This window comes from Molossus molossus, unplaced genomic scaffold, assembly GCF_014108415.1.
Source record: "Molossus molossus isolate mMolMol1 unplaced genomic scaffold, mMolMol1.p scaffold_m16_p_10, whole genome shotgun sequence".
In the NCBI taxonomy this organism is placed as follows: domain Eukaryota; kingdom Metazoa; phylum Chordata; class Mammalia; order Chiroptera; family Molossidae; genus Molossus; species Molossus molossus.
The window spans coordinates 42,242,522-42,530,879 of NW_023425345.1; the positions used below are offsets into that span (position 1 = coordinate 42,242,522).

Here is a 288,358-nt window from a genome sequence, read left to right on the forward strand (position 1 = left end):
CTAGTGAGAATATTGTTTAGTCAAAGTCTATAATCATTCTGTCTCAAGACAAATCAAAGCCAAATAAATGAAAGTAAGTAAAATATAAAACTATTCAAAAACTCAGTGGTAGGTACGGCTGTCAGCTTCCATGATCATGTTCCACACTCTATTTCTTTTCCATGTTGATTACAAAGAAAATGAATTTATGATTTTCTCTAAACATATACCTCTAGAGAAATGAGTCTACACAAAAGTCATAATTATATAACAATGAATTCTGATTTGTATGTCCAAAAGTAAGTTCCATCTTAATTACCATAACTCACTAATATGGTAACACAAACAATATCTGTAGCTCCTGGCTGTGACAACGAAAACGCCTGAATGTGTCCACCACATACTCAGCCATGCCAACGTTCCTGGCCAGAGTGACTTCCTCCTTCCCCTCAGCCCTTACAGGAGATCAGTTCATCTCTTCGCCCATGGACTCCAGGCAACGTTAGGGACTGGAATGAGGTAGCAAGCTGAAAACAAAGGAATTGGGGAATATTTCCACAATGAACAGTGAATATCTTAACCTTCTTCTCCATACCTGTTCCCAAAACAACTATAACTGTGTGCAGGAGTCCAGATAATTCTTTTTTGGAGAAACTGAACTACCTCAGATATATGCTAGTCCCCCAAGGTTGGCAAGCTGCCCGATCGCCCTGGAATGAAGTCCACCAGTCAACAGACCCCATCTCCACTCACTGATCTTCCAACGTGCTTTTTAGCATTTCAGTCTTGAATAGGAATGGTTAGCCAAGGAACTACCAGACACACATCTGAGGAGGAGCTTCAGCTTGAGAGAGAAAGGCCAAAACAAAGGGGGAAAAGGGGGGACCTGGAGGAAATGATGACAATAAATAAAGTAGAAAATTTCAAAAAGAGAAAACCCTCTAACCATATCCTTAGAGAAGAGAAGATATCATGCCCATAAAATCCAAATAGGGATGAATAAAAAGGAAACCAACACTGGGCAAGAAAGAGCCCTGTTTTTTTAAATATGATAAGAAAAAATATTTCAATAGAAAGATAGATATATAAGATCAAGAAAATCACTAAGAAATACGAGAAAAAAAGTGAGGGAAATCTAAAAATTATACAAAGAGAGACAATATCTCAATATGAGTTCGGAACAGGAAAACAAAGGAGAAAAAAGTATGGAAAACAAAAGATGTGAAATACTTTCCAAAGCTCAGGCCTGGGCTGGCAAGCCTACGTCCTCTCCAGTGACGGTAGGCAAAATGCTTTACCTCTGGGTACCTCAATTTCCTCTGTAAAAGGAGGGCAATGACGATGCTTTTGTTTGCTTGGTATGATGACTGCTCACCATGCGGACACATAGTAACCACTGGATGAAAGTGGCCAACAAACAGATCCCTGAGGACTGTTGAGGCTGCTGAAGAGCTGACCAGGTTATCTCAGCTGTGGGTCTAGCTGAGAAGCGGAAAAGTATATGCCTACAGGGTCAGGTGGAAGACTTAATGGGTTAGGAGCGATGGATGTTGGAAGGCAGGCATGCACTGTGTGAATGACGGACTGTGAAAACATATGCCACTAAAAGGAACAAAAACTTTTCAGCTCCATTTTATTTGACCATGCAGAAATATAAGCCTTCTATATCAGATTCACTTTTTTTAGATCACCTGATTTTCTAATCATCTCATTTAAGTCATAACAAATTTACAAAACATTGTGCAAGACAAACAGGACCCATTTTCAGCTGAGTGCAGCCCACAGCTTCCAATTTATGGTCTCTCAGGATGTTAACCTGAGCAGAGATTATACCTACAATCTTGCTCGGTGTGGCACTTAGTAAAAATATCACACCCAGTGAAAACAGCCTTATTACTATCTATAAGAAGGACTACTGCATGAGCTGTTATTTATTGGTAACATGAAAATAGCTGTTTTTGAAGCTAATGGTATTATAGAAAGGGACACAGTAATTTTTAGAAGTTGTAAGAACAAGTATTCTTTAATATTCTAAGCACTGCTTAGAGTTTTTTAATAACTGAAGAGTTCGTTGATAATCTTACTTATTGGTATAATTTTCCCCTATAACTCTGACATTTACTAAAATGCGAGATTTTAGCTTCTGTAATCATAGATAATCTTGTAAGTCATCTTCTAAGGTCATTTTAATGTTTTTGAGATATTGCAGCTAATTGTCGAAAATACTTAAAGTCACAGGCAATATGTATAACAGATGGCAAATAGAGTAAAACATTGACGACAAAATGCTTTTTTCTTTGACCTTGTAAATTTAACATGTAGAAACAGAGAAAAATTGAATATCTGTTTAAAAGTAATAAATTACCACTTCTCTGTCCACCATTTAAAAAAGATATTAACATAATCAAAATGGGTAATATTATAAATCAACTATAATTTTTTAAGAATAGATAAATATAATCAAAATGCATTTGGGCTGAATTATAAGGACCACTCTCTAGAAAATAGTTTTATCTGTGAAACAAAAACTTTCTTAATCTCCCAAGCAAACCCTGGGCATAGTGTATGTGCAGACAAAACACATCAGTGATAGCTATAGATGAAATGACCATGAATACCCATTCCAAAGATAATTTTAAAGTCTTCAAATGTATAATTATTAAGCAGAGTATTATACAGACTTAAAGAATATCTTTGAACCTTTAAAGGCATATAACCTAAAATCACAAGATAAACAAACATTAACAGTAAACTACTCTCTAAAATTCTAAGTGTGTTCATTAAAATCTGTGTCTTCTAGCATTTTTTTTTTAATGTATTATCACTAATAGCCAATGTTTCCATTCAGACTTTTTAGAACAGAGTTTGTCTGCAGACCAATCCAGCCATGCCCCTATGCTGACTACTGTTTAATGACCGCTTCCTCTTCCTACTACTGCAGTGAAGTTGAGTCGCTGTGACTGGGACCATAGGGCCTACAAAGCTCAGAATATTTACTATGTGGTTCTTTACAGAAAAAAATTTCTGACTCTTTAGGGCAAAAATTATTACTTATCCCTTTTGGTAAATATACTCCTAAGAACAGGAACACTTCTTTTATTTCTTTCATGTAATCCACAGTATTTAATTATTGGGACAATCGCCTCTCTTTTTTTTCCATCCTTACCCGAGGACATTTTTCCATTTTTGACTCAGATAGAGCGGGAAGGAGAGAGAGGAAGAGAGAGAAACATCGATGTGAAAGGGACACATCGAGTGGCCGCCACCCACACGACCCAACCAGGGCCGGGGACAAACTGCAGCCAAGGTACATGCCCTTAGCGGGAACCGAATCCAGGTCTCTGTGGACCGCAGGCTGATGCTCTAACTGCTGAGCCAAACCGGCCAGGGCAATAGCCTCTCTTTTTAGGACAAAGTGATAAAACTTCCAGATACATGGGAAATAACTACTGTCATCTGTTTATGGCAAATATAGTTTTCAATGGGTGCCATGTGAAATACTATAATGATCGGGGGAGATACAATCTATATCCATGGGTTTCAGAGTTTTCTTACTGTAGATTTCTTTTTTCTCAAATAAAATCTTACTCTGAAATTCCAATAAGAGCAACACTGTCTGCAGTTCCTTTGAAGGGAACCAATATTTTACGACCCTAAAATATACTTTTTGGGATATTGATTTTAAGTTGGTTTGTAAGAAACAAAAAGACTAAGAAAGAACCTTTGGTCCTACCCATTCCTGCCTAAAGGAATCCAAGTGATAAGACCTACTTCAGGAAGGGATTCTCAGCATATTTACCTTAGCATTTGAATCCAGTGTGGTAGACAAGGGTCCATGCCAAAGCCCCAACCCCTCCGTGTCCCATTGTTTCTGGGCTGCCTAACAGAAATTTGTCTGAATTTCCTATTTCCCTTCAAAATTCTGGACCCCTGCCCTCCTTTTCCTTTGGCCAGAATGGCACGTAAACCTCACCTGCCCAATGCCTCTTTGGGTCTCATTATAGCGTCCCAAAATGCACTTTCATAAAATAAACATTAGACATTTTCTCCTATTAATCTGTCACTGTTAAATCTAATTATTAACCCAGCTAGAAAAGCTGAGAAGGTGGGAGGAAGGAAGATATAGATATAGATCTATAGATGTGCCTTGACCTATAGATCTATATCTATATCTATATCTATATCTATCTATCTATATGTGTGTGTGTGTGTATATATATATATATATATGTATATATATATATATGTATATAGCCCCCACAACCTCCATGGTTTGTAGAAAGGAAAAAAAGAAAAAAGAACTCCAGAAAGTCCATGAATGTTAGAGAACACTGCTTGCAATGGTCTAGAAGAATTGCTAAGTTATTATGGGCATATATACATAACTAGATCATAAACAAAGAAAAATAACCAATGACTTTCATTTAATTCATTGCCCTCTAATAAACCTTTATGATAAAGATTGTCATATAAGGAGGCAGTATATTCTAAAGGGTATTTCCTTTTTTTAAATGTTTTTATTGATTTTTAGAGAGAGAGTAAGGAGAAGGGAATAGAGATAGAAACATTGATGAGAGAGAAACATCAACATTGATCAGCTGCCTCCTGCATGTCCCCTTCTGGGGACTGAGCCCAAAACCTGGGCATGTGCCCTGACTGGGAATCAAACCAGTGGCCTCTTGGTGCATGGGTCGATGCTCAACCACTGAGCCACACCAGCCAGGCTAAGGATATTCTCTTAGAACCTAATGCATTCCCTACTAACTAGGACTGAAATGACCCACATCCTCCTGCCTGCATCACACCTAATACCCAACAGGTCCCAGCATTTTGCAACTTAATGATGCAATGTTTATTGACTACAAATATACTCGTCACCCCCAGAGAAGACAAACCTATTTGGTTTACTGTTTAAAGCAAAATTCATAAGCTAAAATAGTCACAGAAATGCCTTCAAGATTTGAAAGTAGTAAAATACTGACTGATTATTGCAAAGACAATCTTTCTGTAAGTTAGCTCCTCAAAGCAATCACAAAAGTAATTTTTTAGGAAACCGGTTTTTATCATTCTTTACTTACATTTAGAGACAAGTTTCTTTGAATTTTGAAAACTGTCTTCTTTCTATGCATCAAGCCATACTTAGCACTACCCCAAATCCACCACGTTAATCAACTGCATTGTCATCGGGATGTATGTGTCCGTCCTGCTTTTTTCTGCAATATTTGAGTGAAGGGATAATATGAAAAAGATGTTCTCAATGTGTAAGGGGAAGAGAAATGCTTGTCTTACAGAGAAGATAGACACACTCTATTTTTATAGAGTTGTCTGCCCGTGTCTGCTGGATTTTGCAGCACAGATCCCAGCCACAGAGCCTGTTTCTTATACCCAGCTTGGGCTCTGGATATTGGCTTGATATATATTTAGATTGTAGGTTGTATGACATACTCTGAAGTCAGACTTGGATTTGAATTTAGGCTGTGCCAAGAAGCGGAGGTACCTCACGCTTCATGATCTTTATCTTGCTTGTGTTTAAGGGGGAGCTTATAGGAGAACTTCTTTCATAGGCATGATAAGAGGATGTGATGACACAGGGTATGCAAAGCCTTTGGCAGGATGCCTGGTAAGGTGGACAAGGAGATGGAGGTGAGTATCCTCTACTGGACTCTCCTGCCCATCTGCACTCGGCATGCCAGGCCTGGCCATCCGTAGGGCTCTGGCTCTGTCCTACAGTTTACCTGCCAACCAGGCGCTCATGATTCACATCTCAAAGCAAAGCTGCTGATCACATTGAGTCAGGAAAAGGTCAAGAACTATTGTGGAGAAAAGTGACTTAGGGTTGGGTTTACACAACATTCTGGGACTTCCACGAGGTAGAATCCCAAGTAAAAAAATCATTCTGCCTTGGAAGGAAGAGCGTGAAGACACACTCGATCAAAATGATGGGATCCCAGAGGGCAGAAGTCAGAGAGCCCTTCATCTTCCAAATGGGCACAGGAGGAGGCAAAGGAGCGAGCGTTTCAGGAGATGAAAGGAGGCTTTGGGAACTCCATATGCCCAGAGTGAAAGGACGACGGGTGGGGTCTGCCCTTCGGAGCTGGGCCGCTTCCACGGCCAGGGGGAAAGGCCTCTTCACATACATCACAACTCCTCTTACACTATTTGCTATAACCTGCAGCACGTATTTCCGAGTTCCTCAGGACTGGGAGTCCTTCAGTGGGAGTCAGATGCCCTTCCCCCCCTCCCCTCTCCACTTCCTGAACTTATTACAGCAGTAAACACTCCGAATAAAAGATACTTACCCAGCTGAACACGGAGTTCTTTAAATTCAGACATGAATTATGTCCTGCTGTGGATTTTGTACACAGGTAATAATACCTATTAATCCTGAGATTTAAAAAGCCAGCCAAGTCAGGATGTGTATAAAATCTGAAATGTGGAGTGGGAGGAAGCCCCAGGGAAAGGGACCGGACAGGTCGAGTCCAGACGTCTTCTCGCAGGAAAAGAGCAGGAAGAGTCCAGCACAGAAACGTCTTTCCAGGGCCATTTTTTAAAACTGAGATATAATCTATGTGTTTGAATTCAGGTGTACAACATAAGGATTTGATATTTGTATATATTGTGAAATGATCAGCATAATAAGTGTAGTTAACATCCACTACCATACGTGACTTTTTTTTTTTTCTTGTGATGTTTCCAGGGCTGTTTTGACCCTTACACCAATCAAAGTGCAGCAGCACCTAGTCATCTCAGCGATGCTGATTCTGGGGACGCATGGTTCTGGCGTGTTATTCTGATCCTGCAGAAAGAGTGTCAACATTCCAAAGCGCACATCTATGCAAGGTGGGAGGCAAGACGGAGTGGAACCCTTCCTTTATCCCACAGATGCGATCATTTTCCCCAGTACTGAAGGGGTGAAAGGGCAACTCCTCTTTAAAACAGAAAGATCTCTTAGCCTTTCAGAAGACATGCAGGGATCTAGAGAGTATTATACTGAGAGAAATAGGCCAGTCAGAGAAAGACAAGTACCACACGATCTCACGTATTTAAGGAATGTCATGAACAAAATAAGCTGTCAATCAAAATAGATCCAGAGACATGGAAGTAGGGAACAGACTGACAAACCTCAGAGGGAAGGGCGGTGGGGGGGGATTGGGAAGAGATAAGCCAAAGAATTTATGTTCATAACCAATGGACAAAGACAATAGTTTGGAGAAAGCAGGAGGGGGGGTGGGAGCGGTGAGGAGGGAGTCAATGGGGAAAGAGGGGAGGGACATCTGAAATACTTTCAACAATAAAGATTTAAGAAAATAAAATGAAATAGCTTTTTGAAAATCCTTTTAATAACTGGGATTTTGGCTTTCCCATAACTTCTTGTTATCTGTCTTCCCCCACCCCCACCCCTTTCTAGGCCAGTGGTTCTCAATTCTAGCTGCATATTAGCAATGCCTGGGGGCTTTTAAAGAATACCAACATCAGCCCGGGCCTGTTTGGCTCAGCAGTTAGATCATTGGCCCGCCAACCAGAGAGTCCCGGGTTCGGTTCCCACTAAGGGCACGTACTTCGGTTGCAGTTTGTCCCTGGATCCAGTTGGGGTCATGTGGGTAGCAACCACTCGATGTGTCTCTCTCACATCGATATTTTTCTCTCTCTTCCTCCCTGTCTCCCTCCCACTCTATCTCAAGATAAATGCAAAAATGTCCTCAGGTGAGGATAAAATAGAAAAAACAACAACAAACAAACATCAGCCTCCCTACCCCACCCAGATGGTCTGAATTTGCTTAGTTGGTCTAGGATGTGGCCTAAGCTTCAGAATTTTTTAAAGCTCCCTAAATTATTCTAAGATGCGACTAAGGATGGAGGACTGTAGACACAGCCAGTCTCGGTGGTACCCAGAGCTTCAATTACTACTTCTATTGACTCCAAAATTGGGGTCTTCAGCCACACCTTGTCTCTAAGCTTCAAGTCTATATTTGGCATCCCTTGCCCTGCTAGTCCACAAGGTACGTGGGGACAGTAACCATTGTGGTTTCCTGCTTTATCCCAACACCAATCACAATGCCTGGCACATAGAAGATGCTTATTAATTAATTAATTTTCTAGTTAATTAATTTGTTGCCATCTTGTAGGATCAAGGGACTTAATGTCTTCTTTAAAAAAAAAGGCATTTTTTTAGATAATAATGGCATTTCTCTAGTTGTATTCCATATATGTTTTAAAGGCCAATCATCCCATTTATGCAAAATCACTTTGAACTATTTAGAAAAGCAGTGTTGTGTCTTATTAATTAAAAACTTTGCCCTGGCCAGTTTGGCTCAGCGGTTAGAGCGTCGGCCTGCGGTCCAGAGAGACCTGGGTTCGGTTCCCACTAAGGGCGCGTACCTTGGTTGCAGTTTGTCCCCGGCCCTGGTTGGTCATGCGGGTGGCAGCCAGTCGACGTTTCTCTCTCTCTTCCTCTCTCTCCCTCCCACTCTATCTGAACAAAAAATGGAAAAATGTCCTCGGGTAAGGATTAAAAAAAACAACAACTTTGATTCTGCTCAAAGATTATCTGTAAAGGAAATGAGTTGCTCTAACCAGTTAGATTTTTAAAAGGAGCCATGTCTGAAAAAAACTGAAGTTCAAGCCATTGTCATCTGGTTTTCAAAATACCCAGTTAAGAAAACAAATATAACTTAATTTTTTTTTTTATGCACAAAACGCCTCCTGATCACTGTCCTACCTGCATCTTTTTGACTGACATTTTCATCTTCACAAAAATCTTCACGTTAAAGCCACTTGCAGGATGTGCAGGGAAAGGGAAAACAATGGCCGAGTGACCTGCACGTTTTGTATTCCTCTTCTGCCCCCGCAGAGAAAGGGAGCAGGCCCATCGTGGCCGGTTCCTCCTGAGAAAACATTTGAAGCACTTACCGTATCATGAGAAGACAGGCCTCCTTGGCCACAGGGGACAAGGCACAGCAGCATCGATAATTACTGAGGAGTGTGCTGAGTAATTGCAGGACTCCTGTACTGCCCCCAGAATAGAACTACTAATTTTCTCAAAAGCCTAACTTGATAAAATCAGAAACGGTCACCAAAGAAATTACACCAAGTGGTAAAACCAGAGAGTGCTGAAATGTAAAAGAGCTACAAAGAATTTCTGTGACGGAGAAATAGCCTTGAGACTGGAATTCTGTCGTTTCATTGAGGACTCTTAGCGTGTTGACCCCACTCAGCCCCACTGCGAGCTAACTGCTTTAGCTCATTGTACACCAGGTTGTTGAAGAACAGCTAACATCCTGGCTGGTTTTCTTTCTTTCTTTCAAAAAGTGATCAAGGTGATACTAATTACTAAAATCCAGTATTTTGTTTGTTTCATTTTTCTTTTTTCTGTGATTCTGTATTATGCTCTATTAGTCAAGGAAAAAAAGAAAACCAGAAGTCTTCAGGTAGCTAAAACAATCACTCATTAAAAAGTGAACCCAACAATGTATATGAAAAGTCAAGCTTCCTTAGACAGCCAAATCTTGTCACACCTAACAGAAATGTCCCTAGCCATTGCTTCCTGGCTTAAATTGGCAAAACATTTGTTGATTAAATGAAGACAATGTTGTTCTATATTAGTGCCACTCATCGAAGGCCTGTGATGTACCAAGCACTGTGTTCAATCTTTTACATATATTATTTATTATCAAAGCCACAATCATGGAATTAGATGCTATTTTTCTAAATTTCAGAGGACGTAACCGAAACTCGGGAAGAAAGCAGATTCCTCTAGACCCTTGTTACTCAAGGGGTGGGTCACAGATTGGCATTTTTAGGAGCTTATCAGAAACGTGAAATTTTAAGCCCCACCACAGACCTACTGAGTCAGAATCTGCATTTTCACAAGGTCCCCAGGTGATGTGTGTGTACCTTACATTTTGAGAGGCCTATTCTACCTCAAACACCTGGGTAGGACTGAGACAAAAACCTAACCCAGGTATGTGTCTCCAGAGCCAGTGTTGTTTTCCCTATTCCATACTGCCCTCGAAGTACCACCCTACGGGAGCCCTCGCAGTACCGTCCCACGGGGGCCCTCGCGGTACCATCCCACGGAGCCCTCGCAGTACCATCCCACGGGAGCCCTCGCAGTACCGTCCCACGGGGGCCCTCGCGGTACCATCCCACGGAGCCCTCGCAGTACCATCCCACGGGAGCCCTCGCAGTACCGTCCCACGGGGGCCCTCGCGGTACCATCCCACGGAGCCCTCGCAGTACCATCCCACGGGAGCCCTCGCAGTACCATCCCACGGGAGCCCTCGCAGTACCGTCCCACGGGAGCCCTCGCGGTACCGTCCCACGGGGGCCCTCGCGGTACCGTCCCACGGAGCCCTCGCGGTACCATCCCACGGGAGCCCTCGCAGTACCGTCCCACGGGAGCCCTCGCAGTACCACCCCACGGGAGCCCTCGCAGTACCGTCCCACGGAGCCCTCGCAGTACCATCCCACGGGAGCCCTCGCAGTACCGCCCCACGGGAGCCCTCGCAGTACCGCCCCACGGGAGCCCTCGCAGTACCACCCCACGGGAGCCCTCGCAGTACCACCCCACGGGAGCCCTCGCAGTACCGTCCCACGGGAGCCCTCGCAGTACCACCCCACGGGAGCCCTCGCAGTACCGTCCCACGGGAGCCCTCGCAGTACCGTCCCACGGGAGCCCTCGCAGTACCGTCCCACGGGAGCCCTCGCAGTACCGTCCCACGGGAGCCAGCATTCCTGCTCTCCACCCTCCTGCTAGCAGCTGCTTCTTGGAAGAGACGAAGATACCTGGTAAGATTCCATCAGCCCCCAAGGGCTTTAGGCACATTGCGTTCGACAGTTAAGTGGACTTCCCATCTGGGCTCACCCCCACTTCTCGTGCTCAGACTCTCATGATTACCTTTGGGGCAGTACAGGGTAGCTTTCCTCTCCCATTTTCTGTTGCCCAGAATCATTTGATGAGGACAGACGGGCATCCTTGTAAGGCCTGAGAGAAACATGATGGTTCACAGTTTTTATTTTATCTTATTATTATTTTTTTAATCCTCACCCGAGGACATTTTTCTGTTTATCATTAGATGGAGTGAGAGGAGGGAGTGGGAGGGAGGGAGAGAGAGAAACATCTATGTGAGAAAGACACACTGACTGGTTACCTCCTGCATGACCCGACCAGTGCCAGGGACGAACCGCAACCCAGGTGTGAGCCCTTGACCGGAATCGAACTCGCAACTCACTGGTCCACGGCTGACACTCTAGCCTCTGAGCCAAACCAGCCAGGGTGATGGCTCACCATTTTTAGCCTTTAGTTTTGTTCTTTTCAGCTTTGCTGTCCTTGTCAGCGTGGTTCAGTGCGAACTGAGTCACTGCACATGCAAATGGCTGCAACTGCTTAGGAAATGTAAACAAAGAGCTATAATCAAGCAAACTAAATGGTGAAAAGCAGTTTCCCAAGAAGCCTTTCATTTGCATAAAATTCATTTCTTTATTCTATAATCATAACTTTTGAAACCCTGAAGTAACTGTCATTGAATTTGATCAGTTATGAAAATAGCAAAATTTGGAGAAATCAAAAGTTTAACAGGTCTAGTGGCTAATCACACAGGCTGCAGCATCTGAGGGTCACCTATAATAACACAGTGAGAAGGGTTAATTCCCTGCTCTAGCTTCTTCTCTAAAAACAGAATAATTCCTTATCCAAGAGAGATGTATTGAAGCATGCCCACCATGAAGAAACCAAATTGAAGACAAATAAGGAACTTTTCTTTCTTAAAGCAAACTTAGCAAAGTGAAAGTAAATCTACTGTATATGTGTATTTGGAGCAAAGAAAATATAGTTGATTAGGAGAAAAAGTAATCAATTCAAAAAATAAATATTACAATGGAGTACTATGCAGCTATAAGAAAGAAAGATTTCTTATCCTTTGAGACGACATGGAGGGACCTGGAAAGTATTATCCTAGGTGAAACAGGCCAAGCAGAGAAAGACAAATATCACATGATCTCACTTCTTTGTGGAATATAATGAACATAACAGTCTGAGGACTTTGGTAAACCCAGAAACGTGGAAGTAGGGTACAGACCCTCAGAAGAGGGGGTGGTGGGGGAAGGGAAGAGATAAACCACAGAACTTATATGCATGTATGCATAACCGATGGACACGGACAACAAAGCCTGGTATGGGGTGGGGGTGATGAGGAGGAGGGTGTCAATGGGGAAAAAAGGAGGAACATCTGTAATTAAAATAAATTAATAAAAAATTATTTTAAAAAATTAAGTATTTACTGGTAAATTAAACCTTTCCTACCCAGTTATTCATACAATTTTAGGGAACCATTTGACAATTCATTTTGTAAATCAAAATAGATTAAATGAAAATGTGGTATGTTTTTCTCCAATATGGTACAAGGTATGGACTAATTACATAAGATCTAAGACTCCAAAGAAAGAAGCTGTGCCCTGGCTGGTTTGGGTCAGTGATTAGGGAGTCCATGGATTTGGCCCATGGACCAAAGAGTGGCAAATTCGATTCCGGTCAAGGGTTTTGGATCGCGTAGGAGGCAACCGGTTGATGTGTCTCTCTCACATTGATGTTTCTCTCTCTCTCCCTCTCCCTCCCACTCTATCTGAAAATAAATGGAAAAATATCCTCAGCTGAGGATTTAAAAAAAAAAAGAAAAAGAAAAGAAAAGAAAGAAAGAAGTTGTGGTTGAAAGCCTGAGAATACTGAATAAGTATCTGAATGGGACACGGGAAATATAATTTAAGATCCTACATTTATCTGAAATATAGTGGTCTTTAGATGATATTTTCTTTTCCAGTACGATTCCCAAAACCCCAGTACCAGATGATGGCTATAACTTCAAGGCTGGAGTTTTGACCACTTCTAAATTGCTCCAGCTACGTGCATGGGACCTGGAATGCAAGGCTGGTTCTCTGGTAGGAAGCAACAACGCCAATGATTCTGAAGAACTGGACTCTAAATGTAGAAAAGTTTTAGGAACCCAATTTATTTCATTATATGTTCTTTTTTATGTGAACACAACGTGATATATGACCCCCAGAAAAGGTATAAATAAGCCTAGAGCATTTATTTTCAATTAGTACAAAGTATACATTCTAATAAATAAGGTGATATGATATGGTTTAATTGGCTTTTTTTTCTTTCTAATGGTACATAAGAATGCATGTTATAATTGATAGCATTTTAATCTTTATTAAATGTGTTAAAAGGAGGATTGATCTCCCAGAATTGTGCTAAGGATGAAATAGCTGATGTGAAAGGCCAAGACCAGGACCTGGTGTGTGGATTGTTAAACAAACATTAGTTATAATTAGTGATGTTTTCTATAGCAATTAAATCAATTGAAGGACTGCTTAACAAATGTGTGCGCCCTTTGCAATCTTGAAATTGATTTTATAATACTGAGACTCCTTTAATTAATTTAACTATTGTGGTTCTTTTAACAACTTTTCCCTAATTCTTTGGTACTCCTCCCTTCCAGTGTTGGCGTGCTAAGTAATTGGCTTCTAGGAATGAAAAGTGACAGTCTGTGACTTGCAAGCTGAATCACAAAAAGCATTGAGGTGCCCTCTTGCGCTTGCGCTCTCTCTCTCTCTCTTTCTCTCTCTCTCTCTCTCTCTCTCTCTCCTTTGGATCACTTGCTCTTAGAAGCCTGCTACCATGTCATGAGAACATGCTAGCAGTCCCATTGAGAGGTCGCTGTGATGAGGAACTGGGGCTTCCTGCCAACAGTCATGTGAGTGAGTCATTTGGAAGTAAATCCACCAATTGCAATCAAGCCTCAGATGACCACAGCCCTGGCCAAGTCTTGACTGTGACCTCATCAGTGATGCCGGGTCAGAGCACCCGGAGAATCCTCTCCCAGATTCTTCATTCTCAGCAGCTGCATGTTGTGATCAATATTTGGCTTTTTTTAAGCAGCTAGGTTTGAGGATCGTGTGTTTTACAACAATAAATAACTAATGCAATTGTTTTATTCCCTTTATATCAAAACGGAGGAAGGAAAAGTATCTGGCATTATTAAATTTACATTTATTTTCAAAGAGGTTGACTGCATTTTATGGCTATATTGTATCCATGAAAATGAGTTTTACTACTAAATCTTTTACTCAAGAAAATATGCTATACATCTTGTGAGTCTTTTCCATTTTGAGTGGAAGCCTAAGTCTTCATGGTTCTTTCTGGCAAAGACATTATAAAATAATCTCTCTTCCATAGCTGATATTTCACACAGCATTTACTATAAGATCTGTATTTCATAAAGTAATAAATGCCATCAATCCCTTTCAAAATCTCAAATTGCCCTCCAGAAAATTCACTTAGCTCCTTTATTAATTTCATAATCTTGGCTTTGAGCATTTCTCAGTTTTCCACCTTTCTAGCAAATGCTGCCAAGGTGGGCGTGGGAGCCAGCCATTGCTGACCCCCTCATCCCTCTTCTCCCCTCTCCAGCCAAGGCCAGCATTAGGCTCCCTGAGTAGGTGATTGCATCCCCGTGACTCATATCCTCAACATGTTTAAGCTAAGAAAACCCAACGGTGACAGTGATCACAATAAAATAGTGATAACCGAGGCTCTCACTGGCACTACTTCAGAAATCTGTCATAGCTCGATCTAAAAAAGCACTCCATCCATGAGTATTGAACAAAGGGGTAGAGAGGAAGACAATGCCTCCCGCACCGTTGTCAGGTGGATTTGTCACTCACATTCTTCACTTCTCTTCACTGACTGCAATCAACTTAGAGGTCAGATCTTCAACCAAAATCTGGAAGTCAAATCAGCACCCAAGTGGTAAAAAATGCCATGCACAGGGCTGGCTTCCTGGTATCTGAATGAGAGTTTGAGGCCTCGGTCTTTTGTAAAGTGAGAATATAAAAAAATATGGTCCTGGCCCATTTGGCTCAGCGGTTAGAGCGTTGGCCCCACAGACCAGAGAGTCCCAGGTTCAGTTTCAGCTAAGGGCACGTGCCTTGGTTGCAGTTTATCCCCAGCCCCAGTTGGGGTTGTGTGGGTGGCAACCAGTCAATGTCTCTCTCTCACATCAACGTTTCTCTCTCTCTTCCCCCCTATCTCCTTCCTGCTCTATCTGAAGATAAATGCAAAAATGTCCTCTGGTGAGGATAAAAAAATGTATTAATGTATTTCATAACTGGGCTGTCAGATGATACAGGGACCTAGGAGCATCTAGATTACATATTAGAAAACTGTCACCAGAGAGGTCTAATGACTCACCCAATGTCAGAGGCTGCTCAGTGGGGATCTACCTTAAGGACATAGCTCTCTGACTGCTGATGCAGTGCACTTCCTACAGCATAGCAGCATCACACAGTTTGAATAGACCTCTTTTATTCATTTTGGTTTGCTTCTTTCATTTTATTATAAGAACAATAGACTCACATGGAAAACAATTCAAAAAATAAATATATGACCCCATTTATATAAAATTTTAAAACAAATCCAACATTTTTGTTAAGGTTTTCTATGCAATGAATCGATAAAAATATGGATAGGGAGAATTCATACCAACCTCAAGATGCTGGTAGCTTTGGAAACTGGGATGAAAAAGGGGTTTTAAAAGACCTTCAATTGCTTCATCAACATGATATATGTTAAGGGGGGGGGGGATTTGAAGCAAATATGGTCCCAAAAATCTTTTTTATATTTGGAGAGTTCATTTTCTTTATAAGGTGCTCTACATGTCTCTATATTTTAAGTATTTCTTGATTAAAACAAATGTTAAATTATATACCATAAAAGAAGGTGTCCCTCTACTTCAAACCTCACTGCCCCTCCTCAAATGTAATCTCTAATGAAGTTCCTAACACAGTCTTTCAGAAATTTTCTCTGCATATATATATAGTCCCTTGAGAGCAAGCAAATGAAATCATAAATATATACAGTTCTTTATTTGCCTTTTTCATTTAAACAGCACATCTTGCAGATTTCTCCATTTGTGACCTCATCTTTTTAATAGCTTTAAAATATGCAATTTAATTAATGTATCTAAATTGAATCTGTCTATTCTATCGGAAGTCTTCCTACTCAAAGTATGGTTCATGACTGGAAATGGGGAACACCAGGGAGTTTGTTAGAACTGCAGAATCTTCATTTTAATAGCTCTCCAGGTAATTCCTATGAAAAGTGAAGTTTGAGGACCGATGTAAGTAACAATGGAAAATGCCCAGTGGCCTCTCTTTAAATAATCCAGAATACTTATGTAATATACATATTTCTTTAAAACTTATACATTCATTTTTAAAGTATATGTTCTTATGTGTAATATAAGAACACAGTCTCACTATATAAGAAACTCAAGTGTAATAAGCTTCTTGCTTAGCTGTAGATTGAACACAATAAAAGGAGTAGAAAATGATTAAAAGATAATTACTAAAATTTCTTCACAGTTGTCTTCTACTGAGTCTATTTGTTGGTTTGCCAGTTTTAGAAAAGTAGTGAAGAATAGTTCAGCTTCATGAGACTTTGAAATATTACCATAGAAACAAAACAAAACTAGGTTTGAAAAGTACCTCAAAAATAATCAAACAAGCAGTTCATCACGTGGGTAAAACCAAGAGGGTGAAGATCAGCTTTCCTTCCCCCATCCCAATCACACTTAATTTTTCAGGATGGAAAAATAGAAAAACAACCATTTCATACAAATATGTTCATTTGACCATTACTTTATTTGTAGTTTCCTAGATTCCAGGATCTGGAGTCGGGGGGTAGGGGGGGCTGCAACAAGACCAGGGAGGCTAGAAGGCGAAGGGAGAATGCAGAGGCTTTGCTGTCCTGGTTCAGGAATAGCATCACTGCCATCTCCCCTTACTGTTGTCACAGGTGACACGTGGTACCTGCCCTTGGTAGCCTGCTCTTCTCATCCTAGATACTGTAGCTAGACAATCCCACCTACATCTGTGGCTTTGGTTACCACCCATGTGCTGGTCACTCCAAAATCTCCCACCTAAGGCCTATTCCAGAGCTTTAAACCTTTATTTCCAACGAACTACCTAAAATTTAGACCCTGATGAACCAAACACAGTGGTTCTCAACTTTAAGGTTCATCTGACAGGCTTGTTAAAACTCATATTTCTGGGCTCATTCCGAAAAATTCAGTTCTGTAGGTCTACAATGGGAGCTGAGAATCTTATTTTTAAGAAGTCACAATAGCTAAGATCTGGAAACAGCCCAAATGTCTATCAGTAGACGAATGGATAAAAAAGCAGTGGTACATATACACAGTGGAGTACTATGCAGCTGTAAGAAAGAAAGATCTCTTATCCTTTGAGACAACATGGAGGGACCTGGAAAGTATCATCCTAAGTGAAACAAGCCAAACAGAGAAAGACAATCACATGATCTCACTTATTTGTGGAATATAATGAACATAACAGTCTGGGGAATGGGGTAGTCCCAGAGACGTGGAAGTGGGGTACAGACTGACAATCCCCAGATGAGGGGGTGTGGGGGGAGAGATAAACCACAGAACTTATATGCATGTATGCATGAACAATGGACATAGACAACAAAGCTGGGGACAGGGCAGGGAGGGAGGGAGAGGGGGGAATCAATGGGGGGGAAAGGAGAAACATTTGTAACAAAAATTAATTAATTAATTAAAAAATAAATAAACAAATGAATAAATAAATAAATAAAAATTTTTTTAAAAAAAGAAGAAGTTCCTAGGTAATGTTGATACTACCGGACCAGGGACCATACTTTAAGAATCACTGTTCTAACAAAACATAATCAAAATTAAATTCACTTTGTTTCCCCAAATTCTTCTTAACCAGCCATCATGTCCTGTTCTGTTGTTTATCCAAGGTCATAATATTGCTGTTAACGTAATCATTTCAAAATCATGAAAATCATCCTATTCCCTATCCTCTCCTTCCTACCTCATATTAATGTAGAAGCAAATTTGATTTCTGTGGTTAAAAAGGGTAAATGACTTAATACAACATACAGACTTTACTATACCAAAAACTTCATAAAGAAAGTGAATGGTCTGTATGCTAAAAATTATAAAACACTGATGAAAGAAATTGAAGAAGACAAATAAATAGGAAAATATTCTGTGTTCATGAATGAGAACAACTTTCCAATTAGGAGATGAATAAGTTTGGGGGATCTAATGTATAGCATGGTGACTAGAGTGAACAGTACTGTATTGTATACTTGAAAGTTGTTAAAAGAGTAGATTTTAAAAGTTCTCACTACAAAAACAAACAAACAACCAGAGACAAAATGAATATATGAGGTGATAGGTGTGTTAACTAATCTTATTGTGGTGATCATTTCACAATATATGTGTATCAAAAGGTCAAGTTGTACACCTTAAACTTACACAATGCTAGAATATAATTCATAACTTTGCTCATTTTTCCTCCCTACTCTGTGCTTTAACATAATGAGACTTTGTTTCTTGTTTGTTTGTTTGTTTGTTTGTTTGTTTGTTTGTTTTAAATCCTCACCCAAGGATATTTTTCCATTCATCTTCAGAATGAGTGAGAGGGAGGGAGAGAGAGAAACATTGATGTGAGAGAGACACACCAACCGGCCACCTCCGGCACAACCCTGACTGGGGACAAACCATAACTGAGGTATATGCCCTTGACCAGAATCAAACCCATGAGTCATTGGTCAAAGGGATGATGCTCTAACCGCTGAGCCAAACCAGCCAGAGCCATAATGAGACATTTAAAAGCATGAGGTTAATTGAAACACAAGTTAGATAGATATAATCACATCTGCGCATTGCTGGACAATACTTTCAGATGTGCTACCACAAAACATATAAAAGACAAGGACACCTTCAGTAGTCAAAACAGTCATAGGAAGACATGGATGCCTAATGGTGCTGGGAAAAAACAATCAAAACACAAGTACAAATAATCAGTAACACTAGCCCACCATATATTATGTTCTTCTATTAACATGTTAATCAAGTCATGTTAGCAAACACTAAATACCAATCACATTTCTGATGTCCAGAAATCAGCTGACATTTGACCATTCAGTTATGCGCAAAATTTTTCTCCCAAAGGATTTCATTGAGTCACTAATAAATGGCTCATAAAAGTATATTCATTTCATGTGTTTACACAATACCACATATGCATGCAAAATTCTGTCTAGCACAGGCAAGAAAAGTTACAAAGGAAATAAATTACATGAGGCCTGTTCCATTCACTTTATAAATTGAAATGTTATATTAACACAAATGGGTGACCATGGCAACCCTTGCTGGTTAGGCATAAAACAAGGACAAACTACTGCATTCCTGTGTGCTTCTGAAGAGGTATGTAGAGTTAAGAGACTTTTATTTTTACTGGCCTTTTGTTATTTTTAAGGAATGTGTTCATTTAATCTAAGTTATCAAACCTGTGGGCCTAGAGTTGTTCATAATATCCTTTTAATGTCAATGCAACCAGAAACAATAGGCCTCTTTCATTTCTGGCATTATTATTTCTGTTTATTCTCTTTTTTCCTTGATTAGCCTGGCTAGAGGTTTATCGCTTATTTTTAGAGGGAAGTAAAATCATAACATTTTTAATATGTTGCTTCTCTCATTGAGATATTTTACTGAAGAGTCTCCCTTTCAAAATGAAATATGAATTTTAAAATAATTTTTAGTTTCTATGTAAATAATTAATAAAAATTATAGGTGGGAAAAGTAAACTTAACATAAATTTGCTTTTTTACCATTTTCACAAGACAATTACATCTCTCAGTATTGCTGTTGAAGAGAACACATATATACTGAAATCTCTCTCATGCACATATGATAAAAGAGTTGTCAAATGTCTGCAACAACTTTATTACTTGAGGGTTTATTATCATTTAAATATGCTCACAAATAAGATCTAGCAGCAATTCCAAAATATATAAAGTATCTACTTGAATAACCAGGTTTTAGTAGAACATAAAGACCATAATTGTGCAGCCTGAGTAAAGAACAGACCAGTGGAAAACATTAATGGGCTTTCCAAAATTTTTACCATGGCTGATTAAAACTTGACATAATGCCTCCTGGCATTAAATTCCTGGAACATTTTATCCACACATTTCTATCACTCATGCTGTATACAGTTAGTGTGCATGGCTTCCAGCATCAAGCGAGAGAAAACTGAGCTAGAATTACATGCACCTTTATTGTTTACGTTCTGAGAATTCTGGAGGTTGTTGGTTCTGGAGGCGATTCCATGGCTTAAGGGAACACTGGTTCCTTCTCTCTTCCTGCTCTGCTTCTTTCATTTGTTGACTGTTGCCCTGTCATGGCAAACTCTCTACTCAAGATAGCAGAAAATGTCCTAAATCGCAGCATCACAGGCTGGCAGGACAAGGCAAGGGCAAGAGGGCTTTCCCTGGACAGCGTATGCTTTTATGGGCAGGACCATCTTCTCAAGCACACTAGTAGGCTTCTTCTGACAGCTTACTGTCTAAAACAGGGTCACATGCCCTCCCCTCAAACAGTCACTGGCAAAGAGACATGGGATTGCCACCTCACCACTCACACAAAATGCAGTTCTTTTCACAAGAAAGAAAAGAATAATGCGGTTGGGTGAGTAGCCAATAGTGTAGGCCGTATCTGCCCTTGTTAAAACTATAATTTAAAAAGTAAAGTTCCACCATAACACTCTTCACTAAGTACATAACCATTAGTGATTAATCTCTGAAAAATTCTATATCTAATACAATCCATGCTTACATGAACATTCATGTTAATCCAACCCAAAGAATAAGAGTAAATGATATAGGACTCATCATTTCAACAAGATGCCTAGAAAGCCAATCATCCAATAAATGTACCAAGTACCAAAACAATAAGAAATTAATAATGTGACTCTCAAGAGTGAGTCTTATTTTACACACAAGCTCTAAAATAAATGCCCACATATTCAAGTTTTACCATTGAGAAGACCAGTCTTGGTTCAAAAATATTTTTGAGCAGGATAATCAGAAATTTGAGTAGAAAACTAGTATTTTCAGTACCTACTAATGCTTGTTACTGTGATTGATTCTTAGCATGTGGTACTCTTTTAAACCTTACCATAAACCAATGAATTAGTATTATCTCTTTTATAAAGGAGAAAGCAAGGCTCAGAAACATTAATTAACATATTCAAGGTCATTAATAATAATGAAGCAAGGATTTAAACCTACATTTCTGCCTACTGCCCTACCCTGATCACATACAAAGGATGTAATAGCCAGTGTCTCTCTCACATATCTAGATGAAATGGCAAAGGTCTTTGTGTTAAGAGTTGGCAACAAATAAGCCTAAAATTGTATGATGGGTCCATTAAAGAATAAAACCAAGTTCACCAGACCTCTAAATAAACAAGTTAACTAACTGACTGACTAAAATACAGCCAAAGCTGAGTCTGTTAACTTACCAAGTAATCACATGCCAGTGAAGAAATCTGCTAAATAGTTCATTCAGGGACAAAAGTTAGAAGGTTTTGAGTTCTAAAAAGGGGACAGTCATGATAGCTGTAGTAATTAAGTACTCTAGATAGGACAGAATAAGTCCATAAGTCTTTGCATAGTTGGTCAAGACAAAGTCCATTATTGATGGGTCAGGAATGAATCTGCCACCATAGCCTCTATTGCTTTTCAAAACCCAGCTTTCTCACTTGGGAGAAGCCATGCATGGTTCTAGTGCAGGTAATGGAGAATGTCATCCATTTAAAGGAGGTATTTGCTGCAGTCAACACTGTGCCCAGGAAGACAAAATGGAAGCAGAATGAGCACGTTGAGCTATGTGAGGAGAATGACTGGCAATCTTTTCTTAGCACAGTGAATAAATCCTCCAACAACATTCATTCTTCTTTTCATCTTTTAATGTTTTCTGGGCATACCTAGGTAAAAAAATGTTTTCAATGCCTTTACTCACAGAGATCACAGTCTTGTTTAACAGCATCAGAGATCTGTGTCTTGGGAATATGCAGAAAGACCTACGTTTCAGCCTAGCCCCAAGGTGTGGAGTCAGAAAACACTTCCTCAAGCAGGTGGATGATCATTGTGTTTGAATAAACATCAGTCTACTTGTCTTCTGTGTTAAAATTTTTCCTCAAAACCCAATCAAAAAGTTTATTATTTTTCTCCCTTGGATTTTTAACAACTTAAAAATGAAAATAGATGTTAAAATGTTTAATTTTTCCCCTCTGATTATTGAAAGTGTTTCTTTTATCTCTCAGATTTTCAAGTTCCAAACTTACCACCTCTTGATAGTTCTTTAAAACATGTCATTTGGCCATTAGCTACTAATCATATTAATTATAACACAAAGACAGAACATAAGTCATTGCAGTATTCTATTACTAATTGAGCTCAATGTCAATATTAAACTTTTGTCTAAAAGGTGATGAGACTAAAAATCCTAGAAGAAACTGTAGGCAACAAAATTTCAGACATCATACGCAGCAGAATTTTCACTGATACATCACCTAAGGCAATAGAAACAAAGGAGAAAATGAACACATGGGACTACATCAAACTCAAAAGCTTCTGCACAGCGAAAGATACAATCATCAAAACAGAAAGGCTACCCACTGTATGAGAAAGCATAATTGCCAATGATATATCAGATAAGGGGTTAATTTCCAATATATATAGAGTGCTCATACAACTCCACAAAAGGAACACAAAGAACCCAATTAAAAAATGGGCAGAGGAACTAAATAGACACCTCTCCAAATAGGACATACAAATGGCTAAGAGACATATGAAGAAATGCCCAACATCACTAATCATCAGAGAGATGCAAATTAAAACAACAATGAGGTATCACCTCACACCTGTCATAATGGCCACCATCAACAAATCATCAAATAACAAGTGTTGGCGAGGGTGTGGAGAAAAGGGGACTCTAATACACTGCTGGTGGGAATGCAGACTGGTGCAGCCACTATGGAAAACACTATGGTGTTACCTCAAACAATTAAAAATTGAACTTCCATTTGACCCAGTGATCCCACTTCTAGGAATAGACCCTGAGAAGCCTGAAACACCAATCAGAAAGAATATATGTACCCCCATGTTTGTAGCAGCACTATTTACAATAGCTAAGATCTGGAAACAGTCCAAGTGTCCATTAGTAGATGAATGGATAAAAAAGCAGTGGTACATGTATACAATGGAGTACTACGCAGCTGTAAGAAAGAAAGATCCCTTATCCTTTGAGACTACATGGAGGGACCTGGAAAGTATCATCCTAAGTGAAACAAGCCAAACAGAGAAAGACAAGTATCATATGATCTCACTTATTTGTGGAATATAATGAACATAACAGTCTGAGGAATGGGGTAGTCCCAGAGATGTGGAAGTGGGGTACAGACTGACAATCCTCAGAAGAGGGGGTGTTGGGGGAGAGATAAACCACAGAACTTATATGCATGAACAGTGGACATGGACAACAAAGCTGGGGACAGGGCAGGGAGGGAGGGGAAGGGGGGAATCAGTGGGGGGAAAAGGAGAATCATCTGTAACAAAAATTAATTAATAAAAATTTTTAAAAAAGATACAGACAGAAGAAATAAAAAGAAAAGAATGTCCAAAAAAATAAAAATAAAAAAATAAAAGGTGACGAGACAATATTTATGAGGGGAAAATGGGCCCTATTTTGACTTTTAGGTATGGATGAAGCATCAAAGAAATTAGAAGTGTTTTACTCTTTATTTCTCTTAAATGCTCTTCTAAAATTCAAAGGTGTGTCTAAAACAATTTACTAAGCTATATAATTATACGCTGGTTTGTTTTAAAAGTTGGAAATACATCAGAAATCGTTTTCAAATTTCTTCTATTTTGTGAAACATCACCAACTTTGAATAACACTCCATTATGCTCTGGGAAGATGTTAGAGAAGATCCACCATTTTCTGTGCTTCTGTTCTGATGTAGAGGGTGGGGTAGAGATGAGACAGCACCGTCCAGGAGGTTTACTGTGAGACTAGATGGTGGGAAGGTGGTGGCCTCGCTGTACTATTCTGCCAGCTTTGTATATATTTACATTTTTCCATAATAAAACATTGCCTTTAAAAATCAGTGTTTAGTGGTCTTAACTGCCTAATCAATTCTACTGTTGATTTCATAAAAGATAAGACAATGGTTTAGAAATTATATTTTTTACCAAAATCAGTAAGTTCTCCCATACACCTCTCCCCCAAATTTGCACAGAGCCATTCCCACTTCATGAAGAAAAATCTATTTCTAAATACTGGCAAGAATCTTTTATTAAAACAGTGTAATTTCATATTTTATTTAACAAAATAAGTGGAAATTTTCTCAGTCATTAATGTGCCGAAACGCATTACACATTCTCTACCTGAAATATTCTTAATTCTATCTCATGTTAGAATTAAACCTTTGAAGAGCAGGTACTGTAGATTTGAAATCTTATTCTTCACAACGAACCCTCAGCACATTATTGAATCAACCTTTCTCTACACATTTGATGAAAACGTAAGATGCAACCAATATTAATGAGGTAACTTCCATAGGACAAAGCTATCCGCAAAGCATCTGAAGCCAGATTCTTTTCTGGGTCATTTTGATGAGTGAGTAATCATGAACACATGTGAGGAAGCCTGCAAAGTTCTGTAATTTAGAAGGGAAACTGTATCAGATAAGACATCATTGTCACTTGCTCCTGAACATGACAGCGCACGAACACTGAGCCCCAGTACACACATGACTGAAGCTCCATTTAACTAAAAGAAGCTGAGCAGAACCTGGTGACTAAAATAGCACACGTGTACTCAGTAGGACATTCTCCAAAAGGTCAGACAGCCACTGAGGCCATAGTGGGGGTTGTTTCAATATTGAAAGTTAGGAGGCTTGAATCCTAGATCTGTTTCTACAGTTCACTGGACGAGGACTCTTAGTGTTTCTGGGCTCAGTGTTTATATCTGTAAACCTAGATAACTGAAGAGATGGTCTCTAAAGGGAACTCTCTGACCCAGTTCTCTGTGATTCTCAGACTCCAACATGTGCAGAGGAAGAACACAGAGGTTTCTAACTCCAGTGTGTTACCCAATTCAGAGAAACCCAGTTCAGACGCTAAGTTACAAAAGGTACGCAAGAGTGCTTTTTTCTCATTCTCCAATTCGATATTGTTCTATAAAGAGAATCATCTTGAACTTCGAAACTATGTAGAGAACAAAATTAATCAATAATAATATGTTACTTATGTGTAGCTGCATTGCGGAGAGTGTTTTATAGCTCTATTTTAAACCCGTGCTTCTATTGAAATAGGGAATTGTTCTGGAAAAGATTTTAGTTTTTCAATAAAAAACTTTCTGCTATAAACAAAGGATTTTTGATAACTATAGACTTTGCGTCAGTGCTGGTTGCCATGGAGACCAAAGGACAAAAATATCACATAAAATCTAGATCAACAACTGGTAATCCCTGTTGGGAAGATTTTTTTTTTTTTCCTCTGTAAGAAGTGATTCAGCCGTGGGGAAAGGAAGGCCAGGTTCATAAAGGTGGTGCACACAGGTCTCGGAGTCATAGAACATGAATGTGGACTGTCAAGTCTGTCTTCCCAGTTATCTGCAGTAGCCACGCACAATAAAAGGTGGCCATTACAGAAGGAAGCCGCAACCCGGGGGAAAGCAGGTAGGTGCCCTTTGATGCTGCACTGGCCTCGCTGCAAAATAATTGGTCCTGTGAAATTTAAAAGAATGAAGAAGGTGGAAATTCAATTTTTACAAAAGGTTTGCTGTGTCCTAGGTGCCATGCGATCCAGGTCTTCTCCCCAGGACTCCCTGCATCTGTTCCTCAGCTCCTGTTAAGCCCAAAGGGGAATAGAGTTCTGACTTTTCTCTCCCCTCCAGATATCTCAATAGAACAAATGGTCTCAAAGATGTTGCCAGCTTTCCTATCTCAGCCCAAGGGGGAGAGAAGATAAAGAAGGTGTAAACTCACGTATATCACTCATGAGATAGTACTCATGATCACACTTTCCTATAATCATTGGCTTTTAACTTCAAAATGGATATGCTACATTTGCATCTCAATTATATGTCTGTTATTACTTAGCACCCCTTAAACGAATATCAGACATTAGCCACATGTTTATTAATAAACATCTACTAATCATCTACAATATACAAAGCACTCTGTTCGCATCTTTGTAGGTAAGAGGATTAAATGAACATATATTCGTCCCCACTGAGGGCACTGAAATGAGAGATTTGTCATGTCCAAACAAGAATATGATGTCATATTTTAAAATATCATTTTTTCTGCTAATATTAGTGATGTCATCATATGGTACCTTTTGGATGTGATCATATTTAGTCATATGGGGTAAAATATCCACATAAATATATCAAAATATGAACATGTCCATTTTAACTAGCTACCGTATATTAGCTACCATATTTTATAAGGTAGAATAAATATTAGCTATCATGTTTTTTATTAGCTACAAATATTTATTTAATGTATATATTCTTTCTTTAAGGTGTTTAAATGGAGAAGGTTGAATATTAAGGGAAATTGCCATACAATAGTTATGGAATGTCATTTAAAGTTTGGTATTGGGGGAAAGCTTATGTCACCTCCATTTCACGAAGTCTCTATGGGAAAATCAGTCACTCACTTACCCTAGTTGGTAACGGTACAACCTTCCATTCTAAGCTTTACTTCCACCTCTAGATCTAGTACAGGCCATCACTGACGTCTGCTCCTAGTTTTTTGTTTTGTTTTGTTTTTTGTTTTTGTTTTTTTGGTACGTGCCCCTAGCGGGAACCGAACCCGGGACTCTCTGGTCCGCAGGCCGACTCTCCAAGCGCTGAGCCAAATCGGCCAGGGCGAAAGTCTCCTAGTTTTGAGCAGAGCCCAGAAAAAGAGAAGACTCTGCAACAGGTCCAAGCTGCCATGCAAGATGCTCTGCCACCTGGGCCATGTGATCCAGCAGATCCAATGGTCCTTGAAGTGGCAGAGGCAGAGGACAGCTGTCGGAGCACTGGCAGGCGAGTCACAGCCCAGCCCTTACAATCGTGAAGCAACGTCCCGCCACCCTCTGCACATAACTACTCCCCTTTTGGGAAACAGCTCTTGGTTTCACAGTAAATTTTAATCTAACCATATCAGTAACTACATTAAAAGCAAAAAAATCTAAACATGTGTCCAGCCGGTGTGGCTCAGTGGACTGAGTGTTGTCCCATGGACTGAGAGGTCCCAGTTCGATTCCAATCTGTGCACATGCTGGGTTTCAGGCTTCATCCCTAGTAGTGGGTGTGCAGGAGGCAGCCAATCGATGTTTCCTACTCACATCGATGTTGCTATCACTCTCTCCCTTCCTCTCTCTCTAAAAAAAAAAAAAAAAAATCAATAAAAACTAAACATGCCAATAAATAAGATTGTCAAATAAGATGAAAAAGCAAAACTCAATGTTAAGCTATCTGCAAGAAACCCATTTTAATCCTCACCCCAGGACTTTTTTTTTTTCTTTCCATTTTTTGTTCAGATAGAATGGGAGGGAGAGAGAGAGAGAAACATCGATGTGAAAGGGACACATCGAGGGGCTGCCACCCGCACGACCATCCAGGGCTGGGGACAAACTGCAACCGAGGTACATGCCCTCAGCGGAAACCGAACCCAGGTCTCTCTGGACCGCAGGCCAATGCTCTAAACGCTGAGCCAAACCTGCCAGGGCAAGAAACCCATTTTAGATAAACCACCTAGACAGGAGAAAATGAATGAATAAGCACTAATCAAAAGAAAGCTAGACCAAAGTAAAATGAGTCAAAAAGAAAAGACAAATACCATATAATTTCACTTATATGTGGAATCTAAAAAAAATAAATGAACAAACTAAACAAAAACAAACTCATAGATACAGAGAACAAACTGCTGGTTTTGAGATGGGTGGAGGGTTGGGAGGCTGGGTGACAAAGGTGAGGGGATTAAAAAGTACAAATTGGCAACTCTGCAAAATAGTCGCAGGATGTAAAGTACAGCACAGGGAATACAGACAATAACACTGTGATAACTGTATAGGATGCCAAGTGGGTTCTAGACTTACCAGGGAGATCACTTTGTAAGTTACATAAATGTCTAACCATTACGCTATACACCTAAAACTAATATAATATTGAATGTTAACCGGAACTGAGAAGAATTTAAATAATTAAGATTTTTAAAATAAATTTAAAAAGGAAGCTAGGCTGCCTATATTTATATAAGACAAAGTTGAGAATATATAAACAAACCATAGTACATCTATCAGTGGAATATTATTCAGCATTAATAAGGAAAGTACTACACGCAACAACAGGGATGAATTTCAAATGCATTATGCTGAGTGAAAGGAGCAAGACTCAAAAGAACACATACTTGCATTTTGATGACATTGTAGAAGACATAACTCTGTAGGGACAAGAACAGGTCAGTGTTGCCATGGGCTGGAAGTGGTGGAAGGGTTGACTCCACGGATGTGTGGAGGAACAGCTGTTACAGTTTCCCAGCCATATCATTTGTCAAAACTCACAGAACTGTACACAAACGTGCTTATGTCATTGTATGTAAATTATCCCTTGATTAAAAACATGAAAAAAATATAGCCTCCAAAAATAAGCAAACATATAAAATTAATACAAACAACATGTGATATCTGACTTATGACTCAGGTATTATTTGAGAAAACTTATGGAAGAATAAATATTATTTCTATGTAATGTATAGACAGTATTGACATTTGATGCATTTTTGCTACTTAGTAATTAAAACCACTTATTCATTTCAAAGTTGCTTCTTGTTTAGTATTGAGAAAACAGAAACACTGCAAATTTTTTGTAATATTTTGTAAAATTTTTTCAATTTTTTTGTAATATTTACCCAAAATATTTTATATAGGAATAAAATCACAATGTTATTACATAAAATTTAATTAATATTATTAAATGCAATTATGTTGTTAATAAAATCACAAAATTACTATTTTTAAAAGTTTTAATGCATAAGAAGTATTATTTTTAATAGAATTGCACTACAGTAGAAAAATGTAGAAATTTCTTGAACAAGCTGAGTTGTAAGAATAATTCAGAAAATATTCATTTTAATAGGATTTGTATTTATTTCAGGTTTGCAACGAAACACCTCACTGCACAAAATAACAAGTATGTCCGGATATCAGGCAGGGATCTTACAACTGATAAAGAAAACATAAAGTGAGTTGTAACTTCCTCTTCAGCTGGTGATTTTTGATTAAGTAATTAAGATACAAAAATGATAGAGTGGAGGGGGAAAAAAACACTTTTTTTTCCCCTTTTTGCTTTGAGTCACCAAAACAGTGCAAAGTGCTCCAAAAATAAAATAAAGAAATTAAAACAAAATAACATGAATACAACACCACGGCTGAGCCAAAAATGTTTTAAGGAAATGATTGTTTATAAAAATTTTTTAAACAACCTTTTTCCCTCCTCACGGTGGTGGGCCCCTTCTGGTTAGTCACTGTGGCCTCTGTGGGAAGGCAGCCCTGACACCCACCAGGCGGACTGCACCACCCAGGCTCCACCTGGGCTGTTTCCGCAGAGGCTCCTGGATGAGGATGATAAACAGTACATTTCTGAAAGGGAAATCTACTGGCATCCAAGCCTCTTCCAAACAAATGGAAAGTTGTGAGTGTCTGACACGCAACTGTCCTAGACGGCTTTCAGTATTTTCTGGGCCAGGGTGACACTCAGTTCACTTGGAGACACTGCTGTGGCCATCGGCTGTGTCAAAGCATCAAGGAGTTGCCGGAAGTTTAGGTCAAGAGCAGCAGCAATTTCTGACCGAGTAGTGGTAGGTATGACTTGAAATAAAAGTTGGGGCTAAAACAGTCAGTGGAGTAAACAGATCAGAATCTCTGTTGTCCACAGCTTTAAGAAGAGTGAATAGAGATCTGCTCTGGCCACGGCGAAAGAACGGGATCTAATATATGCTCCCACCTAGAACTACCAGGAAATGGACAGAGTACATGCAAACAGTTTTCAGACATGTGAAACAGGCAGCACAGGACAGGGGTCCCTGAGGGCAGGGACACGAGCAAGGTAAGCCCTACAATTGCATCAATTTACTGTCTGGAGTTAGTTTACACGCCACAGAACAACAACAACAAAATGGAACTCAAACAGAGCCCAGTAATCTTTCTGACTTGAAGAAACAGAGGTCAGAATTCAGAGAGCTCAGGACAGCTAGGATCTGTGATCAATGACACAGAGAGGCGGGAACCACCAAGAAAGACACCGGGAGATCTGTGGAGATCTTCACATCTCTGTCTGACCTGTGTGCATAAAAAGAAACTACCTGCCCAGCCGGTGTGGCTCGGTGAATTGAGCATGGTCCCATAAACTGAGGGGTCCTGGTTAGTACCTGGTCAGGGCACGTGCCTGGGTTGCAGGCTGGATCCCCAGTAGGGGGCATGCAGGAGGCAGTAGATCAATGTGTCTCTCTCACATCAATGTTTCTCTCTCTCCCCTCCTCTCTCAAAAAAATCAATAAAAGCATATTTTTAAAAAAAGAAGAAGAAGAAACTACCTGAAGCCAGGAAAAGAATCATGAAAAAGAAGTAGACAGAACATTTCTTGGAGCCCACACAGGATCAGATACTGGGTATAATCCTTAAAATTATATAGGTTTAGTAACAGGGCTAAATTGCACCTAGACTAGAGGCTTCCCTGGATTTGACTAACACAGCTTGAAAGCTTTGAGAGGATCTAATTAATTCTAATTAACTTAAACCTATGCCAGAAAAAAAAAAAAACCCTATGCTTAAGGAAATGCAACAAATATAGCAATCAATACTTTAAAACACACAATATTCAACATTTGATTTAGAAATTACTTTAAGATAGGAAAATATGGCCTGTACATGGGGGGAATCAATCAATAGAAATATATGCCAAAATGTAGCAATTATGAAACTAGCAGAGGACATTAAAATAACTATTATAAGTATGATCCATGTTTTTAAAAAGGTAAAAAAAAATAAATAAATAAGTATAATAAGAAGAAAAATAAAAGCCACAAAATAGACCCAAAGCTTATTATTAGATACGGGGAAAAATATCTGAAATAAAAATACACTGGATGGGATTAACAGCACATTAGGCAGTAGAAGCAAAAATTAGTGAACTTGAAGTCATATCAATAGGAACTATCCAGAATAAAGCACAGACAGAAAAAAGACTGGACACAAAAAGAGCCTCAGTGAACTGAAACAGTATCAGCAGTTTAACATAAATGTAATTAGAGTCCCAGAAAGAGTGGAGGGACAGAAAAATGCTGGGATGTTTCCAAATCTGATAAAAATTATAGGCCAGTCAGAGAAAGACAAGTACCATATGATTTCACGTATATGTGGAATTTAATGAACAAACCGAACTACCAAGCAAAATAGAGACAGACTCATAGATAGAGAGCAGGCAGATGGCTCAGGGAGAGGGATGTTGTGGGGGAGGAGGGTTGAGCTAAAAGAAAGAGAGAGAGAGAGAGAGAGAGAGAGAGAGAGAGAGAACTCGTGGACTGGACAACAGTGTGGTGATTGTGGGGGTGGAGGAGGGTGGGTGGAGGTGTAAGAGGGCATGGAGGGGATAAATGATGATGGAAAAAACTGAAAGAAAAAAGAAAATTACAAGCCCACTAGTGAAAAAGCCTCAAAGAAAACGTGTCAAAGAAAACCACATCACGTCACATCATTTGTTGAAAATAATGTTAAGGAGAAAACCTCAGTAACTTCTAGAGGACAAAAAAGGAAGGAGAGGGGTAAAGATAAGAAGGATAGTACATATCTGGTCAGAAACCATCCTACCCAGAATACACTGGAGAAACCACCATTAAAACAATGAAAGGCAGAAGAAAAAAAAACCTTGATCTAGAATACTTTACTAAGTAAAAATCTTTTTCAAAAATAAAGGTGAAGTGAAGTCTTTTCCAAACAACAAAAACTGACGGAATTCATTGTCAACAGACACGCACTCCATGTTAAAGTTCTTCAAGCAGAAGGAAAATGGCAACAGATGGAAATTTGGATATACATACATAAATGAAGGGTACTGGAAATGGTAATTTGGGCGGTAAATATAAAATACTTTTTAATATTTTAATAACTTTAAAAGATAGTTTTGTAGTTAGCAAATACAAGTAAAAAACAGAAAAACACGATCTACATGGTTTATGAAAGAATGGCTAAATGATGCCCATTTTGTTTGTTGTGCTTTGGGGAAGTTATTTTTAAAAGGGTAGAAGACATAGTATGTGGTGTGAATTCTTCCAGAGAGGTGTTACACTTATTAATGGAGACACGTGGATGCTTCCCCCCACCTCCTGCAAATTTCTCCCCGGAACTCTAATACCTCATTGTCTAGGCGCAAGGAGGAATGTCCTAACCAGTGCTTGGCACAAAGCAGGCTCCTCCCTGTCAGCCTACGGAAGAAGGTCCAGATGGGCTCCACGGCTGCCCGTGGGGACTCAGCCATCTGAAGCACCGCAAGCAGCAGGAGTGGTACTAGCATGAAAATAAGGGTTGAGTACACACACGTATCCATCACAAATGTACCCAAATCAAGTACTGTAATCATTAGTTATTTTTATTGGCAATATGCTAACATTAATGCTTTTTGAAATAAATTCCATCAGGACACAAGAGAGGAGAGGAATTCAATCTTCCTAAGCAGGATACTGATGACTCAGAGGCACAAAGCTTTTATTATTAATTATTATTATTATTATTATTTAATTTATTGGGGCAACATTGGTCAATAATATTATATTGGTTGCAGGTGTACAGTTCTATAATACATCATCTGTGTATTGTATTGTATGTTCACCACCCCAAATCAAGTTTCCTTCCATCACCATTTATCCCCCTTTACCCTCATCTACCTCGCCCCTCCCCCACCCCCATTTCCTCTCAGAGGCACCAGTGTTGGCACAGGCGCTGCTCCTGAGCTGCAGGTCGGGACAGCTGTGGAGCAGGTCTCCTGCCCCCGGAGGAGACACCCTGGGAGGAGAGACGGGAGCGCAGGTCGGGACAGCTGTGGAGCAGGTCTCCTGCCCCTGGAGGAGACATCCTGCAAGGAGACACGGGAGCGCAGGTCGGGACAGCTGTGGAGCAGGTCTCCTGCCCCCGGAGGAGACACCCTGGGAGGAGAGACGGGAGCGCAGGTCGGGACAGCTGTGGAGCAGGTCTCCTGCCCCCGGAGGAGACGTCCTGCGAGGAGACACGGGAGCGCAGGTCGGGACAGCTGTGGAGCAGGTCTCCTGCCCCCCGAGGAGACGTCCTGCGAGGAGAGACGGGAGCTGAGCGGAGGTTTGCCTTGCGGAAAGGCCTGGGTGTTAGAACTCATCGTCGTCACCGACTTGGGTATCTCCTTTAGAAAAAAAATAATAAATAAAAATTTTACTTCTCAGCAATAGGCTTTAGTTCATGACCACAGTAGTCCATTAACTAATACGCATTGTTCTCTGTAAGATTTCAAATAATAATCTAAGTAGATTAAAGGAACATATAATCGGCTTCATCTAAATTACCTTTGACAGGAAACTCAAGTAAATGACCAATGTTTACACTTTCAAGTTACACCCCCTTAGAGGGGTTATTTCTCCACCCCTCCCTGTGTTTTCCAGTCACTGGCAAATAATAGAAAGTTCAAATTACCAACACAGTCTCAATGCATTTAGAAAATGTTCTAGTCCTAGATAATAATCAAAACACCCAAGTCAATTTAAAATTAATCTCTCTCTCGGCCCCTCTTTCCCCCGCTTGCTGGCTCTGTTGTCTGGCCCATGGCCATGGTTATGGTTGCTGCTCGGGCAGGGAGAAACAGTAGCAGGAAAGTTCATATTTCATTCAAAATGTAGGTGGGCTTGGTTTTCAAAAAATCTGGGCATCCTGTTTAATGCTAATGCTTACTCTCTGGGAAAATTATCTGACTGAAAACCCTGTAAAGCTGTCGATGTGGTTCTATTCTTGCTTCCCACCTGTCAGTCCTCAGGTTCCCAGTAGTTCGCCCCATTGAACTCTCCCTGCTGGAGTTCCCTTGCCCTCCCTTCACCCACACAGTCTGGGAGAGCAGGGACTCTTCCCTGCTTAGCTCCAAAGAGGCCTTCTCTCTTGTCCAGGGGAATCCTCAGGCACGCGACATTTCAGGAGTTCTAATAAAAAGGAGGGAGGGAGGGAGGACCACACACTAAAGTCCCCCTTTCTACTCGACCTGCAGGATGGACATTCTCTACCCCCCAGTGCAGCTCTCTCCAAATAAATCTTCAAATCTCTCCCAAAGGACACCGCCCCAAACATTTTATTTACATTCAAGTAGCCTGTTAAGTTTCTAGACATGGACTTGAAATGGTTGCATCACAGTCTAGCCTCCAAATCACTTTCAGAATCGGATATGTATCATATCTTAATGCTGCATTTGAAACTTCCATGTTAACATGTTACAGTTTTAAGTTTTTATGCAAACGTACATGCATTCACTATAATAAAGGTCCAAAGATATAAAGCCCCATGCCACCCCCAATTTCCACCCCCATGGAGTAACTAATATTATCAGTTTGATTTATGTTCTTTGCATATCAGGGATAACAACAACTTAGTTATTTTTTTCCAGTCTAGATTTTTTTTTTAATCCTCACCCGAAGGCATTTTTGCATTTATCTTCAGATAGAGTAAAGGGAGAGAGGGGGGAAGAGTGAGAAAGAAACATCAATGTGAGAGAGACACATCAGCTGGTCGCCACCCGCACGACCCCAACCAGAGCCGGGGACAAACTGCAACCGAGGTACGTGCCCTTAGCAGGAACTGAATCCAGGACTCTGGTCTGTGGGCTGACGCTCTAACCGCTGAGCCAAATCGGCCAGGGCTCCAGTCTAGATTTTATCTTTTGGGTTTGTTTGTGGAATCTTTTGCCTCCAAAAATGTTTGTTTTATGTAATCAGATAGCTCCATATTTTCCCTTAGGGTTTTCCTTATATTCTCCAATAATTTTAATAGTCAAGAACTTACTCTACAAAAAATAAAGAAAATAAATTTAAAAAGCACTGTCAGCTACTTTTTCAGATGCTCTACAATATCTAAAAATGAGAATTCTTTGCTAATTTGACCAGAAATTCAACATGAAGATGGTCTCTAAATTGTAAACTACACTGGCAATTGCCTTTTACACACAAGGATATCATTCCTTGTGTATAAAAAGACTTTCCTGCCTAGAAATAGGGAATGGACTCAAAAAATAACCTTGGAGAATCTTTCACAAGTGTTGGGAATAGCACACTAAATAAAGAGAAAGCTATAGGAATCAGCTAGTCAATTTGGTCCGTAGGTATACCTGGAGCTGAGTGAGCATTAAGCTGTTAAAACTTCTCCTGGCTTGCCCTGGTGGGTTTGGCTCAGTGGTTAGAGTGTCAGCCTGTGGACCAGAGAGTCCCTGGTTCGGCCCTTGCTAAGGGCATATACCTCGGTTGCAGTTTGTCCCGGGTCCCAGTTGCGGTGGCAACCAGTTGATGTGTCTCTCTCACATCGATGTTTCTCTCTTTAAGATAAAAATAAATAAACCAATCAATCAATAAATAAAAACCTCTCCTGGCCTATGGCTTATTAATAGGGACCACAGAGAATCCTGGAAGAAGGCTTCCCCCATCAATGCATCCTCCGCGATTAGCAGCAAGAAAAGGGAATTAAGCCTAGAGCACGTGACCCTAAAATATTCGTGCATTAAAAAAACCCAAAATAGAAAAAGTTACCTAAGCCTACCAACCAATTAAAGTAAGATGCTTAGTGGAAAGGTGACAGAAAGATAGAAAAAAACTTGGTGTTCGCAGGAGATTGCCACCAGGAGCCAGCTTCCCGAAAAATCACTGCTCCATAAAACCCTTTATTTCGCCTCTTTGCCCAAAGTCACTTTCAATACAGTGTTTCAGTACCACTTGCTGCTCCCTCATGCTGGTGTGATTACATTTTAATTTTACCCTCCTAAGCAAAGATATAAATTACAGCTGCACTGGACCTACAGGAAAAATTTAGCAAACCGTTACTCCATTTTTCCCCAGTACTAACCCGATTACTCTCCATTCCCAAACTGAAGATTTGTTAGAGATGTTTATCATCAAACATCTAACTCACCTAGCCTGCAGATAAAATTTTGTGCAAGAGGGATTTTTGGCAAAGCTGTTTAAAATCAAGGTAGATTTTCTGGCCTACAAAAGTTTTAATTGGTTTAGAGAAAAGTTATGTCTAGTGAGCAGTTATGGACACGTCCCCACGACCACTTTGCTGACTGTGCCTCTGTCGTCATTCTCGCTCACTACTTCCCAAACGGGGCTACACCTTGGAATCATCTGGGAGCTTGAATAATTACCGATGCCTGGGTCTCCTCCCCAGAGATTGTGATTTACTATCACCCTGAAAGTGTGTGAATTTTTAAAAAATATTCAATCCTGAGTTCACTTTCTTCTTGAGCATCATTTTTACTAAAAGAAAATTGACAATTTAAGTTACTTCTGTTTCTCCTGGTTTTATTTATTGTTTTTTTAATCCTCACCTGTGGATATTTTTCTAGTTATCTTCAGATAGAGTGGGAGGGAGGGAGAAAGAGAGAAATACCGATGTGAGAGAGAGACACGGACTGGCTGCCTCCCGGGGAGGAACAGCAACCGAGGTGCATGCCCTTGACCGGAATCAAACCCGCGACTCGTTGGTCCGCAGGTTGACGCTCTAACCACTGAGCAACTGGCTAGGGTCGTTTTTCCTGGTTTTTGTTGTAACCTAGGAGAATCAACCTTACTCGTACACAAAGTAGTTTTGAATATTAGGAGCTTTATTACCTGCGCAGGGACTGCAGCCAACCTACACAGAGGAGAACTGCAGCCCCGAGCTCAGGGGGAGGGTTGCTTATATAGGACAGGGGTTACTCAAGAGTTTAGCAGAGCAAGCAAGCTACGTGTACAGAAGCAGATATCAGCAGTTAGTAGTTGTATAAGTTGTTTATTTTATATTTCTTAACACTTACTAGACCCTAGCCTTGAATGTCTCATTGCCCCGTCTGGCATCTCCTGATTAGTTAAGCTCATGGTCAATACCCTTGTGGTCATGGTTGATGTATATCTTTCTCTTCAAGAATTTTTGCAAAAACAACTCGGATTCAAGGAACCCAGGGGAGGTTCCTTCTTCTAGCAGATGGAGAATTACTGGGTTATAACAGTTTTAAGTAATATCTTTGTGAATGCTCTCCCTTCTGATAAAAGTACTTAAAATATCAAAGTTCAAAATCCTTCAAAGACCTTTTTTCTTTCCTCTCCAAGTATATCCCTCTTACTCCTGCTTCTGCAAATGGCATCGAGTTTTGAGAGGGAATCACCTAGCCCAGTTTGGGAAGGGAGAGGGATGAAAAGGTGGTAGTGTTGCCATCTTCTTTAACATTCTTCTGTTATGATTCCTGGAGAGCATACAGTTACAAAAAATTTAAGAAAAAAATAGAGCCCAAGAAGTTCTCTAAGACACATAGCAAAAAAACAAAGTAACCAGTAATATGAAGAAAACAAATACAGGACTTGGCAAGAAGTTCCCAACACTGACTAAGGGAAGTCTCAGAAAGAGAACAGCAAAATGAAGGAGAAATATTGTCCAAAGAAATAACAGATAGAAACCTGGCCGGTTTGGCTCAGTGGTAAGAGCATCGTCCCACGGTGCAGAGAGACAGGGGTGTGGTTCCCACTAAGGGCACGTACCTCAGTTGCAGTTTGTCCCCGGCCCTGGTTGGGGACGTGTGAGTGGCATCCAGTCAATGTGTCTCTCTCACATCGATGTTTCTCTCTCTCTCTCCCTCCCACTCTATCTGAAAATAAACGCACAAGTGTCCTCAGGTAAGGATAAAAAAAAAGAAAGAAAGAAATAACAGATATGGATATTACAGAGGTGATGAAAATAAACATCTTCATATTAAAATCGCCTCTGACTAGAAATGGAAGAATATATATGCATATTAATTTCAGCTGGGATAAAGTAAACATTTCAAAGAACCTACAGTTTATCTCCAGTAACAAGTAAATAGGCATTATATTTCTTCTCAACAATAAAATAGGGTAAAGTTAAGACAATACTTTCAAAATTTTAAGAAAAAAAGTGTTTTCAACTAAAAATTCTACACCAACTCAATTCGGTAATCAAGTGTCGTGACATTTGATAGCCATAGTTAGAGTACATTCAGAAAGTTTCCTTTCAATCCATCTTTTCTTCATAAGTTTCTTGAGGAATAACTCCAGCCAAGAAAGAGAATAAAGCAGGGAATGAAAATACACAGAATGCTACATGATAAAAGGAAGAGCAAGTCCCACATGACAAGACGCCTTGAGAGCTATCGGTCTATTTTGGAGAAGAAATGGGGCTCTGAGAGGAAGGACTCAGCATATGACAAAGGCAAATGCAAGGGGAAAGGGCATTTAGAAACACCGGGAAAGTGGGAGAAAAGGCACTACAAAAATATCAAGGTCCAAATATAAAACGAAGCTAAAATGCAATATTATTTTAAGCAATTGGAACCATATCTTTGAAAGGAGAAGAAACGTCATCATAGCATCCTCTAGACACAAATTGAATTTTATTTATATTGTTAAAATAATATCACTGCCTGCATCATTGTCCAGAATTCGATTTAACATATGTGGACAAAACACAAAAGCCTTGGGTGTAGTTTCTAAACAGAAAGCAAGTTTTAATAACCTTGATAACATAAAAGCAAAGCCCTCATTGGTATCAAGTAGATCAGAGAGGAGGGAGGAAGAGGAGACAAAAGGAGAAGGAGGCTGAGGTTTTCGTCTTACATAATTGGGGTGTCAAGACACACTATAGAAGGTCATAGAACAAGAAACAGGGGATTAAAGTTGCTGTTTAAAGTTACAAAATTAGAGAGGAATCGAGAGAAATATAACCATTGGACACAGGCGGGAGGAAGAGGGAGGGGGAACAGGCCAGTAGAGCCAAAGCTTTGTCATTCACAGTGGAGACCCGTCAACACCAACACCATCTATTTTTACATTTTATCTAAACAGATAACTATCTATTGCTAAAGTAAAAACAGAGATATGACCATATTTTTTCGGTTCATTGAAGTAATCACCAAAAGATAAAAGGAAGAACTTGTCTCTTGGTTATACGTTTGGAGAACAGGCAGGGTCAAACATGAGTTTATTGCTTTTCAGTCTACTCTAAGAGATTTTTTTTAAAAATTAAATCAGTCAAAAGGAGAAAAGGAAATGGAAGTGAATAGAGGAACTATAAGAGCCAGCCAAGAGTTAAATGCACTTTAAAAATACTAAGTGTTTCCTACAGAGTGGATGACAGAGTTTTTGGCATTTAATGCTAATTTCTTTAAGAGTTTCCTGCTGATTTCTAGTGATTGTCAGAAATATCCGTCTGAAATAGCTAATGGTGGTGGTGGAAATAAACTTTGCTTACTTCCACTTCAAGATATTTTAGGAATAAAGATGCAGGTTCCTTTTTCACTTGAAAGAACAAAATCCTTCTGCTCCCTAGGATGACTGACAGCCTTTCCTCCGCCATATGGGGTTCATTTTACACAGCAGCATGAAACTGCAATTCTGAGGTCTAGTTTGCTACCTTTTATTTATTTTCTTTTTTCTTTCTTTAGGAAAAAAAATAATACATGCTGAGTCTTAGTCAGAGATTGAATTCCTCCTTGAGTTCCCCTCTATTCCTTGGAGAGCTTTTTCTTTTCCTTTGAGGATATTGGAGTGATGTTAAGGATGTCTATTATCTAGAGCCTATTATCAAGTAGCACAGCACAGCACATACAGGTGGGGTATCAGATATATATTTTAGAAAAATAAATAAAAAGATATGTCAATTAAACTCTGCAATGAAAATATCACAGACCACAAAAGCAGTCCGATCGTATTTTAGTATGCATCTCGGTACGTCAACGTTAGAAAATGACTTTTAATGATCAGTCTGGGAGGGAAAACATACACTGGCACGAAAGATTGAAAGCAATTGTCAGTAAGTAATGGATTGTATTTTTAAATTTAGTTTCTTAATCAACTCAAGTCGACTTCTTTCGTTCAACAAAGAACCCTAGAGGCAATTTGCTAAATCCTGACCAGGGAAAATACTGAAGGAGCATAAGAATGAGATTAAGGGGCTAATGATGTTATTGAGAAGATGGTATTTATATGTTCATGAAAGCAGAGGACAATCAAAGACTAAAATACCATACTGAATACAACCAAGTCTTAAAATGCCTGGGACACAGGGACAGATTCCTGAAAGACTCATCAAGGGACAGGAGTGAGGTGGACCCTGAAAGGACTCAAAAATTTCACCCCACCTCACCTTTCCATGGTAAAAGGTTGAGGAATTTGGGCAATTATAAAACCCAGCACAGTCTGAGCTGAGAGACCAGTCTTGTAAGAGGAGGAAACATTAAAACCTCGAGTCCCTTGTGTCCTCTTGTTCTACTCTGCAACTCTCCAGCTGCTGCCCTAGTTTACCACCTTGAGTCACAGGTAAGGTCTGCAGGCCTCATCTCTACCTCCCACCTCTCTTCCCGATCCAGGCCACAGTGCTGCAACATCCTCCACCAGTTCTTCTCTCCTTGCTAGTAGTATCTGCTGGCCCAATGCAAATCCATATTTGTCCTGGTCATACTTGATATTTCTGTGCGTTGAGATTATTAGCCACTCCTTCCTTGACACTGAATTTTCCCTGGCTTGGTTTCTCTTTTGCTGGTCCCCAAACCCTCATTTTCAAAATGGGTCACTGATTTTCAAAATAATTATTGGCATCTTATTATGTGCCAGGCACTCTTAACAGGCTCTGTGGACACGACAGTAAATGAAACAGTCAGCCCTTGACCTTGTGGGATTTACATTGTAAAGGGGACACACAAAAATAAGTAAACTATTTAGTAGACTAGAAAATGACAACTGCTAAGAAGAAGAAAAATAAAGCAACAAAGGTAAAATAAGGAGTTTAAGTAGTTTGGGGTTGTAATCATAGAGAAAGTAGTCAGAAAAGGTGATATTGGATATTGATTAAAAACTTAAAGTTCTGGCCAGTGTGGCTCAGTTGGTTGGAGCATCATCCCATACACCAAAAGGTGGCAGGTTGGATTCCTTGTCAGGGCACATACCCAGGTTGTGGGTTCGATCCCTCGTGGAAGTGTATATGGGAGGCAACTGATGGATGTTTTTCTCTCACATCAATCTCTCTTCTCTTCCTCCCTTTCTCTAAAATCAATAAAAAGCATATCCTCGGGTAAGAAAAATATTAATTAAAAATAAACAAAACTCGAAGAAAGTAAGGGAGTACACTGTGGGTTTCTGGAGGGAGATCAATCCAGGTAGAGACAACAATACTTTCAAAGGCCATGAGCCAGATACATGAGGGACGTATTAGAACTCCAAGAAGACCAATGTGGCTAATGTCAAGTGAACATAGGAAGGGGGCAAAGAGCAGGCACCGCGTAAAGAGAAGTAATGGGAGACAATGCATAGGGCCTTGTAATGGCCACTGGAAGGAGCTTGGCTTCACTCTGTGAGGTGAGCTCAGCATCCACTGGGTGGTTTTAACAGAGGAATGGGAATGAGAAGACGTGTCTTAACAGGATATCTCTTACTGCTCCATTGGAATAGAAAACAGGAGTTCATGGTTTGAAGCAAGAACACCAGTAGGAGGCCACTGCAATATTCCAGATGAGAAATGTTAGTGTTTCTGATCAAGGAAGTAGTGACTGGGCCCTGAGGCGAAGGTGACTAGATTCCATTCTTATGTAGGCCTCTTGGCTAAGGTACTAAATAACTCCATTTTCATCATCAATGGACCTTCCTCGATATTTTTCCAATAATAGGTTAATTATCCCTAGAAGTAAAGGAATTTTGCCTAAGATTCTAGTTGCCCCATGTCTTTGGAGGCATTTGTAGTTTCCAGTATTGGTATTTGCAGGTACTTGTAAGCGGTGAATAGTGCTAATTTTGATTTCTGTAATCACTGTCATTCCCACTATTGTACCCGGCCCCTGGGTGGGGGAAGCAAAAGGAGAATGGGGCTTCTGTCCTTAAAATCGGACAAGTGAGAAGAAGCGTGGCTGCTGATCTGAGGGGAAACTATGCCCCGCAGCCTGCCAGCGAGAATAAAGCGCTCCTTTACAATTTGGCTGTGCGTCTCCGGTTATCTCGCTGACACATTATAACATTTGGAGGCCCCAGCGAGATTCCTGCTGTTTTGCGACACCAAGGACTAGAAGCCTAGAACAGGCAGCCTCTCCCAATCCGGCTGCCAGACCCCTGTAGATCTGAGGGGAGGTGCCCCCTGAGTTCCAGGGCCCCAAAGATTCTACTTGGGTTTCTGACGAGCGGCCGGGAGACACCAAGACGTTCCCAAAAAGATTGAAGGAGCCCTGGTAGAAGCCTCCGGAGGGAGTTCTGGGTGACTGGTCTATCTGGATGAGAGTGAGAGGGCCGGACGTGGTGCAGCCTCTTCTCTCCTGGGAACCCCCTAAGACATTAGGTGGGGTTCAAATCTGACAAATTCTGGTTCAAATCTGGCAAATTCTGTTCATTCAGACCCGCCACCGGGGCGGAAAGGGAGACTGATCACCTCCCAAGCAGCATAGGCGCCGCTCAGGATAGGGAATTTCTGGAAGGAAATTCAAACAGTGTGTGAGTGTGACTGTGTGAATGTAATTGTGTGTGAGTGACCGTGCTCCATGGCGTTTTGTTATAGAATCCTACCCTGCGGTTCCTTGACAGCCTCATACGGCTAAAAGGCAGTATCAGGTTCTTGGAACACTCTGGTGTTCCACCAGCAAACCTGATCCGAGTTGGGGGCTTATTTCAACCTGCCACGTGCCAAGAGGCATCTGAAATCCCCATGAGGGGAGTGGCCAGGTAGACAAAGTGAAAATTTCTGTCTGTGTGTTTCTCTTGTCTCCGTTCCACGTGCTTATTCTGTCACTTCAGCCAGTTTGTCCGTTGTCTCCTTGAGGATATACTTTGGTTCCGGCCAATCTCACTAGAGATTGAGGATATTTTATTCTGGCTCACAGACCTTCTACTACAAGGGAGCCTACAATTCTTTAGCCCTTGGGAATGTTCAGTTTTCTCTTTTTTTCTGTTTTTCTGTTTAATCTGAGTCTGGCTTGCAGCTCAATTCATCTGTCCCTGAAGAAGAATATGGGAGGGGATTAAATTCTCAAAAGGTAAATTGCACACTCTCTGCAAATTAGAATAGCCCGTCGGGGTAGGATGGCCTAATACAGGCTCCTCTGACCCTGAGTTAGTGCAGGCAGTTTGGAATCAGGTCACAGGGGGTCCTGGACATCCAGATCAATTTCCCTATATTGATCAATGGCTTGATTTAGTGAGACATCCACCCCTATGGCTAAAGACCTGTGCACTCCAGACTGGAGCTAGAATACTGGTTGTAAAACAAAGACCTCAAACCCCCACTGCTCCAAAGGCCAAATATCCCGTACTTCCCCCTTCCTCTGAGGAACCTGAATTCCCACCTACTTACAATCCAAGAGCAAAGTCACCTTCAGGGGATTCGGGGCCACTCCCTTCACCGCCCCATACCAGGAGGGGACTGGAATACGGGAATCCCCCAGAGGAAGGGGGAGGGGATGCAGTAGTACCCCTAAGGGAGGCACCTCCGATAGGGGAACATGCAGGGGGCTGCCCTTTTCTGGTCTATGTTCCCTTCTCCACCCGTGATCTTTACAACTGGAAGGCCCAAAACCCCCCTTTTTCTGAACAACCACAGGCATTATCGGGCTGATGGAATCCATTTTTCGTGCTCAGGCCCGATTGGGAGGACTGCCAGCAGCTCACGGCAGCCTCTTCACCTCAGAAGAGAGGGAGAGAATTAAACTGAGGCCAGCAAGGTGGTCTTGAGCCCCAGTGGGGAATCCTTAGGGGAGAATAAGGATGAAATCGAGGGCGTGTTTCCTACCTTCAGGCCCAATTGGGACCCCAATACCAGTGCGGGGAAAATTTCACTGGACACTTTTCACCGGTACTTATTGAAGGGATTAAAGGTGGCTGCTAGGAAGCCTACTAATCTGTCCAAGGTGTCAGAAGTGACGCAGGGTTTACGGGAATCTCCTGCTGCCTTGCTGGAGCGTCTTTGTGAAGCATACCGAGTGCACGCTCCAAAAGACCCGGACGCTCCAGAAAACCAGCGAGCAATAAACGTGGCCTTTGTTACCCAGTCGGCCCAAGATATTAGAAAAAGCTCCAAAAGCTAGAGGTTTTTGCAGGAATGATCGCTCCCAATTGGTTGAGATTGCTCAAAAGGTCTATAATAATGGGGACACCCCTGGGGAAAAACAAGATAAAAGAATAGCAAAGGTGGTAGTATCAGCCTTAAGGGAAACAGGGCCCACGAGGAAAGATCACCCTAGGAAGGGAAACATGAGGAAGGGTCAGGACTGCAGGCCTAGGACCCAACTAGGGAAGAACCAGTGTGCCTACTGCAAAACAGAAGGTCACTGGAAGCGAGAGTGCCAGATACAAATGCCCCAGCCGTCCTTAACTTAGAAGAACGACGGGGCCAGGGCTCCTTTCAACTCAGCCCCCGGGAGCCCAGGATCATTGCACAGGTAGGGGGCAAACCAGTTATTTTCTTAATAGATACAGGGGCTACACATTCAATTCTAACTGAGCCTCTGGGTCCACTAACAACTAAGAAGACTTCGGTTCAAGGAGCGACAGGTCAGACTGCCCTCTATCCTTGGACCACTAACAACTGTAAATCTTGGAAAGGGCACCATTACACACTTTTTCTTAGTTATGCCTGAATGTCCGTGTCCACTGTTGGGGCGGGATCTCCTCCGAAAGTTACAGGCTACAATATCATTTATGGGAGAAGAAGCACGCTTTACTGTAAACACGGAACATCAGGATCGCCTCCCAATTTCCCCTTCAAGAATACTTGTAGCCTGCCCTTTGTTGGAGGAATATCTTTTACAGGAAGAAACCCCAGGCCCTCCAGAAACGGACACTGAGACATCGGCTTGCATGAAGGAATTACAACATCTCTTCCCTTATGTCTGGGCTGAAAACAATCCTCCCGGACCAGCTGGCCACCAGCCACCAATTGTGGTTCAACTGCTGCCACGGCGACTCAAGTCAGCGGAAGGCAATACCCCTTAAGCCACGAAGCAAAGAAGGGCATTGCCCCTCATACTTGTCGGCTCCGGGAGGCTGGGATTCTGGTTCCCTGTCAATCATCCTGGAATATATCCTTACTTCCAGTGTTGAAACCTGGCACCAAAGACTTAAGACTGGTGCAAGATTTGAGAAAAGTAAACAAACGGGTTGAGACCATACACCCGATGGTCCCAAACCCCTATACTCCTACCAGAACACCTGTTCTACACAGTTCTGGATTTAAAGGATGCCTTCTTTCGCACCCCTTTAGCCCCTGTTAGCCAGCCTCTCTTTGCATTTGAGTGAACAGACCCAGAAGAGAGATTTTTGGGGCAATCAACCTAGACAAGGCTGCCCAGGGCTTTAAGAACTCTCCTGCTCTATTTGATGAGGCTCTCAGTTCTGACTTACGGCCCTTCAGACAAGAGCACCCTGAATGTACCTACTCCAATATGTAGATGACATTCTCCTAGCGGCAAAAGACAAGGAGAACTGCCAGAGAGGTACTGAGCACCTCCTGGGCACCTTACAGACATCAGGGTACCAGGCCTCGGCCAAAAAGGCTCAACTATGTTCCCCGGAGGTTACTTACCTGGGATATAAGGTCAGCAAGGGCCAACGGACTCTATCCTCTAGCCACATAGAGGCAATTTTGCGGATCCCAGCCCCCAAAACCAAGAAACGGGTCCGGGAATTCCTAGGGGCAGTAGGATACTGCTGCCTATGGATCCCAGGATTCGCAGCCATTGCTAAGCTGCTGTATACATGCACAGGAGGGGCACTACCTGTGACTTGGACTGAGACAGAACAGAAGGCCTTTGAGATTTTAAAAAGGGCCCTAATTTCAGCACCCGCTCTTGCCCTACCGGATATCACAAAACCCTTCCATTTGTATGTAAGCGAGGCTAGAGGCATAGCAAAGGGAGGCCTCACTCTAAACTTGAGACCCTGGAAGAGACCGGTAGCCTACTTATCCAAACGACTAGATCCTGTAGCAACCGGATGGCCGGCCTGCCTCAGAGCAATGGCAGCTCCTAGTACAGGGGGCAGACAAGTTAACTCCAGGGCAGAGTTAGCTGTAACTGCAGCCCATGCGGTTGAAACCCTTCTCCAGAGTGCTCCAGAGCGCTGGACGTCAAACACCCGAGTCACCCAGCTCCAGGCGCTCCTCCTGGATCAACCCCACCTCAAATTCCACAAGACGCTGGCCATCAATCCTGCCAGCCTGCTCTTTGCCGATGACCCGGAGGAACCTCTACACGACTGCCTAGAAGTAATCGATACCGTGCAGACAGCCTGGCCAGACCTCAAGGATGTCCCACTGCCATCATCAGATGAGGTATTGTTCACGGATGGGAGCAGCTGTATCCAAGAAGGAATCAGGCATGCTGGGGCAGCAGTAGTAACTCTGGACAGTGTCATTTGATCTCAGGCATTAAGTAGGGGAACTTCAGCCCACAGGGCTGAGCTCATAGCCCTGATCCAGGCCCTACACTGGGGAAAGGATAAATCAGTAATTATCTATGCAGACAGCAGATATGCCTTTGCTACAGTACATGTACATAGTGCCATTTCTCGGGAACGAGGACTTCTGATCTCAGTCGGGAAGGATATTAAAAATATGGAAGAAATTCTTGCCTTATTAGATGCAATTTGGTTACCCAAGGCTGTAGGTATAGTACATTATAAAGGACATCAAAAGGGGAACCCCATAGAGGCGCAGGGAAACCGCGCTGCTAACCAGGAAGCTTGAGAAGTAGCCCTAAAACCAGTGGGGCCTCTCCAGATATTAGTTGCCAGGCCAAATCCAAGTTTGCCTTTGGCTCCTACTTACTCTAGGTCAGAAAATGACTTGGTCAAGCAGAAACAAGCCACAATGGAAAGCAATGGATGGTAGATACTATCTGATGGGTTGTTGTTGGTCCCAGAGGCTCTCTAGGGAGGACTTTAGTTAATCAGCTGCACCAAAACACTCATTTAGGTCACACCGAGCTTACTGAACTCCTGAGAGGCAGGTACTTCACACCCAAGTTAGACAATACAGTGGATAGCACTGTGTCCAGGTGCACAATCTGTGCCCAGGTCAATGCTAAGCAGGGTAGAAAAGCTCCCCTAGGAATCCGGGCTCAGGAGCCTCCCCAGGGGAACATTGGGAAGTAGATTTCACAGAAGTTGAGCCCCCAGCATCAGGATATAAATACCTCCTGGTTTACTTAGACACTTTCTCTGGGTGGGATGAGGCTGACCCTACTAAAACAAAGACAGCCACCATTGTAGTTAAGAAATTACTCCAGAAAATTATTCCTAGATTTGGGTTACCTGTGACTCTAGGGTCAGACAATGGCCCCACCTTTATAGCAAGAATATCACAAGACATAACTAAGGTCCTGAATATTAATTGGAAACTCCGATGTGCCTACTGACCCCAAAGCTCAGGGCAGGTAGAGCACATGAACAGAACTTTAAAGGAAACCTTAACCAAATTTATTTTAGAAACCAGTGAAAACTAAACCACTCTGCTCCCCTTCTCCCTCTTATGGGCAAGGTGCACCCCATGTCAAGAAGGGTTTTCTCTGTATGAAATTGTATATTGTAGGCCGCCTCCCATTCTTCCCAAGCTCAGGGAAGAATTGAAAGCTGAAATTCACAACTGCTCCTTACTCGAGCTCTTGCAGGCCCTGCAGTCCGCTCAGAAGGCCGTCCATAAACATGTCCGTGACGCCCTGCCTGTGCCCACCTCGGACCCTGTTCACCCCTTCCAGCCCAGGGACTCCATGTGGGTAAAGAAGTTCACCACCCAGGGACTAACTCCAGCTTGGAAGGGACCATACACTGTCATCCTGACCACCCCTACGGCAGTAAAAGTTGACGGCATTCCAACCTGGTTACATCACTCAGCTGAGGGCAGAAAAGACAATGTGGACAGAAGAGACTCAGGACCCCCTAAAGATAAGACTCTTGCGTTTATCAGAACTTTGATTTTTCTAGGTATAACTGTTCAGGGGAATCTTTATAGATCTGGGCCCTGATGGAACTAGGAACTTAGAAGTAGTCCTACAAAATAGGAGAGGATTAGACCTCTTATTTCTTAAGGAAAGAGGATTATGTATTGCACTGGGAGAAAAATGCTGTTTTTATGCAAATGATTCAGGGATTATTCAAGAAAGTTTATCACTAGTTAGGAAAAAATATCGAGGTACAAGAAAGAAAAAGACAACAATCTGAAAATTGGTTTACAACTCTATTATCCGCCATTGCCAGCCCTCTCACTACATTATGTTTACTCCTAGCCTTTGGGCCATATCTAATAAATGGCCTCATAAAAACTAAGTTGAGTCAACAATTTGACTTGTCAGGAAAACCAGTGGGGAATGACCTGGGCCCCGAGGCTAAGGCGACTAGATTCCATTCTTATGTAGGCCTCTTGGCTAAGGTACTAAATAACTCCATTTTTATCATCAATGGACCTTCCTCAATATTTTTCCAATAATAGGTTAATTACCCCTAGAAGTAAAGGAATTTTGCCTAAGATTCTAGTTGTCCCACTTGTTGGGAGACATTTGTGGTTTCCAGTATCGGTATTTGCAGGAATCTGTAGGTATTTGTGAGCAATGAATAAAGCTAATTTTGACTTCTGTAATCACTGTCACTCCCACTATTGTACCGGTCCCCTGGGGGGGGGGCGGGGGAGAGGATGGGGCTTCTGTCTTTAAACTCAGACCAGCAAGAAGAATCGTGGCTGCTGATCTAAGGGGAGACTTTGCCACCCGCAGCCCGCTGGCGAGAATAAAGCGCTCCTTTACAATTTGGCTGTGCATCTTTGGTTATCTTGCTGACATATTATAACAGCAGCAGCAAGGTAATAAGAAGAAGTTAGATCCTGCATATGTTCTTTAGGTAGAGCAAACAGGACTTACTCTGTTTTGGCTTAAGCAACTGGAAGAGTGGTGTTGCCTTTTGCTGAGATGGGAAGCAAAGCAGAGAAGTAAGGTTAAGTGAGAGAGAATGAAGAGTGTCAAAGCTTGCTTCTGGCTAGGTGAAATACAAGGTGCTCATCAGATACCCACTAGGAGATACATCACAGGCAACTGGGTATATGAATCTGAAATTCAAAGGAGCCATCTGAGCTACAGATATAAATTTGAGGATCATTAGATTAAATTTCAAGCTATGAAACTGGATGATCACAGAGGGAGTGAAGATTGATAGAAAAGAGATCCAAGGACTGAGCTCCGGGTCACACCAACCTTTAGAGTTCTGATCCTTCCTTCGCTAGTCCAGTACACAAGGGTGATCCCCAGATCCTGTTCCCATTCTCCGCTCATTCAGCACGAAGCTTCCAGTTGCTCTGGACAAAGAACCATCTATTTCTCCTTTTATCTCACCTTCCTCCCAGGTTTGGGATGACCAATGTGTCTTCTATTTCTCTCCATATCATCTTTGGTCTTCATATGAACCACATTTCCTCTATAGCACTTATCACAATGTGTATTTGTTGTATTCATATGCCTTCTTGTTCACTATCTTCTCACTTCACTATACTGAGACTTTCTTGCACACAGACCAGTGTGTTCTTAACCACTGGTACTCACAGCACCTAGCACAAGGCCTGACATAATAAAGGCGTAGGAGAGAAAGAACAATTTTTTTTTCTAACTTTTAAAGTTCTTCTGGCTGGTCTAATAATCAAATTGACATGAGACAGATTAACAGGAGAAAATAACCTAATTTATTTCATATGTACACTCAGGGGTTCTACAAGAATAGGGGACCCAAGGACAAATTGGGCAGTTGAGATTTATGTGTTATTCTGGACTAAGAAGAGGGAGACAGGGATTTGGAACATCAAAGGGAAAGTAGACAATTCACAGATAAAAGAGAAACAGCAAATATTTGTTAAACAAATTTTTGCCTGGCCACCCAGAAACAATGGGGCACAGAGGGAAGTCTAAGCAGACTTTGTTAAACAGACTGCTTGATTACTCCCTGTCTGCCTCACTTAGTTCCCATTACATTAAGCTGATCTTCCTTCCTGGAACTGGTTTTTCTATCTGAATTCTTCTAGGCAGGTAAGAGGGAGGTTTAAAAAAAAAATTATTTTCTTGAGTCTTTTATTCCTTAAAAATAACCAGCTTAAAATAATCAATATCCCCAAAAGGCATATTTTGGAGTAGCAAACTCTGCTTCCCCTCAAAGGAAAATATTGACATTTGTTGAAAGAATGCACGTGAGCTGGTCGCCGGTGACTCCCCAGTGTATAATGCCAATCTGATGTCTTTCCTGAGCTTCAGAATTAATCAAACTGACTATGGTGTTTTCATTTAGATATCCCACCGATACCATGAACTCAATATATGCAAAAAGAAACCGATATTGCTTTATAAACCAATGTTGGCCCCTCATTTCCTCTCTCAGTGACTGGAAAGATCATTTACCTAGGCGTCCACATCAGAAATCTGTAAGTCACCCTACACTCCTTTTCCTACAGTACCTATATCTCACTGGTCGCCAAATTTTGCCATTCTTCTAAATGTCCCTCAGCTTTATTCCTGCTACCTTTGCATTAAGTTCAGCTCCTCGATTTTTATTTCAAGAGCCTCATAATTACTCTTCTTGAATCTATCCTAGCTTCCTTCAATTTATTCTGCTCATTGGTCTTCCAAAATAACCCTTCTAAAATGCAAAACTCACTCCATCAGCCACCTACTGAGATCTCACATGGTCCCTTTCACCCCCCACAGGGATCAAACACCCAAGACCCATCCAGTCGATGTTTAGTTTGGCCTATACATTTGTTACATAAATTTGAATTAGTTTCCAATATTTAAAATTAAAATACTTTGTGTACAAATCTGGATTTATGGCTCTGCTTGAAAAATCCAAAACTTTGGTGACACTGGGCACAGATTTCCAAGAAGCAGCAACATGGAGCTGAATGCCAGCTGCTTCCTGTGAACTGGGAGGAGCCTGAACTCCATTGCACACAGTCCACCCAGCTCACAACATTCATATAGGCTGAAGCACCGGATCCACTGGCCTAAAAGGGAATTTCAAATACCTTCACGTGGCATAAAGAGCTGTGTAGATACATTTCTGGAAAACTTTTCTGGAATCCTTCTCTTCCTAATGCCCCCTCACTTTCTGATGCCTAATCTCCAACTGGCCTCAAAATGTGTATTTTAATCATGACAAAATATCTGCAGTTCTCCAAACGCACTGATCTCTGGTTTCCCTCCAGTTCTACATACCGTTCCTTCTGGAAAGGACTGCCCTTAGCCCCTTTAAACTCCTACTCACCCATCCAAGAGGAGACAACTCTTGATGGGCCTGTAGGCTCGCTTCCTCCCTCTTGGGCAGATTAGCAGAGCGCTGGCTCCATAGGTCTGCATTAGCACCAAAAACTGGACGATACCAGCGGCTAGGCTTCTCAGACTGTCCCTTACTAACAATGTCATTTCTCACCTAATGTTACATAGTCACAGGCATGCCCCCTATTCCTCTGACCCTATAAATATGTAGAGTTATGGGGTTGGAATCCCTTTCCAGTAGAATACTGGCTTTCACATATGCAGACTATCATTGACCTCAACTGTGGGTCAGTAAGAGAACAGGCTCTACTAAATCTCTGCTTGTAAGTCCCCACCTCCACCCTGCCCAATAAACCCTTTGTCCGCTCCATGCCATGCTAATGGTATCTATGACCTTGAATTTTCTGCCCAGTCTTACTTGATTTTTAAAGTTTTTCCTGACTTTCCCAAGAAGAATGGCACTATGCTCACTCTCTGACTTCACGCTAACACAGAAGATTTATTACTACTGTTGTAATTCTTTGCCTGAGTTCATACTTCATTCATCTTTTTAACACCACACCAGGCACAAAATAAAAGCTCAGTAAATGTTTGCGTGAATTAAATGAATAGTGTCAATGGAGTCACTCTGATAACTTACAGCAATTATTCACAAGACAAAGAAGTGAGTCTTTCCATCTAATTTAATTTAAAATGGGATAAATAATATTGTTTTATTTTTCTTCACTTCTTAGTACCATTTATTTTTATTCTTTATGAAACAACCTCATGGAGTTGTTTTTGAAGACTAATTTCAATAAGATGCCTATTAAGTGCTCAGCAACAGGGCACTCTACCAAGGAGGCAGCATTTGCAGAGGTTAAAACCAGGTGCTTTGAATGTAAACACGATCCCAGACCTGGAACTGAAACAGTGAATAGCACAGAGTAGGCACTGAATAAGTATTTGTTGAGTGAGTGAGTGAGTGAGTGAGTGAGTGAGTGAATGAGTGAACAAATGAATGAACAAACAAATGAACCAGTGAATGGAAGAATCCTACTTCTGCCCATCATTCCTGGGTTGCCTCCAAACCTTTGCACTCACTGTTTTATCTGAAACAATCTTTCCCCAGATATCTTCCCTAGGGCGCTGCTCAAATGTCTCCTTATTGAGAGGCCTTCCCAGGGAACTTAAATGAAATGGACCCTGCACACCCTCTCCCCCTTACCATACTTTTGTTCTCCCGTCTATCACCATCGACACCATACAGCTGGTTCTCCTCTAGCTGAAACTTAAGCTCAAGAGAACAGGGACTTTGCTTTGTTTGCTTCTGTATCTCCACCAAGGACAGTATGTGCATAAATGAATCGTGACAATCTGGGCACGTCTCCTCTTGCTCATCTGTAAAGTAATGGGGAGGAAAGAAAAATACTAATGCCTTTTAGATGAAAGTTTATATGATCCATTTCTCCCAGCTCTTTGCCCATTGAATACAGTCATGAGCCTCCTTCTTTTATATAACTAAGTCCAAATTCTGTGCTGCGGGATGAAGTTGGTAAAAGGTACCCCCTCCATGTCTTGCTGAAAACATCTCCTTCCAGAGGACCACTCTGAGCTGCATAGATGGTAGCTAAATCCTACAGTGGGAATAGATTTGTGTTTTCATAGAATACAGAATGTTTTCATTGTGATGAACGCTAAAGCTTACCTGGACCAACCAACTCGTTTTACAGATGTGGACTGGGAAGACCAGAGGGGCCAAGTGACTTAGTTAAGGTGACACCGAGTTAGTGACAGAGCCAGGGAAAAAAAGCTCAGGTTGTAGGATTCAAATCCATACCCGTCACAGTCATTGAAAAGGCACCACCAGAATTCAAATGTCTTCCCCTGATTCTGAGTTCCTTTCTCTTTCCACCATAAAACCCTGATGGCTCCTCTGTCTTGCTAAAGGCCAAGCCCATTAAATTCACCCGTTGGGAAAAGTCTTATTCTTCCAGCAGCCAAATCTCTTCTGACAAGCTAAAGTGGAGTTAGTGACAAAACAGCCTGAATTCATTAAGAGTCTGAGTTCTTCAGAAGCGATTCTCCCTTGTTCTCTGTTCTTCATATTTGCTCTTTATGATTTCATGGGACACATAATTCTTGCCAACTCAAAGTCCTCAAATTTCCTAAGGCTGCCAGACAGGAAATTGAAGAATTATGAATTTTCAGTCTTAAGATAGCTACTCAATTTAACCAACTGCAGCAACTAATTTAATCAAGTGGTCAGTCTGGTTTAAAAAACTCTGTAGCTCTGTAGATGCTATTTAACATTCCCTGCTCTGTCATCTGCTAGAATTGGGCTCAAATCCACCCTAATGTCCACTGGCAGTCAGAATTAATCAGTTCTTCCCACTCACACCCACTTCAAGTTCAAAAAAAGAATGATAAATTTTCCTATTCACAGTACCAGCGTTGTAAAGGACATTACTCTCCCCTGGTGGAAACACTAAAAAATGCTCCTGAAAATGTTCCCATAAAGATTAAAATCTATGCAGGACAAGGACATTCTGCAAGATTATCAAGAAAAACTAACTTGAGAAACCTGCAAATTAAAAGATCTGGGGTCCCAGGGACTGTGTTCTCCCACTTCCTCTCCCCTCCCTAATCTCTCATCCCCTCCTTCAAGTAGCCTCAGGCACCTACAACTCATCACCAGATGGTCTCAAGGATAATGACCCCGAGAGCCTAAAAGTTCCCCAGTTAATGGCCTTAGACAAAACACTTAAAGATCACTTTGGAACAAGGCAGAAGTTTGTATTCATAAATTAAAATAAGTACACTATTGCAATTTGTTGAGAGCTCTGATTCATGAATCTACAGAAATTTGGCTTCTGCATAAATTTAGCAAATTTTCAAATTGCCTCTTAATTTCTTTCTAACTTTTCATGTTCTTTTTCCTGTTGAAAAGCTTAACAATGGGTAGGAGAACCTCAGGGCCTTCTCCCCTTCCTCCTGGACAGATGTCATGAGAAGAATTGTCAGAATGACTTTCACAGAAGAATCCTTCCCCAGCGACTCCAAGTTGATTGACTTCTTGGAGCTCCGAGAATTCTTCTTTTCTAAACCCGGGCATGCGCATCCTGGCTGCTCGTCAGAATCACTTGGGGAGTTTGTCGTTTTGTTATTATTGCTGTTGTTTAATGCCCATTCCCAGAACCACTACGCTGGATTGGGATTTCAGAAGGGAGAACCAAACTGTTTTCATGAATGAATGATGTCTCTAAGTAGACTTGAAACTTTTTGAAACCACTATTTCTTGTATGACTGATGTCACGAAATTAATTGCCCTTTCTCTTTCCTAATTGCCACCACATTCACTCCTACATCACTAGTATCTTGTTTCTGGGCTATTGCAATGGGTACAGTATATTAGGAGACCAGGTGTATTTCCCATTCATCCTCTACACTACTTTCAGAGTTTTATTTCCTGACAACAGCTAGATGCTATCATTCCCCTGCCTAAAACCTTTTGTTGGCTCTCCATTGGGTATATGATAAAATTCTTGTTTCCTACATGATAATGTTAAAGCCATACTTCCATGTGTCCAACGACTTAGAGTTCCTCTGAAAACACCCCATGGTGCCAAAGCCCTTGGCTTTTTGTTGAGGCCCTGCTTGAACCGACTTTCCCATCCCTACCCCTTTCTGCAGAACTAACATTTACAATGTTTCAAGACTCTCAACGTCCCCTCTTCTTTGAAGATGTAGTGAAAAGGATGTCTTTTGAAGCACTTTTCTGACCTTCCTTGTTCCAGGTAGAATTGGCCACAGTACCCATAATGCTATACTGTAATTTTTCATTGATCTCCCTCTGGTCAACAATAACTTCTGTAAGAATGAGAAAATTATGTCTGAATCATCTTTATATCTCTAGGATAAATTACTGTTAACTGAATGAATGGAAATGCCTAATCTGTGCACAATTTCACCTTTGACTCTCGTTTATCATTTTTCTATTGACAAGCATATGCTAAGTGAAATATGCTGGTTACAGAAAGACAAATACTGTACTGTATACTCTCATTTACATGCGATACCTAACATAGCTAAACTCATACAAACAGAAAGTAGAATGGGGTTGCCAGGGCTTGGGTGAGGAAGAAATGGGGAGCTGTTGTTTAATAGGTATAAAGTTATAATTTTGCAAGACACACAGTTCTAGAGATCTGAACAACAATGTAAGTATACTTTACTGAACTGTATCTTTAAAAATGATTAAGATGGTCAAGTTTATGTTACCTGCTTTTAACCACTGTGTTTTTAAATGCAGATATGACATCATAACAAGAACGCCTATATTATTAAATTAGCTGAGACACTTGAAACATTCCCCAATGTTTAGCAAAGGATTCAATCTTAAAATATTTTTAATAAGTTTGAACTGAATATACATTATGCGATGGAATTTCTATACAATAGCTCTGTTTTCTGTACTATTTTATCATTTCCCCTTTCTACCTCATAATATAAGAAACTATTTTGATATTGATAAATGATACACAGCTCATCTGTGAGAATAGCATTTTTTAATCATCACTGTAAATATTACAAATAAACTGTTATTGAAGGGGTTACTCTGAAATTTATTACTAGCACTGTTAAAATTACATTTACTGATTTGAAGAAAGTTCAGTAAAATCCCTGATGATTAAGTGCTGACAATGGATAATGCACGCAAGACTATTTTTGTTAATTTACTCTAGTATGCCCTCAGCCCAGTCTCATCCTTCCTCAGTCTTCCCTGGGTTGTGCAAGCAATGGGTTGGCAAATAAAATTTTTTTCAATAAAATTACTTTTAAAGATTTCACTGTTGACGGTCCTTTAGTATTCATTGTCACTAATATTAAAAAACACTCCTCCCTGACTTTCTCGTATGAATATTACATTTCTTATGAATATTACATGAGTGAAGAAGAAACATCTTTTTCATGATATTTATCCTCCTATCATGGTCATTCTCTTGATTTTTGACATCCTCATCATCGCACCAACTCTTCCCCAAATCATATTAAAACTTACTGGAATAGAAGAAATTAACTCATTTGGAGTTCTCCTGGTCACTGTACTAATAACTTCTAGTACAGAGGATGGGGTAATTTTTTCTTTTTTGCTGTTTGGCTTATCATGTTTTGAAGTCATCTGTGCAATTCTTTGCAAACATGGCTTTTTCAAATCTTGCTCATATATGAATTCATTTTTTCATCCAACAAATATTTACTGAGCCCCTATTATGTGGCAGGCACTATGTTACATGTGGGTGACATCAGGTGAACAAAGATCACACAGACCTTTCTCTCAAGACGCTGGCAGTCAAGTTAGGAAGGCACACAAATCAAAAAAGCACAATAAGTAATTAAAAACTCACATAAGTTAAACGAAGAAAGAGGGACGCACCTCCTTGTTAAGGAATGTGTTCTGGCCCTGGCCGGTTTGGCTCAGCGGTTAGAGCATTGGCCTGCGGTCCAGAGAGACCCGGGTTCGGTTCCCGCTAAGGGCATGTACCTTGGTTGCAGTTTGTCCCCAGCCCTGGTTGGTCGTGCGGGTGGCAGCCACTCGATGTGTCCCTTTCACGTCGATGTTTCTCTCTCTCTCTCTCTCTTCCTCTCTCCCTCCTACTCTATCTGTGCAAAAAATGGAAAAATGTCCTCGGGTGAGGATAAAAAAAATTAATTAATTAATTAAAGAATGTGTTCTGCACTCAGGAATCCTGACTTCCTGAGAAATTCAAGCTTAAAATAACATTTCTTGGATGGACTGGAATTAATTGAGCAAATGGAAGACACACCATGTGCAAAGATGTGTTGCAGAGCCGAGCAAGGCCAATGTACACAGAGGCCTGGTACTAGGGAGCCCCCACACTCTGGTCTTTGTCAAGAGAACCAATGAAATCCTCTGACTTGCTCTAGGCAGAAGGTGACGGACATGAAATTTTATTTGGAAAACGTCACGCTGGAGAGAGTTTGGAGGGATGATCAGAGTAGAGGAGAGGAAGCCAAAGAGTAGGATATGGCAGAGTCTGCATCAGAGAAAATTGATGGTGCATAGCCTAGTCGAGATGGAGGAAGGTTAAGAGATGCGAGGGATTTGGTACAAGAGCTGACGTGGCCAGTGATGGAGAAGGAGGGTCAAGGATGACTTCTAAGTGTTGACTTCTATCCCCTTCCCATCCTGGCACTATATCCATCCAACTAACCCACAGGGGTTAATGGGGCCCTTCATCTCCCTTACCCCAGCACCCCAATGGTCCCTTAAAGAGGCCTTTAGCTCTTATATCCATGAGCTTATTTATTTTCAAGGCTGCTTTCCCACTTCATGCCCTTGAAATCTCTTACCTGGGTTCCTCCCACAGCCTCCCCGGAGTTTCTCTGCACAGCACCCGTCCCCTTCAGTTTATTCGCACAGTACTACCAGAGAAACTTGTCATTCCCACATTTAGAAGCCTTTGTTGCCCCACCATGGGAGGGGGTGGGGCAGAGTCCAAGCTCCTGAACTCGCCACGAGGCTGTCATGATCTGGCCCCTGATTTGACCTTCATTACTCTCTGGAATTCTTTCTCCCCCCTCCTTCCTATTTTTATTCCTCGCTGCTACCTCTCTACACTGCAACCCAAGCATCATCTCTCAGAGAGAGAGAGAGAACAACCTTCAGTTTTCTGTTTACCTGAGATAAAGGTAGATCAAAGCCAGCCCAACACTTGTCGACCATGGTACAGCTGACTCTGGACGCCACTGCCGTGGAAAGTCCACACGCACCTGGTCTGCGATGGACGCTCCCGTCTGCAGACTCAACAACGGCCGAAAGTAGCACTTTGGATTAGTGGCCAGGAATCTGACACCGGGAATGCAAAAATCGTTTTCACTCGGCAGTTGGTTGAATCCCGGGATGTCAAAGCCGTGGATAGGGAGGGTCAACTATATTTATTGGAAAAAATTCCTACACATGAACCTGTACATTTTAAAACTGTGTTGTTCTAAGGTCAACTGTACTTTCCAGAGTTTTTAGCTTAACCCACATCTCAAACTTCTTCAAACTGCCTCTTATTTAATGGCATGTATAGGCACTTCTTTCCTGGGTAACATTGTTTCAATTGGGGTGTTTTCAAGGGCTGGAAAAGAAACCCAGCTCAGACATGCTTATCAATAAGAGTATCATCTCCCAGAATGAGAGTGGGGAAGGGGTCCCAGATATCGGTAGACCTGAGGTCAGCCTGCTCTGACACTCATGTCGCTGTCATCATTCCAAAGTGGGATTCCTTGTGGTCAGAGATGGCTTCCAGTAGCACCTGCAGCTACAGGCCTAGTAAATTGCTCAGGGGACGTGTGCAGTGAGCTTCTCCAGCCTTGGGGTAATAGTAACCCTTCGCTTCAGCAGACCCAGAAACCAGGTGGGGAGTCCAATAAGCACTGCCAGGGGAACACCTGGTTTTGGTTTAGTCTAAACCAAGGTTCCTGAACCACACTGCCAAGGGGAACAGAATCGCCCTCGACCTGCGCCTCTCCAAGCAGGGCCCTTCCCCAGCAGCATCAGTATCATCTGTGAACTTGTTAGAAATGTGAATTATTTTGAACCAGAAAGCTAGAGGTGTGGCCAGGCAATCTGTGCCTTGAGAAGCCCTCCAGGTAGTTCTGATTGTTGCAGGCTGATAGAGACCCTCCGGCTTAAACAAATCAGAACAATGCGGGGAGGGGGGGGTCCCTGAATTACACGGACTGTGCAAGGGTAGAATGAACTCCGGAATTAAAGTCTGAAAAAACACACTGTCTTAGAGTCTGCCCAACTTGAGACTACTACTCCTTCTGTTAGGTTGTACATTAATTTTTTTAAAATTGTGGTAAGACAAACTATTCAGAACACTAAGACCTGCCAACTAATTTTTATGTGCCAATTATTTCCTATCAAATGCAGTGTACAACAATTTCTAGCTATTACTTTTTTTCTACCTGAAGGTGGGAGTCTAATTATTCAAATGCGCTGCCAAGATGTTACTGCTCACACAGAGATGGTCGGTTGACCGTGTCTCCCTCCCACCCTACAGCTGGCCCCTGCGAGGAACTACCAGACCTCATTCCAACAAAGGCAGTGTTCTCTGGAATACTCTCCCTAAGGCAGAAATGATAGGCTCAAGGAGAAATCCAATTACAACCTTTGGCTTATTTGGGATACAACAAAAAACACCCCAAGATTTTCTGACCTTTTCATGGAAGACTGCACATCAAATATAGCAAGGAAGCAATAATACTAAATAAAGGCACTTGAAACACAGTATCACAGATGCATTTATCCTCAATCCACGCAGTCAGTCATCTAGTAAGGACGTGGTGATCTTGACATGCCTTGCTCAAGAAAAACAGTCAAAACCTGTCAATGACCTATGAGACAGAAACATGTTTTTTACGGAAGGACCTGGAATTGCAGACGCCCCCCCTTTTTTTTTAACTCCTCACCCGAGGACATTTTTCCATTTTTTGTTCAGACAGAGTGGGAGGGAGAGAGAGAGAAACATCGACGTGAAAGGGACACATCGAGTGGCTGCCACCCGCACGATCAACCAGGGCCGGGGACAAACTGCAACCGAGGTACATGCCCTTAGCGGGAACCGAACCCGGGTCTCTCTGGACTGCAGGTCGACGCTCTAACCGCTGAGCCAAACCGGCCAGGGCTGCAGACCCCTTTTGGGGATTTTTCTGTGAGTCTCTCCTAGGAATGGAAAACAAATAAAGCTACTTTAAACGAGGGAGATGTTTAAAGTGGACATGTGTCAGAAAAAGAAGGTGGTTTACCATCATGGGTTCTTTGTTGCTGAAAGTCCGTTTCCAACAGATCAGCCTCATCTGTCTTGGGCTTTGATCCTTAGCTGCAAATAACAGCAACCAACGTTGCCAGTTCAAACAGAAAAGAAATTCACTGGAGGTTATCAGGTAACGTATACAATTTCCAGAGGGGCCAGAGAATGAGATTTGGCAGCTGTACAACCAGGAACAATGTCGAGAACTGTATTTCACACCTGGTGGCTTCTTCCTGCACTGGACAGACTCACAGCTTGTACGTCAGTCTTGACGCTCCAACTTCTTCCTCTGCGGCCATGAAAACAGCATCAGCGCCCTCCACCCACGACAGGGATTCAGTGAAGAGCAGCATTTCTGTGCGCCAGCTTCCAGTTCAACGTCTGTTGCCAGCAGCTCTTATGGACCAAGTCTAAGTCACCCACCACCCTGGCCACAAGCCGAGGTGCAGAAAACGAGAAACTGGTGTGTACAGTGAGAGGTGTGATTCAAAAGATGAGAATACCCGACATAGAAAATTGTTCAGAGGTGCTAAGAAATCCAAAAGAGTGCCAAATATCTACTAGATCCAGACTTTGGACCCTCTAAAAGTTGGCACTCAGCTTTCATTTTACTTTCTTGCCACCAGATGGGGGTGGAGGAGGCAAGCTCACTCATGGACTGCTCCCTGTCTTAGTGGGAACCCCAAAGGCAAGTATCATCAGTGCCCCACCCAATGGCTGCAGGCCACCCCGGGGACGCTAGAGACGACATAAGGAAACCTCTGTGACCCTGGCCGGTTTGGCTCAGCGGTTAGAGCACCGGCCTACAGTCCAGAGAGACCTGGGTTCGGTTCCCGCTAAGGGCATGTACCTTGGTTGCAGTTTGTCCCCGGCCCTGGTTGGGTCGTGCGGGTGGCAGCCACTCGATGTGTCTCTTTCACGTCGATGTTTCTCTCTCTCTTCCTCTCTCTCTTCCTCTCTCTCCCTCTCACTCTATCTGAACAAAAAATGAAAAAGTGTCCTCGGGTGAGGATAAAAAAAAAAAAGAAAACCTCTGTGAAGCCAAATTCTTACCGAAAAGTTCAATTATTCATAGACTAATGAGTTATTAGTTTGAGAGAAACTGTTACTGTGCCATCTTGCCCCAATCTTTCCATTTACATAGCTGACATTTTTTTCATTTTTATTTAGAAGGCAAATGTGACAGAAAACATTGTGGCGCTTCAAATTTAGGATTTCTAATGAAATATTACAGGTAGCCAGGTTCCTTGAACAACCAATATTTTTAAGGGAAGCCATTTATTATTTTTGAACTGACCTTAATTACTGAGGAATGAGTTCATCTTGGCCAGTGGAGATCAAAGAGTTAGCCAGCAGGACTGGCTTCCACCACCCTCTAGGCATCCTTGTTCGTATTAGAAAATAATGCCTTCCTGGATATGATTCCTGCTTCCACATGCTGAAAATTATCACTGTATTCTTATATTTTTAAGAACAAGATATTCACTGCCATGTACCCTAAACATGTTTGAAGAAATATATAAATGTATAATGTCTGAAAGTAAATGCTATCTTCCTGGGTTGTGCACTGTCTGAAAACCCCAGAACTTCTCTCTCCCTCTGCAGAAAACCTTGTCTAGAACGTATTTTGTCAAATCATTAACTACGTGGATATATGCCAAATTAGTTAGACTGATCTAAAAAGGGATCTTAAAATTTAGTGGCTCAGAAAAGAAGTTTTCTCTCTTCCCTGTAACAATCTTGAGCAGGGGTTGGCGAATTACAGCCTGTGGGTTCGTGGTCCTGGTGGAAGCCAGGCTCAGTGTGGAACCCAAGCTGTAGAACGGTGGCCCATGCTTTTCCTAAGTCTAACCCCCACAAAAATACATATTAGAAGGAGCTTGGAATAATGTCATCTGCCACATATGATGGAGTGGACATTTGTCACTAATGTATGTCCGGCAGAATCCCCCATAATACTGTATTTTACCATTTCTAGGATGTATTTCACCAGTTGTAGGATGCGCATTTTTTTTTTTTTACACTTAAACATCACTGAAATTGGGTGCCTCTGACCATTAATGGCATCTTATATTTCCTCTATGGAAGGGGACATCCAATCAAAAACAACGGGGAGAGTAAATGCTCAGCAAATGTTGGCTATTACAACTGTAAACCTCATTGAAAAAGAGGGGACATTAATAGCAGCGGTTACATTTTAAAATAGGTTGAGCATCTCATTACGGTTAGAAATTAGAAAGACAGATAATTCTTATTTTTGTACCATAATGCTCAAATATAGAAATCTGTACACTTTATCATGTCTATAATTTGCAAATACAAAATTCCAGCTACCAGCATCTGCACAGTAGTTGGCAAATCACCTCCTCAACAACATAGCAGGAACACGGTCTCCTTATTCTGGGGCTGAAAACAATTTAAAATAATTTTGAGGTAAGGTATAGACAATGCTTAATAAAAATTACAAACATGAAACAACTTTGTTATATATAGATGTTAATTTAAATTTTTATAAAATACTCCAAATCAGCTGGGAATTAAATTAATAAATGTGGACATAATATGCAAAACTGTCATTACTTTTTAGCTAAAATGCAGAGATTTGAATTTGTAAGAAGAAATGTATCTTTCAAAAAAAAGATGCTATCCTGGGCAGACAAGACATATATTTAATACATAGTGTGGAATAATCCATTTTTTAAGTTTCAGAGGCACTATTTGAACTGTTTTGAGTTTTTGTTAACCACCCTGGATGGGATCGGTAGGAGTCAAGGCTATCTTTTGCTGGTTTGTAAATTAGCCCCCTCCCTCCCTACATGAGGGGCAAGAAGTGACTGAAGAGACAGACCACAGCTGATTGGTAGGTGGCAGGCTTACTAAGCAAGGAACTTACATGAGCCTTGTCTTGGGTGATGGCAAGATGAGTAGCTCTCTGCCCCTGCCGGCCATAATATTTAAAGTTTATACTGAGGCCTTAACTGGGTTGTCACCTATCCCATTCCCATCCCCAAGCTCTCAACACTTCTCTCTCTCTCTCTCTCTCTCTCTCTCTCTCTCTCTCTCTCTCTCTCTCTCTTCCTCTCTCTCTCTCTTCCTCTCTCTCTCTCTCCCTCCCCGCCCCTCCTTTAACAGCTCTGCTGCAGGAACAAGGGCGGAACTTACCTTCCAAGGGGCAGGGTTCGGGGTGAGGAGCCGAGCTAGTGCCTGAATCCAGCTCGCTGGTCAACCTGTGATCATGTCCTCTTGACAACTTCTCCCAGCATCTTTCAAAATTTAAGTCTTAAGAGGACTGGCTCTTTTACATATTCATTTTAATTACATGAACCAGATAAACTCCAACTGAGCCTCCAGCATTTTAAAAGGCAAAACAGACGCAGGGCTTTGTGTTCACACAAGCAAACCCTGCGCTCAGGCTCACCGGGGACCTCTGATGAGGCTCCCAGTCGGGCTCCCGCGCCTGCGTGCTGAGGCACCCAGATGTCCCCGGCAGAGAATTTACCTGGCTTTATGCGAGTGCTGGATTCGTGCTCTCTCCACTCCAGAGGGCAAGCCTCAGCTCAGTCTTGTAATTTCTGCATCTACATTACCTGGCTCGGAGTTTGGTCAGTACACATGTATTTAATAAATTGACAGTCAAATGAGTGAATTGTTGAGCAGTACTCCTGTGCAAAGAAACACTCTGAGAGTAATGAATTTCAAAGTAACCCTGACAACGTCTCTCAGGGGTAGGCCTAGTATCTTCCTTCAGAGAAGGAGACAAAATTACAAAGTAGCTGAGTTTCTCTTTATAGGAAAATCTTTTCTTCAAAACATTTTTTAGAAAATATTTCACTCTTAAATATAACACAATACATAAAATAGGAAAGAGAAATACATGTACAGTTCATCATGTTGCATGGGACCCAGATCAAGCAATAAAACATTGCTGGGGTCCCAGAAGTAACGCCATAGCCCTCAACACCCCAACTCGCTTCTGCGACACCTCCAGTCACATCACCTCCACTTCTCCGAGGAACCAATGTCGCTATTGTCCTAAAATGTATGGGAATGATTGCTATTTGTTTTAACATTTATGTTCAAATGCCTAAATTATATAGCTTGATTTAATTCTTTTAAATAGTGAGTTTTCTTGGTTCATCAAGATTAGGTTATGGTTTAAACTTTTCAAGAATAGTTCATGTCTAGTGAACAAAGAAAGAATGCACATGAAGTGCTGGATTTAAAAAAAAAAATATCACACATAGGTAAAATAAAGTCTACAAACACTGGCTATTTTCATATAAGTAGAAAAAGAACAATACAATAAAAATAATTCATAGCAACATGTTTATTTAAGCCCTAGCTAAGCTTTCATTTACAAGCAAATATTATCAGGGGAGGGAAAAAAATCACAAGACAATATTTCCAAATGTTATACCATCTACATAAAAATTAAACTCGTAGAATTTACAAATTAATATTCTGAGAAGACAAATTATACATCCTTTTGCAAAATCCGATCTACAGCATTTAAAAATTCATACAGTTACAATGTAAGACATTCTCTCTTTACAATCTACCTATTTACATAGCTTTTCCCACCACAGATGATACAGTTTTCATCATAGCTACCAAGTTTGCAAACATAGTGTATTTAAAATATATTTAGCAGCATATAAAAAATTAGACAAAAGGGGGAGGAAATACTACTATTAAATAAAAATGAAATTAAAAGGTAATCATAGAAACAACTCCATAGGAAAATAGATCAAAATATATTTCTGTTAGGACATCAAAAATGTCTCCCATCACAGAATGTATGCACAGCACTAACGAAACAATTTGACGGCGTTTTAGTCCTGAGCACAGGATATAGCACAGTTGCAAAACTTTGGTCAATACAAGTAAACGTCAACATTTAACACAGACTGTTCAACGTTCTTTGTTAGTAGATTAGGGTCAATGCTACCTTATGAAAAATCACCAACACTATTCCCGTTAAGTTTTTCCATTACATTAAAAGAGCTTTGAAATTTGGGAACCCTCCATAGACTGATATAAATACCAGACAAACGGACCACAATTTTACTAACATTTCCAATATGTTTTAATACATAAATCATCTAAACAGACTATGTGAATGAGTTAATAGTGGGTTGCATTATACTGAAGTGTATTTTCTGACTGTCACAAAAGGAGACATTTTATAATTCAGATAATTTGAAAATGTTTTTTATAGCTAGTCACAAAAATCCAGCCACAATAATAGTGCGAATCAAGCAGTATATCAATTTATAGGACATATATGTATTCAGAGGTGTTAATATTAAGCACACAGGATTGTACACAATTTTACTAGAATACATTTATATGCAGAAGTTGGACTCAGATATATTTTCCAGTTAATCCCATTCATAGGTTTTTGCCTAATAAATGCAAGGTAACATTTTCCATGAAGAATATACGGAGTATTATCACAGTATTCAGTTTATGACTATCTTCATTCATGTTTAATTACTGGCAATATCTTCCCCGAGATCTCCCGTGTCGGATATCTGACCATCCTGCAAATTGCGAGCTTTCCAAATTCTCACAGTTCGATCACTACAAAACAATACATTAAAGACCATGAGAAAAGAGGCAGAAAGATAAAGAAATAGCTCTTAGAATTACTTATCATAGAAACATTTTCTGAATAGGTCTTTAATAGATGAAAGTAAAAATATATCTTGTCCATAAGTATATCTAACAGGAATCCATAATAATTAATATTAAAAATAGCTCATATTATCAAGAGTATGTGCCAGGCATTGTTACCATGTGCCCTTTACATTAATGCATTTAATTCTCTTTAACTACAATAAGAAGTAAGTAACTACCATAAGATAGAGCCAAGACGTCTGGTTCCAAGGCCCCATCTCCTATCCACTATACCGCACTCATTATAACAGAAAACAAGAAGTGATGTAACATGATGTCTTCCGTCACAGCAGCCCAGAGTAAGATCAAAGCAGGCCTCTGGAAGGGAGGGGCCTGGGGACAGGGATTCCAGGGGCGTGGTGAATTCGGCAAGGGTAAGGAAGAACTATGTTTACATGAAGTCAGCATAAGGCCACAGAAAAAGCACGAGGCTGTTGAAAAGTGGATTAATGCTCCACCTATCATAGAACACACAGAATGTGCAAGGTGTTTCTGAGGAAACTTATTTTTGTTCACCCAGTGTATGGGCACTGAGGACCAGTCATTAGATAATCACATTTCCTTCCATGTCTCTTATGGCTTAAAGGGAATGTTGCTTTTTTCCATTTTCCTAATAAACCCAAACCCAAAAGAGTTTCCATAGAATTTTAGAGTAGAAGGCCCTTCAGAGATTATGTAGTCGGTTTCAAGGATAAGAAGAGTCCAGTGACTTTCCCACTATGTAACATAGTAGAGGGCAGAGCTGAGCCTCCAGTCCAGGCTTTCTAGTTTTTAATCAGTGATCTTCTCACTCCTAAGAGTTCTCATCATGAAGGGGAAAAAAAAAACAACAATGTTTTTCTTTCCCTTTTTTTTTTTTTTGTTCAGGTAGAGTGGGAGGGAGAGAGAGGAACAGAGAGAGAGAGAAACATCAATGTGACAAGTGGCTGCCACCGCACAACCGACCAGGGCCGGGGACAAACTGCAACCGAGGTACACGCCCTTAGCGGGAACCGAATCCGGGTCTCTCAGGACTGCAGGCTGACGCTCTAACCGCTGAGCCAAACCGGCCAGGGCTCTTTCCCTTTTTTTTATACTTATATGAGATGAAGGATGTTAACTACACTTACTGTGGTAATCATTTCACAATCTAAGTCAAGGCATTGTGCTGTACATCTTAAACATAGACAGCCCTACACATCCATTGTATCTTAATAAAACTGGGAGGAAAATAATAATCCCATCGATCTACACAGCACACGTACATTGATAACAGCAAGGATATATGTTCGTTCACCCACTCATTCATCCAATGCCATTTATTCATTCAACTATCAACTCATCAAATGTTTATTGAGAATTTGCTGTATTCCAGGTACTATTCTAGATGTTTAAGATAAATTTTAAAATAAAAATGAAAAACAAAATCTATGCCTTTTTAGACACGCAAGAGGAGACAGATAATAAACCATAATAAATAATTAAATTATAAAGCGTATTAGAAAAGTATAGAAAAAAGAAAGACAGAGCATGGCAAAGGGGACAGTGGGTGCTACGTTTTAGAAGAAATAACAATTTTTAATAAAAGGACAATGTCACTTTTACTGAGAAAGAAAGACATTGGAAGACGTTTAGGATATCTGGACACAAAGCACCGCCCGTAAAGGGTGCACCCAGGGCAAGTATCCTAAGGCAGTAGTGAACTCGGGATGTCCAAGGACCAGCAAATAAGTTATCAGGGTTACAAAAGAACAAGGAAGAACATGTGAGAAGGTAAGGTGTGAGAGGTAACAGATGTTCAGAGGGTCAGATCAAATATGGCCTCCTGGGTGAAATGGAAGACAGCTGCATAATTTTGAGCAGACAAGGAATATGATTTGACTTAAGAGACTTTAAAGACTTCCATCTCGAGAATAGACTACATACAGGCAAGGGGCCTTGTTTCGGAGACTCCTGTAGCAATTCAAGAGGTGCTGCTGGTGGATCAGTGAGGTAGCAGAAGACGTGATGAGAAGTGGTCAGATTTGATATATAATTTAAAGGTAGAACCAACAGGATTTGCTAATGGATTGGATCTGGAGTTTGAGAGAAAGGGAGGAATGAAGCGTCCTGGCCTGAGCAACACAGAAGAAAGGGAAGCCACCAACGGAGACGGAGAAGTCTGCAGGATGAGCAGGTTTCTTGGGAAGATTGGGAGGTCAGCTTTGGACATAGTAAGTTCAGGAAGACTGAACTGCCACTACCAGTCATAACAGAGACCTTGTGCCAGGTTAGCTCTCCTGCGATATACAAAGTGAAAATCAACGCAATACATGGAACAAACGTGTTCAGACCCTGGGCAATGGGAGGGAGGGGGCTACGACCCCTGAGAAAAGGGGAACAAAGGTGGTGAGCTCCGTGACAGCACTGGCTTTCGCCCAGAAGCGCTTTCCAGACCACAGTTCAGGAAGGGAAATCCAAGCAGAAAAACCACGGAATCATTTTGCTGAGGACATAGAAATGAAAATCTCCCAGGTGTGAAGCAGCTGGAATTTGCAAAAACCATGTAGAAAAGAGAAGAGAGCTCTGCAGAAAGAACTGGGAGCTACGGGGAAAGAACTCCATAAATCTACGTAGAGGGCCCACATGCCTGACTAAATTCTAACCTGCACAGGAATGATGGACTAAGCCAGACCAGAAGAAACAACTGTTAGTGAGCCATAAGTTGAACAATTTCCGGAGTTCACAGAGGGCTAGGAGATGTTAAAGTTCAGATCAGTAAAGGAGAGAGTTATCATCAAACACCAAGAACATTCAATAGACATCCAAGAAGGGTTAAAAACAAGTTTCAAAGAGATGAAGCTGCACCACGAGTAACTTGACTGCCTGAAAAAATCAAACACTCTATAAAAATCAAGATACTGCAAACACCGCGTTATAATGTTTAACATCCAATAAAACATCACTTGACATTTTAAGAAAAACAGGAAAAGTGAGACCCATGATTATGAAAAAAAATCAGTCAATGACAACAGACTCAGAAATATCAGATAGGATGGAATTACTGTACAAGGGTCTTACAATTACTATACAGATTATGAGTTGCCTCAGTTTTAGCACCTGTAAAATAGGAATTATATTTACCTTCTAGAGTTCTTACGAAGACTAAATGAATTAATGCCTGGAAAGCACTTAGAACAACTCCTGGCAGACACTACACACATACAAATGTTTTTTGTAACAAATAAGTAGAACTAATTTGAAAAGAGGCCTTCTGATTTTATTGGCTATTATCTGATTTTTAAGTTATGTAATAAATACGTTCCCATCTGATACATTATGGATAAACTGAGAAGAAGTTCAGGTTTTCAAAAATAAGGCAATACAATAGAAGAGAGGTAAATACAGTAAATCATACTCACCCACCAGACCTAAGTGATACACAATACGTCTATAGTCCTATATTGAGTGTCCAACTGCTCTGAGGGGTATTCTCTTATTTTCAGTAAATTATCAAGGACACAACAAGTTTCCAAGGGAATAAACAAAGACAGTGACTCTTAAGAAAGTAATGCATGATGAAAATAGTGTCAACAAAGCATTGACAGTAAGCACTTTAGAAAAACACAAATTGGCTTTGGTGTACTTTAGAGGTGAAAGAAAGTAACTCTAAATGAAAAGAGGGGTTTTTACGGAAACGTCACAAGTAAGAGATAGCCAAGAAATATAGTGGGGGTTTCAAAACAAAGTCGGGGTAACCAAGCATTTAGAATAGACAAATCAAGAAGATGCTCAAATTAAGTAATATGACTGGTGCACAAATGACCTAGAGAGAGTTTCAAAATAGATACTGATAAGAAATTACATTTTATTTGAATGAGACCAATGCCTCGCATTATAGTACATGTGCTTTCCTTTTCAAAGGACTTATATGTCATTTTCTCAATGGAGCCTTCGGTGACCGCCCTATTATGTAACACCTGCCCCATGATGTTCTTATCCCCCTTTCCCTGCTTTATTTTTCTCCATTGCACGTATCACCATTTAATATCTTTTACTTATTTCTTTTTTTCTCGTTAGAATGTAAACTTCAGTTTGGGTCTGTTGTGTTCACTTTTCTAGTCCCAAGAGCCTGGACCAGTGCCTGACACACGGGAGGTGCATCATTCATTACTAAATGAACAAACGAATCAGCCAACCAGGAGCAGGAAGCAGATGCGTGAACTTATACTTGAAAGGGAGGTAGAAGAGGCACAAAGAGATTTTTTTTAAATGACTTGTTCTAAATGTTCATATAGGCAACTTTTTTCTAAAAAAAAAAACTTTAGAAATTAGTCACCATCTATGAATAACTTTATAAAAAGTGAAATCACCAGGGGAAGGTCTGGCAGCAGACTTCTTAGCATAAGCAGAGTGCTAACATAGCAGTAGGCCGGAAGCCTAAACTCAGTGCTCACAGTGCACATCCGAAAACATGAATGAAGACATCTTAAGGCAGACATGAGAATGACTGTAATAAAAGAGGGATTTCAAGATTTCCATGCTCTACATTTCCAGATATTTACACCCTATAATATTTATTAAATCTGAACACAAGCAGCCAATACAGAGAAAAATCACATAGAAAGAACTTACTCGGCTGCAGTAAAAATGTGGGTGGAATTAACACAGATGGCGTTGATAGGACTATCGTGACCCTTCATCTCTCCAACTGGCACGAAGGTCTCCATGTTCCAGAGCTTCAGAATGCCCCCTCTGCAGCCACTGAGCAGAACGGGGTGGCCTGGCACGACGCCCAGGGCACAGACCCAGTCCTTATGAGCATTTGGAACTTGCTGAGAGAAAAAAGAGAAACCGGAAACTTAAGGGGAGCTTTCCAAACATCCACTTTCACACTCAGAAATGTTACAAACATTTTTATTGATACAAATCAATTTTTGGAATGCTGAATGGCCTAGAAACTGTGAAAATCATTTTCTATACAATCACTTTTAGGGACTTAAAGGAATAAACCTGCAATTTGCTCCTCAATGTGCCTCACAAATTATCATCGGTAATATCAGTATTAAAGGCCTATAATGTTAAAAAACTATAGAATCTAAAAGACCTGGGAACAAAATTTGTTAAACATTATATCCCTCTCATAGGCAGTAAATATCTCACTTTTCTCAAAATGTATTTAATACAATGAGTTTGAAAACTAAACCTGGCATGTAGACCCTAAGGACTGCCTCATAAAATCACTGACTTAAACTTTTGGTAGAGAATATGGAAACCTAAACTTTTTGTAGAAGACCGGAGCTAACTTATAATTTATAATAAGTGAGCAATAATTATAAGTTCAGACAGTATGACTATATTTTATGCATAAACGTTTTATATACACAATATAAATGTCACACCATGAATGTGTCTATAAAAGCTGTTGAATGCAATCTATGCATCTATTGCCATTTTTTTCTATTAATATCCATGCTATTTTTGTCTTTGTCTAGTCACAAGCAGGAAAGTGGTAGCTACTGCAATATGTACACTCCCAAACATGTATGGGGAAAGGCTTGAAACTGAGAACAATTTCATCTGTTAACCAATTTCTTCCCCTGGGAACTGGCAAAAGACAAATTTGATTGTGCTGACACAACACTTTAACCCAACCACTGTTCTGTAAGAACTGAGAGACCGTCGCTTTGGATGCATGAAGAAGTCTTCGTAAGGTGAAGAATCATGTCCACTGCTTCGGTTTTAGGTAACCTTGGTACTCTATGGAATATGTACGGGCACATATAACAAAACAAAACAATACAAAATGAGAAACTATCACTGCTCTGCTCCAAGACTGATTTTATTTAATGAACACATGCACGGGACCATCCCAGGTCTTTCAACACTTATCAGTGTTAGTCTCCTTTTATCTATGAGGTATTATTAAATGCTGAATGTTGCCCTTCCGTACTTAGTCACTTGGTGGGTGAGAATGAGACACTCCTTAAGAGGAAGGCTTTGTTCATATTATTCCTGAACAATGGATATCTACATGGAGGCTCTTCAACCTTCTTTTTTTTATTTTTTTGGTACGTGCCCCTAGCGGGAACCAAACCCAGGACTCTCTGGTCCACAGGTTGACACTCCAACCGCTGAGCCAAACCGGCCAGGGCTCTTCAACCTTCTTAAGCAGACTCCTGAATGGCTTTGAAGCACCCACTCTATTCCATGAAACGGTTTTTCATTACCTGTAGAAGGTCTTTTTGCGCCAAGTCCCATTTTTTGATTCCATTATCTCTGGACCCACTAAATAGGTGATCTCCTTGTATGGTTAGCGCCTCGATGCCATCATAATGAGGGGGCTCAAAGTTGTGGGTGGGACTCACAGTTCCAAGAGCCCCCTCAGTTACATCAAACATCTAAAAAATAACAGATAGAAAGTCATACTTAACTTAAAGAAAGTACCTATATATGTCCGTTCTTAGACACACATACACATGAATATTAACCAGACATTTGTTTTGTTGAATACTTACTAAGTTAACTGTGTTAACCTGGACTGAACCACTCGGAATGAACCTGAGTCCAGTTTTCACACCACTTTTGCTTACATGTCACATGCTTACATGTCTGTAGGCTTTTAAGAAAGGCACCCCATTTTTTCACGTACAAGTGTACAAACAATATGCTCAAAAATAAAAATGCTACATATCAATCCAGTTGAAATTCAAAAAAGTGATATGATTGCTATGTAAACACTATTAGAAAGCTCTGCAGCCCTGGTGGCCATCTCAAATTCCCTTAAATTTTTATTTTAAAACCTTCCATTCCCCTCAGTTGCCCTCATCTCTCTAAGTTGTTCACCTTGTGATTTCCTAAGAAGGCCAGCATGACCAAAGATATATTGTTGCACCCTTTCCTCCATTCCGAAGTTTCCTTTTATCTTCAAACATTCTCTTACCCTTTCTCTTTTTTTTCAGATGCTAGTGTACACAAGGGTCACGTATTTGATCTGATTCTAACTCGTCCTACCACTTTCATCAATTACCACTTCACTCTTCTTACCCTTTTCTTCTCCACCGAGCCCATTTCCTAAGCATATAAATGTGCTCGAGCTTACTATATACAGTATCCTATCCCCCTACTCATTCTATTTTCAGATCACTAACCCATTTTTCATCTCCTAATCAAAGCTTCTGGCAAGAGCACTTACACTCTTTCTATTTCTCTTACTGCATCTTCTCTTTATTTCTATTGGTTCTTGCAGGTATTCCCCAAGGCTGAGTCCTGTCGACTTCTCTCTCCTTTGGCCATGTCGTCTACTCTAATTCCTTGAACAGCTGCTTCTAATTGAATGGCTCCCAAACCTACGTCTCTAGGTATAACCATCATAAGCTCTGGACTTGCCTTTCAGACAGCCTGCTGGCCTGCAGGAGATGTCCTCTGTTAGCAGCTCAAATGTAACACGTCCAGAATCAAACTATACATCTTCCCTCAGCTTATCTGCTAATTTTTACAAAATCTGAAGCCATTATATGCTCAGTATAAAAGATAGTGACAATGAGACTCAGGTATTAGTTGGATGACTGAGTTAAAGTTAAAATCCCTCCCAACCTATCTTCTATCAGAAATGAGAATACGTGATTAAACAAAATGATAAAATCAGGAACTACGAGTGAGGACAAGGTCAGGAAGAAAAAGCAAAGAAACGGGAACAAAAAAAATGATTAAGAGAAAGGCTGAATGAGTTTCAATACTTCAAACTGTAATTCAACAGCTCTACTATACACACTTTGATGTAGTGATCCTTGGAACCAGTGATGATTAGATCCTGTCCATTGGAAATCTGATCTACAGTAAGGCACATCACAGGGCCTAGATGTCCTGTTAACTTTCCTGTAGACTGAAACCTTTAAAAAAAAAAAGAAAAAGATTTTTCTTTGAAAATATTTCTTAGCATGCTGAGGCCAAGTCTCAATATAAATAATCTATATTCTTTGATAAATAGTTCACTAATTTTTTATTTTAGCTACACCTCTATGTAACTCTATTCAAATTAGTTTTTTTTTCCTAATGGCCAAACTAATCTATTCTATGATGGAAGTGGAAAGAGTCCTAAAGAAGTTATTTCAAAGCTGACTAATGTCATGTAGGTAGTAAACAAAGAGGCAGCAAAAGTCTAAAAAATTGTGCTAACTTTAACTTAAGTCCAGGTAAACATTAATCTGTTAAATGTCCATACATGTGATAGACAAACATATCACTGACGTTATTAGTTCCAATTTTAAATTTGATTAAAACAACTACATAATTAATATAACTTGTCTAACAAATAACAATACAGAGAAAATAAGATTATTTTGTTAAATACACACACAAATACTCTCACATATACAAATACACATATATGCACTCATACACACATATATACATACATATACCTATGTACACATATGTGTATGAGATGTACATCAGAAAACAGGTGGTACATTCCATCAGTTATTATAAATATATGAAAATAATCAGAACAGCCCTGACAGTGTGGCTCAGTTGGCTGGGCATTGACCATGCACTAAAAGGTTGCTGGTTCAAATCCCAGTCAGGGCACATGCCCGGAGTTGCAGGCTCAATCCCTGGTAGGAGGTGTGCAGGAGGCAGCTGATTGATGTTTCCCTCTCACATTATGTTTCTCTTTCCTTCTCCCTTCCTCTCTCACTACAAAAAAAAAAAAAAAAACTTAAAATAAATAATCTGTGTTGTCTGTAAGATAATACTTTAGAAAGACAAGAAAATGACCAGAACCTATATCAAGCTGGTAGAAAAAGTTACGGTGTCCATCAACAGGTAGTAACAACAAACCTTCGTTTCACAGTCCTACCTCAAATCAAGTTGCCAAAATACAGAGAAGTATTTGGCTTTCTGGATATTAGTTTCTTGAAAACTATTCTCTTAGTTACTTTGTTAAGATGAACCTATATTTAATCATGTTGCTGAAATCAACCAGTTCTCACAGGATGTACCTTTTCAACAAATGAAAAAGTATGAAGATTTTCAAAAGCTGGTGTCTTTTCTGCCCTATGTCATGATTTGAGTATCTTCCTCTATGGTGTTCCTAATAAGAGTAAAATTTAGTATCTTCAAGAATAAACTGACTCCTCACTTTTCTAATTTTCTTAAACAAGCCCTGTTTTACGTTTTCTGTACTTTATTTCTAAAACAGTACCAAGGACAGTGGTTCCTGTCTTTCTTTCTCGCTCATCTATCTACAAATTATGTTTGTTATACTTCTTCCGCCATCTGTTTAAATGTTATGTTATAACTAGTTATTCTCAAAGTTTCTCCAATAAATAAATATTTTTCTCCAAAAAATCCTTTGATTTACCACGGACAAAGCCCTTCTAGATGGGAGGTACCTTGTACACCCAAATTGGAAACTTTACCCAGTAGCCTGTAATTGCCTGTTCAAAGGCCTTTATCCTCCATTATAACATGAGCTCCAAGAAGGTAAATGCCACTTCCGTCGGGTGTAGTCTTTATTCCCAGGACCCGACACAGCGTTGGGGCAGTGCCTGCTATAGTTGATGTTGAATAAGTATTTGCTACCTAATAAATGAATACTCTCTTGCTGCCAAAATTTTAAGAACCAGAAAAAAAACAACAACTAAAACACCCAACTAAAGGATAAAAACTCATATTTCAAGGCAAATGAAAATCAAGGATTCAATGCCTTACATTTCAATTTATCAATCTTTTTTTCTTTTTAACCCCTTTATCTTCTTAATATATATATATATATATGTATATATATTTGTTGTTGTTAATCCTCACCTGAGGGTATTTTTCCATTGATTTTTAGACAGAGTGGGAGGGAGAGAGAGAGAAACAGTGACGTGAGAGACTCCCATAGATTGGTTGCCTACTGCACGATTCTGACCAGGGCCGGGCATCGAACCTGCAACCCAGGTACGTGCCCTCGACTGGGAATCAATGCTCTAACCACCAAGATAAACCGGCCAGTGCATATTTATTTATTTATTTATTTTATATTCACAGGAACCCTTTAAGGTTTTGTGCCCACATTTGTTCAATTAAGTTTATAAACTGAAAAATTAGAGATATGTTTAAATAATGTTGTAAAACATAATTCTTTCAAAGGTACTAATAAAAGTAGAATGAGAATCCTGGTCTTGTCCTAGAACACAACGCAATTCGTAGACCAATATTAAGAAAGGCTACTATTTCAATTCTATTTTCCTTCATATACTCCCCCCACGCTCCTTCCCCCAGGAATGCAACTTAAAAGAAAGGAGATTTGCTAATGAGAACAGAAGAGGCATTTAGGGGTGTTGGTCTGAATAGAAAAGCCTATGGTTTTAACATTACGTTCTGGGGCTATAAAAATTAGATCTCATATGCACTAGTAATGTCTGAAAGTTATATTTTCCACGTGTAAAAAGTACATCTTCTTGACAGTCTACCTTTTAAGATCCCACATTCTGACAGCATTTCCAGAAGCCGCGTACAGGAAAGTGCCGGTTGGGTTCAGTGCAATTTGATTGATCTGGTTCTCTCCGGAAGGAATCGCAACAGTCCGGCTGGTGCTGGCCGAACAAGCATCGCCAGGAGTCACTTGACCTGAAGACCTTAACAGGGACAGAATAAAACAAAAAAGTCACGTTTCTGCACGTGCATTCGGCTGAAAATTCCATGAATTCCTAGGAAAACTGCTTTAAGCAGCAAGATCTGTGTCCTTGTTGTCACTGTACGCACAGAACCTAGCACAGCAGCTCACACACATATAGTTGGCACGTGGAATGTTTTGAATAAATAAAACCAGATGGCATGGCTTAGAACCCTTAAACTGCAATTCTATCATAAAGCTAGGAATTATAAGCCCTGAGTCAGGAATGACTAAGATATCGTTCAGAAAAGACTAAGTGACAAAGATTTAAAAAACAAACAAACCTCAACAAATGATAGTGTCACAAAGGTAATTCATTTTCCTCCAGCTTCCAGAAACCCACTGAGGACCCGGCCTCCCAAAGGACCAGGCCAACCAATATTCCTTTCATCTAGAAGATCTGCCGTTTGAATTAAAGCCTCTAAGGAAACATTTCAACATCCTTTGGAAGTGAACAGGTATGAGTAAAAGAAATACATTTCTAGTGCTATCTTTTCTTATATTTTGTAAACAAGAACTATTGGCCCCTTATGCTACTTGTTTTTGAGTTACTTACGTCAGCGTCCGAATGCATTTTGCTGAGTCTCGGATATCCCACACCTTAATATAAGATGTTGACACAGTGAAGACCAGACTTGTATAATTACAGTATTTTACAGATACGACATTGTTGGGATGGCCTCCCAGTGACATTATCTCCTGCCCTGTCACCAGATTCCATACTTTACAAGTACGATCTAAAACAAACAAATTAAAAAATGGAAAATATTGTCAATATGAACTAAATGAGGTTCTCTTATCAATAAAAAATATTAAAGCAATGTATCTCCTATGAGAAGAACATGGGATAAGAACACAGTAATTACCCCATTAATCTGTCACAGGCACCCTGACTCCATCCCTGAACCTCCGCAGCAGGTTCCAGGGCAAAGTAGGTGTAAAGAATTAGATGAAAGCCAGGGATGTCTGCTGTATGCATTATGTGGTACTTTTTTTTTTAATATATAAAATTTCAAAATACAGCAAATAAATCTTGCTTCAGATTGCCCCCTGGATTTAAAATGACCATCCCAAATCAGCCTCTTCCAAACATTGTGCTTTGATCACGTCCCTACCTCCTCGCAACGCACCATACAAGTAAAACACAAACACCTTTCTTTTCCAGGGATCACTGCAGGATGGATTTTATTTTTGACACAAAAACATAAGCATAAAACGATTCTGTTTTGTTTTCCTGACAAGTTGACTCTCTAATTATCCCGGAGAGATAAGTTTCATCTGAATAATTAGAAAAGTATATTCTCAGAGCAAATTATTTTTAAATTGGAAACTGTTTGCCATCATTTACAGTTCGTAAGTCCCAGCTAGATTCCTGTATGTCCCTCATAATCAATGAACGATAAATGTTTGCTGATGGAACTGAATCTTGTAACATCCCTAAACACTAATAACTTTTACTAGCTCCCCCGATTACTGTACATGCTTCCTCTTTACCTTTCTAGCCTTGTTGTCTTCCACTTCTCTTACATATACTCTACTAGTCAACCCAAATGGATTCACCTTCAAATATACCCCACTCTTACTTCCATGTTTCTGCTCATTTGTTCTGTAATCTTGGTTGCCAATCCTTACCTGTCAGTATGCAAACCATCCTATAAGGTTCCTTCTAAATGCCTTCTTGTCAAAGCTGTCCTCGTTTCTTACAGCTTGTCAAATCTCTCCCTTTTCCAAAACCCCTAAACTCTTGGCCTATAACTCTTCTAAGCATATATAGGTGATTTCTAGTTACCAGCAATTGTACCAAAGGGATTAAGAGAGCAGGTTTGGGGATGAGTAGACTTGGTTTTCCAATCCCAGCTCTTCCACTTCCTAGCTAAGTCTTTCTGGGAAAATTATTTAATTTCTTGAATCCTCAGTGTTTTTTTATTTGTAAAATGAGATGCAACAGGTACCTCTTTGAGGTTGTAGTGAGAATTAAGTGAGATATAATATGTATAGTGTCTAGCATAGTCTGTGACATAGTGAGTGTTCAAGAGATGGTGAGTGTTCCCCACCTTATTTCCTTTACCACACTGTACAATGCAATGGCCTCTCGTAAATTTTCATATAAACCGCATCACTACACTCAGGGCCTTGCATGTGTTCGGTGTTCAATTACCAAAAGGAGATGTATTCTTTCAACATAGCATCAACAGAGATTTTTACTTTCTTCCCAACTATGAAATGATTTTATAGTGTATACAATTCAGGGGTTGAGCTGATTATCTCTCAGATTCTTATGAGTGTTAAGCAGTTTCATTCACTTTTCAAAATTTGTTAAAAATGCAATCGTTTTTTAAAAAACCCGTTCAGTCGCCCTATGAAACTAGCACCTTTTGACCCGGTGAAGAGGAGATCGTCGGTGGAGTCCACACAGAGCACAGCTTTCGTGTGCCCTTCGGCCATGTGAACACACTGCAGTGCGGAGGCTCTGATCACTCTGGAGGCAGGAAATGGGTTGATTATGCCCCTGAGGCCAGGAAGAAAAAACAACACGACTTACTTCAGTAGCTATATCCTGAGACTAATTTTAGTTTTTCCCTGACTCTAAGAAGTCTTTCTAGGTAATTAGTAATAAAATTCAGACTGCTCCCTCAACTCTTTTTTAAGCGAAGGACAAAGACAACGGGTGGAGCAGCAATAGTAGCGATGACAACGAATGAGGCACCAGCTAGCCACGCTCCTCGAAGAGCGACCCATGATGCATTGGGTTTCCTTATCAACAATTCTACCTCTTCAAAGTTTACAGAAGTAATATCCGAAGCTGTTTGCGTGTTGTGAATTTTGACAAATAAGAAACTATGTATGATAGTGACTAGAAGATGTGATGTCTTGCTGGATTGTGATTCGATGTCAAAAAGGATTTTTTTGAGAAAGTATAACACATTAACACCTAAAACACTAAGAAAGCAAATTTCAAACAAATGTGGAAAAAAAAAAGATTGCATGGACAGAAATTCTAAAGGGTGAATGGTTAAAAAATATAAAAAACTTAAAGAAAACACTAATAATCTCAAAGAAGATAAAAAGAGTGAGAATTTAAAATAATTGTGGGGTTCTTCAGGAATCTTTCCCATAAGTTTAATGTTTCTGGAGTTTCTGCTTTAAGCTACTGGTCTATACACTATGGAAGTCACAGATTATCAAAATAATTATTCTTATCCTAAAGGAGTTTAATACAAGATCTGAATTAAAAATAACTGTGTCAGGAGGACTAAAGATGAGAATGAATTAAGACATGATAAATATATCAGTCAAATGTATCTTCGCTTAGAGCAGGAAGAAAAATTATATTGAAATATGTCCATTATATAAAACATATGGCATAATATTCGGACAACACAGAGATAAAACAAAACTGTTTCCTTCTATATTCTTGATTTTTTTAAAAAAATCTTCAAGATATATAAGGGGAAGAAATGACTATGAAGAAATATGAGTCCAGCCCTGGCCAATTTGGCTCAGTGGTTAGAGCGTCGGCCTGCGGTCCGGAGAGACCCAGGTTTGGTTCCCACTAAGGGCACGTACTTCGGTTGCAGTTTGTCCCCAGCCCTGGTTGGTCATGCGGGTGGCAGCCGCACGATGTGTCCCTTCACGTCGATGTTTCTCTCTCTCTCTCCCTTCCTCTCTCTCCCTCCCACTCTATCTGTACAAAAAAATGGAAAAAATATCCTCGGGTGAAGATAAAAAAAAAAAAATGAGACCAAACTAAGTAGAGCTAAAAACAGAGAAATTCAATGGGTTCAAGTATTTTGGTTTTTAAGTCATCATATCATAGATTTTTGAAAGTATATGCCATTGTGGGGACAAAATCAATGGAGCACCTTCATTGGTACTCTACGAAGATCAGTGATAGGAACAAATGCAGACCCAATTCCAAAAAAAAGGAAAAAAATTAATTTCAGAAATTATAGATGAATAAAATCATTATAAACATTTAAAAATAAAAGCTCATCAATAAGAGATAATATGAGCTCACTGATCTCATAAAGGAAGTTCTTTGTTGGGTTCCTAGGCAGCAAAATAGGGGAATGTCATATTCTCAATATATGTTGATTCCAATAAGGCTCATACAATAAGCCTTTCAAATAAAATCCTTGTGGAGATGGGTTAGCATGCAACTGTTGTAGTAAGTTAGTTTCAGGGGTGCTAATGGATCAATGGTCCTATCAGTCTGAAAGGAAGTCTTCAAAATCTAGTCAATTTTTTCTTGCCCCTAAGACAGAAATGGTATGTTTATTAAATTGATACATTAAAAAGCTGGCTACTGTGTTGTATTGCGTAGGAAAATGACAAACAAAATTCACTTGTTGCTAAGTATGTACTTAGTGTGAAAACAATCATCAAATGAAATTTAAACATAAATTTAAGTCAAAGATGTAACAGAATGCTCGAAGAAGAAAAGGGGCTTAAGTGATTTATTGAATACACGATTAATGGATCGACAATTAATGGTTCCTCTCCCAACATTTGCAATGATTTGTTCAATTAAAGTAAATATTTCAGGAGAAAGAAAGTAATAGAGCTGCTATATTCTGCTGAGGCCACATCTGGGATGGAGTTGAGTTCCAGATGCCTCATTTTAAGATCACTGAAACACTGAACACTTTCCAAAACAGCAGAAGCAGAAGGAAGGATCTGTAAACTCTATAACATAAGGAACAGATGATGAACCTGGCCTACTCAGATGATAAAAAACGTTCACTGGGAGAACACAATAGCACAGTTAAAGGACTGAATATTTAAAGAACTACCACACACACAGAAAAAGAGGTATTGGGTTAATTCCAGTACAGCTCAAGAGGAATGATGAAAGACCAATGAACAGAAATTTAAAGGGGGTAAATTTAGGCTCAGGATTAAAAAAAAAAAACAAATTTTATTTTTAGGGTCTAGATATAACGATTTCAAAAAGTAAAAGAAGCTCCTCATCACTGGAAATGATACTAGGAATTTTTATCACTAGATATATAAGTATAAAGTCTAATGCTGTTATTTGCATACAAGTGTCAATTTGAGATTCTTGAAATTAATGCTCAGTAACTTGTTTGTAGTGTAAGAATTTAACAAGCCCTGGTCAGTGTGCCTCAATGGTTAGAGTGTTGGCCCATGGACCGAAAGGTTCAATTCCAATCAAGGACACATACTTGGGTTGCAGGTTCAATCCCCGCTCCAGTTGGGGTCATGCAGGGGGCAACCAATCAATGTGTCTCTCTTACATCAATGTTTATCTCCCTCTCCCTGTTTCCGCCACTTCCCTCCCACTCTATCTAAAAATCATTGCAAAAATATCCTCAGGTGAGGATTAACAAAAAAAGAATTTAACCAGATTAAAACTGAAATGGAAGTAAAACCTCCTCAAAAGTCTGACTCTGACATTTGAAATCCTCCTCTTGCTGTAAGGTGATTAGCTATGAACTGAAGCCGTCAAACTATTGCTTTACATGCTCAAAAATATGATCTAATGCAGCCAACTGCTACTGCTACATCTCTAACAGAAAATATATGTGCATATTCCAACAAGCTGACTATAAAGAAAATAATTCATGATAATCGTCTAAGGGCTGTTTTTGATTTGCATTTAATGACACAAATCATCCTTAAAAGAAAAATCAGTAGCCTCAAGTATGTGACAACATCTCCAAAAGATTTCCTTCCTTCCAATTAACAGCTTTATTTTAAGACTTTACTAAATCTTTCCCAATGATATAACATCCAACACAACTCTGTTATGTCAAAGGTTGTAATATTACAAAAGTATTTAGTAAATGTTTGCCACCAGGAACTTATTTATGTATGGCCCAGCTCCAGGAGAGACTCTTTTTTATTCTTACATGTTTTAATATCATTGATTATTCACACTTCTGAAGAAAAATAATCTCAACATTAAATATAGCATTTTATGAATTAGACACTGAAAAATGCTCTCAGATATTCATAATATTAGGGTGTGTGTGTGTGTATATATATAATATATAACATATAATATATATAATTATATATATAATATATATATTACCTTACACCAAAAATAATAGAAAAAATATAGAAATTAGAAGCATACATCCATGGTATTTTTTTTTCTATTAGAATTACTCTATTTACATTCTGAAATATAGAAGTCAACTTTAAAATACTTTCTTTAAGTTAAATTTAAATGTTACAAACTTATAAAACAAACCTGATTTAAGGGAAAAATAAGTTTATTGTTGTTCTATGAAACCAGTAAAGCTTGTAATACCATGAATGAGACTAATTTCTTCTTCCTCCCCCTGCCTACCTTTTGGAGGATCTACTGATGATCAGCAAAATGGCCACAAAACAGGGGAAATGAGTGCAAAAAGAGAGAAGACAAATGATAAGTGGGAAGAAGAAATGGTAGAGAGAAGAGAGAGAAATTAAGGGTCCAAAAAATCCATAACATGGAAAATTGCAACATTGTTATTTTAAAAATAGTATCAACTAATAGAACATATTTATTTTCAAAAAGTTCTTCTACATTCTAGTTCTTTCTATATTTTTGGTACCATAGTAATCTTTTTTTCTGGCATCCTTTTTTACTTTTAATTGCAAAACCTGCCATAAACTCTTTTTTAAAATTGCTAAACAAATAAGAAAAAATAACCATACTGACCTCCCACACTCTATAAGGTATTAGAAATAAAAAATTGTTGAGGAGCAAAATTTCTTAAAATCAGTATTCATAGAACTTAATTACTTGTAAAGAAAAAATTCAGATTAAAGATAGAAAACAAATATCACAAGCTTTTATGTTATTATACAAAGAAGTTTGCCACTACTTTGTCTAAAAGGTACATCACAAAAATATATATTAACATGAGTATGTTTTAAAATATTAGTGCATCTATATGGTTTACAACAAGTTATGCATGCAACAAAAATGAGACTTGCTTAGAGTTTCTAGGAGGGCATTTTAGAACATCACGAAATGCCAGAATATAGAAAAGATAGAAAGAAAGTACCTGTGTCCCTCCGACAGAGAGGAATCACTTTCATCAGACCTACAGTGAAAGAGTTAGAATTATGAGGAGAAGGAACAACAGATGTCAACAGATAAAGACACCGAGATTGAACTGAAAATCAACAGTATGAATAATAGAAATACAGCCAACACTTCCTTTATCATGCCCTGCTTCTCTATTTGCACTGGATATCAGCAAATTCATTGTATAGCTAATTCAGGTAAACTATTCTATTCTTATGTTTTCTACCAAGACTTTGGGGAAAAAAAATTTCTATTGCTGATCTACAGAGTCTATCTACCCTTACTTCTAAAATTTAGCTCCTGAAGAGGAACAGTATCAAGTAAATAAAATATATCACTTCAAGATTCTTTCTAATTAATTGACTAGTACCAGGCACATTTTCTCATTTCAGTAACTATTCATGAATTTTATTCATCCTGATAATTACTTTAGATTTGGACTCTAGTGTGGCAGTTGCATGAATACATTATATGTTTGAAAGGAAAACAAATCACACATGATGTAATAATCTGATTCTACCTTATCTCAGCAACATGGGGTTCAACGAGGGAGTCCCTTAATGGCTGGGGAACTTTGGTGGGGTTTAATAATAGATGACCCACTCCTGTCAGCCTTACCCTAAAATCTCCAAGGCTGGCAGTTGAGTCTGATTATTATGAAAATCTAGTTTGCTTACAAACTAGGTTTGGGGAGAAGGAGGGGAGGGTGAGTGTTGCTGGCATGGAATACAACCAGAAACAACGCACAGGATCTACATTTAGCCAGGGAAGCACGCGAGTGTCAAAAAGGAACCTCAAAAAAGTGACTTAAAAGGTAAGTGAGTTGCTGGCTAACGTGGCTCAGTTGGTTGAGTCATGTCCCATGGCCAAGAGGTTTGATTCCAGTCAGGGCACATGCCCGCGTTGTGGGCTCGATCCCCAGTGGGGGAAGGTGAGAGGGAATGCAAGAGGCTGCCGATCGATGTTTCTCTCTCCCTCTCCCTTCCTCTCTCTCTAAAATCAATTTTTTTTAAAAGGTAAACGAGTTTTTGAAAGTATATAGTAGTTATTCTAAGTTTTGACTTTCAGAGACAACTCAGTCAAATTGTAGGCAGCTGGTAAAACATTTCAATAAAAAATGTGGAACTATGATGAGATTGTCAAGATCATCAAATGACTGACAAAATTTTATGACTGTGAATGCAAGGCAAAAAAAATTTAGTAATTTTTCTACTCACTAGTGAAAAGGACAAAGACATCATTAATGTTCTACTCTTTTCTCAATTAAATGAGAGTGATATGATGTATCAATGTTAGAGTATTTCTACAGTAACACATAATATTTACCTATATAGATCAATTTAAAGGACATGTCATCAGCTGATTAAATTATATTAAAATATAATCAAGAATTGTATCCATAAATTAAGCAGATTAAAGTTATTTCAAAATGATACTGTGTTTCTCTAAATCTATAGAGCCATTTAGCATGATCTAAACATGCTGGACATCTTAAACAGAAGCCTATAAATTTCAGAAATTGTTGATATATACAGAGAAATTATAGCACAGAAAACAAACCATTGGGAGGAGACCGAATATCAAGACATACATATACAATGTTATCATTCAAAATCAAAGCAGCTAAGTCAGAGTTAATAAATACTTTTTGGCAGCATTGTTAGTATTGAATTCTTGCAAGAGAGATTCTGGCTCAATGTGAGAATACATTTTTACTTCATATTTAATGAAAATATTTTCCACATCCCTCCAACTACTCTTCCCTCACAACCCACCCTCAGCCCTATCCCCTTCACCCACCGTGTTTTATTCCAAACACAATTATTGAAGTTTTCTAATGGATTTGTATAGAACAGCCAAAATGATAATATATTCCACATGTAACAGTGGTCTTTGTAAGCTGCTATATCCACCAAAGGCAAAATAATTTGCCTCTTCTCAACTCAGGCTATCTGGATTAAAGGCTTTTGTATGCTCACAGAAGCTAAAGAATCCCAAGAAATTTAAATTTCAGGTCGTCTCAAAGACATTTCAAATCTAATGTTCTTGTAAAAGAGCAAGACAAGTGCTGAAGTGTAGCAACGCAAATCTACAACAGGGAATAATGTTCAGCAGGAAAATAATGTTCTGTAATATTGTCTTTATGGTTCATTTCCTGTTGGAACAACACATAAAATCTGGCAAGAGTTCACAAGTCAGACTCCATCTCCCACACAAAGAGATGGCTAAATGTCTTCTACAGACTGTCATGAAGGGTTCAAACTATTGTAATAAATCGTCGGGGCTCTTTTCCATAACAACTTACTTATCCTGCTGAACTGATGTGTTTCCCTGAGAAACAGTAAGACGATTAAAGACATTCAGTTCATTACGGGGCCGGCTTGGTGGGGAAGGAGGAGGTGAAAGACTAGCCTCTGAGGTTCCAGAATCTGAGCTACAAGAAAAAAGAACATTAAATAGACGGCTTTATTAAATAGACGATTATGATTTGTTAGGAATGTTATATGAAGCATGCCTTTTTTTTAAAAAAAAGCTTTTCATTAGAGAATCCCTTCCTTTATTCCTCCCTTTCTCTTTTCCTTTTTCGTAAGATAAAATGAGCTCTGCTCTCATTTTTTCCCACTGAATTTGGTTACATTGGCCACCAGATGGCACTAAAGCAAAAGTTCTATCTGAGGCACTCTCAAGTCAGTAAAAATAAAGCAAGCCAAATTTACAATGACACAATTTTAGAATCGAGACCAAGATGTTCATTTTACAGACAAGGAAACAGACCCAAAGAGTTTAAGAGTGATTTGCCTACTCAACTGATTCATTCATTTATTTCCAAATTACTTATTTGCTTCATCCTCTACCTCCCAATTATTCTTAAGACATCTGATTCAGTAGAAACAAATTGTATCTTTAAATACAGGAAGCAAGTCCAGCAGGTGTAGCTCAGTGGTCGAGCATCTACCCAAGCACCAAGAGGACACCGGTTTGATTCCCGGTCAGGGCACATGCCCAGGTTGTGGGCCAAATCCCTAGTGGGGGGCATGAAGGAGGTGGCCAATCAATGTTCTCTCTCATCGATGTTTCTCTCTCTCTCCCTAAAAACCAATTTTAAAAAAATTTAAATACAGGAAGCAAGGATGATTAGAAGGATAATATCCATGATGTTCCAGTCAGCTAACCCAGTGGTCAAAGTAGAGAGTGTGCATGCTGACACAGGAAAGGGGATGGTACAACGCTGTCCACTTGGGTACAGAAAATATATGGAAACTTCTTCTTACATTTATTTTATGTTAAAATGTAGACTGGCTTGATATGCTCGCTCAGGGCCGTGCCAAAGATCCACCTGCCGCATGCAGGGCCTGAGGGGTGGGGAGGGGTGCTACACACAGAGGTGAAGGGTGTGGGTGACTCCAGGCATTCTTGCACCTTTCAGCCTGTTGTCCAGTGGTCATCAGATTGTATTATGTGTTGTTCAGTAAATTAACCCTCACAAAACACACAAACAGCTTTGAAAAGATTTTAGCAAAAAAAATCAGTTGGGGATAATAGCCATTGAAACATTAAAAAACAGCAAGAAAATGGCACCACTCACACACCCTCCGACACTCGTTTTTGTCAACCATGTTTAAAGAGGTAAAGTCAGCCCTGGCCGGTTTGGCTCAGCGGTTAGTGTCAGCCTGCAGCCCAGAGAGACCCGGGTTCGGCTCCCACTAAGGGTGCGTACCTCGGCTGCAGTTTGTCCCCGGCCCTGGTTAGTCGTGCGGGTGGTAACCACTCGATGTGTCCCTTTCACGTCGTTTCTCTCTCTCTCTCTCTTCCTCTCTCTCCCTCCCACTCTACCTGAACAAAAAATAGAAAAATGTCTTCGGGTGAGGATAAAAAAAATAAAAATAAAAAAGAAAGAGGCGAAGTCAATGTGCTTTTATCAGATGACAGCCAAGATTAATTTCAAATTTTTCTAGAAGACTTGGATTAATAAGCCTCTCCTCAAGTGTATATTAACTCTTATAATAATACACATGACTAACTGAAAAACATGTGAGAGTGCACATAATCAGGGACAAGTGCTCAAATATTTTACAGGTGTGTGTGACCAAGAAACTTAGAAGACCGCTTAGCCAGGCCAATAGCTGACTTGATTGTCTTGATTAGTCAAATCAGTCATAACCATAGAGCCAGTCTAAATCTGGAAAATAATTTCACTATTGTTCTTCAGCATCTAAGTGTAGCAGACATGTTATATAATCTAAAAGATAAAAAGCATGAGTAACTTACTGTTTTTGTTCCTTGGCCTTTGATTTTTCTGCTTTCTCATATGCCTTTCTCCTGGTTCCAGGGGAAGGCTCTGGAAGTTTTTTTTCTGATAGAGAAGATGGTCTGGAACTAAAATAGAAAAAGATTCTGTAATCATCTAATTTTAAATATGTACATATAACTTTATTTGGCAGATATTCAACCTAAAATTTTAATAGATTAATAACTGGACCTTGAGAAAGATTACTTGGACACACACATACAAAAACTAGAATAGAAAAATATTATGAGTTATTTTTAGTTAATGGACACTTAACGACTATATATTTAATTTTTAAATTGGCAACCATTTCAAATATATGCAAACCTATTATCTTTGAATATAAAAAAATCAATGTTATACTACCAAATAGCTAAAATAAATATTTTATTTTAAACTTAAGTGTTTAAGTTTGATAAGAATCGCTTCAGTTGAAGAAAATTTTCATTAGAGTTTTTTAAATTTATTTTATTTTTTTTTTATCATCCTCACCCGAGGACATTTTTCCATTTTTTGTTCAGGTAGAGTGGGAGGGAGAGAGAGGAACAGAAAGAAACATCGATGTGAAGGGACACATCGAGTGGTCGCCACCCGCACAACCAACCAGGGCCGGGGACAAACTGCAACCGAGGTACGTGCCCTTAGCGGGAACCGAACCCGGGTCTCTCCGGACCGCAGGATGATGCTCTAACCGCTGAGCCAAACCGGCCAGGGCTCATTAGAGTTTTATAAGAACAAAAATATTCGAATTATCAGATATGAGAAACAATGAGATTTAATGAATTATATTAAGACACAGTCACACACAAAATATACAACTATTTAAATTAACTATATTACTTATGTTGTAACTAACAAATTTTTTGTATTTAACATATTCTTGCTTTATAAATTTTAAATGTTGAATAGTAGTTATGTAATTAACAATTTAAGACTATGATTTTTGTATACGGTAGTAATAAATTTTAATTGAAAAAAATGAATTTCTGCTATTCTTAGGCTAGTTATATTAAATAAAAAAACAAATTCATTAAGGAATTGGAAAGCAACATCAGAAAGGGTTACATGATTTGTATTTAAAAGCAAAAACTAAGTATAATTAAACTTTGTGTGTCTAATTTTTCTAATCAGAGGAAATCAAATTTTAGAACTTTTGCATCATTTAAATCATAAGGGCCACTGGAGTAAATTATTTTACTTTATGTAATTAAAGTCATGCAGTAATGACTAATAAAAGCCATTGCACCAAGCACATGACCAGCTCTCATATTTGTGCAGAATTATACAACCATCAGAATTCATGAAAACTTAAAAATAAATCATGCAAAGAGAGAGACTCCATATGGTATTTTCTACCACCTGTCATAAAGGATACATTTTTTTAAATTAAAAAGAAAGGCAAAATGAAGGTATTACCTGAATCTGGATTCCAGGCCACAGATTTAGTCTTGAGGTTCCAAAAGTCTCTACTCATCTGACAGACTACGCTGAACACACGTGTGTTTCTAAAATCTGTTCTCAGTTCTGTCTCACTACCTTCACCAAAAGCATTTCTTCTACTATCATCTTATCACAAAAGCACTGAAGCCATAGCTATATACTGGTTAGAAATCTCTAAGAGCAAATCCAATAGTTAATTACATAGGCCACCTCAAGCACATGCAAGAAAGTTCTCTCATCGTTAAAATTAATTTTGGAACTAAAGGTTGCAGATGGGCTTACTGAATGTAAAACAACAAAAATATCTTCATAAAATGCATCAAGTTATGGAAAACAGAGATATCCGGGGGGAGGGGAGTGTGTTATATTTTATTATTTGCAGAGTCATACAGAGTGTGCTGCTTTGGGGCAGTATTTCTCAATGCCGTGATGTATTTAACCCCTAAATCATTTGCTACATTATATGTGAGGGTTAGTTTGAAAAATATGATTTAAATCTTTACTAGTGAATGACTGATCTGATTTTAATATAACTTTCAAAACACATAAGCACACAATGTACACACACACACACACACACACACACACACACACACTGGCCTACATAGGGAAATCCTTTATCCTCAAGAAAATAATGAAAAACCTTTAAAGAGGATTTGTTTTGAGTAAAATGTTTTTGTTCAGATCATCATAGATGGGAAAGATAATATGCCCTACTTCAAATCTTTAATAATATCAATGAAAATACTTTTTGCAAACACTCATATCAGACATTCTTTAAGGCGAAGAATTAGGAAAGTCCAAAATGTATTGAGTTTGTAAATTGTATTTCTCTTTTTCTTTAAAATAGTCAGCAAGGTTTATTATCCTGACCAGGCCCTTAGAAGTAGGACATAGATAATTTAGAGCTAATTTAAGAGTCTTTAAAGCTTCTGTTTTATGTAATGGTTTTATAGGTACAGCATTAACCTAATTTAGCTGTTGCTAAATACATTTTATCTGCAATTCACAACTCAGTCTTTATAAAAATTATAATCCTGTAACAATGACCCTAAAACTGAGAAAAAAAATAATGCAATTCAACAAAGAACATTTCCATCTCAAATCATTTTGAATGTCCAAAAAATTAGGTAAGATAATACCTAACAGAAATCACGTTGAAAACAAGAGACCGTATTTACATAAAATTTTAAAAATAGAAATAAGGTATTAGCAACATGCATATTAAAAAAGAAAAGCCAAAAGAAAGGAAGTTAGTGTAGCTGGGCCAGACTTACATGCTGCCTATCTTAGAAGGAAAGCCAGATGGGGGAGGGAGTTCTTTTTCCCTAGCAGAAGTAGCACTTGTCTCTGTATTCATTCCAATCTCTTGCCCTTCTGCAACAGGTGTAAGAGGGCCAGGCAAGGAAGCATCTCCTGTACTAGTGTCTGAAGCTAGTTCACTGCTATCTGCATACAGCAATTCCATTTGAGTGGTGGTTCTCCTTCGGGCCTAGTCAGAAAATGGAAGGAAAAGCAATCAGGAGCAAGCTTTTGCACAGATGATGATGAAAGAATAGAGATTTAATATTAGTTTGAAATGGATAAAAAACATTTAGTGTGTCTTTTCCTAGCAAGTGTGTCAAACAGCACATAAGATAGTGACAAGCCAGAGCTATAGCCAGATCAGACCTTTACAGGTCATAGTAATAACCAACATTTGTATTGCATTTACTGTATGTCAAGAATTGTTCTAAACACTTTATTATATTAGCATGTGCTATCATTTTCCTAATTCACAAATGAGGCACAGAGAAGCTAAGTAATTTTCCCAAAGTCACGCAGCTAGGAAGTAGCAAAGCCAGATTCAATACTAGGCAATCTGCCTCCAATATTACTGTGCCATCTTGCCATTCATGGCCAGCTCCTTCAGCATATAATTTATAAAGAAGAATAAAAAGAAAGAAATTACACCAAAATATAACCACAGGGAAGCTCAACTAAATTCTAATTTTTTCCCATGCTTAGATGCTTTATTTATATCAATGTTATACCTGTTGATCGATTTTTGTTACCCTTCTCCCCCAGTGGCTTTTAATCTGCCTCACCATGCCGCCTAAAACTGGTATAGGTTGGTGTTGGCAACATGGTGAGGCAGGTAAAGGTTATTTTCCTCAAACCTAAACTCACTATAAGCATTTCCTTCTTTACTCTTGAAAACCAAATGACTACCCTATTGTTGCTCAGAGTTGTTCTTATCACTAAGGAATTAACAGATAATCATGGTGTGTACCAGACCGTAAGCCTCTAAAGGGCAGGTACCCTGTTTTATTCGATTTTATATTCCCTACACTTCACATCGTGCTGGTACACACCAATTTAAAATATACAGCCAACTCCCCTTTTTCAATGAGGAAAAATAAATATGAGATTTCTCCAGGCATCTTTGCAGTTCACAAGGAATAGGAGGTAGCACTTTGGAAAACTTGGGAAGAGAAACCTCTACGGCCAGTTTTTTATACTGTCAATTCTCAACACTGCCAAGGGCCCGGGGCAGAGGAGAGTAATTTTCTTGGGAATTCCTAACACAGTGGTTCTTTTAGGAGATGACCTGTAGGCCACCGCTTTACAGCTCTCTGGTGTCCCACAAGAGCAGGAATAACTAGGCTTTCACGGGGCCTCAAAGATGAAAGTTACCTTAAGAGATTCTCTCCTCCACTTAAGGCTGGATCCAATCTAGACTAGAATGTTTTCTTTGAGTTCTGGTAACTTCTGCTTAGTCACTTAGAATAATAAACCACAAGCTACATGTGGCTCAAGGACCACACCTAAAGCCTGAAGATGTTTTTTGATTGGTTTGCCCAGTGTTTTAAAGATTAGGAAATTCTACATAAAAATCCATATGTAAGGCTTCTCTTAAAAACAACAAAGGATCTGGTATCCTTAGGCCCAATATTCCACCATGGGGTAAATGAGCAAGTTGACTGGTGGCTACTTGCTTTATGTGGGGCACACATCCTCCTCGAGTAATCACAATGAATCCGACTCGTGGTTTTACATCCAGCCAAATTACTCATTGACCTTACTTGACTGACCACTGGGGCCTTAAATCCATCCTGTCCATTTGCACAGTATTATTCTTTCTGGTCCTGATTCTATCCATTAATTCAAAAAATAGTTAATAAGAATTCTTTGTTTCCAAACATCATTACATAGTTAACTCATCTGGTATCAAATGATACCAACACTCAATCTGAAAAGTATCCTGTGTTTCTTACACATTTAACAGCACATATCATTTATATATTTTTTAAAAGTGTTACAAATATATATTGTAGCCTATTAGCTTTTAATACAATATAATGACTAGGAATTGGTTTATTACTCAAACCACTTCAGGATATTGTTAAACAAAGTAAATAAGAAATACTTAAGAACATACTAGAATGTTAAAATTTCAAAAATCTCCCACCAATCAAAATGATTAATTTTATATGCCACTACAGGTCTACAATTTCATTAGGCAACTGCTTTAAATTGCTATTGCCTAGTAATCTGTGACTATCTCCTATGTTATTAGGAAATGTAGGCAACTTTCATAAATTAGCTCATAAATTAGCACATAAATTTCTTAATGGAGGATTGGTCTCCATAATGATATCTAGTGAGAAAAGTGTAAGAATACAGTAAAGTGCAAATTCCATGAGAGAAAAATTTTTCAACATTACTTATTTCAAAGGGGAATATGATAAAAGACTAACTTTCTGATACATGGAAGCTTTGGTCAAAGCATGCTACTTGCTAACCTATTAATGTCAAGCCTGAGGCCCATGTGTTTAGTAGTGATAACAAAGAACAGTGGGAAGCCCAGCCAGTGTGAGTGTGGCTCAGTGGTGTAGTGTCGACCCATGCAGAGAGGTCACCGGTTGGATGCCCGGTCAGGGTATGTGCCCATTTTATGGGCCAAATCCCCGGGGGGCAGGGGGGGGTGGGCGGCCAGTGGGAGGCAAGCAATCAATGTTCTTTATCATCAATGTTTTTATCTCTCTCTCGTCCCTCCTCTCTCTCTAGACTCAATTTTTAAAAAGAAAAATTTTAATTAAATAAAAAACAAAGAACAATGGGGAAAAGAATATTACCCGCATTTTCCACCCCAGCCCCCATACCTTGTTTTTAGGTTTCACTTCACCACAAAGCTTCATCAGGTCCGAAGACAACGTGCTATAAGCAAACAAACAACCACAAAGTAAAAAGGAACTTATACAAAACTGCATGTCCTCTATGTTTACAACTATGGAAAGAATTATGCATACCCAGCTATGGGAAGCAAAGAGACACAATATTTAAAATCAAAACAAACTAATTTTTTAATATTTCATTTTCCTTACTTAAATATTCCAGCTGTGATGATTAAGCATGATGGAGTTGGGTTTCAATATTACTGTTTCTAGGGCTATTCACTGAGCCATAAAATGCAAAATTATTTCTTTTATAAGGGTAATTGCTTGAAGCAACAAGATGAAAGTGTCAAAAATATTATAGAAACAAGTAAAATCTATTAAGTTCCCAAAGGTTCTCTTACCTTCCTTCAGATCCCGGGCTGTTTAAAGGTGCATCCTCGTCAGTACTATCCTCAACATTTTCTAAAAAAAAAAAAATGTCCAAAATGTAAGTATTATCCACATGCCACACTTTGAATGATGACTGTAATCCCTATGCTACAAAAAACATCAGCCCAAGGGCTCAATTTGGGCACTTTGGTGTTAGTAACTGAATTAAAATAGAAATGTAGAAAACTATTTCCAAAAAAAATCCTCTGATTATATATCCTAGAATGAGAAAAAAAAAACATGTTCAAAATAGAAAAACCACAAGTTTGATAAAACATAGAACAACATTCATAGGATGGAACTGAAATCATGTATTTACCAGAGTATGTATAATTACATATATATATTTTTGAGACTACGTATTTATCCCATGCCTTCCAAATTTTTGAAAACCCACTAAGTAAAATACAAGATTAAAGTAAATGCTTCATGAGCTCCCATTACTAAGCTAACTTCAAAAGTATATGTGTGATAATTCCTTGGTGTGCCAACTGACTTAAATAATTTCCTTTATTTTTTTTTTTATCACCACAAGCACTGTCTTTCTTTCCATTTTTCAAAATTTATTTTTACTACTTTTCAAATTTTTCATTTTTCAATTACAGTAAACATTCAACATTATATTTACTTCGGGCATACAGCATGGTGGCTACACATTTATATTACTTTACTTTTATCTTTGTTTTCAAGTAGAGAGAGGAAGAGAGAGAGTGGGGGGGCATCCAGAAGTTCCACATGGGCATGCAGCTCATTCATGGGCACACAAAAGACAAAAACAATAGGTCGGCATGCAACAGTTTCACAAATGATACAAAGAAACCACTGCTATTTCAGAACAACTCCAGCAGGCTAGTAAAAAAGAGAAGGAAAAGCAAACAAATAAAACTAGTAGGAAGTCAGTAAATAAAACAGCCACTGAAAGTGAATTATTTAAAATGTCAGTGAGCCCACAACGTAGGTACAGGTTTTAAAAACATGCACAATGGACTATAAAATCATCCCAAAGAACCAAAGACATTACAAATAACATATGTTAATAAAAATAGGTGAGTCATCTCCTCTCAGCTTTTAATTTTATATCACACAGGTGGATTGTGCACATAAGTCAACTCATTCCCTTTCTTGCTCGTGGTTCAGCAGATACCATAGCATGTTCAGTGATACTTGATACTTGACAGTATTGTCTAAAAGGAAGCCCCTCTAGGACCTTCTGAGGTGGAGAAAACGGTGGTCTTGAAGGCAATGTGTAATCTCAAAGCCCACCCTTAGAGGGAGGTTCAAGAACTTGCTTCATAGACAGGATAACTGAGTGCTAAGATGACTGAATTAGTTGATAATATAGAAAATGAGGTTATCAAGAAATGACAAACTAGCCTTTATTTACCCACATACAAACGTGGGCTAAATTTGGATAGCTCTTGTAGGAAGAAACTAGTTAGTATTTAAACATCTTATGAGCGTTTAGTAAAAACTCTAGCTCCTGCTTAAGTATGCCTTATTTAGAGATAATTATCTTTTAACATAACCAACTTGGCGAGAGGTTGGAGGAGCCACCACCCAGACAGTCACCAAGCAGACCCCTCCTCAGGACTGAGCTTAGTATGAGCACTACTGTCCATCATTAGGGCTGCAGGACACACCATGACCTCCCTGTCACACTCTCAGCTCTGAGAATATAAACCCAGCCCAATGTCACCTGCTTTTCTCATCAGCACGGGATTGAAGGTAAAGGCAGAGACTTATAACTCCTGAATGCCTTAAAGTTCACTCATGTAAGTGCAAAGTTGCACAATCTCATTTCACTGGAAGTTAACCAAATATTTCCTAAGTTTTTTCTTTATTTTTTTAAAGTTATATAAAAAAGAAGTATACAGCCCTGGCTGGTATGGCTCAGTTGATTGGGCATTTTAGGGCACATGCCCACGTTCGGGGCTCGATCCCCAGTCAGGGTGCATGGAGGAGGCAGCCAATCGATGTTTTTCTCTCACACAGATGTGTGTGTGTGTGTGTGTGTGTGTGTGTGTGTGTGTCCTTCTTTCTCTCTCCCCCTCCCTTCTTCTCTCTCTAAAATCAATAAAAAATATTTTTAAAAATATTTTTTAAAGTAGTGTACAGAAAAGAGTTAATCTGGCAGCGTCAAGACCTCTATCCTTAGAAAGGCCTGTTTGCAAGGTCAGACTTTGTCAGACTTGGCATCTGGCAAAGGGGCCCCAAGGCATCAGTTCATTGTAGCTAGAATTTGTGCAAACAATAAGGCTTAAGTGTAACTCCTGCTTCCCTTCTGGGAGTCTGGGATCCAGGTGTATACTAGACAGAGGGTATCCATGTGATCGGTTCCCAGTAAAGCCTTGGGAGCTGAGTGTCCAGTGGATTTCCCTGGGCATAAATATCGCACACATGTTTCTGCACTTTCATTCCAGGGGGGAAAGTACATTCTGTGTAATCTCTCGTGGGAGGGAGAAACATAAAGAAGCCTGGACATGGACCCCTCCCGACTCTTCTGTGTCTTCTTCCTTTATGACATAGCTGTGTAGCCTTCCTTTTCTCATCAATCTTTGCTTCTTTGCTGTGAATGCAATACTGTGGGCCCCATGACTCTTCTAGCAAATATCCAAAGTTAGGATATTAGCATAAGCAGGGAAAAATAAGAGAAAATAAAGATGTTCTTCAAAACCTACAAGCCTATTAGCAGAGGTTTGGCCCCGGCTCACCCTCCAGCCTTATGTTCCCTCATTCTGTGCCATGTACTTGTTGCTTCATGGCACCAATCTGTTTGAAGACCTCACGCAACCAATATTGTGGCTAAATCTTATGCTTTAGCTTAGTCATTGCATAAGGTTGGCCGCCCTTCCACCTTGTCTTTCACCTGGCTAACTCTTTTTCTTCCTTTATGTTTCAGCTCCCATGTTTCCTCGTCTGAAAAGCCTTCACTGACTCCTCCAGTCTTGTTGGGTGGTCCCATTTGGTGCTCTCATAATCCCCATATGTATCTCAATCACTGCCCTCACTGTAATGTATAATAATCTGTTCATGGCCTGTCACCCTCAGCAAGGCATTAAGGCCATAAGGGCAAAACTGTGTGTCTCATTCTTCTCTGAACTCCAGCACTCCACCCAATGCTTGAAATAACACTGGTGCTAAATAAAGGGGGTTTTGTTTTCATTTGGGGCTTGGGTTTTTTGTTGTTTTTTTTTTAGCAATGTATATTTAACTGTCCAGCTTTGGTGTATTTCACTTCTACTTTTTTTCTCTTCCATACTTTTCCTCCAAGCACCTCTGGGCTAGATTTGTGGCCCCAATACCTAGGGCAAATTTCTGCAATAAGACACAGGTTTACATCAGTTAAATGGGTTCCAACTTTCTGCTTCTGACCCTTCTTCCAGCTATAGATAATTGAAAGTAGTTTGCAAGTTGTGAAAAAGTAACACTGTTCATCAAATTAGCAACTTAATGTTTTCAGCACATAAGGACATCAAAGAGGGCATTGCATTTTTCTTCCAAAGTAAAAGAGATCATGGACTTAAATAAGAATGTCTTATTACTATAAGTTGAGCCACGAAGAAAAGAAGAACGCAGAGGAGAGAAAAGAAATGCACATGGAATGGCAAAAATTCCAGTTATAATCCAGAAACTTGGGCAGCGTTGGTTAGGATGTAACAAACCCTACCTTTTCCACCTGTACTTATTACAGCTTGAGCAGCTTAAAAGTAATAGCCTTTCTATAGCTATATTATACAGATGATCTAAAAGAAATACTACTTTGAGATTAACATGAAGTATAAACATTATTAATATCATGTAGCTCGTGTATTTTATTTGTGAAACATTATTCAAAATAAATTCAGATTCATAGAGTATGTTTATACTAGTGACACAGAGAGATAATTACATTTACTCTTCTGGTCACATTCCTCTCCTTTAAGTAAAAGTATTTAGAAAACTTTAACAGTTGTATGATTAGAAAAAAGAAAGTCCAGACCAGATTGATTTTAATTAAATAAAAACTGCTCCAGCCCTGGCCAGTGTGGCTCTGTGGTTAGAACATCAGCCCACAGACCAAAGGGTCGCGGGTTTAATTCTCGTCAAGGGCATATACCTGGGTTTCCCTGGTTGGAGTGCATGCAGGAGGCAACCAATTGATGCGTCTCTCTTACACTGATGTTTCTTTCTGCCTCCCTCCTCCCCATTCCTTCCACTCTCTCTAAAAATCATTTGGAAAATATCCTCAGGTGAGGACTAAAAAAAATTACTCCAAAAAATAACCATTCAGAAAAGTCGCAAGTAATAAAATTGCCCAGATACTCCTGGTCCTTCAGGGTATAATCACTAAGAGGGGCAGCGATATTACTAATGTGTGGGTGCTGTTCATGTGAGCGCTGTAGTGGCAACAGAAAAAAGTTGAAAAATCTCTATACACAATGATCGCTAAAGCTTCTTCCAACTTAAAAATATGTTATGATCTTAAATATTGTTTCAATCTGTTCATATAAAATCCTTGAATAGTTTTATTCAATTTACAGTATTAAAATGTATGTGCTTAATTTCACAAAAATTAAGAATAGCTTAGAATCTAGCAAACATATAGCAAAGACAAATATAAACCAAAGATATATATCAAAGAAAGTTATTTATGAGGTTAAAGTATAGGTGTAAGTTAACAGATATATTTAAAATTAAAAAAAACATCCACTCCATTTTTTTTCCTACAAGTAAGAAAAAGAAAGGCTTACAAAATGGGAGCCACAATTACAGTTCAAATAATACAAGAAAAAGTTAACTAGAGCATACTTCTTTAAACATCTTAAGAATTTTAAAATCAAGAATGTATAAGAAAGACAAAAGAGTATGGTTGTGGTCATGGATACATTTTTAAAAAGATCATGCAAAAAACAGTGGTTGCCAATAAACTTTTAAAAATAAGATGTACCACAATTAGTGCACATGAACAATTAGTAATTCATGCAGCTGTAGGGTACACAGAAAGCTAAACATACTTACCTAATGGTACGCTATCTAGATCTGTGTAAATAACAGCAAAAAGGAAACAAAAAGCAATACTCCAATCAAAATAGATCCAATGTTAAGAATCCCCACACAAAACAAGACTATGGTACCATTTATAAGATATGTAGAATAGATGCCATAACAAAAACATTATAAATAATTAAAAAATAATTATTTTTTAAGGCAGTTATATATGCAGAGTCAAGCAATGACAGCTGGCTAATATTATAAATAATTTAAATAACCAATTCAGAAACTTGGTTGATCTTCTATATACATAAAAATTAACTGCTTAATAAGGTTAAATAAGCCCTTTTAAAATGGTAATCATTTCTTGGAATGACAATAATTACATACCCCTCCCTCAATTTATACATGCAAATTAAAGAAAGAATGATTAATAAAAGCATAAGTAAATATAGCATCTATTCAGTCAAGCTATAGGGGAAAGAGGTATAGTATAGCCTATTCAAAGAACAAAGATACCATGCAATTATTTCACTAAAATTTAGTCCCAATTACCTTGTAAAGCATGGCCTAGTAAAGCATCTAGCTCAGGATTTAACTCTGCTTTCTCTTTCAACATATGGAATAAGAGCTGGTTTTGTGTAGCACTGGTTATTTCTGTTTGTTTAAGCCGACCTTCAAGTACTTTAATTTGAGCTTCTTTCTGGGCAGCCTGAAGACCCTGTAATGCCACCAAAAATATAAATGAAATTATCTTAGGTCATACAAAACAGAATCTACCATACCAAGATCTGTATCAAATAGCAAGTGCATATTATATATGGATTTTGACATCAGATAGATCTTGATTCATCTTATCTCCTCCACTTACTAGCTTGAACTTGAGCAAGTTACCTATCCTCCTAATTCTTGGTTTTCTCATATGCAAAATGATATGAATAATATCTACTTCCTAAAGCTTGTCAAGATTAAATAAGAGAACATAACATCAAGGGTCTAGGCACAACCACAACATGAGGGGGAAAAAATGAGTCAGAAATCATATCACCTTCAACATTTAGGCAGAAGTTTTTTACAAGTGACAGATTAATTCATTCACATTCAAAAAGGATTGAAATACAACTGTATTTATTTTTTCGGAATTTTTTTGAGCTGTAAACAATTCGTATTCAACCAAAGTTACAATACTAAATTTGTTTGCAACCCAGGAGATTTTTCTTTTTCTTTTTTTCCTCTCTTAAACAAAAGAGGAATGAATTATTCTCTAGGTTGTCTATCTGTTCTAATATACAAACACAAGAAATGACAAGTTAATGGACTTGATCTAAGTATGACTGAGTTTTCTTAACTCTGAAGAAAGGTGAAAGGAATAGTTTCTAATTAAAAAGAATCATCTTCCTTATCACAAAGGAAAGGGTCACTGAAGAAAGATAAACAAAACTACAATGGATTAATCAAAACTCAGGTTTTCAACAAGTGTTGATCTTACCTTATTGATGCCCATTGACAGGAAGTGACCTAGCAGGTATCGGGCTTCTGTGAGCGTGCAAGCATTAATGACTGCAGTGACATCTAGTGTTTCTCCTTCTTCCTACATCAAACCAGCATATGATGTAATGTTACTCTGAGCTAATGACATTTGAACAGAAGGCAAAAGCCTATTGTTTCATGTATTTATTTGATAGTATTAGGTTAGCTAACAGGACTCCTCAGAATAGTATAAAATATAATTCGTACATCAAGAAATATATAATCTACTTTAAAAGATAAGACACATGTGAATTCAAGGTGGATTAATAAATGATGCATGTCTTTTGCAAACAATAAATAATATTACAAAGTGAGCAGAGATATCTGGAGAGCAGGCAGGGAGTCGTATACATACAAAACCTAAGAATCATATTAAATCAATAAAAAGAAAATCCCTTCATGTAAAAATACATAAATGCATTTAATACTAAAAATACTTTTTAGTAAAGCATTAAACATTTTTTAAAATCACAACCTTTGCTTCTTCCATCTGCATGATGTTGGCTTGACAGTCGGAAATACTGTCGTTGATGTAATCTATGTTCGCAGTTAATGACTCCATCTCCTCATTGATGTTAACCACGTGTTTATCTCCCTCTCCACTCTCCTTGACTATCTTTTCCCTTCTTTTTGAAAGTTTCTCTCTTCTTTTTGTGAGTTCTTCCCGTTGCTATTGAGAAAACAGGTTGGATTTTAAGAAATGACATTCATCCAGGACTTTGAGAACATTATGCTAAGTGAAATCAGAGAGTCACAGGACAAATACTGAAGGATTCCACTTATATAAGGTATGTAAAAGCGTCAAACTCATAGAAGTAGTAAGTGAAATGGTGGTTTCTAGGGACTGAGAGAAGAGGGAATGGGGAGTTGCTGTTCAATAATACAAAGTTTCAGTTATTCAAGACAAGCAAGTTCTAGAGGTCTGCTGTACAAGGTTGTGCTTATAGTTAACAAGACTATGTTATACACCGAAAAATGTATTAAGACTATATCTCATGTTCTTACCACAGTTTTTTAAAAGGACGTTCATTTATTTATACACAATGCAATCAAAACTCACTGAGAAAAATCTTGGTAAGTATAAAACTTACCGGGGAAACAAATTTGAAAAACTAAAAATTAACAGCCAGCTAAGGAATAGCATATCTACTTTCTATTTCGCACACCTTGAGGAGTCTATTCATGTCAGCCTCCATGTTGGAAATCGTCATTTTCTGCATGATGATATCTGTGACCCTGCGCTCCAGAAGCTGCCACTTCATGCGCGCCGTCTTGGAAGTAAACACTCGGCCAGTCAATCCTTTCCTCTGATATATTTTTCTATAATCATGTAAAAACAGAAAAACATAATTATTTACATTTGATTGTGCACTAGCAAATAGTATACTGTTTTCATTTGAGTCTAATATTCAGTAATAACACCACAAAGACTATGTGAGGAGGAGCAGAAGAACTGTGTGGACCTGGTTCCATTTGTTGTGGACGTTGGTAAGGCCTGGACTCTGGCCACGGGAATTCTCATTTTCTGCGGAGCTCCTGCCCGTGATGCATCTGTTTCTACGGCAGCTGCACTGGAACCTGTGTCCTGAACGGGGGTGTCAGATGAGCTCAGCTTCCTCGTGACTTTCCCGGCCACTTTATCTGACATGGGTCTTACTTGCCGACGAAGAGCTGTAACCTGAAATAGCAAGAGATTGACTCATTCCCTTAGTCTATAAAAATACATAATGTATCTCAAAGCCAGAATGTTTCCTCCAAAAGGCCAACTTGCCTCTTCAGTTTTGCGACGAAGAACCACTTCTTGGTTTCTTTTTTGGGCTTCCAGAAGTCTAAGTTGATGCTATAAAATAATATCGAGTAAGTTAAAATAGCAAACTGGAAGATAAAATACTTTCTACTTCTGCATTAACATATTCCCCATCCTCCTGGGAACTATAAGATTTCTTAGCAAAATCTGAGCTAACAACAACCTTATATCCATTATTACAGATATCAATATTTTATTCCAATAAACAAAAATGCATATTAATATAGCCATCTCTCTCTGAAAAATAAAGCTATCTCTATGACACATACTTTTTTTTTTTTTTTTTTTTTTTATCCTCACCCGAGGACACTTTTTCATTCTTTGTTCAGATAGAGCAGGAGGGAGAGAGAGAGAGAGAGAGAAACATCGATGTGAAAGGGACACATCGAGTGGCTGCCACCCGCACGACCAACCAGGGCCGGGGACAAACTGCAACCGAGGTACGTGCCCTTAGCGGGAACCGAATCCGGGTCTCTCCGGACCGCAGGCCGACGCTCTAAACGCTGAGCCAAACCGGCCAGGGCTATGACACATACTTTTTTTAACAAACACTCAAATAGTGCTTACTGTATACAAGCACTTTTCTAAATGCTTCACAAATATTCTCATTTAATTTTTGTTAGACATTTTGTTTTGCTGGCTGAGGCACACACAGGAAGAAATACAGCTTAAACTATTTTCAATAGACAGACCTTACAATATATACTGTAATTCCAAACTATTCTAAATATAGAAAGAACATAAATTAATTGCATTAGCCCTTTATAATAACTTTGAAAATGTTGGCTAAAGTGAATTGACAATAAAAAAAATGTTAGTATTGGCTATCAATTTGTTTCTAGATAGTCTATATAACAAAGACAATTAATAATGGATTACTTTAAGCCATTTCACAGGACTATAATTTTGAGAAGAATTATGGATTAAAAAAACATAGATCCTAATTCTGGTTCTGTCATTTATTCAACTCTATGATCTTGAGCAAAGCTTAGGAATTGAACTTGATCACAAACATCCCTTCTAGGACTTAAATGTTGTGATATAACAAATAACTTCTCATGTTTGGATCCCAAATTCAAACAGATCATTCATCTCACGCTTAGGCATATTCCTATGTTATCAGATGAGAATTCTTAAAGAAAAGGATTCTGTTTTTTCACTGCCATATTTTATTGTCTACAATAGAAGCAAAGTTACATGAATAAATTACCAAAAATTAAAATATAGTTTGAAACTGGTTACTACATCATACTTCTTCCTATTAAAAGTTAAATCGCAAGTTCATTCATATTTTTTGTATATACTTGATTTTCTAAAGGTTCAAAGATGAATATGGCAAGAAACAATTTAGAAAGGTCAATATGCACACAAAGCAACAAATAAAAAAGGGAGGAGGAATCTGAACATTAGCTTTGTATGTGATCAGCCAGCTCACATCTTTATAATAGAATATCATCTATGATCATATGTGGCAGACAATATTCAAGAGTTAATTATTCAATATTGATCTCTCTATATCTAATATAAATTAGTAACAAAGAAATAAATAGCATCTATTGTAAGGCAATTGTTCTTGTCATCCAAAAGTTTTCATTAGAAACAAAATAAATAGCCAAAAAGTGTAAATAACCCAAAGGTCAGTCAAATGAGGAACGGGTAAACAGTATGTGTTCCAGCCATACAGCCATAAAAAGGGATGAACTACTAATACATGCTACAACAGGAATGAACCTTGAAAATATCATGCTAAATGAAAGCCAGAAACAAAAGCTACATATTATTTTATTCCATTTAGATGAAATGTTCAGAATAGACAAATCCATAGAGATAATAAAGTGGATCAGTGGTTGTCGGGGGCCAGGGAGAAGCTAGAATAGTGAGTGACTGCTAATGGGTATAAGGTTTCTTTTGGGAATGATGAAAATGTTCTGGAATTATATGGTAGTGTTGTTCCACAATTTTTTGACTATATTAAGCACTTAAATTGTACCATTTAAAAGAGTGAATTTTATCTTAATTAAAAAAAAAAAAAAATAGCAGCCCTGGCCGGTTTGGATCAGCAGTTAGTGTCAGCCTGCGGTCCAGAGAGACCCGGGTTCGGTTCCCGCTAAGGGCATGTACCTCAGTTACAGTTTGTCCCTGGCCCTGGTTGGTCATGAGGGTGGCAGCCACTCGATATGTCCCTTTCACGTCGATGTTTCTCTCCCTCTCTCTTCCTCTCTCTCCCTCCTACTCAATCTGAATAAAAAATGAAAAAATGTCCTCAGGTGAGGATAAAAAATAAAAAAAAAATAGTAGATAGAAAAAAATAGGCAATATATTAGAATGCCCTTCTACTTGATTTCAGAAATAAACTAATAGTACAAGCAAGTTCTCAAATGTCCAGGAATTGAGAGGGACAAAGTACACTGATTATTAAAATACATTAATACATTGGGGAAAAAAGAAATAGATAAAGCCATAAGTATGGGAATCATCTATCAAAATATTTATTGTTCTACCTCATGACTCTGTTTTCTCTACCTCCTCACATTTCCTCTTTACCTCCCAAAGTAGATTTCTATTTCCTCCAGGGAAGCTTTAGAAAATGTTGAGCAAAAAAAAAAGGAACAAAGGCTGAAACCTAACCAACAATGGGGGAAAGAAAGTGATGACCTCATCTTTTAAGGGGGAAGGGGGGAGGAGTCATAAATGAAATAACTATATTGCCAAAATTTTGTAAAGAAGAAAAACCAAATCAACTACAAACCTATAATCCTAATACAACTCGAGTTAGCATGTTGGGCTGTAGTCTTCAAAATTTTCCCTCATTTTAATCAAGCCTGCATATATGATATGTTACTTTACACTTAATGTTAAATCATAGTCAATTTTCACTTTACTATGTGGTTTGCAAACCCTAATTATTAATGAATGAATAACAACCTGTTAAATGAGATAGACTATAATTTATTTATATATTCCCCCTACTGTCAAGCATCTTGGTTGTTTTTACCTTTTTCACTATTAGAAATAATCTTAAAGTGAAGCAATTTTTCTTATTTTAGAATATTTTCTTAGTCTGAGTTCATGGAAGTAGAATTCTTGAGTTGAAGAACATGAACATTTTAATGTCTTTTACTAAAGCCTTTTCTGATGAAGCCTGGTTATTATTCCAGGAACATTTCTAAGAATCTGCAGTGATAAAACTATCTTTAGAATCATCCTAAAACTGCTCTCTTATATAATAGTTCCTTGATCTCCCTAGATATAACCAGTTGTTTGTTCTTTGCATTTTCTTCCATCTCATCATCTAGGAAATAAGCCTTCCATTAAATTTATAATGATATTATAACGTTTTCCATAAACATTTATATTGAATAACTATAATCCACACACTATAATAAACACCATATAAAATTAATGCTTATTGTCCTTCGCCTGTCTTTAATAGTTGCAGTTACCAGGAAAATTTCTTCCACTTATTAAACAATTTTGTTCGACGCACATTTGTATATAGCTAACAGTTCAAGTACACTCACATCTCTTTTACGTTGATCTTTTTTCAGCTGAGCAATCTCTCTGTTTCTTCGAGACTCTGTTAATCTGGCTTTTTCTTGTTCCTCTTTCATTTGTTTCATTAGGCGAACCTAAAAAATAGGTAAATACATCTGTTGGAATTACCCTAGCATAACGTTCATTAAATAAACCACATGTACAGAAGTAAGTTCTAAATTCCAAAATTTAACATGGAACATGGAGTTTTGCTGCATTTCAAATGGTCGATTCTTATTTTTGTGGGATACATTTCTATTTCTAATACATTTGTAACATGTTTCTATCAAATTGCTTAATGCTCTATGTTTTTTATATTCAGTATTCAGTTGTTCTATGAATGAGTTTTTGATACTTATTACCAGGAGCTGTGTGATCTTGAATGAGTTATTTAACCTCTTTATGTTTGAGTTTTCTTACATACAAAATGGAGATAATAGTTCTATGGCACTGAACTGTTAGGAGAATTCATTGAGTTAAGATCTGTGCAGTGTTTATAACAGTGTCTGGCATACAGTAAGCACCCAGCAATTTTAGCTATTGTTGTTGTCATCAGCAAATTCATGACATAACAACCTACTTCCTAAATCATTTCTACATTTGCTATTTTAAGGAAACAACATTGATTTTTTTGTGCCAAATGTTAATAACTGATCCCACAGCTAAAACAAGTAACAGATCAGGATTCATGTACCTCTCTTCAGTCAAGAGAAGAAAATTTATACTTTTCTATGCATGAGAATGATAAACAGCAAACTGAAGATAGTTGTTACCATTCAGGCAAAGATGATGATGACCAGGAAGGAATAGAAAGGAGGCTTTGTGTATATCTGTAATGTATAATATCTTAAACCAGGATAGTGGATATAGTGTTCATTATGTTATTATCTATGCTTTTCCGAATGTTTGAAATACTTTATATCTTTGTTAATCTTGTGTAAGAGTTTTAAGAGAAGTAATATCCATGAAGGTTGGAGAAGCCCTGTTGACCACATGCTTTGCAGCTACTCTGAGAAAAGGCTTTGCTAATGGATGACTACAGGAAACGACTTTTAATTGCCCAAAGGAAGTGCACCATTTGTAAGACATGGTTAGCTTTTATTGAATATGGAAAGAACCACAGTAACTTTTTTGGTCCCAAATGATACAAGCATCTTCAACATCAGACTTAAATGGAAAATATAATCAATACCTTTGTTTTTTTCATTTCCATCACATCCTGCTGCAATTTCTTCAATTGCTTTTCATACTGAGACTGATTTTTAAGCAACCTTGCATGTTCTTTCTGAGCTGTCTGAAGTCTCTGCAACTCTTTATTCATGGCTTGGAGTTTCTTTTCATATTCAGACCTAACTTTTTTGGCCTTTTCTTCTGAGTAAGATTCCACTGAGCCTAAAAAAATCAAAGGATTTTTGTATCTGTATTTGTGATTCACAGATTTTTATTTCACAGATTTACAACTCATAACCTTAGACAAGAACTACCTCCTAAATTCAAACCACGATGTCTTTGAATCACTTTCTCTTTTATTATCTACTCTTCAATTATTTAACAAGTATTGAAGTCTTTCACATTTAGAAAATGTTTCCAGTATAAATCAAAGACATTAAAACAATTAACTACAGCTTCAGACAAATTAATTAAATAGCTAGACAGATACCAGAATGAAATAAACAATACTTAACATATGAGACACATTCACATTTATTGTGGTTTCTAATATAATTTTCTCTTCTAAAGGAAGAGAAGATAAAAATCAATTTTGATGATTGAGCTTGAACTTTCATGTGAATTAGATATAATTCTTACCTAAGTTTTGAAGCACCTGGTCTCTTTCAAGCTGAGTGTCCCGAATTTTATGTTGTAGCATCATTAACTTCTCTTCATATTGCTTTTTCAGCGTCTGTAGTCTTTTCTGGCTGTTTTCTAGTTCATCAATCAGCTTTTGCTTGATTGCAATTTCACAAGTAATGTTTGCTAAGTCTGCTTGATAATTTGCTATTTATAAAAGAAGAAGATAAAAGTACTGGGATAGACCAACATATGATTCTATCTTTCACGCAAGAGCATGAAAACCATATCTATTCAGATGTTCACTTAGCAGTTATATATATATATTAAAAAAAAAAGTGTTCTAGATAAAACAAAAAGTAAACTAGGTGAACAAGATAAAAAGTGTTCACATTGATCAGGGACAACAGATTCTATTTGTACTAAATAAAAATAGAAATCACACAATGACAACATCCCGTCAGGGAAGACACACGCGCTGTAAAGGGCATACATAGGTTAGCAGTTGTAAAAGCTGTTTTCAACAAGGGTGAAGTGGAGAAAGTTAAGACTTGCCAGTCATGTTTTGAACAAATTCCTTAATGAATTTTTGTCCTTGCACCAAAGACAAGTACCTTTTTCATCTGATTCAGAATCTGACTCATCAGAGCTTTCACCCCCTTCAATGTCATCATCGTCTTCCTCCTCCTCTTCTTCCTCATCTTCATGATCACTCACTTCTTGATTTTCTTCCTAAAATGTAGTTTGTGACCATTAATAGCACAGTTATGGCAAAGCAAACTGATTACCTCCTTAAGAAAGACTACTGGAATACAAAGTACAGAAGTACAAAAACTTCACTTTTCATCAGTCCAAAAATCATTCCACAATTTTAAGGTTATTTACATAACAATTTTGTCTTAAATTAAAGAGTACTTCATCTCGCATAGTATTCTCACACAAACACACACAATGCTTTCACAACACACAAAAATGAGAGTTACCAATATTTATAGCTCACATATCTAAAGAAAGGAGATTCTCAAGAAAACAATTTAAAATGGATGCATGATAACCATTCTCTTTTCTACATGGAAGTTAATATAATTTTTGCAACCAAGAACAACCTAACCCAGGAACTAAAATTTACAAGTTTGTTTTTTCCATACTTACCACTTCCAATTCGTTGTTTTCTCTTTCTGAAATACCCTTTTCTTCTTTCTTCTCTTGGTCAGTGTCTGCATTATCCTCTTTACCAGTCACACTTTATTAAAAAAAAAAAAAGGAATAAACGGGAATGGTATTAAAGTAGAGAGGAAAACGGTTCACTTTTTCTTTCAGATTTTTTAAAAATCATCATTTGGGAAAAGAAACTAGAAGAGTTGATCATTTTACTGACCAAAGTTATCATGTCTGGTGCTTCAGAGGAAAATAGAAATTGACATTCAACCAATAGTATAGTGATTTATATTAATCACTAAATAAATGAAGGAGAAATTTATTTTCCCAAAAGACCCTGGAGCATGAGACCTGATGAGACAGCTAAGAACTAGTCACAGTAACAGCCAATTAACTAGAATGTAGACAATTTAAGTTCAAAGAAAATCAAAATAAACATTTTTGTTTTCTCAGCTTAATATATCAAACTTTTCTCATCTAAATACAGATATAAAAACTGCATTTTTATTGATGTCCTAATACATTTAAGAATAAATTTAAAGATCCAGAATAATTCTGCCCACAGAATATATAGGCTGCACCCATCGGTGTTCAGGTCTCCTCCGGTAATTTAGCATAGGATGCTTTTTTCTTTTTAGGCCATACCTACAGCACAGGTCTGTTTCCGATAATCTCACAGAAATGGGTCTTTGCACATCAAAACTGTCTGAAGTTCAGCCTGACCTTTGAATGAATAGGAAATTCCAGGGTCTGCCACATGATTCAGCATACAAATAGAAGCCTCTTCTTCAATTATTGAGAACTAACAGCTCCTAACTACACACTCATGTACGTTAATGGTTATAACTAAACTAGGCCAGCCCTGGTAGCCCTGAGAAAAAGAGAAGAGACTCTATAGTGAGCAAAGTTTTTGCACATTTAAATCACTTGACCCTATTAGAGAGTCAGCAATCATAATCAATTATGCACAGAAGTTACACTTCATCAAGCTAAGTAACATTAAGAAGGTGAACTTTAAATGATTCTACATGTGAAATGTTTCCTCTTGTGCTACAGTAACATTTTCAAATTATTCAGAATAAAAAGAATAGTGAAATAAGACAATATTCTCCAAATAAAATTCCTTGTAGAATGAGTTTAAAGACTCCACCAGAGTAACATTCTAACAGTTATTATTTCTTTCAGATATTCTGCTACATTAAATAATTGCCCTAATAAATGGATTTATTTTCAGAGTCTAGACTAAAATTTCATCTTATTTAGGTTCTGTTATTATCATTAAACTCTAATGTTTAACTCTAGGTCCCAATTCTCAACATATTTTTTACTCAGACAAGATAAATTATACTTTTCCTTTATATGCACTTTTCAGAGTTCTTAATTTATGTTTATTTATCTCTTTAATTTCTCTCTTCCCCCACTTGACCTGAGGGCAGGGATCATGTCTGTTTGGCTCAGTATTAAATCCCCATAATAAATGTGCAGTAAGTGTTAAATCATTGATTCCTAAGACTGAGCATGAACACCTCCATCTTGCGCCTCTGCCTATGTGTTACACACACTAATTATGCTGGAGTTCAATGGCAGATTGAAAGATGCATAAAGATGCATGGAAGACAGCATATCTCTAGAGTGAGAAGAAACTAGCAATAGGAATATCAATTTAAAAAATCTTAACTGGAAAGGAATTAAGTAAATTAAACACAGTTCCATGCGTGTTGCTAAATCATTTTGTTAGAGAAAAATGCTGAATATACTGAATGCCTGTACTTGTACTATATAGTAGGACTGCTGATTTTCCACCATCACCCAGTTAAAGTTGAAAATCTAGAAAGAAACTCCCCCTTCATCCAGTCATTCCATTCAAAGGTCAGTACCACACATTCAAACAGTGTTAGATTGGCGATCCAGGACTAAGGTTAAGAGCTAAGAAGGGAGAATGTATTAGGCAAGATTTCTCCCATCATTCCCTCACCTAGGCAGTCTCTCTTCCTCACCTGCCACTGTGGCAGCACATAATTGTGGTTACTGTTGGCTCCTTCATTACATCAAATTCTAACCCCAATTCTCTTTTTTCTCAGGTGTATAGCCACAAAGCCACTTTATTCAGAACTCTTGAACAAACACACCCTCTTTCTCCCTCCAGTACCCATTTGAACAAATGCTACTTTTTACTTAATATAAAGTTAATTCCTATTAGACGCCAGTTCTGATGCACAAAAACCAGCAGTGATGACTTCACATTATTAATTTACCTTTAAATCTCACTTAAGGCTTAAACTTTCAAAATACAAGTTGATACTTTATAATCGTTATACTTCAAATATTCAAGTTTTCCTCAGTAGACGAGCAAACTGGTATCTAAAAAAACTATCAAAGCAGCATTGAAAGATATTCTGCGTTTTACACAGAATCAGAATCTTGGAGCTGGAAGGAACTCTGGTGCACAAGAGGTTTAACCCCTTTAACATTTGACAACCAGTGTCCACATGTTTGTTAACAGCCAAAAAAGAAACTATGGCCTGGGGAAATTAATCCACTCCAGGGAACCAAACCCAGGTGTTAAGACTCCCAGGCCAGTATTCCAGAATCCTGCACTCAAAGTTCAGTCCCCGGGGGCCTGATTGACATGTGGAATCTCAGAACCTTATGGTAGCACACTCCCCAGGTGATGTGTGCACATGTCCATGTTCCAGAAGCCCTGTCCGAGAACACCAAACTGCTCTGCTTCGTGACCCTTTAGGAACAATGCAAAAGTTGGAAGCAAACTAACCAATGAGTACATTTAAAGGACTTAAGTATCTTAAGGTTGGAAAATTCTTCCACACACTACTTTAACTATGTATCCTATTTTCAAAAACAGAAGAAACTTCACAGTTTTAAGCCCTTAATTTAATTCCAGTGATAAATATAATGTCTCAGAAATATACTCATCAGGTGAGTTCTAGTATGACTCAAAATTAGAATTATTTTCTAATTAAACAATACTTTAAATAAGTTATAGAATTATAGAAACTTTAGGATGCCATAGAATGTGTAGGAAATAATGGTGAAATGTAAATTATTAAGAAATTTCAATAAATTATAATTTTTAAACTTTCATATGTAAAGTAAGATATTAATTTACCTAATTGTTTCATGGTTAACATTCTCAAAAGGCTTATTTTAAAAGCTGAAATTTCTAAAGTGGTGCTTCTAAAATACGTACAATTATTAAAACCAGTTTATTTTCTTAATCATTTTGATTATATAATCTGGAGATTTGTTTGGAAAAATCTATTGAAGAGAAATTTTTCTAATACGTAAAATACTATTTGACCATAATTCTGAATGAGTAAAATGCAAGTGGCTTATTATATAGAGAAATGCGCTTCTAAATTTTGCTCAAATTCCATATGAAAAAAACAGAGATACCTTGTTTTTTATGCTCATTTCAAATACATTTCAAAACACATGTTTTCTAGTTCAACCTTTAAAATGCTTTGTAAATTTTATCTGTTATAAGGCCACAGTTTCCTTTTGCTTTGTTACCATTTTAATATCATTTTTCAGCAAAGATTACAGCAAATAAGGAAGAGAGGAACCCACCCATGACTTAGCATGGGCTGCAACAAAATGTAAATTCCCACCCTACTAATAATTCCCAGTCTGCTCACAAGTTTCTGAAAGACACATTTTGAAAGTCAAATGGGATTTGGGGGTCAATTTTTAACCTATAAAAAGGATTTTCCACTTAAAAAGTATTTTCAAAAATATATTTGGTATTTTTAATATTACAAAATCATCATTACTTTTAGGAGCACCAAGCTAATCTAGTCTGAAACATTCTATAATTCTATAACATATTTACTTTTGAATGGCAACTAAGTATTTAAATGACATTTTAATTAAAAAAAAAAAAACCTGGGAAATATTCCAACCTTCTTTCTTCTCGATTGTTTTCCTCAAGTTTCTGTAGCCTTCAAAATCACGAGGCACAGTATTGGAAGGCCAAGCCAATGAAGGACAAACCAGACAGTAAAAAGCAAGAGTGATAAGAAGGTAAAAATGAAACATGAGCTTGAGACTTTAAAATAAATTTTAAAAGATATCATCAAAGGACAATACACAGTAAAAAGGCAATACATTTTGTATGAATAAAAAGTAGGAAAACAAGCAGCATTGTATCTAAGAAGAATATATAGACTATCAGTTGAAATTACTTAGCAATAAAATGTAAAGTCTCAATTTATAGAAGTAGTAGGAGTGTTTGGATGCCATTGCTTTTAAAAATCTGAAATGGATCAATTTTCTCAGTTTCCCACAAAGGCCTACTTTCAATGACATCCTTTGCCTTTTAATCCTTTATAGAAGACCTTTTTAATGGCATCATTAAAAGAACTTCAAAAAGTAATGCCTTTATACCACAATATGAAATTACCATTAATACTACATACTAAAATACTACTTTTAAAACTTGTTTTCTATCTTAACATACTACATGTGAACATCACTACATCCAAAAAGAACTCTATTTCAAAATTATACATGAAATGGTATTACAGTCAAATGAATGTGGTTATTATGTTATCAGTGAAAAACTGCAATTTTATTAATTAAAAATTAAAATCTCATAATATCACTGCACTAATTATTAAAAACTAAATATGAAAAAGGCATCTAAGGCAAAGGTGGCAATAAAGTGGGAAATGTAGTACTTTCCATTAGTAAGATTATATTTCAATCAGAAAAGTATTTTAAAAAACTATAAATATGTACTTAAAGGCTTTGAAATAAATTTAAAGAATACTGAATGTAAAGAATTGCACATCTTTACTCAATGGAATGTACTGAGTACCAATATTTGTCCTGTAGACAACAAGGTAGATGTGCTAGGCTCTGAATAAACATATATCAATCTTGATACAGCCCACTTCTGTCCAGAATTGCAAAAACATTCTCCAGAATCATCAATAGTTTAAAATGAAAAAACTTAGTCTTAGATATGACTTATTTTATCAAGCCAGTTCTCGTTTTAATTTTGTAACATATGAGCTCACAAATGATTTTTATTTGTTGGCCTGTGATTGTTTTTCTTATATACTGCTATTACAAGAAGAGACTAGCAATCTTTCTAAGGAAAAAAAGCCAACAAAGTGACATCCACCAAAGATCAAAGATTCAGTATAACAACTAAAAAAAGGAGAGTAAAGCCATCGCCTAAGAAATCTGTGTGTTTCTAGAGTTTCAACCTGACACTATTAAAACAAATGTAATGCAGTCTGATGAGTAAGTGAAGCTTTTTTTTTTTTTTTAACAGTGCAAGTCATTTTAAGCTAGATATCCAAAAATATGGGGATAAAAGTGAGTCACAGATGTTCTTCATTCATATACACAAAAAATGCAAAAATACTTTATTTCTAATCATAAGGCTTATACTTATGATAATGAGCTACAACGGCTCAAAAGATATGCTTCATTGTCAAATAGACCAAATTTTCTATTTTGAATTTGAAGAATTTTTGTTTGCCTTACACAAAAGAGTTATATTAAAATCTATGGATGATATGAGCTAATTAGTAGTTAAATTTCAGGTGCTTTCCCAATTTCCTTTTTTAAAAAACTTTGCTGGAAGATCGAAGGGTCACGGGTTCAAATCCTGGGCAAGGGCACGTATCTGGGTTGCAGCTTCAATCCCCAGTCCCAGTCAGGGTTGTGTGGGAGGTGACCAATCAATGTGTCTCTCTCACATCAATGTTTCTCTCTCTCTCCCTTCCTTCCTCCCTCCCCTCTTCCACTCTATCTAAAAAGGTCAATGGAAAAATATCCTCAAGATGAGGATTAACCCCCCCCCCCAAATAGACAGTGGAGGGTCGGAAAAATAAACTAATAATCTGACACTTCTCCATAATTTAAAGGACTTTATTTTTTATTTCATTAAGTTCTATTACAATACGTCTATGTGGTGGGGGAGGGGCAGGCAGAGAGGCAGGTGCAAATCTTGCTAACCATTCTAAAAGGTTTATGTAACTGAAAAACAGGCAGTATAGTCATTTTAATTATTCTCCCTTATTTTCTTATTATCTACACCTATTTTACAGATCTACAGAAAGGTAGAAGAGTAAGCTTTAAAATACCACGTATTAGCTATTGGTTGTGGCTTTGATAAAGACTGATGCCGAAGAGGGTGAAACTTTCACGTAAAACAGGGCTTATGACACCACCTTGAACACAGATGCCACTCACATAAAAATTACCCAGTGGCTGCTCTTCCTTCCAACACTTAGAATGTCAGGGGGCTGAAACCAAAAACTGACAACACAAAGTAAATTAAAAGATATGGAGCTTCTGAAGAAGTTGTGGCTTTGGTGGGGAGGAAAGAAAGCAGCTATGAGAACCAGGACAGCCTAGAAAAGCTGAACCCAAAGGTCAAGCCCCAGACAGGTTTGGAAGCTCTCGGCCAAAGGGCAGTCAAAACAATTCTTTCCTACATAACTTCATTTTCTTTTTTTCTTGATGGGGTTGCTGCCCCAAATTTTAGTATTTGGGTTAATGCTTCCTCTTTCAAAATTATAGATATCCCTGGAAAAGAAGCTTACTGGTTGCAAGTCATTTCCACTGGCATGAATTCCTTTTGTCAGATGGCTTTACTCCCAAGTTTGAATTTAAAGAGATAAGAGAAGAAAGTAGATGATTTTGAAACTGAGAGTAGTTTGGAGCAGGGTAGATTTACATGAGAACTGATTGAATTATAGATGGATGGATCAAGACAGCATGAGGACACAGAAAGTCAGTAGATGGGAATAAGAAAAAACAATTAAGGCAGAAATTCACATCATTTCCCCAAAGATTGGCTACACCCATGAAAACGTAGTTTTTTTCCCCTTTGATGTCTTTTCCGATTCCCTTCTGAATTGTTTTTACCACACTATAAAATGGCCATAAACACTGTATGTGAAACCTGGACGCTATCTACGTATAAAACTTTCTAGAGAAAAATTAGTCCAAGTTCCATACAACTTTTCATTGAACTTACTGTATATGTAAGGTTGAGGCTGAACCCAAATTTTTTCATGTCTCTCTGATAAATAAAATAAATAAATGAGGCATGAAACACAGCTTGACCAAAAGCAATATATCCAAAGAGGAGCTATTACCTTCAAAGAGTTCCTATGGAAGACTAATCACTAACTTTGGTAAACCTGATAGCATTCTCAACACTTCTGGAAATCTTTATTATTTGTTTCAACTTGTAGCAAACCCTTTGAATAAAATAAGAGCTGACCTATATTTTAAAAATAGGAACATGACATACAACTAAAAGTTATTTTGGATGTAGCTAAAAGTTATTGATAATGACCAACTAACTATCAAGCTGAGTAAAATAGTACTGATTTTCATTTTTTAATCCACAACAAAGTTTGAATAATGTGGTAAAAAAAATTCTATGAAATTTAACAAATTGATATTTATGTGAGATAAATTCATAAACTGGTCCTTAAGGCTTTTACAGTTATACAGTCTATGGTACACAAGAAAATTTGGGGGGTTCACACTACAATATACAGGTTTCAGTTTTACAAAGACACACTATAGAATGTGTGTGAAGATGCTTTATAAAGCACATTTTTAAAAACACCATATAGGGCATTAATTTTTAATAAGTATTAATTTGTTTTTCTAATTCTAAGCTACTTTCCACTTTTTTGACAGGAGACTGAAGTAATATCTCTTAATTTACCTTATCTGGCTTGGTTTTTTCCCTCAGAAATTTTTAAAATCTAATATAACATTTTGTTAGAAAAGTCTTTTTTTCTTTTACTTGAATTTTTATGTTTAAATCCAGTTGTTTGGTGAGTTCTTAGTTTTAAATCTGCTATTATTTTTATCTTAATAATTATTACATCTAAAAGAATTGCTGAAATAGTTATAACTTGTCACTTTGAAATACTATTTAATATTTTTTATCTTGAAATGGTTATGAGTTCCATAGTAAAGCAACATAATAATTTTTTTTCCTTTAATAGTATTTTCAATCAAAATGCTTACAATCCTGTCCCTATGTTGTCTCAAAAATAACCTGCATCAGAGGTATTAATTTGGTATATCTAAGATCACTACAAGAAGTAAAAAACAGCTTATGTTCCTATTGGGATCCCCTAATTTTTTGTTATTCATAGTCACCAACAGGTGACTACGGTGACATCTCCAAATTTAACTCAAAAGGAAAGAGCAGAACCAGCTCATGACCTTGAGAATTGGACCATTGGTTACACTTATTATTCATGAACACAAACCAGCTAAACCTTTAAAAACAAGTCATACCTTTGACATTTTCACCAACTACAAAATTAGATTTTAAAGTAAATGGTAAATCACATGTGCAAATCTCATTTTGTTGGGTCAGACTGGTTTCGATAATTCTACGATCATTATTTCAGTTTTAATTACCCTGCATAAGAGGGGATCATTATATATTTCTTAATGCTGCCATAATCAGCCATCTATAAGAAACACTTGGTAAGACATTAGCATCTTACTGCATTTCCAATTGCAATGCCTCCTAATCACAGATGTGTAACTCCTTGTTTTAATTATTTTAATCACTGCTTTTAAACTCAAGGACACAAAGCAGAATGAATCTGAAGAATTTTACTTCCAATAACTTTGACCAACTATTTCTTGGTTTCTTGGTTTTGTTTTGTTTTTTTTTCATGGAAGAAATGCCTGGTTGCCTAAATAAATTTCTAAATAAACTGGGCAACATAGTAGGTAGACTTAAAGTAAATAATAATTCTACAAAGTGCACCCCCTGTAACAAACCACTGGACAAATAAAATGGCTTTACCTCCTTTTGAATATCTAGCCAAAAATGCTTAAAATTCATTTGACTGGCAAGTTCAAAATATTTGACTGCACCATAGAATCCATATGGAAACATGTAAATAATTTATGTGTATTTAACCACTCACATATTATAAGTGGTCAAATTTTTATTTTTCTCCTCTTCTTTGCACCCAGTTGATTTCAGGAGGAGATATTATCAGGATGCAAGGAAAAGAAAGCCTAGAACAGTGGCAAAAATCTGAGTAACTCTTTGTTGGAAGATTCAGATAATAAATAACTTTCACATAATCAAATTGGAAGCCCTGCAGGAAATACTTAAGAAACCAAATAATATTAAATGACAGTCTGATGGATTAGTTTAGCCTTTAGTTAAACTAATCTAGACAGGAATTAGAATGTATCCATGAAACAATTTAATCACATTAGAAAATGGGAAAAAAATGAAAACATTGAATTATAATGGTACAGCAAGATTTGCAGAAAAGAAAGATGAATGGAATGCAAAAGCGGCTATTTGAAAAAATAGTAAAATAGTTTCTAATAATAATTTTACCTTGTCAGAGTCCAAATAACATTCATTACCATATTAAAATTAAACTTCTTTTACATATAAGTAGAGATAAACTATTAAAAGCATAATTGTAATTGTCACCTCATTTAAATGACATTTTATTTTATTAATATACTTATGAGACAATGTGTACTCATTATAATCACAAATTAAAATATCCTGAAAAGTGTAAAAAAAAAAGGGGGGGAGTATCATAGGCCAGTGATTTTAAAACAGTACCTTTTTTTCTTCTTCTTTTCTTTCCTTTTCAGCTTCTCTAAATCTTTCTTGGCTAGATCTATAATCTCAATGGTCTCCTTGTCTGAGGACAGGATGGGAGAGAAAGAGGACGGTCCGCTGAAATACGGTGATCTTGCTGTGGCTCGGGTCAGGTTTTTTCGAAGGTTCTCATTCACAGCTTCACTTTCTAATAGTTTTGCCCTAGTGAAAAAATATATATATTTAAATAGGAAACATTTTTATTGTAGCAAAAAAAGATATAACAAAAAAGTTACCACCACAACCATTCCTCAGTGTAAGTTCCACAGCGGGAAGCATACTGACGCCGTTGCTATGACCACTTTCCTCCTCTCCCTCCAGAACTTCAGCTTCGCCAACTGAAACTCTGTGCCCCCGAAACACGCACTCCTCGCTCCCTTCTCCTCCCAGCCCCTGGCTGCCACCGGTCCCCTTTCTGGCTCCACAAAGTTGAGGACTCCAGGAATAAACAGGCATTTTTAAATGAGTTGTTTTGCATGCTAAAAAAGATTTCCAAACTGTCTTTCAACATTTCTACAAAGCAGTTTTTTTTTTTTTAAATAAAGGTGGTCACAGACATTAATGTTTAGGATATTTTTTAATTCTCCGATGAAATCATTACAAATGTGAAATCACATGCTTCGTGCTCAAAAACGCCAATAGTAATTAGATTACCTGCATTCTGGCCACTAGGCACTAGCTATCCTTGCTTTGAAAAGCCATTGTTTACATTTAAAATGCACAAGCTGCATGGTTCCCAACCTTTCAGTTCCTCATTCATCATGCTATGATAACATTCTCAAATCTCTGCAAAGAATAGTCAGTCAAACTTGCCCCTAACTGGCTGAGAAACATCTGTTCCTGAATATGTCATGGGAAAAGACGCTGTCTCCAAGGAAACCCAAGTTTGATAATAGAAAACATTCTTTTGTTTGCTCAAGTCATCCTACTACTGACAGAAGAATAATGTTTGTACTGTCAGTAATATGCAAAAATACAGAATGACCCTGGACTTGAGACTAAAAGAGGTTCGAAGAGTCCTCTAGGCCAGTCCCTTTACTTTTACTTCAATTTGATTTAAACCATCAAGAACACAATGATCTGCTTCAATATAATAGGTTTCTAAGGACAATTGGCAAAGATGGCTGAGACAGAGCTGTAAAGAGAAAATGGTACCTACCACCTCTGCCTCAAAACTATATTACTAAGCACTTTTGCAATATGCACAAGTATTTCAGAGGAAGATGCTAGATTATTTGCAACTATTAAGCTCTCAAAGACATAGTCAGCTCTATGCTTTCATTATCTACCAAAATTATTCATGATACTGTTGAAACCAGCTAGAGACAGAGTATATAGAAATCAGTGAACATGTTTCAAGTTAGTGTCAATGTAATTGTTTTATTATATATCTGGTGTCATATGTGAGCAGAACAACAGTCAAAATATTATAACTGGTTAAGTAGCTATGTACAAACTTCTAGGCTAAATGACTTCAAAATTATTTTAAAGAAAATCATAAATATAATGCTGTTATTTTTTTTAAACAAGAAGGCAACCAAAGTATAAAAACTCAACTATAAAAAATCAAAGTCAAAGTTTATACTTTTCTATATTTTCAATATCTATCACAAAGCTGGGGTGCATAATGAAGAATATTAATAATAAATGAAAATGTAATCAATTAACTGTCAATAATGACCTTTTATTTTTATTTTTTTCTTTATTGATTTGAGAGAGAAAGGATGAGAAAGAGAGAGATAGAAACATCAATAAGAGGGAACATCAACTGGCCACCTCCTGTATGCCCCCTACTAGGGATCAGGCCCACAACCTGGCATTGCCCTGACCAGGAATCAAACCAGCAACCTCTTGGTGCACACGTTGATGCTCAACCACTGAGTCACACCAGCCAGGCAATAATGACCTGTCTTTTAATTGGCTGATTTGTTATCATAGTCAGACAACTTGAGTTTTCATTTTAAAAGTTTGCATTTGGTAGGGGCATATTCAGTAATTCTTCAATCCAGGTGCTGATAAAGGCGAAAACCTTTCGGGCTCACCTCCACAAATCCCATGCTACGTCAGTAGACCTGCTTTCCTTATGGGCTGTACTGGTAGCACTCTCTGTTACCCTCTCCTCACCCACCTACCCACTTGTCGCTGCCTGCTTTTTATTTAACAGGAGATGTGGCAGTGAGGGCATGAAAGGAAGTATACAGACTTCCTTGGGAAGGAGCAGACTGAGAGCTTGCCTCTCGGCTCTGTTACTCACTGGATCTTGGACCATTAGTCTCTAAAAGCTTCCACTGTTTCCTCTGTAAAGTGGAGATGAAAAAGATGTACTTCCCTAGAATTATTATGAGGATCAATGATACGATGAATTTAAAACTCACCGGACTGATAATGTATTTAACAAATAATAACTATCCTTTTTTTTTAAATATTTTTTTTCTTTATTGATTTGAGAGAGAGAGAGGAAGGGAGAGATAGAGAGAGAAACATCAATGAGAGAGAACCTCGACTGGCCGCCTCCTGCATGCCCCTAACTAGGGATCGGACCCACAACCTGGGCATGTGAATCAAACCAGCGATCTCTTGGTGCATGGGTAGATGCTCAACCCCTGAGCCACACCAGCCGGGCCATATAATAATAACTATTCTTATGAAAAAGTTGCTAGCAATATAATTAACAAAAGATAGTTCTACATGGAACCATGCAAAAATCATGTTAGAAACATAGTTAATAATATTTTTAATTAATTAATTTATTTATTTTTGTTACAGATGTATCTCCTTTTCCCCCCACTGATTCCCTACTCCCTCTCCCTCCCCACCCTGTCCCCAGCTTTGCTGTCCATGACCTTTTTTCATACATATATGCATATAAGTTCTGTGGTTTATCTTTCCCCTACCACCCCCTTAATAACATTTTTTAAATGTTCATAATATCACAGAATAGATAGCAAAGCAATATATACACCCTGATATCAATTTTGCTAAAGTATGCATTGAAAAAAATACTGAAGAAATATACCAATATGTTAATATCAGCTTTAGGAATGGTAGAAATATAAAAGATTTTAATTTTGTTTATATTGCCTTGTGTTTTCAAAAATTTCTACAAAAAACAAAACCCCCAAAAGCAAGAATTAACTAATTAGTGACCATTATTATTTCACAAAAATATAATATGACGTGTAAGTTATTAAAAGGTGACTAGTATTATTTTACAATTAGAATAATAAGACTTGATATATAAACATTTCCAAGTGATAATACATAAGTTTGCACTAAGTTTAAGAAGCTATGAATAAATGTCTTCTGAAGACCAAATTTTGATAGAAACATGAATTAGAGCAGAATTTGGTAAATAAACATAGATTGTGAGAATTTGGTCATAAATAATAATATATTAGACCTTTGTAGTACTTTTGAATTTAAGAACTTTGATATCCTGTGCTCGTATTTGAGCCCCACAAAAACTCTGAAACTAACAGGTGTTACCTCATTCTTTCAGATGAATTAAAGCACAGAGATGTTAGGTAACTTTCCCAAGTTCACCCACTTATTAATAAAAAGAAGCTTAAACTTCAAACCAGGTAATTAATTTAAATTCAAAGCTCATTTATGTCTATCTCATATGTAAATTACTTTTTATGTTGTAAATTATAGTGCTGGGATGCTAGAAGACTACTCCTCAGAAGTGGGACACACCTAATTAAAGAACTTTCAAATAAAAGTTGGGAAAGTGGAACAAGCTATTAACCTACACCAAGAAAGATTTGATCACTAATTGAACTCAGGGCCTGAGTCATCTTGGTTCTCTAAATGGCATAAAGAATGGTCTTAACTCAAAACTAGAAGAAGGAAGCAATTAAATGCTGCTTTGAATCACTAGGAGTGCAGATGATTCAGTCAGTTTTCTAGGAAATAATAACACTAGTGAAGCCATTTGTCCAGTGGTGAGATCAAGCTTAGATAAGGCCTTAGAATAACAGGGAGGAAGACAGGAAACAGAGCACAACACCCAGCAGGGAGTCATCCTTCACAACTGACCAGTGCCACAGAAATAAAAGCGAAGCAGGTTAGGAGCAGGAAGAGAACCTTCAGGAACTGAAAGACAGACATCAATTGTGTCTCAAGGAATGGTGAAGATGGGTTCTACAGAGTGAGGAAAGACAAGTTTGGGGCAGTAGGCCGGAAAGAGCACTTCTAACACAGGACAGAAATGCAAATCCAGGTTGGCTGCTGCCAGAACCAGGACCCAGTGCCCCAAAGATCTCCAACAAAATATTGGGGGGGGGGGGAGCAAGAGAGAGAGAGAGAAAATGACAGTTAATAGAGTTAATCTATTGCCACATCAGATGTCTGCTCATTTGTTTTTGCTTTTTGAAACACTTAAGGGATCCAGCGGGCCTCATGGAGGCAGAAACAGTAGAAACATTACTCGTCTGTTTAAGAATTGCTAGAATAGTCAGAGGGAGCAAAAGGAAAAGCGAACACAAATAATAAATGGAGAACTGTTAGGGTAGCCATGAAACATGATTTCTCACTTGGTTATTTTCTGCAAATGGGTACAGAAATGAAATCTGAGCTACTTAGATGCTCCCCAAGGAGCTGACTGTGGGTTTACGTCAAGAGAAAGTAGCTGAACCATCAGGGAAAACTATGGAACCCGAACATATTACAGAAATGACTGACATTCTTAATTTTCTTTCTGACCCCGACTCCCCCAGTTTGGGCTCAGTGGTCCCCTCTGCTTTCCCACACCAGGCGATGGCATTCCTCTTACTAATTTTTACTATTCTGTTTCCTACATGTGATTATTGAGGTAAGTTGCCCCAGCTAGACTGTGAACTCCTTGTTTATGTCACACTTGCTCAGTCCACGGCATGGTGCTCAGCATACAGTGAGCATCTGCAGTATGTGTGCAAAATGTGAGTGATGGATGAGCCTCTGTACTAGAGATGCAGGCAAAATGGTAGGGGTGCAATGACTCACGCATAAGGAGGATCTGGAGAAGTAGCAGGGAACAGCAGTGATGGGAGATGTAAATGACTCATTGACATTGACTATTCCCAAATGGTGAGAGAAGGCACCAAGGGTCACTTCATCAACATCAATTATGCCTGTCCTACGTGTCAGGTTAGGTAAGCTGCCACAAGGGGTATGACAACCAGAGTAGGAAGATAATATGGGACACAATATGGGAAGAGATGGGAGGAAAGTTGTGTGGGATGTGACATTATAGAAAGGCAAGTACCTATTCCCCTAAAGTCAACCTGACCAAAGGGCTGAAATATTGCCATGAACAGTTACTAAACCATAAGCCCAACAAATAGCAATATTACCATACTGCAAAACCCAAAATGTGTATATTACAGAACACAAACTGTACCTGAGATCTTCAATTTCTTTGATATAACTGTGAATCATATTACTAATCTCCTCATTCCCTTCCCCTGCAAGATAAAACAGGATATTAAAAATTTCCTTTAAATTAGAACTTCAACAAAACGGAATGGGAGGAAAAAAAATTATGGAAGCAAAATAATAATGCTTTAAAACACAATTCAAACTGCAAATTTCCCACCTTTATCTATGTAAACAGACAGTAAGATAATATAACAAAGTAAAGGGTACACTCTGTTTCTGTAAGAATGTATTATTTACAAATTAAGTATTTAACTTAAAATCGCAGATTGTATACACACACAGACCGACATTTTTTACTGCGAACAGTCCAGGTCCTCCCTCCCTCATCCCGCCCCACAGGCTTACCTGCTCTGGCAAGAACGTGGTTGGCCTGATCACTAACGAGCTGTGTAATCCTGGTTCTCAGTGCATCCACCGTTTCTTGCATGGCTTTAATTCTTACACGCAGGTTATTATTTTCGGTCTGTAGCATGGCATTCTCATGAAACATGTCATTGATGCTCTCCACACCCTCCTCATCAATTATTCTTTTACCCTAGAAAAGAAAGAGATGTTACCCTGATGGTTGAGGAGCCTTAAATACACAAGAAATGTGTTCAAGGGTATTAGAGGGCTATGCAGTTCTATAATCCAGAGCCCTTGTCTTAACAGCCTCAAGGCAAGTGATCCTTTTCCCTCTACTGCATCCTTCCAAGGGGCATTCGTCACTAAAGAAACTGACTGAAGAGGAAGCCTTTTGAAACAAGAGATTGGACAGGTTGATACGCTAAATATTATTAAAGGGTACCACAAGGAAAACTAGAGAATTCTACCCTCATGACAGACAAGAAGCTCCAGAGACCTACATGTGCCAACAATCACAAAAAGGCATCATCGTGTTCACTAAATGCTATCACAAAATGCGAAGTCAAACCCATTGGCTTACAGTTTTGTACTCCATGAGCTCCATCTGCAGCCGCGTGATCTCACTGCGGAGGGCATTGATCTGCTGACTGGCTCTGTCCTGGTTGACCATCACCTTGTTCTTGATATTTCTAGCTCGATTGGCATATTTCAGGGTATTTAAAGTTTCCATAAAATCTCTGTCTGAAGGGCTGACACATGCTATCATGATTGTTTGGCTGAAAGTTACAAAGAATAATTAGGTTTACAGATAAAAGCAAATAAAATACTGCAATAATCACTTTTAAATTCCTGCCCTTTGAATATATTCTCTTCAAGATACCAAAAGATTGATACTAATAACTTAAAAATAAAAGCAAATGTAAACCCCAATGCTTTATGACTATCTTAAAGAAAATGAATTTATATTATCCTTCTTTTTGATCCATATTATCTTGAGAAAGTATAAGTGTATATACTTATTTCTCACCTATTTACAAAAAAAGAAATTTGGGGCAATACACACAGAATAATTCTAAAATGTAATCTTCCTTGTGCCAAACTGAAATTCAAAAATCATTTTATCTACTCAATATGTGAGTATTTTAAATTTGTACAAAATTCTATCACCTGAACAAGAAGAGTACTTAGTATATCCATGTTTTATAATATAAAACATCATTTGTGATTAAGTGGTCAAAGTTCCAGCACTTTGGACCCAATTACACAGGAAAAATGGGAAACATTACTTTGTGGTAATGATGATTTGCTTTACCAACCAAAGAACAGGATAGTAAAATGCTTAGTATGCCCCAGCTGTTATGTCAGTCAATGAAACAGACAAGGACATTCTAATGGGCACTTACACACTCACTGAAAAATGTATAGAACTGCAATTAAAGAGCTAATTTACCTACCCAGGTAGGGAATTCATGCCTATCAATTCTAGTCTTCAGCCTCCTAGTCTCCTGCTTCCCCTAGTAATCTCAACACAGCATTCCTAGCAACCCTTTTAAAAGAGGTCCCATTTCACCCATCATTTTCCCTTTATTGACTGTTGCTCATCCTTATCTACATTTACTCTTATTATTACTCAAGGTTCAACTCAGACATCATCCAGTCCAAGAATCCAACCCTCAGTCTGACTGTACTTTTTCTCTCTGCTTCCTTATACCCTTTGCATATCTCTTTTTTGTTGGTTATCTTCTTCTTATTATTATTATTAATTATTATTATTTTGAAATTTTATAGACACCAAGTGAGACCTGAATTTCTAGAGGTCAAGAATCATTAACTGAACATAACAGTCTGAGGAATGGGGTAGTCCCAGAGACGTGGAAGTGGGGTACAGACTGACAATCCCCAGAAGAGGGGATAGGGTGGAGAGATAAACCACAGAACTTATATGCATGTAGGCATGAACAATGGACATGGACAACAAAGCTGGGGACAGGGCTTGGAGGGTGGAGGAGGGGAGAATGAGTGGGGGAAAAGGAGAAACATCTGTAACAAAAATAAATTAATTAATTTTTAAAAAGAATCATCAACTTTTATTTATCAGTATACTTTGCATAACACAATATTAGGAACATACTAGGCCATTAATAATTGTTTGTGGATTATGCCATATACACATAATATTTATTTATTGGACATCAGAAAGCTAAGATAATTCATGCATCTCTAGCTCTCTTTTGGTGAAGAAGATAAGGTAATCAAGTGTGAGTGATGGTTATAGAAACTGATCAGAGAATAGGACTACTCAAAGTATAGACCCAGTCCAATGCCAGTCTGCAAGCTACTTGTCACCAGTTCATATTAAGTACAGAAATTGAAAAGAAGCATTTTAGGGGCACATACCAAAAAAAGAAAATAAGCATTCTTAAATTTTGCAACATTTGAGCTTCCTATAACCAATGAACTTATTGAATAGAGTATAGACAAGTTCAAATGTTTTCTAATTCACGTAGTAAGTCACAAATGGGGCAAGCTGAGTACCGTCATGCACACTGTTAACCCACCACAAACTGAGGGTGGTGGAGGAGAACTTGCCCTTGAAAATAAAAAATATCTTTGATCCAATTTTTATTTTAGGAGCAATTTGTACAAACTTCACAAAATGAAGGCATTCTGTTCTCCAAAGCTTATACAAAGTTTAATGCTTCTGAACTAAGAGTTCAATCTTAAAATTTTAAGCAGGAATTAATGCTCACTAAGGATGGATTAGAAGAAGTCTTCTTATTTGAGGAGTTGCTACCTAGTAAAGAAATGGATGAGGAGTACCAGACAGTCTACAGCTGTAGTCTGTCTAAAACTGAAGAGGAATTCAAGACCCACAGTGCAAATATCTCAGAGGGCTTACAAGGCAAGCAAACTTTCCGAACCACTGAAGTATTCAAACATTTAAAACATGTAAGTGGAAGGAATTCATCATCTATAGGAAAGGGCTAAAATTTAGCAAGCTTGAGATATATATAGGGCTACAACTTAGCGAACTCAAAAATGTTATATCTAGCTTAAAAGGCAAAAAAAAAAAAGTGTCTTGTTATAATAAGACCCAGATTAATATTGAAGTGCAGAGTGAAATACAGAAGAGAAGAAAGAAATACGCAACAATAGAAGCAGTATTGCCCCCATACTTAGGACATGCTAGAACAGAAATGAATAAGACAATGCTAATATTGCAACAGAAGGAAGAAATATAAAACTGATAGTGTTGAATTCTATAAAACACAACTTTCTTCAATTTTGAACCTACATAGATTTAATATTATTAAAATTCTTTGAATAATAGTTATTAAAAAAGAAAGTTTCAAGTTTAATTACTAGATCATTTCATAGTACCTAATGATCCTTTTAGTAAACATGATTTTAGACCATTGAAAATACTGTAATATAGATTCTATTAACTCTAATAGAATAAATAAAAATGTAATGGTTGTCTGTAATTTGCTGAATTGTACTGTTTGAATTCAAATGCCAAAAATGTTTCTACTTGTAAAGCCAATATGTTGATGTTTATAAAAAGGAATGTATTACAAAAGAATGTGTTTAGCAGATGAAACATCAGAATAATTCAAAGTATGAGAAAGGATGAATATTAGTGATACTGACAAAGTTAGTAACTAGCAAATACCCTATATTTTATTCAGCTGACATTTTTAAAAGTTTTTCCACATACAAAAAATATGTATAAGTTTCAAGAAACTTTGTAAAATTATATAAAGTATATTTAAATTACTTTGTATTTACTTAGCATTTACTATTCAACAAAATTGATTTAGACATATATTATGTACCAAGCACTTAAGCAGAAGCAATGATAAAGTAGAAAGAGCAAATGCTATGAACTTTAGTTACAAGCTAGGTGACTTTGAATAAACTTCTTAACCTGTTTAGATTTCAATTTCCTTATCAACAAAATAGGAATAATAATACCTACCTCAAGGGATGTTATAAGGACTATGTGAAATAACAACATACAAAAAGACTCACACATTTTAGGTGTTTAGTAATTATTAGTTCCTCATCCCATCAATTTGCTTTATAATAAGACCAGTTTTTATAAATCATTTTACAAACTTACTTTAAAAATAATGACTAATTGAAATTCACAAATATGGATAATCACTTATGCACACCTGTTACCCCCTAGGGAATCCTGTAGCAGTCTTGTCAGCTTAGAATCTCTGTAGGGTACATGGGTGGCCCTCTTGCTCCTGTCTCCCAATGCACTTATTACATTGCCAAGTGCCAACTAAGAGAGAGAGAGAGAAAGAAAAATGATTAAAAAATTTATTAATTGTAACTCTTTTAAATAACAAAAGCTTATAAAGAATAGTACGGAGACATGACAGAATTGAAAACATTGGGGTTTGGGTTTTTGGGGGTTTTTTATATATTTTGAAGTATGACATAAACTTCGAAGTTCTCTACATTAATTATTAAAAACTGACAAAATTTAACTAAAACTGACTCAATTTTTAGTACTAATTCACAAATACTTAAACTTCTCTTCAGAAATTTTCTTTAGAAATAGAAATAAGATTGGTGACTTTTAACCATCCCTAGAATTACCAGACCATCAGGTTGTGTCCCTAAAAAACTCAATTCATGTTGCAAATTCTTCTCTTCAACTCAATGAAGAAATAAAATGTTGAATTAGCTTAAGGGTTTCATTAGTCTTTCTTGTTGCAATATAGCCTTACAGGAAAACAAATTCTCCCTTAACCAACATAAAAATATCACTATGATTTCTCTGAACAAAGTATTCCTAATGTAAGTACAGCTGTCTTTAGAAATACAGTGAATCTATGAGCTAATATTGAAAAAACTAAGTCAAGTTACAGAACTCTTGAGTAATTCCCCCTTCCATCCTACTGCTTTTCTTACTGTCACTGAACTAGCCCCTACAGCATAAGCATTAGCCTAAATGTTGGCCACCCTGCCCCTAAGCAATGCAAACATCTACAACCAGCGCCTCATTAGGGTCAATGGATCATGCAGAGAGTGGTATCAGCATCATGTTGTGTCCTTGCCCCCCTCTTCCGAGAGGCTGCAGCTTTAACCACTGGCCACACTGAAACTTGACCAGGTATACCTGAATATGCTGTAATAGTCTAAGCAGGTAAACAGACCAATGGCTTTTACCTTTTTCAGAGAACACAAATGTAAATACCACCATAATTTTATCTCCTAAGAAATTCAGAGCAATACACAAAATCCAGGATCCAGGTCACTCCTTTAAACACAAAATTCTACCATATGGTGAGAGCATCCAGATGGGTATCAATATGGAGTTGGGGTGCCTGGCTCTCTCTAATCAGCCTCAGTTGTTAATTCTCCCACAGAAGGGCTGTATTCATCTAGGAGCAAATATTGGACAATGGCAAAATAGGAACATACAGTTGGAGCCCCCAGTTCTAGGGTGGAAAACAAAGTAGAAAACACTTGCTCTGGTACCATGAGCATCACAGAAGCATAGGAATGTCACTACTTTTATGTAAGAACAAATGTCCAATTTTATAATAAAGTCAAAAAGAAGAAAAGATTTTTTACACAAAAAGTTACTTTAGATATTTTTTCTCCCAGCCCTGCTGGTGATGCTCAGTTGGCTGGGATCATCACATGCACCAAGAGGTCGCTGGTTCAGTTCCTAGTCAGGGCACATGCCTGGGTCGTGGGCTTGATCCCCAAGAGGAGGCATGCAAGAAGGCAGCTGATGGGTGTTTCTCTTACTCTCTCTCAAATCAATAAAATACATATTTTTAAATTTTCTTCCATATAACAGAAGCCTTATACTAACAAACACAGGGTGTTTTCAAATAAAAAAACACCACTAGGTGGCATGGTATTAAAGTTAATTCCTAATATAATCTAGAAAAGTTCTCATTTTTAAACAATCTACCAAAAAACATTAATTATAATTCCCAAAATAAAGTGACTGTCAAAATGTGAGCAAAAATAGTCACTCGTGCAATTGTAAAAATTAAATATTGATTTTGACAAAATCAATGTGGGTTTTTAAATGTGGATTTTTTAAAATCCTGTGCACAATGTATACTACTTTAGGCATACCTCATAAAATTTAATTCAAATAAATTTACACACATGAAGAAAATTTGCAATGTAAAAGGCTAAAAATCCTATAATGTGAGATCAAAATTCAATGCATTACAAGATTATTGTATCTCTCATTTCTCAGCTTAGTGCATGAAAGACTTCAACTTGGGTACTAAGTATTACAAAAGAGAAAAGAACAATGGGAAATCTCTGGTATTTTCTCAGCACAAAGCCTCAGTCTTACAAGTCCACAGTTGATGGAAATGCCTTCCTTGGCCCTCTCGCCCGTGGCTCCGGTACGCTTCAGTCTTTCTGATCCCGCCAGATCAACAAAATGGAACTTTGCAGTCAGGGTTTCAAATTCGTTCATCTGTGATGATTCAGAAATCACCTTATTATCAATAGCATTTTCCTGCAATTGAGGAAAATAATTGAAAATATTTTTATTAATGTGACACCAAATACCCTCAAACCCTACCTTCCCCGTGTGTGTGTGTGTGTGTGTGTGTGTACACACACACAAACAGGCATACAGCCAAATAATTATACATGCAAAACTATCTGCTGGCAATTAGAAGCTCAGAACAAAGTCAGAAAGAAGCTTGATGGTCAGAACCCAGCTGTTATGAACTGAGGCTCTGCTTATGTTGATAAACGACACCTGTAGCACACCGTCCTCGAAGGCAAAGTGTCTCAGGTGACTACATCCATCACCATATGGCCACAGCTTGCTTTCTGGTTGCTGTAGACACATATCCAAATTTTTATTTCACAGACCTACACAGTTAGCCAGCTTCAGCTTAAACAGGATCAGAGACACCTCATTGGGAAAAGGCATAATTAAACAAACTAAAATTGGTTCAAATATACTCTTCTCCAGGGATTTATGTGATTTCAGGGAAATGAAGATTGAAGGTTTTAAAAATGAGAACTAGTAACTCACAGCATCTACTTGGGTGCACATTCTGGTCTGACACACGTGAATGGTAAAAATGGCATGTGAACGAGAGCTCTGAACATTCATCTGGGTACTAGCAGTGGTCCGGGATAAAGCACCCAGCTTCAAACACTGCATCATCTAGAAAAGGGGAAGAAGGGATTTTACATGAACGATACTTAAGCAAGATACCATACAATCAGAAGTCTGAGCTAATGCTAAAACCTGCCATATTAAGGGAGGTAAAGGATGTGGAATTTCATATTATTTTAGTTACATGCACTTTGTGAGCTGAACTTCTCAGTATAATAGTGTATTATTTTTTAAAATAGGAGAAAACACTGAGATTCCATTGTTTGCCTTTTGCTGACATTTGCAGCTTCCATTCCAAACTGTTACTGTAGAACACTTTGGAACAAACTGAGCAAAAACTTGAGTTACTCAGGCTACTCTGTTTCTTCTGTTCAAATATTTTTTTGTAACTTTTCTTAACACTCTCCCATTAGGAGCCATGATACAGTCCTATATATGTGACCACAAAAGATGCTAAAGGATTGTGGTTCCATCTTTCACCTTCAATTATCTAACTCTCTTTTCTTAGCTGTGAAAGAAAACTCTCTATGCATTGCCTTGGATTATTTTGATACTACAGTAAAAAAAAACTGATTTTACCATAACTGTGACATTTTTTAATAATAAAATCCTGATATTAAAAAAATGAGGGAAAAAGGCAAGATTTTTACAAGATGTTACACTTAAAAATACAAGTTTCAGATCTTGATCTTAAGCAAACTATAAGCAAGCTGAATGTTAAATAAAGCCAAATATGTTCTATTTAACTATAATACGGATGTCACCTCTGATTCTGTATTCACAGTACGTGTTGTGACGCCCACAGTATAAATTCCTCCAGTTGAATCTTCATGAATTCTTATGTTTGATTTCTTATTTTTTGCATCAATATCACGTGTGGTATCAAATAAATCAAGGACCTCTTCATTGTACAGCTACCAAAAATAAATATTACAAGTTTAGATTTAGAAGAAATTGCTTCTTGGCTATAACAGATATTGCACAATGTTATCTTTCAAACATACCTTAAAAGTTCTTCAAAATGACATATATTTCTTCAAAATAACAGATACAAATGAATGAGGTAATTATTAATACAAATTCAAGTGAATGTCAGGTTTCTTTATAAGAGTAAGAATAGTAAATGATATAATCATGATTAATAAATTGAGGGCTAGCTAAAACAATCTACTAATCCTTTGTGAGAGATGAACAAATTTATAAACACAAGCAGACTCTAAGAAATATGTACCAAATGTAGACAAATTCTAATTAAGCTTAGAGAGGATTTTAAGAATAATTACTACTTGAGCTAAAAGTATATTTCCTATTGCCCTACAGCCTTTCTTAATGTACCTAAAATTTAATAGTTAGTATTCTGCAAGGTGGGCAATGACATTCGCGTTCCTGTGTCAACCGTGGCTGGCGAGATTGAGCTACCTCCTTAGAAGGGGACGCACATGCCACTTTTCTATCGAGATGCCTTAATGCTTAGATCAATGCTGAGATTCTCAATGCTTAACAACATTTTGAAGGGTAAAAGGGAAGACAGAAGAACACCTTTTTTTCTTTTTCCATCATTTAGTTACCTTACTTTTGGTTTTTACTAAATGGGGATATCTATTAAAACCAGCAGTAAAATAACTGACATTAATTTGAATGGTTTTGTATTTTGTGTTGTATAATATAGAATAAAATGTTTCATCAATGACCGAAATTATTAGCTCAGATAATGCAGACTACATAGTACCCAGAACAATAGTGTCAACCACCATTCACCTAACGGCAATATTGCCCATATCCAACATGTCCTCTTATTGTCATGTCCCTCCCACCAGACTAGACTCCCCTAAAGGAATCCAAATCTGCCCCAAACTTTGGCCATTGCATCAAAACACCTGCCTATCATTGCAGGAACACCAGCTTCTGCAGCCAGATTAGTGGTACAGCCTGAATCCTATTATTCTTCATGTGCTCTCCCCACTTCCAGTCTTAACCACTGAGTTCCCAGCACTTTGTGAGGCTGCCTACATTAAAACAGTAATTACAGGTAGGATACAGAGAGATTCTGAAAGAATATTAATTGTTTTACTCTATGGACACTGGTCAAGTGTTTATAATCTTAAGTGCTAACAAGCAAGGAATACCTATTATCTATGATCTATTCTTCCTGCTACCTATGACTAATGTTAATTTACGCAAACATTTATTAAGCACTATGTGCAAAACACTGTATTAGAAGCCAGATGCATTAAATCATAACGTCTATGGTCTTAAGGACAATATTTATTTTATTTTTTTATCCTCACTCGAATACATTTTTCATTTTTTGTTCAGATAGAGTGGGAGGGAGAGAGAGGAAGAGAGAGAGAGAGAAACATCAATGTGAAAGGGACACATCGACTGGTTGCCACCCGCACGACCCAGCCGGGGCCGGGGACAAACTGCAGCCGAGGTACGTGCCCTTAGCGGGAACCAAACCCGGGTCTCTCTGGACCACAGGTCGACGCTCTAACCGCTGAGCCAAACCGGCCAGGGCTTAAGGACAATATTTAAAGGAAACTAATGACACAATTAGTCTTTTACCTCTAGGAATTGCGCATTCACTTTAAAATCTGGAGGAGGAAGCCCATTTTTAATTGCAGTGTGTTTTTTTTCTTCAATACTCTTGAAGAGGTGTTTAACGGCACGAGAGATAATACCCTGTTCTTCCTCAATGATGTTCACATCAAATCCAGTTCCCATTGTGTACGTTTTGCCAGCTCCAGTCTAAACAAAACAACAGAGAAAAAAATGTGCTCTTGATCTTAATAACATAACCTCAATAACAAGAATGAAAGCCCAACTGAACTGATACTTCTGAAAAGTTACAACTTCTACGAAATAATTTGGTACTTACTTGTCCATAAGCAAAAACTGTAGCATTGTATCCTTCAAAACAACCTTCAATTAGTTTCTCTATACAATGAGTGTAGATCTGTTCTTGCTGGGAGTCAATGTCAAACACATAATCGAAAGTAAAAGCTTTGTCTTTCCCTAGGAAGACCTGAGGTTCTCCTGGTGTGACAGATGTACAAATATGGCATCCTTCAATCTTTTCTTTGGCAAGTTGTGGTCTTATTCTGTATGAAAGAGTCAAGAAAAAATGAATTAAATGGGGGGGAAAAAACTGAAAAAATAGGACAAAAATTCCTGGCCAAATATTTTAAAAACACTAATGTAATCCACTCCTGTTCCTTCAGTTGAAAAGTTTAAATAAATTGAATTATAACATCAATTTTAATGTCAGTTACTTAACAATACCAAAAATATCATGAACCAGAGTAAATTAATTAAATACTTTTGTAGGTGAATATTTTTCCTCAACTCTGTTAGAGGTAAAGACTCAGTTAAATAATTCTGCTACCAAAATGCTATTTGTTTGTTTTAGTGTTCTCTTTATTTCCAAGAAGGGTGATCTTTCGGTGCCCTTTACTTGGCTGTGTTTTTTTTAACTGAATTCACTGGGGTGAGATTGGTTCACAAAACCATATAGGTTTCAAATGTACAACTCATAAAACATCATCTGCACACTGCAGCATGCACTATCCCCCAAACAAAGTCTTTTCACCAATAGTTTCCAAATTTATTTGAACATATCCCGCTGTCAGCTTCACATGTTTAAGCATATTGCCACAATATAAGTGTATATCTATTCATTTGTAAATGATTTGCATGTACTATATTGATTTGTCATATATTATGATATACACAAAAACAGATTTTATTTAAAAATTAAGTACAAATAGAAGTTCCAGTATTTTCTCTCCAACATCCAGTGCATCATCATTTATATATAGTTCCTGGGGTTTCCTCTCTCCACTTGGAAGACCGCAGCATTATAACCACCCTTCACCCACCCCATCCACTCCAGAGTCTTCCTCTCCTGCCTCTCTTCCTAATGTTAAGGCCTACTTTTATTTTCAAAGCAGGACAGTAAATATAATAATTTGTTAACAGAACAAATCACAATCTGGCCCTATTCTATTCACACTATAAACACGACCGTCCTGGATACACACATCACTGACTTACTGTACTTGGGTTTTTTAAGAAGTTCCTATTTGCCATGAAGAAGGAGAAGTAATGTAAGGACGAAAGGAAAGACAACCAGTGATGGAAAATACAAAATAATGACGACAGAGTAAGGAAAGGGCATTAAAGGATTCTCGGCCCACTTTTTTTTTTTTTTTTTTTGAGAGGCAGATGCTGAGGTCTATGAAAGTGGAACCAGTTCACCAATTTCGTAGAGATAAAGCCAAGCCTAAATCCAGATCTCCTGAGTTTCAGCCCTTTCTAGTTTATCAGGATGGAAGATCAGTGGAAGGACAGGAAAGACAATACTGAGAAGGGATGAGACTTCTGCAACCCTGGTTATCCAAAACAGAATTCTGTACTACCAAAAAAAAAAAAAATGAGTTAAGTAAAGAATATGTTTGTTTATGCAATTTTTTCTTTCCTCTCTGATAATGGTGTTTTTCTTCTATAACATTTTTAACTTCATTTATTTGTTTTAATGGAATGCAATATCATTGTGGAGATGGCTAGGTGTGGTGGAAAGAGCAATGGGGTGGCCACCGAGAGACCTGGTTCTGTTCCTTCTATGGCCCAACAGACACCATGTGGTTTCTCTCAGAGCTCCAGTTCCTCACCTACGGAGAGAAATGATTCAAGGCTCCTTTTAGATCTAATACTACTTGACTGCAGGATAGCTTATTATAAAAAGGAGGGAGAGAAAAATATTTATGTACTGTTATACAGATTAAATAAACACATGCATATATATATACACACATAATTTTTTTTTAAAAAAGGTTTCTTATAAGGAGCTATGTCCATGGACTATAAAAACAGCCCATGGTAGTAGCAAATTTGGCTTTCTGGTTCCACATTTCCTTGATAAATGGCTTTTCTCAAAATTAATATTCTCTTCTTTCCAAATTTTTCCTATCTCATTTCATCCAGTCGTGGAAAGAAAACCATAACAAAACCTCATCTCCTTGGGGGAATCACTGTTCTGACTGTTGCCAAGCTAGAAACCAGAGTCAACCTCAATTATTCCCTCTTCCCTATTCCATCTATCTAATCTTCCTCCAAGAGTTATTAATTATCTCTGAGATAACTCTAGAGCCAACATATTTCTCTCCTTCCTCACCATCAGCACCCTTATCAAGGCTACCATTATCTCCTACTTGGATTATTGCAAAAGCCTCCTCACTAGTCAGCCTATGTCAAATCTTGTCCCCCTGATCTGTTCCACATCCTGCACTATTAGTGATACTTTTAAAATATGAAGTTGATCAGGTCACTGTCTTCCTTAAAACCCTTCAGTATGTATGTCCCTAAATCTTTCTGCAGCCTCTCCTATCGCCATACTCCATCGTTTTATTAAAAGATTTTTGGTGGTGATGGTTTGTTTTAAACCAGTTTCACTAACAAGGAATGCCCTCTCTAGTCTCTATGCCTTAAAATATGCTGTTCTCTTCTCCACCCTCTCAATCCCAACTCCTTTTCTAGCATGAACATCTCATGTTGTCAATCTCTGTTAAGATTTCACTTCTTTGAGAAGCTCCCACGAATGGTTTGCATTGTAACATGAAGTCATATCTGAGCTCAGGCTGTTCTCGTTCCTGAAAGCTGCCACTTTTACCCCAGGATTCTGCTTTCTCCCTGCTTGATAGATAGCTGTACTGTGAAACCTAATGAGTCCTATGTTAAAAGACAGATAAAAATAAATACACTGTCTAAAGGAAAACTTTGAAATCAGTGTCATGTTCATTTCAAGTAAATGGTAATAATCATAGGATAACTTACTTGGCTCAAATACTTTCAGTTTCATTTCAACAGAACACAGAATAGTTGCCATTTGAACTGTAGATATGACAGGCAATTTTAGAATTCCAGTGTCACTCAGAACTTAATCTCCTAACCTCCATTCATGTGATTATCATCTTTGCTAATGGTGGGAGGATTGTGTCTGAAGCATGAATGATGTGGAATTCCATCCACTTGCATAGGCAGGAGAGAGAGTGGCTTCGAAGAGCAACAAGATGGGCAGAATCCTTTTCCACCACAACCAGGCAATGGCAGGTCTGAGACACGCCCACATAGGAGGCGCCGGTCTCCCCTACATGCACAGAATGGGAAGCCGACTATACTTCAAAAGTTAGGGTTATAGTCACCTTTTCAATTCCCCTTCAAAAATTAGCATTTTAAACCCTCCAAACCCCTAAATTCTAACCCAAGCCAAATCACCTGCGTTAATAACAGAGTTTGAAATTTACCCAGCTTCATTTTCAAAACTATAATTTGATATCATATATAGATGTAATACATCAACCCTTCAGGGAAAGAGAAGACTAAAAATAGAATCTGACATTTATTTCTCTAAACACTTGGAAATATACTATTTCTAAGTATTTTTATATAAAAATAAGAACATTAAACACAATCATCGAATCCCAACATTAAGAAATAACCAGTGTGAACAAAGCCGTGTGGTCTTTTTAAAAGTGTAATCATACAACTAGATACATTTGAAACTGTTTCTTATTTAGGATAGTATATTCTAATATTACATAGAAAATTTTTATTACAAAGGACAACAACAGTGGGGTTCTGTCTATACCATTAACTTGCTAATAGAGATGGATTTTTTTGTTGTTACATTGGCAGGGTGAGGCTGTTACGGAAAATGGTGACAATTTAGCTAGAGAATGTGCTTTCCTGTTCGCATGAGGTATGGAACCTTTCATCCTTTGTGGGCCATTGACCAATGGGGTGGGATCTGAAAGTGAAAACCCGTGGAGAACCATACAGGAAAAAAGAATCTGTTTGTTAAATCAGCTTGTGAAGGTCAAGGATTTAAAGCCGAATATGACACAAGCTGTCAATTACGCAGTTTTAAGGTAAAAGGAGATGAACGAATGTCGTCTCTGTTTCCTCGCACTAAATCTTGCCTTCAGCCTGTGGCGCCCATTTCACCTCGGCTCTCCCTCTGCTGAAACTGCTCAGACCAAGGCACCAAGGACATTTTTTACCTCCAGACCCTTTCTAGCCTTCTCACGACCTGAGCTCTCCTAAGCATTTAATCCTATTTACAACTTATAGGGAAGAAAAAACCTTTTGCCTCTACCCTCCTAGATTCTCCTGTAAACTAGACTGACAAAAGACTAAAGAAAGAAAAACAAATGGAATATTAACATGACATTTATTAACACGCACAGACACGGGAATGAGTGAGGGGCAATTCAGAGGGTGGGTAGAACTTGCACTTAAATAGCATCTTAACAAAAGGAAAAATGTCTTTGAGTTTCTGGGACATAACTGTGAGGAAATAAATAAGCATAGGAAGAAACCGATGGAAGATAAAGGCTGGTTCGTGGAGTGTGTTAGGCGGTCCCTCCGGTGCCACACCCAGTGGTTACCTCTGTCCTTCCAGGAAGAGAGGAGAGAGCTGACACCTGTACAGATTCCTGTCCTGCTTTCAGGCAAATAGTGGGTCAGGCAGAGGTATTTTCCTGTCTCTGCTTTTTAATTGCCTTTCCCTCAAAATAATCCTTATGTCAAAGTGGCATATTTGGGGATGGCATACACTGCTAGCCTTCAAATACTATATTTCTCAACTCTATCTGCAGTCAGCTTTTGTGACATCCCTTTTTCTACTGTTTTTGATTATTTATGAGCCCATCTTTTCCCCTTATACCTCATATATCAACTTGCCTTAAAATGTCAGTGTTTCTCCCCAAAATACCCTAATTATTTAGCATGGTCTCTAAGATTTTCCTCATCAACATTCTACCTGTTTTTCCATTCTCAAATCTAGTCACACCCGACTACATCAAACCACTGACCATTTCTTGGTCAACTAGCATATTTCATTCATCATGCCACTATACATGGTTTTCTCTCTGTTTGGGATGCTGGCCCTCATTTCTCTGTCTAGAAACCTCTTTGTAATTCTTCAAGACGTAGCTCAAATATCTGTACATACTTTTATAAAGCACTGCCTCCTTCCCCCAAGCTTGAATTAGTCTATGCAATGTGCACATGATTTTAGAAGAGTAGAAATCAATTTGAATTTTGCTGGTGCGCTAGTAAATAAGTTCTTTAAAGACAGAGAACATAATTATTCATTCATAAGACAAAGAACTCCAACAAATTTTTATTGACTGAATTTCATAAAACTGCTCTAGTTAAGGGGGTACATACCAAGTGTGCAGTTATAACAATAATGTAACATTTGCTCCATCACTTTCTCTGTCACTAGGAACATGATCTTGAACAATCATTTAACCATTCTATGTCTCAGTTTTCTAACCTATAACATAAGGAGCCTGGATTGAATATTCCTAAGGTTCTTTCTAAACGTCGAACTCTATTGCAATTATTTCTTTAATAGCAGCAAAATCCTTACTTAAAAGAGGTATCAACAAACAACCTTTATTCCTTCACACTCTATATCCACTATTAGTGGCATGACTCATTCTTTTTTCCTTTGTGGTGGTTATTATTCTCTCCAGTTTTTGTAGCAAACGCTACTGTGGCCATAGGCACAAGGAACTTCATTGATGAAAAACATCATTGTGGCTCCTTGCAGTGGTAGTAGCTATAAAGGTTAGAAGAGATTCTGAGACTGAGACCAGTAAGTTTCCTTAAATTGGGCCCTTTTTTCTGTTCTCTGCATTTGTAACTATAACTAGTTTTAGTAAGCAAGGATATCAATCCAAAGGACTAGTTTCAAGATATCCTGGATGGGACAGAGAAAACAAAGGTAAACATATTTGGGGGACAATATATATTTGGGGGCAATGGCTTATAATTACTACCTTTTTGGCTAGAGTTTTAGTCACAAAAGTCAGCAAAACTGCAGTTAAGTTTTAATTGTCAGAAGAGACCTAAGCATTCCTGCACATTCTTGCTGGGCATCCTGAGAATGCAAGACCCTGACCACTCTCTTCATGGATCTTTTCTCAAGGTTACATTTGCAGCGACAATGTTTTCCACCTGACAAAGAGCTGGCTTGCTTCTGTTTTCTGTAGAAACAGTGAATTCCCAAGCTCGGTGTTTCTCCATATCCCACTGTCTGCACAGCATCCCCATAATCATAGGTCTCCCTGCACTGCCTCCATGGATTGGGAGGAACGGGGACGCAGTGCAAATCAGCATGGAGTTACAGTGTTTATTGTACTGAGTAATAGACGTCCTTTGCCTCTTTCAGAGTCTCGTGTCTTCTGCCACCATACACAAAACAGTAACAAGCTAGCTTGTGTAAAATTGCAGGCTCTTCACAGGTCTTATTTAACACATACTAACTGTGACCTTTGGCAATTCTCTCTCGTAGCCTCAGTTTCCCATCTGTAAAATGGTAATGTTATTACTGCCACGTCCACATCACAGAATCTTGAACAAATGAGAAAATATGTGGCAATAAAAGACCACGTCGGTGTAAAATGTTGTTGTTACAGCACCACTTGGAAATTCTCCCAGTCAGTTCCTTCATTAGGCACCTTAAATCCCTTTGGGCCTTCCAACATGTCAAGGAATGCATAATTGACTCTTTGCCTCCCTAAACTATAGCCATATTTTTTTCAAAATGTCCTTTAGATGTCCTGACTCTTTAGAACAATTAAATGTAAAACTATTATATCAGAAATAGTGACCACTGTTACTTGGATAATATGTATACATATACATGCCAATATCCATCCATATGCTGCCGTGCAAAGATAATGAAGCTGAATAATATTACACCTTCATTTGCAATGAAAAGTCATAATCCCAAAGTTAACCTTTTCATAATAATAAATAACAAACCCTCATTCATCCTGCTATTCATATCAGAAGAGAGTACTATAAAAGCCAAAATGGGAATTTTTATTCTTTTAATATTATTATAATTTTCACTATCTCCATATAGCCAGTAAAGAAATTTCATTTAGAATGGAAGAGAACTAAGTTCCTGAGTGACAGGTTCTTTTAAAAGGGGGAATTAAATTGTTATAGTACAATTTATCCTTATGCTGAATCAAATTTTATTAAATGCTAGTGACTAGAATGTTGACAAATGACTAATCAATGACTTGTAGTTACTGAAGGGATGCTAACTTAAGGAAAATAAATAATTGCATGCATTATAATTTATAACCTCCCAGGACTTGCACAGTCACCCTTTTTTCCCCCTAAATTAGAAGAGTTATGCTAACATTACTCATTAATCTCTAAGTCCAAAGATGCTGGCAATCAAACCTATATTTTTAAGCACATAGTTTTATAGTACCTCCCAGACTTTTTCCTACACTCTCCCCTCTCTTATCCCTGTTCCCCATTTTATTAAAAGCATCGCAAGGGATAAGCCTTGTTTGCTAATTGATTGGTCAAGTTACTTTTATCCCCCTCCCCCCAAGAGTTATGAACAACACACAAAATATCTTCCTTTTTGCTGTTGGCCATTGCTAATTTCTCCTGTCCTGTTAGAAAACACTGTTGTCCTTAATCTATGGTTCATAAGTGTGACAAATTTTTCCATTACCTCAATGTCTTTGTAAACCCTCTCTCCTTCTTTTGCTTGAGTTATTCTGATCTCATCCCCACGCGATTGTGGTAGTTCTCCAGTTTACTCAATCACCTGACCTGATTCCCACTGTGTGTGGCTCTTCCTTACAGCTATCTGTAACCAGCCCACTTGGCACCCGCCTAACACCTTTGTTCTTCGGACACCAATCAATCTGCCCCTGCAAAGATCCTTCGCCTTTCTTTATCTCATTTCTCACTGTTTTGGATGATCATTATATTGGGTGCCACTTACTGGTTTCAATTTGATATCTTAATGTTAATTATATCTTACTAATTTCCTCCCTCCCATTTCTTTAAAAATAGGACAGCTATCAGTTTATCACCACTGGGGTTTCAGGTCCCTTTTTTGATCCTCCCCTAGTTCATTCCAGTTAGTAGACCCATGTTAAGAAAGGATCTGCCCTACTTTAACCTCTCCACCTTCTGCTCTACAAAAAGCTCTGACACGCCACAGGAACTTGCGACCATTTGGGGCCTTGTTGAATGCCCCCCTCAGAGACCCGGCACTGCATAAATGAGGCGCACAGGTCCACAAAAAGAAATGCCCCTCCCGGATATGGATCTTTAATTACAATAATGGTTGATGGAGAGAAAGGTATTTCTTCAAGACATTCGGGGGGGGGGGGGGATCTCAGTAATTCCATGAATAACATGGACTGAAGTCTATAAAAAGCCTAAGAATAAACCACACAGTGTATACTGGGGACCAGGAAGTATACACATCTGTGAATAACAAAGATGGAGAGGAGAACTTTACTTTCTAATCCATTAATAATGAATCACTTTTTTTAATTACCCAAAAATGTTATCCTAATCTGTATAACTAGCTAGGTACCCTACTACCTCATCTCTGTGTGTTCCACCTGACTCAAGTTTATTCTTATCCAATAACACCCACAGATATTCATAGTCATATCTATTTTCAATTAAAATATTTAATTTACAGTGTACACTTAATAAGTGGGTCTGTCACGGAAGTGGGATACAGATTGACAATCCCCTAAATAGGGGGGTGGTGGGGAAGAGAAAAACCACAGAACTTATATGCATGTGTGCATGAACAGTGGACATGGACAACAAACTGGGGAAAGGGCAGGGAGGGAGGAGGAGGGGAGAATCAGTGGGGGAAAAAGGAGAAACATCTGTAACAAAAATTAATTAATAAAAAAAAATAAAATAAAAAAATTTAAAAAAATATGTGGGTCTGTGATTCCTACACTATGCTACTCAGTCTCTGGTCTACAACACCACTCACAAAAACAAAGATGTGTTTCCCTCGAGTGCAGTTCCATAGGCTAACTAGGGAAAGGAAGTAGGGGAAGGAAGACAAAGGACATTGTGCCACCTTCCTCGGGCATCCACTCTCATGTCTCATACTTTTTTACCCCATGCCCCACCCGCACATGGAGAGAAGCTCTCTCAGGTGAGGAAACGAGTCTCCTTCCTAGAGGACAGCATCGTGCCACTCTCTCTGTTGATTACCAGGAGGTCAGAAAACTGCAATGAAATAGTGCACACAGCTGGCAAAATAAAGAAGAAAGTAGCCACATTCTGGATTTAGAGAAAAGTCTAATTCTCTGAGTTACTGTAATTAATTTTTTTGGAACTCTGGGGATTTCGTCTTTATCCTCTCTCCCAAAAATATAAGAGATTCCACTCAAAAAAAAAAAAAAAAAAAGAGGGATTAGTAAGGAAACAGGGAACATTAAGGGACAATATGACCTACTTGCCTATTGTCCAAAGTGCTCATAAAATTTCTTTTGTTGCCCTGGCCGGTTTGGCTCAGCAGTTGGAGCATCAGCCTGTGGACCAGGGAGTCCCGGGTTCGGTTCCAACAAGGGGCACATACCAAAAATAAAAAATAAAAATTTAAAAATGTTTACTTTTGTTGCTGGTGGCTGTGTATGGTGGCAAATCTGTAACTCAAGGTCATCAGTAAACTTGAGTCAAAAAATTCTTGTGGCACACCTACTAAATGTCAAAGAGTGTAGAACTTTAAAAGCCAAAACAAAAAACTTGAAGAGGGTAGGCATGGAGGGGTGGGGGTGGGGGGGATCTAGAAGAAAATTAAACATGTGCTCATAGAAATCATATATACAAAGGAGAAATGGAATAATGATTGCCAGAGAATAGGATGGGTACAGAAACACCTTAGAAGGGAAATTTATATTTAACCTAGATTTCAAAAGGGGATTAGAATTTTCCAGGTTGAGAAGGGAGAAAAGGTCAGTTCAGGCAAAACAAAGGCAAAGATACTCGAAGTGTATTTGTTTCTGACTACAACACAGTCCTTCGGGGCAGAAGCACCAGGATAATCAGAGTTGCTAAAATTTAGGAACATTTTATGGATGTTGTAACATCACCTAAGTGGGCATCCTACCTAAGACATTATTCTCTAAAATAAACACCCTGGGCCCTGGCTGACGTGGCTCAGTTGGTTGGAGCATTGTCCCATTCACCTAAGGGTTGCGGCTTGATTCTCGGTCAGGGCACACACCTGGGTTGTAGGTTCGATTTCCCAGTCGGGGCATGTACTAGGGGCAACTGATCAATGTTTCTCTCTTACATCAATGTTTCTCTCTCTCCCTTCCTCTCTCTCAGAAATTAAAAACAAAACAAACAACAAAAAAAAACCATATCCTCAGGTGAGGATGAAAATATAATTAAAATAAAATAAAATAAACACCCTGGTCTCCGCAAGATGGAAGATGCAGCCCAAAGACACACAAGAGCCATGCCAGAGATCTCTGCCAAATATTTTTTGTCCCTTCGAGAGCAATTCTTCACCCCTCTTCCCCTTTCCGTGTGCCCTAGGAGGCTGATGTTCCTGAGCTCCAACAATGAGCGGCCCTGCCCTCAGGCTTCTGGTAACACTGTGGGATGGCAGTGGGATGATTTTCCTGGTTCCTTCCCCACGGGTCCTTTGATGGGCTGTGTCCCTCTACCAAAGGCCACAGCTGTGTCGGGACATTCAGCATCGGAGTGCTAACACCAGAGACCCGCTTCACCCCCTGGAGCGTCCCTCAGTGCTGCCCCTACTCGACACGCTCTCTGCAATCATCCTGTCCCGATGTATCGTCTGTCGCCTGCCAAAATCCTGACAGAACCAGGGTAGTCTCAGAAAATGACAACAACCCTTTTTAGCATTTACCATTGTCACCACCCCATTCCTGACATCAATACTGAACCAGACTACAGAGCCACCATGGTCCCGACAATTCTCCAACCCCTCACAGCAGACCACTGACCCATTCCGTTTCCTGGGAAGAGCTGGAGCTTGAGATACATGTAATGGATTTTATTGTTGAATATGTAATAACACAAAGTTTAAAAAGCATTCTCTTTCTTGGTCAAGAAAATTTTTTTTTTATTCTTTCAATAAAAAAATAATTAACATGTCAGCTTTGTTTTTCAAACTTAAAGAAAAGGTAGAAGAAGATTCAAGAGGGGAAAAGTAATCTCAGAATAATTAGATGACATTTCGGCTCTCATTCTGAGATCAGTAAGTTTCTAATACCTTCTATTTTCTTATTAAACTCCATCCCAGTTATATACAAATTCTTCACAAATATTCCTATAAGTCCCTTTCTAAAGGAAACCACATGTCTTTGTGGGGTAAAGAAAGGATCTATTTCTATGCTTAACAATACTGTCTGTTTATTAAACTAGTTCATCATGAGAAAAACTGATATTATGACTATATATAATAACAGTAATAAATCTTCCATCCCAGGTGTACATTATCTATGTTTACAATCACTCTATAGAAGGTAAAAATACCTATCACTTAAGCTCTGTTTCTTAGAAATAGAAGCAATATTTATAAGTATAGATGATATTGTGCAGATTACGATTCTGGTTCTAAACTAATGAACATAAAGTTGTTGACACCAAATTTTTGCCTGGCCAGTATGGCTCAGTGGTTGAGCATCAACCCATGCACCAAGAGGTCATCAGATTGATTCCCAGTCAGGGCACATGCCCAGGTTGTGGGCCAAATCCCTGGTGGGGGACATGCAGGAGGCAGCCAACTGATGTTCTCTCTCAGCAATGTTTCTATCTCTCCCCTTTCCCTTCCTCTCTCTCTAAAATCAATAAAGAAAAAAAAATTATTTCTACCACAAACACCAAAATAAACTGTAATTTTGTCATCCCCCAATAAATCCAAACTAACAGGCCAAAAGCCAAGGCAGGGAACACATTTTTTTTTAAGTGTGGTAGGTCACATGTTAAGATGATCCCCAATCATCCACATCCATATATAATTCTTGCTCTTTAAGTGGGATTAAACCTGCGAATATAATGGAATACCACTTCCAAATGAATTACTGACCAGCTGGTGTGAAGTTTTAAAAAAAGAAAATCTACCCGGGTCAGTCTGATCTAATCAGGCAAGTAAGCTTTTATTTATTTTTAATATTTTTTTTATTGATTTTTTTACAGAGAGACAAATGGAGAGAGAGATAGAAACATCAATGTCAGAGAGAAACATTGATCAGCTGCCTCCTGTACACCCCCTACTGAGGATCGAGCCCACAATCTGGGAATCAAACTGGGACCTCTCAGCCCACTGAGCCACGCCAGCCAGGCGCAGGTGAGCTGTTAAAAGAAGGTAAAGTATCAAGAGATATGCTCCTGCTGGACTACAGGCAGAAAACAAATAATCATGTCATGAACTGCCTACGGAGAAGGATGCCTTAAGGAGACCACAGATGTCTCTAGACAATAGTTAGTATGAAAATGGGGGGGCCTCGCCCTGGCCGGTTTGGCTCAGCGGTTAGAGTGTCAGCCTGTGGACCAGAGAGTCCCGGGTTCGGTTCCCGCTAAGGGCATGTACCTCGGTTGCAACTTGTCCCAGCCCCGGTTGGGGTCCTGTGGGTGGCAACCACTCGATGTGTCTCTGTCACATCGATGTTTCTCTCTCTCTCTTACTCCCCCCTCCCTCCCACTCTATCTGAAGATGAATGTAAAAAAATGTCCTCAGGTGAGGATAAAAAAAAAATTAGAAAATGGGGGCCTCAGTCATACAACTGCAAGGAGCTGATTTCTGCCACCAAACTGAATGAGCTTAGAAAAGAGACAGTGAGAACTACAGCCCCAACTGATACTTTTTTTTTTTTATCCTCACCCAAGGACATTTTTCCATTTTTTAAATTCAGATAGAGTGGGAGGGAGAGAGAGAGAGAGAAACATCGACATGAAAGGGACACATCAAGTGGCTGCCACCCACTCAACCCAACCAGGGCTGGGAACAAACTGCAACCAAAGTACATGCCCTTAGCGGGAACCGAACCCGGGTCTCTCTGAACCACACTCTGACCGCTGAGCCAAACCAGCCAGTGCCCAACTGATACTTTGATTATAGCCTTTTGAGACCTGAGCAGAGAATCCACGACCGAAAAATTTACTGTTTAAACCAGGATACTTTTGAAAGTGAAATGGGTACTATTAATAATCATCCTAGAACAATCTTCATATTTAGACTGTCCCAGGAAAACTGAGATCAGCTTACTCATGGTGCATGCATAGCAAAGAATTTAACCAAACTGTAAAGATGCATATTTCAGCTCAAAATGAGGAAAAGCTTTTAAACAATTAATCTATCCAAAAACAGATGGATTGTTGTAGGAGGTAGGAAGGTACCTACAATGCTGGCTACTGACAACAGATAATATAACACAAAATCTCAAACCTGGCTGCACCAGAGAATCACCTAGTATGTTTCAGTGTATTTATTATTTTGCTTTGTTATGTTTTTAATTCATATTCCCAGGTCCTACTGCAGACATACTGAATCAGAATTTCTAGACAGAATTTCTAGATTAGTTCTCTGGGGGTTCTAACATGGTGCCAGCTCAGAACCAAACTTTGGAAGCAGGGGTGAGCAGTGACAATTGTACTTTATTTTGGTAATGGACCCTACCACCGTAGGGTCCGCATGCACATATACCTATAATAATGCCACTACTTCCACAAACTGCTTTTCTCCCAAACACAACCCTAGTTCTGAAGCCCAACATGCAAAAAACATATAAAATTCAAGTCATCCTACTGGAGGTGCCCCAGGGATCCCTCATCACTAGGCTCTCTGCCAGCAGCAACTCTTTAAGCTCCCCTGTGAAATCCAGGGCTCCTCAGAGGACAGGCCTCTGAAAACCAAGCCTCCACCACTGCAAGCAGGCATCTTCAGGATGTCCACAGTTTCCTGCAACTACTCAGAGAAGTAACTGTCTTTAAAAACTACGTATTTGGCCCTGCCCAGGGTTCAGTTTGTTGGACATCGCCCCGTGCACCAGGAGGTTGCCAGTTAGATTCCCAGTCAAGGGCACATGCCCAGGTTGCAGCTCAAGACCCACTGGGGGGAATCATGCAGGGGGCAGCCAATCAGTGTTTTGTTCTCACATCGATGCTTCTCTCTCTCTCCATTTCTCTCTCTCTAAAAGTGATAGACTTCAAAAAAATTTATGTATTTTGAGTTCATCTTAATTAATATAATAAGTTGGGCCCTGTCATCCAACTTTGTAATAAATTGCCTTTCTTCATTGTTCAGTTCTTCTGCCTGCAGACACTTAAGGTTGAAATGTAGGTGAAGGGTGAAGAACCCTTTTGTTTTTTCATCATTCTCTTTAAAGCATGGAAGATTCAGCGCTTTATTTATTTGTAGGATTTTATTTTTAAAAGGAGACAATTTGGAGTTCATAAATATTTGAAAACCACTGTTGCTGAGTAAATTCCTGTATATGGTATGAGATGAACTGGATAATTCTAAAGTTCCCTTATGCATCAGCTGTAAAATTCTAAAAACTTCATATTGTGATCATTCTAAGAACAATTACAGGTAATACGATTGCCAACAAAATAAAGGCATGAATCATTGCTGAGACGGCAGAGCTGCCCACGTCTCTTAACTTCCCAGGTCAACTTGTATTTAATAAAAGATTTCACTCCAATGGGGCATGTAACAGATTCAGCAGCCGCAGATTTTTAAAAATTACTTTTATACTGTATCTATGGACTAAATGCATTCTTCCAAAATTCATGTTGAAGCCCTACCCCTCAATGTGATGGCATTTTGAGGTGGGGCCTTTGAGAAGTGATTAGGTTTAGATGAGGTCATGAAGGTCAAGCTTCCATAATGTGATTAGTGTCCTCATGAAAGGAAGAGAGAGCAGAGCTCACTCTCTGTCCCTCTCCCCCTCACGTGACAACAGAGAGACAGCAGCCACCTGCAAGCCAGGAAGAGGACCCTCATCACAAACCCAATCTGCCAGCTCCTGGATCTTTGACTTTCCCGCATCCAGAGTTGTGAGATATAAATGTCTCTAACGTAAGCCACCCAGTCTATGGTACTTTGTGACAGCAGCCCAAGCTGACTAAAACACTGTTTTGAGGATTTACTCTACGAGACAACTCTGCTATCTTATATAATCATGTTTGCTACGTGCTATGCAGCAGGACTGACACTGAAAGAGTCTCAGCAGGACTCAGGATACAGATACATTAAAAAACAAACAATTAAACCATATTTTTCTAAGCACGCATGCACACACACACACAGCATGTGGAATGAAATTACTTACCAATGAAAGTATCTTTCTAATAGTTAAACTTCCACCCATTTGCTTCATTTTTTACAGTTTGTATACATTTTAGAAAGTCAGCCAAATGTCATCCATGCAGCTTTATATTATTTCAGGAAGAATCAGGAAAGGGCATAAAAAATAGCATTCCCCATAAAATTCTCACCAGTTTTATTTAGCCTATTACCTTAATGTGTTGTTGTTTTTTTTCCTTCTTTCTTTTTAATGTAAAAAAAAAAAAAAAAAATGAGAGGAAAAAGAGCAAGTGATAATAAAAGAACAAGATCGGAAGGAAGTGAAACGATCCCTGACAAGTGGGCGTGAGCAGACATCAAGGAAAGCTGGCTGTCGCTCAGACGTTTTAGCCCATCAATGTAATAAAGAAACATTAGAGAACAAAGTATCTTTGATACATGCACAGAATGCACTTTAATCCTGTTCTTGAATTGAAGGTCAGAGGAAATAGATAAATCTCATCCATTAGGTGGATACTAAAAGAGTTAGGAACCACATTTGTCCATTCTGGGAAAACAAGCTGAGTGTCAGGAACTGAATAAAAATGTCATTTGAGATTTCTGAACCACAATGAGCTCTCCAGGCCATTAGCTTTCCCTTTCTGGCAAATGCCTAATATCTAGAAGTAGATTTTGAAGTTTCCGGCTTTATCAACTAAATGATGTCCTAAGTAACAGACGTTTTAGGCTAACTATAAGAATTAAACAAAGTAGGAACCCTCCTACAGTCAATTCTATTTAACAAATAATTTATTGTGTAAATTGTCTTTTACAGCCCTATATGAAAGAGATACAATGCTAGACACAGAAACAAAAATAAAGATGAATAAATTTTAAGTTTCTGATACCTGAGAATTTACCATCTAATTCAGGAAATAAGGCAAACACAAAAATAACTATAATTTAACAAGATATATTCATAAATAGTATAACAAGTGTAGAGCAGGATGTCTCAAATTTTAATGTACATGTTAATTACATGGGGATCTTATAACAATGCAGATCTAATGTTGAGAGTCTGAGAAGAGCTAAGACTGCATTTCTATAAGGTGACAGGCAATGCTGAGGTGGAAGACATCATGCTACATTAGAAAAGAGAAGAAGTACAGCCATGACAGGGAGGGAGATAATATTTCAGAGAGCTCTTGAGTGAGTAGGATTTTTCAGGAAAAGAAATGAAATGTAAAATAAATCAAAGAAACGTGCTGTTTCTTTATAGTGTGTTTCACTTAGGATGAATTCTCATAATAATTATTAGATCTATTATTGTAAAAGAGCTATGTTATATTACCTGTGAAACATAACAGACAGAGTTCTGTTCAAGTGCCATTCCTAATAACGAAGGTCTCTAGACGTCACAAAGTCCAGCACCTTCGCACTACTGTATCGGAATTGGTAGTGCACAGGATGAGCTCAACAGCCCATAAAGCTAATTCTGGATGGTATCCCCGACTACACCACCCCCAGGCAGGTTGCCCCAAATGTTAACAGCCACATCCATGTGGAAAGATTGTAGGATGTGGATTTTTTTTCCTCAAGCAACACGGGACTCTTAGCATCTATATTCATGTTCTATTGCTATGTAACAAATTATTATAAACTTAGGGGCCTAAGACAATACCCACTGATTCTTTTTTACAATTTCTATAGGTCAGAGGTCCAGCCCTGGTACAGTTCGGCCTTCTGCTCAAAGTCTCACCAGGCTGAAATCAAGGCACCAGCTGGGCAGCGTTCTCAGCTGGAGTCAGGGTCCTCTTCCAAGCTCATTCACGCTGCTGGCAGAATTCAGTTCCTTACAGTTGTAGGACTAAGGCTCTTGTTTTTTCTTGCTGGCTCTCAGCTCCTACATTCCACCCACAGGTCCCAGCCACACATGGCACATGGCAGCTTGTTACTTCAAAACCACCAAGAGAACGTCTTATTCCAGTCTCTGAAAACCAAGTCTCTCACACCATAAAGAAGTCACGGGAGTGACATCCCATCATCACTTTTGCCAAAATTCTACTGATGAGAAGCAAACCACAGGTACTGTCTGAACGGAACAAAGCAGAGTGGATTACAGAAAGACATGAACACCAGGAGGCAAGGATCACCGGGTGTCACCGGCGAACTCTCTCTCATTGTCAAAACACTTGTTTCTCAGAAAATGTGGCCTTTGGTCCAACTTGAGGAATGAGGGTCAACTACAGGAAAGCAGTGGGCTGAGGAGGCAACCCCTGGGGCTATAGGGAAGGGGAGGAGAAATAAGGAGGAAGGAGGTAGCCCTGAAAACGACTGCCTTGGGTGGTCACATCAGTTCTCTCTTAATTCCATCACTGGTTGCTAATTAATGTAAGTAAGTACAAAGTGTGAGTTTTTTTTTTGTTTTTTGTTTTTTTTTATCCTCACCCGAGGATATTTTTCCATTTTTTGTACAGATAGAGTGGGAGGGAGAGAGAGGAAGGGAGAGAGAGAGAGAAACATCGATGTGAAGGGACACATCGAGTGGCTGCCACCCGCACGACCAACCAGGGCCGGGGACAAACTGCAACCGAAGTACGTGCCCTTAGCGGGAACCGAACCCGGGTCTCTCCAGACCACAGGCCGACGCTCTAACCGCTGAGCCAAACTGGCCAGGGCCAAAGTGTGAGTTTTATAAATCCAACTACCCAACTATTTCATGCCTACCCAAGAGGTATGATACCATCAGTGTGAAAAGATGTACATCTTCCTAGACTGTCAACATTATATTTGGTGAAATTAATAAGTAATTTAAACATTTTATATTAAAAACAAACAGATTTACAGAAGGATATACGAAATGAAGGCCTACCCAAAATTGGCGCTGAACTTCATAAATAAGACTTGGGTTCTCCCTCAAAGAAACTTCCTTCCAGTTTGAGAGTACAGTATATGTTTTCTATCTTGGCAGTTAGGGGAACTTTGGTGGAAATGATGGACACTGAATGCTATTTTGGGTCTACTGTGAACTTCATACTTTAGTAAGTGTTAATGGGGAAAAACCCTCCCAGAGGAAGGAAATAATTTTTTAAGCACACAGTCTCCAATGTAACGCACCTGAGCACATCCACTGTACTCTCTGGAAGGCAAATGGCACACTAAACTATTACAAAGGCAGTTCATACATCATGTGGTCAGGAACTGGTGCCTAGGGTGTTGTGTTTTACAATTATCCTAACCAACTATTAATTTTTGATGTGGTAATAATGGTTTTTTTTGTTTGGTGGGTTGGTTGGTTGATTTGGGTTTTGTTATTTACGTTCCAAATGTGTATCCTGTTTTTGTGGTGTAAATTGCTAAGAGCAGTCCCAAAACACATTCTCCTCTTTTTTCTTATTACTGTATTTTTTTACAATTAATAATTTTTTTTAAATGTGGATATCCTGCATTTTTAAGCCTCTTTGCAGCTAGATGTGGTCATGTGCCTAAGTTTTGGTTAAGACTGGGCCTCCCCTTTCCTACCTCCCTTCTCACTGGCTGGAATGCAGACGTGGTGGTCAGGCCGCACCTTGGATTTGGGGACAAGGGCAACACTCAAAGGATGGTGGAGCAACCAAACCGAAGGACCCTTGGTCCCCAACACAACGTAACTCATCAGCTCCGGGCTGGAATATGGAAGACAGGCAAATCTCTGTTTGGATTAAGTCCTTGTAATTTGAGGTCTTTGCCAGAGCAGCAGAACCCATGTCCTAAGTAACACGATTTGATAGCTGCCCTAACAGACTATAATTTGTGATACTGACTTGGAGGTTGAGCAGCAGCAGGCGAGGAAGCAGACAGCAGGATGAAAAGCTGTGGACTCGTGCGACGCCACGGCAAAACGTTTGGTCAAACTGTCAGCTTAAAAGTTAGTACCTTCAAAGTACTAACCAAACCTCTCGCTTGAAGGGAAGTGTTTGGAAAAAGTAAGAATGTTAGTTATGTATTGGCTACTTCTTGCTGCTTTCAAAATGTCCTTCGAGAGATACTAACCTGGCCTAAATAAGACAGTCTCAAGCAGATATGCAAGAGATTTCGGCTCTACTGAAGAAAGTTCACCCCACCAATAGCTCGAAATCTAAATTGACTGAGTGTCTGATAATATGGGGCTTCTTTATAAGGTTTAAAAGCCAAATTCTTCTGTATCCCAAACAAACACAGTTAAAACAGGAGGTTCAAAGATACAGCCTAAACTGACATGAGCTGGGACTCCCAAGTTCACAGCCAAACCATGGGAACCAGCCCAGCAATCAAAAAGATATTAATGGGTCTACCTTTTTCACCAAAGCCTCAAGGTAACTGTCCTCTTTTTTTTTCCATTTAAGACTCAAAAGATATTCTTAATATTCCTTTTAAAAATATTTGATTACTCAGAGTCCTTGTGAAATGTAGACAGCAACTCTGATTTCACAGAACATAAATGGTGTATACAAATGTAAATTCCCCTACCCATCAAGGTAACTATCCTTGATTCAGAAACTGAAGGATTTGCAGAGCACAGAGGCCAACAATAAACCCCACAAAACTATGTCTCAAGAAATGTTTATCTATGTTTACTTGCACCTGGAACTAATCAGTGTGCAAATACACAGAAAATCTACTAAGTTCTTGTATCACACACGGATGGTAAAAGCCTATAAATGCTCAACTCGAACCCCCCCCCCCCCGGGTTCCTTTACCTACATAAGCAGGAAGCCAGCCTTGAAAGCTATCTATCCACAAGAAAGGGGTATACTTTTCAGTGCCCACTTTAGATCTGGCCATAGAGAATAACAGACAATAAAAAACCTCCAAAGGACAAAGCCAGGAACCATGAAGAACAAGTGATTTCCTCCCTGAGGGCAAGGGGGCAAGCTTGCCAGGAGGGATAACAAAGAACTTTTTCTACTTCCAGGATAAAAATCTTCATGGTTCCTACACACAGGATTTGGCTATTGCTGAGTGACTATTGGGTTTCCTGCCGTCCCCTTTTCCAAATGGGAGTGTCTTGCCCTGCTTCTCCTCTACCACTGGCCTTGGGGTGTGTGTCCCTGCCTCAACCTTACCATTGTATATTGGCTGTGCATTTTGGAGGGGCGGGGAGGGAACAGATGGCAGATTAACTGGCTTTCAGATTGAATGTGTCCAACATGAGAAGTAATATCCGGGGCAAAAAACTATGAGATGAATGAGACTTGGAGAGGGAATGGGTATGTTTCATGGCTGGGAGACAGAGTGCACATGGCAGAAACTATTCAATGTCTCCACAAATTCGTGTTCTCCTTCTTTCACAGTAATGGGAATTGTAGCTGGGTTCATGGTGTCCTACATTTCCTGGCCTCCTTGGTGTGACTGAGTTCTGAATAAAAATACACAAGAAAAGGGATGGGTGCTACTTGTAGGTCAGGTCCTTAAAAGAAAGGAACTGCTTCTTACTGGGATATAAACACGGTGGTCTCTATTCATATGTAAGATCAACATCCAGACAGCAAAGCAAAAGGGTAAGAGGAGCCTGGGTCCCCAACACGGCACAGATTCCTTATTCACACTGGATTAGCATAATTTATATCTTATTTAAGCAACGGATATCTCAGACCTCTGTTGTAGAAGCCAAGCCTATATCATAACTTATACATGCTTATAAAAATATGACAGGGAACTTTTCAAACTAATGAAGAGATGTATGTAGAGACACAGCAAATGGCTTGAAAACCTTGTTCCAACTAAACTGCTAATTTAGATTGTGACTCACTAATTCTGTGTTTTATAAAACCATTTGTCACAAGATAATAATAGTAGTTAAAATATGGTGCTAAATTACCACTTATTTTTAAAGATTAGGAAAACACTAAACATACTGAAACCTCACTAAAATGAAACGCATTCTTGTAAAAGAAATTTGTAAACACAGTAAGAATGCCTTGAATTACAAAATTTGGGAATTTTTAAACTCTTTTGTGAAGGTGACATTTCCTAAAATGTAAATTTTGTATTAGCACATGTGTTATAGAGCTGTTTAGAATGAAGACTCCATCAGTTCATTCTCCTCAACGTCTTAAAAAATAATTTCAAATGAAAAACCTATCAGTCTAATATTAACTCAATACTTAGTTACTAAATATTCACTCAATAAAAATTATATACATATTGATGTCTCTTGAAAGTCCAAGAACAACAACAAAAAAAAATAGTTAATAGCATGCATTTAATGTTTCACAGTCCACAAAATGCTTTCTGTGTATCTCTCACATATAGAAATTTGTTCAGTCAAGAGTTAGATATAAATAAGAAGATACAGTATGGTATCATCCATAACACAGTCTTCAAAGGAGCAGTCGTGGTACACACTGATAAATAATGCCTTCCTCAGCACACTAGCTAGATGCCCTAATTGGCAACTAAAATTGTAGCTCCCACAGATGCCTTTTCCCTGGGGTCTGCTTGCCATGGTCACAGCACAGAATCCTCATATGCCAAATAACATGTGTGAGCATTTAAATCATGAAAGAATTTTAGGCAACACACATTTACCACAACCAGGTGCCCTCCATTAGTCTTCAGGGCATGCCAAGGTTCTGGGGCTCCTGGTGACAGAGGAAGTAAATCACCATTTTAACTGGGCCACCATTTAGAAATGACAGGACCCCTCTCGCTTCCTGCTTCTGTGAGCTGCTTACCGCTTTCGCACCAAAAGAATGCCTGGCCCAGGAGCCCAGAATTGGAGACCGCCTCCCCTGGGTCCGCATGTGTGAATAAAGAAGCCACTTTGCTTCCTCCGGTGTTCGGTCTGAGTCTTTTCCGTAATGTTTTGGATCCCTGATTGGGAATTGACTCACGTGAGCAGGCGACTGCACTGGCCAGGTGGCCCTGCGGCGCTCCGTGGAGGCCTGGGATGGAGGGACGCACGCGCCTGGTCATTTCCTGTCCCTGCCCGTTCCAGGCTCCTCGGCCAGCTGTGGGTGAGGTTCACGCCCCACCCGGGCTGCTGGGGAAACGAACGGGTCCAGCTCAGGGACTGCGCAGCGTCAGGACCAGTGAGTGTCCGGGGACCAGGAGCCCGAGTACAGGCCCACCCTGAGGTGGAAGGAGAGACTGATCACCTCTCAGGCCTTCTGGCCGCCAGGTTGGGCAAGCCCTAACGGGAGGGGATGTTTAAACTCCTTTGAATGTCAGTGCATGAATGAGTGTGAATGTCTGTGTGGCTCCATGGGGGCCAACCTACGGAGTCTGAGTGGGCCCCAACCTGCAGTACCGTGGTGACCTCATACAGCTCAGGTCAGTGTCAGGTTCTGGGGGACACAGTCCCTCCCTGCAAACCTGATCTGAGTCAGGAGTTTATACTGACCAGCCAAAGCTAAGAGGCACCTAAATCCCCTTGAGGGGAGCGGCCAGGTGGGCAACCAAAAATCCCCACCCCTTTTCTGCCTGCGTCGTTACAAGAGGAGAAGCCATGGGAGCAGGCCCATCAGCGGTACTCCACTGCATGTTGCAGGACTTTGATCAGTTCCAGGGCCAAGATCCAAGCATGACCTCAAGCCAATTGGAAACCTTCTGCAGCCAAATGGCCTCATTTTGGGGTAGGCTGGCCCCCTGAGAAAAGCCTCAACCTAGGAATCATACGGGCAGTACATCTGATAGTAACAGGGAGGCCAGAACACCCAGACCAGTACATCTACGTAGATAGATGGCAGGAACTAGCTCAGGACATGCCAAAACAGCTCTAACACTGTGCTGGGCAGAAGCCGAAATTGGCAGGGGTAGCCGGAGCAAAGAAAAAGACCTCACACTCATGCTGCTATCGCCAAATGCAGGCAGTCCCTGCCCACGTCCTCATGGCTCAATCTAAGGAAGCACGCTGCCCCCCTATTCTCAAAGGCGACCCAGAGGAAGAACTGCCCATCAACTTATCCCCCCCATATGCACTCGAGACAGTCCCCTGGGCCCCCAAAATCAAAACGCCACCACCATCTGTCTCACCAGCACCAGCCCCAGAAGTGCCCCCAGCCTCCCTGGTCTCGACAAGATGCCCCTCAGGGAAACCCAGGGCCCACCACAAGTTGGGCCAGATGGTACCGAGCAGCCAGAACAGACCATTGTTTATTACCAGCCCTTCACAACCACCGATCTCCCAAACTGGAAGCACCGTCCGACTGGGAGAACCCCAGGTTCTGGTCGATCTTATGGAGTCCATCATGCAGACGCACCGTCCCTCCTGGTACCACTGCCGACAGCGACTCCTCACACTGTTCAACACCGAGGAGTGAAGGTACATCTTCAGGAAGCCCACCAATATCTAGAAACCACGGTGCCTGGGGGCACTTTAGACCCAGCCCAATGGGCAAGAGCAGCAGCACCTGAGTGGGTCCACCACTCAGAAGAAGGGCCGTGCTTCAGATATACGGGGACGCCCTTCTCTGTGGAATCCAGGCGGGGGCCGATGGCCTACTCACATGTCAAAGGTAGCTGATGTGACTCAGTGGCCTGATGAATGCCCTGGGGATTTTTATGAACGTCTGCGTGAGGCCTATCGGATACACACCCCATTCAGTCCTGAAGGGCCAGACAACCAGAGAATGGTCTACACGGCGTTCGTCTCCCAATCAGCTTTGGACATCAGGAAGAAGCTCCAGAAACTTGAGGGCTTTGCTGGAATGAACATAAGCCAACGAAGAGAAATTGCCCACAAAGTATACAATAACAGAGAGGAGGCGGCCGAGCGGGAGGCAGCCCTCCTAGTGGCCGTGCTAGGAAAGCCCCTGCCCCCCAGAAAAGGCCAACAGCCAGAAGGGAAAAACAGGCCTACACATCGGAATGTAGAGTCAGACCAGTGTGCCTACTGCAAGGAAAGGGGACACTGGAAAAGGGAGCGTCCCAACCGAAAGAAGGAAAGACAGGCCGATAGGCAACCGGGACCTGAGACCCAGGCGCCTACCATCTTCAGTCCGTCAGGCCTAGACTCGGACTAGGGGAGACCGGGCTCACTACACCTCGGCCCCCACGAGCCCATGGTCCAAATAACAGTAGGGTGCCGAACCCTCCCCTTTATGGTAGATACTAGGGCAGAACATTCAGTAGTAACGACCACAGTTGCACCTCCCTCAGGGCACGAGATCTCTATCATTGGCGCCACCAGACAGCCTAGTGACCCCAAATAGATTTGTCAAGCCCGAACTGTAGAACTCGGGGGCCACCAGGTAAAGCATGAATTCCTGTACATGCCAGAGTGCCCAGTTTGGCTTTTGGGACATGACCTGCTTTCTAAGCTAGGAGCCCAGTCTCCTTTTACCCATTAGGAGAGGCTCACCTACAAGTTGGCGCCCCACACCTCATAGCAGTCTTAGTTCCCCGGAAAGAAGAATATAGACTATACAAGGAAGCAAAGGAAGGCCAACGGGAGCCCACAAAAGGAAGGGGGATTGACCTTCGAAAGAGATACCCAAAGGTCTGGGCAGAAGACAACCAGCCAGGATTGGCAGGGAACCATCCACCTATAATTATAGAACTGAAACTGGGAGCCGGACCGAAGTAGATCTGCCAGTACCTCATCCCCAGGAAGGCCCAGTTAGGCATCCAGAGGTCATCCAGAAGCATCTGAGGGAAGGTACACTTGTCCCAGGCCAGTCCCCCAGGAACACTCCCCTGCTGCCAGTGAAGAAGCCAGATAAGAAGCCAGAAGGGAGCGGGTACAGGCCAGTACAGGACTGCGAGCAGTGAACGAGGCAACAGTCGCGCTGCACCCCATGGTACCGAACCCATACACGCCCCTCAGCCAGCTCCCGCCGGAGGCGGCCTGGTTCACCTGTTTGGACTTGAAGAACGCCTTTGCCTGCCTCTGACTTGTGAAGGCGAGCCAACCACTCTTTGCTTTCAAATGGGAAGACCCCTACACTGCAGCGAAGACCCAACTGACCTGGACCAGATTGCCACAGGATTTAAAAATTCACCTACTCTCTTCGGGGAGGCCCTGGTCAGAGACTTAAACCGTTTCCTGATACAGAAATGGACCTAGTGCTGCTGTAGTATGTAGATGATCTCCTACTAGCCTCCCCCACATTGGACCAGTGCTGGGAAGGTACCTGCCAGCTCCTTGAACAGTCAACATAGGCAGGGTACCAGGCCTCATGGAAGAAAGCACAGGCACGCCAGGCCCAGGTAAAATATCTGGGATTCCTCATTTCCCAAGTGAAATGGGTCCTGGGCCAGGAAAGGAAGCAGGTCATAATGGCCCTACCAACTCCAGCCATAGGGAGAAAGCTTCAAGAGTTCCTAGGGGCGGCCGGGTTCTGCCAAATCTGGATACCGGGATATGCAGCATTAGCCAAACCACTCTACCAAGAGCTAAGAGGCCCAAACACAGCAGCCCTCCTATGGGAAGCTGAACAGGAGAAAACCTTCCAGGCTATAAAAGATCACCTTGGGCGCACGCCGGCCATAGGGCGTGCCCTTGGGCGCATGCCAGACCCCAGTCAGCCTTTCAACCTCTACATGCATGAAAAGGAGAAAATAGCATTAGGGGTCCTTACACAGCCAATGGGACCATGGCAAAGGTCAGTTGCATACCTGTCTAAGCAACTGGACAATGTAGCAGAGGCTGGCCGCCCTGCCCAAGGGCCAGAGCTGCAGCTGTCGCTCTCTTACAGGAGGCAGACAAACTGACACTTGGGCAAGAGATCAACATATTTGTTCCCCATGCAGTATCTAGCCTTCTGGCTGGACAGGGACACAAATGGCTCTCCAACCCGAGACTGACACAGTACCAGGGACTTCTCCATGAGAACCCCCGAGTGAAAGTCAGCACTGTCCGGCGAATAAACCCGGCTACGTTCCTCCCTGCTGAGCTGGGAGAGCCAGACCACGACAGCCTCGAGACAGCTGCAGAGGTGCCTGCCGCCGACCGGACCTACGGGACCAGCTCCTAGACAAGCCAGACCTGATGCTCTACACTGATGGGAGCAGGTACATGACGGGAAACGAACGGCGGGGTACGCTGTCGTGGACAATGAAAAAATAATTGCAGCAAAGCCCCTGCCAGCCAGCTGGTCCGCCCAGAAGGCAGAACTCTGGGCATTAATCAGGGCGCTCGAAATAGCAGAAGGAAAAAAGGGTCAATGTTTACCCAGACTCCCGGTATGCCTTCGCCACCATACATATCCGAGAGAGGGGCAATCTACCGAGAGAGAGGACTCTTCACAGCCGAGGGGAAAGAAGTTAAAAACAAGGAAGAAATACTTCGACCGCTAGCAGCAGTCTGGGCCCCTCGGGGAGTGGCAGTACTGCACTGCAGGGGCCACCAGAAGGAAGAGACAGAAGTAGCCTGAGGAAACAGAAGGGCAGATCAGGCAGCAAAGGCAGCAGCCATAGAGAAAGAGGCCCCGACAAATACCCCAACCACAGAAGGTACCCTGCTGGAACTGAACCTCAGTCAGCCAGACTACAACCCGGAGGAACAGAAATGGGCCATACAAGAAAACTACCTCCGAACTCCCACCGGCACATGGAAACTGCCGGACAAATGGCTCTACATACCCCCAGGCCAGGCCAGCAATCTCGTCAGGCAATGCCATGCCCTCACACCCCTAGGGCAAAACCTCTCTAGAGGCCTTACTCAGGAGGTATTACTACTTCCATAACATGTCTGGACTATGTGCAGATCAATGGCTCAATGCCTGGCCTGTGCCAGGAACAATGCAGCAGATCAACTGAAAAGGCTTCCCGGAATACAACACAGGGGGCAACAGCCCACTGAGGACCTACAGATTGATTTTACTGAGATCAGGCCAAGCTGGGGATACAGATACTTACTCGTATTAGTCTGTACTTTCTTGGGATGAGTAGAAGCATTCCCCACCAGGACAGAAAAAAGCAGAGAGGTAGTCAAGACCCTCCTCAGGAAAATTATCCCTCTCTTTGGGTTGCCTAGGACCATTGGCAGTGACAACGGGCCAGCGTTTGTTGCAAAAGTGCTCCAGGAACTAGCAGCACAATTAAAAATTACTTGGAAGCTACACACTGCCTGTCGCCCTCAGAGCTCAGGAAAGGTAGAACGCATGACCCGGACTCTAAAAGAAACCCTTGCAAAGTTCCATCAGGAGACCGACCTACCCTGGCCAGACCCGCTACCCTCAGCATTATTCAGGGTATGAAACACCCCTAATGCCAGAGGGTATACATCAGTTGAGTTAGTTTATGGGAGGCCGCTAGCCATACTACCCCTACCTAGAGGAGAGCTTCAGATTATAGAGGAAGCAGGGCAGACTAAGTACCTCCAGAAGCTAGGGGAAACACTTAGCCAGATACATCAGGCTAGATTAGGCCAAGGACCCTTACCACGAGGCGGGCAGCCCACTCACATAAACCAGGGGACTATGTATGGATAAAGCCTGGAAAAAGAAACCCCTCCAACCCACATGAACCAGGCCTCACCTTGTCATTCTAACAACCCCTACCACACTTAAGGTTGCAGGAATCACCCCCTGGATCCATCACAGCCGAGTCAAGAGAGCAACAGACCCAGCGGATTCCAGGAGGACAGACAGGTACCCAGAGGACCAGCCGCCACGGTTGCTGACCCTGAAGCTGAAAAGGAAACCTGGCATTGACAGGGGCTCAGAGGAATGGACAATTGCCCAGGATGGTACCTGACTGCAGTGGGAAGTTTTGCCATAATCTTAGGAATTGGACTGATAACCCTACTCCTACTCCAATTGAGCCCCAACAGAATGGAATACCTGGGAGCGACTGGCTCTCGGGGGGAACATATCTTGGGCTTGCCTGTGCTTTTGGACACTTAGTATGCTTTGCTTAGCAGACCCTGCCCCAATTCAAGCCCCTGTATGTAAATGTAGCAAGCCTGCAGAAAGGATACGACTTGCAGGAGGAGTAGCAAGCTATAAATTCCCTGCATTGCCCTTCACATATAGCACTGATATGTCCCCGGAATATGTACAGCCGCAGACATCCTACTGTGTCTGGGACAACAAATTATACATGACGGGTAATGGCAGGGACTATAGGATACTGAAATTGCTATGGTTATGGACCCGCAGGCAGACAGGTTTGTTGGACTACCCACCGCCAGTTGAGTAATCTAAACCAGGAGGATTTTGAAGCAGTTAGGAAAGAAGATGTAAAAGAGATAGCCGGATGGCTAAAAAAACAGGAGGAAAAGACAATATATAAGGGTGCCAACCTTACTACTTTCCGGGAGGCACTACGGTGAATCAGCCACGTAGTACAGGTTCAGGAATTAGTACGGACCATATACTCAACATACCAGAATACTAGCAACTCCACTCGGGAATGTTGGGTTTGCCTACCATTCCAGGAGAAAGGGTTCCTTGGAATTCCTGTCCCATGTACCTAGAATCACACTGGGACGCCTCCTGGTCCCAATCAGACCCTAACCCAGGGGCCCCATAACAACCAATGTATTCCTAGACACTAGAGGATCAAATGTAACCTGCCTAGAGCCTGAAAAGGTCTCCCCAGAAGGAAACCCAGTAGGGTCTCTTAACCCATAGTTCTGTACCAGTAACCTCAGTATCCCCAATAACAGCAGTTTCTATACTGAGCCAGGATTACTCCTCCTGTGTGGATGGGAGGCCTATAGATGCCTCCCCGTCAACTGGACCAGGAGATGTCTAGAGGTCTTCCTTACCCCTAGCCTCAGCATTCGAACCTCCCAGGAAATATTAACCCTACTCCTACTCCAATTGAGCCGAAAGGGACCTACCTGAACCAAAAGGGGGGTAGGCCTAGCAGTTGCAGCCGGAATTGGCATTGCAGCTGGGATAGGGACAGGAGTAGGGGGACTAGGGTTCTCTACCTCTACCTACTATAGGTTGTCTGCCTAACTTAATGCAGACATGACTACAGTAGCAGACTCCTTGACCACCATCCAACAACAGATTAATTCCCTGGCAGAAGTAACCCTACAGAACCGCCAGGCTCTAGGCCTGCTAACAGCAGAAAAAGGAGAAACTTGCATGTTCTTAGGGGAAGAATGCTGCTGCTTTGTAAACCAGTCTGGAATCGTAACACAAAAGGTCAAAGAACTCAGAGAAAACATAAAATACAGGGCCAAAGAATTAGAAAATTGAAATTGGAGAAAAGACTCACAGGGCTGGCTCCGATGGCTAATTCCACTAATTGGACCGTTAGCCATCATTCTCCTAGGAGTAAGCCTCGGACCATGCATAATACGGACCATAGTCTAAACTTTAGAGTCCACTGTAACCAGATGAGCCACGGCCAAAATATTGGCCCTCCAACAGTATCAGTACAGATATCAACTCCTACAAAAGTCTGAAGACCCAGATTATAGAGATCTGTCTCATGATGCAAGTAGCGGCAATAGCAGCTAATAGCATCAAGGTGGGGAATGATAGAAGAAGTAAACCGCCATTTTAATTGAGCCACAATCTTAGAAATGACATGACCCCTTTCACTTCCTGTTTCCACATCAAAAGCATGCCCCGCCCACCGCTTTCACGTCAGAAGAATGCCCCTCCCAGCCTGCTATAAAGCTAGGCGAGCCCTGCCATTGGGGGCCCAGAATTTGGAGACTGCCTCCTCTGGGTCCCATGCGTGAATAAAGGAACCTCTTCGCTTCCTCTGTTCGGTCTGAGCCTTTTCCGTAACACTGGGAGAATGATCACCCTCTGCTAGGAGCAGATGTTCCCAGCACACCCTTGCCTATTAGTACTCTCTTGTTGGAGTGCAAGGCACTTTTTCTGAGCTATCTGTTGTTATAAAAATGAAAATCCTCTAAATTTTCCATTCACAGCTGTTTAAATAAATTATTCCAATTCCCTTTAATAACCATATGTTGTAGAGATGTATAAGTAGTTTCTACCACACAGCCTCTCTCTCTGCCCCTACATCTGCTGGGATGTCATACAATTGGGGAGGAAGGCTGAACACCTTCCTTTTCTCTGCCACACCCATTCCCACCACACACCTGCCCTTCATGTGGGACATCTGCCTCTGTCCCACACACACTTCCACGCAAATTGTGTGTTAGGGCACTGTAAAAACACCTCTGATTCATCTCTTTGTATCTCTTCTCCCACATAACACAATGCCTTCCATCTGGCAGGTTCTTAGGGTGGTGGGAGAGAGAAGACTATGAAAACAATTCAAAATGTAAAAAAAAAAAAAAAAAAGAAGAAGGAAAGAAAATCACATGAACTCTCTCCCAGCTGTGCAGCCCACTCACACACAGTACCACTTTTACACTTTTATGGGCATTCAGGTCATTCCTAATACAGTTTCATGAGTGAACGATTTAGAGAAAAATTTGTAATAGCCAAGAAAATTCTGATTTAATCAGATAGTAGTAGACAACATAGGCTAACAAGGAAAAGGTTAAAGCCTCAAATTTTTGAGAAAAATAGATGAGCAGGACTACTAAATACAAGATCTACTTTTTAAAAAATATATTTGTATTGTTTTTTAAGGGAGGGAGAGAGAGAGAGATAGAAACATTGATGCGAGAGAGACACATGGATCAGCCGCTACCCACCAGAGATCAAGCCCACAATCCAGGCATGCTCCCCAACCAGGAATCGAATCGGGACCTCTGAGCCCATGGGACAATGCTCAGTCCACTGAGCCACACCGGCTGGGCTAGATCTACCTTTTTAAAGGTAGTCTCTACTGCCCAGCCGGTGTGGCTCAGTGGTTGAGCGTTGACCCATGCACCAAGAGGTCGCCGTTCCATTCCGGGTCAGGGCACATACCCAGGTTGTGGGCCCGATCCCCAGTGGGGGCATGCAGGAAGAGGCCAGTCGATATTCTCTCTCATTGATATTTCTATCTCTCTCTTCCTCTCCTTTCCTCTCTATCTAAAATCAATAAAGGGGGGGAAATTTAAAAGGTAGTCTTTACTTACAAGACATTTACTAAAATTAAAATTAAAAAAATTAAAGACAAAGAAGATCCAAGATGTCAACCTTGTTCAACCACAAAATTTTGGTGTAATTTCATTTATCTTACACCAACCTACATCAAACAGAGTATCAACAAGAAGAACATTCATAAAGTCAAAACATTTAAGTGTCTAACACACAAAATTTATTCAATAAGTCCTAGCTGACTGGTTGCTTAAAGAAGAGAAAAACAATTCGCTAGGACTGAAATGAGGTTAATAATATGGAGATAACAAAAATATCTGTCATTCATCAAGTGTCTACTACAAATACCAGTCACTTTACATACATAATTTTTATTCTGTATAAGAATCCGAAAAAATGCATATAACTTTTACAATGTTACAGGTAAGAAAAGTAATGCACAGAGAATTAAGTGCCTGAACCAAAATGCAAGTCAAAATCTATGCATATTCCTGCCTGGCCACCACCTTCGTCACAATAACAATACGATTATTATATGTGTGTACTATAGTTAAAGTAGAAGGAGCATAGCTAGAGTCTCCGTATAACTATTGATCCCATCACTGAAACACAGCATGAATAGGGAAGGGTGGGCATCCTATGCTATCTAAATCTATTTGGTTCCTGAGCTTGGGTAGAGAAAGTTCTGATTGCAAAAAATGAGAGCGAGAAATTACGTATCTATTTGGTTCTTAAGTTTGGAATGACAAATAGCAATAATGTTTACACTAAAGGATTCATTCAGAATTTTTCAGAATTTTTCCAGTTCCTGAGTTCAGATAGCTAGAGGTCAGTCGACAGGAGAAACCATTCAAATAGGATTTCTGGTATGCATACTATGGGTCCCGTACTAAATTCAGTGGGGCAAACAGAGGAGGTTTAAGATATGAATTTTGATGCACAAGGCATTATAGTCTACTTGGAGAAATAAGTCTGTCACACCTGTGTGTATGTAAATACAAGTTAAGTCTATAATAATGTACAAAGTAAAAGCTAAATCAAATGATATGAAGATTTAAAATGTTTAAAAGCAAAAACTGATAAAGATAATAATCACAAAAGCACAAGTCAGGGGGTATGATACAATAGCTCTTATTGTAGGAGAAAAGGAGGAATTGGCAGGGCCTGGGTATTTTTACAAAAAAGGGATATTTCCAGCCAAAGGGAAGACTCATGAATTAGGAGATGGAAATTAGTGAAGTGTAAAGTGTATTCGTGGAAGAGCTAGAACAGTCTCACATACATATGTCTGGCTTCTCACACTGCCTCTGCCATTCCTCTCCCAGCTCCTGTTCACACAGCTGCTGGCCAGTCCTCTCGGGGGGCAGGTGTGCAGGACGCTTTTTGCTGTGCAGAAAGGTTACCCTCAATTCGCTTAGCATGTCCTTGAAGAATCTCTCCCCCATCACTTGCACTTACAATTCAATGATCAGTCCTTTGTTCATTGCAAATCCAGCACTTCCACACCTTTGGTCAATCACTTGTGTTTGCCAGAAAGCGAAACGAAATGTCCGTGGAAAGGCCAAAGTGAAGTGCATTACACTTGGCAGAACTCCCTCTGTTCAAGGAGGCCGCTGGTGCTCTCCGTAGCTGAGAGCTTTTGCTGGCTCTGACTGGTACGAATGTATATATAAAAGGATTAACATGTTACAAGGAAATGTTTTCAAAGCAACAGCATCATAAAGAACTGGCTGTGCACTGAACCCAGTTTTTGATCCTCAGCAGATCTCTCAGCCCCACCTGCGTCACCTCCTAACACTGTCAGTTGCCTCAGCCTCACCTGCAGAGAGGGCTGGGCTGCTGGTGCTGCACTGGAACTGCCTGCAGCAGCTTGGCACCAGACCTGGTCTGACTAGACTCACAGAGGCCCTGGCACCTCCCACTGCTTCCAGACTCAAACGAAGGGCTGCTCCATAGGTGACAAGATCTGGCTTCCCAGAAACAGCCCAGGAGGCTCAATAGCAGAACCCGGTAGACCAGGGGCACACACTGACCAATAAAAGACAAGAGATAGGAAGAAAAAAGCATAATTATTCCCTTTTCCTCCCTCTAGCAGACTGTTATGAGACTAGTGTTTCCATATGGCTTATCCAGAGACATCCCTAGGGCCACTGCTGTGTTTACAACTCAATAATGTGCATTTTGTGTTTGCTCTCCCATCTTCTCTGCTTTGCTTCAGTTTTTCCCCCCCTCACTTTGCTACCCTATGATTAGACTCCTGGTAGAGCCTTAGCTCCAAGGCTTTGCCTCAGGCTGTTTCCAGGAAACCCAGGCTAACATAGGCAGTATTAAACTAACTGAGGCAAATTTTGGTATTTTCCCCAAAGGACTACCATTGTAATTAGCTAGTTATTAATAATAGAAAAGGAGCAAAGAGGAGGCCAGACATTATAAGCCTGGTCATTTGGGCAGCTTCACCAGGAAGCAGCAATTTCACACTCCTCAGGGAACCACCGGCCTATTCCCTGCAGATCACTGGGGGAAGGGTCCAACAAAGGGGAGATGAAAGTGTAGTCAGTCAGGATGACTAGGGGAGAGACTGCCAGTCAAGCCCGGGGAACCATGGACTTGCTAAAGTAGGGAGGGCCACTGCAGGCTTGCCAAAATTTGGGAATATATAATATCCAAACAAAGGAGTTCACTCTCTTGAGTCTTGACTCTTGAGACTCTCTTGTTCCTGCTTCCTAGCATTTGCCTTTTCCCCCACCACAGTCCCGTGGCCCTGTGAACCCGACATGTAATGCACTCACGGACTGCAGCTGGAAACACAAACTAAGCCAGCCTGATTGTGTACTGGAATGCTCCAACATGGAGTGGAAGCTCTGGGCACTGCGTCTGATTTCAGTCCAGCTAAAGGCAAAATGGGACTTCTTCCTTGGGGGGATTAGGGAAAGGGGACCTTGGAAACTCAGGGATTTTATTCCACAAAAGTAAAGCTACAATATTTCATCCTCCCACGCAAGTCTCAGAAAATTCTTTTTCTTGGGGTATCACAAGAATTCCACTCCCACCAGCAACAGGTGGGGACGAGGACTTCTCCCCACTGGTAACACTTTCCCCAAAGGAATAGGAGAGAAAGAATAGTTTGTAACCATCACTGTGCTTGCAGTGGAGTACGGAAAATGAGGACTAACACAGGTTTAGCAGTTACGGTATGCCTGGCACTGGTTATTTCATTTCATCTCCCTTAATCTTCACAATAAACCGTCTCAATTCATCAATAGTAAAAAACAAGGAAATAGAGGAAAACTGCTTAAGCTTTTATTTGTATAATACTGAGCTCAGCAGAGCAGCACAAGCATAACAGCTGGGATTCAGCGTAGCAGTCAGCCAGAGCAGGGCAAGCATATTCCAGAACTAGAGCACTGACAATAAACCAATCTGCAGGAAATCCTTCAGCCCTTTCCTCCTCATTCTGAATGCTTGGTTTCATCTTTTTCATTACTCCATTCAGATGCTAATCAGAGCCCTGGGGCAGCAGGAAAGAACGTTTCCTAAACTCCTGCTTCTGTAAATTGGGCAGAGTATGCAATACAGAGTATGCAATCTTCCTGTCAGTTGTCACAGTCTTCGCCTATTTGTCTTTTTAAAACCTAAAACCTGTTGAATTTCAGCTAATTGAAACTTAATTTTCTTTCATTTTCCAGGTCTTTACAGAAATGACATGTGGTTCAAGCCAAGCAATCCCCCTTATTGCTTTTTTGGCAAATTATCTACAAATAAATAGAGATAAATAAAACACTGTATTGCATTTTAGTTTTGGGGTTTTTTTTTGTTTTTTTTTTGTTTTTGTTTTTTTGGTTTTTTGCTGTTTCTGTAAACATTTTACAATCAAAGAGTATTGATATACCTAAACAGTACTGGTATCCAAATTAACAGAGATCAGAAAGATTCTACGGATTTACAGAATAACCACAAACACTTATGTAACACATATTATGTTCCAGGCACTGTTTTATGGGCTTTCCATTTGTTAACTTATTCAAACTCAGAACTTAGAAAACTCAGGAAAGACCTTAAAGATTATATAAATTTGCCCTGGCTGGATAGCTCAGCGTCCCCTTATTCCAAGGCTGTGGGTTCAGTTCCCAGTAGAGATACGTACAGGAGTCAACCGTTGAATGCATGGATGAACGGAGCAACACATCACTGTCTCCCTCCACCCCCTGCTCCCTGTTTCACCTCCTCCATTATTTTGTCATGGGAATATACTTTATTGAGAGGAAGAGCTCACATACTGAAGTTCAGGAGAGCTTGGTCTACCACATATTCATCAGGTAATTGATTAGGTACTATCTGTATGGCTCTTTCAGATGTCATTTCCTTTGATAGTTACATTGACCTTATATACAGTTACAGCTCCCAAGTCTTCATCTCCACCCTAATCTCTTTCCCAGTCCTAGGCCCACAGAGTTACCCTGATGTCCTATAGGCATCTCAAACTTAACATGCCCGATTCTAATCATACTGTCTTTTCACAACACCTTTGCTCTTCTCACACCAATCCTTAGCTCTATTCATGAGAAAACCCAGCAATCCTAGACTCCTTCTCTCTCAATCATCTCACATCTAATCCATTATCACGATCTTTTCATTCTGTTTGGGTAAAACCCCTTAAACCATCTTCTCCATCCTATGTTCCTGCCTTAGCTCACGACAGTGTCATTTCTCAGCTGGTCAACAGCAACAATCTTTTCACTGTTCTCACTACCTTCAGTCTGTCCATCCCCCTGGCTTCTACCTACACCACTTTAAACTCTCTTCCACATGCCTGTTCTTAAGAATAATCGGTGCAAAAATGCTATTTTTTCTTTTTAAATTTCTTAATAGCCCCCCATCACCTTCAAAACTAGGCTAACTAGTTTCTACCCTCAAACACTTCAGTCTCTCCTCCTCTCCTCTGCTTTAGAGATGTTCTGTCTTCTGCCTGAAATGTCTATCTTCAGCCTCCCATCCTGCTTGCTCCCTTCTTGACCAGCATCATTTCCTTTAGAAGGCCAGTCCTGATAATAAACAGAGGGCTAAATCTTCATCACCTCAGATTTGGCAATGAATTCTTAGATGTAACACCAAAAAGCACAAGCAACAAAAGAAAAAAATAGATAAATTGGACTTGATCAAAATTTTAAATTTTTGTGTATCAAAAAACATTATAAAGAAGGTGAAAAGAAAGCTACAGAATGGGATAAAATATTTATAAACCATATATCAGCTAAAGGTCTAATACCCAGAATATGTAAAGAATATTTACAACTCAATGATAAACAAATAACTCAATTTTAAAATGGGCAAAAGATCTGAATAGATATTTCTCCAAAGAAGAAAGCCAAATGGTAATAAGCACATGAAAAGATATTCGACATCCTTGGTCATTAGGAAAACCCAAATTAAAACCACAAAGAAATGCCATTACATATGGAACAGCATGGGCTATAATAAAAATGGCTAATATTACCGAGTGTTGGCAAAGATGTGAAATAACTGGAACCTCCTAGGTGCGAATATTACATGGTACAAATACTCTGGAAAACTGATAATAAATTTAAACATCACTTACCACAGACCTAGTAATTCCACTCCTACATATCTACCCAACAGAAATAAAATCAATGTGCACACAAAGAAATGTGTGCAAAAATTCACAGCAGCATTACTTAAAATAGCATTAAATGATAAAACCTAAGAACAATCCAAGTAGTCGCCAATTGGTGAAGAGATAAAGAGCAGTAGAGACAGACAACTCAATACTCCTCTGCAATAAAGAGAAATAAACTACTAATACATGCAACGACTTGGGTGAACCTCAAAAACATAATACTAAGTGAAAAACATCAGACTCAAAAGACTAACTATTACATGATTCCATTTGTTTAAAAATTTTTCTAGAAAAGGCAGACTATAGAGACAGAAGGAACAGTGGCTGCCTGGGCCTGGGATTGGGAAAAGGAGGGAGAGTGAAAAAGCACAAAAAGACTTGGGAAGATAGAAGTCTTTCAAAACTGCATGGTGGTGATAGCTGCACAACTGCATAAATTTACTAAAATGTATTGAACCAAACCCTCCCTCTTGGGTAATTTTTATGGTCTATACGTTTCATCACAGTAAAACTGGAAACAATGTTTCCTTCAGTTCTTTATAATTCACAACATGATTTCCTTATAATTCATGACCTTCATATTAAGATTTTTTAAAGAACCACATGGATGAGAAATCACATTACATTATAATGTCTACAGCAGTGTTTCTCAAAGTGTGGCCCAACCGCATATCCAACAACACTGAGAGCTGGGAAAGCTGCCCCCACCGCCCCTCCACTCCCTACCCACACACACCACTCCCTGCACTGCTAATCCACCCTAACCAACGCCATTTTCCACAGTGTTTTATCTCCCTCTAACATACTATATAATTAACTTATTTATTATGTGTTTGCCTTTTTCCCAGCAGTGATCCTCGCAGTCCCACACACGTACACGTACAATAGCAAGAAGGCGCCAAGAAAAAATATGGTGACATATCCCCATAACCTACAACAATTCCTGACACATATTGTAGGTATTCAAATATTTATTGAATAAGTGAAATTTAGGTTCCTGGGCCTCACTGGAGATCTACCCAATAGACCCTTGGAGTAGGGCCCTAGAATCTGCATATTCACCAGTTCTCCCAAATAATGGCAAATTAACATTTAGGATCTACTGGCCCACAGCCCTTCACCCACAGCCATAGCAACTTGAGTGGTGGCAAAAATAGTCTAATGGCAAGCACTGTCCACTAAGATATAAATAGCTGTGTGCTGAGCTTACCGACTTAACACGATGTTAGATGAAGTGAGGATCAAATTCCTCAGGTTTTGAGTATGCAATAACAAAGTTTTGCCTCAACCACAGCCACCCACACAAATCTAACACAATACTCTTAGCCAGGCTTTTAAATTGTATCCCAAGGGACTTTTATGTAACCCCAAGTCAAATTAACAACCAAAAAGGATTCTTCTAACTGAAATTTTCATTGCAAAAGTAACTGTCATATTCTTATCTCTGGTGCCAACAATGCTGTACACCCTATTCAAAATATGCACTTTGGGGAAATTTACACTCTACATTTAAAATACCATCATAAGGAGAAAAGTTCATGAATTTTGGTTTAAAGTGGCCATGTTTAGTATCAAGTGATACTTCATGAACTTCTTTTACAAGAGATCATGCACAGAGATATAAGGAAATAAGGAAAAACAGGTTGCTGATGGGAGATAACACCACATTTTTCCATCAAACAGAAATAAGCAGTATCTAATCTGTTTATCTACTCAGGTTGTAATGAGGCTAACTAAAAAAAAAAATCATTAAAAAGTACTTAAAGAGCCCAAAGTAATATGTATATATTTTGTACTTGTAGTAGGCACTTTAGAATGTTTCTCTTGTCCATTCTCTCAGATTTCTTATAGAGAGTGACTCTTTCTAATCTTTGCTCTGAAATCAGAAGGGTTTACCAAACTGCTATCCCTAGGGGTTCTCCATATTAAAGTCATCAAAAAAATATATATTTTTGGTAGAATAAAAATTCCAAAACAAAATATTTAAAAGTGTTTTATTTCCTCACTGCAAGCTTACCTTAACTCCACTATATTTAAGCATTAAACCTAATGTTTTGCTCATCTTAGTACTCTCTCTATATGAATTTTTCATTTCCTTTGATAACCAAGATGAAGAAAATGGAAGAACATACACATAAACTATAAGAGAAAAAAGGAGAATAGGCATGCCTGAGGGAGTTGAAATGTGGGGAATACGCCTTTTACAGACACTGTCAAGACACAAATTTTAAAATTGTGTGCCAGTCACCTGAACTACTTGAAGGTATTTATGTGAACAGCCTTTGATTAATGTCTAATTTAGGACTGGACTCTTTCAACATTCTGAGAGCTAAATTTAAGAAGTTAACCAGCTTAGGTGCATCTCATGCTAACCAACCCGCTTAGGAGTTCATTAAACTCACTTGTGTCCTACATTGTATGAGCACTGAGCTACATGCCTGGGACACAAGATGACTATGCACTAGCAGAAGAGAGAAGCATGAAAATAAATAATTGCAATATTGTGTACTACGTGCAATAACAGAAACCTACACAAAGATAAAAAACTGGTAAAAGGGGGAGAGTAATAAATTGTACAATGTTAATAAAGGGTAACAAAAAAAAACAAAAACCACCACTTGGCTCTACTTGAGTTCAGAACACCATTATCGCTGTTACACTGCAACAGCCTTCTCTAATTTCCTTAACTGCATTCTTGCTGAAGCCGCCATCTCTCCCCCATGCATTCCCCATACAACACCAATTATTGTATTTCTAAAGCATTAATCTGATCATGTTACCCCCAATTTTTAAAACTTTCCATTCAAACTCCTTATTATGTTATCTCCATCAGATACAGACTTTCCCCTATCTACAAATCCAATCCATCTTCGGAGGTCCAGTCAGTGACCCCCCTAGCATTCTAGCCAACATTGGCCTATTTGTTCTCTGAACTCCTACATCATTTGTTGGCTCTGACTCACTCTATGCCAAATCTTATCTTCCCTTTCCTGCTTCTTGAATCTATCTGTTTTCCCATATAGAGGGTAAAATCTTTAACACAAAAATCCAGTTTTTGTACTTGTTTGGAAAGAGCATATATATACATACTTGTTAAAATACATGTTAATTATTGTAAAAATTGTTTTTACTTGATTTACCATGGAGCCACTAGTTCAAAAATGGCAACTAAAGTTAATCATGCTTCTGCTCTCAGATAAATTTCAAGAAAGTTATTATTTATTATTTTTAAAGTTAATATTTATTATTTTATTAACTATCTCACATTGTAAAATGTTCCTTGACAGCCAGGTTAGTAATTTCATGGCCGTTCTAATAAAAAATTTTCCTTATGCCCACACATTTTTTTAATGAAAAAAAGAATCTCACTATTTTAAGTGAATCCCCAAGGAAACATCTGACTCCCCATTCCTTCACTTGTTGAACAACCACTATATGTCAAGCACTAAAGAAAGAACATTGAATAAAACAGATAAATTGTTGAGATTACATGGAGGGTCCTGGAAAGTACTATGCTAAGTGAAATAAGCCAATCATAGAAAGACAAATACCTCATGATCTCACTTATTTGTGGAATGTAATGAACAAAATAAGCTGATGAACAAAATAGACCCAGAGACATAGAAAGTAGTCCAGTTCAGACTGAAAACCTCAGAGGAGGGGGGTAAGGGGGATGGATGCAATAAACCAAAGAACTTATACACATGTATGCGTAACCAATGGACACAGACAACAATGCTGGGGGTGGGGGTGCGGGATGGGGAGGAGGGTGTCTAGGTGGGAATAAGGAGAAACATCTGTAACAAAAATAAATTAACAAAAATTGCAAAAAAAAAAAAAGAGAGAGAGAGAGAGACATGACAAATAGGAGCACTGTTGCATCTTGGATTAGATTCTCTAACAGCAAAATGACCTTAGTAAAAAATAGGGATCTGAATAAATTCTCAAAGTTTTAGATTAAAAAAAAAAGAGAGAGAAATTGCTTACCTTCAAGTAGCTTAGATTCTAGTGAGGAAGAAGTCAGTGTAGTGTGTTCAATGGTGATAAATGCAACGGAGAAAAGTAAAGCAGAAAAGTGATGTCAGGGCTGAGGGAACAGGCAGGTTGCTATTTTACATGGGAGGTCGGAGAAGGTCTCATTATCAATGGTATGATATTTGAAATAATATTTGAGCAAAGGCTTGAAGAAAGAAGTCATGCAGATATGTGAAGGAGTGTTACAGACAAAAGAGGAACAGCAAGAGTAAAGGCCCAATGATGCATACTTGCTTTTTAGAATATTTAGTTCTGCAATAGAAGACAAACAAGTGTGCAGTTATTAAGGCATAGGAGAAACTTTAAAGAGGCGTTAAGCACAGAAAAGTAGCAAGTGAGTAACTTGTGAGACACAGACAGAATTCTTAAGACATATTAAATATATAAATGGAAGAAGTTAGTCTGTAAACATGTGAGTCATTAAACAGATAGGAATGGAAGGACCAAGAGAAACCTAAATTCATGAATGAGGCACTAAATAAGCAAGAGGCACCTAATATTCAACAGGATCTAAACATAATAAGACACCTAATACATTAGATATTCATGAACACTAAATGAACATGGGACATATGAGGCACTCTCTACGTATGAGGTCTTAAGTTGCTGTTCTCTGTTCAAGAAACACAAATAAAATCCATAGCTGCTCAGCAAGCTAATTGGCAAGCTGCAGGGACAGCTTGCCCCTGTGTCTCAGAAACAGCAACTCTGTATCACATGTATTACCAGGCATCTTCTATCAGGGCCTCTCACTCACATAAGTCTGGTCCTCTGTACTAAAACAGAGAGAAAAACCATGTGAAAACTGTGTACCCCAAGATATATGGAACATGGTCCTTTATTCACTTGTGCCCTTTCCTAAGTGTGTTAACTTTACACCATTTCTTTCCCCTTCTTTCTCATAGTGTTTGAAATGCAGGGCGGGGCAAAAGTTGGTTTACAGTTGTTCGTATGGAAAATAAGGCAATAAATAATAAATGATAATACAAGAATCAGTTGTGTTTTGAATACTCACAACTGTAAACCTACTTTTGCCACACCCCATATATTTAATAAAACATGTGTTTGAGCCTCTTAATGTAGTCTCTGAGCCCTTCTCTTCCATGACCTCTGTGATGGATCGCCTGGTATTGAATATGGAGACTACCAATTCCCACACAAGCCCTCAGGCCAGCACTCCTGTAGAATAAAAGCACAGTCTGGATGTCTGTGGGGCAGGGACAGAGTCAGAGAGAGAAAAGGAGAGAGGAGGTGTTCAGATCTGTGGGTCTGCACCGTGTAGTGCCTTGTGAGCTGCTGTGAACACGGTGACCCCTCACCCTGGCTAACATGGGAAGCTGTTGCAGGGCTCTGAGCAGAGGAGCCATGTGTTCTAACCTCCATCTTCAAAGGGTCACTGTACAGGTGGTGGATTATAAAGGGCCAGAAGCAGGTAGTTGAACTGAGAAGGCACTGCGATCATTCCGGCGAGCGGTGGCCGTGACTTGGACCACAGTGGGAACAGTGGAGGGGACGAGAAATTATTCAAATATTGGGTATTTTAGAAGGTAGAGCCAACAGGACTTGCTGATGGATTACAGGTGAAATGTAACATGAAAATCCAAGATGACTGGCCTAAGCAAGTAGCGAATATAAGGAATGGAAAGACACATGTCATAAAGACTAAAATAGGGAAATTTGGTCATAATCATGACACTACCAAATAAGAAGCTATCAAATCCATTCACAATATTGTTCATGTAACTGGAAATAACCTTCTTTTTAAAAGAACAGTGAAAAATAGTATAACTACTTAATTACCCTCATTGAGTTAAAAATATAGAATAGAAATTATGTACATGACATATACGTATGTATATTTATCTAAAGTCTGAACAAAGTACATATTAACAAGTTGTATTCTCTGGGCTGGAACAAAGACATTTTTTATCTTCCTTTTTAATATCTTATATTTTTTTCTTAAGATTCTAAATATATACAATAAAAAATGTTTTGAGAAATAAATAGAATTATACATTTTTGTACATATTCTATATTCCTTAAAACAAAAAAACTAATGGGCATCTTGGCCTCAAACTCCAGATAATGTACTTCAATAACCACAGCAAAGAGAAAGACCTGAGAGTCAGGACAGGAGGAAACTGCAATCATGGAGAACAATCTCTAGGCAGGTAATTAAGTCCCCCAGGCACTCCCTCAGGAAATACCAGAGACTCAGTCAAAATTCAGGTATTGATACACACTAGATTATGTAATCAGGAGGTGAGGAAAAGCCACAGAAAATCCATATACAGACTTGCCTGCACCAGAGAAGACATAAGGTCTGTGTATAGAAAATAAATATTGGTATATTGCCCTGGCCAGTTTGGCTCAGTGGTAGAGAGTCAGCCTGCGGACTGGAGTCTAGGAATCTATTCTGTCGGTCAAGGGCATGTACCTTGGTTGAATTTCGGTCCCCAGCCCTGGCCCTGGTCGGGGTCACATGGGAAGTAACCAATCGATGTGTCTCTTTCATGTCAATGTTTTTCTCCCACCCCCCCCCCCCAAACTCTATCTGAAGATAAAAATGGAAAAAAGTATCCTCGGGTAAAGATTAAAAAAAAAAAAAAGCTGTTGGTACAGCAAGGTGATAGAGAACATGAACTCTGGTATCAGACTAAATGATCCAAATTTGAAATTCGGCTCGGCCACTCCATAGTTCAGTGCACTTGGGCAAGTCACTGAATCTCCCTGTGCCTGAGTTTTCTTGTCCCTAAAACAAGAATAAAGGTACCTACCTTCCAGGGTTGTCAAGAGGATTAGTTACATGTACATATTAACTATTAAGAAGGCTTTGGCCCTGGCCGGTTTGGCTCAGCGGTTAGAGCGTCGGCCTGCGGTCCCGAGAGACCCGGGTTCGGTTCCCGCTAAGGGCACGTACCTCGGTTGCAGTTTGTCCCCGGCCCTGGTTGGTCGTGCGGGTGGCAGCCACTCGATGTGTCCCTTTCACATCGATGTTTCTCTCTCTCTTCCTCTCTCCCCCTCCCACTCTACCTGAACAAAAAATAGAAAAATGTCCTCAGGTGAGGATAAAAAAAAAAAAAAAAAGAAGGCTTTGATTCGCGGTCCTCAGGACCTCCTAAGGCAATGTATAAAATAGGGGAGGGAAGTAAGGAATGTTGAGACCCTGGACTGCAAAGCCAGCCAGGCTCAGTCCTAATTCTCAGTCTAATAAACAGCAAAGGCTCCACAGGAGGGTTCCAAGGGAACTTAGCAATCATAGGATGCTTTCATCCAACCTGCTCTGGACAGGAGGGGAACGGGACAAATAAAGAGAAAACTTGGAGGCTTCACTGGAGCCAACCAAGAGGGAATTTAACCTAGGCTAGGAAAAGAAGGCAGGTCCTATAAGGACTCTGAGCTGCATGTTCCCAATTTATTAATGAGAAAACATAGACTAGGCTCTGAGATCATTTATCCCAAGTCATATAGCCAGCAAGTATCTCATCTGTGATGTAGGAATATACTTCAAGAAAATTGTGATAGCTTCAGCAATGAAAGTCAAATTTTCTATCAGGACAGAATTAGGATGAGATGACTGATGTATAAAAGGAAGAGGAATCACACTGTTTGTTTTTTGTTTTTTGTTTTTTAACAATGATCTATAAGCCACTAGTTGGCTCTTCTAATTTCACATTTCTGACAACCAAAAGTAAAAAGCATTTATGTAATAAAAGTTAAAGGATTTTAAATATGTTCTTATGTGACTCCACCCCAATTACCTTATTGCAAACCTTACTGGCATCAGAGGCAAAGAACAGGAATGACTAGCATCATTTATCACTTCTATAAATTGCATTTACCATCTGTGCTTCCTGTGTGTGGTAGTGACATAAAGTTCTTTTGCTAATAAGTGAAAACAGCAGTATAGACACAAAGCAGAGTTAATGTGAAAGAACAAAGTGCCTTTCCTGGTTATAGTAAACAGCCCCAGTTCGAGGCTTTAAAGCTATTTTCCACTGTTCACAACTTTCTTTCCCCGGGGCTGAATGCTCAGCCCTGCTTTCAGTGATTGGAAGGAGAATCAAATCCAGGGTCTTTTTAATGCTAGAAGGGAAACGTCTTTAACTGCTGCTACTTTCTTGCTAATCACAGCAGTTTGCTAACTGTAGCAAGCAGTATTAACAAGGTACACAAATAGAGAAAGGATGATTTAGAATGAAACTCTGAAGACTATCTTATCCTTAAAGGAAAACAAGGTACCAAAGATATGTAGTTTTGATGGTGCAACTGAAATTAGAACCAACAAATCTAAATAAAAAGAAAATGGTTAATTACACCAAGGGAGAAAACCATCTTCTGTCTAGGTTATACAAAGGCTCCTGGAGACAAGTCGTTTTTATAGAATGACATTAATGGGAACAGACTAAAAGATTAATTTAATTTAAAAGAATAAATATTTACAGAGCACTCACATTTTGAAAATCCCCAAGTTTGGCACAGGTGACAAAGGTGAATGAGATAAGAGTTTACCCTCATAGATGTTGCACATCAGAAAATTCAAACATGTTCTTTTAAAAATACAGGATAAAATAAGAACTGTAAAAGGGAATAATATTAACCAATGTCACCCCAATAAATTTAATGTATAAAAAATAATAATTGCCTAGCCTGTGTGGCTCAGTGGACTGAGCGTCGTCCCATGGGCTGAGAAATTCGGGCTTGATCCCAGGTTGTGGGCTCGGTCCCCAGTAGGAGGCATGCAGGAGGTAGCCAATCGATGTTCTCTCTTATCAATGTTTCTCTCTCTCTCTCTCTCCTTCTCCCTTCTTCTCTCTCTAAAATCAATAAAGAAAAAAAATGCTCTGGGAACCACTGACAAAAGGAAATCAGGAAAACATCAGAAAGTATAGTATGGATGAAAAAACCGAACATTTGTAAGGAATAGTTGCTATAGTAGGAAGCTATAGTTTTCAAAAGAGCTAACAGATGAGAGAATTATATTGGAAAATAAACTTCTTTCTAGGTCAAACAACAATAATAGATGATGAATGCCGAGTGGTTAAAAGGCAAAATTTTCAAAGTAAATCCTTTGCTCAACTGCCTATTTATAAAGACCATTTTTGAAAAACATTAGTTACACTGAAAAAAGAAAAAAGCCTTAGATAAAAGTTCAGCATACCAAAGATTAAAGGATGTTCACAGTAAAATGTTATCAACAGAGTAAAGGCCAAGTTTCCACGATTCTACAGACACAGACTGAGGCAACCCGAAGAGCTTGAGTGCATGGGAGGGACACTTGGCTAAGCACCAAACACTGAGTCAAAACCAGGGCCCAGAATATCAATGAAAAGCATGTCTTCATGAGACATGCTTAAAGCGTTTCCTCTTCTTAAATTCTTAAATCTTTTTTTTTTTTTTTTTTTTTCAAGAACAGGTATTTTGGTAGACAACTTTTTGGAAATGGGACTTCAGGATTAGTAATAAATGTATTTATCACTTATATATAACATTTTAAAAGAGTAACTACAGAAATACATGAAAACCAGCTTATCCAAAGTGTTTTGAACCATTGATTCAATATACTTCCTTGCCAAGCTAGTTATAAATTGCAAATATGTAACTATGCAGAGAAGTGCACTGAGTATATTTGATTTGTTCATTCTTCTACTATTCCAGTAAACAGAAAATTATATAATCAAAACTAGCAGCCCACCAAAACTGTCTATTTGGACATTCTGAATAATTGGCATAAGGAATAATATGGTTCTAGAAAAAGAAAGGTGGCTATGCCTTTTAGGTGATTTTACACACTTAGGAAGAAACACTAAAGACATTTGATGTTATACAACACAAAAAGGGCTCCATGAGATGTATATCTGAATATTAGAAATCTTTCTGAACTACCAAAACCATTTGGTTAGAGCAGAAGGTGGGTCAATTTCTCTGTACAAAGGCAAGGAGAAAGTTATAATGTAGTTTAAAGGTTTATTAGGTTTAGAAATGTTTTCTTTAGATGTTCTCTAAGGGGTTCTAATGTATTTCTAAAATAAAAATATCTGTCATATCTACTAAGAATTTAGTTCTACTATGGTAACATACCTTGCATCACTGGGGTGGGGTGCATGTGTATAGGACCTAAAACTATAAAATTCTACAATGCAGTACAAAAACAAAAACACCCTTCTTATCATTATTGTACTTCTTCAGGAAGCACTGTTTGGCATCTGCCTGTGAGAACTGGCACTACATGTGTATTCATGATTCAGGAATGTGTCATTCCCATTTGAAAAATCAAGAGCCCAGTAATGAGTCTTTCCCACTTTAAGACAAGAATACACATCAAAACACTTCAAATGTTCCCTCTTGACACAAAAGCCTCATAGTCACTGATTTATCCATTTGTTCATTCACCCAACAGTTGTACAGTACCTAGGTACTCTGTGCAAAGAATAGGCTAGGCAGTAGGAATACAGATTTACAATGCACAATCCATGCCCTTACACAATTCACAGCCTAGACTTTATAAGATAAAGCACATTGACTATCCAAAAATATACTAAAATCTAATCAGATGCTAACTTTTCTAATTGGAAAACTTTACTCATATCTGATGATGTATCTGCATGTGAATATACATATAAGTAGTGTGTGTGTGTGTGTGTGTGTGTGTGTGTATACACATATAAAATACACACACACTTCTAGACAGCTTACATGATGTGATATCATGGAAACAGCACTGGTCTAGGATTGAAGGTTTACATTCTAGTCAAGTTCAGCTGCTTCTTAGCTACGTGACCTAGGGCAGGTGACTTCATTAACCTACTTCCCAATGCATAAAATGAAGATAATAATACCTGTTTTACCTACTTCACAGGCTTTTTATGTAGATAAAATGACAAAAAGATGTAATAGTGTTTATTAAATTGTAGAACTCTACAAATGTACAATCCAAAACATGAGAACTTATTTTAACTTCTAAAGCTATTAAAATAGCTAAAATATTCTCATGTTTTTTAATTCTCACCCAAGGATATTTTTCCATTGATTTTTTAAATTTTATTTTAGGTACAGTGGGAAGGAGGAAGGGAGAGAGAAACATTGATGTGAGAGAGACACACTGATTGGTTGCCTCCCGTATGACCCCAACCAGGGCCAAGGATTGAACCTACAACCCAGGCACATGTCCTTGACCAGGAATTGAACCTGTAACTCTTCGGTCTAACCACTCAAACTGGCCGAGGCTCTTTCATGTTTTTAAAACAAGCTGAGCTCAACGGCTAAGTCTTACTCCTCTTAGAATTAGTGTTGATAATTTAATAAAAATTGAGTTAATGTTGACATTATCATTGAATTAATATTAGTGATAATTAAGTTAATGTTGAAGAACAGCCATCTGACCAGCTTCTCAGTGAACCAGATACATGCTAATCACCTAGGAGCCTGTTGAACATGCTGCTTATAAATCTGAATTTCTAAAGGGCTGAGTTTGAGTATACACAAATTTACCAAACACCCAGGAGATTTTTACACACATTAAAATCTAAGAGCCACTAACCTATGGCAAACAATCACCTCATTCTTCTGACCTAATAAAATCAGGAAAAAAAAAAATGTCTTGATTAGGAAATAAAAGATCTCAGAATAGTTACTGCATTTTACAGCTCCTTTAAAAATATTTTTACATTAAGAAAAGATAATATGTTCTAGGTACTAGTTTCACTACCTTATGTAGTGCTAAAAATAATCTAAGATGTTATTTTTTTATATATAAATAACACATCCAAAAGCAGCCGGAAAAATATGTAATAAGCATTTTGACCCATTAACCTAAAAATTATCTTTTCCCTTGAGACAATAAATTTAGCATAAATGTCACTCCTTGCAATGTGATACTATCATCATGTTTCATAATATAGATAACATAAAAATACATAGTCAATAGTTCTGCAACGATGCACTCTGTAATTTCAATAGTAAATGAAACTTCTTATGTGTTCCTAATTGAATTTTAGATAAATACAACACAAAGAAAAATTAATGGAGTTTTAAAAGTTCTTCTTGGTAAATTAAGTATAAAATTAGTAATACCTACATACTATTTCAGCAATATCATACTACAGTACTCCAAATATTACACATTTCTTACTGAGCTAACACAAATTTCACATGCACAGTATTAAACAAATTACACCTATGTAAATTAAATTTTCATAGGCCTATTTTTCTCAAATTAAAAAATATATAGTGGCCCTGGCCGGTTTGGCTCAGCGGTTAGAGCGTCCACCTGAGGTCCGGAGAGGCCCGGGTTCGGTTCCCGCTAAGGGCATGTACCTCGGTTGCAGTTTGTCCCCGGCCCTGGTTGGTCGTGCGGGTGGCAGCCACTCGATGTGTCCCTTTCACATCGATGTTTCCCTCTCTCTCTGTTCCTCTCTCTCCCTCCCACTCTGTCTGTACAAAAAATGGAAAAATGTCCTCGGATGAGGATTAAAAAAAATATATATATATAGTGAATGCCATTAAAATATATAATGAAAAATTTAAAACTATGTGATAAAAATTATAGTGGAGAATATTCTTTTTAAATTGTCTTTAATAGTAAATGCTATTTTAAAAAGTAAAAAATTAATTTAAAAATATACTAAATTTATTGTCCAAAAAAATGTATTTTTTCCAAAGCAACTACAACATTTTAAAGAATATCTATTAAAAATTTTTGTTTATGTAGTAAAAATATCTAGGATCTTATGTAAAACTGTAGCTATCTAATAAAACTGAATTGCAAAAAAAAAAAAACTTAAACAGTAACAGTCAAATAAAGGACTGTTGAAAAGCTTCATACAGTTCTTTAAATATTCCTTACATTAACATTTAAGAAACAAAAACCTACACACACTTTTCCTTGCAGCTGCTTTATAAAAGTGTATATAAAGTTCCAAAACAAACTACTAAGAAAAGTCTCACATTATTGTTGCATGTTTCTTACTAACAGACGTTTCTCTGTTTGAAACAGAAGGCCGCCTGTTCACTGAAATGACTGAAAACATGGAGTTGGTCATACTTAACGAGGCCATAAGGGGAAAAAAAATGTGTAGTAAGAAAAAATAATAAATTCACTCAATAGTGAGCAAAATGGTAACAGAACAGTTACAAACACATCATTATATCAATGATGTGACTAATTAACACTTTATTGTGTATACAAAAAAATCTCCCCTTTAGCTCATATGTAAAGTGTATTTTTATGTATTTCTTTCCTGGCCACTCTTCATGTTCAAGTCAAGAAAGCCTAGAATACTAAAAAAAAATCACTTCTGTAAATTCTAACAAAAATTTGAAGTTATAAAATATTGCTTGTAAAAAAAATTACTATATATATATATAATTCTTTTGGCATCTTCAAACACTTTATTGCCCAATCAATGCTCACATTTTACTTAAGCCACCCATGTTGCCCAAAGTGTTCACTCCCTTCTTTGAAGGAGCAAAGCCTATGGTCTAGGTGATCCAATTGGCATCTATCATTTGCTTACTAATGTATCGTTTTAAGTGAGCATCACTTAGCAGGTAGACGTAAAGATTTTCAAGGGCAAAAGCTATTTTATTACTTTCTTAACTTTTCCATGTTCATTCATCGTTTTTCCTTCTCAAAGACAATGAGCTCCCTAACTCCCTTTTCTCTCCTCCACAGTCCCCACTTTAAATTTATGATCACAATCTTCAAATGAACGCTTAGCACTACAAAAAGCTCATCCATATCCCAAGTTGTTTTACTCTCCAAAATAAACATTTCACTGCTTCTTCTCTAACATCTCCAACTTCACTCCCAGCTAATCCCCTTGTTTCTTACTTCAATGAGAAAGGACAATCAGAATAAAACGTTTTCCCCCCACCTCAAGTCTACTTATATACTTTGCTTTCAATTCTGTGAAAATGAATGTGCATTCTGTGATCCTCCACTTGTAAGGCTGCATTCCATCATTTCTCACACACTTGAAAACTTGACTCCTGGAATTATCTCTTCAGCTCCTGAATTATTCCCTCCCTACTAGACCATTCTCAGCTTATAAACATTTTATAATTGCATTCCTTTTTTATGCCACAGATTCCTCATTTTTACAATGGGGGTAAAAATAGTACCTACTTTATAGAGTTTCTGTGAAGATTACTATAATTATAATTATTATTATTATGTTTTAAATCCATCACTTAACCTCATGACCCCCTCTGGCTACACATTTTCTAACCCTCGTTTTACTATGCTGCCAGACATAGTCTCTTAATCCTCATGATAACTCTGTGGAATAGATACTATAATCATTTCATTTTAAAGAAGAAACTTAGATAACAAGAGATAGAATAACTTGCTCATGATCACACAGCATAATGGTTGTCTAACCACTATGCTATATACCTGACACTAATATAAAATAATATGAATGTCAACTGTAATTGAAAAATTAAATTAAAAAAAAAAAAAAGAAGACAGCCCTAGCCAGCGTGGCTCAGTGGTTAGAGTGTCAGCCCATGGACTGAAGAGTCACAGGTTCCTTTCCCAGTTAAGGCCACGTATGTGGGTTGCAGGTTGATCCCTGGCCTTGGTCAAGGTGCAAGTAGAGGCAACCAATTTGATGTGTCTTTTTCACATCCATGCTTCTGTCTCTCCTCTCCCCTCTCTCCCTCTTCCCTGCTATTCTTTCTCTAAAAATCAATGGAAAAAACATCCTCCAGTGAGGATTGGGAAAAAAAAGATCAATTCTAGTTGAGCTATAAATAAAATATTTACATTAAAAACAAATAAATAAATAACTTAAAAATATTTTTATTTTATTTTTTCCATTACCATTCATCCCCTCTATGCCCTCTTCCACTTTCATCCAACCCCTCACCACCTCACAATCATCACACTGTTATCCATGACCATGAGTTCTCTCTCTCTCTCTCTCTCTCTCTTTTTTTTTTTTTTTTTTTTTTTGCTTTTTTTGATAAATAAGTAAATATGAGAGAAATGACCAATAAGTTTTCCAAGTATAAATGTTTAAAAATAAATCACACAGCCCTGGCCAGTTTGGCTCAGCGGTTAGAGCGTCGGCCTGCAGTCTGGAGAGACCCGGGTTCGGTTCCCGCTGAGGGCACGTACGTCGGTTGCAGTTTGTCCCCATCCCTGGTTGGTCGTGCGGGTGGCAGCCACTCGATGTGTCCCTTCACATCGATGTTTCTCTCTCTCTCTCCCTTCCTCTCTCTCCCTCCCACTCTATCTGTACAAAAAATGGAAAAATATCCTCGGGTGAGGATAAAAATAAATAAATAAATAAAAATAATAATAAATCACAGTTTACTCAATCTCTCAACAAGTTCTGGTGAAAACCCCACAATTTGTCTCTACTCTACCAATCATTTTAACAAATTCAATTCCCAATTCCTTTACAAACAACAAGCAAGTGTCCTTGTGTCCCTACTATACTATTCACAGTAATTCCCAGTCTCTTTTAACCCATGCCTCATTCCAAATAAAACAGAAATCCCCCTCTATTTGTCATTTACACATCGTATCTGGCACAAAGTCAGTAAGGTAAACACATATGTAACAGAAGAAGGAAAATGCAACCAGTCATCAAGGGGGGGGGGGGGATAATGGAAACAAATTCATAGATTACTGAGATATTAGAGTTAGCTAATGAGGATTTTATTTATTTATTTATATTTTTGGTACATGCCCTTAGCGGGAACCAAACCCAGGACTCTTTGTTCTGCAGGCCGATGCTCCAACCACTGAGCCAAACCGGCCAGGGCTTGGATTTTTAAATAACCATTATAAATATATTAAAGAAAATATGAACAAATGGATTAAAAGAGAATTTCAATTTGAATCTAGAAAAATAGATGGAAACTCCAAAACTGAAAAATACAATTAACAACTATTTGAATAGGTTTAAAAACAGCTTGAACAAAGAACACGTTTGGCTCAAAAAGAGATCAATAGAAAATATCCTATTTGAAGTGCAAAAAGAAAAATAATGAGAAGAAAAAGACCATAAGAGAGATGTGTGAAACGCTCTCAATATACAATATATGCATCATTGGAATCTCAGAAGAAGAGTAGAAAATGAGGTAGAAGCACTATTTGAAAAGATAATGAGCAAGAAACTTTTCAAACCTGCTGAAAGACATAAACTCAATGAACACAATAAGCAAATAAAGTTGAACTTATGGCAAGAAATATTACTAAAGATACAGAGGAATATTTCATAATGACAACAGGATTGTGAGAGACAGAATAATGCCCACCCCAAGATGTCCATGTTTTAATTCCTGAAACTTGTGAAATGTTACCTTAAGTGGCAAGAGGGACTTTGCAGAAGTGAATAAATTAAGGATCTTGAGTTGGAGGATTATCCTGCATTATCAGATCAGGTATCCACATTAGATATCTGACGATCTAACTACAGGAGTCCTATAAGAGAAAAGGGAATGTGAAGGTGAAAACAGAGAGATTAAAGATGCTACTCCGCTGGCTTTGAAGATGGAGGAAGGACCGTGAGCCAGAGAAGAAAGGACTGCAGCGGAAGAGGTCAGAAAAGGCAAGGAAAGAGATTTCCCCTGGAACCTTTGGAGTACCTTGGTTTCAGCTCCATAAACCCATTTTGGACTTCTGACCTACAGAACACAAAGATAATAAATCTGTGTTGTTTTAACTTGCGGCAACTTGTTACATCAGCAGTAGAGAACTTAAACAAGGATCAATAAAACAATTCTGAATCTCTCTACCCAATAATATGGCTTCGAATATAAAAAGCAAAAATTGACAGAACACAAGGAGAATTAATAAATTCATTATCACAGTTGAAAATATTATGTCCCTTAGTAATTAATAAAACAAGCAGATTTTTAAAAATTAGTAGAGATATAGAAAATGCAATCAATACTATTAACTATCTTGACCTAGCTGATATTTATAAAACAGTAAGTATAACCATTGTGGCATACACATTCTTTACGTGCACATGCACCATTTACCAAAACATATGCTAGGCAAAAATGTACGTCTCTACAAATTTCAGAGAACTGAAAACATACTATGTATATTCTCTGACCACAGTGGAATTAAACTAGAAATAACTTTAAAAGTCATAAGTACTGGAAAATCAAGCAAATTACAGAGCTTTCTCTCTGTCCCTCCTCTCCTCCTAAATTCTCATATCTTGGAGGCTTTGTGGATAGAGGATAAAAAAGACAGAATGCTTCTCCCAGCTCTGAGAAGTCACTGCCCTCATTCAAACTCACCTTTGTCTTTGACTCTGCTCCCCTCTCTGTAAAGCCTTTCCACAGATTCCTGCCTCTCTTTAAGGCCCAACCTAAACCTTGCCTTTGCCGTGAAGCAGTCCCTAATGATTTCAATTTCCCCTCAACTTTTAGACCACATGTTGTCCATGTCTCTTTTTTTTCCATCCTCAGCCGAGGATATTTTTTCATTTATTTTCAGACAGAGTGGGAGGGAGGCGGGGGAGGGAAGGAGAGAAAGAGAGAGAGAAACATGGATGTGAGAGAGACACATCGATTGGTTGCCCTCCCACATGACCCGACCAGGGCCAGAGACCGAACCACAACCAAGGTACATGCCCTTGACCAGAATCAAACCCACGATTCTTTGGTGCACAGGCCAATGCTCTAACTGCTACACCAAGCCAGCCAGGGCTGTCCATGTCTCTTTTAGCTCTCAATTACCTCTTATCTTGAAGTATTTAAATATTTCATATGTATAAACACTAATTCTTCAATAAGAACGTCAGCTATTTAATGATATAATGTATACCTTAAAGTCTTGCTACTAGACCAGCAACTAGAGAGCTTATTAGAAATGCACAGTCTCAGGACCCACCCCAAACCTACTAAATTAAATCTGCATTTTAATGTGACCCTCAAGCGACTGGAATGCATAGTGAAGTTTGAAATGCTATGCCTTACCGTGCTTTTTCACAGAAGCAATTCAATAAATACCATTCAAATTGATCTAAAGACATAACCCGCATGCTGTTACATTTTTAACATCCAAATAGCATACAATAAATTTAAGGTCAGAAAAAAATATATTTTCACAGAGGAAATGATTGATAGTATGCTGGGAGACACATCTAAAATCTAGGCATACTGCAAAAAATCAAGGTTTGTGTTTCTTCTGCTTGTTGTTTATATATTCTGCAGAAGATACTTAAATGTTTGACTAGGCACTAGGAATGACCCGTGATGAAAAAAGAAAACCAACATAAAAAGAAAAAGAAAGCCAAATTAGGGAAGTGACTCGCGTACCCTTTACAAATGCCTGCGTCTGAACCACCACAGGGTCGTTTAAAGCCCTCAAGGATATGATGTTTAATTTTCTTTTAAAATGCTACCCTAAAACAACTTCCAGATTTTAATATATTTTATATAGTTCACCAGAGTGCTGACAACTGTAATACATTTACGATATGAGAAGAAATAGTATCTCATGTAAAACAAACAGATATGAATTCACCTTTCTGTCATTTTGGAGTACCTACAAAATTAAAATTTGAAAGCACTTATATAGTGTACTGTATAGTCCTTTGCTTGTTTTGAGACCATTATAGAGCAAATCTTTTAGCGATGTCTCCTCTATTTTTCAGGGTCAACATCAGTCTTGACTTATCTGAACTTCTTAAAATATATATATATGATACCTAAGAAGATACCATGAAGAAAGTATAATTTCATTGACACTGTAGTATCTGAAATTCTATTTTTTTTCTAGTATAAACAAACAAACTAGCACCTTATATTGCATGCCGACTGTTTACCCCCATTTGGAAACAATTGGTCAAGTCTTCTTCCTGCTCCTATTTAATGCTATTCCACTTAAACAAAACATCAACATCTAACCCGTGAGTCCCCTATGAACAGGCAGAATACTTAAAAGAGGTTCCTCGGGGACAAGAATAAAGTGCACATACAGTTTCTCACTGTCACACCTCACTTTGTTCTCAGAGAACAACAGCAGTGAAGATGGATAATAATTTTGAAATCCTACAAGAAATCACTAATTCGAATTACTTCACAACTGTCTGTGAAATAGGAACTAAACAGATCATATACATAACATAGAATATAAATATATTTAGTAAAATTATTTTCCCATAGGAAGATGTAATATTTGACTGTTCTGACACATGATCAACAAAATGGCATAAAACAAAAATAAACCTAGTGCTAAAGCTAATTAATAAACCTATTTTGTTAAAGCTAATAAAAGTGCTGCAGCAATACCCACACAATGGGCATAAATGCAGTATATGCTTTGATTTCACAAACGGTTCAGATGTACCCTAATTTAAATAAATTCTACCATATAAGAAACTTAAAAGAAAACTAACATGGTATGTATAACAAATTGACTTGATATTTTCTTTTTCTTTATATACTAGTAGAAACATTCTAAATCACTGTATATACTTAATATGTTTCACTCAAAAATGGAGAGATAATTACCCCACAGTTTATTCAATGACAGAAGTGGAGCTGTACAGAAAGCAGACCTAACATGAGCACTTTGCGCCAATAACTGCTCTTACCTCTTACATCACTGTCTCTGGCACTTGATTGTCAAAAGATCTAGCTGATATTTGTCTGACAACTATGTGCTGCAAACATAGTCGGAAAATTCTTTTTTAAAAATAATTAAAAAGCTTTCAACAGCTCTTAAAGAATTCTACACAGGCTTCGTAAACATCTGATCCAGCTAACCGTAAGATCTAAAGACCAAATAGATTCATGGGGTCTTGACAATCAGTGGGTATCATGCAATGGGAAGAAATCCACGCATGTAGGCAGGTGACATTAGGTAGTCCTCCTACCAGGAGGCAGAAAACAACATCAGGAATGCTTGAGCAGGAGGCAGATGTCTAAGCATATATAATAGGCATCAGGGAGAGTATGTTGGCAGGTATGAGAGACTCAGTAACAATGATTTACTGTATAACAAAAATTTAGAGTCAATCAACAAATATTTATTGAAAGTCTCTTCTGAATTAATCACTGTCCCAGATTCCAGCAATCCATTTAAGAATAAAACAAAGAAGATCACTTACCATTTACAAGGGTCTGTGCTAAACATTCTATGAATACAAGTGTTGTTTTTGTTATTGATGGTAGTTCAAGGGAAAGTTTAAGGATGAACTAAGCAGTAAACAAAGGCGGTAACTAAGGCACACGGAACAACAAGACAGAGTACAAGTTATTGGAACAGTGACACAAGGCAAGGCCGAAAGTTCAATTCCAGAATTAAACTATTAAAGACCCTGTAATGAAGGTTTAATTCATTTAGCAAAAGAAATGGTATTTCTGTACTGAGAATTAGAAATGACAAAATAAAAAAGACAAGACAAAACTGACCTCTGAGCCACTGGAACTCAGGATAGCCCGGTATTTGAGAACAGATCTGTACCCTGGCTGGTTTGGTTCAGCAGTTAGAGCATAGGCCCTCAGACCAATGAGTTGCGGGTTCGATTCTGATCAAGGGTGTGTACCTCGCTTGCAGTTCATCCCCAGCCCTAGTCGGGGTCATGCAGGAGGCAACCAGTCGATGTTTCTCTCTCTCTCTCTCTCTTCCCCTCTGTCTCCCTCCTTCCCACTCTATCTGAAGATAGATAGAAAATATCCTGAGGTGAGGATTTAAAAAAAAAAAAAAGAAGAAGAAGAAGAAGAGGATCTATTCTAGAGTCTGAGTTAAAGATAAATCTGTAAGTGTTAAGTAGCCGAACTTCAGAAGGTAGACATACAGTGGCAAGAAAACAAAGAGATCAGTACAGATGAGTTCAAAGCAATGATTTAGGGAAAAATAATCTGATAGCAATGAAACAGAGAGATTGGAGAGGAACATAAAATAAGACAGAGGACATACAGAAAGACCTTGTGATTGGGTCAGAAATCTGATTTTAGTCCCTGCTCTTAACATTCTCTGATACTTTCAGAATCTATGTCTTGTCATCTTTAAAATAGGAATAACAACAATTTGATTAGGAGATTCGAGTAAGAAAACATGAGGATTCACTCTCTGATCTTCAAGAAGCCATACAAAATGTTAGTTACTGCTGTCATTAGTAAAGAAACTACAGCAAAAAAGTCAGTCATTAAATAGTGAACACCAGAACTAGAGTGAAGACGATGTAAATTACTAGAGTCGTGGGAGAGGAGAAAAGTATGATATAAGAGACATTAAGGAGAAAGAAGCAACAGGATTTGGTAACAACTAGGGGTAAGTAAAAAAAAAAGAGAGAGAGAAAGAAAATTTAAAAACATAAGTACCAGAAGACAGTGTTAAAGAAGAGTAATAAAAAAAATTAGTGTGTTGAATTGTGAAAAAAAGTACTAAGCATGACATCCTATAGTACTAATCCATGTAAAGATGGTATAAAATGTTCAAGTGGGTATGATTTTGTTCTGTTATGATTACACTTTCTAATATCAATGATACTGGCAATTGCAGCTTTTCAGATTTTAATAAATTTTCCTCTATTTATATTATGAAACAGACAAAGAACGGAAAAAATATATATCAGCTGAACTGGTTACTTTAACTTGTGAAGGAGAAGTGCTGTGAGCCTTCTTTGTATGACTTTGCAAATGTAGCAAACAAAGAAAAGGTATTGCTTTCTTCATCATGTTGCCTGTGGAGTTCTGTAAAGGCTGCAACCAACAAAACCAATCCTTAGTGACTCAAGATTTGATCATCCTGAAAGGAAGGTTTCGCAAATGTCTTATCATACTGGTCCACATCATTAATTAAAACAAACGCTACAGTAATTGTTCAGGCATTGAATAATTTAAAACCTGAACTAGGGTGGTAGCAAAAGAAATGGGAAAAAATGGTGTAGACACTAAAGAGAGTAACAAAAACACATCTCTACATGAATATGGGATGACAAGGGCTCTACCATCTCGATTATACAGGTGGGAATCTAGTTGGTCCCTCTTCTGAGCAACGTCTAATTCTGTCATCTGAATGATCAAAAATAAGCCATAGACAAATAGTATTTTAGTATGGTCTAGTCTATATCTGTACAAAGATGGTAAGTAACAGTTTTGAGGCTTGCCTAGTTAGTAATTCAGTAGGAATGATCCGCACACATAAAGTAACACGTTCAATGATGAAAAACAGAGCATGTTATTGTTGATTCGTCTCCTCCAACAATGCAAATGCTTCTTAACTTAGACAGCTGATATATGAAAACAATATAGGGTTTCCTGGAGTTCTCTATGAGTTCATTGTCTGTTGATCCTAATACCTTATTATGATAACCTCACCTGACACATAACATCAGTACTTGGGAAACACTGTAAAACTACCAAAGCAACAGAGTTTATGAACCAAAGCCATTTAATTCAGAAAGTTCTTCAATGAGTGGCGAATGCTCAAGCATCTGACATTGCATCAGTGAGAATTACCCAGTGTGTAACAGGCATACCTCAAAGACATTGCAGGTTCAGTTCAATAAAGCAAACAGTGCCATAGAGCAAGTTACACAAACTGTTTTATTTCCCGTGCACATAAAAATTATCTTTACACTAAACTCTGGTCTACTAAGTGTGCAAAAGCATTATGTCTAGAAAAACAATGTACATTCCTTAATTTAAAAATACTTTATTGATGAAAAATACTAACCAGCATCTGAGCCTTTAGTGAGTAAACTTTTTGCTGGTGGAGGGTTTTACCTTGATGTTGGTGGCTGCTGGCTGAAGGTTGGGGTGGCTGTGGCAACTTCTTAAAATAAGACAATAATGAAGTTTGCTGCATTAATTGACTCTTTCTTTTATGAACAATTTCTCTATAACATGCGTGAGATACTTTTGATAGCATTTTACCCACAATAGAATTTCTTTCAAAATTTGAGTCAGTCCTCTCAAACCCTACTGCTGCTTTATCAACTAAGTTTATGTAGTATTCTAAATCCTTTGTTGTCATTTAAACAATCCTAACAGCAACTTCACCAGGAGAAGATTCCATTTCAAGAAATAACTTTTTTTGCTCACTCATAAGAAACAACTCTTCATCCATTAACATTTTAAAAATGTTTGCATTAAGTCTATTGGGGTGAAAGTAATTAACAGGATCATACAGGTTTCAGGTGTGGATTTCTATGTTACAAGATCTGTATATTGCACTGTGTGCCCACCATCCAAAGTCAAACCATCTTCTGTCACTATATATTAGGCCCCCTTCGCACCCTCCCCAACCCCTTCCCTGTGTCAACCACCACACTGCTGCTTGTGTCCACAGGTTTCAACTTTATATCCCACATATGAGTGAAATCATATGGTTCTTAGCTTTTTCTGCCTGACATTCCACTTAGCATAATATTCTCAAGGTCCATCTGATATTACAGCAATTCAGTCACATCTTCAGGCTCCACCTCTAATTTGAGTCCTATGGCTATTTCCACCACATCTTCAGTTCCTTCCTCCACTGAAGTCACAGACTCCTCAAACTCATCCATGAGGGTTGGAATCAACTTGTTCCAAACTCCTGTTAATGTTGATATTTTGACCTTTTCCCATGAATCACAAATGTTCTCATTGTCATCTAGATGATGAATCCTTTTCAGAAGGATTTCCATTTACTTTGCCCAGATCCAACAGAGGAATCACTATCTATGGCAGCAATGTATTTCTTAAATAATAATACCTGAAGGTTTAAATTATTCCTTGATCCATGGGCTACAGAATGGCTGTTGTTAGCTGACATGAAAACAATAGTCTCATTGTGCATCTCCAGCAGAGCTCTTGGATGACCAGATGCATTGTCAATAAGCAGAATGTTTTGAAAGAAACAGAAACACCCCCCCCCCATTTTTTCCTGAGCAGTAGGTATCAACATTGGGCTTAAAATATTCAGTAAACCATGTTGTAAGCAGGTGTAAGCTATCATTCAGGCTTTATTCTTCCCATTATAAAGCACAGGCAGAGTAGATTTAGCATAATTTTTAAGGGCACAATAAATGAACATTGGCTTCAACTTAAAGTTACCAGCCACATTAGCTCCTTACAAGAGACTCAGCCTGTCCTTTGAAGCTCTGCAGCCAGGAATTGACTTCTCCTCTGTAGCTATAAAAATGGGGGATAGCATCTCATTCCAATAGAAGGCTATTTCATCTACATTGAAAATCTGTTGTTCAGTGTAGTTACCTTAATTAATTATTTTAGCCGGATCTTCTGGATAACTTGCTGTAGCTTCTACATCAGCAATTGCTGCTTCACCTTGCATGTTTATGTTATGGAGGTGGCTTCTTTCCCTAAACCTCATGAACCAACCTCTGCTAGTTTCAAACTTTACTTCTGCAGCTTCCTCACCTCTCTCAGCCTTCAGAGAATTGAAGAGTTGGGGTCTTGCTCTGGATTAAGCTTTGGCTTAAGGGAATGTTTTGATCTTCTATTCAGACCACTGAAACTTTATCCACATCAGTAATCAGGCTGTTTTACTTTGTTATCATTTATATGTTCACAGGAGTAGCACGTATGATGGCCTTTAAGACCATTTCCCTTGCATCAACAACATGGCTGTCACAAGAGGCCTAGCTTTCAGCCTATCTTGGCTTTTAAAGTGCCTTTCTCAATCAGCTTAACCATTTCTAACTTTTGATTCGAAGTGAAAGATGTGCGACTCTTCCTTTCACTTTAACACTTAGAGACTATTGTAGGGTTATCAATTGGCCTAATTTCAATATTATTGTGTCTCAAGGATTAGGAAGGTCCAAGGAGAGGGAGCAAGAAGGGAAAAAAATTGGTCAGTGGAGCAGTCAGAACACACATACATTTATCAATTAAGTTCACCATTGTACATGAGCATCTTATATGGTTCATGGCTCCCCCTCCACCAAAAACAATTACAACAGCAATATCAAAGTAGACTGCTAACAGATTATCATGCAAGTATATTAATAAAAAAAATTTAATATTGCAAGAATGACTAAAATATGCATAGAAACATGAAGTGAGCAATTCCTGTTGGAATATGGTGCCAGTAGATTTGCTCCACACAGGGTTGCCACAAACCCTCCATTTGTAAAAAAAATCACAATATCTATGGAGCACAATAAAGTAGAACTCAATATAATGAAGTATGCCTATAAAAGGAAGATTTGATTTTGCAACAAGAACAAGTTACTAAATGTCTGTCATGACGATTATGTAACATAATTATGTTTATTAATAAAGTACTTAGAGTGCCCACAAATCACCAAGAATTTAGCAATAACATGGTACAATTAGTGGAGCCCCCAGGACATGTTCAACTAGCTTAATTGCCCATTGTGCTTATTAAGCAACTACTATGTACCAGAAATTATACCTAGAATCTACATCTATTATTTTATTTACTATTTGCTCAACTAGTTTCTCAACATGTGATTATTCCTCCTCTGTTTAGAGAAAAAGGTACATTACCTATCTTGTATATGTAATTGATGCAATGATTAGATCCATGAGAGTAAATTGAGTAGTATTTGTTAAATAAATGAATTGATGAAAAAAATAAATGAAAGGAAAGGGATGGTGTGATGCGGAAAGAAATGAAATGGCATAGTGTGATATGATACTGGCTCTACTCTGAAAGTTCCCCTTTTTTACCACTCCCTTTGGGTTGACTGGAGCTCCTCTGCAAAGGAGCCATATTGACCAGCAATGTTTACTATGAAATCATTTGAATTAATAACTTATATAGTAAAATACTAGCAGTTACAACAAGATAAGGAATGGGACTTTTGTTGCCTTTTATTTGCAACTACAAGCATCCAGAAAACTTTCTAGACACATCCCCACATTTACCAAGAGTTGGCGAAACTGGCTCTTCAACTATCAATCTTTATCATTCATCTTCAGGCTATAAAAGATAGGGCTAAAAATCCATGGTGGGGATACTTTGAAGACAATTCATAAGTATACAGCATTCTTTATTCTCTTTCTCTTTCCCTTTACAAAGTATAGGAAAGTAAAACATCTCTCCTCTCTCAAGCCAAGTGAGGAGGAGGTAAGGTTTTCTTTACTTTAAAGATTAAAGAGCTTTAAGAAGAAGATTGTGGCATTTTACTTCCACAGAACACAGTGTCCCATCTCAAAATGCCCATCTTATAGAGGACAGGCCCAGCTCAGAGTGTCCACCCAGGAGGTGTGAGAGACTCCCTGGGTAAATATGATGTGGCAACCTGTGTGGGACAAATCAAATGACGTCATATTCAGCCCACTCAACAAACCACTCATACAGTCTTTAGGAATCATATTTGAGAGGACAACTTAATGACCTAGGGAAATACTCATGACATAAAAAAAGTAAAATGAAAAAAAAATCATGGAAAACTGTATATGAAACAGGATTCGATTTTATGTTATTTCACAAATGAGATTATAGTAAAATATAATAGGCATAAATAAAATATATTTATCTTGTGTAAAATTCTTATACATTTTTTAAATGAACAGATAATATTTTTATAATCAGAAGTACTATACTACTAAAATTTTTTTCTTTTCATTGGCAACTGGGCTGTCACTAGTAGCCTTGTGAAAAAAATATGAAAATGTTTACTCTTAAATCAAATCAAGTTCTATCTTCTTTTTCGGGTCATTAATATTGTTCCAGTCCAGTTGGTGTGGCTCAGTTGTTGAGCGTCGACCCATGCACCAAGAAGTCGCCAGTTCAATTCCTGGTCAGGACACATGCCCAGGTTGTGGGCCAGATCCCCAGTGGGGAGCATGCAGGAGGCGGCCAGTCGATGTTCTCTCACTGATGTTTCTATCTCTCTTTCTCCCTCTTCCTTCTACTCTCTCTAAAATCAATAAAGGGAAAAAAAGAAATAAAAAATATATATATATTGTTCCAAATCCTGCAGACAAGAGTAATTTCCTTAAAAATATCAGATGATGAGAGTTACAACATGCTTGAGTTTCAGGTCAATATAATGTTCACTCAGAACTGTCAAATGAGTTCTATATAAGACAAACAAGGCAGGCTACTGCTACCAGAATTTAGATAAATCAACCACCCTTCCACGCTCTCTCAGTAGTCACTGCTACTCAAATTTTTCATTATCCACTTTCTCCCAGTTAGCAAAACATCTCCAGCCCCTAGCAAAACTACCCATCTAAGAACTTCAAGTTGCTCTTTGGTCTAAAATATAGAAAAAGCTCATCAAACTCTTCTTCACCAAAGTCACTATCAGAAGTTCGAACTTCCCAGATCATCCTTTACTATAAAAACATTGAATATATATATTCAAAAAATATATATGCTCACTCAATAATACTCTCTAGATAACCTCTAATTTGGCACTATCATCTATTTCTCACTTCCTTCCTAAATACCTCCACTGTGTGTTGGAAAACATGGTCAACAGCAGCAGGATAGACAAGTGGTTAAACCTGGAACCCTCGCGGGAGCCAAATTTGTCAGACTTCAAATCCAGCTTTTCTCAATTTCCTCATTCACAAAGTGGGATTAATAATAATACAGTCATGTTTCTTAACAACAGGAATACATTCTGCAAAATGTATCATTAGGGGTACTTACACAAACCTAGATGGTCTAGGCTACTACACACCTCGGCTATACGGCAGAGCCTACACTAAGCTACAAGCCTGTACAGCATGTTAGTGTACCAAACAACATGAGATTAAATCAAGCACAAGAGAAAAGTATGCAATGAAGAGATGCAGTCAACAGGACATGTATGAGGCTGCTGCCAGCATAGCATGACATCCTGTCTTAGAGCAAACATTTTTTAGTAAGTAGAAAGAATACACTCTAAAGTAACAATTCAAAGTATAGTATAGTAAATACATCAACCAGAACACAGCATTTATTATCACTATCAAGTATTATATGCTGTTACATGGTTGTACGTACTATACTTTTACATTACTGGCAGCAGAGTACATTTGTTTATAAAGTACAGCAGCATCACCCCTAAAATATGTGAGTAAATGCATTGTGCTACGCTACAATATCATTAGGCAACAGGAATTTTTCAGCTCCGTTATAATATATGGGACCATGGTCATATATGTGGTCTGTCATTGACTGTAGGGTCATTATGCAACACATGACTGTACCTATATTTTAGGATTATTGTGAGGATCAGGTGAGTTAACACATGGTTTAGAGTTTAGAACATTTGCTTCTGCCATAGAATGAGTACTGACAGTTCATTTATGCTGATTAGAAATTCACCTATAAATCATTACCTAAAGGTGAGTTTTCTTCTTGCTCCCTAGTGCAATTTCCAATTTGTCTTTCTTCATTCTTCTTCCAAAGATTCCATCTTCTGTGAAGCACGTCATCATACCTCACCACCACTGAACAACCTTTATTGCCATTCTTGTCACACTGCCTCATCCACCGATCTCACTTACAGGCTACAGTACCCTCCTCACCACGACTTCTGTTATCATTCTTGCGAATTGCAAATCCCTTAGGTGATACACCCAACACCACTAACTCACAGTTTGACCTCCTTAAGATACATTCTTATTGTTGTCTAAAAAAAAAAAAAAAAAGATGTACTCAGATGAGAACTTCATTTTTCATACTCCCAGTTCCAAACCACATGAAAAAACACCCAAAAATGATCTGTATCTTGTTAAAACAGACGTCTCGTTCTGGCCAGTTTGGCTCAACAGTTAGTGTGTTGGCCCACAGACCAAAAGGTCTAGGGTTTGATTCTCGGTCAAGGGTACATACCTGGGTTGCAAGTTTAATCCCCACTGAAATTAAAGTCCAAAATTTTCATTCTAGACTAAAAGGCCCTAAATGATCTGGCTCCTGTCTATCTTTGTTATTCTCTCCATCCTCTTTATCATTTGTTATATTTGGCTACACTGCTCTTGATACCATTCCACTAACAGACCAGCTTATTTTTCAAGGCTCTTGCACTTGCTTCTGCTCAGAATACTCTATTCTGAGATCTTCTCATGGCTCACTTCTCAATATTCAGATCTCAACTGAAATGTCTCCTCCTACCCAAAGCCAATTACTCTCAAGCATACTGTTTCAAGTTCTCCACAGTACTTAGCAACATCTGAAATTTTTTTTTTATGTTTATGGTCTCTATCCTTACCCAATGCTAGCTCTTTGAAAGTGAAAACTCTAATCTTGCTCACATCTATACCCTCTAGACCCAAAACACCCTTCCTGCAACATCAATAGTAGTCAAATATTTTTTGACAGACTGTCTGAAGTCTCCATAAGAATAATCAGGAATATACTATATTTTCCCCTCTGGTATTCAGAACCAGATCTGACATGATTACTGATGTATTAATCACTTCACAGAGAAGGAGAAAGAATAAATAAAAGTCTACTCTTGCTCTTAAATAATTCAAAATTCATTGAGGAGGAAGGAAACAAAACAGAAACTCAAGACGCTAAAGACAACTATTTACAAAGAATTCTATCAGACACTATAAATTATACTTGCATATGTGAATATGATAGAGTTAGTCAGGAAATGCACCCTGAGGAGAGAATAATTCTATGGAGTTTATATCATCAATACTCTTTACAGATGAGGAAATTGAGGCTAAGCCAGCTTAAACAATTCACCCAAGGTTAAGAACCAGGAGTCAGGTTCAAACAAGTCTCTTGAAGTCAAAGCCAATTTTCCTCTTAGGAAATCATTTCTTCCACTTCCTTACAATCAAAGCTGGTTACTTTGAAAGGTACATCCAACAAAAGTTTAGATAATCACAAATGAAGCTGTCAACAACATCTAGAATCTTACGACTCCACCAATATCACATGTTCAAAGTGCCTAAGGTCTTTGGGTCTTGAAAGATAAAACAGATCATCAGTCTCCTGAGAAAAAAACACAATCTATTACCCACAGGACACTGGGATTAATAAAGTAGATACAAGAAATGGAGATGCCATTAACAAAAGGATTTTAAACTTTATTCAAACTATTCTTAGAAATGGAGTATTTTAGCCCTGACCAGCTTTCTCAGTGGTTAGAGCATTGGCCTGTGCACGAAAGGTCACAATCTCAGTTCCCAGTCAAGGGCATGTACCTAGGTTGCAGGTTCAAACCTGAGGCCCGGTTGGGATCGTGAAGGAGGCAACCAATACATGTGTCTCTCTCACATCAATGTTTCTCTTTCTCCCCCCCCCCCTTCAACTCTCTCAAAAATAAAAAACAAAAGAAATAGAATATTTAGAGAACTTTCCATGGAAGCTTCCTGCCTCACTCAGATCCAAGGTGGCCACTTTGAAGGAATTAGTTCCTAATGATGTGCGAAATGAATACGTGTTTAATTGTGTACACATGTGCATGTATGTGTGTATATTCATGTCCTTATATATGTGGATGAGCAATTGTCAGTAAACCTTTGAAAGTAACATCTGATGGAAATAGAATGAAATTTGTGGAAAGGGATCCTTTTTTAATGGAATGAGCATGAACATTAGGAAAGGATAAGTACAGAAGAAAAGAATAGAAAGCAAATAAACCATCAGGGCTATGTTAAAGATTAGGAGATTGGCAAGATTAGATTTTATGAGACTTAAATTATTAAGAGCTGTTTATATTACTATTTTGGAAAATAAGGAGTGATTATTCTGTCCTATAAAGTGGGCTAATGTGATTACAAGTCTATAGAGGTAGATGATTCCAATAATTTGTACATGTTCATATTACATTTACGGCCTGTTTCATGCGACAGCTATCGGCTCCTGTAAGGACACTGAAAGACTCTTCCAATTGGCCCAAGATCCCCAAGGGCAAAATCCATATCTATTCATCCTGTATTTCCCAGCACCCAGCTAAGTGTTTGGGTGCACTTGACTTTTGTGGGCCTCAATATTTCAACCTAATCCATGTAATTGAACTAGATTGAGATATACTGAATTGATCTGAGCCAAAATGAATTGGAATGGTCAGGGATAAGAGCAACCTATTATCCTCACAAACTCATTTTTATTCTAACTCCATTTAAGATAGCAAAATATTAAAAGTTACTTATTTAAGTAACTTCTGTTTTTTTGTGTTTGTTTGTTTGTTTGTTGTTTTGTTTTGTTTTGGTTAAGGCTGTTATAGCCCTTACAAGGAGGTTTTAATGTACTCGGCAGAAGTGTAATCCACTTTACAAGTAGAGGGACTTGAGTCAGAGAGAGGTGTCATGTTATCTTTCCACAGGGTTACTTTTACACCACTGCCACCTCAGAGTGAAACAGAAGAGATCTGCCCTCTCCATCCAAAAGCATTACTTTCATTACTAAGGTTCAGTTTTTAAAGATTCAATCAAAAAAGGAAAATTCTGTAATGTGCAAATAAACACAGTTGATAGTCCAAAAAGGGGGGGGGGGGGAGGCACAAAGATGACTGTTTTGGAAACCCGGTTCTTGATATTGCATTCTTTTTTTCAAGTAAATAGACAGCATGGTTCTCATCAGAATGTACAGAAAACAACTCAAATATATTAGCATCTGTTCTTTCTGTTTGAGGAAAGGGAATCAGATGATTTTGAAGGATATTCATACTTAGTACATTACTCTATCTCTACCATTGTGTTTATTATTTTAATAGCTAATACTGGGAGAATTCTTCTACTTGTAAAAGACAGCAAGTAGTACTGTCTTAGTCATCTACAACAGTCCACTTAACTTTTTACCACATAGTTTCTTTTTTTTTATCCTCACCTAAGGACATTTTTGCATTTATCTTCAGATAGAGTGGGAGGGAGAGAGGAAGAGAGAGAGACACATCGATGTGAGAGAGATACATCGAGTGGCTGCCACCCACATGACGCCAACTGGGGCCGGGGACAAACTGCAACTGAGGTATGTGCCCTTAGCAGAACTGAACCCGGGACTCTCTGGTCCACGGGCTGATGCTCTAACCGCTGAGCCAAACCGGCCAGGGCTCTACTGCATATTTTCTAAGTTCATCTGTCTTCACAGTGTTTCACTTCACAGCAAACCAATTTGAGAAGAACACAAAAGGTATTTATTTTTCTAGTTCAATCAAGTTTGTTTGCTAAAAGAGTTTGTTTTAAAAAGTAAAGTTTGCTTTTGGAATCATTTAAGTTTCAGACTTCATTGATACCATATCACTCAGAAACTTGTTTCTCAATGCAAGTAAAACTAGTCATCTAGTCAAAGATTTCAGTGGCTAATATTGTATAAACAAGGAAGACCTAATTATTGAGTAAGGTCTTATAAAAAAGTCACAAATTTGTTTTTAATCATGGTAATTAAAATTTAAAATATGCAAAATGACATATATGAACTACAAAAAGGAAGGACAAAATTAATCAGATGACTTTTCTAAGTTAGCAAAAAACTGTCAACACTATCAAATTTTTAATTTCTTTATGTTAGTCATGAAAATAGTGAGATGTTCTCTTAGAGCTTATATATAAAATATGCATGTGTGTGTATATATATTATATATACATGTATGTGAGGGTGAGTGTGTGTGTGTGTGTGTGTGTGTGTGTATTTCAGATCACTTTTGGAGTTTTAGTTAAAAACTCTTGTTGGTATAAGTAGAAGTGTGCTCAGGTTAATGATATACCAAGCAATATATTTAAGAGGTTTAAGGATTAACATGCCAGTCAGCTCACCCTGCTAGGTAAGCAGTTGCAAATCAATAAGTATTCCCATGTCCTTAAAGATAAACAGAAAAGGAATGTAATACCATTAGTATACATACCAAAAGAGGACAAAGGTTTTAGAATTTTTATTCAACCTGGTCAAGAAAGTATAATTATCTCAATCTTGACTTTCACAATTCGTATTCATACAAACCAAGACAACCATTTTATCATATAAGTACAATGCTGATAACTTTGGTAATGTCAAGGTCATATATTAATCTAATATAAAATGCACTATTATCATTCTTCTTTTCAACTTTATTGAGATATAATTAACAAATAAAATTCTACAGTATTTAAATTGTATAATTGTACATTGTGATGATTTCATATAATATACATTGTGAAAGGGTCCCCTCATCAAATTAATTAACACATCCTTCACCTCACATATTTGTCTCCCCCCCCCCTTTTTTTTAATCCTCACTCGAGGACATTTGTCCATTTTGTTGTTCAGATAGAGTGGAAGGGAGAAAGAGAGAGAGAAACTCGACGTGAAAGGGACACATCGAGTGGCTGCCACCCGCACAACCCAACCAGGGTCGGTGACAAACTGCAACTGAGGTACATGCCCTTAGCAGGAACTGAACCCAGGTCTCTCAGAACCGCAGGCCAATGCTCTAATAGCTGAGCCAAACCGGGCAGGGCTCTTTTTTTTTTTTTTTTTTTTTTTATGAGAACATTTAATTCTTACTCTCAGCACATTTCAATTATACAATATAGTGTTCTCAACTATAGTCACTATATTATACCTTAGATCCTCAAACTACATTCCTCTTATACTTGAAATATTCCATTTTATCAACTTCTTCCTACTTCTCCCATCCCCCATCATCCGTTTCTTCATCATTAGCGACATACATAATAAATTGTAAAAAGGAGCCCCAAGTGAAGACTTCAGAGAATCCTTGTTAAAAAAAATGTTTGCAGGTTAATGACTACAACTAACATTTACTGAGGACTGCTATATGTCAAGCATCACACTGAGTATATAAATATGTATTATAAATATGCCAATTAATTGTCATGATAATCCTATGATATCAGTACTCTTATTTTCTCCACCTCATAGATAGACAAATCCAAGAGGAAGGTGAGATTTTATAAGAAAGAGCTCGCCAAAGAAATTATCCCTACCTTCAGGTGATTAGAATAAAAAATGTGGTTAGTCACTACAAGTCTTACCTAGAGGAGGAAAAATACAGATTTTATAAAGATAAAGATAAATGGAGAGGGAAAAAGAGAGATAGGAAGAGGAGGAGGAAGGAGAGAGAAAAAACTAAAAATCTAACATTTCCCAAACACTTCTAAATGCAAGGCATTTACAACATACATTCATATAATCGTGATAATCCTATAAAATGGGTATTGATTCCATTTCACAGATGAGAAAATTAAGGTCCATGAAGTTTAAAGGGCTATCCTCAAATTTTGAACTCAAATCTATGTGACTCCAAAGTCCATGCTTTTTTCAATAAATTACGTTGCCAACGTAAATAAAATTAAGGCAGAAATAGGGTTGAAAAGGAAAGAAAATTTTAAAATGTGAAGCTAGGAAAAGAGAGATCCACCGACTTTTAGCAGTTTCTTGATGGATACTGGGATAAGATAGGGCATTGCTGACACAGAGCATGTTGCTTTTAATCTAGAATGAAGGGCCATCAGGAGTCAGAATGGCTACTTGATTTGATTTGAAGGATCAGTGCCCTTGATGCCTTCATGCATTGGTGTTCTCCCCCACTCCATCTAATTGTCAGTGAAGCTGCCATGAGAAAAAGCAATGGCCAACTCACCTGGATGGGCCAGTCCCATACTGAGCAATCACACAGTGTATACCAGTGGCCTGGCCTAGCCCAACACACAGTCATGAGCTGCTTTATCAAAATTGAGACGCCAATCCATCACTGTGCATACATTGTACGGCCACAGCAGAAGCCAACAGAACCAGTTTCATATTAAAGCCAAGGCAGATGCAATTCAGGTCTGACCAAAATTTTCCATTTCAAAATGACAATCAAGAGAGCTGAGATGAGGACTCACAGCTTCAAGTTTCCTGGCAAGCCCAACATGTGGTGTCCAACCAAAATGCCATAGGGACAAGTGGAGAATCTTTTTCACCAAGTAACAGTAAGAAAGAATTATCACACCTGAAACTAATACAAAATAATATTGCATGTAAACTGTAATTGAATAAAAAAAATAAACAAAAGTCAATTCATTTTGTTTATTATACTTAATATATTTTATACCATATTGGCCAGATTCATCTACTCCTTTACATACGCGTGCTTCATTTTCAATCCCATACTTCTTGATCTTGGGTCTTTCTCAAAACCAAGTTGTCATGGGTTAAGGGAGAAAGCTGGACAACTAGCCTGGCCAGAGGCTTGGATGATGTAGAAGTGAAGGGAGGCCCAGAAGTGACCCAGACTTGATCAGTACCAGCACAGTGTACAGATGGATTCAATCTGATGGCAGCTTCCTGTTCTGAGTGGCCCACATGAGTTGAAAGAGATCCCAGTTGGACAAAAAGGGGGCAAGTTTTCCCCTTCACAGAAAGGGGGTTTTCAACAATTTCACTTAATCAAATGGATTTGTATTTTAAAAATATGGAGGAAAAATATATATCAGGAAATCAAGACAGAAACCAAGTCTGGACAAATAAAATAAGAGGTAACAGAAAAACTATGATCCTAAAAGCATAGGCATGTAAGTTTGAGGCAGCAAAACAAATTTCAGACTAAAGACTGGCGAGGCAAACCACAATGCTCTCGCTTCCCAGTGACTTTATTTAGGACTGACTCAGAACCTCAGAGTACTAGGCAGACAAAAATAATGATGATAAAATGATAGTAGCAACTATTCTTTTTCTTATTTTTTTCATTGAATGTATTGGAGTGACACTGGTTAATACAATTATATATGTTTCAGGTGTACAATTCCATAATATATCATCTATATATTGTATTTTGTGTTCACTACCCCAAGTCAAGTCTCCTTCCATTACCATTTATTCCCCCATACCCTCTTCTTACTCCCCAGTAGAAACTATTCTTTTTTTATTTTTAAATATGTTTTTATTTATTTTTTTAGAGAGAAAGGAAGGGAGAGAGAGATAGAAACATCAATGTGAGAGAGAAACATCAATTGGCTGCCTTCTGCATGCTCCCTACTGGGGACTGAGCCCGCAAGCTGGGCATGTGCCCTGACCGGGAATCAAAGTGGGACCTCTCAATCGGAGCCACACTAGCCAGGTGAAACTATTCTTTATAAAACATTTAATAATGTTAGTAGTGTGTGTGTGTGTGTGTGTGTGTGATTTAATTCTCACAATAACATATTTGGTTGGTATTATTTTCTCTAATTGAGCCCCCAGTAGACTTTGAAAATAAAAATTTTCATTCATAATAATCAAATAAAGAGGATGAGAATTCCAGAACATGGTTGGAATTCACCAGTGTTAACTGACTTGTACTGAGTCATCCTCACTAACATCCAGTTGCTGCTTCAAATAGCAGTATTTGTTTTGATTGTAAAGGTTACATTAAAAAGCAGCAAAGCTACCAAATCCATCCAGGGATCAAACTCACAATCTTGTCTTTATTATTAAGCAGTACACTGAAATCACCAAACATAAAAATCATCAATACCCACAGCACTCAATAACACATTATTTCTTTATGCCTATTTTTAAATAGAATGAGGTAGAATGCTAATATTGAAACATATGAGACCACAAAACTGATGTCAAAACATGCTCAAATTTAAAATTGTGAAATCATCATGTCTGAGTTATTCTATGTTGAGAGCTATAGTCATAGAACATCGGAATAAGATAAATGAAAAATAATGTCGAGTTATACCAAGTTAATACAAAATTCAGACTCAAAGATAACTAAAGAAACTCTATACTCAAAGACAAGAACCGAATCTGCTATGGGTAACCGAAGGTACAATTATATTTATGGAACAAAATAGATAAGAACATAATCTAGGACAGACAGAATTTGTTGTCAATTTATAGGTAAGTTGCAAACTAAAATTCAAAAGCATCGTATTGGCCCTGGCCGGTTTGGCTCAGTGGTTGAAGCGTTGGCCTGCAGTCCAGAGAGACCTGGGTTCGGTTCCCGCTATGGGCACGTACCTCTGTTGCCCTTTGCCCCCGGCCCTGGTTGGGTCGTGCGGGTGGCAACCACTCGATGTGTCCCTTTCACGTCAATGTTTCTCTCTCTCTCTCTCCTTCCCACTCTATCTGAACAAAAAATGGGAAAATGTCCTCGGGTGGATTTAAAAAAAAAAAAAAGCATCGTATTGTGTTGCCTAAATGGAGACATGAAAATGTCACTCTTGGATTAAGGAACCTTAAATGGCAAGCCCAATGATGAGGAATCTGGAACCTCATGTTGACAACTTCCATTGTAGGGCGGAACAGATACAGACTAGGTGACCAACATACCACTCAAACGAAAACATTTTGTGTTGAACCGAGGTGAACACAAGCAAAATAAATGCTTTAGAAATGCACTGATTTTCAAGGAACATGGCATGGTTATGAACCCTTGCTCGGTTTACCAGCAGGAGCTTAGACTAACGTGTTGAGCAAATGTCTGTATTATCTTAACACATTATATCTTGCTACACATACAGCTTAAAAGATAAAATTATATATCAATACATCTTTTTCTGAAAAGCATCTTCAGTACCATAACATTGAATCATATATTCTGGGTGAAAGGTACTATACTACCCCTTCAGCAACTAGTGATCAACAACCACATCATAGTGAATAACTATAGCTTGGCCCTCTCCAAGGTTCATTGTTCCAGCTTGCTGAAAGAAAAAAAAAAAAATCTCTTATTTAGAGACTTCAATTTCGGGAAATAGTCATTTGTAGAGTCTGTGCTCATCAGTGGAAATGAACCATTACCAAGAATCATAAGACCCAGCACAACTCTTAGAAAAATGATAATAATGTCCATATTATTTAATAAAGGCGTGTCAATTAAATTACTGTTTGATATATGAAACCTAATATATATTGAATGGAATTATTGAAGTAAAGCAGATGATGTATATTTAACATGTTATTCAAAATGCCCTTCTTTAATATAATGACATGGAAAAATTTATACATTATATACTCTAAAGTGGAAAATATCAGACCATAAAAGTATATCCAGATTACAATTTTAAAAATGTAGATATAGATATGAAAACAGATATAGATACACATACACACACACACACACACTATATATATATATAGTAATTATATCAAGCTGATTTGGAGATAATTAGACTAGGCTTGAAAGATCTATTTCCTGTGTCTAAGTATCAGTCTTCTTTCAAAATCTTCCCGTAGATCTATCAATGAATACTACAGGTGCATTGCCCCAGCAGCTCTAGGTGCCAGAAAAACAGTTTTTATAACAAATGTAAATATATTTTTTAAATCCTGTGTTAGTATTATTTCTGCTATTTTTACTCAGTTTATTCCTTGCAGCTCTTTTTAATCTACATCCTGGTTTAGTGTGTTACTCCCGCGCTTGATGAGAGGAAGCAAGGAAAGCATTAGCAATGTGTTCAAAGATCTGGTGCAAGCCAATTAATTCAGAAGGAAAATTTGTATTTTTATTAACCAATTAGTCACCATCCTCCTACATTAGGTTAAAGCACCTAGTGGGAAATATAACTCAATACTGTTGTTAATCTCACAAAGTATATGGTAGTAACTTTACAATACACTAAAAACCATAACAACTAAAAGTCTTTGTAGAAAAAGGAAGGTAGGGATAAAAATAATGAATTTTACTAAACTATAAAAGAAGGACTTTGGCCCTGGCCGGTTTGGCTCAGCGGTTGGAGCGTCGGCCTGCGGTACAGAGAGACCCGGGTTCGGTTCCCGCTAAGGGCATGTGCCTCGGTTGCAGTTTGTCCCCGGCCCTGGTTGGTCGTGCGGGTGGCAGCCACTCGATGTGTCCCTTCACGTCGATGTTTCTCTCTCTCTCTTCCTCTCTCTCCCTCCCGCTCTATCTGAACAAAAAATGGAAAAATGTCCTCGGGTGAGGATAAAAAAAAAAAGAAGGACTTTGGTAAGATAGAGCAAGATGGTATGTGACTTACATATTGAAAACAAAACAAGTAACTTGGAGAGTAGGTAAGGTAAGGCTTTTGAATGTATTTAAACATATTTTTGTTTAATTTATACTGGTGCAAGTAATAGACATTCAAAAAGAAAATAAACCAATACAGACAGCTATAAGCACTTTGCAAATTCAAGTTATAGGTTACACATTAGAGAATGACTAATCCAATTGCTAGAGTTTGGAATATAATCAACATGCCCATTGTTGGTTATCTCAAACTCATCTCTAATAATATTACTTACTGCCCATGTTTGTGTAAAAACTGTTTTCCAAATGCTTTCACATGGTGGTCTTTTAATCCTTTCCAAAGTCCACTGAGGTAAGTAGGTAACTCCTACTCAAAGCCAAGTTTATCATTAAGAGTCCAGACCAAACGGTTTCCTAACCATTCAACATTCATTCTACCCTTGCCTCCCTCCAATGGCTTTAACGCCTCCCACTTCTGTGATTCCCGTGCACAGTGGAGATTCAACAATTATGTAATGAATAAATACATTTTTATCTCAAAAAGTAAACAGGAATAGAAGAATACAGTTGAGGGTAGAAATGCCCTGTGCCTCATTAGTACAGCATGCAATCAACATACCACATCACAGTGAATGGCTACAGCCTGGCCCTCTCCAAGGTTTCTTGTGCCTGCTTACTGAAAGAAAAAGTCTCTTATTCAGAACTCCAAACTGACTGTGTAGCTGTGTCAAAGAATGTTAATATCTACTCTGAAAAGTATATAATTTACCATATTTAGAGAACAGATACCGTGATGCCTAAGTGACAGACACAGCTTCTCAAAACTGAGAATAATTTCAAAAACTAGTATGTTACTACACACTAAGAGATGCAAAGAGTGGGAAATAAACCTTGAGCTGACCTTGTTTTAGTCCCTGGACTCATACTGCCCACCTCTCCACAACCAAGTCTGTAAAATGTTCTTGTTTTCTTGCTCTTACTGAAGAAGAAGATGGAGGATAGCTACCCAAATTAATTGACGCTGGGGTTAAATCCTGAATGACTTCCTTCCAACCTAGATTCATAGATAACAGCTTGTTCAGTTCAATAACCCCAACGCTCTTCAAATATTCTAGTGTAATAATGTTGTCCATGTTGTTAGCACCTTCTAAAAAAACAAACAAACAAAAGCATTAAATGTTCTCTGAGTTTGGGGAACATTTCAAGCCAGGGAAAATCATCACATTCTGTATGTCTCTACCACTGGGATTTGAGAGCGAGAGAAGAATCCTATAAAGTCAATCGCATCAAAAGTGAAGATATTTGCCTGCATCGAAGCAGTCTAGAAAGATTTGTGTAGGGTCGGATATAGAATATTTTTTTAATAATGGGTCTCCATTATGGTCAAATTATGCTGTATTCTTTATTTCCTTTTAAAATAAGTATGGGAGGGGCTGATATAGTATTTAAAAGTTTAGAACCACCCATCCAGTCAAGTAATACTCAAAAGGGGTCTTTTTAAACCATTGCGATTTCAACCTCCAGCTCCAATTCCAGATCTCAATAAATACAACTCACCTCATCCCACTTGACCTCTGCCCCAACCCCACCCTCCAGCCACCTCCTTTGTAACGAGGCTGCCATTATTACTGAAACGAGGTATAATCCTCAAATCTATAGGAGTGGGGGGGAAGTTGTAAGAACCAAGGTGAGGGAAGGAGGAGAGACCACATGTTTCAGGCCTAGCATTTACAAAATCCTTCTATTTACACATTTAACATTATTTCAAAATTAGACTGCATGCACATTATTTGTTTGGTAGTTGCTGTGAAAGCATTTATGTGTTCCATGTAAATTTTGAAAACTGTCTGTATTATTTTTATAACCCAGTTTTGGCAATTTCTTCGCATTTCAATGTACCAGGAAGATAAGCCTGGATGTCTACTCCAGGTGTCCCTCCCTGGCTAGAGCCCTGGTCTGGTTTCTGGAATTGAGGCAATCCTGAAGCCAAAATAATGGGCACCGAGAGTGGGAGAACTCCTCTAAATGTCAAATTAAACATGTATAAGGAATGCTTAAGGGATTAAAACTGCAGTTTTTAAAATTTATTCTCTTTCTGGGATGTCTGCCAGCAACACACGAAGTCCATGAAAATCTACACACAAAGAAGACTCGGGCTGCTGACTGTGGGTGCTCCGGCAATTCCCTCATTGTCTGGGCCTCTACTGCCTCAACTGCTTTATTTAAAAATAATAATAAAAGTCGGAACCAGTTAGTCCCTTCAAGGTTCCTTTCAAGTTTTAAAATCAATTTTGTTAATAATCATAGAACTACTAAAAATTACGTTTGATATATAAAATATCTGCTCATTTCAAAAAACAAAGGACAAAGAAACCTCAAATATAATTCTTAAACATTCAGGAAGACTTCGTAATAACTGTGAGATGTCATGAAAATTGCCCCTTTGACTTGGCTGTCATTTGTTCCAAATAAAGCCCAAGCCACAAGAAAACTATTTTAACACTCTGAGAAGATTAAAGAGTTAATCCACTGGGAAACCATATTGAACAGCAGAATTCACAAATCCGCTTCCCAGAGAGAAGCATTGAAAGTAGCAAACATATTTGTTTTATTTTGAATAAAGTTATTCTAATGATACACTGTATACAAATAGTTTCTATTATTTAGCATGCATTTTCATCTATGTGTTTTTTGTTTTTTCCTGATCTAAAACTTAGATAAAGGTCATGTCTCATGTTGACAGAAAACAACCATTTATAAGTCAGAGTCACACAGGTGAGTTGTGACTTGTCTTGGGGAAAAACATCTATAATAATGAAAATTCCAAGTTCACTTCTTTGAGGAGAAATGATGTGAATTGGAAGACTGGACAGATTATGGAATTAACTGCCAAGATAATGTCTGCTTTCATGGCTTCACTAAACTGGAATTTCTAGTGCATCATTCACTACCCCATAATTATGCATCAAAATATTAACCAATTAGCAGGAAAGATGGTAAGAGCTCAAGGGGCAGTGATAATTAGACATGAAATCTGAACTTCCATGGAATTCCAAACAAACAGGTCTATCACACCTTATAAATGTAGTAAACCTGAAGAAATGTATCAACTCATATTTTATAAATAAAATAATTTCACTGGCTTTCAACTCACATAATCTGCTAGTTTTTACTCCTCTCTTTCCTTACTTTCTGATCCAAATATAAAGACATACAAGTAAAGCATGTATATCAAGTAGGACATGATGTAAATAAAATACTTCTAATGCACAGGCTTTGGAGTTCAATTTTTATATGAAGTATCTTTGGAAACAGGGCACAATTTTCATTTTTTAAATCATTGTTCCTGAGGAATGTATAAATTTTAAAATGCTATTGATAAAAATAAGGGAGAAATCAAAACTAAACTGCAACAATTGTCTTTCATGTCTAGTTTGTGCTGTTGTCTATATTTTGTGTTAGTTCCAATATAGTTTGTGCATTTCAAGAGCCTCACATTGCTAGGTCTAAATTCCATGAAAGCAGGGATCATGTCTATCACGTGTTGTGTATACTCAGTGGTAGGAAAGCATCCAACACATACATAGCAGGCACTTAATACATATTTGTTGCATTAAGGAAGGAATAAACAAATGACCAGCCCTGGCTGGTTTTGCTCAGCGGTTAGAGTGTTGGCCCACAGATCAGAGAGTTCCCGTTAAGGGCACATACCTCGGTTGCAGTTTGTCCCCACCCCGGTTGGGGTCATGTGGGGGGCAACCACTCAATGTGTCTCTCTTGCATCGATAGTTCTCTCTCTCTCTTCCTCCCTCTCTCCCTCTTGCTCTATTTCAAGATAAATGCAAAAATGTCCTCGGGTGAGAATTAAAAACAACAACAAATGACCAAACAACAGATAACCATCTATTTCTATACAGTAAATATTTAAAAGAAACTTGTTTTTCTACCTGTACACTTTTTAAACATTAAATTGTTTCAAATAATTTACCACACATGTGTACTTGTGTTTCAGCTTAAAAGATCCTTATAACATTGAAATTAGTACATGAAATGTCTTGGAAACATTTAAGAACACAGAAATAGGTATCAGAAACCTGAGTCTGAGTTTCAATTCTCGTACTTCGTGGCTAAGAAATCTTGAACAGGTGACTAGTGTCTTTGAGACTCATTTTTTTTATCTGTATAATAGAAATAATATCTGTCCAGCCTACCTGATAGGGTCTTTATGTAGATTAAATAAGATATCTTGCATTTGTATTATAACCAGAATAAAACAAAGAGACCATAAAAGCCTGTTTCCTCTTCAGTAGCAAGCGCACCCAGAGTAAACATATCATTGGAAAAGTCAAGTTTGAAATAGTAAGATAGTTGCTTCCTGTCAATATGGAGGCACCATTTGTGCCAACAGTTTGACTAACAACAACCAAAAAAAATGACATATTTAATAGATTGAATATGGAAAGTTCTTACAACCCTTAATACCATTACATCACCACCTCATTTGAGGAAAGAGAAAAGTTCAGGAAGGTCACATTGCAAATCAGCGCCAGTGACAGACCGGTTAACAGAGCTGTTGAGTGTCCAATCAGCCCGTAAGCCTGCTGAGCAGCGCTGCTTCTTAACCATGCTTCAGTAAGGCGAAGAGACAGCAAGTTAGACATTACACACTAATCCACACTCACTGTCAAAGAATATACTGTTCTGTGCCGAAGCCAGGCAAAGAAATTGTAGTTCACAACCACATAGACCAGCGATTTTTAACTTTTTTCATCTCATGGCACACATAAACTAATTACTAAAATTCTGCAGCACACCAAAAAATATTACATATTTTTTGCCAATCTGACAGGAAAAAAAGGTATAATTTTGATCCATTCATACCGGACGGCCATTGTTATGCTGGCTATTGTCTTTTTTTTTTTTTTTTTAATTATTTCACAATCTAAGGGAAAAGAGGTCAGTGTCCCTGACTAAATAAATAGTCAGGTATTGCATGTTTTAAAAAGTGCTGTGGCACACCAGCTGGAAACCGTTAACATAGGCACTGGTGTGAAAACACATCGGTTCTTCCTGTATCTCCATTTTCATTCAGCTCTTGATATATTTTGCAAGCTAAACTTCTTGTAAAGGAAAAAAGTGCCACCCTGGCCAGTTTGACTCGGCAGTTGGAGCGTGGGCCTGCGGACCAGAAAGTCCCATGTTAGGTTCCCGCTAGGGGCACGTACCAAAAAAAAAAATTTCTAAATGTTATGCCAGCATTACATCGGGGAAAGGAAAAGGACACATCTCATGATGTCTTAGATTTAGAATCAGCTACCATATGGAGCCCATAATTAGTAACTCTCTATACCTATGCACAGGGAGGAAAAAGATGCTGCTGTTAAATCAAGTTATATATATATTTCTTATTTCACATTTCATTTAATAGGAAATATATACAGTGTGTATGACCACTTTAAACACAGGCACTTAATATTTTGGTATCTTCCTAATCTAAGGGTGAGGTTAGTCTATGATAGGATGGCTTGAACAGTTTTATTCTGTAAGTCTTTTCACCTTTTTTAAATTATAAAGTAGCACTATCCAATAGAAATATATGCAAGCAAAATTATATCTAATTTTTAAATTTCTGGTAGCCACACTTGTAAAAAGAAAAATTAAATAGATAAAATTCATTTTAACAATATTTTATTTAACTTAATATATTAAAGTATTATCACTTTAACATGTAATCAATAAAAAGATTATTGATGTGCATTCACTTTTTTCATACTTTTTCATGTCTTTGAAATCCAATGCATACATTACACTTATCACACATGTCAATCAGGACACTAACTGTTCATCAGAAATATTTTATTAGTATTTGGATTTTACACACCTGGCAGTTAAAAAGTAAAGTCACATACCAAGTTGTTCCATGCATACATAAATTTTTTCCAAAAACTAAATCAAGGACCAATTTTATAGCTCTTTAAAATTTAGTTCCTTAGTGGCATTAATCATAATTCAAGGGCTCATTAGCAACATGGGGTCAGGTAGTGCAGCTGTCACCTGAATCCATTATCTACTGCAGTGAAAGATACCGTGTAGAACACCTCAGGTATACTGTCAAAAGGCATTTTCAGAAATTGAATAAAAATATTCTCCCTAAATGAGAAACTTTCTGTTTAACTTCTGTTCCCAAAGTTTTATATGGTCCATACACTTATTTTGAGAAACATAAAATATAGAGTCATCAGCTTTGACATATTAATGTCTCTACAACTAATGAAACACAAGAACCTCTAGGACACTTTTGTGTATTTACACAAGTAGAGTCAACTCTCTATTTATTGTCTGTTATTACATGATACATCGAAGGGGGGAAACAGGTCAAATGTCCTGCTGATCTGTGTTTATTTGTTGATTTATTTTCCCTGCTGATGAAGCCTATCAGAAACTGTAGGGTAGGACAGGACAATACTAGAAAGGTTAAAGACTCTGAGAAAATATTTTAGCCCTAAGTTCGGGTCCTGCCTTTCTAAGCTCTATCTCTTCTAGCAAAACCTAGGCATGAATAGCCTGTCAAGGCCATTCATTTGTAGTTGAACTAGTACAGAATCAGGAAGAGGCAACCGACTTTACCCTAAGTCAGACTTTGCAAAGCATGATTTGGCCTCTCACCTCTGCAGGCTTAATGGTTAACAATTTGAGCTAGAGTCAAGCTGTCTGGGTTGGAACTCTTGTTCTGCCACTTACTATCAGTTTAACTTGGGGCAGGTTACTTAATCCTTCCATGCCTCATCTGTAAAATGGCCATAATAATAACAGGCCTGGACCCTAAGTCAAAGATTGTTATGAGGAATAAATGAGATTTCACAGGATGTAAAACATCTTAACACACAGCACTGATCCTGGCACATGGTACGTGTCCTATAATCTGGATAATAGAGATGAGATGTATGCTTCATAAATATTTGTTGTAAACAACAATATAAATCCAAGCACTTTATAAATGCCAAAGTGCTATATAAGCTTTTTTTTTTTTTTTTATCACGACTGGAGGATATTTTTTCCATTTATCTTCAGATAGAGTGGGAGGCAGGGAGAGGGAGTGGGGAGTGGGGAGACAGCGACCAGTTGCCTCCCGCATTATCCCGGCCAGGGACAAACCGCAACCTAAGTACGTGCCCTTGACCAGAATTGAACCTGAGACTCACTGGTTCATGGGCCCATGCTCTAACCACTGAGGAACCCAGCCAGTGAATACATAGGCTATTTTTTATTCTATGTAAAATAAGATTAGAGAGTGGATTTATTCAGGCAATGTATTTAATGGAAAAACAAAAACAGATCTTTACAATGTGGCTTACTAACTTATTAAAATTTTTACTCCAAAATCAGACCCACATTTATTCACTTAAAAAGTGCTAATGTGGCCCTAGCCGGTTTGGCTCAGCGGTTAGAGCGCCGGCCTGCGGCCCAGGAACCCATGTTTGGTTCCCGCTGAGGGCATGTACCTCGGTTGCAGTTTGTCCCCGGCCCTGGTTGGGTTGTGTGGGTGGCAACCACTCCAAGTGTCCCTTTCACACCTCTCTCTCTCTCTCTCTCTCTCTCTCTCTCTCCCCCCCCTCCCCCTCTCTTTTCCTCCCACTCTATCTGAACAAAAAACCAAAAAAATGTCCTTGGGTGAGGGAAAAAAAAAAGTGCTAATGTGCATATCAAAACCAAATGTGTTATTTATCTGTCAACCTCATTTTGGGGTGACCCATGGCACTCTGCTCTCCACCACTGCAAAGCAGCATCAGATTTAATAGCATGGCCAATAAATGGTCCTATGATGTTCTAGAGAATTCACATAAAAATTTTAAATCTCTAAAAATGGTTTCTCTCACAGCCATATTTTCTGTTTCCAGTACTACTTTATGCTCCTTTGTCTCACGTCCCCTGACCAGATCAGCTAACTAACAAAAATTGCCTCTTACTGTGTTTCCTGTCTTTCCCTTCCGTTTCTCTGACATGGTACCATCATCAATAAGTATTAAAAGACCAAAAGAGACATAGTAGCAGCAGTAAGTAGGAGAAACAAACTAATCCAATTGGATAAGTAGCCCTAGAATAACCAAGAAGGCCCAATTAAAACTTCAAAAGCTTTATTAAAACAGGTTATTCTAAACAGTCATAAAACTGTCACCTCCACAGGTGATCATTTCCTGGTCTGTAAAAGGCATGAAAAAAAATCTTTAAAATTCATTTTACTCTTGAAATTGATCAAAGATACAAAGTGTATATAAAATTACCATTTCTATGCCTACCCAAAATTTCTCACTAAAATAACTTAGAAATGTTGACATGGTAGGGTTTGCAAAATAACTTTCCAGAGAGACTAACAGGGTGGAGGATTTAAAAAAAAATTCTTGGGAAACAGATTATTTGTCTAACCCTTAAAGTATACAGAAAGAGAAGCGAGTTCACAGTAGTAGTCTATCCGAGCTGTGAAAGCAACGCACTATTCCACCATGAATACTTCATTAATATTTCAGTGATGATGCTGCAATTTTCCATGAGCAACTGTCAGAGCTTTGCTTCTTGACACGTATCAAAACGGTCTAAATTACATTCAGTACTCGTGTATCTGTCATGGACCAGTGCAATTTTGGGGTGTCCAGTATTCCCAAACTCAGACCCAGGCACGTAGAATGTTATATTGTATCCACCCTGCTTAACCTCAGGCTGTTTCGCTCGGGCACGCATTTTAACCCTTCCACTTGCTGAAGGGTTTCCTTCCTTCTGCGGACCTGTCACAGTGATTTTCTCCTACATGCGGTCCCCCTCCCAGCGCCCGGAGGCCGGTGCGTCCTGCCCACTCCGCAGGGATGCTCGCGCACGGCCGCGGCACAGGCATCCAGACCTGCGCTGCAGGCGCTGTCCGTCCGATGCTTTGTCTCCTGCCTCGGGAGGCCGGGGTGGCACGGACAAGTATGACAGACACTCTGGAAATCCGAAGAGCGCCCCAGCCCAGCCGAGAGGGTGCTCCTCCGGGCAAAGCCGGGCAGGCGATGGCCCGAGGCGGCCAGAGCTGGAGGCGACCGCCCCTGGGGGACCTGGCCGCGCAGCTCCGGCCACCTGCGCACGCCGCGGGCGGGAGGGCGGCTGGCGTCTCCCCGGCAGCGCCCGGCCGGCGGGGACCGCTGCCCTGATTCCCACAGCCGCCGGCCCCCTCCGGGCGGTCCCTCGGGCCTCCGCGCCGCGGCGGCCGGTGCTCGGACCCGAGCAGGTCCTGGCCGCGCCCTCTGCCCGCAGCCCGCCCGCCGCCGCGTCGGTCCTCACCTGACAGCCACGCGCACCGAGCTCTCGTCCGGGGCGCCCCACATGCTGGCGGCCGGCGGCGCCGGGCCTGGGCCTCTGCACGGCGGGGGAGCGCCGCGCTGGGCGCCCGAGGCTGGAGCGGCAGGGGCGGCCGGCTCACCTCCGCCGCAGTCCAGCCATGTTGGGCGACTGAATGGAAAGGTGGCGGCGGCGCTGAGGCGGGCGCTGAGGAGGAGGTGATTCACGGCGGCCGGGCGCCCGCCCCCTCCCCCGCTCACCCCCCGGGATCTGGGGCGGGGACAAGGCGCTTGAATGGCGAGCGCGGCGGCGGCGGAGCCAGCAGGCCGCCCGCGGCCTCCAGACGGCGGTGTGAGGGCGCCCTGCCCCCTCCGGCGGGGACGCGGCCTGCGGGCGGCCGGCCTGGCTCCACCGCCGCCGGGGCGCTCGGGGCTGCGGGCCCCGCACTGCGTCAGCCGCGGCCGCCCCGCCCGGCCCCACGGCGCCCAGCCCCCGGCCGGGCACTGCCTGGCGCTGCTGGGCAGCAGGCGCGCGGGGGAGGGTGCCGGCCGCGGGCTGCCCGCGCCCCGAGGCGACCAGCCTGCGCGCCCTTCCCGGTTCTGCCGGCACACGCCGCCGCGGACGCTCGCCCTGGCGCCGGCGCCTTCCAAATCCAAGGCTGGTTCCCCCACGCAGCGCCGGGGATCGCCCGCTGCCGCTCTGATTCGGCTTTGTTTCCACCCTGCACCTCATTGTCCTCCCTCGGGCCTGGACTTTGACCCCTTCCCCCGGCCCGGGCCCCCTGACGAACGCCCTCCCTCCCGGGATTCGGTCCCCGCTTTGGCCACTGACTCTGGGCAGCTGGGCTGTTCTGCAGCCCATCGCCCATTTACCAGCCCGCGGAGGATGCAGGAATGATTTACTCTTGAGACTCTTGAATGCGTTTCTGTTCAATCCCTTGTACACTGGTAAATGAACGGCACCCTGGTACTGCCAAGTGTTCCCAGAACTGAATCTCCACCAAGACCTGCGGTGTGGTAAATCCTTCTGGCCTTCGAAAAGCTCCTCCCCGTCCCGGGCTTCTATCAACATTGGCCCATTGTGATGTCTGCTTTGGACGATTGTGCTTCCACATGCCTTGAGATGGCTCTGTGGAAACAGCCTTTATGAGCGTTACCACAGAGTGGCTTTTGTGGACGGCCCATACAGTTCTCTAAACAAACATGTGGCGACACACAGAACAGTGGAATGGATTCAAGAGCACCATCCAAAGAACGGCATTGCCCGCAGTACCTACAATAAAAAATCGCACACCTAATATCCTACCCAGCAGAGAAACAGCAGCCAGGAGGCAACACACTTTGGGACAAAAGAGAAGTGTTCTTTCTTTCTTTTTTTTTTTTTTCGTTGATACATGTTCCTGGTGGGAACTGAACCCGGGATTCTCTGGTCCGCAGCTCGATGCTCCAAACTGAGCCAAACTGACCAGGACAAGAGAAGTGTTTTCTTAAGGGAATGCCCATGTGATGTATAATTATATATAGGTTTAAACTTACTCTGTCCCTTAACCTTGATACTCCTGAGTCTTACATATACCTAAGTAACTGGGAAGTAAAGAGAGCAGTGATGGTGTGTATCCTTCTGTAGAATAAATTGGTAGCAAAGCTCTCCCCTGGCTGCCTTTCTGTATTTATCTATCAACAGATTCGAGCACCCTTTCCTCATGCCCTGGCAATCCCACATCTAGGTGGATCTGGACTGCCCACCTTGCTTCTTGGAATGTTAAAAGCTGCAACAAAGGCAAGTAAAGCCTAGCAGATTGAGCAAAAACATTTGAGTGAGTGGAGCAGGCAGGGTGAGGACTGCTGTCGAATAGAGAACACAGGCCCCTTAGGAAGACAGTGGCCTTCACCAGCTCTGGACTGCTGGCATGCAGACCCACTGCTGCCAAGAGACAGACAAAAATCAGACCTTTATGTGAAAGCTCCTTAGTTTTTTAAACATCAACAACTAATTTAGCACCATATTTACATACTATGCAAACCAATCAAAATACTACATCTTGGGCCAACTGTAGTCCCAAGCCATCAGGCTCAAACTTCTGGCCAAATCATTAGCACCAGTATAGCTGTGTCTTTGAGTACATGTGCACATAGGTTCAGGAAGAGGTAGTGTAAAAATTCAAATTCCCATTGATGCCTGAGTCAGTAATTGTCTTGAAAATTTCAAATTTGTAAATAATTGATCTACTTTGTACATAATTCAGATTGCTTTATAGCTTCTATAATCCCTTTCCTTATGGCTCATCTAATAATTATCTTAAGTTGAAGGAAACTCCAAGGGAAGACCTCTTACCACAAGAGGGTTTAAATCGTGTTCCAATTATCTACCCAATAAATATTCAATAATTGACTGCTATATGCAGACAGTGCTGGACACTAGTGATATGAAGACGATTGAGACTGTCAACGTCTACAAGCCACAGTCTACTTCAGGGGAAAAAATTGAAAATCTGTAACTGTCATAATAGAATTTGTGACAAGAATATGATGAATTCCATATGGAAGGGTGAGTAACTCTTCAGGTATAGACCATTCAGGATGGTCTCCCTGAGACCACTCTTGCCTCAACACTACAGTAAAGGTAACCTTGTAAAACATGTCATTTATGTTATTCTCCTACCTGAAACCTTCCAATAGTTACCTAACAGAAATAGAATAAAATTTTCTAGACTTTAAGGCCCTTCACATCTCTCCAAGCTCTAATCTTATCTTTTGCCACTCCAAGTCTTAACCACTACTTTTTGGTGAAACTGCCCTTGTTTCTATTTCTTGAACACATAAACTATTCTTCTGCCTTAGGACTAGCTATTCCCTCTACCTGGAATGTCTTTCCCCAGATCTTCCCATGGTTAGCTCCTCTTGGTCTGTTAGATGTCAGCTTAACATGGAGAAACCCTCCTATTCAATCTAAAGTAGCACCCCCACGTGATTTTTGCATGGCCCAGTGCAAAATGAAAATGCAGTGTCTTGTTAGCAAAGTAACAACACGTGCTATTAAAGATACTGATCAATAAAGCTTTTCCCTTTCTTCTGAGCTCTCTTGTTCAACTTGTCAGTGTTTTTTCATTTGCTAGTTAATGTCATTTTCCATAAAGAAAAATTAAAAATTTTAATTATTGGCACGATTTTATCATTCATCTTTATATTGTGCAATGCCAGTTTTAAGTATGTATGGAAGAGCACTTGATTCATATGTGGAACTATCAAAATTATACAATTCCTAGTGTGTAGTTTATATACACATGTGAATTTCAGTCTTAACTGAACTGTAGAAACATTGCATAAAATGAACAGTTGTTTTTATTTCACTTCCCGATACACCTACATTCTACTAACACTTTCTACCTTTGGCTTACAGATGAGTCCGGAAGAACTGAAAGGAAGAGGAACTAACTTTCCGTCTTTGCCTTCTTTTTACATCATCATTCTCAGAGTAAGTAGTTGGCAGCTACAGGGAAGTAATTCGTAAGAAAGGATAAGATAGGGTTCTTTGATCATTGTATTTCTTAAAATGTTGTTGCCTTCTTCTTGCATTTGAAGTAAAGTTCTGGTTTGAGGGAAACATGGCCTCTCAAGTTGTCAACATCCCTGCTTAGTCAGTCGTAGACTTAACACAGTTACCCAGTACTTAGACAGGATTTGAATCTCATTTAATTCCCACACATAGTGGGTCCACCAGAATTCTCTGATCATAGGACATCAAGAAAGCTATATGAGATTGGTGTGACAAAGTATGGAAGACTTGCATATTGCATTTGTGTCCTCTGCTTACCCACATGCTCTAGTGTTTTATCAGGCCTGCCTTACAAAACATCAATCTAAAGATAAACTTATTGAGAATTTCAAGACGGGGATAGCAGAGCATTAAACCAAGAGTAAGGCCCTCTCAACACAGAGTGCTGTGTGACTATGCTGATAACTCACCCACTATACCCTAGTTACTCACTGTCCCATCACTATTTCATTTCTTTTAAAAATATATATTTTTATTGATTTTTAGAATGAGGAAGGGAGAGGGAGGGAGAAAGAAGAACATTAATGTGAGAGTAGAACATCGATCGCCTGCCTCCTGCAGGCCCCCGACCAGGGATCTAGTCCACAACCTGAGCATGTGCCCTGACCAGGAATCAAACCAGCAACCTTTTGGTGCATGGGAGGATGCCCAATCAAATGAGTCACACAGGCCAGGGCACTATTTTATTTTATCATAGCCCTATCCCTAGCAGATATTCTCTTGTTTTTGTTTATTGTTTGCCTTCCTTCATTTGAATGTGAGTTCCAAGATAGCAGGGGTCTTTTTTGTTGTATTCACTAATGTATCTGTAGGTCCCAAACAGTATCTGACACATAGTATGGATCATTAAATATTAGCTGAGTGTGTGACTTTGGGCAAGATATGATACCTCAATCTCAGTTCTTATACATAAGCAGTATATTTTCTACCTTAGAGAGTTGTTTTGGAGATTTAAAGCATCTTGCTTATCACATGTTAATCACAGCACTAACTCACAATAAGTACACAATAAAAGTAGTTAATTTTATTATAAATATCTCTGCAAGTACAAAGTGTTTTAAAAAAACAGTTACTCATTCCATAGCTGCACCTGTCTAAGGTACATTTGGAAAAAAGGTACATTCTAGCACACCCTAAACAGGTAGCCAAAAAAGAAGCTACAACATGCATTAAGGCACCTACCTCCCCGGTTTTTCCCTCCAGGCCATCTACCCTGTGTTTTTCTGCTCTCCACATTCTAATCAGTCATTAAAAGTTATTTGCCTCTTCCTTTTTGCTGCCAGCAAAAAGATTAAAAGAAAAAGTTCTGATTACAACTCCATGTGCAAACAACTGGCTTTGGAAGAGCATGCCTAGACAAACATCTCCTCTGAAATCTTTTTAAAAAGAAAATCATTAGGAAACTAACCCTGAATGCCTCAATCAGAAATATCAATTTTCCTTCAGTGGTTCCTTTTGTTTTATACATTTTCCTCATTGATAACGATGAGAAGCGTTTCATTAGGAAAATAACCCTCAATCAGAAAGATCAGTTTTCCTTCAGTGGTTCCTTTTGTTTTATACATTTTCCTCACTGATAACAATGAAAAGCGTTTTTAGGACTCATCTCCCATGCCAGGGCAATATGCTAACAAACATGCTTTATTTCACTTACTTCTTCCTCTCACTGACTCTGTTTTACATATAAGGAAACAGAAGCCTTCCCAATTACCTCTGTCTGTTACAATCATTTCTATATTTCAGGCCCAACTCAAAAATCACCTCTTTCTTCAACCTTTTCCTGATTTCAGATGTGTAAGTTTTTCTTCTGCCAAATCTCCAATGTATTTCATTTATGTCTTTGTTATTGTTGTAATTGTCACTTTTTAACTAAAGTAGATTTTACATTTCTAAAAGGCAGAATTTGTGGAAAATGTGTGAGTGCAGTCAATACCTGTTTATTGAATAAATCAGTGATTCTCAGAAAAGGGCATGCTATGCTTTGATTTCAACACAAAACAAATTGTCATTGTAGATAATCTGCTGCCCACTGGTTATAACTCTCAGAGAGACTATTTCTAGACCATAGTGCCTATTAAAGGTGGTGTTCAAATGATCAGGAGAGACACCAAAGGAACTGAGATTCTGTAAACCAGAAAAGGTAAGCAAATCTCCTAAAATACTGGAGATGGGAGACATTTCATAATTCTAGTCCATTCTTTTCATTTTACAGATAAGGAAACAGAGTTCCTAAAAGGAGAATTGGGGAAATACCACTAGATATCTCCCCAGCACACACACACACACACACACACACACACTCAAACACACATATTTACATCCACAGTCAATTAGTGGCACAGCTAAATTAAAGTCTAGGTATCTTGCCCCGGCCGGTTTGGCTCAGCGGTTAGAGCATCGGCCTACGGTCCAGAGAGACCTGGGTTCAGTTCCCGCTAAGGGCACGTACCTCGGTTGCAGTTTGTCCCCAGCCCTGGTTGGTCGTGCGGGTGGCAGCCACTCGATGTGTCTCTTTCACGTCGATGTTTCTCTCTCTCTCTCTCTCTCTCTCTCTTTCTCTCTCTCTCTCTCTCCCACTCTATCTGAACAACAACAAAAAAGGAAAAATGTCCTCAAGTGAGGATAAAAAAATAAATAAATAAATAATAATAAAGTCTAGGTATCTTGACTCCCTGTTCCGGGTGCTTTGTTCTTCACCGATCATTTTACAAAACATTTTATTCTTTGGGCTTTAGAAAATGTCATCCTACACTACAATTGTTTGTGTATGAAGATTATATACTAAAAAAGTAAAAGAAGAAAAGCTTAAATACTTATAGTAGTAGTTTACCTTATGATAAAAGTAGTTTGTTAACATCTTATGGATTTTTTTTTTTTTAATCCTCACCCGAGGACATTTTTCCATATTTTATTCAGATAGAGTAGGAGGGAGAGAGAGAAGCATCGACATGAAAGAGATATATTGAGTGGCTGCCACCTACATGACCCCAACCAGGGCTGGGGACAAACTGCAACCGAGGCACGTGCCCTTAGCGGGAACTGAACCCGGGTCTCTCTGGACCACAGGCCAACGCTCTAACCGCTGAGCCAAACCGGCCAGGGCGATTTTTTTAATGACTTTTTTTTTTAAATCGTCACCAAGGATATTTTTTTCTATTTATCTTCAGATAGAGTGGGAGGGAGAGAGAGAGAAACATTGATGTGAGAGAGATACATCAACTGTTTGCCTCCTGCACGACCCTGACTAGGGCCGGGGATGAACTGCAACTGAGGTACATGCCCTTGTTGAACCCATGACTCTTTGGTCCAAGGGCCGATGTTCTAACCGCTGAACCAAACCGGCCAGGGTCGGAAAACCAAACTTTTAATGATATACACATTTTCTTCACATTTTTTCATTTATGATTACTTCAAGTATAGGTGGCAGTTCTTTCTGTATGGAAATTTAGGGTTTAATGAATTTTCTCTTTTCCTTCTCTGTATCTTTTTGTATTGCTTGAAAAATTTTCAATTATATACATCACTTTTATAAAAACAATGAAATTATTCCTCTGAGAAAAAATGGCAAATAGTTATACTTTTCTTTATTAAGAATAAGCAGTTAGATAAAAGTTAAATTTCATGGTTCGTAATTAAAATCAGAGCTTGAAATAAAAAATCACATTTAGGGTCTTAGACCTGAGTTCCGAATCTAAGGGAAATTCAAAGAATAAAGACCTTCTCTCCAGTTGAATTTGTAGCATATGTGTATTGCTCACAGCTTGATTACCCCAAAGTACTGGCCCAGTTAATTGCATTCAAATGCAAATTATAGCTATTAAGTCATGTTGGTCTTGAGCCAAAGGTTTGAGCCAAGTTTGTAGGAAGAGTGTTTTTTTCCTAACTGTGCAAGACTGAACTTGATAAGCAGTTTGGGACAGTCATTCATTAGAACCTCATTTTGTGTGTGTGTGTGTGTGTGTGTGTTTGTGTGTGTGTGTGTGTGTGTGTTTGGAATGTTGTAGAACTGAATCACAGGAAAGTAATTTTCTTAGTTATTTTAATTGAGAACATTTCACCATTTACTATAACCTCCTCTTTTATTCACTCGTCAATACCACCATTTTTTTTCCATATCTGTTGGTTGAAATTCTTGCTGTCATTTTCACTTTTCTAAATTTTTTCTTTTCTTGTTTCTTCATATGAATGTTTTTCAAATTCTGATGGCTCTTAGCCTGAAACCAAAAAATTAATAAGCTCTGGATTTTTTTCATTCTTACTTTATTTCAAAAAACCTATAGCAATTAAAAATATTAAGTTAATTATGATTTGTAATAATATGATAACCATTTCACCAACTTCTGCAATGTACGTGTGCTTAGATTTACCTGCACTAAAAAAAAAAAAAAAAAAAAAAACTACAGTGAAAAAGAGAATACAAAGCCATAACATTCAGATCCCTGAATGAGTGCTTTTAAAGCAAAAACCCACAATTATGTTAGTAAGATGCTTTACCTAAATCAGTATACAGCTTATCGCTATGCACTTGATCTGATCTCAGATCAGTTATTTCACAGTAAACTCAACTAAGAAATCTTCCCCAAAAGGAAAGACTGGTGACACTTGTATTTATTTTATGAGTCCAAGTCACTCCTCCAATTTTTGCAGAAGTGCTAAGGGAAAAACCATTTCCGATAGAAAAATTATTGTTCAATTTTGTTCTTAGTCCAAGTAGCTATCAAAATGACTGCCTAAAAGACTTCTTTCCACTTCTGACTTTGACAGCAAAAGTAAAAGCAGAGACATGGACACAATAAAATGTCAATGTGCAGTAAATGAACAACACAATAATAGCAACACCTAAACACACTTTCTTATGCAAGCACCATAATAAAGAAGGTGTGTTTTTGTTTGTTTGTTGTTGTTGTTAATCCTCACTCAAGGATAATTTTCCATTGATTTTTACATAGAATGGAAGGAAGGAAGGGGGAAAGAGAGAAATATCTCCGACGTATGAGAGACACATTAATTGGTTGCCTCCTGCACAACCCTGACCAGGACCAGGGATCAAACCTGCAACCCAGGTATATGCCCTTGACTAGGAATCAAACCCAAGTCCCTTTGGTTCGAGGGCCAACCATCGAATCTCTGAGCCAAACCAGCCATGGCAATAATGTGTGTTTTGATACTAATGAGAAATATGGTTCATAGTCTTGAAAGCAGAGGAATTTGATTGATAAAGTAGAATATAGCAAACCATTTAAACTTTGTGAGCAAAAGAGTTATAAGCCAATGGCAGTATTTAAAAATATGTAATGTAAAATTTAAAATTTTTAAGGATTATGAGTCTGATCCAAGTCTGTGAGATAAATTGGGGAGACTCAGTCAGACAACAATATCATACTAATTTAGTTATAACATGGTAAGAGCCTAAATTAGGCATCTTAATAGACTATAGTGAAAATGGAGAAGCAGGACTTATAAATGAAAGACAGTCTTAAGAAAGAATTAACAGGATTTGACAACATGGGAGAATAATGGAGCATTAGGTTATTAAACTTCTTGTCACTGAAAATATTCAGGCAGAGGCTAGAAAACCACTGACAGAGACACCCCACAAAAGATGCTAGCATCAACTGGGGAAAACCAAGAGGGGGTGTGAACTAATGGGTTGCAGAGGGTTTTCCAATAAGAGATTCCAAATTTATAAAGTGGTTTTTAAAAATATCCCTAAATCCAGGTAATTGAGTGAGTAGTGTTACTGGCTGAAACAGGCAAGTTGGGTGGAAGGGAGAACTCATTTTGTAGAAGAAAAAATGAACAGGAGAGGAACTTGAGTTGAAGCAATGTGACAATAATATAGGCAGACTGTCAAGGGGTAGTTGAATCATGACCTTCAAGGAACTGGAGGAACCAAAGAGAGTGAAGACAGATGAATAATCAATGGATCTATCAGATCAACATAGCTCATCATAACCTCAGAAAGGAGTGTTAGTAAGACTGGGGCGGGGGGAGGGGGGAGGCTAGGTGTACAGGGAACTAACACTTGGTGGTAGGCAGGCAAGGGGACAGTTCACTCTCTAATGAGTTCATAATGAAGATACAAAAGGTTGATCTAAATTTTATTCCTACTTGTAAGTCATTAAATCAAGTCAACAAATGTTTTAGGCCTAAATGACACCATATTTAAGCTACTTTCATCAGCTTGTCTCCATGGTACATCTTGTTTCTTTGGCCAAACTCTACCCAACCATGAGAAGGTTCTTAAACTCTTTTCTTTATGTCCTGACACTTACATTAGACCAAGGATGTCATTTATTTATTTATTTATATATTTATTTATTTATTTATTTATTTATTTAAATCCTCACCTGAGGACATTTTCTCATTTCTTATTCAGATAGAGTGGGAGGGAGAGAGAGGAAAAGAGAGAGAGAGAGAAACATTGATGTGAAAGGGACACATCGAGTGGCTGCCACCCACACTACCCAACCAGGGCCGGGGACAAACTGCAACCGAGGTACGCATCCTTAGCGGGAACTGAACCCTGGTCTCTCTGGACCACAGGCTGACGCTCTAACCGCTGAGCCAAACTGGCCAGGGCCAAGGATGTCTTTTATATACCCACATTGTACATGGGCATGATTAGGTTATTAATTTACTTTGAATTTATAAAGATGTCTTCTCCACTAGACAGTAAACTATTTAAAAGTAGATACCATGGCCCCACTGGTGTGGCTTAGTGGATTGAGCATCGTCCCACAGACCGAGAGGTCCCGGTTTGATTCCCGGTCAGGGCACATGCCTCTGTTGTGGGTTCAATCCCCTGTGAGGGACATGCAGGAGGCAGCCATTTGATGTTTCTATCACATCGATGTTTCTATCTCTCTCTCTCCCTTCTTCTCTCTCTAAAAAATCAATAAAATTAAAAAAAACTTATTTTTTAAAATGTAGATACCATGTCCTTCCTATTCACTATATTTACATTTCCAAACATGATGGATATCATGTGATACTCAGTAAATGTTCATGGATGAAAAAAATCCCTCTTCATTGTCCTTGAATTCCAAATAGCAATTAAGAGTTATTTATGCTGTTTTTCCCCTGAGATACTCTCTACCTTTAGACCACTAGTTCAGATGACTACATTTCAGACTTCTTGGCAGGCTTTTCATCTCCCAGCCTATAAATTTTGAAACTCCCAAATCTGGATCCTAAGTCCTCTCCCCTTTCCTTTTTCATTTTCTCCTACTGCTTAAATTTAATATATATGGTGATTACCACCCATTAATGCAACCATTTATTCAATAACTATGTGTTGAGTGTCTGCAATGTGAACAATGCTGTTTTAGGCACTGAAGGTACAGCAGAAAACAAAATGAGAAAAAACATGTGTCCTCATGGAGCTTGCACTTTTAGGAGAAAGAAAGACAATACGTTTAATGGTGATTAATGCTATAGAATAAGCGAAGGGGAATACAGAATGCTTGGGTGGTGGGAATGTTTCGTAGTTTAAAGAAAATAATCACAGAGTCTCAAAAATAGACAACACTGAGTAAAGAAAGATCTAAAAGAAGTGAAGGAATGAGCCGTGGGGAAACTAGAGAAATAGAATCTCTGGCAGAAAAGACCTGCAGGTGAAAACATGCCTGACTCTGTTTAAGGAACAACAAAGTGTCCAATATGGTGAGAGCTAAGTGAGCCCAGAAGAAAACAGTGGGAGATGAGGGTAGAGAGGTGGAGGAGGGGGCAGTGCAGGGAAGAAAAAGCCAGACGGTCATCAGATTATCATGTGAGGAAGAGCTTGTATGCCATTGACATTGATGAGTGAGATAGGATGACACTGGATCATGCTGAGCTCAGTTATGACATAGCTGACTGTTTTAATGGGATCACCCTGCAAATAAATTGAAGGAAGCTAGATGTGGAATGAGGGAGACAGTTCGGTGGCTAGTGCCATAATTTAGGCAGAAGATGATTTGACTGTTAGCAATAAAGTTTTTTTATTTTTTTATTTTTTTATCCTCGCCCGAGGACATTTTTGCATTTATCTTCAGACAGAGCAGGAGGAAGAGAGGGGGGAAGAGAGAAAGAGAAACATCGATGTGAGACAGACACATCGACTGATTGCCACCCACATGACCCTAACTAGGGCCGGAGGCAACTGCAACCGAGGTCCATACCCTTAGTGGGAACCGAACCAGGACTCTCCGGTCCGTGGACCGACTCTTTGACCGCTGAGCCAAACTGGGCAGGGCAGCAATAAAATTTTAACAAGTGGTCAAGTTCTGGAGCTATACACACACACACACACACACACACGTGTGTGTGTGTGTACATAGATTATATTTAATTTTTTATTTTGAAATAATTTAGACTTATAAAGAGTTGTAAAAGTAAAACAGAGTTCCCATATACTCAGCTCTCTAAATATAACAACATACCTAAGTATACTATAATTATCAAACCAGAACATTAACATTAGTTAAATAATGTCCTTGTTCTGTTCCAGGAGATCCAATCCAGAATTCTACATTGCATTTATCTGTCATATCTTCTTAGTCTTCTTCAATCTGTGACTACTCCTTTGTCTTTCAAGATCTTGACACTTTTGAAGTTTATTGGCCATTTATTTTACAGATTGTCCCTCAATTGGGTATCTCTGATGTTTTCTCAAGATTTGATTGAAGTTATATATCTTTGGCTAGAACACCAGCAAAGTGATGGGCCCCCTTCTCAGTGCATCGTCAGGAGGTACATGATGCCAATTTATCTTATTACCAGATTCATTAGTCATCTTTGGCTGCCCTAACTAAATACCATGGACTCGGTATGTTAAACAGCAGACATGTATTTTTCATAGTTCTGAAGGCTAGAAGTCCCAGATAGAGGTTGAGCAGGATCGGTTTCTGGTGAGAACTCTCTTCCCAGCTTGGAGATGAATGCCTGCCTTCTGTGTCCTTACAGGGTACATAGTACACTCTGTTGTTTCTTTTTCTTTTTTTTCTTTAACTTTTTTTCTTTATTGAGTTTTAGAGAGAGAGGAAGAGAAGGAGAGAGAGATAGAAACATCAATGAGAGAAAACATCAATTGTCGGCCTCCTGCATGCCCCCCAATGGGGACTGGGCCCACAACCTGGGCATGTGCCCTGACCAGGAATCGAATTGGTGACCTCTTGGTGCACAGGTTGATACTCAACCAGTGAGCCACACCGGCTGGGCTAATTAGCATTTTTAAAAGAACTTGGAACTTCAGTAAAATTTTTGAAGTGCATACATATTTTTGTTATTTAATATTAAAATATAAAGATAGAAATTATATATTTGTAAAACATACATCAAAGAAAAGTATTAACTCAAACTTCAAAAAATTGTCAAAACTGTTGCGTTTTCTTCCCAAATAGTACCTCTGACTCCAGCCTGTCCTCTCTTCAATTCATCTCACACATCAGTGTCTGAGCACCAGCGTAGCTGTCAAATTATCTGCAAAGTTTTTTAGATCATTAACATTTTGGAAACATTAATCTGATATTTGTTTTTAAAAACTATTTAATGAATAAATAAAATTAAAATATTAATAGTGTCACATGCTATACACACATGTATTTAAAAAAAAAAAAAAAACCTTCCAAAAACAATCAGTTTTTTATACTTCTTTTAACCCGATAAGGATTCCACAGAGTAGCTTGGTTTCCAAATTAAAATCAAAGAATAGTTTGATATCTGTGTTTCTGAGACACTGTAATGCCATCTTCATACCTGAAGATTTCCATGTCCTTTTCAGAATTTCTCTATCCTCATAACAGTTTAAGCCTCCTCTTCAAACTTACCTCAACTTACATCACATTCATCATCCTTGTTCTTTATCTAATATATTTAGTTTTTTCTTTTCTACTTGGCTGAAAACTTCACTCACCTGACTGTAACCTCCATCAGGGCACAGATCAGGTGTCTTTTCACTACTTTGTGCCCAATTTCTGCCATGGTACAATGACACAAAGTAGATGATCAAGAAACATTTACTGAACAAAAGGATACATGAATAGTACTTTCTGCAAGTCCAAATGAACTTTAGTTAAAGACACACTAGCTACTCTTTATGGAATACAGCTTCATCAATTAAGCTGCAGCACCCTTTATGCACATACAGGGTATGTAGATGGGCCCATGGATTTTATTTTGATATTACTGTTTTTAAATTGGAGAAATAGCTCATGATAACAATCAACGAAGAGATGGGAAGTTTCATCACACCAAATGTCTATCATATTCTGGACTAAATATAAGAGTTTAGATGTAGAAGCAAATGCTAAATATAAATAAAATTTTATGCATCTGCACAGAAAAGAATACTAACATGTGAGCTATAATGTGTTATTATTTTGTTGTTGTTGTTGTTGTTGCTTCCCACACCTTCTTATATTCCCTCATTAATGCATATCTGATGCTTTTATTTGGCAACATCATACATTGATAATAACATTTTCTAATTATTTTAATTTCTTAATTATTCTAAGTACCAAATTATTTTGTTTTTGCTGGTGGGTGGAGTGCTTTTAAATGCCTTGTCTTGTCCAGCCAGTGTGGCTCAGTAGATTGGGTGTCATCCCATGGACCAAGAGGTCGCCAGTTCGATTCCCCCTCAGGGCATATGCCCAGGTTACAGGCTCCATCCCCAGTAAGGGGCATTCAGGAGGCAGCCAATCGATGTTTTTCTCTCACATCGATATTTCTGTCTCTCTCTTCTCCTTTTCTATCTCTGTAAAAATCAATAAAAACATATATTTTTTAAAAAATGCCTTGTCCTTACCAGCTGCCCCACCACCACCTCCCATAGAGGACTCCAAGCCTGAGGTGGAGGCGAAGGCCAGGGTGGCAGTGCCCAGGCCATAGGCCTGAGGCCCCTCTTGCTGTCACCAGAGTGTGGTATGTGCAGCATGCATCAGATGCTGGAGAGGATGAACTTTGAAAGGGGAATCCAGTTGGTGACCTTGAATGACAATGGCTATAATACTCCTTTCTATCCCAGCCATAATGGGCACTGATACCACTTCTGCTGGAAAGTGGAGCCAAGTGCTATGCCCAAACCCACAGGGGCGCTACTGCCTACACTGGCCCAACTGCTGTTGGCACACTGAAGTGGCACAGCTTCTGCTTTCTTTTTTTTTGAGCATTATCTTTATTCATTAAAACTTGAGGTCTGACCACCTTTGCACCTCATGCCTTCTTAGTGCCTGCCTGAGTCTTTCTGTGCAGAAACAGGGAACAGGCCACAGGGCCTTGACTTCTGGGGATTCAAACATGACCCCTCTCACCAGCAACTTGTAGGCCAAGAAGCCTCGGATGGCAGCCATGAAGTCCTGTGGGCGGTCGGCGTGGATCCAGTGAAGAGCATTAGGCAGGCTCTGCATTGCATGAATTCAGTTTCCACCAAGGAGGAAGAGGGTTGGCCCTGGGTAAAAGTCTTGTCTTGGTGGGAAGGCCAAGATCTTGTCCAGTTCTGGGCCAAGGCATCCAAGTTTACCCTCCACACCAAGCGCCCACCTGCCTCCGCCAGGTTGGTGAGCAGGAAGTGCCGCACGGCCGTGTCCTGAATGAGAGAGCTGAGCTGTTTATCCACCAGTGTGCAGGCACAGGAGCGGGACATCTCATCTGGGCTGTCTATGGCCTTCATGGCTGCCATGTAAGCTGGGAAGTCCGAGCTGGATGTGGTCTCCACTGGGCTGATGTCCACAGCAACCAGACGTTCCACCAGCTCTGGCCACTGTCGTGCCAGCAGCATGGCTGCCTTGCCTCCCATGCTGTGGCCAGTGAGGACACAGGGCACTAGACCCAGCAGGGGGAGGAGGGCCTTGCAGGTCCTGGCTCATGGCCTCATAGCTCATGTCTGGACTCTGGGGACTGTCACCATGATTCCGAGCATCCACCGTCAGCACCCTCCGGCCTGTCTGCTGAGCCAGGGCCTTGGAGATAGGGTTGAAGTGGGTTTTGCAGCCGAAGAGCCCGTGCAGAAAGACGAGGGCCGGGCGGGCCGCCTCCCCATCCAGAAGCTTGTGGGAAAGCGGCACCGGTCTCGGCTCGGCGCTGCTTCGGCTGCTGATGCTGGGTGCGACGGACCCCTGGAGAAGCAGGTTTTGGAGGGCTCGAGGCCCCCGTACGGGAACCTCCAGGAGCGGGCTCGGCTGAGCATACAGCTTCTGCTTTCTCATGGGCCAATCTCAGGGTGGCAGATAATGATGGCATCCCCAGTCTGCATGAAGTTGCTATGAAGTGTCAAGACGACTTTGATTCTCTCCCTTCAAGCTCAGTTCTGAAGGCTGTCTGGGATGGAAAATGCAAACTAAAACAAGTCGATAGCATTTTTTTACCCTTCAGTTTGTTAATAGTAATAACAACATTCTGATAGAATCTCAGTGCAGCAAAGGTTTGGTGCTCTTGTATACTTCTTGCAATGTGCCAAGAACTCTGCTCAGTGCTGTACATTTTTAACTCATGTAATCCTCACAGTAGCCCTGGTGTAAGTACTATATTGTCAGTTGAATTTTACAGTTAAACTGAAAGACATGGTTTACTGATTTATACCAAAGTCCCACAGCTAGTGACTCCCGAGTCAACACTCCTAACCATTATATTATCCTCCTGTAAATTGGTAGCAACCTCTCTTGATGGCAGTTTCGCTATAAAGAACATTTTTTAATGAGCACACATGCAGATATACAAACTGCTGAGTCTCAGGGAGTCAGGGATCTGAAATCAGCAGACTTAGGTTGGAATGTGAACCCTACTAATTACCACCATCTGAGTCTCAGAATTTTCATCTTCAAAATGGTTATATAATTTTTTCTATGTGGGAATTGTGAGAATTGTAATAGATAATGTATATTACAAACATTTTGCCAACTAAAAACACTGTGATATTCTTGTTTTTTTTTTACAGGTTCTGTTCTTTAGGGAGCATCTCTTTCTGGTGCTTGACTTTTTCTATTTACTGAATAAAAATATTTCTGTGGAAAGCTAGTAATCTTTTGAAATCTGATGAGCCCTTTAGTTTAAAAAATTAATTTTGGAGTTGGCCATCAATATTTGTTCAGGACTAATACTAGACTAAGAATTCATGGGGGACAGGAAACAGAGAAAAGGGACTCAGTGCATTCCCTTCGGAGTTTACCATTTGTTTGTGGTTACACAACGTGTACACGAACAAGAACTTAGTCACAAAATGGTACAGCAATGTGTAAGGAGGTTCGCATTAAAATAATGCAAACCGAACACAAAAACATAGCCAAGTTCTTGAAAGCAGCAGGCTACTGGAGTCAGATAAAACCTAATTTATAATAAAATAAAAGTGAAGCCAACTCTCTTCAGTTTTATTAAAACAGAAATCACACCACCTCCCAAGAAGGGTTATCTTGAAGATTAAATAGATGTTAAGTGCCTAGCACACACACCATCGGGCATAAAGTAAGTGTTTATGCAGCTATTTCTAGATGCAAAGAGAAGTCAGAAATAATAGTTGACGAGTGAGTACTACTCAGAAAATCTGAGTGATTCAGTAAAATGTAGTGTCAGAAAAGTTTGCTGTTCTTTTTTAGAAGAAATGTCTTTTAAACAGACTTTAAGAGAGAAAGACTAGAAATTACGTCTTCCAAAATGCTTTCTATTAGAATGGGAATCTACATGCTGGGATAAATGAATCTGAGAAAATAGTGACCTCAGCAGCAGCAAAAATTTAATATATGAAAAGTAAATTTTACTGCTTCAGCTATTTACATCTAGATACCAGTGCATAAGCTGTTAAAAAAATTTGTCACACTTTCAACAAAGAATAGCAACCTCTCTGATTGGGGGGATGGGAGTTTTGCCTAGAAAAAAAAAAAGCAACATTGATGCTTTTCACTATTAAATGTAAGTATTTGTATCTAAAGGTGAAGCAGTAAACAAAATGTCAGAGGCAACTTAAATTCAAAGTTGGCTTTTATTTTTTTTAATTAATTACTTGACATTTTGAGCAGTTTCAGCTTTACAAAAAAATTGAGTAGGAAGTAGAGAGTTCATATACCTCTTCCAAACCTCCCCAGTTTCTTATTTTGTAACAAATGTACGGCACTAACATCTCGCATTATTATTGTAGTACATTTGTTGCAATTGATGAGCCAATGTCAATACATTATTATTAACTAAAGTCTGGAGTTTACATTAGGGTATATTCTATATTATACATTCTATGGATTTTCATAAATATATAATGGTATGCCCACCTTACAGTATAATACAGAGTAGTTTAAATTCCCTAAAAATCTCATGCTTCACCTGTTCACCCCTTCTTTCTTTCCCATGAACTCCTGGCAACAACTTATCTTTTTTTTAAATCCTCACCTGAGGATATATATTTTTTCTATTTATCTTCAGATAAAGTGGGAGGGAGGGAGAGAGAGAAAGAAACATTGATGTGAGAGGGACACATCGACTAGTTGCCTCCCGCATGACCCAGAACAGGTCAGGGGACAAACCGCAACTGAGGTTCCTGCCCTTGACCGAAATTGAACCTGCGACTCACTGGTCCGCAGGCCGACGCTCTACTGCTGAGCGAAACTGGCGAGAGCAACAATTTATCTTTCAAAACTGTCTCTATAGTTTTGCCTTTTCTATAAAGTTGCTTTTTTTTTTTTAAAGCAAAATATTTATAAATCATATCTAGGCTGAGAAATCTATAAAATCACTTATAGGAAGTATTGCGCTACTGAAAAATATTTTACAAATAATGAAGGTAGATATCACTTACAATCAATTATCATCACATAAATGAAATCCTCAATGTGAATAGTACTGAGTGAAATTACTCATGTGCAGAATACAAAGCAAGTCTTTACATTAGTGTGGCACATATATGTGAGAGAAGGGTTTGACCCTTTTCATTTGTTACAGAAAATCTATACCATTAGTGGAGAGATTTTCCTTTTATTTTGAAAAGGCTTTCAATATTTTTATAGTATAAAAGGTATACTAGTGGAATAGAATTTTTGGTGCAGAACAGACATATTTTCAATTTGAAATCTCAGATACAATCACAATTTTCAAGGCTTCTGTCTACTTCCTAGAATTATTTATGTTTGTGTTTATGTCCCCTACTACACTAAAGGTTAACTTTGCATTATTCAGTGCTTGCCATGCAAGTGAATGGACAATAGATATCTGCTAAGTGAACATTTTTAAATAAAACATGTATAAATATCTCCTTTTGCTCCTTTACCTCTCATACATTCTCAGTCAAACTGACCCACTTCTTTGTGAACATTAACTTTTTAAAATTAGGGTTTTTTCAAGACATTTTAAATAATAAATTTGTAATATGTTTATGATTTTAAAAATAAACAATGTAAAATCATATAAAGGAAAACAACAGCCCCTCCCCACCAACTCATGATTACCATTTCCCAGAGATAGCCACAATGATCTGTTTTATGTTTCGCCTTTCAGAAACTTGCTAGGCATAAATATTCATACGAATGTGTTAATGCAGATATATGTAACAGGAAGTTAAATAGAACTTTTAGTTTCTGCTACGGCCCCAAAGCTGAAAACCATAGATGAAAAGTATTAGTATTCCTTTGATCTAAAAAGATATCTTATGGAGATTATGCTTAGTTCTGTAGTTATCTCCTATTTCCAGTCTATATATGAGAAGGCCAGAGACATGGAAAAATAAGACTATCTTTTTTGTAGTTGTTATTATTTTTTTATTATTTAACTCATCTTTATTGTTGAATGTATTAGAGATGTCCCCCCCTTTTACCCCCTTTGATACCCTCCTCCCCAATCCTGCCCCCCTCCTGCCTTCCCCACACTATCATTGGTGTCCATTGGTTATGCATATATATACAGAAGTTCTTTGGTTTATCTCATTCTGCCCTCCCTCCCCACTTCCCTTTGTGGTTCATTAGTCTAATAACTAATTTGTGCTTCTTAATTCCTTCATCTTTTCACCCATCCTCCCAGCCTCCACCCATCTGGCAAACAACAAAAAGTTATCTGTATATGAGTCTGTTTCTGTTCTGCTTGCTCATTTTGTTTGCAGATTCAATTGTTGATAGATATGTATTAATTGTCATTTTATTGTTCATAATTTTACTCTTGTTCTGCTTCAAGAAGACCCTTCAACATTTCATGTAATACTGGTTTGCCAGTGATGAACTCCTTTAGCTTTTTCTTGTCTGGGAAACTCTTGATATGTTCATCGATTCTAAATGATAGCTTTGCAGGATAGAGTAATCTTGGTTGTAGGTCATTGCTTTTCATCGTCTTAAATATCTCTTGCCCCTGCTTTCTGGCCTGCAAAGTTTCATTTGAGAAATCAGCTGACAGTCTTATGGGAGCTCCTTTGTAGGTAACAAACTGCTTTTCTCTTGCTGCTTTAAAGATTCTCTCTTTGTATTTAACCTTTGGCATTTTGATGATGATGATGTGTCTTGGTGTGGACCTCTTTGAGTTCATCTTGATTGGGACTTTCTGTGCTTCCTGGACTTGTATGTCTGTTTCCTTCACCAAGTTAGGGAAGTTTTCTGTCATTATTTTTTCAAATAGGTTTTTGATTTCTTGTGCTCTCTTCTCCTCTGGCACCCCTATGATGCCAATGTTGGTATGCTTAAAGTTGTCCCAGAGGCTCTTTACACTATCCTCATTTGGGGGGATTCTTTTTTCTTTTCTGATTAGGTGTTTTTTGCTTCCTTATATTCCAAATCGATGATTTGCTTTTTGGCTTAACCTACTCTACTATTGATTCCCTGTAAATTATTCTTTATTTCAGTTAGTGCATCCTTCATTTCCTACTGGTCCTTTTTTTATGTTGTTGATGTTCTCACTAGGTTCCTTGGAGGTCTCACTAAGTCCCTTGAATGTGTCTCTCCAAGTTCCTTGAGCAGCCTTATAACCTGTGTTTTGAACTCTGCATCTGATTGATTGCTTATCTCCATTTTGTTTATTTTTTTTCCTGGAGTTTTATTCTTTTGTTTCATTTGGGACATGTTTCTTTGTCTCCTAATTTTGGCTGCTTCCTTGTGATTGTTTCTTTGTATTAGGTAGAGTTGCTATGTCTCCTAGGCTTTGTAGGGTGGCCTATTATTGTAGGTAACCTGTAGGGTCCAGTGGCACAGTCTCCCTGATCACCCCAGCTGGGCTCTCAAGGTGCACCCCTCATGTGGACTGTACACCCTTCTGTCATAATTGAGTCTTGATTGATGTTGGCACATCAATGGGAGGGATTTACTCAGGTTGATCAGCTGCAAGGACTGGCTGTGCCCACTAGCCACCAACCTCTGACTACTATGGAGGATCAGCTATTTAGGGGCCCACCACACAGAGCAAGACTTACTTCATTAGGACTCTTGTACCCACTGAGTCCACTAATTGAATGTGTCACTTGTGGAGGTGGTTGGGTGGTGGTGCTTCAATGTATTCTGAAGCTGTCCACTGGGTGTGCTGGCTCTGGGGCAAGGTCAGCCACTGCCTGTGTTCTATCCAGGGCCACCCAGCATAAGCTACAAGTGATCCGCTGTTGGCTGCTTCTTGTGCTGGGCTTGGAGGTGTCCAGGAAAAGCCAAGTTGTGAACCAAGGCTGGTTGCTTCTAGTGCCAGGCCTAAGACTGTCTTTTAAGAGCATTATTACTCTATATACTTCTCTCTTATAACAATCTAAATGAGAAGAGAACCAAGAAATCTACTTATTAAAAGTAGATATGTCTGCCAAGAGGGAGACCTGTATCCTTTAGTCTTTTTTTTTTTTTCCTTTTCTCCCCACCCTGCTTAACTAGATGGGTTGCAGAAAAATGCTGATCAAGTGGTGCAGGAAGGGAGTGGCACTTGGTGACAGAACATGGGAGAAGTTAACCGACGTCCACTTCAAATAATGTAGACAGAGCTAAGTGCTCAATACTTACCTAGAAAAATCTAACGAGGAGAACTTCTGCTCCAGCTGTATGGCATACTTGAGGCTCAGTGAAACCCTCCTGGTACAAATCATCAAACACTCTGGATAAAAACTTTTCTATAGATATAACGAAAACCATAATCCATTAGACAAATTATTGATAAGTGCAGCTTCATTAAAATTAATCTTTTCCTCTGCAAAAGACTATAAAAGAATGAGAAGACAAGTCACAGACCAACAGAAAAGATTTGCAAATCACACATCTAATAAAGGACTGTTATTCAACATATGCAAAGAACACTTAAAATTCTATAATAAGAAACGAACAACCTAATGAAAAAATGGGCCAAAGACCTTAAAGGACACCTCACCAAAGAAGATATACTGATGGCAAATAAGCCTATGAAAAGATGTGCCACATCCTATGTCATGAGGAAAATCCAAATTAAAACAACAGGGAGATACTACCACATTCCTATCAGAAGAGCCAAAATCTAGAACACCGACAACACCAAATGATGGCAAGATTGTGGGGAGATGGGTGTTCACTGCTACTGGGAATGCAAAATGATACAGCCATTAAGGAAAACAGCTTGGTGCTTTTTTATGAAATAAAACATACTGTTACCATATAGATGGTCCAGCAATTGTGCTGCTTGGTATATACCTAATGGAGTTGAAAAATTATGTGCACACAAAAATCTGTATACAGGTGTTTACAGCATCTTTATTCATAATTGCCAAAACTTAGACTCAACCAAAATGTCTTTCAGTAGGTGAATGAAAAAAACAAATTTTGGTACACCCAGCATTAAAAGGAAATGAGCTCTCAAGTCATGAAAAGACATAGAAGAAATTTTAATGCATATTACTAAGTAAAAGAAGCCAATCTGAAATGACTACACATTGCAGCGATTTTCAACCTTTTCATTTCATGGCACACATAAACTAATTACTAAAGTTCTACAGCACACCAAAAAATATATATATATATTTTTGTTGATATAACAAAAAAAGGTATAATTTTGATTTAGTCACATCAGACAGCTAGTTGTGTTGGTTGTTGTCATTTTTTTACTTGACAATCTAATAATCTTTTTGAAAAGAGATTAGTGCCCCCAACTAAATAGACAGGTATTGCATGTTTTAAAAATTCATGTGGCACGTTGGTTGAAAATTGCTGACATACTGTATGATTCCAACTATTGACATTCTGGAAAAGCAATACTATGGAGATAGTAAAAGGATCAGTGGTTTCCAGGGGTTAGAGGGAGGGGGAGGGAGAAAGAGATGAATAGGCAGAGCACACAGGATTTTTAGGACAGTGAAAATGCTCTCATGATACTATAATGATGGATATATGTCATTATACATGTGTCCAACGCCATAGAATGTACAACACCAAGAATGAACCCTAATGTAAACTGTGGACTCTGGATGACTATGGTGTGTTACTGTAATTTAATCAGCTGTAGCAAATGTACCATTCCGGTGAGTGATGTTGATAATGGGAGAAACCATACCTGTATGGAGGCAGGGGAGTACATGGGAAATCTCTGTACCCTCTGCTTAATTTTGGCATAAAACTAAAATTTCTCTAGGGGAAAAAAATCTTTAAAACAAAATGTATATAAAATAAACAATTTAAATGCATGGATGAGCTGAGACCAGAAACAACGAGTGTGAATCTATAGGAGTCAGAGAACTGTGGATGGTGTTTGCCTTACAACTATCTGCCCATCAGATAGTTCCTTGGACAAGAAAAAGAGGCAAAGTCTGAGGTCTGAGCTGATATGGCAAGATATCAGGAGAAAGCTCTGCTTAAAACTGATCTGCAAACAGCGATATCCCTCATAGCATAAACTAGGAAAAACCCACCACACAACATGAACTTGTGGCCATATGTGTATGTGTTGTCTTTGAATCTGAATAGAATGGAAAAAATGTATCTCTCCGGATACATTTTAATCCTATAATCATAAGCCTGAGCTCTATATGGCCCATAGAACTACATACCAACAATTTAAAAAGAATCAGATATGTAAAGATCACAGTTATAGAAATTATCAGAAACATTACAAAGTGACTATGTTTGATATACTATAAGAAAGTATAAATTCAAAAAAGAAAAATAGCAAATGGAAATGAAAATAAGAAAACAGAAAAAAAAACACTATTGAAACTGTCTAATTAGATTTGAAAAGAAACCAAATAGAAGCTCTAGAAATGTAAATATTATTAATTAAAATTGAAAACTCAATGGATAGATCAAACGGTAAAGTATATCTAGCTGAAGAAAGAATTATGGGCCCGGGAAATAGATCTAAAGGGAAAACACAAATGTAGCACAAAGAGACAGATAAAATTAAGTTAAAGAAGCCTTAAGAGATACGAAGGAGAAAGAGATAAGGCCTTATATGTTTCATTCTAGGGCCCAGAATAGAGAGAATGAGAAAGTTATGGGTTTATTTATTTTTTTTAATCCTCACTCGAGGACATTTTTCTATTTTTTGTTCAGATAGAGTAGGAGGGTGAGAGAGGGAGAGAGAGAGAGAGGAAGAGAGAGAGAGAGAGAGAGAGTGAGAGAGAGAGAGAAACATAGACGTGAAAGGGACACATCGAGTGGCTGCCATCCACACAACCCAACCAGGGCGGGGGCCAAACTGCAACCAAGGTACGTGCCCTTAACAGGAACCAAACCGAGATCTCTCTGGACCACAGGCCAATCCTCTAACCGCTGAGCCAAACTGGCCAGAGCATGGGTTGATTTTTAAATCTTAAAATCTTTTGACTTCCTGAATCTGAAAATGTATGTCTTTCAATAATTCATAAAAATCATGTCATTATCTTTTCAAATAGTACCTCTATTGGTAGTAATATTTTTCAGTTTGGGGGTTGAAATGTTTTTTCTTTTAAAAGATAGTTATGGCCCTGGCCAGTTTGGCTCAGCGGTTAGAGCGTCGGCCTGCGGTCCGGAGAGACCTGGGTTCGGTTCCCGCTAAGGGCGCGTACTTCGCTTGCAGTTTGTCCCCGGCCCTGGTTGGTCGTGCGGGTGGCAGCCACTCGATGTGTCCCTTCACGTCGATGTTTCTCTCTCTCTCTCTCTCCCTTCCTCTCTCTCCCTCCCACTCTATCTGTACAAAAAATGGAAAAATATCCTCGGGTGAGGATGAAAAAAAAAAAAAAAAAAGATAGTTATGGAACTTTTAATTTGGAACTTTTAATTTGACTGTTATTTCCTCTCAGGGTTTTGAAGGTGTCATTTCAATATTTTTTAATTTCCATTGTTGCTCTTGGGACAGCAGTCAATTCTTGGCTGACTTTCTTTCCTCTTCTTCTAATATCATCTGTTTGTCTTGGGTATTCCACAGAAGCTCAGTAAATAAATTTGAGGAAGAAAAATTATCCCCCAAATATCTGACATATATGAAGAATGGGGAGCAAAGAAAAATAATTAAAGTTAAAGGAAGTAATAAAATGTCTAGTTACTGGTATTTTATTTTTTAAAGTTAAGCAAAGTGGAATTTATTGAAAATACACTTCAAGTGAGGAATGTGCCAGCCAAGAGAGAAAAGGGCCTGAACACTCTGGGTTATAAGGTTTAAATGAGTGATTTTCTGGGTGGAGACTTCCATTTGCATCCAGGGATGACTGACGGAAAAGGGTTACATAACTATATTTCTTCTATGCATGACTTTACCTATAATGTATACAGAAAACCCCCTGGGGGGGTGTCAAAACCACAATGCAAATTTTATTATAATTAGTCCAGAGCCCTAGTAAGGTGGTTGAATTGAGGTCACCTTGTTTTCTTCTGCACTTGGGCCAAGAACCAGCTGGTTCTGAACCTGCCAGCTGGTAATCTGCTCCAGGAACTGCTGGCTGCTGGGCCACCCATAGAGAGGTAGCCTGAAGGGAATGTTGGTCTGGCCCCTGTCCGGACCCAAGGCAGGCCCCAACCACTGCCACTCATGTCTAATTTTCTACTTAACATTTCCCCCCTCTAGTTATAGGAACCCAATTCTTTGAGGTCTTTTGGCAAAGACCGCTCTGGCTGCTTCAAGCTGATCAGCTCATTGTGGGGCTTTGGGTTCCCATACTTGCTGGCTGCCGGCTGGGGGAGGTGGCTGCTGATGTCCACCCAAGGACCCAAAATAAGAGGTCTGTTCTATGGGAGTAAGGGCTTTGCACCCTTCAGACAGTACCATGTGGAGCTGTCTGGATGGCTGCTATACAAGAAGAAATTAAATTTTAAAAATAAATTGAGACCCAGCCTGGGTGGCTTAGTGGTTGAGTGTCGACCCATGCACCAAGAAGTTGCCAGATGATTCCTGGTTGGGGCACGTGCCCAGGTTGTGGGCCCGATCCCCAGTGGGACGCATGCAAGAGGCGGCCAATCAATGGCCTCTCTTGTGGATGTTTCTTTCTCTCTCTCCCTCTCCCTTCCTCTCTCTCTAAAATCAATAAAGAAAAAAATGTTTAAAAAAAATAAAAATAGCCCTGGCCAGTTTGGCTCAGTGGTTGAGCATCGGCCTGCGGATCAGAGAGTCCTGGGTTCGGTTCCCGCTAGGGGCACGTACCATAAAAAAAAATTAAAATAAAAATAAATTGAGGGTCCTGGCCAGTTTGGCTCAGCGGTTAGAGCGTCGGCCCACGGATCAGAGTCCTGGGTTTGGTTCCTGCTAAGGGCACGTACCTCAGTTGCAGTTTGTCCAGCCCCGGTAGGGTGGCAACCAGTCAATGTGTCTCTCTAACATCGATGTTTCTCTCTCTCTCTCTTTCTCCCAATCTCTCTCCCGCTCTATCTGAAGATGAATGCGAAAGTGTCCTCAGGTTAGGATTAAAAATAAATACATAAAATAAAATAAATTGAGGAACATGGGTCTAAATATTAGTATGCGTATGAAGATACAGTGATACCTCGGTTCTCGAACATAATTCGTTCCAGGAGGACGGTCGAGAACCGAATTGTTCGAGAACCGAAGCAATGAAACCAATAGGAAAGCGTGACTCCACAAAGCGTGACTCTCTCTCTGCACTCACACTGATGCCGCAAGCAAGGCGCGCTGGGCCGAATGAACGCCATTCGGCTCAACTCGGAAGTTCGAGTTCCAAATATTTGTTCGGATTCCGAGACAAAAGTTTCTCGAATCTCCATTTGGTCAAAAACCGAGGCGTTCGAGAACCGAGGTATCACTGTAATTATGGGTGCAGCAAGGGAAGCAAAGGGAGAGAAGCCAAGATTTGATATTCCAGAAGAGTCCGCATAGTCTGTATGTTGCTGCCCTTTCAAGGGTATCTTGTATGTTCTGTTGCACCTACCCTGATTTATTTATATAAAAGCAACATTCTTCCTTCAGGTATAAACAGGTACCACCCTCTGCCACTGTAAGGAGGTCAAGAACTTCTCTGTTCTGAAGGGCAATACTGGTAAAAATCAAGTTGCTCTTGTAACATTTTTAAGGTTTCTCCCGTGTTAGTTAGAGTGACTGCTGTCTCCTGGGATGGACGCTGTTGGAGCCCTGGAGAGGTTCCTCCAGCTGCAGTGCCAGCCTCAGCGAGGCCCCCCAGGAGAATGGTCAGGGGACTGAGAGGTCCTACTCATCTATTTAAGGGTCCTCTTCAACGGAGAGGAAAAGGGAGAGAATTATTATTCTAGGCTATCGAGCTGTCAGGGAGGACATAGCCTAGAGAGCAAAAACCTCTCTATCTAGGGGGCAAAGCCAGGTAGGCATGGGATCCACGGATCCAGTAAATTCCCTTGGATGGGGACGTTCTCCAGTTAACTGGATATCAGTGAACTGCATACGAGTGCTTTCCCATGCGGTGTGCCTTCCCCTTCCCCTGGAGAATTAGGTTCCCCAGAGTTGTGAATGTGGCTGTAGTTAGGGGGTCAATTAGAGGGGTTGTAGAGATTGTTTGATTGATTCTTTCAAGGAATAGGGAGCCCCTTTTGGGATCAAAATGTAGGGCATTTTGAGAATCATGGAAAAGAGTGATATAATTGCCCTTTGACAGGCCTAATCCAAGGTTAATATCCTTATGGGGCCTCCCTTGGCAGTAAGGGGATGTTGGGAGGCTCTTGTTTAGGGGTGGTCTGGTTGAGTAGGTCTGAGGGTGTGGGTAAGGATAAAGTTCTTTGGGATAGTAGTTGTGTCAAATAGGGACACTGCGAAGGAGATCCTGCTTGTAGTGTTGGTTATTATGGGTGTGGGAATTTAAAAGGTTAGATCACATTGAGTTGACTTAAAGTTGTCCACAAAGGAGCCTCCAGAGGCATTGCTAATGGTGCAAAAAGGAAATTTAGCCTCCTGGGAACTAGCCAGGTAAGAAAAGAGGCTGCCTGTGGGCAGCCTGCTAGGGTTGGGGTGAAGGAGAGCGAGGAGATCCATCAGGGTGTTCTGAAGTTTCCTTAGGTTGGAAGAACCGAGATGGCCGCATGCATTAGAAAAGTGTGTGTGTTGAAATAGAGCAGTGGAAAATGTCCCCCAATTCCAGAGAGATACAGGTTTTATATATCCCCAACCTTGAGATGAGAAGCAAAGCCAGCAGCTGGTATTGAATTGGAAAGTAGTAGCAATGAGATTGGGCAATTGATAGGCACTCTCCAAGCTAGCCAGGGCGAATAATAAGGGGGTTATAAAGAGACTGCTCAGCCTCGTCTGTTCTCTGAGAGAAAGGTTTTTGAGGTCCTCTAGCGGTTCACAGGTGTAGGCCGCGTCTGGAGGAGGTGATGCTGTCTCCCCAGGTTTCTCAGGCTGTATCCAGGGTTTGACCCTTATATAGTGAATCCATCTGCTGATTCCTGGAATGGGTGACAGGTGTCTCCAAAGACCTCTTTGGGGTGAGATATGTCTAGAAATCTAGGAGCAGGCAAGTGGTTTGTGCAATCTGAGTCACAACCTGGCTGGGATCTCGGTTCTTCTCGTCAATGCAGAAAAGATTTTAAGGCCAACAAAAATGAAAGTAATGCAAAGAGGGATTTATGGAAAATACACTCCAAGCAAGGAGTGGGCAGTTGAGAGAGACAATGGCCTAGTTACTGGGATTTCTAAAAAATAATATAGAATTAAATTCATATACCATATTCTCTAATGAGAGTACAATTAAGGAGAATATAAAAACAAAAAATATAATAAAAATAATTCCAAACATTTGGAAATTAAATAAAGAACTCTGCTAATGGAAATTTAGAAATATAACTAAAACAGAACAATAATATAAATACTAATCAGAATTGTAGAGGAAAATGTTTAGTCTTAAATGCTTATTAAAATGAAGGACCTGGCCAGGTTGCTCAGTTGATTAAAGCATCATCTCGATAAGCTAAGGTTGCAGGTTCAAACCCAGTCAGGAATGTACAAGAATCAACCAATGAGTGCATAAATAAGTGATACAACAAATCTCTTGCTCTCTCTCTAAAATCAATAAATAAAATTAAAGAGAGTTGAAAATTAATGACATAAGCATCTAATTTAACAAATTAGAAAAAGAGCACAATAAACTCAAAGTAAAAGGGAATAGAGTATATAACAAAGGTAAGAGCAGTCACAAATGAAAATCAAAAACAAAATAAAGACTATCAACAAAGACATAATTGAAATGACTAATATAATTAGTAAACTCTAATCAAAAGATAAAGGGCACAAACTTAAAAACATTACAAATGAATAAATGAACAAAATATGGAGCAAATATTTTAAAATATTCTAAACAATTGTATGGCAAAAATTTGGTACACATAAAATAGGTAAATATCTAGAAAAATATAAATTACCAGTCAAAATAGAAATCTGTATAGTTATATAACAAGAAATAGAACATTTGTATGGTCTTGTAGAAATAAAACAAATTAAACAGCTAGCCCTGGCAGATTTGGCTCAGCGGTTAGAGCGTAGGCCCCCGGACCAGAGAGTCTTGGGTTCACTTCCTGCTAAGGGCACATGGCTTGGTTGCAGTTTGTCCCCAGCCCTGGTTGGGTCAGGCAGGAGGCAGCCACTCGATGTGTCCCTTTCATGTCAATGTTTTTCTCTCTCCCTCTTCCTTCTCTCTATCTGAACAAAAAATAGAAATATATCCTCAGGGGAGGATTAAAAAAAAAAGAAAGAAATTAAACAGCTAGATGAAAATAATCCCATAAAGAAAATTCTAGGCACAGACAGTTTTGAGTCCTATTAAAGATTTAAGAAACATATAATTTTGATCATTTTTTTTTTCAGAAAGTATAGAAAGAGGAGCATTTTCCAACTTCTTTAATGAAAATGATATGAGTTTGACACCAAATTTACACAAGAATACAGAGAAGAAGAAGAAGAAGAAGAAGAAGAAGAAGAAGAAGAAGAAGAAGAAGGGGGAGGGGGAGGGGGAGGGGGAGGGAGGAAGGAAGGAAGGAAGGAAGGAAGGAAGGAAGGAATGAATGAATTATGGCCTGAATCTCCCTAAATGAAATATTAGCAAATTAAGCCTTATGATGTATTATTAGGGTGATATATCAAGTTCAAGTTGGTTTTATTATAAGAGTAGGTTTATTCAATACTAGAATATTATCTATATTAAAAAATTTTATGCAGAAACATTATTATTGCAATAGGTGCAGAAAAATCATTGTATAATATTTAACAACCATTCTTGATAAAAGCTCTTAGTAAAATAGGAATAGAAAGAAACTTTATTTTATAAAAGATATCTACACATATACACACAAAAACAAAAATATAGCAAGTATTATACTTAATGGTGGTACATTAGAAACATTCCCTTTAAATTCAGATCTGTTCATTATGGCTCTTCTTTTCCACATTTCCCTGTAGGTTCTCGTCACTGCACTCAGGCCGGATAAGAAAAGATGTAAAACTGTCATTATTAGCAGTTGATTATAGGCATTGAAAACATAAAATAATCCATGGAAAAATTATTAATATTGACAAGGTTGCCAGCTAGAAATCATCATTAAAAAGTCAATAGCATATATACCAGCAACCAACAGGTAACATTTTTCATTAAAGAGAAAGGTATGATTTCAAACCTCAGAGCAGGCACCCACAATGTGCGGACCTTTGATCCGTGGCAGAGATGGCACTGGAGATAAGTGGAGGAAGGAGAAACCTTTCCATAAATGACACCAGGAAATTTTGAATAAGAAAAAATATGAAAGTGGACCACTATCCCATGTCATACTAAAAATAATAAAAATAAATCCAGGTGCTTTAAAGACCTTGATATAAAATGCAAAATAATAAACATTTCATTAGATAATGTAGGAGACCATATTCATGGTCTCAGATAAGGAAGACTTTCTTAAGACTCAAAAATCTCTAATCATAAAAAAAATGATAAATTTAACTATCATTCACTGACCATTGGTGAATCTAGAGTGACCTCAAAATAAAATGATAAAAATTCTGCTGAATTAAAAACTATCAGCCCTGGCCGGTTTGGCTCAGCCGTTAGAGTGTTGGCCTGCGGTCTGGAGAGACCCGGGTTCGGTTCCCGCTAAGGGCATGTACCTCGGTTGCAGTTTGTCCCCGGCCCTGGTTGGTCGTGCAGGTGGCAGCCACTCGATGTGTCCCTTTCACATCGATGTTTCTCTCTCTCTCTCTTCCTCTCTCTCCCTCCCACTCTATCTGTACAAAAAATGGAAAAATGTCCTCAGGTGAGGATGAAAAAAAAAAAAAAAACTATCAAAAGAGTGAAGATAAAAATCTACAAAAATGTATTTGTTTACATAATGGATTAGAATGCACAATGCATACAGTATACTACAATTTACTTGGGGAACAAAAAAACAATAAATAGAAAAAATGATCAAAAGATATGAATTAAATAGCTTCAATTTTAAAATGTCCCAAATATCAATAGAAAGAAGAATAGATAAATTATGGCACACTAGAATGTTTTAGAGACTTAAAAATACAAAACACCCACAGCCTTGAGTATAACATGTAAAGGTTTAAAAAATTATGTTAAATAAAAAATGAAGAGTTATAGAATAATATAAACAGGGTTTATTTTATTTAACATTTTTAAGCACATAATTACTAAGGTTGGGACAAGCAGTTTACAATGATTAGTTCACTCAGTCTTCTAAACAATTCAATGATGCAACTGCTGTTATTGCTTTTGGTCTACAGATGCAGAAGTTGAGGCATAGAAAGTTTAAATAACTGCCCCACGTCACACACCTAGTAATGGGCAGGGGACAGATTTGAATCCAGATAATGTGGCTTCAGGATCCAGAGTATGATTCTATTTATATAAAATTCAAAAATAGGCAGAGGGAAACAGCATATTGTTTAGAAATACATATAAAAAATCTGTTTTAAAACGTAAAATATAAAATAAAAATAGAGCCCTGGCCGATTTGGCTCAGCGGTTGGAGCGTCCACCTGCGGTCCGGAGAGACCCGGGTTCGGTTCCCGCTAAGGGCATGTACCTTGGTTGCAGTTTGTCCCCGGCCCTGGTTGGTCGTGCGGGTGGCAGCCCCTCGATGTGTCCCTTTCACATCGATGTTTCCCTCTCTCTCTCTTTCTCTCTCTCCTTCCCACTCTATCTGTACAAAAAATGGAAAAATGTCCTCGGGTTAGGATAAAAAATAATAATAATAAATAAAAATAAAAATAGAAAATGTTAACACAAAAGTCACAATTAACTCTGATGGGGAAGGGAAAGGAATGTGGAGAGGAAAAGACAGAAAGATTCAAAGAAATTGGCAACATCCTCTCCCCCCGCACTCCCCTACTCCCAGATTTATACAGATATAATGGACATGCAGTTTAAGGTGTACAGCATAATGTCTCGACTAACATATATTGTGAAATATAAATTTACCAAAATAAATTTAATTAACATCTGTCATCTCATAGAGATATAAAATTAAAAGAAAAGAAAAAAAGGGTTTTTTACCTTGTGATGGGAACTTTTAGCAATGTTCTCCTTAAGAGAACATCCAGGAAGTATGTATATGGATGTTAATTTTATTATTAATATTGTCATTCTTTGTAGTGCACATATCCATTATATACAATCTTTCTTGGTATGCATATTTCTCAGTTTTTAAGAAGATTGAAAGAGAGAGGCTGGCCTCTGACCCTGAACAAAGTCCGTGCAGTGGAAGGGAACCTGCATCTCCAGAAGGTGTCTGTGAGCCAAGCATGTGCCAGAGAAGGTAAGTGGGCTACCTCGTCTTGAAAGGATCCTCCCCAAGAGGACAGCCACTCAGGGTGAGGGGACCCAAACAGAAAGAGGGTATTTGGGTTGGATTTGAAAAAAACAGAGAAAGCTAGGTGTAATGGAGGGCGCTGGAGGGCTGTTCAGAGAACTCAGAAAAGCAGCCTGAGAGAGGAGTCACATCTGAACATCTGCCAGGTGGTAATGCACCACGAAAGCAGCAGCTTGAATTAGAGGCAGAGGAAGTGAATGGGTAGAAGAAGAAGGCAGAAGAATAGTGAAGAATAAAGGAGGTGGAGAGAAGCTTTGAACTGGTTAAGATTAAATTCTTGATATTAGACTGAACTGGACTTTTTGATGCCTGCTAATGAGGCTTTTTGTTAATTCATGAGAGTGACAAGAAAAAGTTAAAAAGATTTCCTGAGGTTTTTGTCCAAAATGGGAGATTTTACAGAGCTTGTTTGAAGCCCAGTGAGGAGAATAGGTAGTCTCCTGCTTGCACTTTAGCAAGTTCAGTAAACTAACAAGTTCAGATTATACATAAATCTCTATTTAAAAACACAGCTTTGCCGAGATATGATTCAAATACTTCAATATTAAATCTTTTAAACTTACAATTCAGTGGTTTTTAGTATAGTCACAAGGTTGTAAAGCCATCATCACTATCTAATTCCAGAACACCTTATCACCCCCAAAAGAGACCCTATACATACCATCCTCTTTTTCCTATGCCCCTGCCAACCCCTAATCTAATTTCTGTCTCCATGGATTTTTCCTGTTCTGGACATTTTACATAAATGGAATCATGTGAAATGTAGCTTTCTGTGTTGGTTTCTTTTACTTAGCAGTGTTTTAAAAGTTCATCCATGCTGTGGAATACACATCGTGTTCCACCTTTTTTGTGACTATATAATATTCCGTTGTGTGGCTATTCTGTATTTGTTTATCCATTCATCAGTGGACAGACATTTCAGTTTCCACTATTATTCCATTATTTTTCCATTATTCATTTTGGCTATTATGAATAATGTTGCTATGAACATTCATGTACAAGGTTTTGTGTGAACATCTGCTCTCAATTCTCTTCAGTATAAACATAAGAGTGGAATTGCTGGTAAACTCTGTGTTTAATATTTTGAGGAACAAATCATTTTCCATGTGACTGCATGATTTTACAACCTCATCAGCAGTGTACGAGAGTTCTAATTGTGCATCTCTTCACTAATACTTGTTGCCTGTCCTTTGTTTCTGCCATTATAATAGAAGTAAAAATGTATCTCATCATCGTTTTGTTTTGCATTTCTCTAAAGACTGACAATGTTGAACATTTTCTCATGTGCTCATTAGCCATTTGTATATCTTCTTTGGGAAAATGTCTATTGAGATTCTTTGCACATGTTTTATTAGGTTACTTATCTTTTTGTTGTTCAAAGAGTTTTTATATATATTCTGGATACAGGTCTCTTATTACATATATGACTTGCACATTTATTCTCCCATTCTCTGGATTGTATTCTTTTTTCACTTTCATTATGATATCCTTTGAAACACAAAATTTCTTAATTTTGATGAAGTTCTGTCTCTAGGTTTTTTTTTTTGTTATTGCTTATGCTTTTATCTCCATCTTTTTTTTTTTTTATCCTCACCCACGGACATTTGTTTTGTTTTGTTTTGTTTTTGTTTTTTTATCCTCACCTGAGGACATATTCCCATTTTTTGTTCAGATACAGTGGGAGGGAGGGAGGGGTTGAGAGAGAGAGAGAGAGAGAGAGAGAGAGAGAGAGAGAAACATCAACGAGAAAGGGACACATCGAGTGGCTGCCACCCGTACGGCCCAATCAGGGCCGGGGACAAACTGCAACCGAGCCCTTAGTGGGAACCAAACCCGGGTCTCTCTGGACCGCAGGCCAACGCTCTAACCTCTGAGCTAAACCGGCCAGTGCCCAAGGATATTTTTGCATTTATCCTCAGGTAGAGCAGGAGGGAAAGGAGGAAAGAGAGAGAGAGAAACATCGATGTGAGAGAGAGAGAGATCCACTGGTTGCCATCCACACGACCCCAGCTGGGGCCAAGGACAAACTGCAATTGAGGTACATGCCTTTAGTGGGAACCAAAACCAGGACTCTCTTGTCCATGGGCCGACACTCTAACCGCTGAGCCAAACCGGCCAGGGCTTTTTTTTTTTTTTAACATAAATACAATCATACTATATCTGTGATTCTTTAGCTTGCTTTTTCTTAATAATTATTGGGCATTTTTTTACATTTCTATATCTATCCATTTATCTGTCTACTTATCTTCATCTAAGTATCTAAACTTATGTATCTTTTTATGGCTGCATAATATTTTATTTTATAAAGGTAAATTACAAGTTCTCCATTAATAGGTAGGTTTTTACAACTTATTGTTCTTATAGTGCCATAGCAAACATTCTTGAGAATATATTTTTATATGCACATGTGAATATACCCACAGTACATTTCTAAGTGTGAGAGTGTTGGGTTAAAGAGTACTGCCAAATTATCTCTCGTGATGTTGCATATATTTTATATATATTATCCTCTAATAGTGTTTGAGAAAGCCTTGCAAACAGAGGCTATAATCAGACTTTTTATCTTTTTTTTTTTTTGGTACATGCCCCCAGCCGCTAGGGCCTAGCAGGAACCAAACCCGGGACTCTCTGGTCCGCAGGCCAACGCTCCAACTGCTGAGCCAAACCGGCCAGGGCGCAAACTTCTTATCTTTACCAACTGATAAGTTTAAAAAAAAAGATATTTTGTTTAGCCTTTCTTTAATTATGTTTGAGGTTGACCATCCTTTATATGATTATTGGATATTTGTATTTCCATTTGTATAGTGTTTCTTTATAACTTTGTCCACTTTTTAGTGGAGTATTGGTCCTTTTATTGAATTTTAAGAGTGCTTTGTATGTTAAGAAAATTTCCTTTTTCTCAGTTATGTATGCTGTAAATATATATTTTTTCCTTATTTTCTTTTTAATTTCCCTATGGACTTTCTGTTGCACAGAAGTTTAAGATGATTTTGTAGTTGAATTTATCAATCTTTTTTCTGATGAATTTTGGCAAATCCTTTTTATTTCTATTTTTCTTAAATTTTTTCTAAGCATTTTTCCTATACTTCAAATTTTGAAGAGTTTGATATTATTGGCTATTCCTTTTCTTGATTTAATTATAAACTACTGCACACGATTCTTTGATTTGTGTCATGAATAGTGCCATGTCATTAAGCCCTCTGAATAAATATTGAATAACATTTTCAAACTTATATTCAAATTTTACACTCTTCTATTTGAGGTTGTCTAAATAATTCTTTTTTTAAATTCAAGTTTAAAATAAAATTTTATTTGGCACATTCTACTAGTGAATAAAGCCAATGTAAAATAACATTTTAAGCATAACGAATTCTATATAACTCTTGCCATTTTACTGACAAGGTTCAAAGATTTTTGTTTTGTTTTGTTTTTTAAAAATCATTGGTAGAACAGTAGTTGCTTCCTAGGGGCCTAGAGATAACAACAGATATTTGAGCCTTTGTATTTGGAGAGAACCTTTTTGTTCAGTCCAGAAGCCCTAAAGGTTCCCAGGCACCAGTCAAAAGGGGTGTTTCCCAACTCTGAGTGACACCTGAATGCATGTCATTCACAACAAAAGGAGACTTTCAATGTGTTCTGGCAGGAGATTAAATAGAGAGCCTTTTCAGAAATGAACAGAAGTGCCTTCAATTTGGAGTGCAATTAATTTTACCTATTACCAGAACTCTACTACCATTGTTTCTTGTTCTTTGTTCCAAGCCATATCTGTAATTGTGACAAGAATAATTAAAGACAGCCATTGTTTTTTATTCCTGAGCATATATCTAAGCTCCTCGAATTACTCTTACAAATACTTTTACTATATATATATAGTTTGAATTTTGAGAATTAATAATGTCATTTTTAGCTGCCTAGGAAATTAACAATATTACGTCTCAGAGTTTTGCATTTAAAAGTAAATAAATATACTAAAGGCATATAGTTATTTAAAAATCTTTATGGCAATAAGACTGACAAATGAATCTATAAGGGCACCATGTATAAGAATATACAACTAAGTACTAAATAATATAAAACATTTTCAAGATTGTTATAGGAAATCAGTATAGAATATAATGAGGAAGTTGAACTAGATGATTTCTAAACTGATGCTTTACAATATTTTTTTTAATGGAAAAAATAGGACTAAGGCTATATAAAGGGATACTGGAGATTTGCACATACAGAAAAATACAAGGGAAAACTTCAGCCCATATCTAATCAACAAATACAAAGTGTGCTTCTCTATGTATGTTTGGAGGAGAGGAGGTGACTGGGGATTATAAAAAGATGTGGGTACATTAAGGGCGCTTGTTGGACAGAGCTGTAGAGGCTGGCAGGAAACAATGGTTACTCACGGTTGAAACCAAGATCAGAATCTGAGCTGTCTGACCCCAAGTGGATGATGTCTGGCAAGACAAATCTGATTATGGCATACTCATGTTTAAACTTCTTTTATAAATCCTCCCTGTCTAAAATAAAGTCCAAATCTCATAACAAAGTCATATGAGGCCTTTTATATTATGAACACAAGTTACCTTACTATTCTATTCATATTCCAACCTGGAGAAAACCTGCACTCCAGGCATTCCAAATGTGTGCCATGCTTGTTCTTTTATATATTTTCTGCATGGTCGGTGTGTCTGTTTTCTTCTTCTCAACTAACCATCTTACAAACTTGTATTCATAAATTCCAACCTTTTTGGCTCCTCTTAGAAGGTTTTTGTTATTCTATTAGAGATAGCATTCTCTCTTTCCTTATTTTGTGACATTTTTATTCTGGTAATAATTACTTATTATAACTCTTTCTTTCCCTCTACTTAGAGCGTTTCAAACACCAGAGACCAATTCGTTTTTGCATTTGCATTGGTTTTGGACCCAAGTCACATGATAGAAAGAGCTCTGTAACACTCCACTTTAAAAAATTAATATCTGAGAAAATGAGTTAATCCATGAGAATTCAAATTTATAATTTTCTAGTGGTAAGCCTCCAAGGCAGGGATTGCCAATATAATGATAAAAGCCCTCTTCATTATAACAATTTAATTTGATGTGATGTTATAGGCAAAACTCGATAATGGAATTATAATTTATAATTTACTCCTTTTTTCCAGTTTTATTGAGATAAAATTGACATATAAGATTGTGTATGTGTAAGGTATTATAATATTATGGATTATGATACAAAATATGTATTTTGTCTTCTTGTTTTGGGCACAGAGCCTCTGAAATGCTTTGTATTTCCTAAAGTGAACATAAAAGCGTCTTTTGTTATGTTAATGAGGCCACTCTACCAAAAGATGGGAGCTGGTTGCCAGGAGAACAAACCAGGAGATTTGAGAATTGGAACTTTCAGTCCCACCCACTGACCCCCAGGGTGAGAAGAGGGACTGGGAATTAAATTGATAATCAGTGGTCAGTGATTTAATTAATCGTGCCTATGTAATAAATCCTCCATGAAAACAAGAATGGATGGTGTTTGGAGAGCTTCAGGTTGGTGAACCCAAGGAAATTTGGGGAGAATGGTTCGAATGTGGAAGTTCTGCACCTCTTCTTCCATACCTTGCCCCATGCACCGCTTCCATCTGGCTATTCCTGAACTATATCCTTTTGTATTGAGTTGGTAATCTAGTAAGTAAAATGTTTCTCTGAGTTCTGTGAACGGTTCTAGCAAAGTAATTGAACCCAAGATGGGGGTCTTTGGAACCTCAGATCTTATAGCTGCTTGGTCAAAGCACAGGTAACTGTCTGGACTTATTACTGGCATCTGAAAAATGAGGGAGGGGTGGTGAGAGGTGTCTTGTAGGACCCAGGCTTTAACCTGTAGAGTCTGATGCTATCTCAGGCTAGACAGTGTCAAAATTGAATCGAATTCTAAGACACCCAGCCTCTGTCCAAGAATTGATTGGAGATGTGGGACCCCATCCCCTACACACACATTGAAATTGGATGTTAAATCATCAGAACCTTTTAGGTGTACAATGTGATGATTTGATACACATATGTGGTGAAATGTTTACTACAATAAGGTTAGTTAACACAGCCTTTACCTCACATAATTACCATTTTGATATTGTTGTGGGGAGAACATTAAAGCTCTACTCTCACAGGAACATTTTTTCTTAAGATTGATCTTTCAGTTTGCAAAAGTTGTGATTATTTTTTTAATTAATTAATTTATTTTTGTTACAGATGTTTCTCTTTTTTCCCCCACTGATACACCCCTCCCCCTCCCTCTCCGCCCTGTCCCCACCTTTGTTGTCCATGTCCATTGTTCATGCACACATGCATATAAGTTCTGTGGTTTATCCCTCCCCCACCCCCTCTTCTGGGGATTGTCAGTCTGTACCCCACTTCCACATCTCTGGGACTACCCCATTCCTCAGACTGTTATGTTCATTATATTTCACAAATAAGTGGGATCATATGATACTTGTCTTTCTCTGCTTGGCTTGTTTCACTTAGGATAATACTCTCCAGGTCCCTCCATGTCGTGTCAAAGGATGATGGATCTTTTTTTCTTACAGCTGCATAGTACTCCATTGTGTATATGTACCACTGCTTTTTTATCCATTCGTCTACTGATGGACATTTGGGTTGCTTCCAGATCTTAGTAAATAGTGCTGCTATGAACACGGAGGTACATATATTCTTTCTGATTGGTGTTTTAGGTTTCTTAGGGTATATTCCTAGAAGTGGGATCACTGGGTCAAATGGCAGTTCAATTTTTAATTTTTTGAAGTAACACCATAGTGTTTTCCATAGTGGCTGCACCAGTTTGCATTTCACCAGCAGTGTACTAGAGTCCCCTTTTCTCCACACCCTCACCAACACTTGTTGTTTGATGATTTGTTGATGGCTGCTATTCTGACAGGTGTGAGGTGATACCTCATTGTTGTTTTAATTTGCATCTCTCTGATGATTAGTGATGTTGAGCATTTCTTCATATGTCTCTTAGCCATTTGTATGTCCTATTTGGAAAGGTGTCTATTTAGTTCCTCTGCCCATTTTTTAATTGTGTTCTTTGTCTTCCTTTTGTTGAGTTGTATGAGCACTCTATATATATTGGAAATTAACCTCTTATCTGATGTATCATTAGCAATTATGCTCTCCCATAGAGTGGGTTGCCTTCCCATTTGGGTGGTTGTTTCTTTTGCTGTGCAGAAGCTTTTTAGTTTGATGTAGTCCCATGTGTTCATCTTCTCCTTTGTTTCTGTTGTCTTAGGTGATGTATCAGTGAAAATTCTGCTGAGTATGATGTCTGAAACTTTGTTGCCTACATTTTCTTTTAGGATTTTTATGGATTCATGAGTCACATTTAAGTCTTTTATCCATTTTGAGTTTATTCTTGTGTATGATGTAAGTTGATGATCTAGTTTCATTAATTTGCATGTAGCTGTCCAATTTTCCCAACACCATTTATTAAAGAGGCTGTCTTTACTCCACTGTATGTTCTTGCCCCTTTTGTCAAATATTAATTGAGCATATTTTTTCTTGGGTCCATTTCTGGGTTCTCTATTCTGTTCCATTGATCTATCTGTCTGTTTGTGTGTCAGTACCAGGCTGTTTTGATTTCAGTGGCTTTGCAGTATAACCTGAAATCTGGTGATGTGATCCCTCCTACTTTGTCCTTTTTTTTTTCAAGATTGCTGTGGCTATTTGGGGTCTTTTTTGGTTCCATATGAACTTTTGAAGTATTTGTTCTAGTTCTGTGAGGTATGTCGTTGGTATTTTGATGGGGACTGCATTGAAATATAGATTGCTTTGGGTAGTATAGACATTTTAATGATGTTAATTATTTCAATCCATGAACAAGGTATGTGCTTCCACTTTTTTATATCTTCCTCTATTTCTTTTTTTAATGACCTGTAGTTTTCTGCGAATAGATCCTTTAATTCTTTGGTTAAGTTTATTCCTAGGTATCTTAATTTTTTTGCCACAATGGTAAATGAGATTTTTTTTAGTTTCTCTTTCTGTGAGTTCATCATTGGTGTATAAGAATGCCATTGATTTCTTGATGTTAATTTTGTATCCTGCTACTTTGCAAATTCATTTATTAAGTCTAGTAAATTTTTGATGGAGTCTTTGGGATTTTCTATGTATAATATCATGTCATCTGCGAATAAGGACAGTTTTATTTCCTCCTTTCCAATTTGGATCCCTTTTATTTTTTGTTCATGTCTGATTGCTGTGGCTAAGACTTCTAGTACTATGTTAAATAAGAGTGGTGAAGTGGGCATCCTTGTCTTATTCCTGTTCTTAAGGGAAATGTTTTTAGTTTTTGCCCACAGAGTATGATGTTGGCTGCAGGTCTTTCATATATGGCCTTTATTATGTCAAGGTATGATCCCTTTATTCCCAAATTGCTGAGCATTTTTATCAGAAATGGGTGCTGGATTTTGTCGAATGTTTTACAGCATCTATTGATATGATCATATAATTTTTATCTTTCATTTTGTTTATGTGGTGTATCACATTTATTGACTTGCGGATATTGTACCAGCCTTGCATCCCTGGGATGAATCTCCCTTGGTCACGGTGAATAATTTTTTTGATGTATTGCTGGATTTGATTTGCTAGTATTATGTTCAGGATTTTGGCATCTATGTTCATCAGGGATATTGTCCTGTAGTTTTCTTTCATTGTTGTGTCTTTTTCTCGTTTTGGAATTAGAATTCTGCTGGCCTCATAAAACGAGTTTGGAAGGCTTCCTTCTCCTTGAATTTTTTGAAATAGCTTGAGAAGGATGGGTATTAGTTCTCTGAATGTTCGTTAAAATTCCCCCGTGAAGCCGTCCAGACCTGCGCTTTAGTTTGCTGGAAGAGTCTTGATTACATCTTCAATTTCTTTTGTCGTTATTGGTCTGTTCAAGATTTCTATCTCTTCCCAGTTTAGTTTTGGAGACTATGTGTTCTAGAAATTTGTCCATATTGCTTAGATTGTTGAATTTGTTGCCGTATACTTCATAATATTTGTTAACAATCCTGTGTATTTCAGTGGTGTCAGTTATTTTTTCTCCTCTTTCATTTCTGATTTTGTGTATTTGGGTTCTCTCTCTTTGTTTCTCGGTGAATCTAGCTAAGGGTCAATCAATCTTGTTTATCTTTTCAAAGAATCAGCTCTTTGTTTCATTAATCCTTTGAATTGTTTTTTTGGTCTTCATGTCATTTATTTCTGCTCTGATCTTTACTATTTCCTTCCTTCTACTTGCTCTGGGGTTTTTTGTTTGTTTGTTTGCTTTCTAGTTCTTTAAGTTATGAGGTTAGATAGTCTATTAGAAATGTTTCTTGTTTATTGAGGTAGGCCTATAGTGCTATGAACTTCCCTCTCAGAACTGCTTTCACTGCATCCTATAGATTTTGTGTTATTGTGTGTTCATTTTCATTGGCTTTCAAGAATTTTTAAATTTCTTCTTTTATTTCCATGGTAACCCATTCATTGTTCAATAACATGCTATTTAGCCTCCATATTTTCAAATGTCTTTGCATTTTCTTGTTGCAATTGATTTCTATTTTCATGCTGTTGTGATCTGAGAAGATGCTTGATATGATTTTAATCTTCATGAACTTGTAGAGACTTAGTTTGTGTCCTAACATGTAGTCTATCTTTGATAATGTCCCATGTGCACTTGAGAAGAATGTGAATTCTGCAATTTGGGGGTGTAATTCTCTGTAGATATCTATGAAATCCATTTGATCTAGTACTTCATTTAGAGTCTGTGTTTCCTTGTTAATTTTTTGTCTAGAAGATCTATCCAGTGATGTCAGCGGGGTGTTGAAGTCCCTGCTATGATTATATTGCTGTTGATTTCTCCTTTGAAGTCCTCCAGAAAATTTTTAATATATATTGGTGCTCATATATTGAGTGCATATATGTTTACCAAGGTTAAATCTTCCTGTTGGATAGATCCTTTCAATATTATATAGTGGCCTTTTTTGTTTCTACTTATGGTCTTCATTTTGAAATCTATTTGATCAGATATGAGTATTGCTACGCCAGCTTTTTTTGGCTTTCTGTTTGCTTGAAAGATTTTTTCCATCCCTTCACTTTCAACCTGTGAGTCTTTTGTTGTGAGGAGGGTCTCTTGTAAACAACATAATATGAATCATTCTTTCTTATTCAGTCAGCTACTCTGTGTCTTTTTATCGGAGCATTCAAACCCTTTACATTTAAGGTGATTATTAATATGTACTTATTTATTGCCATTTTTGTTTAGCATGGTTATATTTTTCTTCCTATTTCTTCTACTAATTACAACAGTCCTTTTAGCATATCTTGCAGTGCTGGTTTGGTGTTATTATATTCCTTGGCCTTTTTTTTTTTTTTGTCTGGAAAGCTCTTTATTTGACCTTCAATTTTGAATGACAGCTTTGCTGGATAGAGTAGTCTTGGATTCAGATACTTGTTTTTCATGACCTTGATTACTTCATGCCATTCCCTTCTGGCCTGTTGGATGTAAAATGTATTACACGTTCCACATTTTTCCCCCATTTACCCCCTCCTCCTCACTCCCGCCCCCCTCCCACCTTTTCCCACACTATTGTCTGTGTCCATTGGTTATGCATATAAGTTCTTTGGTTTATTTCTTCCCACCCCCCCCAACCCCTTTCCCTTTGAGGTTTGTCAGTCTAGCAATGAATTTGTGCTTCTTAATCTCTTCACCTTTTTCACCCATTCCCCCAACCCCCCTCCCAATTGGCAACCAACAAAATGTTCTCTGTATCTATGAGAATGTTTCTGTTCTACCTGTTCATTTTGTTTGTAGATTCCATTGTCGATAGATATGTATTCATTGTCATTTTGTTTGTTCATACATTTTATCTTTTTCTTCAAAAAGACCCTTCATCATTTCATATAATAACGGTTTGGTGGTGATGAACTCCTTTAACTTTTTCTTGTCTGGGAAAGTTTTTATATGTCCATCGATTCTAAATGACAGCTTTGCAGGATAGAGTAATTTTGGTTGTAGGTTCTTGCTTTTCATCACTCTGAATATTTGTTGCCACTCCCTTCTGGCCTGCAAAGTTTCTTTTGAGAAATCAGCTGACAGCCTTATAGGAACTCCCTTGTAGGTAACTAGCTGCCTTTCTCTTGCTGCTTTTAAGATTCTCTCTTTGTATTGAACCTTTTGCATTTTGATGATGATGTGTCTTGGTGTAGGCCTCTTGGGGTTCATCTTGTTTGGGACTCTCTGTGCTTCCTGGACTTGTATGTCTGTTTCCTTCACCAAGTTAGGAAATTTTTCTGCCTTTATTGTTTCAAACAGGTTTTCGATTTCTTGTTCTCTCTCTTCTCCTTCTGGCACCCCCAATATGCGAATGTTGGCACGCTTGAAGTTGTCCCAGAGGCTCCTTACACTATCCTCATTTTTTTGGATTCTTTTTTCTTTTTGCTGTTCTGATTGGGGATTTTTTGCTTCCTTATATACCAAATCGATGGTTCGCTCCTTGGATTTACATACTCTATTATTGAAGCTGTGTAAATTATTCTTTATTTCAGTTAATGCCTCCTTCAATTCTATCTGTGTATCCATGATTTCTAGCTGGTCCTTTTTTATGCTCTTGAGGCCCTCCCTAAGTTCACTGACGTTCTCACTAAGTTCATTGAGCATCCTTATAAGCAGTATTTTGAACTCAGTATCTGTTAGGTTGCTTATCTCCATTTCGCTTAGTTCTTTTATTGGGGTTTTGTTCTGTTCTTTCATTTGGGACCTGTTTCTTTGTCTCCTCATTTTGGCTGCCTCCCTGTGTTTGTTTCAGTGTATTACTTAATGAGAGGTATGGGGCTCGCTGAGACCAGATGTTGCTCATTTGAAAGAATTTAGGAAAAACCTGAAGCAGGATCCAAGACCAGCCAATCCTATGGTTAAGCAAGTGGCAACAGCTTGGGTGGGCTTGAAAGTTGGGTGGGGCAGGGTGGGGCCTCAGGGAGTCAGCAGGGCGGGGCTACCAGTGTGAGCCAGGTTGCTGGAGTCCCAGATATGGCGGCTGTCTGCTGCCCCTGGGAAGGGCTCACCAAAGGAACAAAGGCCTCTGACAGCACGTTTGTCCCCGAGGAAGCCCCCTCTCCAGCGCCAAACAGCTCAGTTCTTCCCTGTATGTCTCTGGTGCCCCTCGAGCTGCCTCCCCTCCGAGCTTAGAGGGAGAGAGTCCGATAAGTTCGTGCGCCGGCCCTTTAAGGAGCTGCCTGGGGCTCCAGCCGCTTCAGCTTCCCTGAGCCTCAGTTCCCGCTGGTTTTTCCAGCCAGAAGTTATGGGGACTTCTCTTCCTGGCACTGGAACCCTGAGCGGGGCACCTGGTGTGGGACGGGGACCCCTCAGTCCTCAGGAAGGACCTTCCCAGCCGTGGGAGCCTCCTGATTTTTATCCGCCACACGTGGGTGTGGGACCAGCCTGTCTCGCCGCCGCCACCCCTCCTACCAGTCTGGATGTAGCTGCTTTTTTAAATTCTGTAGTTGTAGGACTTCCATTCAGTTTGATTTCAGGTGGTTTTGAATGATGGTTGTTCAGTAGTTTAGTTGTAACTTTGATGTGGTTGTGGGAGGACGTGATACCGCGTTTACCTTCGCCGCCATCTTGGCCAGAAGTCCCCACTTGTAACCTTTTCTAAGAGTATTAACCTAACCCATCTTTTTAATCTGATTTTACACTGTTTTAAAATGATTTTAACTTTAACTTGAACATCTTGATTTTGTCTATGAGTCTTTCTGTTCCATGTGAAATGGGTCTTTTCTGACTCCCGGGATAGCTTTCCTGGTAGTCTACTTGGAGGCTGTCATTGCATCAAGGTAATTTGCCTTGTGACAAATATAACTGTAGGCTCTGTTGAAGTCTTTGGAATCACGTAACTCAGGTAAAGTGAATAAAAATTAACTTACATAAGTCAGGCAGATGATCTTTTCCTTTTTTTTTTTATCCTCACCCAAGGACATTCCTCCATTTTTTGTTCAGATAGAGTGGGAGGGAAAGAGAGGAAGAGAGAGAGAGAAACATCGATGTGAAAGGGACACATCGAGTGGCTGCCTCCTGCAAACCCAACCAGGGCTGGTGACAAACTGCAACCGAGGTACATGCCCTTAGAGGGAACTGAACCTGGGTCTCTCTGGACCTCAGGCCGATGCTCTAACTGCTGAGCAAACTGGCCAGGGCCAGATGAACTTTTTAATCAAGAACAAAGCATTTATGCTAGATAAATAATCATAAAGCATTTAAAATAAAAGTCATTGTGACTGAGGAAATAATTTCCCTGTTAAATACTAAGAGCTGTGAGCCCTGCTGAAAACATTCAAGAGAGGCGGTAGAGCAGAGTTGGTGAAACCCTAACCTAGGAGGCAGAATAAGAACTCTAATCTGGCTTCTGTCTATTCCTAGACGATTTACTTGGGTTGCTTAACTTTACTGAGCCTTGGTGTTCTCATATCACAAGTGAGAAAAAGTCTAAGAAGGTATTTTGTAGATGTGATTAACTTTTACAGTCAGTTGACTTTAAGAAGATTAGCCTTGTTTATACGTATAGGCGTCATCCAGTCAGTTGAAGGATTTAAGATGGAAAAACAAGGTTTCCCAGAAAAGAAAGAATTTTACCTAAAGACACAAACATCCTGCCTGAGTTTCTAGCCTGTTGGCCTGTACTACTAGTTTCAAATTTGCAAGTTCTCATAATTGTGTAAACCAATTTCTTAAAATCTATCATCTACCTATCTAGCCAGCTAGCTATTTATTATCTATCTCCTATTAGTCTGATTCTCTGAAGAACTCAGACTGATATACCTTTCCTATTTCTGTGCCACAGAAATAAGAAAGTAAATTGACAACTTCAAAGAGCTATCTCCATTTAAGATAATATCATCTCAAATGTATCCCAAATTGATGTATGTATTTTGAATTGATGAATATGAATGTGTTATGTTTCTGTAAAATCCTTCTTGTCAAAGTGCACTGTAAACAATAGTTTTAACAGAAATTCCAGTTTTCAAAAGGTAATACAGTGGGAAAGAGTTGAATGATGCTTATAAGCAATTCTTTTAATTACTTATCTTTGAATCTTAATTTAATAACAAAGGTGTAAAGTGGGGGAGAACAATGTCATTCTTTATTTCTCCTCATCATTCAATATAATTGAGAAAATTATTTATTTTGATTTTTAACAGAAAGCTTTTGGTCTCAGACCTTTCAGTAAAAAGGAAATTTTACATTACTTATTCAATCTAAAAATACACAGAACCTTCCCGTTAACCACCAAATTCCCCATTCTTCTCTTTGCTCTTTGTCTTACTATAAGATTTGCCATTTTGGCTAGTCCAGCCCAGACAAGCAGTGACTACTTCACATAGGTGAGTATTTCAAATAAAAGCTCAACTATGGGCTCTAATATTTGTCTTGTTGAGTTCACCATGAACAAGTTATTAAAATCTGTTCTGCCCTCAGTTGGTAATTTGGCTGATTGACCATTTAGCATTGTTGCAACATGTCTCTCCTATCATCACTCCTCCACTTTCCATAAGCCTCATATCAGAATTAATCTTATTACTTCAGAGACGTAGCTCATTTTGGATTATAATCAATCATTGTTTATTAGACTTGGCTCAATGATTTTAACTTGACTCCAAAAATTAAACCTACCTTCAAAGGGTAAAGTTTGACAAATAGTAAATTTTAAGAATGCAATTCATAATTAGAAGGCTGCTCTCAAATGAATATTTCTAAAATTATTTGTAGCAGTGGCCTCATAGATGAAGTAATTGAACTTGATAATATACAGTGATTGTGTAAGGAAGAATAATGTATATTGGATGGTTTATATTCATTTAAGAAAAAATCAGCCTTATAACCATACCTCATTATTCATTGATTTAAAAAGAATACATCTTCTTTTTATATATCCCAGAATTTTTCTGTGTGTAATAAACACAGTTCATCTGCTAGGCTTGCTTATGGACGTAACAAAAAATAAATAAAGCAATCGTGTTCAGACCAAATATGAAATACTACTTGAGTGAACTTGCATATCTATACTTGAAGTTGAATTTTCTTCTCTCATCTTTACAAAACAGTTATTAACTTGGAGTTATTATAAAAATAAAACCTGTATCTACTCTGCTGGGAACAATAATAAAAAATGACTCCATAAGTCTTCTCTTCTGTCTTTGTTCTTGGTCCTTGATTCTCAACATCCTTCCATAAATTATCAAGCCTGTTAGTGTCTCATCTCAAAAAAATAAATTTTTCACTGTCAAGCTTTTTCCATAAAATAGATAATTTTAAGTAATCTTGATACATCTTGAAAATCTTGTAGCAGACTGAAATATTTTTAATTTTTAATTTCTAGAAATTTAAAAAATATTTTTTGGCTACATTCTAATGAGTCCTCCTCAATTATGTATTTTTTTGTTTTAATCCTCACCTGAGGATACTTTTTCCATTTATCTTCAGATAGAGTAGGAGAGGGGGAGGAGAGAGAGAGAGAGAGAGAGAGAGAGAGAGAGAGAGACATAGATGTGAGAGAGACACATCAATTGGTTGCTTCCTGAACAATCTGGACCAGAGCCAGGGACCGAACCAAAACTGAGGTACGTGCCCTTGACCAGAATCAAACCCCCGATTCTTTGGTCCATGGGCTGACATTCTAACAGCTGAGCCAAACCAACCAGGGCTAATTATGTATTTTTAAATCTGTAAAAACTGTTAAGATCTGTTGAGTTATACCTCAATCGACCTCTTTTTTTTTTAAGAAGGATTTCTTTTTACTTTAATCTACCTCTTTATTTTGCTGCTCAGTCCTATTCTCTGTATCTTTCCTCCAAAGAGCTCAAAGACTCCAATTAAAAATATTATAAAGATAGCAGTAAGAACTGTTATGCCTGGATAATTTTGCCTAGATATTGCAGTATTCTGTTGGTTTGTTTTTGTTTTATTTTGTTTTTCCCACTTGCTTGAAATCTGGATTTCTGGATTATGTATGAGTTGCTAGATTGAAGCTCTCTGAGGACAGTGGCCATGTTCCTTCTGCATCCCATGAACTCCCAGCGCCCCCCACCCCCACCCCCCAGAGCTCTGTAAAAACCTGAATGAGAGGATACAATGAGAGGAAAGAATATATTATTATTTTTTTTATCACAGCTTGTTCTGATTCTGTATGAAGTTCTAGAATTTATAGACTTCGTCTACCTTCTTTCCCTGCCTCTTCTATAGAATTAACAGGACGTCTCTAGAGCCATAGATTACTGCGGGGTCCTTCTTTTTCCTTTCTCGTTAGATGTGCTCCTGGAGGGTTTTGGAGTACTGATTAAGCGGATGAGCTTCTAGAGTTGATAGACTAAAGTTTGAACCCAGCTTTCATTATAAGTGTGACCTTGACCCTGGCCAGTTTGGCTCAGCAGTAGAGTGTCTGCCCACAGATCAATGAGTCGCGGGTTCAATTCCAGCCAAGGGCATGTACCTTGGTTGTGGTTTGTCCCCGGCCCTGGTCAGGGTCTTGTGAGAGGCAACCAGTCGATGTGTCTCTCGCACATTGAAGTTTTTCTCTCTCTCTCTCTCTACCCCTCCCTCCCACTCTATCTGGAGATAAATGGAAAAATATCCTGGAGTGAGGATTAAATAAATAAATAAATAAATAAGTAAATAAATGTGTGACCTTGGACAAGTTACTAAACCTCTCCCAAAGGCACTATTATGGGGATCATAATAATACCTATTTCAGAGGGTTATAGGGGTGATTAAATGAGATAATTCATCTAAAACATTTAGTGCTGCTTGGCACCATAGGAATCGTGTGATAAATGCTAGGCTTTATCATTTTTTTACTGCTACTATAATTATATTTTTACTTTACTAAAAACTCCATGAGAGCAGTAATCATCATTTTTTTAAAGCTCTGTACCTCCAGTACCTGGCTTAATTTTTGGTAAATATTCGTTTAGCTGATCTGTGTTTATGATCTACAGAGAGAAATGCAAAGGAGAAGTGTTCATTTTTCCTGATTTCTTGGATGTGGGTGGGAAGAAACAGTATACTTGGCCTATGAATCATAAAGGCTGATTGCCTGATCTACATTTCTAAACTAAAAATTAAATGCCTAACTCCTTAGGGGCGGGAAAATTTGTCTTATAACTTAAAAGTGATAAAATTGAGAAGAGCAAAGCTACGTAAGGATATTTGCATGCCCTGGCCGATTTGGCTCAGTGGTTAGAGTGTTGGCCTGTGGTCCTGCTAAGGGTACGTGTACCTCGGTTGCAGTTTGTCCCCAGCCCTGGTTGGGTTGTGTGGGTGGCAGCCACTCAATGTGTCCCTTTCAGGTCAGGGTCTCTCTCTCTCCCCTTTCCACTCTATCTGAACAACAAAATGGAAAAATGTCCTCAGGTGAGGATTAAAAAAAAAAAAAAAAAAAAGGATATTTGCATGTCTATGATCTGCTTTTCCTTGCATATGCTTCTTGGTTTAAAAGCAATACAAGTAAGAAAGATATGACTGGGGAAGAGAGGAGGGTAATGCCAGATAAACATGAAGTTTATTTACTTTATTTCACCCTATTATTATATTGAGGGAATATTCCAGTTGACTTTGTAGAAAAGCAATTTTCCCCACCCACATAGACAACTTTGGTAATTCATCAACCACAGCTAAATGCCAATTTTTCTACATTACTTGGAATAAGTTTCAAGAAGGTTTCCTTAAAGAAACTCACTGTGTAAGTAAGTGCATGATAATGAAAGTTGTAAGATCACTGGAGGTTCTCCACTCAGTGCCTGTGAATTCCTTGCTAAGTAACTATCTGCACAACTGTTATGTTTTACACAGCACAGACCCTGCCATAGTAAGTGCCATACGTGGGGACAGATAATGTTAGTTTTTGTTCCCAATACATTGGAATGTTGACTTTTCCAAATGCCTCATGAAGCATAATAAAAAGACTTTGAATTTCATACACAGTCCATTTTTAGTACTCCTTTTGAAGCTGTCAGCCTAGAGCTCAACTGATAAAATGATTCCACCTGACTAAGGTGGGGCCTATTAAAACATTACATCATTCTGTACAAACTGAACCATGGAAGGATCTCATATAGTAACTCCATGAGTAGCTTGTCCAGTGAACATTTCGATGACTTAAATGGTAAGGATTCTACCCTTGCCCGAGAAGATATTTTGTAAGCTCTTAGGAAATTTAGACATATTGAGTCTTTAAGCTGCACAAAACACTTGAGATCACCAAGTCCAACCTTCCTCTTTTTTCCTTTATTGATTTTAGAGAGAGAGGAAGGGAGAAGGGGGAGAAAGTTAGAAACATTGATGAGGGAGAACATTGATTGGCCGCCTCCTGCATGCCCCATGCTGGGGATCAGGCCCACAACCCAGGCATGTGCCCTGACCAGGAATCAAACCAGTGACCTCTTGGTGCCTGGGTCGACCAGTGAGCCACACTGGCTGGGCCAACCTTCTTCTTTTTTAAATTTATCCAAGATCTAGTAGGTGGAAGAATTAGAACTAAAACCCAGGTCTCCTGTTCTTTTCACTACCTGACACTGATTCCTAATTATTTAAGGTAAAAATAAGTGATTTTATTTTAAGAGCACTTACCTGTTTCTTCTGTAACATAATTAAGGATTTTTCTTCCAAGCAATTTTTTGCGTGCCAGAAAGTTCTTCAATTTTATATTTATGTTTTTGATGTTATAGTAGCTATTTAAGTTTTTTTTTTTTAGTATGTAAAATAAATCAGAATTTCTTCCAAAAAAATTGTCATTTGGGAAAATTTATGACATTTAAGATTTTAAAAATACTAAAACTAAATGAAGTTAGTGCCACTCAGTGAAATGTCGGTTACTCACTCTGGGAATGTAGCGTAAGACCCATATTTTAAAGTAAGACTATACCAGTAATACAAATATAATTTGAAATTAATATTTCATTCTTCTTAAGCAGTTTATGCAGCCTTAGCCATTAAATTAGTCACTATATTATTTCTTAATATTATTCATATGGAGTCCAATATTTTGCATGTGATTGTCATGGCATAGAATTTTGAAGGTCACATGACCTCGACTACTTTAGGGAGTACAGCCCCTGAAATGACTCTGCTTCTTCTGGAACTCTCTAGAGCTCTTCACTTATGAACAGCATCTGACTACTTAACCCAAGAGACAAAATCTCATTGAGGAAAGCGTCCAGGGAATTATCTTCTTTGTACATAGCCATTATCCAGCAAGCCCTCCTCTTGGAATGGTATCAAGACCCAGATTACCTCATCCCCCTGTAATGCTGAATGACAACTATACAGTTGGGAGTCAGAGTACACCTGGGACTAAATGCTGTGTCACCTTGGGCACATTAAAAAATCTTGCAGTGCCACAGTTTGCTCATATGATGAAAAAGTAATTCCTGCTTTTCAGGGTGTTGTAATGATTATATAAAGTTATATTTATAAACTGCCTCCAGAGCCTAAACCACAGTAGGTTCTGAATAAATGACACTAATCATTGTATTGTTTTTCTAAGAACAAGTCACTCACATCTGCTTTCCTATTCTTCCAGTACTTACAAATCCTTACATAGCCACTGACCAAAACGAATGCTGATCATTAGGTGATCCTATTTTCTCAGTATTACTTTCTAGGCTAATTTATCTTCCTTTTAAGTTCCTTTTTTATTAAGGTTTGTAACCCTTAGTTATCACAGTTCTGACATGTGCTCTTCATTATAGTAAGAATTTCCAGCCTAGCGCTTTGCCTCTGGAACACCAGGCCCTTCATTATGTACTTTTCCCTTGGCCACATAGCCAGGGATTTCAGAGCATCTTACGAAGATTAATTAAACATGTTACCATTCCGGCTGCAAAGCCACCTTTATTTTAGGCTGCTGAACTGAGGGTTAAGTGTTTTATCACAGAACAAACCAGTGGGAAAACCTGGATGTAGAAGCCAACAAGCTAGATTACCAGCTCTTTGTGACACCAAAAGAACACGTCCATTGACAGGTTTCCTCTTCCGTGGGGTTTCAACAATACCTTAGTGAGACTCTGCCTAGAGACAGGAGCACCTTCCTGTGGTACAATACAATGCATCCGCACACTCACAGACAATTCCCCATTGACTTGAACTGTAGAAAAGGCAAGGCTGGCCCACTGCTTAAGAAGGGCAAGTCAACCCAATTAACAATTGCACTTACTCCTAGCTTTCCTACAGCAATAAATAGCTCTTTGTCTATATTATGTAATCATTGAGTATTTATGGTGTGTGTTTCCTGCTTAGAAATAATTGGTACTTTTTATCCAATTTAACTTAATGTTATTAGATAACTGGATTTTGTTTGTTTTTTTCCAGATCATTAGCATAATACATAATCTGGCTCACATTTCAATTTATTGCTCCTTGGCACATAAATGAAAATGTCTTCGTGTTCTTCAGTACACAGTGATTTATTTATTTTTGTTTCCTGGTGGAGGCTGATAGGGAGAGAAAATATATCCTTCTATCGATGAAAGCTTTGGTACTTTGATAATAGTTTTGTGCCAAAGCCCAGAATGAATTATCCCTTATAAACCAATCTCTGAAATTATGAATTTAATGTTATGATAGTTGAATGTTATTAATCAGAGTGAGAAACAAATTAAATAAAGAAAAATTCTCAAAACTATCAAGGTATATATATATATATATTAGTTGGAGGGTATGTGGGTGTGTATAAAATATACTGTGATAAATTTTGAACTAAAGCAAAATTTAATTTTATGAAGATATCACATTTATGTGGGTTTACATACCATTTTCTTGGCATTTTTAATTTGGGCTCTTCAGTAATTAAAAATATTTTGCCTCCCAGTAGAAGCTCAGTTGCTTAGCAAAGCATGTATTTTAAAAATGGAGGAGATAAACAAAATAATAAACCACAGATGGTACTGGTTATTATATCAGATATAATAATTATATCATTAATTACTACCTCAAATCTTCACCTTGGGGAGCACCTTTGCTTTGCAAAATCCTTCACTCTAGTGTGTTTATCTGCAGTGTTGGAATGAAAAGAATTTAACCTAAAAATAATAGCTCATACTTAGCAATTTGGAGGTTCTGAATTATCTAACTGAATATACAATCAGGTTCAATTCATAATATTGGTATATATTTAATTAAAAACCTGTAGAATTCCTGTGGCTGTTTATCCCTTGTGATGAAATTCAAGAGAGATTGTAGCATAAACGTGTTTCTTGATTAGTCATAAATGTTGAGGGTGAAAAACTGATCAAGTTGAAACAGAGTTCTTCACAGCTCATGTTTGCTCTCACTCAGTGCTAACAAATTGTGAAAACATACAGAGCATGGTTTTCTAGCTAGTAAACCAGGTTCAGAAATGTGTCCCCGTTTCATACAAATGCATGCTTTCAGAAAAGGAAATTGCTGTGTCAGGTGTTGATATATGCCAGGCTGATTGTTTCCTGTTTTGGAAATCTCTGTGCTCAGTGAGAGCTGAGATGGTTCTATTCATTCTCTGCAAGGGGAATTGGCCAGCTCAGTGCGAATGATTTCCAATTATTTCAGTGGAATTAAAGCCCAGGTTGTAAGGCTCATTAGATGCCTTAATATAAAGCATTTTCACTCTTTTCCTATAAATTAAAAGTGTTTATTTCTATATGCTGTGATTTTTCACTTTTTTCATACTTTATACCAACAGAACTTGAACTTTGAGTTTAAATTTCACTTATGCTCTCAATCTCATGAAATCCCTCTAGAGAATTGAGATATAATTTTACAGTTACAGGAAATTCTTGGCTATTCACATTAGTAGAGGCACAAAGTTTTAGAAATCATGTTTTAGCCAGTGACTCAGTTTTTCCAATCACATTTTATTATTAATAAGCAAACTAATTGGTCTAAATTTTACATTACTTTCCACTTTTACCATGTTAATTGCTTTGTGCACTCTATATTCTAACCTCTCTTCCTTCGGTAAATGTCTCATACTTGTTTTTCGTTGTTGAACTTTTACCCTGACCACCTGTTTTGAGTAGGTGGTACCAATGGTACTACCCAATCACCTCCGGTTCAGTGACTGGACCAAGACAGGCTAACAGCAAGCATTCCCCAAGATTTTTCTAATGTAAGCAAGGAAGGGACCATGTGAAAGGAGGTACTTGATTATTAGATATATTAGCTGATTTGGGAATTATCTGTGATTATTATTACTTAGTGTTTTATAAATTGATTTAGGAATTCCTCCTTTCATAACAAAAAGAGAGAGCAAACTATTGTTATATTTGCCCCTTATATTAATAGGGACATTAAGATTTTTAGGTAGCCAACGTGTTTTATTCTATTGCTGCTAAGTTTGTGACGTTTCCTTGCTCCAGTGTTTGATTAATGCTCTCAGTACACGTCACACAAATACTTCTTACATTTTGAGATTTTGGTGATTTACTTTTGTCAAGCAGCTAGATCATGTGATTCAACTTAGCAGTGATAGAAAATGGCAACTGTTTTTGCTGAATTAATCCTAGAAACTGTTCATTTCTGCTGGGCAGAATTCAGTGACAAGACCATTTCCTCACTGCCTGGCTTCTGTTTAAGGCTCAGGACCACCTGCTGAGTGGGTGACGTCAGGAAGGCTTGTTACAATTATTATTAGTAGTAGTTATGATTTTGTTGTTGTTGTTGTCGAAAGTATTACAGGTGTCCTCCCTTCTTTCTCCCATTTACCCCTTCCTTCCTGCTCCCACCCTACTCTTGCCTTTCCCACAATTATTATTATTTTTATTATTTATTTATTTTTATTAATTAATTTTTGTTACAGATGTTTCTCCTTTTCCCCCCACTGATTCCCCTCTCCCCCTCCCTCCCTGCCCTTTCCCCAGTTTGTTGTCCATGTCCACTGTTCATGCATACATGCATATAAGTTCTGTGGTTTATCTCTCCCCCACCACTCCCCTCTTTAGGGGATTGTCAGTCTGTACCCCATTTCCGCGTCTCTGGGACTACCCCATTCCTCAGACTTAAAACACCAATCAGAAAGAATATATGTACCCCCATGTTTGTAGCAGCACTATTTACAATAGCTAAGATCTGGAAACAGCCCAAGTGTCCATCAGACAAATGGATAAAAAAGCAGTGGTACATATACACAATGGAGTACTACACAGCTGTAAGAAAGAAAGATCTCTTATCCTTTGAGACTACATGGAGGGACCTTGAAAGTATCATCCTAAGTGAAACAAGCCAAACAGAGAAAGACAAGTTTCATATGATCTCACTTATTTGTGGACTATAATGACCACAATTATTTTTAAAAGAAAAAAAGCCTGCACCCCTGCTGCCTGGCTGTAGGGACAGCCTCATGGGGACAAAGCGTGCAGGGGGTGCTCCGCAGTTATTTCTCTCATGACGTGCAAAGGCTTTGCTGTTTCAAGAATTCCCATGGAAAGCATCAGGCCTCACAACATCCTTAATTACTTCTTCTGTGAGAGATTCTCTCCTGGTTTTCCTCTTTGATTTGTGGAAAGTAGTGAAGAATACATTTTCCAAAGGTGGAAAACTTTGTATAATAGCTCATATGATGAAAAATGTTTACAGGGAAAAACAGAGGACAAGGTAGAGAGAAGGAGAGTTTTGAGCCATTTCCATCTTTGCGGAAAGTTCTGCTGAACGAAGTTGTTTTGGAGGCTCCTATTTTACAAAAATACAGTTTTCAGTAAAGTTTTGGGTACAATTATTAAGTTCACACCAAGTTATAGTTTACCTTAAGCCTTAAAGAGCCTTAATACATTTTTGTGTATCAAAAGTAACAACAACAATGAAAAATGGTGTGTTCTTACACTGGAATATTACTCAGCAATGAAAGTGAACAAATTACAAATAAACATCAACCGGGCTATACCTTATAATCATAATGTTGAGCAAAATATTTTAGATACAAAAGAAGCAATTAGTATACATACATTTATACAAAGTTCAGGAAAAGAAATACATATATAGCTTGGTCAAAGAAACTATAAAAAAAATCAAAGAAGTGATTATCATAACATCATAATAATGGCTTTGTCTAGAGGGGAGAGAGGAGGATACATTCTAGACGGCATAATGAGCAGGATACTCAGTTGCCAGCAATGTGCGGTGGTAACATCTGCATTTTTAAATGAACTCTACTGAACATGTTATATTTTGCAGTAAAAACAGGCTAAAAATCATTGTCACAGTTAATTAAAATTGCCTACTTTGAAATATTAAATCGTTTTAAATCTGATACAACTGAGGAATTTATTCATAACTGCATGGAATCCAGATGTGGGTGTACAGATTTCCAGTGTGCAAGCTGGAGTGGTGCCACTTAGTGATGAGAGGAAATCCTTAATTTAAAAATGTTGGCAGTTTGAAAAAAAAAAAAAATGTTGGCAATAGATTATGGTAGACATACTTAAATAAAAATAAGATCACTATTCCCTGGGGGTTTACATAAACTAAATGGCATATTTTTATTCTATAAGTGGCTAGATGTTTTAAATATCTTTGCTGAGTTGCTATCATTTTCTTCTAGATGTCATGTTAAATAAAAGATTAATGGAGGCGTTTGTAGATTTAGAAGTCGATACCATCCGTTGGAAGCATTCACCAAGGACAAGTTAGCACAAACATTCTTCTACCACCAAATCCAGACTAGGTTGATACATTTCAGTTGAAAATGCTTCAAATATTCAAAACAGTCTCTTGTGCTGTTATAAATTGGAATGCTTTAGAGGTTTTATCATCAGATACCTGTACGGCAAGAAGAAAGATTCGTGCTCAATTATTCCTAGAACTTGAGGTTATTATTCATGAAAAGGTGAACCTGGATATATATCAGACCCACCAGCGTCTGGAGCCTGACTACCCTTCCTAATTAATGCCTTTCCAACTTAATGCCCTGCTCCTCTCTCCCTCCCACTGTAGTTGATGAACACGAAGCTGCATGCCATTTTGTACCTCCATGCCTTCAACTCTTGTGTGAAGACTTTTGGTTACAAGTTAGAAAACTCAATTCAAACTAGGTGCCGCAAAAAAGGAAAACATATTTTTTAACTTTAAAAAGATATTAAATACTTATTGTACAATTCCAAATTCAGAAGAAGTAACAACTATTGAAATTTGGCTTTGGATCATTACTGATTTACACATATCTGCATGGACCATTTTTTCTTCACATCAGCTGATACTATCTTTATTGCTCTTTCTGTGTTTCTTTTCACTTAATGGAAAACTTTCCAGGATGGTATTCCAGTAAAGAGTTTCCTCATTGTGTAATGGATGCATTCTGTTGATGGATAGACATTTAGTGTATTTCCAATTTTAGTTGAAAATTTATGGACATTATACTGAGACTATCAGTATAGTCTATCATGCAGAATCCAAGAAGAGTCAAATAACTGTCTGCAAGAATGGAGGAACCAAGGCAAATTCCAAAGCAGAAATCCTTTGACTTTCCTTCCTGAGCACTGTGATTAATACAGCTCTCAGTTTGAACTCCCTACCGGGTATCAGATGGTTCCAACTGGAGTCAGGTGCTGCACTTGGTCCAATTCGGTTTGACCACAGGGCCAGGGGCACATAGATAAAAATATGGCTGTTAAGAACCAACACCTGAGGTGGGATGCAGAGCACATATCTTACTTGATTTTGTCTTTCTGGTGCACATGCATTGTCTTACCATCTCCATAGAGAAAGTTGGGTAAAGTTGTTCTCTGGAATAAGTTCTCCTGTTTTTCCCTTTACTTCAGTGTTTGACTGATACTTCATGTTACATTTAAAGGTCATTTGTGAGATGGGCCCTGAAGTTCAGGTCCAGAGTGGGCCAAGCCTGTGGAGCTGCAGTGAGGGAGGGGAAGGAAGTTTGTATCAGAATTGAGTCACAGATCCCTGCTTTTTGTATTCAGTACACTCACTCCTCCTTGTTTTTTCTAGCTCCAGACCTACGTGTTTGACTGCTTACCAACATCTCCATCAAAAGACCCAATGGGGCCTGGCTGGCGTGGCTCAGTGGTTGAGCATCAACCCATGAACCAAGAGGTCACCAGTTCAATTCCCGGTCAGGGCACATGCCCAGGTTGTGGGCCAAATCCCTAGTGAGGGGCATGCTGGAGGCAGCCAATTGATGTTCTCTTTCATCGACATTTCTATCTCTCTCTCCCTCTCCCCTCCTCTGTCTAACATCAATAAAGAAAACTAAATAAATAAAGATCCAATGGGCACTTCAAATCAGCATTTCCACCCCTAAATTGATCCTCTTCTTACAGACTTCTCTTCTTGATCTGGGATAACTCAATTAATAGCATCTGCAGTCAAGTCCTTCCTCACCCTTGCTTTCTAATCAGTGACCACCTCCTGTCAGGTCTTCCTTTAAAGTTTCTCCAATCACTCCACCTTTCTACAGTCCATTGCCACTGCCCTAGTTTAGGTTCCCATCTTCTCTAGCCTAAACAACTGTCATCTCTAACTAACTTATTTATCTCTAGGCTTGCTCCCTACAATCAGTTCTTAATCCTGCAGCCTGCGAAAGCAAAACCTTTTTTTGCAATTAAGCCAAAGTCCTTAGCATAGCTCAGCACAGAATAGCATTGCATAGCCTGCAAAGCATTTTATAAACTAGTGGCTTCGTCCATCTTGGTCTCTCTATTCTCCTTCCTTACTAACTTTTCTGTCTATTTCCTTGTAGCTTCCTAATTTCTTGCCTCTAGAAAAATGGTTCGGAACCTTGACTGAACATTACAATCACCTAGAGAACTTTAAAAGATCCTACCATCCATGTCACCCCCAGCCAATTAAATCAGAACCTCTGGGGTGGGCCCCCAGGATCAATGTTTTCAAAGCTTCTGAGGTATTTCAATATGCACTCAAGTTTGGGATCCTCTGAAAATCTTTGTGTATGTTCACTTTCTCTCCCTGACCCAGTGTCCACTCCCAGTTTGTTTATTCTCGTCCCCCTTTTCCAAGCTACAGCTGCTTTAATTCATCCTACTCATTTTATATTCCACATATACCAAAAAGCCTTTCATGACCACAAGGAATAAGCTACGTGAATAGATGCAGAGCTTTGAATAATGAAACTTTCAAGAGCTCTAAATTCATATCTATAAATTACCCTTTGGACCATTTGATATCCATGTAACAAACATTTTGAAGACGCAACTGCGTTTGTCACGCTAATAATATACATTTATTAATTAAGTAAACTACCACTGTCAAGAGTTTGTGCTAGATGATTTGTCTACATTATCTCATTTAATCCTTTCAACAATCTTCAAAAAGTATTCAAATCTCATTTTACTGCTGAGAAAACTAAAGTGCAGACAGCTTAACAAATTTCCCAATACATATTAAAGCTAAACTATAGATACCAGTACAAATCATAAAAAAAACCCCACAATATAAAACATACCAAGATTCATTACATTTATTTCTTAAAAATCAGAATGAAAAGTTTTGAAATCCTTTAAACAAAAAAACTTTTTTGAAATGTATGTTTTAAAAATGTCAGATACTTATGGGAAAAACTACTCAGCAGCATAGCACAGTAATAACAATGTCAGAAATATTAGCTACTATCATGTGTTTTGACATTCTGATAAGCACAGAAAGATTCAGATAAGAGAAGTGCCAAATTTGTTTATTTTCTTTTAAATTGAAAAATGTTTTCTTTACAATTCGAATGAATACTTAACGGGGCTGCATTTCAAAAGCAATAGTTAGGAACAAAAGTTAAATGGGATTTCTAGCAGTTTTAGTGCTACAGAGATCTTTAATATCTTCTGCACAGTTGACAGACATTCCGGACCAGAACATCACCACACCCTCTTCATTCACTCCTCCATTCTCCCTCCACTCCTCTCCTCCCTCCCCTCAACCCTGACGATCTCTCTTTATTTTTCCAGCTTGCACTGTGTGTTCACCTCCTGTGTAATTACCATAAATAATCAGCAAGATAGGACCTGTGTGGTACAAACGCCACACCTTGGTTGTGTTGTGAGCAACCAACCTGAAGTGGTGGCAACCTAAACATTTGCACACTTCTTTCCACAACGTCTCATATTTAAGTATTTCACAACATGTAATTCTTTTAAAATCCAGTAGGTCAGATATCTGATGGCCTCTCCATGGTTAATACCTGACCCCAAAGTTACCTTCTCCTGTCCATTGAAGTGTTGACTGGCCAAAACACTTGACTCTACATGCCCAGGGTGGGTGTTGACTGCAGCTCAGAATGATTCCTTCAAATTAAAAACAAAACACAAAAAAACAATTGTTCTTCGCTGTTAAGAACTGAGCAGGGGGAAACAAAAGGCTTTGTTCAGCTCTACACCACGTAAAAACAGGGGTATGGTACCTTCTGCCAAGGCTAAAGTAGAGCAATCAGCAACATGACTTTAGGGATTACAAGATCCCGGGAAAGGAACATTCTGGTACTTTCTTGAGCCAGATATTAGTGTAAAAGGAAATAAATAAATAAATAACACAGCTTCCCATTGTGGGTGTTTTGGGGCCCCTCCTCTGTCTACATGGCCAGACTCGAGCCTTCAACAAGTGTTATTCTTTCCTCTCCTTGTGCTCTGTCGAGTACTCTGTGTATCTTCCCAGCAGCAAGTCGGTTCTTTACCCCTATTCTTTCCAAAGAAAGTGTGAGTTTCTTTAGCATGTAATAATGAGTCTCTAGTTTGGGAGAGTTGCAATACCACCCCAACTCCATCCCATACACACACACGTATATGTGGGGCCCAAGGTGTGTAAGAAGACAAAATTATACCATCAGATAAAACTATAAATATGTCAGACCCTCTAACTTAAAACGAAGAAATTGTTGGTCAGAAAGAGAATTTATTTGCCAAACTCAGACTAGTCACTGGCAGCTAGAATAGGATTCAAATCTCAATGAGTTCTAGTCAATCAAGAGTATTTTCCTACACCTAATTATCTGAGTAAAATTAGTTCTGTTTATAAATTTTCATAGTATCTTTTGAGATAGCTCGAGATACCTGGGCTATCCCTAAACAAGGGGTGGGATCCTGAAAAAAGAGAAGCATCAGATTTCATTGAAGTTTTAAAAATTCAATTGTGTGCTTTTTCACAAGCTTTTCTGATACTGTTACGGGAAGGGGAACCTGGCCCTGAGTGGATCTGGCTAGGGCAGCTGTAGTGTGTGGGTTCTTGACTTCACTTAGGAAAGATTTTACAACATAAGTCCAGGTGAAGTTTAGAGGATGCTTATTAAAGCTGAGGACAGTGAAACAAGAGGAGGCACTAGGTGGTGAAATGAGCCCAGACTGGGCTTCTTTGGCTCCCTAAGAAGTCAGAGAAAAGGGGGTCTTGGGGACAAGTTCAAGGGCGTTGCCTGGACGAACTGCCACTGCCTGTTGCGACCCTGGTTGCAAGCCTCATGGGGTACCTTAGAGTTTAGGAGACGCGTGTATGGGGGAAGAAGTGGGGAAGGGGAGGGGAGAGGCATGGGTGTGCTCCGGGAGGGACAGCACAGTCTGGAACCTTTGTGTTGAGGGTTTTAAAGCCTTGGAGTTTATGGGAGGTCTCAGGGAAGGATCTCAATAGAGTATTCACCAGTTTTATGCTGATGTGCCAAATGAGATTCCCTTAACTTCATCTGTCCCTGGGTGTGGCTGGCAAACAGCACTAATTGAATTTCTGCTATATAGCTCCTTGAGTAGAGTGATTCAAGCTATTTACCCTCAGGTTGGGGAGGAGAAGTATAAACCATTTATTCTTTTTTCCATCACCATTTATTCCCTCTATACCCTCTTCCACCTCCACCCAAACCCCACCCCCCAATATCCACACTATTGTCCATGTCCATGAGTTCTCTTTCTTTTTTTCCTGAATCCCTCCCCCCCTCCCCCCACCACCCCTACCCTCAACCAGAGCTGTCTGCCTGCTCTCTATCTGAGTCTGTCTCTAATTTGCTTGGTAGTTCAGTTGTTCATTAAATTCCCCATAAGAGTGAAATCATATAGTACTTGTCTTTTACTGAGTTGCTTATTTTATGTAGCATGATGTTCTTGCTTTAGGGAAGATAGAATTTTCTAGACGGCTGCAAACTGCTTGGCATCTAGATTTACTAGATGGCTACAAACTGCTGTTTAACTAGCTGTCTCAGTTTCCCTATTCCTCTGGCCAAAGAATTTTCCTAGCTTCTTACTATCCTGCCTCAATACCAGATTTTTTTTTCCTTTTTGGTATCTGGGGTTTGGTGGCACAACCTTCCCTGAGTAATCTGTTTCTTATCATAATGTCTCAATGCAGTTTCAAATGCTGCATTTTCTTGTGACTTGTCAGTCACTCTTTCAGGGATGACTAACCATTGCACACTGTATGTTCAAACTAGACGGTACAGCTTGTCCGGAGGAACTATTGAGACACTTAATAAGATTACCTGCTTACCTAAGGCAGTTGCCTCGGAACTCTGTTTTTTATGTAGCTCTCCTTCTTGACACAGGTAAGTGGCTTCTGAAATAAACCCACTGGGCCAAATCCATTCTAATCAGCTTTCTTAAGAGATTGTTACCAAACTAAAGAGGTCCATTTGCCTGAGGATATCAGAGCCTAGTAAGACAAGAACAGAAGCTTACAGCAAAGAGAGTGTTTATTTTAAGGAAGTGGCCCACGCCTGGAGACAGGGAGCTAATGCTCCAACACTTGGCTCCCCATGGCTTCCAAGGGAGTTAGTGTTGTTCAGGGTCGTGGTCCCCGCTGATTGGTGAACGCTAGGGTAAGGGGCAGTTAGCTGATCAGTGCACCTGGTCCTCATGTCAGCCAAGGAATTGCTACATCTGGTTTCATTGCTTTTCTGGGCCTGGAGCTGAAACCCAAGTGAAGCCAAATATTAACTCTAGTTTGACAGAAACTCTTTCTCTGTGGTCAACAGACCTGAGGCTTTGTTCCCTAAGGTTATTTGATCAGAACCTCATTGTCCTGTGAGCTTAACAATTAAGGGAGAGATCCTGCAAGGAATAAGGAGGCAGGTAAGTCAGGGTGCTGGATGAGGCCAGTTAGAATCAAAAAGAAAGAAAGGAGAAAAGATAATATTTTAAAAAATTAAGTTTCTGTGAGGTTACAAGATCTTGTATCACTTTACTTCTCACTCATTTACCAAACATCAAATACATCCCTTTGTCTCTTCTTTGGGTACTCCAATGATCCACTGATTTAAATGTAAACTTCATGAAAGCAAGGCCTAATTGTTTTTACTTGGCAGCACTTAGTTCAATGACATACCCATGATGTGCCATTAAGTGCAACTCTGTGAGCACATGTAATGAGTACATCCAAATGCAATTCCAGGATATAGTTCCAGGTTCTCTAGTATCTGGGGCACCCAACAGGTACCACAACATGTTAATTAGCCCCAACTCTGGCCAATCATGCTACTTGTTTAATCCTAACCTGAGCTTTACATTGGAAACTATATCTACCATTTCCCCCCACTTCTAAATTTAGATATAAAAATATTGCAGACTTTCAGACTGTGGGCTCTTTAAGGGCAATGACTGTGAAATATTTAAATTTTACCTCCCAGTGACTAGTAGCCTGATACTTAATGGCTACTTAATAAATGTTGAATCAATCAATGAATGAATAAATAAGTAATAAATAATGTGTTTTAAATCCCTCCCACACAAAGATAATGCTATTGATTTATACATGAATTAGGGTAAATTTTCTCTTCTGTGATCATTGTTTCCTTGACCTTTCCCTAACTGCAGCTACTTTTCTTCATCTCTGTCTCAAAAGAAACCATCCCTTTTCTGCTATGGTTCAAAATTATAGGGAATTAATTGTAAGGCCTATATATGAGGTTGGTCTCATATATCAAAATAATAAGATATTAGTGGTACACTCCAATAAATTATTGGATATTTATTGGGGACAATGATCAGAATTCCAGTTTGCAAGCAAAACTGATGCTGTCCATTAGAAGATTATCTGGGGCCTGAACGTTGAACGGGGCACATCATTTCAAAGTTGGGGAGACTAGCGTGGAACTCAGTGAGGAAAGGAACTGGAAAAAGAGTAGGAAGGAGCTGTGATTCCAGTTGGCACTGAAATAGATGGCAGCTTTTAAATACAACCAGAGAGGCATTTCATACTGTCCCACCCCTTCCAAAGAGCTCTGCATTGTTGATGGTTGCTTAGCAACCACACTCCTTTTCACACAACCATTTTAGTTGATTGTAGAGGATTTGTGTGTTTTTTTCCTTTACCCTTTAGGACTGCCTTTGATATTTGGTTATTAATTTTGAACCATAGCAGAAAAGGGATGGTTTCTTTTGAGACAGAGATGAAGAAAAGTAGCTGCAGTTAGGGAAAGGTCAAGGAAACAATGATCACAGAAGAGAAAATTTACCCAAAGAATAAAGAAAATAGCTAAGACAGACTGACCATTTTTCAAATCACAAATAATGGGTCTTCTTCGTTCCTTCAAAAGTATCAGCTATGGATACAACTAAACAGAATGAATATCAACAAAAGATTAATTCTTAGTGGATAGTGGGTAGCAAACCAGCTTAAAAGTAAGACAGAATATTTTAATGTACAAATCCTTCATTGCTGAGCTCTGCTTCTAGAATTTAACCTCAGGAAATATTCAGAAATGTAGTCACATTGATTCCTCATTATTTATAATATATAAAAAAATAACCCTAAATTTATACTTTACTAAAGATTGCTTTAGTAAATGATGTCACATCTGTACTATAGACCACCTTCAATTAAAAACCAAATTTCAATGAGATCTTATTAGCATCATTACTGTAACCATGAAAATATATCTATTATATATTCTTTTAAAATGCATGCTATTTGGCTATTTTATTATATATGTAAATATGTGCATAAGTAAAAGCTAGAAGGATAAATATAAAATGTTAACAATGGTTGTTTTGGGGTGGTAAGATTATGGTGAGCTTTGTTGTATAATTTTTTTAGCTTTTTTGTTATTTTTTTAAGTTTATGATTTGAAAATATATTTTAAAAATTTTTATTTATTGATTTTAGAGAGAGAGAGGAAGGGAAAGAGAGAGAGAAAAACATCGATTCATTGTTCTACTTATTTATGCATTCATTGATTCTTGTATGTGCCCTGATTGGGGATTGAACCTGCAACCTTGGTGTATCAGGATGATGCTCTAAGCAACTGAGATACCCACCCAGGGGATGGAAAAAAACTAAAAACATTAATAAAAAAATAGAATAGGCAAAGGAGGAGATTAACTATTTGAGAATTCACGAGCAGTGAAATTTCTCTCCTGCCCTCAGAAATACCTTTGCAATAAGCTTACTGATGTCTAAAATTTTATATCTAGTCTCATTTCTCTCTTTTTTTCTATATTTTGCTAAATTGAAAACAATACAACAGTAGAATTTAATGTAATGGTTGGCACATAGAGATCAAAAAGTACTTTTTAACTAAAAGTTCATATAGCCCCATAAGGAGAGCTCAGGGTTGTTTCTAAATAAAGAGGTAAACTGAGGCAAGCTTGAATTACCAGAAATTGTCTTTATTCAGGAATAGCAGAGCAATAGCAATTCAGGAAACTCATGCTGTAGCAAGTTACAGGCGAGTCTGTTGAGGGTTCAGGATAGACTGTACTTATTTATGGGCAACAAGAGCAAAGAGGGGAAAGTCCAGCCAGAGTCCAAGAAGTAGGTTCATTGGTTTGGGGATGGGGAGAGATTTTTGCTGGATGTTCAGTGGTAAGGAGATAAGTCTCGGTCTTCTGTAAATCATACATTTATGGGAAATTGTCTCTGAGTTCTGTGTGTGTGTGTGTGTGTGTGTGTGTGTGTGTGTCTGTTTCTATATTTTTCTCTTAGTGTTTAGTCATTTGGATTAGATTTTTAGAGTGCCTCAGCATTTTATATTGGATCCTAGACATTGTGAATAAAAAACCTGCAGAGGCTCTAAAAATGTTATCTACCTCCAAAGAGTTAAATTTTCTTCCGGTAGACAGAATATTGGCGGATCACTTTGGTCCTGTAAAGACTTGATTTTAAGCTTCATTAGATGTACTTCATTTCAGTATCGCCCTTACTCTAAGAGTGTGGACTCTTCTGGAGCTCAGCTGAAAGTCTCTGAGTTCTTAAATTCTGTCCTTCTGAAGTCACAGTGTGAGAGTCTCTATTTCATATCCTCTGGTTCCATAGAAGATTTCAAAATTTTCACAGGATCATGTAAGCCAGAATGGGAAAGATGTCTTCCTGTCTAAAAGAAGACGTTGTTGATTCAGTGGGACTTTCTCTCATAGCAGCTGTGTGCTGGGAAGTCACTGCATCAGGAATGCTGTTGAGCTCACATGTTGGAAGGAGTGAAATGAGAAGGAAACATTCCAGTCATTAAAAGGTGCACAGTGAAGGTAATTTAAAAATCTTATTCAATATGAATATGTGTGTGTGTACATTTCCTATTTTATTTATTTATTTATTTATTTATTTATTTATTTATTTATTTATTGTTGTTTTTGTTTTTTATCCTCACCCAAGGACATTTTTTTGTTTTTTGTTCAGATGGGGGGGGGGGGGAGGAAGAGAGAGAGAGCAACATCGACGTAAAAGAGACACATCAAGTGGCTGCCTCCTGCACACACAACCCAACCAGGGCCGGCGACAAACTGCAACCAAGGTACATGCCCTTAGCGGGAACCGAACCCGGGTCTCTCTGGACCTCAGGCCGACGCTCTAACCGCTGAGCCAAACTGGCCAGGGCTATTTATTTATTTTTTAAAATAATTATTTTTTATTGATTTTATTTTATTTTTGTTTTGTTTTGTTTGTTTTTTGTTTTGGTGGAACGTGCCCCTAGCAGGAACCAAACCCAGGAGTCTCTGGTCCACAGGCTGACGCTCAACCACTGAGCCAAACTGGCCAGGGCTCTTTATTGATTTTAGAGAGAGAGGAAGGGAGTGGGAGATAGAGACATTGATGAGAGAGAACATCGATTGGCCGCCTCTTGCATACCCCCCACTGAGGATTTGGCCCACAACCTGGGCATGTGCCCTGACTGGGAATTAAACTGGCAACCTCTTGGTGTGTGGGTCGATGCTCAACCACTGAGCCACACCAGCTGGGCTATGTTTCCTTTTTTAAAAAGCTGGAACCAGTATTTTGATTCTTAAATCTGAAAGATGAAGCAAAAGTTTAGGAATAATCATATTACCTTTTGCTTATACTATAATCTGTTAAGTGGGGGAGTGTTTGAATCCGGGCCTTACAAGGCCCAATGGAGCAGATTAGTAAATATCAGTGACTAAAGTTCAGACTTGAATCATCAAGATCATGACCATGTAAGGTAAGTTTTCATTAGCTACTTCTACAATAACTCTTACGAGCAAAGAATGAGTTTCAGTGCCACTTATGAACAACAACAAAATTTTTTTGTCAACATTACAACACAGAGAATGAAAGCATTATATGCATCATGACACTTTTAAGATACATGTCAAATTTCGTGTGGAAAATGGTGGGGGAGGACACATGGAAACCTCCGACCTGGAATAGGCTAGCAGTGAAAATAACGAAATAAGGCAAAATGCATCTTGTCAATTCAAAAAACTGACCAGGTTTCTGGGGTAGAGGGCATTCTAAAAATTGCTTTCAACGAAATGTCTTTGAAGTCTTTGCAAAACTGCTTGCAAAAGCTCAGCTAGTGTTTCTTAAGCAAAGAACTGGAAGGAAAAGAAGGGTGGTAGCAACGCGTATTTCTTTATGCTGAAATAAAAACTTCTACACACAGTCAAGCATGAAGCAACAGCAAAGATCAGGAGCTCTGGGCTTGGACAAATCCAGCTGGAATCCTAGCTCCACCTTTGGTCTCTGTTTTATTTAATACCTCTATTCTTGCCCTGGGTGTGTGGCCCAGTTGGCTGGAGCGTTGTCCTGTACACCAAAAGGTTGTAGGTTCAGTCCTGGTCGGGGTGTATACAGGAGGCAACCAATCCATGTTTCTCTCTCTCCCTTCCCCTCTCTCTCTCTCTCAAATCAATAAAAACATATCCTTGGGTGAGGATTAAAAACACACACACACACACATAACCCTCTCTCTATTCTTTAGTTTCCGTGTTGTTAAATGGATAAAATGCTCACTCTTCAGAATTTTAGGTATTAAATGAAAAGTACTTTGCATAGAGCATTTAATAAACTCTCAGACAATGGTGATGATGAAGATGATAATGATACTATTTGAAGAAAGCAAGGCAAGTGTAGGGCCATGTCTTCTACAACTGCTCAGCAGCTCCCACACTGACCGTGGCCCTACTAATGCAGAACTTTGGGAGATGGGACCTAGAAATGTATCTTTTATTTATTTATTTATTTTTTTATCCTCACCCGAGGATATTTTTCCATTTTTTGTACAGATAGAGAGGGAGGGAGAGAGAGGAAGGGAGAGAGAGAGAGAAACATCGACGTGAAGGGACACATCGAGTGGCTGCCACCCGCACGACCAACCAGGGCCGGGGACAAACTGCAACCGAAGTACGTGCCCTTAGCGGGAACCGAACCCGCGTCTCTCCGGACCGCAGGCCGACGCTCTAACCGCTGAGCCAAACCGGCCAGGGCTAGAAATGTATCTTTTAAAAAATCTCCTGGTGACTATATGCACAGGCTAACTTTGTGGACCACTGGAATTTGGTTTCTGGCATCT

At 38.9% G+C, this 288,358-nt stretch overlaps 1 protein-coding gene and 1 pseudogene across 7 annotated transcripts; both read right to left on the bottom strand.

Moving 5' to 3' along the window:
• Positions 1 to 64,583: 64,583 nt before the first annotated feature.
• On the bottom strand, positions 64,584 to 219,425 carry KIF21A (kinesin family member 21A). Of its 7 annotated transcripts, none has more exons than XM_036251203.1 (37): positions 219,001 to 219,425; positions 134,150 to 134,372; positions 133,837 to 134,019; positions 132,036 to 132,185; positions 131,185 to 131,319; positions 130,486 to 130,653; positions 128,321 to 128,436; positions 124,723 to 124,918; positions 124,143 to 124,332; positions 123,760 to 123,823; positions 118,341 to 118,541; positions 108,719 to 108,809; positions 108,181 to 108,298; positions 107,585 to 107,773; positions 106,968 to 107,167; positions 105,763 to 105,870; positions 102,206 to 102,274; positions 101,898 to 102,112; positions 101,601 to 101,754; positions 100,910 to 101,104; positions 100,394 to 100,495; positions 99,460 to 99,625; positions 98,932 to 98,952; positions 93,906 to 93,966; positions 93,490 to 93,544; positions 90,622 to 90,836; positions 87,886 to 87,993; positions 85,922 to 86,050; positions 83,594 to 83,632; positions 82,891 to 82,902; positions 78,944 to 79,080; positions 77,128 to 77,308; positions 76,369 to 76,533; positions 73,683 to 73,800; positions 72,139 to 72,309; positions 70,544 to 70,743; positions 64,584 to 65,854 (listed from the first exon to the last, which is right to left on the bottom strand). In XM_036251203.1, the coding sequence occupies exons 1-37, from the start codon at positions 219,042 to 219,044 to the stop codon at positions 65,761 to 65,763; spliced, it is 4,983 nt and encodes a 1,660-aa protein (XP_036107096.1). In that variant the 5' UTR covers positions 219,045 to 219,425; the 3' UTR covers positions 64,584 to 65,760. The 7 variants fall into 7 exon arrangements, with proteins under 7 accessions (XP_036107096.1, XP_036107095.1, XP_036107098.1 ...); XM_036251202.1 differs by having other exon boundaries at positions 82,891 to 82,905; positions 219,001 to 219,176; XM_036251205.1 differs by lacking the exon at positions 98,932 to 98,952 and having other exon boundaries at positions 219,001 to 219,176.
• A 470-nt stretch (positions 219,426 to 219,895) lies between these two features.
• Positions 219,896 to 234,721, bottom strand: LOC118623692 (annotated as a pseudogene).
• Between the last annotated feature and the right edge of the window lie 53,637 nt (positions 234,722 to 288,358).

Excerpts from the sequence above, each read along its gene's own strand:
- KIF21A (XM_036251202.1), bottom strand. The coding sequence starts at position 219,044 with ATGTGGGGCGCCCCGGACGAGAGCTCGGTGCGCGTGGCTGTCAG. Across the intron at positions 87,994-90,621 it reads CCTTCTAAGATAGGCAGCAT|TTCCAGACCATCTTCTCTAT; the intron begins GTAAGTCTGGCC and ends TTTCTATTTTAG. Across the intron at positions 86,051-87,885 it reads AAGGCCAAGGAACAAAAACA|CTCAGATTCTGGAACCTCAG; the intron begins GTAAGTTACTCA and ends TTTTTCTTGTAG.